General features: G+C 48.1%; 1 protein-coding gene across 2 annotated transcripts; it reads left to right on the forward strand.

Annotated features, from left to right (window-relative positions):
- Positions 1 to 24,569: 24,569 nt before the first annotated feature.
- Positions 24,570 to 208,075, forward strand: LOC135050456 (ecto-ADP-ribosyltransferase 5-like). 2 transcript variants are annotated; one of them, XM_063956948.1, is made up of 5 exons: positions 24,570 to 24,662; positions 25,573 to 25,677; positions 128,552 to 129,242; positions 188,963 to 188,995; positions 207,856 to 208,075. In XM_063956948.1, exons 2-5 carry the CDS (start codon positions 25,630 to 25,632, stop codon positions 207,939 to 207,941), a joined length of 858 nt encoding a protein of 285 aa, XP_063813018.1. In that variant the 5' UTR covers positions 24,570 to 24,662; positions 25,573 to 25,629; the 3' UTR covers positions 207,942 to 208,075. The 2 variants fall into 2 exon arrangements, 1 of the variants encoding a protein (XP_063813018.1); XR_010241614.1 differs by lacking the exons at positions 24,570 to 24,662; positions 25,573 to 25,677; positions 128,552 to 129,242 and adding an exon at positions 181,293 to 181,413 and having other exon boundaries at positions 207,856 to 207,911.
- Positions 208,076 to 288,358: the final 80,283 nt, after the last annotated feature.

Below are 288,358 nucleotides of genomic sequence, written 5' to 3' on the forward strand. Positions count from 1 at the left end.
AGAACCCCAGCAAGCTAAACGACTGACTCCAGTCTTACTGCTAGGTCTGGATTGGCAGAGTGTAATACCAAATCCCCAGGTCTATTTGCAGTAAGCAACAAACAAATACAAAGCTACACAGTACTGGCTAACTTTCATGAACTGACTAACCAACAAAGATTCAGCAGCATCTGCTTACCCTGAAAAGAGGCCTTATAAAGCAGGTGCTGTCCACGCCCCACTCAGACCTCACAGACTGTGAGCACAAAAACCAGCACCGGATCCCCTGCCGTGCACAGAGCCTATAACCACTGCACAGCAAAATACCCGAACCGGAGTATCAGCTGCGCTCAGGTTACTCCACTAGCACTTGTCTCCCGGTTGCCATGACGACGTGGCAGCACAGGGCAGGAGACCCTAACAGTACCCCCCCTCTGACGAGGGGTCAAAGAACCCCTACCACCGGGTTTATCGGGGAACTGCGAGAAGAAAGAGCGTATCAGTGTGGGGGCATGAAGATCACAACTGCGCACCCACGAGCGCTCCTCCGGGCCATACCCCTTCCAGTGCACCAAAAATGACAGCCGACCCCGAACTACCTTGGAGTCAAGAATCCTTTCAACAACAAACTCCCTCTGGCCACGTATCAGAAGAGGGGAAGGTCTTCCACTGGAAGAAGGATTACTAATCGCCCGTTTTAAAAGGGAACAATGAAATGTTTTATTGATACCCAAAGAACGGGGCAGATCTAACTGAAATGCCACCGGATTGATAACCCTGGTGATCTTATAAGGGCCGATGAACCGGGGGCCTAACTTATGAGATGGCTGTCTCAACTTCAAATTCTTGGTAGACAACCAGACGAAGTCTCCTAATTTGAAGCTGCAGGGTCTTTTCCGCTTATCAAAAACCCTTTTGGTCACTAATGACAAAGACACAAGGGCTTTCTTCACTTTCCGCCAAATACCTCTAAGGACCGAAACCACAGAGGAACCACCAGGCGTGGAGTCCAGGGGGTCAAAAGAATTGGCCTTAGGATGATGCCCATACACACAAAGGAAGGGAGAGATCCCTGTAGCAGAGTGAGCCGCGTTGTTATAGGCAAACTCCGCCATGGACAGATGAGCAACCCAGTCAGTCTGACACTTGGAGACATAACACCTGAGGAACTGCTCCAAGGACTGGTTCACCCTTTCAGTCTGCCCATTAGACTGCGGATGGTAGCCTGACGACAAGCTGACAGAAATCTGGAGATCGGAACAAAATGCCCTCCAGAATTTGGCCACAAACTGGGATCCGCGGTCAGAGACCACATCAAGTGGCAACCCGTGGAGACGCACAACATGCAGCATAAATAATTCAGACAGGCGTCTGGCTGATGGCAGCCCAACCAGTGGAACGAAGTGCGCCATCTTCGAAAACCTGTCAACGACAACCCAGATGGCTGTCATCCCCCAGGATTTGGGCAAGTCCACCACAAAATCCATTGAAATGTGGGTCCATGGCTTAGATGGGATAGAGAGTGGATGTAATGGGCCAACAGGAACCCCTCTAGGAGTCTTATTTCGGGCACAGATGTCACATGCCCGAACCCACTGATCCACATCCTTAGCCACCGAGGGCCACCACACCGCCCTAGATAGCAACTCCCGAGTTCTGGCAATACCCGGGTGACCTGCCGACTTCTTGGCATGGAATTCCAGGAACACTCGCTGTCTTAACCTAGGAGGCACAAACAAAAGACCTACCGGAAGGTCTGGAGGAGCCTGCTCCTGTGCTCTAAGGACTAATGATAAGAGGTCCTGGGTAATGCCCACTTTAATACATGATGGGGAAACAATGGGCAACGGCTCCTCGGTGGTCTCCTGGATTGGAGCAAAACTCCGCGAGAGCGCATCAGCCTTGATGTTTTTTGACCCAGGGCGATATGTTATCAAAAAATTAAAGCGAGCAAAAAACAAAGCCCATCGTGCCTGCCTGGCATTGAGACGCTTCGCTGACTCTAAATATGCCAGATTCTTATGGTCAGTGAGAATTGAGACCACAAACTTAGCCCCCTCAAGCCAGTGTCTCCACTCCTCGAGTGCATCCTTAATAGCCAACAATTCCCGGTTACCCACGTCATAATTCATCTCGGCAGGCGAAAATTTACGGGAAAAGTAAGCACAGGGATGAAGGCGATTATCAGACACTCCCATCTGAGAAAGCACTGCCCCAATACCCATCTCAGAGGCATCCACCTCCACCACAAAAGGACGCTCTGGATCTGGGTGTCGCAGCACCTTGGCCGAAACAAATGCCCTTTTGAGACGGGCAAAAGCCGCTTTAGCCTCACAAGACCAGTGAGCAACATCCGCCCCTTTCTTAGTGAGTGCCACCAAGGGCGCCACTATAGACGAAAATCCAGCGATAAATCGTCTATAAAAATTCGCAAAGCCCAGGAAACGCTGAAGCGCCTTCAAACTAGTGGGCTGCACCCAATCCAGGACTGCCTGTACCTTGGAACCCTCCATTTGGAAACCTTCTGGGGAGATAATATATCCTAGAAATGCGATTTGCTGAACTTCAAATTCGCACTTCTCCAGCTTCGCCCCAAGCCGGTGGTCTCTGAGTTTCTGGAGGACTAAGCGTACATGCTTCCGATGTTCCTCCAGGGAATGGGAGAAGATTAGGATGTCATCTAAGTATACAACTAAGAATCTATCCAAATATTCCCTGAGCACATCATTCATGAAATCCTGGAAGACTGCCGGGGCATTACAGAGCCCAAAAGGCATCACCAAATATTCATAATGCCCTGAGTGGGTATTAAAGGCAGTCTTCCATTCATCCCCCTCTCTTATTCGGATTAGATTGTACGCACCGCGTAGGTCAATCTTAGAAAAAATGGTGGCAGTACGAAGCTGGTCAAACAAGACCGAAATGAGAGGCAGTGGGTATGAGTTTTTAATCGTGATACGGTTCAATTCCCTGAAGTCGATGCAGGGTCGCAACGAACCGTCCTTTTTACCCACGAAGAAGAACCCCGACCCAACTGGAGACTGTGAAGGTCTGATAAATCCCTTAGCCAAGTTCTCCTGAATGTACTCTGCCATAGCCTGAGTCTCAGGACGTGACAGGGAGTACAACCTGCTCTTGGGAAGCATAGCATTTGGCAACAAATCAATGGCACAGTCATAGGGGCGATGGGGAGGTAGTACCTCTGCAACTTTTTTGGAGAACACGTCCGCAAAATCTGCATAACACCCTGGCAATCCTGGCAAACTTAGCTGCGAGAGCCTGACTGGAAGGCTCAAGCAACTCCTGAAACAATCAGTACCCCAACTAAGAATCTCCCCAGAGACCCAGTCAAATTGAGGATTGTGGGCCCTTAACCAGGGTAACCCCAACACCAATGGGGCAAAAGTACAGACAGTCACATAAAAGGACAATTTTTCAGAGTGTGTGGCTCCAATAAACAAAGAAATCTGGCTAGTGCAAGAGGTAATTTTACCTTGGGATAATGGTTCCCCGTTTAACCCACAAATCTCAATTTCCGATGCCAAGGGTACTAAGGGAACAGAGTGTTTCAGGGCGAATTGGCGGTCCATAAAAACCCCGTCGGCCCCACTGTCCACAAAGGCCTCAGTCTTGACAGTTTGACCGAGGATCTTCAAGGTCACCGGAATGATAAAAGTCTTCTTGGGAAATTCTGACTTCTGGCCTGACAGGATATTTCCCATCACCCTCAGGCCCTGAAGTTTTCCGGCTTTTCTGGGCATGATACTACCACATGACCTTTATTCCCACAGTACAAACACAACCCCTGCTGTCTCCTCCGCGTCTTCTCACGCGAGGAGAGGCGGGTAGCCCCAATCTGCATAGGCTCCTCGGAAAATTCCTTAGAGTCTGAGGTTCCCTTGGGAAAGAAGGAAACCTCGGTCTCCCTTTCAAGCCTACGCTCTCTCAGCCGTCTATCCACCCGGATGGATAACTGCATGAGCTGATCCAAGCTATCAGGCAAGGGATATTGTACCAGTTGGTCCTTTATCTGGTTAGAAAGACCTCTTCGGTACTGGTGTCTCAGGGCTGGGTCATTCCACTGGGTATCATGGGCCAACCTCCGAAACTCCGTACAGTAAACCTCAACTGGCCTTCGCCCTTGCTTAAGGATCGAAATCTGAGCCTCGGCTGAGGCCGTCTTGTCAGGGTCATCATACAACATGCCCAGTGCCGTAAAAAAAGCATCAACACTTTTAAGCGACGGACAGTCAGGCTGCAACCCATATGCCCAGACCTGTGGGTCTCCTTGTAGCAAGGAAATCACTATGCCCACCCGCTGAATCTCCAACCCAGAAGACTGAGGCCTAAGCCGGAAGTATAGCTTGCAGCTCTCCTTGAAACAAAAGAACTGCGAGCGTTCTCCAGAAAAACGATCCGGGAGATTTACTTTCGGCTCCTTAACCCCTGCAGGTGCTGCTGCTGCGGGAGCTCCGCCAGCAGCCTGGGAGGTGTGCATTTTAATGGACAAATCATTAAATTGTCGAGTCAGGACCTGCACCTGATCGACCACCTGTTGCAACGTATTTTGAGGGGTATGCTCCATATTCCCACAAAATTTCAACAGGAGTATTTGTCTGCTGAATATGTTATGCACACCAGTGCCTGCAGGAAAGTACTGGTGTCAGAACTGTTATGCACTCCAGTGTCTGCAGGAATGTACTGGTGTTTGAACTGTTATGCAAAACAAATAGACTCAGAGACAAACTGGGGAATATGACATAACGTACACAGAAGGTGATAGGGTAACAAAATACACACAAAGTGAACAGAGAAGCCCAGAGGCTAAGGAACTGGGTATCTCCCTTGTATTAGAATTGCTCAGATGGAAAAAGCAAGATGTTGTGTTTTAATACGTAGAGAACCCGAAATGCTGTTGCTAAGGGCAACAGCAAAACCCTAAAGGGTTACCAACGGGTGTGGCAGTAAACTCCTTGGTCAGAGATGGAATGATAGACACAAGGAGAGTCTCCACAATCCTGATTCTCACTTGCAGTGCACAGGTTTTAGCTTACTGCCACTAAACTGACCCCTGACACCTAGCACAGTGAGACAGGATTAGACAGGCAAGTCTTAGAATACAGCCGCAAACTTGCTAAGTTCACAGAGTAGTAACAGAACCCCAGCAAGCTAAACGACTGACTCCAGTCTTACTGCTAGGTCTGGATTGGCAGAGTGTAATACCAAATCCCCAGGCCTATTTGCAGTAAGCAACAAACAAATACAAAGCTACACAGTACTGGCTAACTTTCATGAACTGACTAACCAACAAAGATTCAGCAGCATCTGCTTACCCTGAAAAGAGGCCTTATAAAGCAGGTGCTGTCCACGCCCCACTCAGACCTCACAGACTGTGAGCACAAAAACCAGCACCGGATCCCCTGCCGTGCACAGAGCCTATAACCACTGCACAGCAAAATACCCGAACCGGAGTATCAGCTGCGCTCAGGTTACTCCACTAGCACTTGTCTCCCGGTTGCCATGACGACGTGGCAGCACAGGGCAGGAGACCCTAACAGGTACAAACGGTGGATTGATATGCATTACACCCTTCACAAAGGTCTGAACCTCTGGAAGAGCAGCTAACTCTTTTTGAAATAAAATAGACAAAGCTGAAATTTGCACTTTGATGGAACCCAATTTCAGGCCTGCATCTACATCCGCCTGTAAAAAGTGGAGAAAATGACCCAAGTGAAATTCCTCAGCAGGAGCCTTTTTAACCTCACACCGCGGTAAGTCCGGAAACACGCATGGACCCTGTAACAACAGATCCTCCCTTAGAGGAAGCGGCCAAGGATCTTCCACCAGCAAGTCTTGAAGGTCCGGGTACCAGGCCCTTCTTGGCCAGTCTGGAACAACGAGAATCGCCTGAACCCTTGCTCAACGAATGATCCCCAGCACCTTTGGAATGAGAGGAAGAGGAGGGAACACATACACCGACTGGAATACCCATGGAGACACCAGGGCGTCCACCGCTGTGGCTTGTGGGTCCCTTGTCCTGGAACAATACCTCAGGAGTTTCTTGTTGAGCCGAGACGCCATCATGTCTATCAACGGAATTCCCCAGTGTCCTGTCACCTGTGCAAAAACCTCTTGGTGCAGAGCCCACTCTCCCGGATGAAGTTCGTGTCTGCTGAGGAAATCCGCTTCCCAATTGTCCACCCCCGGTAGGAAAACTGCTGACAGTGCGCTGATGTGTTGTTCCGCCCAGCGAAGTATCTTTGTGGCCTCCGCCATTGCCGCTCTGCTCCTTGTTCCGCCTTGCCGGTTTATATGGGCCACCGCTGTGATGTTGTCTGACTGTACCAGGACCGGTCAACCCTGAAGAAGACTTCTTGCTTGGAGTAGGCCGTTGTAAATGGCTCTTAACTCTAGAACATTTATGTGGAGACAGGCTTCCTGGGGCGACCATTTTCCCTGGAAATGTCTTCCTTGGGTGACTGCGCCCCAGCCCCGGAGACTTGCATCTGTTGTCAGAAGTACCCACTCCTGGATACCGAATCGGCGTCCCCCCAGGAGGTGATTCAGTTGTAGCCACCACAGGAGAGAAATTCTCGCTCTGGGAGATAAAGTTATCTTCTGGTGAATGTGTAGATGAGACCCAGACCATTTGCTCAGCAAGTCCCACTGAAACACGCGGGCGTGAAATCTGCCGTATAGAATGGCTTCGTACACCGCAACCATCTTCCCCAGAACCCGAGTACAATGATGTATTGACACAGAGCCTTTTCTTCTGGAAGGAAAACCTTCTGTAACTCCGTGTCCAGAATCATGCTCAGAAACGTAAGCCGAGTGGTCAGAATCAACTGGGATTTCGGCTAATTGAGGACCCATCCGTGTTGTCGCAGAACCGATAGAGACAACTCCACACTTTTCAGTAATCGTTCCTTGGACCTCGCCTTTATCAGATCATCCAAGTACGGGATAATTGAAACCCCTTGTTTGCGAAGAAGAACCATAATTTCCGCCATGACCTTGGTGAAGAACGTCTGAAACTGGTAATGAGAATCCTGTATCACAAACCTGAGGAAAGCCTGATGCGGAGGATATATCGGGACATGTAAGTAGGCATCCTTTATGTCGACTGACGCCATAAAATCTAGGCTGGAGATCACAGCTCGAAGGGATTCCATCTTGAACTTGAAAACTTTAAAGTATGGATTGAGGGATTTTAAATTTAGAATTGGTCTGACCGAACCGTCCAGTTTCGGCACAACAAACAGGCTCGAGTAGAACCCCTCCCCCCGCTGAGACGAGGGAACGGGAATAATGACCCTCTGTAGACACAGTTTTTGAATCGCTGCTAGCACCACCTCCCTGTCCGGAAGAACTACTGGTAATGCCGAAATGAAGAACCGGTGAGGGGGCATCTCCTGAAACTCCAGTTTGTATCCCTGAGACACGATCTCTAGTACCCAGGGATCCAGGCCTGATTGAATCCAGACCTGACTGAAACTTCTTAGACGGCCCCCCACCGGTTCGGACTCCCCCAGGGAAGCCCCAGCGTCATGCGGTGGACTTGGCAGCAGCAAGGGAGGACTTTTGGTCCTGGGCGCCTGAACCTGCAGAAGGTTTCCTTCCCCTTCCTCTACCTTTTGAAGCGAGGAAGGACGAGCCTTTTCCACGCCTGTATTTATTGTGACGAAAGGACTGCATCTGCTGATGTGGTGCCTTTTTCTGTTGTGTGGGAACATAAGGAAGAAAAGAGGACTTACCCGCAGTCGCGGTCAAGACCAGGTCAGCCAAGCCGTCCCCAAACAAGACAGTACCTTTGAAGGGTATCGCTTCCAAAGCCCTCTTGGAGTCGGCATCAGCGTTCCATTGATGGATCCACAGGGCCCTCCTGGCTGATATCGACATGGCATTGGTTCTTGAACCCAAGAGACAGACAGACGTCCCTCGCCACATCTTTTATGTAATCTGCAGCGTCCTTAATATAACCAAGAGTTAGAAGGACATTATCTTTATCCAGAGTATCCATATCATTAGCTAAATTCTCAGCCCATTTAGCAATGGCACTACTCACCCATACCGACGACACAGATGGTCTGAGCAATGCACCCGAATTAGCGAAAATGGACTTCAGAGACGTCTCCAGCTTGCGATCCGCCGGATCTTTGAGAGCTGCCGTGTCAGGAGACGGAAGCGCCACTTTCTTAGACAAACGAGATAAAGCTTTGTCAACAGACGGGGATGTCTCCCATTTTTCCCTGTCAGAGGGGAAAGGATACGCCATGTAAATTCTCTTGGGAATCTGCCATTTCTTATCCAGCGACTCCCAAGCCTTTTCACAAAGAGCATTCATTTCATGAGAGGGGAAAATTTTACCTCAGGTTTTTTCCCTTGAACAAGCAAATCCTAGTTTCCTGTACCGCAGGTTCATCAGAAATGTGCAACACGTCTTTTATAGCCACAATCATGTACTGAATACTCTTAACTAAACGTGGATGTAACGCTGCCTCAGTGAAATCGACGTCGGAATCAGAGTCGGTGTCGGTATCAGTATCTACCACCTGAGTAAATGGCCGCTTTTGCGACCCAGATGGGGTCTGAACCTGAGACAAAGCCTCTTCCATGGACTTTTTCCACACCTGGGTCTGTGCCTCAGACTTATCTAATCTCTTTCATAAGGAAATTACATTCGAGTTTATCGTATTAAGCAATGCTAGCAAATCAGGTGTCGGCTGCGTCGACAGTCCCAACTCTAGCCCCGCATCCGCACCCCCAATAACCTCCGGAGAATAAGCTTCAGCCTCAGACATGCCGACACGTAGTACCGACACACCACAACACACAGAACGTCCCTGCCAGGTGACAGGCCTACAATAAAGCCCAGATAGAGGACACAGAGGGAGTATGCCAGCTCACACCTCAGCGCCCATATATCGCAAAAAACGATATATGTACCCAGCGCTGCCTTATCTCACTGTGAAGCACCACACTGCGGCCCCCCTCTGAAAAAGCCCCCCCCCCCCCGTTACTTGGAGAAGCGTGGAGGTCCCCGCAGCGTCTCTATCCCTCAGCCGCGTGTTGCAGGAAAAATGGCACCAGTGAGCTGCGGGTCGAAGCTCCGCCCCCTTCCCGGCGCGCTTCGGCCCGCCAAATTCAAAATTGTTTAAAAATGCAGGCGGGGGTCTGTACACGGTGCACCACAATCTTTGTGCCACCCTAAGAAAACTCCAGTAACATGCTGCCCAGGGCGCACCCCCAACCCCCCCCCCCCAGCGCCCTGCACCCACTGAAATACCATTGGTGATGTGTGTAGGAGCATGGAGCACAGCGTTACCGATGTGCTTTACCTTCCTTCACCGAAGTCTTCTGCCGTCATGAGGTCTTCTGATCTTCTCATACTCACCCGACTACTGCCTTCTGGCTTCTGTGAGGGGATTGACGGCGTGGCTCCGGGAACAAGCAGCTAGGCGCACCAAGTGATCGAACCCTCTGGAGCTAATGGTGTCCAGTAGCCGAGAAGCAGAGCCTTGAAATTCACAGAAGTAGGTCCTGCTTCTCCCCCCTCACTCCCACGCTGCAGGGAGTCTGTAGCAAGCAGGTCTCCCTGAAAATAAAAAACCTAACATAAAGTCTTTCAGAGAAACTCAGTAGAGCTCCCCTAGTGTGCATCCAGTCACTCCTGGGCACAAAGTCTAACTGAGGTCTGGAGGAGGGGCATAGAGGGAGGAGCCAGTTCACACCCAGTCTTAAGTCTTTTTAGTGTGCCCAAGCTCCTGCGGATCCCGTCTATACCCCATGGTCCTTTTGGAGTCCCCAGCATACTCTAGGACGTAAGAGAAATATTACTGAGTTGTCTCCGTTAATTGGTTCAGGCACCGCTCCTATTTTTGCAGGGAGTTCTTTCTCGGCAATAATTGTTCTAAACTTTCAAATATATCAACGGTTTTAACAAAGTCCAGGAGGGAATCATTCTCCGAAAGATGAGAAGCAATAGGATACGAGGACATGCACTGAGACTGGAGGGGGGGAGGTTCAGGGGAAAGGTGAGGAAAAATTACTTCACAGAAGGGTAGTGGACAAGTGGAATAGCCTCCCATCAGAGGTGGTAGAGAATAAGACAGTGCAGCAATATAAACATGCTTGGGATAGGCATATGAATATCCTTACACAGAAATAAGGATCAAATAAGGTTTGAGATAAAAAATGGTAAAAAAAAAAGGGTCAGACTACATGGGCCGAGTGGTTCTTATCTGCCGTCACAATTCTATGTTTCTGTTTCCTGCAGCATAATCCTATCCACCCCTTACTGCAGCCTAACCCTCCCTTCCTGCAGCATAATCCTATCCTCCCCTTTACTGCAGCCTAACCCTCTCTTCCTGCAGCATAATCCTATCCTCTCCTTTCTGCAGTCTAACCCTCCCTTCCTGCAGCATAATCCTATCCTCCCCTTACTGCAGCCTAACCCTCCCTTCCTGCAGCATAATCCTATCCACCCCTTACTGCAGCCTAACCCTCCCTTCCTGCAGCATAATCCTATCCACCCCTTACTGCAGCCTAACCCTATCTTCCTGCAGCATAATCCTATCCTCCCCTTTCTGCAGCCTAACCCTCCCTTCCTGCAGCATAATCCTATCCTCGCTTTACTGCAGCCTAACCCTCCCCTCCTGCAGCATAATCCTATCCACCCCTTACTGCAGCCTAAGCCTTACTTCCTGCAGCATAACCCTATCCTCCCCTTCCCGCAACTTTACCATCACCACCCCTTCCCGCAGCATAACCGTATCCTCCCCTTCCCACAGCAGATCCCTAACCCTCCCTTCCTGCAGCATAATCCTATCCTCCTCTTTCTGCAGCCTAACCCTCCCTTCCTGCAGCATAATCCTATCCTCCCCTTACTGCAGCCTAACCCTCCCTTCCTGCAGCATAATCCTATCCTCCCATTACTGCAGCCTAACCCTCCCTTCCTGCAGCATAATCCTATCCACCCCTTAATGCAGCCTAACCCTCCCTTCCTGCAGCATAATCCTATCCACCCCTTACTGCAGCCAAACCCTCTCTTCCTGCAGCATAATCCTATCCTCCCATTACTGCAGCCTAACCCTCCCTTTCTGCAGCATAATCCTATCCTCACCTTCCTGCACCATAACCATCCCATCCTGCAGCATAATCCTATCCTCCCCTTACTGCAGCATAATCCTATCCTCCCCTTTCTGCAGCATAATCCTATCCTCCCCTTCCTGCAGCATAACCCTCCCTTCCTGCAGCATAATCCTATCCTCCCCTTTCTGCAGCCTAACCCTCCCTTCCTGCAGCATAATCCTATCCTCCCCTTACTGCAGCCTAACCCTCCCTTTCTGCAGCATAATCCTATCCTCCCCTTTCTGCAGCCTAACACTCCCTTCCTGCAGCATAAACCTATCCTCCCCTTACTGCAGCCTAACCCTATCTTCCTGCAGCATAATCCTATCCTCCCCTTCTGCAGCCTAACTCTCCCTTCCTGCAACTTAATCCTATCCTCCCCTTCTGCAGCCTAACCCTCCCTTTCTGCAGCATAATCCTATCCTCCCCTTTCTGCAGCCTAACCCTATCTTCCTGCAGCATAATCCTATCCTCCCCTTCTGCAGCCTAACTCTCCCTTCCTGCAACTTAATCCTATCCTCCCCTTTCTGCAGCATAATCCTATCCTCCCCTCACTGCAGGTTAACCCTCCCTTTCTGCAGCATAATCCTATCCTCCCCTTTCTGCAGCCTAACCCTCCCTTCCCACAGCATAATCCTATCCTCCCCTTACTGCAGCCTAACCATCTCTTCCTGCAGCATAATCCTATCCTCCCCTTTCTGCAGCCTAACCCTCCCTTCCTGCAGCATAATCCTATCCTCCCCTTACTGCAGCCTAACCCTCCCTTCCTGCAGCATAATCCTATCCTCCCCTTTCTGCAGCCTAACCCTCCCTTCCTGCAGCATAATCCTATCCTCCCCTTACTGCAGCCTAACCCTCACTTCCTGCAGCATAATCCTATCCTCTCCTTACTGCAGCCTAACCCTCACTTCCTGCAGCATAATCCTATCCTCTCCTTACTGCAGCCTAACCCTCACTTCCTGCAGCATAATCCTATCCTCTCCTTACTGCAGCCTAACCCTCACTTCCTGCAGCATAATCCTATCCTCTCCTTACTGCAGCCTAACCCTCACTTCCTGCAGCATAATCCTATCCTCTCCTTACTGCAGCCTAACCCTCCCTTCCTGCAGCATAATCCTATCCTCCCCTTTCTGCAGCATAATCCTATCCTCTCCTTACTGCAGCCTAACCCTCACTTCCTGCAGCATAATCCTATCCTCTCCTTACTGCAGCCTAACCCTCCCTTTCTGCAGCATAACTCTATCATCCCCTTCCCACAGCATAAAACCTCCCTTCCTGCAGCATAACCGTAAGGCAGAGATGTGTATAAAGTGCACTACTATTGTGGGCATTATGTGTAAGAGCCATTACTCCGGTGGGCATTCTGTATATAAGTGGCACTTAAGTGGCCATTATGTGTATAAGTGGCACTACTGTGGTCATTATGTGTAAGGGGCATTACTGTGGGAATTGTGTATAAGGAACACTACTGTGGGTACTGTAACATAAGGGGCACTACTGTGTGGCATAACATATATAGAGGGTACCGCTGTGAAGTGCAATGTGCATAAAGGGCACTACTGAGTGATGTAACTGGAATAAGGGGCGTTACTATGCGGTGTAATGTGAATAAATTTGTGCTACTGTATTGTGCAATTTGAATTGAAAGTACTATTATGTGACCACTTTGCCTCTTTGTGAGATTAATGTCCCTTTAAAAACTATGGGAAGTAGGGCACTAATTTATATTTTGTAGGGGGGGTGCCGAAAACACTACCACTTGCCCTGGCTCCACTTAATGTGGGGGAGGGGGGGGGCGGGTAGCTGGGTAAATGAGTTCCACCACCTCTCCAGGACCACTTTAAGCCCTGTATACACACACACACACACACACACACACACACACACACACACATATATAAAAAAGTCCAGAAATGAATCACACCCACTTGTATAAGCTCCAAGGGTGCCGTGTCAATTCATTAAGATACAATCCATTCCCTGCGTATTCCAAAAACGGTCAAACACAAGGAGCCAGCACACCACCATATAGCAAAAATTAAAAAGGAGTTTAATTTGATAGCAGCATTATAAGCAGAGCCGGCCCTAACCAATATGATGCCCTAGGCAAGATTTTGGCTGGTGCCCCCTAGCAGTGCCACTAGTTTTCTACTCTCACCCTGCACCCCTTTCCCTAAACCATCACCCCTCACCCATAGCAGTCATAATTTTGGTGTTCCTACCCCCTATATTTTAAATAAGAACATTGCAAATTTGGTGCACAGTCCAAAAAGGGGTGTGTTCTTGCTGGGAAGGGGCATGGCCACACAATAGTAACCCCAATTCAAATTATGCCACATAGTAGTGCAACGTTATTCACACACATAATGCTCCTTACACATATGCCGAACACTACTGCACAACCAACGCACCCGCACACAGCACTTATATGGCCGCTAATACTGTGACCTCTGCCTCTGCTTGGATACAGATGTGTCCTCATACATCTTGCCTCAATACGCCATGCAGCAGGAGATGCCCGGTGCGAGTCAGCTGGCAGCTCTGCTAACGCTGGGTGCCTTTTTTGTTATGAAAATGCCTCTTATTTGCATTACTATGTGGCTAGAATGCACAAGCATCTTCTGCTGATTAAAATGATATGCAGCATAGCTATATTCTGTGTGCAACTGTGACTGTAGCTGCATCCGAAATGCTACGTTACAGTGATATCCAGGAATACACTGTAACGTAGCATTTCATATGCAGATACAGACGCAATCACTCACAGAATATAGGCATGCTGCATATCATTTTCATCAGCAGAAGCTGCTGGTGCCCCTAGGCCAGGCATTCCCAACCGCAGTCCTCAAGGCACACTAACAGTGCAGCTTTTAGTGATATCCAGGCTGCAGCACAGGTGACTTAATTAGCACCTCAGTTAGTTTGAATTAATCATCTGTGCTGCAGCCTGGATATCACTTAAACCTGCACTGTTGGTGTGCCTTGAGGACCGTGGTTGGGAAAGCCTGCCATAGGCATTTGCCTAGTTTGCATATGCCTAAGACCGGCTCTAATTATAAGGCCTTTAGTAAACACATGTTATACTCATCAGTGTTATGTGGAAAAAGTCCATAAAGAGACAAACAGCCATCCCAACGGCCCGTTTCGATTGTCACACCTTCATCATGGGGTCAGCTACAACACAACGTTCAAAAGCACGACCTTATGTAGCAGCAAAATTAATGTAAACCACATCCACCTGCTCAACCCAGCCCACAAGTGAAGGAGAGGGCCTCACTGCTCACGTGGCAAGCCGAAGTGGAACCCCAGTGTCAGGACACTGTTCCCAACGACACTAACGTTGGTTCCGCCGTACCGGAAGTGATGTCGCGCAATCGCGGCTGTCAACATCCGCCCGGTCAGGAAACGTCCTCAGGTCGTGGGCAGTGGCTGGGCACCTAGGCTCAATACACAGGGTCTGTCACAGGACCAGGGAGGGGCTGACCAATACATAAACAAAACTAATCGAATCAAAAACAAACAAAAACATATAATAGTTCCACCTATAAGAGAATGCATATCCTTAACATCTACATCTTTGTAAAATATATTCCTCTAATATTTTACATACATAGATGTAGATGTTAAAGATCCTGCCCCCCTAGCTTATATAAATAGATATAGATAAAGGAGAAAAAAGGCACTGTACTCATATACACAGTCACAGAATGATAAGTATACACATATCTATGTAATGAGAGACAGATCTGAGCCACGCACTGCCTCACATCAGCCAGGTACCTGCCCCCATCTTTCTCTGGCAGTGCTCTCTCTTGTCACTCGCCGCTGGACAGCTAATGTGGGAAAGGAGAGACTGAGCTCAGTGGCGGGCAGTGGACAGGAGACTCGAGTCTGCGCACCGAGAGAAGGAAGCTACTGTCAGGACCGGGAGCATAGCTCATCAGCACTTACCTGCGCGCTGGTGTGCAACTCTCCAGAGATCCTGGAGCTAATTCCAGGGTCATTCCTGCAGAGGGCGCTGCTGCCTGCAGTGCACCCTATCTTCCCTGGTGTGTGCCTCATGATCCTTCCCACCAACTCCCGACACTGAGCGTCACCATGTTACCTGCAATCAGCTGATCATGATTCAACCAACCACAAGCTCTGCTCCAGTCAACTGACACACTCCTCCAATCACTGCTCAGCAAGGGGGATAAAAGGACTGGACTGACACTCAGCAATTGCCGTGAATGTCGCTGTTCCGAGGCTCCAGGTTACTGTGCCCCCTGTAGCTGTGCCCCTTGTAGCTATGCCCCTAGTAGCTATGTCCCCATTAGTTGTGCCCTGTCGCTTGCTGCTTTGCCCCCAGTATTTGTGCCCTCTGTTGCTGTGCCCCCTGTTGCTTTGCCCCCAGTAGTTGTGCCACCTGTTGCTGTGCCCCATTTTGCTTTGACCCCAGTAGATTTGCCCCAGTAGTTGTGCCCCCTGTTGCTTTGCCCCCAGTAGTTGTGCCCTCTGTTGCTGTTACCCCTGTATATTTGCCCCAGTAGTTGTGCCCCCTGTTGATTTGCCCCCAGTAGTTGTGCCCTCTGTTGCTGTTACCCCTGTATATTTGCCCCAGTAGTTGTGCCCCCTGTTGCTTTGCCCCAATAGTTGTGCCCTCTGTTGCTTTGCCCCCAGTAGTTGTACCCTCTGTTGCGGAGACCCCTGTTGCTTTGCCCCCAGTAGATTTGCCCCAGTAGTTGTGCCCCCTGTTGCTTTGCCCCCAGTAGATTTGCCCCAGTAGTTGTGCCCCCTGTTGCTTTGCTCCCAGTAGTTGTGCCCCCTGTTGCTTTGCCCCCAGTAGTTGTGCCCTCTGTTGCTTTGCCCCCAGTAGTTGTGCCCCCTCTTGCTTTGCCCCCAGTAGTTGTGCCCCCTGTTGCTTTGCCCCCAGTAGTTGTGCCCTCTGTTGCTTTGCCCCCAGTAGTTGTACCCTCTGTTGCTGAGACCCCTGTTGCTTTGCCCCCAGTAGATTTGCCCCAGTAGTTGTGCCCCCTGTTGCTTTGCCCCCAGTAGATTTGCCCCCAGTAGTTGTGCCCCCTGTTGCTGTGACCCCGGTAGTTGTGCCCTCGGCTGCTGTGCCCCCAGTAGATTTGCCCCAGTAGTTGTGTCCCCTGTTGCTGTGACCCCTGTAGTTGTGCCCTCTGCTGCTGTGCCCCCAGTAGTTGTGCCCCCTGTTGCTGTGACCCCGGTAGTTGTGCCCTCGGCTGCTGTGCCCCCAGTAGATTTGCCCCAGTAGTTGTGTCCCCTGTTGCTGTGACCCCTGTAGTTGTGCCCTCTGCTGCTGTGCCCCCAGTAGTTGTGCCCCCTATCGCTGTCAAACACACACAAAAACAATACTTACCACTGCCCCGCTCCTGCTTCCCGACCACTGCTGCTGCTGCTCCGCCTGGCCGCCGCAGCTCCTCTCTATGGGAGATAATGACCTCTAGTGCCTGTCACTGGAGCCGGCTGCAGCGGACGCCCACACAGCCCATGGCGTCTGCTGCAGCCGGGGAGCAGGGTGCAGGTAGGCGGCGGTGACTGCGCCCGTGCCCCCAGGCCGCAGCGCCCCGGGCGCAGGCACTGCTTGCCCGCACCAAGAACCGCTCCTGCTCAGGACCTAATTCAGATCTGATAGCTGTAGTGCAGTTTCGCAAGGCGACTGATTATCGATCGGCTGCACATGCCTAGGGATCATAATGCGCGTGCGCGAGGCCAAACTGTGCACAATTGCAGCGTCTTTTTTGATCGCTAGGCGTTCGCAAGTTGATTAACAGGAAGCGGACATTTGGGGATGGTAACTGCCCATTTTCTGGGAGTGTCTGGAAAAACGCAGGTGTTTCTAAGCATTTTCAGGGAGGGTGTGTGACGTCAGCAGAGCCGGGCCCTAACCAATATGATGCCCTAGGCAAGATTTTGGCTGGTGCCCCCTAGCACCACCGCTAGTTCTGCCTCTGAACCTGCATACCTTTACCAGCACCATCACCCCTCACCCATAGCAGTCCTTATTTTGGTTTTCCTACCCTCTATGTTTTAAATAGGAACAAAAAGGGATGTGCTTTTGCTGCAAGGGGCATGGGCACACAATAATACCCCCAATTCAAATTACGCCACACAGTCCTGCAACTTTATTCACATTTTATCATGCAATGATGTTTCTTATTCATGGTATATCACACAGTAGTACCACTTATAAACGTTACTCCTCACATTAGTGCCCCTTATTCACATTACATCACACTGAATTGATCCTTATTCACATTACACACCATATTTCTCTTTATTCACATTAGACCACGCAGCAGTGCCCTTTCTATATGTTACGCCACACAGTAGAGCACCTACCCATCCCCCCTCCACATTAAGCGGAGTCAGGGCCAGTGCTCGTGTTTTTGGCACCCCCCCAACTAAAAATTACTGCCCTACTTTCCATACTTTATAAAGTGACATTTATCTCAAAATGAAGCATCGTGGTCACATAATAGTACCTTCTGATTCATATTACACCACATAGTAATGCCACTTATTCAGGTAACATCACTCAGTAGTGCCCTTTATTCACATTGCACGTGTAGTGCAATGTGAATAAAGGGCACCACTGAGTGATGTAACCCTCTATACATGTTATACCACACAGTAGTACCCCTTAGATACAATTCCCACAGTAGTGCCCCTTATAAACAATTCCCACAGAAGTAGTGCCCCTTACACATAATGCCAACAGTTGTAGTGCCCCTTACACATAATGACCACAGTAGTGATACTTATACACATAATGCCCACAGCTGTAGTGCCCCTTACACATAATGACCACAGTAGTGATACTTATACACATAATGCCCACAGCTGTAGTGCCCCTTACACATAATGACCACAGTAGTGATACTTATACACATAATGCCCACAGCTGTAGTGCCCCTTACACATAATGACCACAGTAGTGATACTTATACACATAATGCCCACAGCTGTAGTGCCCCTTACACATAATGACCACAGTAGTGATACTTATACACATAATGCCCACAGCTGTAGTGCCCCTTACACATAATGACCACAGTAGTGATACTTATACACATAATGCCCACAGCTGTAGTGCCCCTTACACATAATGACCATAGTAGTGATACTTACACACATAATGCCCACAGCTGTAGTGCCCCTTACACATAATGACCATAGTAGTGATACTTATACACATAATGCCCACAGTTGTAGTGGCCCTTACACATAATGACCACAGTAGTGATACTTACACACATAATGCCCACAGCTGTAGTGCCCCTTTCATATAATGACCACAGTAGTGATACTTACACACATAATGCCCACATTAGTAGTGCTACTTATATACAGAATGCTCACTGTAGTAGTGCCCCTTACACACAATGTCCACAATAGTAATGTCTTCAAGATGCACAGAGCCTGCTCCTCTTCATGGCACATCTTCACTTTAGCAGCGGTGACAGCATGACATCACATACGCCGTGCCAGAAAATAATCCACTGGGACCTGAGGAGGGGATGAATGCTGTCCAACAGACACATGAATCAAATTCCAGCCGTGAGTAGTTTATTGTCACCACTTACCACAACTTATGGGGTAAATTTACTAAGGTGGGAGATTTTTAGAACTGGTGATGTTGCCCATAGCAACCAATCAGATTATATCTATTATCTGCTAGAAGCAGCTAGATAAATGGTAAGTAGAATCTGATTGGTTGCCATGGGCAACATCACCAGTTCTAAAAATCTCCCACCTTAGTAAATTTACCCCACAGTGTGTGTGTGAGTACCAGGAGGTGTGGGCTGTAAATGGAGGAGGACCATGGAGCCACCAGGACCTGAGGAAGAGGATATAGGCATGCCGCATATTATTTTAATCAGCAGAAGCTGCTTGTGCCCCTAGGCATACCAAATGCCCTAGGCATTTTCCTAGTTTGCCTATGCCTAGGACCGGCTCTGGACGTCAGCTCCAGCCCGATCATCCCGTCTCGATCGAACTGTAGGAGTAGGTCATGGGCTTTGCACAGACTGGAAAAAACATTTGATGGCGAGTGAGTTGCGAACGGATTTGCAGCTGACTCCCCCTGCAGCATTAACATATTTTTGCATTATCGACGCAAATAGCGTTTACGTTTGAGTCATGCCCATAGTAGTGATGAGCGGGTTCGGTTCCTCGGAATCCGAACCCGCCCGAACTTCAGCTTTTTTTACACAGGGCCGAGCGACTCGGATCTTCCCGCCTTGCTCGGTTAACCCGAGCGCGCCCGAACGTCATCATCCCGCTGTCGGATTCTCGCGAGGCTCGGATTCTATCGCGAGACTCGGATTCTATATAAGGAGCCGCGCGTCGCCGCCATTTTCACACGTGCATTGAGATTGATAGGGAGAGGACGTGGCTGGCATCCTCTCCGTTTATAGAGAAGAGAGTAGAGAGTTAGAGACACTATTTACTAATTTTGGGGAGCATATTAGGACTGGAGTACTACTACTTGCTGATAGTGTGACCAGTGACCATTGACCACCAGTTTAATTAATCCGTTCTCTGCCTGAAAAAAAACGATACACAGTGTGACACAGTCACATACCATATATGTGCTCAGCCTCAGTGTGCTGCATCATCATATGTAATACTGTATATCTGACTGTGCTGAGTGCTCACTGCTCACACAGCTTAATTGTGGGGGAGACTGGGGAGCAGTTAGAGCAGGAGTACATATGTACAGTGCACACTTTTGCTGCCAGAGTGCCACACTGCCAGTGTGACTGACCAGTGACCACACTGACCACCAGTATATTGTGATTGTCTGCTTAGGACTCGGAGTACTACTTGCTGATAGTGTGACCAGTGACTGACCACCAGTTTAATTAATCCGTTCTCTGCCTGAAAAAAAACGATACACAGTGTGACACAGTCACATACCATATCTGTGCTCAGCCCAGTGTGCTGCATCATATGTAATACTGTATATCATTATCTGACTGTGCTGAGTGCTCACTGCTCACACAGCTTAATTGTGGGGGAGACTGGGGAGCAGTTATAGCAGGAGTACATATTTTATGTACAGTGCACACTTTTGCTGCCAGAGTGCCACTGCCAGTGTGACTGACCAGTGACCACTGACCACCAGTATATTGTGATTGTCTGCTGACCACCAGTATATTGTGATTGTCTGCCTGAAAAAGTTAAACACTCGTCGTGTGGTGTTTTTATAAACGCATTCTGCTGACAGTGTCCAGCAGGTCCGTTATTACATAATATATACCTGTCCGGCTGCAGTACTAGTGATATATATATATATTTTAATTTTATCTCATTATCATCCAGTCTATATTAGCAGCAGACACAGTACGGTAGTCCACGGCTGTAGCTACCTCTGTGTCGGCAGTCGCTCGTCCATCCATAATTGTATGCCACCTACCCGTGGTTTTTTCTTTTTTTTTCTTTCTTCTTGATACTAGTAGCTTACTTTAGGAGTCTGCAGTGCTGACCCGCTGGCGTGCTGACCCGCTGGTCACCCGCTGGCGGTGATGCAGGGCAGTCTGGAGCGACTGCTGATGCTGACATCTGGTCCGGACTGAAGGACCTGACAACGATTACGGACATGTCGTCTACTGTCACTGCATATGATTCTCTCCCCATTGAAAGAATGGTGGAGGATTATATGAGTGACCGCATCCAAGTAGGCACGTCAGACAGTCCGTACTTATACTGGCAGGAAAAAGAGGCAATTTGGAGGCCCTTGCACAAACTGGCTTTATTCTACCTAAGTTGCCCTCCCACAAGTGTGTACTCCGAAAGAGTGTTTAGTGCCGCCGCTCACCTTGTCAGCAATCGGCGTACGAGGTTACATCCAGAAAATGTGGAGAAGATGATGTTCATTAAAATGAATTATAATCAATTCCTCCGTGGAGACATTGACCAGCAGCAATTGCCTCCACAAAGTACACAGGGAGCTGAGATGGTGGATTCCAGTGGGGACGAATTGATAATCTGTGAGGAGGGGGATGTACACGGTGATATATCGGAGGATGATGATGAGGTGGACATCTTGCCTCTGTAGAGCCAGTTTGTGCAAGGAGAGATTAATTGCTTCTTTTTTGGTGGGGGTCCAAACCAACCCGTCATTTCAGTCACAGTCGTGTGGCAGACCCTGTCACTGAAATGATGGGTTGGTTAAAGTGTGCATGTCCTGTTTATACAACATAAGGGTGGGTGGGAGGGCTCAAGGACAATTCCATCTTGCACCTCTTTTTTCTTTAATTTTTCTTTGCGTCATGTGCTGTTTGGGGAGTGTTTTTTGAAGGGCCATCCTGCGTGACACTGCAGTGCCACTCCTAGATGGGCCAGGTGTTTGTGTCGGCCACTAGGGTCGCTTAGCTTACTCACACAGCTACCTCATTGCGCCTCTTTTTTTCTTTGCGTCATGTGCTGTTTGGGGAGTGTTTTTTGGAAGGGCCATCCTGCGTGACACTGCAGTGCCACTCCTAGATGGGCCAGGTGTTTGTGTCGGCCACTTGGGTCGTTGAGCTTAGTCACACAGCTACCTCATTGCGCCTCTTTTTTTCTTTGCGTCATGTGCTGTTTGGGGAGTGTTTTTTGGAAGGGCCATCCTGCGTGACACTGCAGTGCCACTCCTAGATGGGCCAGGTGTTTGTGTCGGCCACTTGGGTCGCTTAGCTTAGTCATCCAGCGACCTCGGTGCAAATTTTAGGACTAAAAATAATATTGTGAGGTGTGAGGTGTTCAGAATAGACTGAAAATGAGTGAAAATTATGGTTTTTGAGGTTAATAATACTTTGAGATCAAAATGACCCCCAAATTCTATGATTTAAGCTGTTTTTTAGGGTTTTTTGAAAATAACACCCGAATCCAAAACACACCCGAATCCGACAAAAAAAATTCGGAGAGGTTTTGCCAAAACGCGTTCGAACCCAAAACACGGCCGCAGAACCGAACCCAAAACCCGAAAAATTTTCGGTGCTCATCACTAGCCCATAGGTGGCGGTAGTTTACTGCCCTGGCACAAGGATTTTATTACAATTAAAGTAAGAATAATAACAAGGAATGGGGATTTGAAATCATATGTTCTTGCAATTCAGCAAGGCAGAACCACCATACTCTTGAATATCTATTAAACAAATTGTACCTTATTAATGTAAGGGGTACAGCTTCATGAACCCTGGTTTAAAATGAACTAAAAACATAAAATAAGTGCACCACCAAAAGTGTGGCCAAACAGAGACTTGCAACCTGTTTAGTCTTTAATGTGTTCTAGAATTTAGTATATTATAAGAATAGTAATTTTGGTGCTGTAGATGTGTGGGGGCCTGAGCGACAGGTAACCCTCCTACTTCAGAATCTTTGCCTTGGGGAGTAAAGTGTAAGAACCACTATTAGTATGAAGTCATTTTATTATTAATATTATTCTTCCATACACTCACTGGCCCTCATTCCAAGTTGATCGGTCGCAAGGCGATTTTAGCAGAGTTACACACGCTAAGCCGCCGCCTACTGGGAGTGAATCTTAGCTTCTTAAAATTGCGAACGATGTATTCGCAATATTGCGATAACAAACTACTTTGCAGTTTCTGAGTAGCTCCAGACTTACTCGGCATCTGCGATCAGTTCAGTGCTTGTCGTTCCTGGTTTGACGTCACAAACACACCCAGCGTTCGCCCAGACACTCCCCCGTTTCTCTAGCCACTCCTGCGTTTTTTCCGGAAACGGTAGCGGTTTCATCCACACGCCCCTAAAATGCCGTGTTTCCGCCCAGTAACACCCATTTCCTGTCAATCACACTACGATCGCCGGAGCGATGAAAAAGCCGTGAGTAAAAATACTATCTTCATTGTAAAATTACTTGGCGCAGTCGCAGTGCGAATATTGCGCATGCGCACTAAGCGGATTTTCACTGCGATGCGATGAAAAATAACGAGCGAACGACTCGGAATGAGGGCCCCTGTACATTCTATGAATATTTACTCTTCCTTTTAGGGGTGATAATTATTATTATTATTATTATTATTATTATTATTATATCTAACATATTGAAGTGTTAAACAGTTATATAGAAGCACGTGCATTGCAATGTGATATATAAATACATATTGTGATAACACTGATACTTGTAGAAGTCAGTGTCATTGGATTTAGGGTGCAGCGTTCTTGTGTATTCATACTCTTGTGGCAGTTACTACCAGGGCCGTAACTACGTGTGTGCCAAGTGGGCTTGGCACACAGCGCAGTTGACCTGAGGGCGCACGGTCAGCGGCATGTAATGAGTCAAATTGACTCATTACATGCCGCCTCTGAAGTCTGCGTCGTGCGCCGCCGCCGCGCTGTGAAGGAGAGAGCAGCGCCGGGCAGGTGAGAAGGAGGAGGAGGGAGGGGGACTGGAGCCGCAGCAGCGCTATTTCATTGGTAGTAAGCGCCGCTGCAGCATCCCCCTCTCCTTCCGTATAGGCAGCCGGGGCGCTGCTGTGGATGCTGGGATGCGGTTCCTCCTTCCCCCTTCCTCCTCCTCCTTCTCACCTGCCTGCACCGAGGGAGCTGCACGAGGAGCCTGACTGCCAGCGGGGAGATGGTAAGTATGTCTCTCTCTCTCTCTCTCTCTCTGGGGGACACCATCTGCCATAATGTGTAAAAAGGGGGCCTGGCTGCCGCAATGTGTAAAAAGGGGGCCTGGCTGCCGCAATGTGTAAAAAGGGGGCCTGGTTGCCGCAGTGTGTAAAAAGGGGGCCTGGCTGCCGCAATGTGTAAAAAGGGAGGCCTGGCTGCTGTAATGTGTAAAAAGGGGGCCTGGCTGCCGCAATGTGTAATAAAGGGGACTCGCTGCCGCAATGTGTAAAAAGGGGGACGGTCTGCCGTAATGTGTAAAAAGGGGGACTGGCTGCCGCAATGTGTAAAAAGGGGGACGCTGTCTGCTGTAATGTATAAAAGGGGCTCTACCTGGTGTAGTGGCGCTACTGTGCAGCGTAATTTGAATAATGGAGACTACTGTGCACTGTTTTATGAATTGCTATTATTATGTGGCCACACCCCTTCCCCATGAAGCCACGCCCCTATATTTTCGCGCACCTATGGCGCGCACTGCCCCTATCTTACATGGGTGGGGGGACGCGTCCATGTCGTTTCTTGCACACAGCGCTAAAATGCCTAGTTACGGCACTGGTTACTACGTGTACTACTATGCATAGAGGACGAGTGAGAGAGAATAGAGGGGATTGCTGAGGTAATATTCTGTGTACTCAGAAGGGGAGAGAGGTAACTTACCTGTTGGAGTGTCCCCAGGTATACTTCAGTAATAGTGAAAGAGAAGAAAATAACAATTAGATCCTTGGTAATAAACACCATATTATTATCCCTGTAACAGAAAGCAGGTTACAGTACATATTGTGCAATGGCTGCAGCAGCTGTTACACTGAGCTCTAAATATAACGTCTCAGGCACAGGGAGGAGAGATCACTCATTGTTACCATCTACCTGTAATACCGGGACCTGAGAGACGGATCCGAGGACGCTGCAGCTTCAGGGTCACTGCCCACCGGGTAACTAATGCCTTTCTTCTCTGCTCTCTCCCATACTCACCCACTGGGGGGAGATTCAATTGTTTGAAAAGTCAGTTGGGTGTCCGTTATTTCCTATCTAATAGACAGACACCCAACCCACTTTTCAAACATTTGAATTCCCCCCAATATCTGTCTCTCTCTCTGTTTGGCTGTCTTTTTCTCTTGCTCTGTGTGTCTCTGTCTGTCCCGCTCTGTGTGACTGGCTGTCCTCCTCTGTGTGACTGGCAGTCTCTGTCTCTCTGTGTGGCTGTCTCTCCCTCTGTGTGTCTGGGTCTCTCTCTCTCTCTGTGTGGCTGTCTCTCCCTCTGCGTGTGTGTGTGGGTGGTCTTCATGTGACCGCCGGTCAGCTGACCGACAGTCACATGACCACCTCGGGGAGCCCGACGGCTCACTATCCCGATGGTCGGCATGCCGACCAACAGGGACTATTTCCACTCGTGGGTGTCCACGACACCCATAGAGTGGGAATAGAACCTGTGGCGACCGCAGGTCGCCACCAAGCCCGCAGCGTGGCGAGCGCAGCGAGCCCGCAAGGGGCTTGCTGCACTCGCCCCTCTCCGCCGTGATCCCGGCGTCGGTATGCTGCCGGGATCCCGGCGTCGGTAAGGTGATCGGTGGTCAGGAGACCGCCGGTCACCCGTACTACACCCGTGTGGGTCTCTCTCTCTCTCTGGCTGTCTCTCCCTCTGTGTGTGTGGGTCTCTCTCTCTCTGTGTGGCTGTCTCTCCCTCTGCGTGTGTGTGTGGGTCTCTCTCTCTCTCTGGCTGTCTCTCCCTCTGTGTGTGTGGGTCTCTCTCTCTCTGGCTGTCTCTCTCCCTCTCTGTATGTCTCTCCCCCCCCCCTTTCCCTGCCCGTGTCTCATGCCCCCACCCCTCTTGTGTTTGTACAGCTCCTGTCACATTGCAGGATATTTGGGGTGAGCACGTAGCAGGGACCCCCCTTACTGATGACGTGGTTCCGGCTCGCGGCATGGTGCCTCTGGGTCTTCTACATGGTAAATTACCGGGTATAATCTTATTTATATCTGTGATCAGGGGCGGATTGGGCTGGAAAACTAGCCCGGGAAATGGCCGGAAGCAGCCCTACTGTGGGTGGGGCTGTTGAGGGTGTGGTATCTGGTGATGGGTGGGGTCTGTTGAGGGGGGTGGGGCATGCTTACCTCAGATGATAGAGCTTTTACAAAACTGAAACTGCCAATGTGTTTTTGCTGACAGGGCTCTTTTATAGGACTAAGGGGACATTTACTAAGCGGTGATAAGAGCGGAGAAGTGAGCCAGTGGAGAAATTTCCCCATCAACCAATCAGCAGCTCTGTATCATTTTATAGTATGCAAATTATAGATGTTACTTCAGTGCTGATTGGTTGCCATGGGCAACTTCTCCACTGGCTCACTTCTCCGCTCTTATCACTGCTTAGTAAATGTACCCCTCAGGGGTCTATTTACTAAGTCTTGTATGGAGATAAAGGGGACGGAGATAAAGTACCAGCCAATCAGCTCCCACCTGTCATTATTCAAACATAGCCTGTGACAGTGTGACATGGTATTTAGGAGCTGATTGGCTGGTCCTTTATCTCTGTCCAAAGCTTAGTAAATAGACCCCTAAGAGTAATTCCATAAAATAGGGGATTACATTTAATGGTCAGGTAGCAAATAAATCAAATTTACAATTAGAGATGAAGATTTTGATATCACAAAGGCTTAAAACTACGCAACTGACAAAATACTACGTTACATGCATACTGCAATCACACCAGGGCCGGCTCCAGGCCTACTAGTACCCTGAGCGAGAACATGTAAAAGTGCCCCCCCCCCAACCCCTATGCGCGCCCCGAAGGCGCGCGTGCTCCAGGAAAAGTGGGCGTGGCCTCATAACTTCATATTATTAGACTATAAATAAATGTATTTTCACACCACCTCTATGCACACAATTAGCAGCCTTACACATAACAGCCACAGTAGTGTTCCTTACACACAATGTCTCCAGTATAGTGCCAGATACACATAATGTCTCCAGTATAGTGCCAGATACACATAATGTCTCCAGTATAGTGTCAGATACACATAATGTCTCCAGTATAGTGCCAGATACACACAATGTCTCCAGTATAGTGCCAGATACACATGTCTCCAGTATAGTGCCAGATACATATAATCTCTCCAGTATAGTGCCAGATACACATAATGTCTCCAGTATAGTGCCAGATACACACAATGTCTCCAGTATAGTGCCAGATACACATGTCTCCAGTATAGTGCCAGATACACATAATGACTCCAGTATAGTGCAAGATACACATAATGTCTCCAGTATAGTGCCAGATACACACAATGTCTCCAGTATAGTGCCAGATACACATAATGTCTCCAGTATAGTGCCAGATACACACAATGTCTCCAGTATAGTGCCAGATACACATAATGTCTCCAGTATAGTGCCAGATACACATAATGTCTCCAGTATAGTGCCAGATACACACAATGTCTCCAGTATAGTGCCAGATACACATGTCTCCAGTATAGTGCCAGATACATATAATCTCTCCAGTATAGTGCCAGATACACATGTCTCCAGTATAGTGCCAGATACATATAATCTCTCCAGTATAGTGCCAGATACACATAATGTCTCCAGTATAGTGCCAGATACACATAATGTCTCCAGTATAGTGCCAGATACACATAATGACTCCAGTATAGTGCCAGATACACATAATGTCTCCAGTATAGTGCCAGATACACATAATGTCTCCAGTATAGTGCCAGATACACATAATGTCTCCAGTATAGTGCCAGATACACATAATGTCTCCAGTATAGTGCCAGATACACATAATGTCTCCAGTATAGTGCCAGATACACATAATGTCTCCAGTATAGTTCCAGATACACATAATGTCTCCAGTATAGTGCCATATACACATAATGTCTCCAGTATAGTGCCATATACACATAATGTCTCCAGTATAGTGCCAGATACACATAATGTCTCCAGTATAGAGCCAGATACACACAATGTCTCCAGTATAGTGCCAGATACACATAATGTCTCCAGTATAGTGCCAGATACACACAATGTCTCCAGTATAGTGCCAGATACACATAATGTCTCCAGTATAGTGCCAGATACACATAATGTCTCCAGTATAGAGCCCGATACACATAATGTTTCCAGTATAGTGCCAGATACACACAATGTCTCCAGTATAGTGCCAGATACACATAATGTCTCCAGTATAGTGCCAGATACACATAATGTCTCCAGTATAGTGCCAGATACACATAATGTCTCCAGTATAGTGCCAGATACACATAATGTCTCCAGTATAGTTCCAGATACACATAATGTGCAGTGCCAGATACACATAATGTCTCCAGTATAGTGCCAGATACACATAATGTCTCCAGTATAGCGCCAGATACACACAATGTCTCCAGTATAGTGCCAGATACACATAATGTCTCCAGTATAGTGCCAGATACACATAATGTCTCCAGTATAGTGCCAGATACATACACAATGTCTCCAGTATAGTGCCAGATACACATAATGTCTCCAGTATAGTGCCAGATACACATAATGTCTCCAGTATAGTGCCAGATACACACAATGTGCAGTGCCAGATAGACCTGATATGCCCCCCAGCAGTGCCAGCTACACACAACATGCCCCCCAGCAGTGCCAGCTACACATGACATGCCCCGCAGCTGTGCCAGCTACACACAACATGCCCCCCAGCAGTGCCAGCTACACATGACATGCCCCCCAGCAGTGCCAGCTACACATGACATGCCCCCCAGCAGTGCCAGCTACACATGACATGCCCCCCAGCAGTGCCAGCTACACATGATAGTGTTCACTTTTTAGGGCAGGGTGCTGATCACAGGGAGGGCACATTTTTAAGTTAGGAGGGCAAAATGATGTATATACTATAATGCTTGGTGCTCATCTACCTACATGGTAAAACATGGACAGTGCGCGCCTTCGGCGCGCAGCAAAATTTAGGGGCGTTGTTTCGTGGGGAAGGTGCGTGGCCACATAATAGTGGCAAATCGCATTACACCACACAGTAGTGCAGTTAATACCCATTGCACCAGGTAGAACCTCCTAGACACTTTGCACCAGGCAGAGCACGTTAGACACTTTGCGCCAGGCAGAGCACGTTAGACACTTTGCGCCAGGCAGAGCACGTTAGACACTTTGCGCCAGGCAGAGCACATTAGACACTTTGCGCCAGGCAGAGCACGTTAGACACTTTGCGCCAGGCAGAGCACGTTAGACACATTGCCTAGCCACAGACGCCTTGCGGGAACACTACATGATATGCTCCACAGCAATGCCAGATACAGAAATGCCCCTTCAGTGCCAGATACAGAAATGCCCCCACAGTGCCAGATATGCCCCCACAGTGCCAGATAAATGCCCCCACAGTGCCAGATACATAAATGCCCCCACAGTGCAGATATGACCCCACACAGTGCCATGCCCCCACAGTGCAATCCATAAATGCCCACCCCCCAAAAAAAAAAATACCTGCAGCGCTAGGAGGAGTGCTGCTGTCTGCAGGGCTGGGTGCGAGGCCAGGTGCGGGCGGGCGGGCGGGGATCCGGGTGCTGGGCCCGGCGGGCGGCCTCCAAAGCGCTTGTGTGCGCTATGCGTGCTGCCCGGCGCCAGCGTCTGACGTTAAACACCGGGCCCGCTCAGCGCGCATAGCGCGCACAAGAGTTCAAGGCCCTGTGCAGCATTACCCGGCCGTCTCCAGGTTTGAATATGGCGGCGCCAGCGCGCGGCGCCCATTAAGGGTGGCGCCTTGCGCGGCCGCTCTATTCGAACATACCTGGAGCCAGCCCTGATTCACGCCACCTCAGATGTCACACGGGAACAGCCATTCAAAAAGAGTGTAAAATTATTTTTAAAAAGTATTTCTTTTATTTTTTTAAAGGATACGAGACATTCATTTCCTGAGGAGAATTTCTTAATGCACAAAAAAAATATTTTATATAATAAAAAAGAAACAATAAAATATAGCAAATATAAAGATATATATAGCAGGTGAACAATATTTAAGAGACGATATGGCTATATATTGAAATGATTCATGCATGCAAACAGGTGTGTTTCAATCAACAATACTGTGTTGTATCCAGTAGCGGATCTTGCCACGGGCAAGCAGGACTTTTGCCCGGGGCGCCTCCTTCCGGAGTGTGCCGGCGAAATCCGGAGGGCGCCGCACCGTGGCAAGATCCGCTACTGTGCCCCCCACCGCTGTGCCCCCCGCTGTGTCCCCCGCTCTGAAGGGAACCAGACGCTACGCATCTAGTTTCCCTTCGTGGAGGGGACCTTTGCTGTGCGGTGCGCGATGACATCATCGCGCACCGCACAGCATTGTGGCACAGACGCTAGGGGTCATAATTGACCTCTATTGTCTATGCTGATCTGAGGAGAGGAGCGGCGCCGGCGGCTGTCTGCAGCGGTCTGGAATCAGGAACGGGGATAGTAAGTATACTTTTTTTTTCTTCTTCTCTTCCAGCGGCGCTACAGGGGGCACAAATGGAGGCGTAACTGACCACGCCCCCCGTGTGAAGCCATGCCCCTATAGTTTTGCCCGGAATACAACAATAGCAAGAACCGACCCTGATTGTATCCGTGGTCACAGATATGCTGGTGCATGCGAACAGGTGTATCTGAAATGTCAGGTTACCTTGTATTTCTTTAAAATAGTCCAGACTTTTAGGGGACTAATTTCCCCGTCTTCTGACTTAAAGAATCTTTGTTTACAAGGCACAAATTAACGGAAAATAGAATGCATGTATTCAGTACTTAACAGACCTAGCGGCGTCCCGTTTCTCTATCCCCCGTACCGGTAAGGTTTTATTCCAGTGTTGCGAGATGCTGTGCTGTATAGTGCTGCTTGCCCTCTCCCATCCGGATGTGCTGATTACCAGCTCCGTGTTGGCGCGGTGGGTGTATACGAGGCTTCTTTTCAGTCTAGCCCCTGCTCCCAAATGTGGACACACCGCCGGTTCCTCTCCTTCCTGGCTGCTGAGTTTGCCAGCGCAACATTGGTCCTGTAGGGTGCGTAGTGCAGATTTTTCGGCGCGTGCTGGCAGCTTGGCAGTGCTTGTGACGGTGGGATTGGAGATTACTCCTGATTGCTCCCAAATGCTTTCTTCTTTAAGTTAGAAGACGGGGAAATGAATCCCATAGAAGATAGATACACCTGTTTGCATGCACCAGCATTTCTGTGGCTATGGATACAATATAGTATTGTTGATTGAAACACACCTGTTTGCATGCATGAATTATTTGGATATACTGTGAATCCATATTGTCTCTTACTAGAGATGAACCTTTTTCGTGTTTTGTGTTTTGGTTTTGGATTCGGGCCTGCGGTCGTGTTTTGGATTCGGATGCGTTTTGGCAAAACCTCCCTTTTGGGTTTTGGATTCGGATGTATTTTGGATTCATGTGATTTTTGAAAAAACAAACAAACACAAAAACAGCTAAAATCGTAGAATTTGGGGGTAATTTTGATCCTATAGTATTATTAGCCTCAATGACAATAATTTCCACTCATTTCCAGTCTATTCTGAACACCTCACACCTCACAATATTATATTTAGTCCTAAAATTTGCATCAAGGTCGCTGGATGGCTAAGCTAAGCGACACAAGTGGCCGACACAAACACGTGGCCCATCTAGGAGTGGCACTGCAGTGTCAGACAGGATGGCAGATTTAAAAAATAGTCCACAAACAGCACATGATGCAAAGAAAAAAAAGAGGTGCAATGAGGTAGCTGTGTGACTAAGCTAAGCGACCCAAGTGGCCGACACAAACACCTGGCCCATCTAGGAGTGGCACTGCAGTGTCACGCAGGATGGCCCTTCCAAAAAATACTCCCCAAACAGCACATGACGCAAAGAAAAAAAAAAGAGGCGCAATGAGGTAGCTGTGTGACTAAGCTCAGCGACCCAAGTGGCCGACACTAACACCTGGCCCATCTAGAATTAGACTCCAGTATCATGTGATTTATAAGACAATATCACTGGAATTATTTGATATAATCAATGGAATTATTGGTCCAAATCACGGGAAGAAAATGACAAAATCACTGGCATTAAATGGCAGTAATGTTGGGAATTATATAAAATGGCAGTACCACTGGACATATATACGGAAGTGTCAGACAGGATACACTTTAAAAAAAAAGTCCCCAAACAGCACATGATGCAAAGAAAAGAGAAAAAGAGATGCACTGACACTGAGCACTGACCAGTGATACTGAGCACTGATGATACTACTGAGCAGTGATACTGAGAACCAGAGGCAGAACTCTGGGAGGCAATGGAGTCATCTGCCGCCGGGCTCCTGCTCTGAAGGGGGGCACCTCTCTCCTTCCATTCTGTGACACCATTGAATTAAGTTAATTGATAGCTGCCACTGTCTTTTCAGTGGTCGACTTCCTCACTGGTCCCTGCACCTTACAAATCACACCCCTTTCATTATACTGAAAATACACATTTTACAAGTGTCATACTCAGGATTACAAACCACAACCTATTACACTGGAAGCAGACACCTTACTGATGAAGCTGTTGCTCCTGTATAGGAAATATGAGAATTTTAATTATATGAAGATACTTCTCTGACAATTACACGTAACTTCATATAGTTAGAATTCTCATGCTTCCTCTACAGGAGCAAATAGCTCCATCAGTAAAGTGTCTGCTGTTAGTGTAACAGGTCATGGGTTCTAATCCTGGGTATGACTGCTAAGAAATGTGTGATTTAAAATAAAAGACAATTGAATGTATAAATACAGTATAGAATTTTTTTTCAGAACACTCCACACACACACACACGCACGCACGCACGCACGCACGCACGCACGCACGTATATATATACACACACACACACACACACACACATCTACATACATATATTTATCTTAATATAGTAAATAGGGGGCCACCAATATTTATCTTGCCTCCGGGCAACTGGGATGAACTTATGCCACTGCTGAGAACTGACATTGAGCAACACAAGACACTGAGCACTGACCAGTGATACTGAGCACTGATGATACTACTGAGCAGTTTTTACAACTAAAAAACACACACAAATACAGACAGCGCTCACAGACTCCTTTAAGAAGAACATTTTTCTTTATTTTTATAAAAATTATATACTTTCTTAATATTCTAAAAAACCTTCCCTATTTCTCCTAGAGTAGACCAAACCTGTATGGACATACAACAATATACTACTTAGCTCAACAAAGCAAACATGTATCAGTTTGTCACTAGCAAAATGATAGTTTTAAATGTATCTTTTGCACAAAACCAAGTTTCCTCTTATATCTCAAGCAGCACAATTCCTATTCAGCGTGTTATTATTGATGGCATATACACTTTATAAATAACAAAGCAGCCCCACAAGTTTCCCATGCAGGGAATGCACCTGCATTCAATTATTTCTATGCAGCTGATATTAGTAGCAAATTCTTACCCATCTGCAGTCCTTTAGTAAAGTGACATTTGCGCACACATCAAAGTGGTTATATCCCAGCTGAATATCGTTATGCAAAGAAAACAAAGATGTTTCTTAGGAAGTTCAAAATACTTTTCTGTTTAAATTGCTGATTAGTGTATAGGCATGCAGACATTTTGAGAGTAACTTGCAATTAGCACTTATCAAGCTTAAATCATGCAAAGCAGTGTTCAGAGCAAAGTTATTTGCCTATATAGCATGCATGTTCATGCAGTTCAACATTTGTTTAACATGGCCATGTTATTACTATATATTTTACCACTCTTTCCTCTTGGGTCATGGATCTTTCAAACTCCCGGCTCTGGTGCTGAAATAACCTTTTGTAAGGAGCCTTATCTGGAGGTCCCAGATGAATTCCCCGGCAGACAGTGGAGTGGTAATCACATACAGGAAGGTGAAGGAGCTTTAGGGTCCTCTAAAACGCGTTTCTCCGCCTGTACGTAAAATCGGTGGCTTCCTCAGTCAGATAACTGCACTCTCTGTTTGGCCTCCTTTTATCCCCGGCTTTTTGCCGCAGGCGCCTGCGCACACCATGCGCTCCGTGTCTCGTTTTTACTCACAGCCATAGCAGGCTGTCAGCGGCTCCCCGCCGGTCGTTTATCAGTCATTAGAAGTTTTATTTCTCTCCTCCCAGCTGCATCAGTATTTCTCCCATGCTGCAAATCTACAGACATACTTTGTATATCTCCATAAAACTTATAGATTCTAATAACATATATAGAACAGTCATTGCCAAACACAAAGTGCAGATATATATTTTTACTTATGAAACTCTATTGTAACATAAATATACTGTATATATTCTAAGCCATTATCTAGCCTGTCCTGGAATATTTACATCTTTAATATTTATATAATAAGGACTTATTTTATCATGCTTTCTTGTATTTTTTGGTTCAGACTATTATCATGTCCTAATAAATATAGGACTCAATATCATGTTCTTTGACACATCCAGTTATCTCTATATATAGTTCCCAATAAACAAAGATACCCCCATTTTAACCACCTCTCATCCCCTCTAGACAGAAACAGAGAAGGGGGAGGGGGGGGGATTAAAGGAGGGGGGAAAAAAGGAAAATTGCAACCCAAAAAGGCTGCAATTAATAATATTTGAACCATGGATATTTCTCTTGTTCTACTCCCTACTTTGGAAGCCACTGGTTCTAAATATATCCTCTGTTGTTGATATGAACAATCTTCCTTTCTCACCAAAACAGCCAAAGTTTTTAATATACATACTTTTTACTTGTAACGGTTTTCCAAGACCTAAAATGGCCTTCTCTATACACCTATTTACCTACCCCTACCCCTCTTTACAAAAAAAAAAGGGGGGGGGGGACTTTCACTTGATATGGTTCAATTCCACCATATCGTTCAAACCATCAGGGTACAGTGTACCCAGTCGGTATATCCAAAAAGCCTCTCTCCGGCACAGAGTATTGAACCTATCTCCTCCTCGTATAGTGGGTACAACTTGCTCAATTCCCATCACTTTAATAGTTTCAGGTGTAGAGATATTACAGTGTGTCATGTGGCTTGACAGGGGATGCGTTATGCACACCAGTGCCTGCAGGAATGTACTGGTGTCAGAACTGTTATGCACTCCAGTGCCTGCAGGAATGTACTGGTGTCTGAACGGATAGGTATGCAAAACAAATGAACTCACAGACAGACTGGGGAATATGACATTACATACACAGAAGGTGATAGGGTAACAAAATAAACACAAAGTGAACAGAGAAGCCCAGAGGCTAAGGAACTGGGTGTCTCCCTAGTATTAGTAATGCTCAGATGGGAAAAGCAAGATGTTGTGTTTTAATACGTAGAGAACCCGAAATGCTGTTGCTAAGGGCAACAGCAAAACCCTAAAGGGTTACCAACGGGTGTGGCAGTAAACTCCTTGGTCAGAGATGGAATGATAGACACAAGGAGAGTCTCCACAATCCTAATCCTCACTTGCAGTGCACAGGTTCAGCTTACTGCCACTAAACTGACTCCTGACACCTTGCACAGTGAGACAGGATTTAGGCAGGCAAGTCTTAGAATACAGCCGCAAACTTGCTAAGTTCACAGAGTAGTAAAAGAACCCCAGCAAGCTAAACGACTGACTCCAGTCTTACTGCTAGGTCTGGATTGGCAGAGTGTAGTACCAAATCCCCAGGCCTATTTGCAGTAAGCAACAACAAATACAAAGCTACACAGTACTGGCTAACTTTCAGGAACTGACTAACCAACAAAGATTCAGCAGCATCTGCTTAACCTGAGAAGAGGCCTTATAAAGCAGGTGCTGTCCACGCCCCACTCAGACCTCACAGACTGTGAGCACAAAAACCAGCACCGGATCCCCTGCCGTGCACAGAGCCTGTAACCACTGCACAGCAAAAGACCCAAACCGGAGTATCAGCTGCGCTCAGGTTACTCCGCTAGCACTTGTCTCCCGGTTGCCATGACGACGTGGCAGCACAGGGCAGGAGACCCTAACAGGATGGGACCTTACATTTTTATATATATTTCTCCAGTGCTCCATAAACCTCGTGTGGAGCATTCTTGTAGTCCGCCCCACGTATTGCTTGCCACAGCCACATTCCACAATGTAAATCACAAATGTTGATCTGCAGTTAATAAAAATTTTTACTTTAAATTTTTCTCCTTTTTTATTTGAGACAAATTCAGTTTCTTTTCTATTTGTATGCATACATGTGTTACATTTGTGTTTTCCACATTTTTATGAAAACCTATAGGTCTAATAGATAACCATGTATCGCTTGTCTCAGATCTTTCTGTTTTTTTGGTTTTTAAAATAACTAGTTGTTAGTTTTTGTTTTAAATTCTCAGACTTTCGAAAAATAACCGTTTCCCTCAAGACCGAATCAAGTTTCAACATTTCTGAATTATTTTTGATTATCTTCTTAATATCATGTGAGTAGTTATTATATTTTGTCACATATATGGATGATCTATCTTCCCTGGGCCCATCTCCACATTCTACACCGCCATGTAGATCTTCCCCATTTCTTTTTTCTAATAGTTTTACCCTTTCTATTTTTTCCACCTCCCTCCTAGCTCTTTCTAGAATTTCCCTTGGGTAACCCTACCCTAGGAACGAGTCAAATAACACACCTGCATGTCTTTTAAATGATTCCTCTGTTGAACAATTCCGCCTAATCCTAATAAATTGTCCCTTTGGGATATTTATTTTCCATGTTTTAGCATGGGAGCTCTTAAAATTTAAATACTTACTCTGGTCCACCGGCTTTACATATGTCTCTGTCATAATTTCCCTGCTCTCTGTTGATCGTGCAATATCCAAAAAAACTTATGATTGTCTTACTCTTATTCAATGTAAATTTGAGACCAAACTCATTTCTATTTAAACTGTGAAAAAAAGTGTCTATAGAATGTGTATCCCCATCCTAAACAAAAAATAAATCATCAATAAATCTGCCATAGAGGATGAGATTCACGTCGAATCCGCCCCCCCACACATGTTCCTCCTCAAACCTCCCCACGTATAGGTTAGCAAAGCTCAGCGCTAATCTCATCCCCATCGCGGTCCCCCGTGTCTGTTAATAAACTTTCGTGTCAAACAAAAAATAATTGTGATTTAAAATAAACCTTATTGATTCCAATACAAAGCCACGTAGGGAGTCTGAAATTTCCAAATCTCTATCCAAATAATATTTAACCGCTTTCAGTCCCAAATCATGTTGGATATTTGAATAGAGAGATTCAACATCACATGTTATAAGGGAATACCCCTCTTTCCATTTTACAGTACTTATTAAATTTAGAAAATGTTTGGTATCCTTTATATGGGACTTAAGTTACCCTACGTGGCCCTGCAAATAATAATCTACAAAAAAGGATAAATTATTAGTGAGTGACCCAATACCCGAAATTATAGGACGACCCGAGGGTAAAATAAGTGTCTTGTGAATTTTTGGTAAAAAGTAAAATGTGGGAGTGACAGGATGTGAACTAAAGAGAAATTTTGATGTTTCATTTGTTATTGCACCATCACAGAAGGCCTTATCAAGGAGATCTTTAAACTACTTTTGATATTGGGCGGTGGGATTGTGATCTAATCGCATGTAGAACAGGCCACCATCCAGTTGTTTATAGGCCTCAGTTATATAGTCCTCCAAGTCGAGAATCACAATCCCACCGCCCTTATCTGCCGGTTTGATTATTATATTTTTATCTGAATATAGGGTTTTCAGAGCTTTTCTTTCTCCCTTCTGTAGATTATCTCTGAAGCCCCCCCGTTCAGCTTTCTCACACAAGTTCTTAAAGTGACTAAGAGTACTGTTATAGAAGCTTTCAATATACGGGCTCTTATATTGGAGGGGATAAAATTCTGATTTAGCCTTGAATCTGTTCATCCTCCCTGCATCATATATTTTTAATTCCAGATTTTCTGGTTCCTCTATATTATCCTGTAAATCCTCTAAGATTTCCAAAGCCTCTTGATCTCCCACATCCAAAAGGATGGGTGAACCAGCGGTTCTACTTTTTTACATTGCTTTCAGCGCAAAATATCGTTTCCGAGTTAATGTTCGCACATATTTATTAAGATCCACGAAAAGGGTGAACAGATTGGGCTTACTAGCAGGTGCAAAATGTAGCCCTTTTTAAAGCAGTTTTAACTCTTCCTCACTTATTTTTCTAAAGGGGAGATTAAATACCCCTTTTTTTCTTTCGCTACTCTCATCTATCGAATACACTGATTTTTTTGTGGGATTTCCTCCTACCTCTTCTCGTTCCCCTTCGTCCCTGTCTCTTGTTCTTTTTAGCGGGCCTCTTGTATTCTCCCATTTTTCTAGTGGGCATCTCCCTAAAAAAGACTTATTATAAGGGGATTCAATTTCCTCATCGGTCTCTGATCTTTTATAACCACGTCTATTTCTCCATCTTGGAGTTCCTATCTCTTGTTCTGATTCTAGATTTAAAGGCTCATATCTATTTCCACTTTCATAGCGCCTGTCTTGTTTATTATTTTTGTATTGATACTGGGGTTTAACTTGAAATTTGAAGTTTTCACAACTGAGGGCTGGTGCTGAATGCAGGAAGCCTCAGTTGTAGGGGCTGAGGAATACTTAGACTTAGAAGGCAGGATAGGATTCCTGAACATGTGTGTACACTTGTAGTACCAGTGCCCGAAGGCGTGACCACAACAACCAGAGGATAAGTTTCAAAGGTTTTATTAAGTAGACAGCTCACAGGAATATTAGCAGTTGCAGTATGGAAGTCACAGACAATAAGTCACAGTTCCTTAGAGTGCAGTGGTAGTCTCTAGGTGTGGTTTTAACAGGAGAAAGTCTTAAAGGACCTTGAGGGTATATCCTTACCAACACCGATGCACTGAGTGGTGACTTTGGGAGCAGAAGCTGGTGAGCGTGTAACTGTCGGGTTTTACTAGATAGGACTGGTCCAATGGATGAGCTGTGTGGATGGTGCTAGTGAGCACTAATGTAGCTAGGGAGCGGAGATATATACAGGAGATGCTTGGGAGCATATACAGGAGATGCTTGGGGAGCATATATACAGGAGATGCTTGGGAGCATATACAGGAGATGCTTGGGAGCATATACAGGAGATGCTTGGGAACATATACAGGAGATGCTTGGGGAGCATATACAGGAGATGCTTGGGAGCATATACAGGAGATGCTTGGGAGCATATACAGGAGATGCTTGGGAGCATATACAGGAGATGCTTGGGAGCATATACAGGAGATGCTTGGGAGCATATACAGGAGATGCTTGGGAGCATATACGGGAGATGCTTGGGAGCATATATGGGAGATGCTTGGGAGCATATACAGGAGATGCTTGGGAGCATATATAGGTGATGCTCGGGAGCATATACAGGAGATGCTTGGGAGCATATATGGGAGATGCTTGGGAGCATATATGGGAGAAGCTTGGGAGCATATACAGGAGATGCTTGGGAGCATATATAGGTGATGCTTGGGAGCATATACAGGAGATGCTTGGGAGCATATACAGGAGATGCTTGGGAGCATATAAGGGAGATGCTTGGGAGCATATACAGGAGATGCTTGGGAGCATATACAGGAGATGCTTGGGAGCATATACAGGAGATGCTTGGGAGCATATACAGGAGATGCTTGGGAGCATATACAGGAGATGCTTGGGAGCATATACAGTAAATGCTTGGGAGCATATACAGGAGATGCTTGGGAGCATATACAGGAGATGCTTGGGAGCATATACAGGAGATGCTTGGGAGCATATACGGGAGATGCTTGGGAGCATATACAGGAGATGCTTGGGAGCATATACAGGAGATGCTTGGGAGCATATATAGGAGATGCTTGGGAGCATGTACAGGAGATGCTTGGGAACATATATAGGTGATCCTTGGGAGCATATATGGGAGATGCTTGGGAGCATATACAGGAGAGGCTTGGGAGCATATACAGGAGATGCTTGGGAGCATATACAGGAGATGCTTGGGAGCATATACAGGAGATGCTTGGGAGCATATACAGGAGATGCTTGGGAGCATATACAGGAGATGCTTGGGAGCATATACAGGAGATGCTTGGGAGCATATACGGGAGATGCTTGGGAGCATATATGGGAGATGCTTGGGAGCATATATAGGAGATGCTTGGGAGCATGTACAGGAGATGCTTGGGAGCATATATAGGTGATGCTTGGGAGCATATACAGGAGATGCTTGGGAGCATATACAGGAGATGCTTGGGAGCATATAAGGGAGATGCTTGTGAGCATATACAGGAGATGCTTGGGAGCATATACAGGAGATGCTTGGGAGCATATACAGGAGATGCTTGGGAGCATATAAGGGAGATGCTTGGGAGCATATACAGGAGATGCTTGGGAGCATATACAGGAGATGCTTGGGAGCATATACAGGAGATGCTTGGGAGCATATACAGGAGATGCTTGGGAGCATATACAGGAGATGCTTGGGAGCATATACAGGAGATGCTTGGGAGCATATACAGTAAATGCTTGGGAGCATATACAGGAGATGCTTGGGAGCATATACAGGAGATGCTTGGGAGCATATACAGGAGATGCTTGGGAGCATATACAGGAGATGCTTGGGAGCATATATAGGAGATGCTTGGGAGCATGTACAGGAGATGCTTGGGAACATATATAGGTGATCCTTGGGAGCATATATGGGAGATGCTTGGGAGCATATACAGGAGAGGCTTGGGAGCATATACAGGAGATGCTTGGGAGCATATACAGGAGATGCTTGGGAGCATATACAGGAGATGCTTGGGAGCATATACAGGAGATGCTTGGGAGCATATACAGGAGATGCTTGGGAGCATATACAGGAGATGCTTGGGAGCATATACAGGAGATGCTTGGGAGCATATACGGGAGATGCTTGGGAGCATATACGGGAGATGCTTGGGAGCATATATAGGAGATGCTTGGGAGCATGTACAGGAGATGCTTGGGAGCATATATAGGTGATGCTTGGGAGCATATACAGGAGATGCTTGGGAGCATATATAGTAGATGCTTGGGAGCATATATGGGAGATGCTTGGGAGCATATATAGGTGATGCTTGGGAGCATATATAGGTGATGCTTGGGAGCATATATAGGAGATGCTTGGGAGCATATATGGGAGATGCTTGGGAGCATATATAGGTGATGCTTGGGAGCATATATAGGTGATGCTTGGGAGCATATATGGGAGATGCTTGGGAGCATATACTGAAGATGCTTGGGAGCATATACAGGAGATGCTTGAGAGTGCAGATTACCAGGAAACAGAGACAGGAGACCGCTGGGAGCTGGAGTGCTGGGAGCCAGTGTTAAGCAATCTGGCAAACGCAGGATGCAGTGTTGAGACACTGCAGAGTCAGGCTGCACCAGGAGAAGTAGAACTGGTGCGAGTCTCTAGTGGAGTTTGCAGGCAGGAACGACCACAATCAGGAGAGACTGGTATCACTGGGATGACAACTGAAGCACTGACCATGCTCCAGCACAGGAACAGGATAATTATACCTGCAGGTATGCAGGCATTGGCTAGGCAATTAGGCAGTGTTCTGTAACGCAGTGGATTGGAGAAAACAGTAGCATGTGACCACAAGCAACATGGCTGCACTCATGTTACTACTTGGAGGGAAAGTCAGCTTGGGAAGAAACATATGGTAAACAGAGTAATGGTGTCGGAGGCCGAGGCAGGCAGGAGACACCACACTGATCCATTTGCACAGCCAGACCACAAGCACAGCGGCAGAGACCGCAGTGAGCAGAAAACGTCATACCCAGCTCTCTGCACACTGAAGGCACAGACCGGCGGCAACGGAGATCGCGGCGGGCAGGAGACGCCACACCTGCTCAACCACGCAGCAAGGCCACAGGGACAGTGACAGAGACCGCAGTGAGCATGGGACATCATACCCAGCTCTCTGCACACTGAAGGCACAGGCACGGCTGCAGCGGTCGCGGCGGGATGAGAACGCCATTCAGGGACCTGACAAGCATACTGGGAGAGGACACTGTACCAGTACTACGGGTTAACAGGGAAGTGATGTAGAATACATACATCAGCAACACAGCTGGGACCAGAGCCTGGAAAGCAGAGCCAACCTCAGAAGACACTTGACGGGTAAGAAATGACAACCAGTTACCCGAACCATGACAGCAGTGATACTGAGCACTGATGATACTACTGAGCAGTGATACTGAGCACTGATGATACTACAGAGCAGTGATACTGAGAACTGACACTGAGCAGCACAAAACACTGAGCACTGACCAGTGATACTGAGCACTGATGATACTACTGAGCAGTGATACTGAGCACTGATGATACTACTGAGCAGTGATACTGAGCACTGATGATACTGCTGAGCAGTGATACTGAGCACTGATGATACTACTGACAACTGACACTGAGCAGCATAAGACACTGTACTAGTATTAGCATTAGTGAGCAGCACAAAAGCACTCTAGAATTGTCACCCCCCAGATACCACTGTGACTGGAATGATGATGACCTATGCACAGTCACAGGACACTACCACAGCACCCTACAGCAGCAAGATGCAGCACAAGACACTGTACTAGTATTACTGAGCAGCACGATGCAGCACAAGACACTGTACTAGTATTACTGAGCAGCACGATGCAGCACAAGACACTGTACTAGTATTACTGAGCAGCACGATGCAGCACAAGACACTGTACTAGTATTACTGAGCAGCACGATGCAGCACAAGACACTGTACTAGTATTACTGAGCAGCACGATGCAGCACAAGACACTGTACTAGTATTACTGAGCAGCACGATGCAGCACAAGACACTGTACTAGTATTACTGAGCAGCACGATGCAGCACAAGACACTGTACTAGTATTACTGAGCAGCACGATGCAGCACAAGACACTGTACTAGTATTACTGAGCAGCACGATGCAGCACAAGACACTGTACTAATATTACTGAGCAGCACGATGCAGCACAAGACACTGTACTAGTATTACTGAGCAGCAAGATGCAGCACAAGACACTGTAATAGTATTACTGAGCAGCACGATGCAGCACAAGACAATGAGCACTGATACTGAGAACTGACACTGAGAGAACGTAGCCACGTCCTCTCTGTACTCTCTACAATGACCGAGTGAAAATGGCGGGGACGCGCGGCTCTTTATATGGAATCCGAATCCCACGAGAATCCGACAGCGGGATGATGACGTTTTGCCTCGTTCAGGTTTTCCGAGTCAGGCCTGAATAACCGAGCCGGGCTCGGAACCGTGTTTGACACGTGGAGTTCGGTAGGGTTCAGTTCTCGGCGATCCGAACCCGCTCATCTCTATCTCCTACACAGGGGCGGATCCAGAAAAAAATTACAGGGGGGGCACCATAAGTGGTTGTGCTATCAAGGAGGGGTGGAGTCAGAAGTGGAGTGGGCGTGACCAAGTTTTAGTGGGTGTGACCAATTGTGTGAGGGTGTGTGGTCAAGTGCTCAATGTGCTCAAAGGGTAGATGCTAGAAACAAGTGGGCTAAGGGACCATCTCCATCAGGGGGAGGAGCTATGCCAGCGGGATAGTTCCTCTACTATCCACGCCACCAACTATTACATTTAGTAATCAGGTGGCGAGCGAAGCGAGCCCGCGAGGGTACTTTTCGGGTACCCTGTTTGCCCGTAGCTCCTCCCCCTGGTGACGTATCTCCTCCCCTAAGTACGTCAGAAGCTCCCTTCTCCCACTCGGATATAGAATCAACCGCGCTCAAAGTGCACCATTCTCCCTCCCCAGGTCACCCCCCCCCCCCAGCAAAAGACCGCTCACAGCAGGCAGCAGCACCATTCCCTCCCCCAGTCACCCCCACTCCCCCCCCAGCAAAAGACCGCTCACAGCAGGCAGCAGCACCATTCTCTCCCTCCCCAGATCACCCCCCAGCAAAAGACCACTCACAGCAGGCAGCAGAACTATTCTATCCCGTCCCCGGGTCACCCCCCCCCCCCCCCTCCCCAAACAAAAGACCACTCACCAGTAGAAAGCAGGGCCAGTCAGGCAGGCGTCGTCTTCTTGCTCGGCTGGCGGCTGCTCTCCCGGACCCTTGCGCTGCTGTGCACTGTTCCTTGGTGCTGTCCCTCAGCGGTGGCGGGCGGCGGCGGTGCGCTGTCCCTCAGCGGTGGCGGGCGGCGGCGGTGCGCTGTCCCTCAGCGGCGGGCGGCAGCGGTGCGCTGTCCAGCGGCGGCGGGCGGCAGCGGTGCACTGTCCCTCAGCCGCCGCCGTGGCCTGGATCTGTGTTCCTCCTCCTGCTCGGCTCCTGACCTGCACTGACTGCAGGTCACATTTCTCCAGGGAGCCAATCAGGAGGAGGAACACACACATGCAGAGCAGCAACTAACAGGAGAGGGGGACATGTCGGGTGCCGGGTGCGTGTAGCAGCGCAGACTGTTAAAAATGACAGGGGGGGCACGTGCCTTGGTGCCCCCCCCCCCTAAATCCGCCACTGCTCCTACATATTGTTCACCTGATATATATATTTTTATATTTGCTATATTTTATTGTTTTATTTTTTATTACATAAAACACTTTTTTTGTGTATTAAGATATTCTCCTCAGGAAATAAATGTCTAATATCCTTTGAACCCCCCCCCCTCCCAAAAAACAAAAACAAAAAAAACACTGGCGACATGTTATTACTTATTGGTGGACTGTCACATAAAATATCAATTTTAAAGGAGTCAGTGAGCCACCCCCCTCAGGGGCAGTACACTTACCCAACGCCGCTGACACCCTGCACAAAAGCCGCCTTGCTTGCCAGGCTCCTGGCTCGATGCCCGGCACTCAGCATACAGTGTGCGGGAGCTGGAGGAGGCGGAGCTGCGTCAGGACTGCCGCTGAGTGCTTTGTCCACAGAGACAGCATATCACGGCGGGTCTGACAGCGAGCCTCTGCGCATGCGCAAAAGCTCCACTAGTGGAAGCGGCTGCCGCAGTTGTCTATGTTGTGCTGAGAGGGGGAAGAGAACGGCTGCTGAGTGGCTCAATACCTACTCAGCGCTTGCGATGTCTTCAGTCTGTTCAGTTCCTGTTTTGACGTCACAAACACGCCCTGCGTTCGCCCAGCCACGCCTGCGTTTTTTCCTGGCACGCCTGCGTTTTTTCCTGGCACGCCTGCGTTTTTTCGAACACTCCCTGAAAACAGTCAGTTGACACCCAGAAACGCCCACTTCATGTCAATCACTCTGCGGTCAGCAGTGCGACTGAAAAGCTTTGCTAGACCTTGTGTGAAACTACATCTGTTGTTGTAATAGTATGTCGCCCGTGCGCATTGCGCCGCATACGCATGCGCAGAAGTGCCGTAATTTTGCCTCATCGCTGCACAGCGAATGAATGCAGCTAGCGATCAACTCGGACTGACCACCTTTATCTTCAGTGACTTTGGGGGACATTTACTAAGCAGTGATACGAGCGGAGAAGTGAGCCAGTGGAGAAGTTGCCCCATCAACCAATCAGCACTGAAGTAACATCTATAATTTGCATACTATAAAATGATACAGAGCTGCTGATTGGTTGATGGGGAAATATCTCCACTGGCTCACTTCTCCGCTCTTATCACTGCTTAGTAAATGTACCCCTTTATCTCCATCCGTATCTTAGTAAATAGACCCCTTAATCTTAGTTATACAGAGTACATACCCTCCAGCTGCACTTTTTTGGCAGATACAGGACCTTTTTTTATGGTCTGTACCGATTTTTGGCTCTCCAAACTTCCATTGAGAGTATAGGAAAAGGGGCTTACCCGTGGCCACACCCACTTTTAGAATTTGTACCGATTTTTATGTGTAAAATGTTGGAGGGTATGAAACACTCTACAATTATCCTCACCCTGACGTCACTCACTTGTCACTGTCTTTTAAGCATTTTGAAGTAATAAAACATGTTCTTGGTTTATAAATCATTCTCTACATCTGTTGAGATTAGGGGTCTGACTGAGAGGCGGACGTTTTGCGGATGTACCGAGCAGGCGTCTGAGTCGCACTCTGGTTACTGATGGCGGTCGCAGTGAGAAGTTGGATGCAGAGACTGACATACAGTGGTATATTAGAGATGAGCGCCGGACATTTTTCGGGTTTTGTGTTTTGGGTTCGGTTCCGCGGCCGTGTTTTGGGTTCGAACGCGTTTTGGCAAAACCTCACCGAATATTTTTTGTCGGATTCGGGTGTGTTTTGGATTCGGGTGTTTTTTTCAAAAAACCCTAAAAAACAGCTTAAATCATAGAATTTGGGGGTCATTTTGATCCCAAAGTATTATTAACCTCAAAAACCATAATTTCCACTCATTTTCAGTCTATTCTGAACACCTCACACCTCACAATATTATTTTTAGTCCTAAAATTTGCACCGAGGTCGCTGGATGGCTAAGCTAAGCGACCCAAGTGGCCGACACAAACACCGGGCCCATCTAGGAGTGGCACTGCAGTATCACGCAGGATGGCCCTTCCAAAAAACACCCCCCAAAAAGCACATGACGCAAAGAAAAAAAGAGGCGCAATGAGGTAGCTGTGTGAGTAAGCTAAGCGACCCTAGTGGCCGACACAAACACCTGGCCCATCTAGGAGTGGCACTGCAGTGTCACGCAGGATGGCCCTTCCAAAAAACACCCCCCCAAACAGCACATGACGCAAAGAAAAAAAGAGGCGCAATGAGGTAGCTGTGTGAGTAAGCTAAGCGACCCTAGTGGCCGACACAAACACCTGGCCCATCTAGGAGTGGCACTGCAGTGTCACGCAGGATGGCCCTTCAAAAAACTACTCCCCAAACAGCACATGATGCAAAGAAAAATTAAAGAAAAAAGAGGTGCAAGATGGAATTGTCCTTGGGCCCTCCCACCCACCCTTATGTTGTATAAACAGGACATGCACACTTTAACCAACCCATCATTTCAGTGACAGGGTCTGCCACACGACTGTGACTGAAATGACGGGTTGGTTTGGACCCCCACCAAAAAAGAAGCAATTAATCTCTCCTTGCACAAACTGGCTCTACAGAGGCAAGATGTCCACCTCATCATCATCCTCCGATATATCACCGTGTACATCCCCCTCCTCACAGATTATTAATTCGTCCCCACTGGAATCCACCATCTCAGCTCCCTGTGTACTTTGTGGAGGCAATTGCTGCTGGACAATGTCTCCACGGAGGAATTGATTATAATTCATTTTAATGAACATCATCTTCTCCACATTTTCTGGATGTAACCTCGTACGCCGATTGCTGACAAGGTGAGCGGCGGCACTAAACACTCTTTCGGAGTACACACTTGTGGGAGGGCAACTTAGGTAGAATAAAGCCAGTTTGTGCAAGGGCCTCCAAATTGCCTCTTTTTCCTGCCAGTATAAGTACGGACTTTCTGACGTGCCTACTTGGATGCGGTCACTCATATAATCCTCCACCATTCTTTCAATGGGGAGAGAATCATATGCAGTGACAGTAGACGACATGTCCGTAATCGTTGTCAGGTCCTTCAGTCCGGACCAGATGTCAGCATCAGCAGTCGCTCCAGACTGCCCTGCATCAGCAGGCGCTCCAGTCTGCCCTGCATCACCGCCAGCGGGTGGGCTCGGAATTCTGAGGCTTTTCCTCGCACCCCCAGTTGCGGGAGAATGTGAAGGAGGAGATGTTGACAGGTCGCGTTCCGCTTGACTTGACAATTTTGTCACCAGCAGTTCTTTGAACCCCAGCAGACTTGTGTCTGCCGGAAAGAGAGATCCAAGGTAGGTTTTAAATCTAGGATCGAGCACGGTGGCCAAAATGTAGTGCTCTGATTTCAACAGATTGACCACCCGTGAATCCTTGTTAAGCGAATTAAGGGCTCCATCCACAAGTCCCACATGCCTAGCGGAATCGCTCTGTGTTAGCTCCTCCTTCAATGTCTCCAGCTTCTTCTGCAAAAGCCTGATGAGGGGAATGACCTGACTCAGGCTGGCAGTGTCTGAACTGACTTCACGTGTGGCAAGTTCAAAGGGCAGCAGAACCTTGCACAACGTTGAAATCATTCTCCACTGTGCTTGAGACAGGTGCATTCCACCTCCTATATCGTGCTCAATTGTATAGGCTTGAATGGCCTTTTGCTGATCCTCCAACCTCTGAAGCATATAGAGGGTTGAATTCCACCTCGTTACCACTTCTTGCTTCAGATGATGGCAGGGCAGGTTCAGGCGTTTTTGGTGTTGCTCCAGTCTTCTGTACGTGGTGCCTGTACTCCGAAAGTGTCCCGCAATTCTTCTGGCCACCGACAGCATCTCTTGCATGCCCCTGTCGTTTTTTAAATAATTCTGCACCACCAAATTCAAGGTATGTGCAAAACATGGGACGTGCTGGAATTTGCCCAGATTTAATGCACACACAATATTGCTGGCGTTGTCCGATGCCACAAATCCACAGGAGAGTCCAATTGGGGTAAGCCATTCCGCGATGATCTTCCTCAGTTGCCGTAAGAGGTTTTTAGCTGTGTGCGTATTCTGGAAAGCGGTGATACAAAGCGTAGCCTGCCTAGGAAAGAGTTGGCGTTTGCGAGATGCTGCTACTGGTGCCGCCGCTGCTGTTCTTGCGGCGGGAGTCCATACATCTACCCAGTGGGCTGTCACAGTCATATAGTCCTGAGTCTGCCCTGCTCCACTTGTCCACATGTCCGTGGTTAAGTGGACATTGGGTACAACTGCATTTTTTAGGACACTGGTGAGTCTTTTTCTGAGGTCTGTGTACATTTTCGGTATCGCCTGCCTAGAGAAATGGAACCTAGATGGTATTTGGTACCGGGGACACAGTACCTCCAATAAGTCTCTAGTTGCCTCTGCAGTAGTGATGGATACCGGAACCACGTTTCTCACCGCCCAGGATGCCAAGGCCTCAGTTATCCGCTTTGCAGCAGGATGACTGCTGTGATATTTAATCTTCCTCGCAAAGGACTGTTGGACAGTCAATTGCTTGGTGGAAGTAGTAAAAGTGGTCTTACGATTTCCCCTCTGGGATGACCATTGACTCCCAGCAGCAACAACAGCAGCGCCAGCAGCAGTAGGCGTTACACGCAAGGATGCATCGGAGGAATCCCAGGCAGGAGAGGACTCGTCAGAATTGCCAGTGACATGGCCTGCAGGACTATTGGCATTCCTGGGGAAGGAGGAAATTGACACTGAGGGAGTTGGTGGGGTGGTTTGCGTGAGCTTGGTTACAAGAGGAAGGGATTTACTGGTCAGTGGACTGCTTCCGCTGTCGCCCAAAGTTTTTGAACTTGTCACTGACTTATGATGAATGCGCTGCAGGTGACGTATAAGGGAGGATGTTCCGAGGTGGTTAACGTCCTTACCCTTACTTATTACAGCTTGACAAAGGCAACACACGGCTTGACAAATGTTGTGCGCATTTCTGTTGAAATACTTCCACACCGAAGAGCTGATTTTTTTGGTATTTTCACCAGGCATGTCAATGGCCATATTCCTCCCACGGACAACAGGTGTCTCCCCGGGTGCCTGACTTAAACAAACCACCTCACCATCAGAATCCTCCTTGTCAATTTCCTCCCCAGCGCCAGCAACACCCATATCCTCCTCATCCTGGTGTACTTCAACACTGACATCTTCAATCTGACTATCAGGAACTGGACTGCGGGTGCTCCTTCCAGCACTTGCAGGGGGCGTGCAAATGGTGGAAGGCGCATGCTCTTCACGTCCAGTGTTGGGAAGGTCAGGCATCGCAACCGACACAATTGGACTCTCCTTGTGGATTTGGGATTTCGAAGAACGCACAGTTCTTTGCTGTGCTTTTGCCAGCTTGAGTCTTTTCATTTTTCTAGCGAGAGGCTGAGTGCTTCCATCCTCATGTGAAGCTGAACCACTAGCCATGAACATAGGCCAGGGCCTCAGCCGTTCCTTGCCACTCCGTGTGGTAAATGGCATATTGGCAAGTTTACGCTTCTCCTCCGACAATTTTATTTTAGATTTTTGAGTCCTTTTTTTACTGATGTTTGGTGTTTTGGACTTTACATGCTCTGTACTATGCCATTGGGCATCGGCCTTGGCAGACGACGTTGATGGCATTTTATCGTCTCGGCCATGACTAGTGGCAGCAGCTTCAGCACGAGGTGGAAGTCGATCCTGATCTTTCCCTATTTTTGGAACCTCAACATTTTTGTTCTCCATATTTTAATAGGCACAACTAAAAGGCACCTCAGGTAAACAATGGAGATGGATGGATACTAGTATACTTATGGATGACGAGCGACTGCCGACACAGAGGTAGCTACAGCCGTGGACTACCGTACTGCGTCTGCTGCTAATATAGACTGGATGATAATGATTCAAAATATATATATATATCACTACTGCAGCCGGACAGGTATATATAATGATAATGACGGACCTGCTGGACACTGTCTGTCAGCACTGCAGACTCCTAAAGTAAGCTACTAGTATCAAGAAGATAGAAAAAAAAAAACCACGGGTAGGTGGTATACAATTATGGATGGACGAGCGACTGCCGACACAGAGGTAGCTACAGCCGTGGACTACCATACTGTGTCTGCTGCTAGTATAGACTGGATGATAATGATTCAAAATATATATATATATATATATATATATATATCACTACTGCAGCCGGACAGGTATATATAATGATAATGACGGACCTGCTGGACACTGTCTGTCAGCACTGCAGACTCCTAAAGTAAGCTACTAGTATCAAGAAGATAGAAAAAAAAAAACCACGGGTAGGTGGTATACAATTATGGATGGACGAGCGACTGCCGACACAGAGGTAGCTACAGCCGTGGACTACCGTACTGTGTCTGCTGCTAGTATAGACTGGATGATAATGATTCAAAATATATATATATATATCACTACTGCAGCCGGACAGGTATATATAATGATAATGACGGACCTGCTGGACACTGTCTGTCAGCACTGCAGACTCCTAAAGTAAGCTACTAGTATCAAGAAGATAGAAAAAAAAAACCACGGGTAGGTGGTATACAATTATGGATGGACGAGCGACTGCCGACACAGAGGTAGCTACAGCCGTGGACTACCGTACTGTGTCTGCTGCTAGTATAGACTGGATGATAATGATTCAAAATATATATATATATCACTACTGCAGCCGGACAGGTATATATAATGATAATGACGGACCTGCTGGACACTGTCTGTCAGCACTGCAGACTCCTAAAGTAAGCTACTAGTATCAAGAAGATAGAAAAAAAAAAACCACGAGTAGGTGGTATACAATTATGGATGGACGAGCGACTGCCGACACAGAGGTAGCTACAGCCGTGGACTACCGTACTGTGTCTGCTGCTAGTATAGACTGGATGATAATGAGATAAAATTAAAATATATATATATCACACTAGTACTGCAGCCGGACAGGTATATAATGTAATGACGGACCTGCTGGACACTGTCTGCAGAATGCGTTTATAAAAACACCACACGACGAGTGTTTAACTTTTTCAGGCAGACAATCACAATATACTGGTGGTCAGCAGACAATCACAATATACTGGTGGTCAGTGGTCACTGGTCAGTCACACTGGCAGTGGCACTCTGGCAGCAAAAGTGTGCACTGTACTTAAAAATATGTACTCCTGCTATAACTGCTCCCCAGTCTCCCCCACAATTAAGCTGTGTGAGCAGTGAGCACTCAGCACAGTCAGATAATGATATACAGTATTACATATGATGCAGCACACTGGGCTGAGCACAGATATGGTATGTGTATGTGACTGTGTCACACTGTGTATCGTTTTTTTTTCAGGCAGATAACGGATTAATTAAACTGGTGGTGGTCACTGGTCACTGGTCACACTATCAGCAAGTAGTACTCCGTCCTAAGCAGACAATCACAATATACTGGTGGTCAGTGTGGTCACTGGTCAGTCACACTGGCAGTGTGGCACTCTGGCAGCAAAAGTGTGCACTGTACTTAAAATATATTATTTATGTACTCCTGCTCTAACTGCTCCCCAGTCTCCCCCACAATTAAGCTGTGTGAGCAGTGAGCACTCAGCACAGTCAGATATACAGTATTACATATGATGATGCAGCACACTGAGGCTGAGCACAGATATGGTATGTGACTGTGTCACACTGTGTATCATTTTTTTTCAGGCAGAGAACGGATTAATTAACTGGTGGTCAATGGTCACTGGTCACACTATCATCAAGTAGTAGTACTCCAGTCCTAATATGCTCCCCAAAATTAGTAAAGTGTCTCAGACTCTAACTCTCTACTCTCTTCTCTATCAACGGAGAGGATGCCAGCCACGTCCTCTCCCTATCAATCTCAATGCACGTGTGAAAATGGCGGCGACGCGCGGCTCCTTATATAGAATCCGAGTCTCGCGAGAATCCGACAGCAGGATGATGACGTTCGGGCGCGCTCGGGTTAACCGAGCAAGGCGGGAGGATCCGAGTCGCTCGGACCCGTGTAAAAAAAGCTGAAGTTCGGGCGGGTTCGGATTCCGAGTAACCGAACCCGCTCATCTCTAGTATGTATGCAGGGCTGGCCCTAACCAATATGATGCCCTAGGCAAGATTTTGGCTGGTGCCCCATAGCACCGCCATTAGTTCTGCAGGAGATGCCTGGTATGAGTCAGCTGGCAGCTCTGCTAATGTTGGGCGCCTTTTGTTTATGAAAATGCATCTTATTTGTATTACTATGTGGCTAGGATGCACAAGCAGCTTCTGCTGATTAAAATTATATGCAGCATGCCTATATTCTGTGTGCGACTGCGGCTGTATCTGCATACAAAATGCTACATTACAGTGATTTCCAGGAATACACTGCAACGTAGCATTTCGTATGCAGATACAGCCGCTGTCGCACACAGAATATAGGCATGACACATAAACAGCACATGACGCAAAGAAAAAAGAGGCGCACCAAGGTCGCTGTGTGACTAAGCTAAGCGACACAAGTGGCCGACACAAACACCTGGCCCATCTAGGAGTGGCACTGCAGTGTCACGCAGGATGGCCCTTCAAAAAAATACTCCCCAAACAGCACATGATGCAAAGAAAAAAAGAGGCGCAATGAGGTAGCTGTGTGACTAAGCTAAGTGACACAAGTGGCCGACACAAACACCTGGCCCATCTAGGAGTGGCACTGCAGTGTCACGCAGGATGGCCCTTCAAAAAAATACTCCCCAAACAGCACATGATGCAAAGAAAAAAAGAGGCGCAATGAGGTAGCTGTGTGACTAAGATAAGCAACCCAAGTGGCCGACACAAACACCTGGCCCATCTAGGAGTGGCACTGCAGTGTCACGCAGGATGGCCCTTCAAAAAAATACTCCCCAAACAGCACATGACGCAAAGAAAAAAAGAGGCGCACCAAGGTCGCTGTGTGACTAAGCTAAGTGACACAAGTGGCCGACACAAACACCTGGCCCATCTAGGAGTGTCACTGCAGTGTCACGCAGGATGGCCCTTCAAAAAAATACTCCCCAAACAGCACATGACGCAAAGAAAAAAAGAGGCGCACCAAGGTCGCTGTGTGACTAAGTTAAGCGACACAAGTGGCCGACACAAACACCTGGCCCATCTAGGAGTGGCACTGCAGTGTCACGCAGGATGGCCTTTCAAAAAAATACTCCCCAAACAGCACATGACGCAAAGAAAAAAAGAGGCACAATGAGATAGCTATGTGACTAAGATAAGCAACCCAAGTGGCCGACACAAACACCTGGCCCATCTAGGAGTGGCACTGCAGTGTCACGCAGGATGGCCCTTCAAAAAAATACTCCCCAAACAGCACATGACGCAAAGAAAAAAAGAGGCGCACCAAGGTCGCTGTGTGACCAAGTTAAGCGACACAAGTGGCCGACACAAACACCTGGCCCATCTAGTAGTGGCACTGCAGTGTCATGCAGGATGGCCCTTCAAAAAAATACTCCCCAAACAGCACATGACGCAAAGAAAAATGAAAGAAAAAAGAGGTGCAAGATGGAATTGTCCTTGGGCCCTCCCACCCACCCTTATGTTGTATAAACAGGACATGCACACTTTAACGAACCCATCATTTCAGCGACAGGGTCTGCCACATGACTGTGACTGAAACAGGGTCTGCCACATGACTGTGACTGAAATGACGGGTTGGTTTGGGCCCCCACCAAAAAAGAAGCAATCAATCTCTCCTTGCACAAACTAGCTCTACAGAGGCAAGATGTCCACCTCATCATCATCGTCCGATTCATCACCCCTTTCACTGTGTACATCCCCCTCCCCACATATTATTAATTCGTCCCCACTGGAATCCACCATCTCAGGTCCCCGTGTACTTTCTGGAGGCAATTGCTGCTGGTGAATGTCTCCACGGAGGAATTGATTATAATTCATTTTAATGAACATCATCTTCTCCACATTTTCTGGAAGTAACCTCGTACGCCGATTGCTGACAAGGTGAGCAGCGGCACTAAACACTCTTTCGGAGTACACACTGGAGGGAAGGCAACTTAGGTAGAATAAAGCCAGTTTCTGCAAGGGCCTCCAAATTGCCTCTTTTTCCTGCCAGTAAACGTACGGACTATCTGACGTGCCTACTTGGATGCAGTCACTCATATAATCCTCCACCATTCTTTCAATGGTGAGAAAATCATATGCAGTGACAGTAGACGACATGTCAGTAATCGTTGGCAGGTCCTTCAGTCCGGACCAGATGTCAGCACTCGCTCCAGACTGCCCTGCATCACAGCCAGCGGGTGGGCTCGGAATTCGTAGCCTTTTCCTCGCACCCCCAGTTGCGGGAGAATGTGAAGGAAGAGATGTTGACGGGTCACGTTCCGCTTGACTTGACAATTTTCTCACCAGCAGGTCTTTGAACCTCTGCAGACTTGTGTCTGCCGGAAAGAGAGATACAACGTAGGTTTTAAATCTAGGATCGAGCACGGTGACCAAAATGTAGTGCTCTGATTTCAACAGATTGACCACCCGTGAATCCTGGTTAAGCGAATGAAGGGCTCCATCCACAAGTCCCACATGCCTAGCGGAATCGCTCAGTTTTAGCTCCTCCTTCAATGTCTCCAGCTTCTTCTGCAAAAGCCTGATGAGGGGAATGACCTGACTCAGGTTGGCAGTGTCTGAACTGACTTCACGTGTGGCAAGTTCAAAAGGTTGCAGAACCTTGCACAACGTTGAAATCATTCTCCACTGCGCTTGAGATAGGTGCATTCCACCTCCTTTGCCTATATCGTGGTCAGATGTTTAGGCTTGAATGGCCTTTTGCTGCTCCTCCATCGTCTGAAGCATATAGAGGGTTGAATTCCACCTCGTTACCACCTCTTGCTTCAGATGATGGCAGGGCAGGTTCAGGCGTTTTTGGTTGTGCTCCAGTCTTCTGTACGCGGTGCCTGTACGCCGAAAGTGGCCCGCAATTCTTCTGGCCACCGACAGCATCTCTTGCACGCCCCTGTCGTTTTTTAAATAATTCTGCACCACCAAATTCAAGATATGTGCAAAACATGGGACGTGCTGGAATTTGCCCAGATGTAATGCACGCACAATATTGCTGGCGTTGTCCGATGCCACAAATCCCCAGGAGAGTCCAATTGGGGTAAGCCATTCTGCGATGATCTTCCTCAGTTGCCGTAAGAGGTTTTCAGCTGTGTGCGTATTCTGGAAAGCGGTGATACAAAGCGTAGCCTGCCTAGGAACGAGTTGGCATTTGCGAGATGCTGCTACTGGTGCCGCCGCTGCTGTTCTAGCAGCGGGAGGCAATACATCTACCCAGTGGGCTGTCACAGTCATGTAGTCCTGAGTCTGCCCTGCTCCACTTGTCCACATGTCCGTGGTTAAGTGGACATTGGGTACAACTGCATTTTTTAGGACACTGGTGACTCTTTTTCTGAGGTCTGTGTACATTTTCGGTATCGCCTGCCTAGAGAAATGGAACCTAGATGGTATTTGGTACCGGGGACACAGTACCTCAATCAAGTCTATAGTTGGCTTTGAAGTAACGATGGATACCGGAACCACGTTTCTCACCGCCCAGGCTGCCAAGGCCTGAGTTATCTGCTTTGCAGCAGGATGACTGCTGTGATATTTCATCTTCCTCGCAAAGGACTGTTGGATAGTCAATTGCTTACTGGAAGTAGTACAAGTGGTCTTCCGACTTCCCCTCTGGGATGACGATCGACTCCCAACAGCAACAACAGCAGCGCCAGCAGCAGTAGGCGTTACACTCAAGGATGCATCAGAGGAATCCCAGGCAGGAGAGGACTCGTCAGACTTGACAGTGACATGGCCTGAGAGGACTATTGGCTTTCCTGGGTAAGGAGGAAATTGACACTGAGGGAGTTGGTGGTGTGGTTTGCGGGAGCTTGGTTACAAGAGGAAGGGATTTACTGGTCAGTGGACTGCTTCCGCTGTCGCCCAAAGTTTTTGAACTTGTCACTGACTTATGATGGCATTCAGGTGACGTATAAGGGAGGATGTTCCGAGGTGGTTAACGTCCTTACCCCTACTTATTACAGCTTGACAAAGGCAATACACGGCTTGACACCTGTTGTCCGCATTTGTGTTGAAATAATTCCACACCGAAGAGCTGATTTTTTTTGTATTTTGACCAGGCATGTCAATGGCCATATTCGTCCCACGGACAACAGGTGTCTCCCCGGGTGCCTGACTTAAACAAACCACCTCAGCATCAGAATCCTCCTTGTCAATTTCCTCCCCAGTGCCAGCAACACCCATATCCTCATCCTTGTGTACTTCAACACTGACATCTGCAATTTGACTATCAGGAACTGGACTGCGGGTGCTCCTTCCAGCACTTGCAGGGGGCGTGCAAATGGTGGAAGGCGCAAGCTCTTCCCGTCCAGTGTTGGGAAGGTCAGGCATCGCAACCGACACAATTGGACTCTCCTTGGGGATTTGTAATTTCGAAGAACGCACAGTTCTTTGCTGTGCTTTTGCCACCTTAAGTCTTTTCTTTTTTCTAGCGAGAGGATGAGTGCTTCCATCCTCATGTGAAGCTGAACCACTAGCCATGAACATAGGCCAGGGCCTCAGCCGTTCCTTGCCACTCCGTGTGGTAAATGGCATATTGGCAAGTTTACGCTTCTCCTCAGACGCTTTTAATTTTGATTTTTGGGTCATTTTTTTACTGATCTTTTGTGTTTTGGATTTTACATGCTCTGTACTATGACATTGGGCATCGGCCTTGGCAGACGACGTTGATGGCATTTCATCGTCTCGGCCATGACTAGTGGCAGCAGCTTCAGCACGAGGTGGAAGTGGATCTTGATCTTTCCCTATTTTTTTAACCTCCACATTTTTGTTATCCATATTTTAATGCGCACAACTAAAAGGCACCACAGGTATACAATGTAGATGGATGGATAGTATCCTTATGGACGACGAGTGACGACACAAAGGTAGGTACAGCAGTGGCCTACCGTACTGCTATATACAGTATAATGGACCTGGTGGACACTGTCAGCAGACTGCGTTTATAGTATAAAGAAAAAAAGACACCACAGGTATACAATGTAGATGGATGGATAGTATATTTTATGTATGACGAGTGACGACACAGAGGTAGGTACAGCAGTGGCCTACCGTACTGCTATATACAGTATAATGGACCTGGTGGACACTGTCAGCAGACTGCGTATATAGTATAAAGAAAAAAAGGCACCACAGGTATACAATGTAGATGGATGGATAGTATACTTTATGTATGACGAGTGACGACACAGAGGTAGGTACAGCAGTGGCCTACCGTACTGCTATATACAGTATAATGGACCTGGTGCACACTGTCAGCAGACTGCGTTTATAGTATAAAGAAAAAAAGACACCACAGGTATACAATGAAGATGGATGGATAGTATACTTATGGACGATGAGTGACGACACAGAGGTAGGTACAGCAGTGGCCTACCGTACTGCTATATACAGTATAATGGACCTGGTGGACACTGTCAGCAGACTGCGTTTATAGTATAAAGAAAAAAAGGCACCACAGGTATACAATGTAGATGGATGGATAGTATACTTTATGTATGACGAGTGACGACACAGAGGTAGGTACAGCAGTGGCCAACCGTACTGCTATATACAGTATAATGGACCTGGTGGACACTGTCAGCAGACTGCGTTTATAGTATAAAGAAAAAAAGGCACCACAGGTATACAATGTAGATGGATGGATAGTATACTTTATGTATGACGAGTGATGAAACAGAGGTAGGTACAGCAGTGGCCTACCGTACTGCTATATACAGTATAATGGACCTGGTGGACACTGTCAGCAGACTGCGTTTATAGTATAAAGAAAAAAAGGCACCACAGGTATACAATGTAGATGGATGGATAGTATAATTTATGTATGACGAGTGACGACACAGAGGTAGGTACAGCAGTGGCCTACCGTACTGCTATATACAGTATAATAGACCTGGTGGACACTGTCAGCAGACTGCGTTCATAGTATAAAGAAAAAAAGGCACCACAGGTATAAAAAAATGTAGTTGGATGGATAGTATCCTTATGGACGACGAGTGACGACACAAAGGTAGGTACAGCAGTGGCCTACCGTACTGCTATATACAGTATAATGGACCTGGTGGACACTGTCAGCAGACTGCGTTTATAGTATAAAGAAAAAAAGACACCACAGGTATACAATGTAGATGGATGGATAGTATACTTTATGTATGACGAGTGACGACACAGAGGTAGGTACAGCAGTGGCCTACCGTACTGCTATATACAGTATAATGGACCTGGTGGACACTGTCAGCAAACTGCGTATATAGTATAAAGAAAAAAAGGCACCACAGGTATACAATGTAGATGGATGGATAGTATACTTTATGTATGACGAGTGACGACACAGAGGTAGGTACAGCAGTGGCCTACCGTACTGCTATATACAGTATAATGGACCTGGTGCACACTGTCAGCAGACTGCGTTTATAGTATAAAGAAAAAAAGACACCACAGGTATACAATGAAGATGGATGGATAGTATACTTATGGACGATGAGTGACGACACAGAGGTAGGTACAGCAGTGGCCTACCGTACTGCTATATACAGTATAATGGAACTGGTGGACACTGTCAGCAGACTGCGTTTATAGTATAAAGAAAAAAAGGCACCACAGGTATACAATGTAGATGGATGGATAGTATACTTTATGTATGACGAGTGACGACACAGAGGTAGGTACAGCAGTGGCCTACCGTACTGCTATATACAGTATAATGGACCTGGTGGACACTGTCAGCAGACTGCGTTTATAGTATAAAGAAAAAAGGCACCACAGGTATACAATGTAGATGGATGGATAGTACATTTATGTATGACGAGTGACGACACAGAGGTAGGTACAGCAGTGGCCTACCGTATGGCTATATACAGTATAATGGACCTGGTGGACACTGTCAGCAGACTGCGTTTATAGTATAAAGAAAAAAAGGCACCACAGGTATACAATGTAGATGGATGGATAGTATACTTTATGTATGACGAGTGACGACACAGAGGTAGGTACAGCAGTGGCCTACCGTACTGCTATATACAGTATAATGGACCTGGTGGACACTGTCAGCAGACTGCGTTTATAGTATAAAGAAAAAAAGGCACCACAGGTATACAATGTAGATGGATGGATAGTATAATTTATGTATGACGAGTGACGACACAGAGGTAGGTACAGCAGTGGCCTACCGTACTGCTATATACAGTATAATGGACCTGGTGGACACTGTCAGCAGACTGCGTTTATAGTATAAAGAAAAAAAGGCACCACAGGTATACAATGTAGATGGATGGATAGTATACTTATGGACGACGAGTGACGACACAGAGGTAGGTACAGCAGTGGCCTACCGTACTGCTATATACAGTATAATGGACCTGGTGCACACTGTCAGCAGAATGCGTTTATAGTATAAAGAAAAAAAGACACTACAGGTATACAATGTAGATGGATGGATAGTATACATTATGTATGACGAGTGACGACACAGAGGTAGGTACAGCAGTGGCCTACCGTACTGCTATATACAGTATAATGGACCTGGTGGACACTGTCAGCAGACTGTGTTTATAGTATAAAGAAAAAAAGGCACCACAGGTATACAATGTAGATGGATGGATAGTATACTTATGGACGACGAGTGACGACACAGAGGTAGGTACAGCAGTGGCCTACCGTACTGCTATATACAGTATAATGGACCTGGTGGACACTGTCAGCAGACTGCGTTTATAGTATAAAGAAAAAAAGACACCACAGGTATACAATGTAGATGGATGGATAGTATACTTTATGTATGACGAGTGACGACACAGAGGTAGGTACAGCAGTGGCCTACCGTACTGCTATTTACAGTATAATGGAACTGGTGGACACTGTCAGCAGACTGTGTTTATAGTATAAAGAAAAAAAGGCACCACAGGTATACAATGTAGATGGATGGATAGTATACTTATGGACGACGAGTGACGACACAGAGGAAGGTACAGCAGTGGCCTACCGTACTGCTATATACAGTATAATGGAACTGGTGCACACTGTCAGCAGACTGCGTATATAGTATAAAGAAAAAAAGGCACCACAGGTATACAATGTAGATGGATGGATAGTATACTTTATGTATGACGAGTGACGAAACAGAGGTAGGTACAGCAGTGGCCTACCGTACTGCTATATACAGTATAATGGACCTGGTGGACACTGTCAGCAGACTGCGTTTATAGTATAAAGAAAAAAAGACACCACAGGTATACAATGTAGATGGTGGATAGTATTCTTATGGACGACGAGTGACGACACAGAAGTAGGTACAGCAGCGGCCTACCGTACTGCTATATACAGTATAATGGACCTTGTGGACACTGTCAGCAGACTGCGTTTATAGTATATAGAAAAAAAGACACCACAGGTATACAATGTAGATGGATGGATAGTATACTTATGGACGACGAGTGACAACACAGAGGTAGGTACAGCGGTGGCCTACTATACTGCTTTATACAGTATAATGGACATGGTGGACACTGTCAGCAGACTGCGTTTATAGTATAAAGAAAAAAAGGCACCACAGGTATACAATGTAGATGGATGGATAGTATACTTTATGTATGACGAGTGACGACACAGAGGTAGGTACAGCAGTGGCCTACCGTACTGCTATATACAGTATAATGGACCTGGTGGATACTGTCAGCAGACTGCGTTTATAGTATAAAGAAAAAAGGCACCACAGGTATACAATGTAGATGGATGGATAGTACACTTTATGTATGACGAGTGACGACACAGAGGTAGGTACAGCAGTGGTCTACCGTACTGCTATATACAGTATAATGGACATGGTGGACACTGTCAGCAGACTGCGTTTATAGTATAAAGAAAAAAAGGCACCACAGGTATACAATGTAGATGGATGGATAGTATACTTATGGACGACGAGTGACGACACAGAGGTAGGTACAGCAGTGGCCTACCGTACTGCTATATACAGTATAATGGACCTGGTGCACACTGTCAGCAGACTGCGTTTATAGTATAAAGAAAAAAAGGCACCACATGTATACAATGTAGATGGATGGATAGTATACTTTATGTATGACGAGTGACGACACAGAGGTAGGTACAGCAGTGGCCTACCGTACTGCTATATACAGTATAATGGACCTGGTGGACACTGTCAGCAGACTGCGTTTATAGTATAAAGAAAAAAAGACACCACAGGTATACAATGTAGATGGATGGATAGTATACTTATGGACGACGAGTGACGACACAAAGGTAGGTACAGCAGTGGCCTACCGTACTGCTATATACAGTATAATGGACCTGGTGGACACTGTCAGCAGACTGCGTTTATAGTATAAAAAAAAAAAACACAGCAGGTATACAATGTATATGGATGGATAGTATACTTTATGTATGACGACACAGAGGTAGGTACAGCAGTGGCCTGCCGTACTGCTATATACAGTATAATGGACCTGGTGGACACTGTCAGCAGACTGCGTTTATAGTATAAAGAAAAAAAAGACACCACAGGTATACAATGTAGATGGATGGATAGTATACTTATGGACGACGAGTGACGACACAGAGGTAGGTACAGCAGTGGCCTACCATACTGCTATATACAGTATAATGGACCTGGTGGACACTGTCAGCAGACTGCGTTTATAGTATAAAGAAAAAAAAGACACCACAGGTATACAATGTAGATGGATGGATAGTATACTTATGGACGACGAGTGACGACACAGAGGTAGGTACAGCAGTGGCCTACCGTACTGCTATATACAGTATAATGGACCTGGTGCACACTGTCAGCAGACTGCGTTTATAGTCTAAAGAAAAAAAGGCACCACAGGTATACAATGTAGATGGATGGATAGTATACTTTATGTATGACGAGTGACGACACAGAGGTAGGTACAGCAGTGGCCTACCGTACTGCTATATACAGTATAATGGACCTGGTGGACACTGTCAGCAGACTGCGTTTATAGTATAAAGAAAAAAGACACCACAGGTATACAATGTAGATGGATGGATAGTATACTTATGGACGACGAGTGACGACACAGAGGTAGGTACAGCAGTGGCCTACCGTACTGCTATATACAGTATAATGGACCTGGTGGACACTGTCAGCAGACTGCGTTTATAGTATAAAGAAAAAAAGACACCGCAGGTATACAATGTAGATGGATGGATAGTATACTTTATGTATGACGACACAGAGGTAGGTACAGCAGTGGCCTACCGTACTGCTATATACAGTATAATGGACCTGGTGGACACTGTCAGCAGACTGCGTTTATAGTATAAGGAAAAAAAAGACACCACAGGTATACAATGTAGATGGATGGATAGTATACTTATGGACGACGAGTGACGACACAGAGGTAGGTACAGCAGTGGCCTACCGTACTGCTATATACAGTATAATGGACCTGGTGGACACTGTCAGCAGACTGCATTTATAGTATTAAAAAAAAAGACACCACAGGAGTGTTTTTCAGGCAGACAAACGTATACTGGTGGTCACTGTCAGCAAAACTGTGCACTGTACTCCTGCTATTGCTGCTCCCCAGTCTCCCCCACAATTAAGCACTGTAAGCACTCTGCACAGTCAGATATATCATGCAGCACACTGAGGCTGAGGACAGATATGGTATGGAGCATTTTTTTTAGGCAGAGAATGGATAAAAAAAAACTAGCAAAACTCGGCACTGTACTCCTCCTAACAGCTGCTCCCCAATCCTCCCCACAATAAGCTAAGCAGTAGCAATCAGATCAACTAACTAACTATATAAACGGAGAGGACGCCAGCCACGTCCTCTCCCTATCAATCTCAATGCACGTGTGAAAATGGCGGCGACGCGCGGCTGCTTATATAGAATCCGAATCTCACGAGAATCCGACAGCGGGATGATGACGTTCGGGTGCGCTCGGTTTACCCAAGCCACACAGGAGAATCCGAGTACGGCTCGGACCCGTGTAAAAAGGCTGAAGTTCGGGGGGGTTCGGTTTCCTAGAAACCGAACCCGCTCATCACTATAGTATAATATATAATATCACAGTATCGCTGTGATATCACATTAGTATTAGTATAATATCGCAGTATCGCTGGGTAAGAGGATGCAGTAGGGAATGCGACATCATCCCTAGATCTCTCAGCTTTGAGGAAATATCATTCAACATACATATCACATACATGACACATACATATCACATGTAGATGTGCAGTGAGTCAGGAAAGGCTCATGGACCCTGGAGTGCAGAATAACACCTTTACTTGGTTTCACATCAGGAACTGAACTAACTCATAAACAGGAAACTCCCTCCCAGCATGCATAGCCCCAGAGAGAGTCCCAACCTGCAGGATCCTAGCAGAATATACATCCCTCCCGTCAAGAACATAGTACAACAGATTGGAAGAAGAAGAACGAAGATGGAGACAACGGGTGGGTGGAGTTTATGTAACATAGTCCTGAAATCGGGAATTAGGTTTGCATAAATGTCCTGACTTGGTGGAATACAGGTGCATCATGAGTGGCTGGTCATTGAGAGTAATGGCTGGAGGTGCCATTGAGCCAGATGGTGATCACTATCGACTAAGGAAGACATAGGTTCTGACAACCCAGAGTGTGGTGTGATGTGAGGAGGGTCTATGCCATCCACTGTCACACTGGGTGCAGTAATAGTCTCCTCAGGTAGACCCAACAGGTGTTGACGATTACACTCATACACAGTTCTATCCACCTGAACAACATGTCTTGGCTTTCTTTAAAATGGTGGCAGGCTTGTCATTTCCTCTAGTCGTCTGTATTCGAACAGCTTGTTCTAGAACCAACAAGGAGCGTGCGCATAATTCCTTTTATTAGAAATGTGCTTAGAGGCAAGCACTGTCTGCACTTGTGTCCGTAATTGAGGTTGTAATTGATGTTTAGTAATTAGGATTTGGGTTCTGGTGCGACATGACAATAACCGTTGGGCAGGAGATGTTATTCCATCCCATGGTGTGTTGCGTAGGTTTAAGAGCGCTAAAAATATGTCAGTCTGATCTCATGTGCATTTCTGTAATAGATGCCTAGCTGAGTGAACAGCTCTTTCTGCAAGCCCATTGGAATGTGGATACAGTGGACTGTGGTGATGTGTGTGAACATCTTAAACTCATTGCTCATGAACTGTGTAGCATTGTCTGATGAGTTTCTGAGGTATTCCATGTGTAGCAAGGTGTCCTTTGAGTTTGGTAATGATGGTGGTGCTGGGTAAATGATCGATCTCTAACCACCCTGTGGTATGAGTCTATGAGAACCAGGTTCTCCTTACCCCTCCATACAAAAACATCAGCGGCAGTGATGGACCATTGAAGAGCCGGGATGTCATGTGGAAGCAGAAGCTCTATAGGTTGGTGTACGTGAAGGGCTGCACACGGATCACAAAAAGAGATCTTCCTCTCCAGGTCATTAAACATGGTGGACCAATAGTGCAGTTCACTGATGTTACTCTTGGTTTCCTACAGGCTGGGGTATTCTTGGTGCAATTGCTTGGCATAGTACTTTTGTAAGGTGTAAGGTATAACAAATCTTTGACCTCTCAAGATCATCCCGTCCAACGGAGATAACTCATCTCGCATGGCAATGAATGTGCGTAAGTCTTGGAGAAGTTCCTAGGAGTACTGGCTCCAGCCTTGCAGGACAACCTGAGATAGACATTGACATAAATCATCCACCAGAGATTCTCTTCACAGCTCCTCCATGCGGTCAGAGGACAGGATTTGCACGGACATCACATCATAGTCATCATCGATCTATAGAGGTGCAGAATGAGAGAGGAATGCTCTGGAGAGGGCATATGCCATGAACATTTCTTTGCCACGGATGTAGATGACGTCTACGTGGTACCTCTGTAATTTGAGCATCTCCCTTTGAATGCATGCAGATGCATTGTGCAGGGGCTTTCTCAGGATGGTGATGAGCGGTCGGTGGTCAGTATCGATGGTGACTGGCCATCTGTAGATGAGATCATGGAATTTGTGGCAAGCAAAAACTAACACCAACAGCTCTTTTTTGATCTACGCTATTTAATGGCATTCTGTTTCCATCAGTGCCCTGAAATGAAAAGCAATTGGTCTATTTGTATGGAGTCAGACTGCACCCAACCCATGCTGTGAGGCATCAGTTGAGATCACCAGCGGTAAATGTACATTGAAGTATTGCCATACAGGATGGCTGGTGAGCATCCATTTCAAGCTCAACACTGTGGCGTGATGTGGTTCCAACCAACACCACTCTGTATCTTGGTTCAGACGTTGTCGCAGGGGTGCTGTGATCTCACTATAATTGATGATGAAATTTGACAGGTAATTAGTCATCTCTAAGAAGCATTGGAGACTAAGTTTGTCCACTGGCAGGGGCATGTGCTGGATGGCCACCGTTTTGTCAGGGTTGGGTTTAACACCTTGGTCCATGAGGAGGTGACCCACGTATGGAACTTTATCCACTCGGAATCTGCACTTATCTGGGTTGAGCTTTCAGTTGATTCCTCATATTCTTTCCAATACCTGGCGGAGACGCTCATCATGCTCTTGCATATTACGGCCCCAGGTGAGGATGTAGTCGATTATAATATCACAGGGGTATCCTGCAAACAATTGTTCCATACACCATTGAGACACCTCACTGCCAGTAGTCAGGCCACGTGGCATGTGCAAGAAGGCATATCTCCCAGCTGGTGTCATAAAAGCAGTGAGGAGAGACGATTCTTTGTCCAACAGGATTTGCCAAAACCCACTTTTGGCGTCTAATATGCTGAAGACCTTGGCTTCTGGCATGTCAGCAATGACTTGTTCTCCAATTCTCAATGGGTGACGGGGTCTTAGTAGTGCTTTATTGAGGTGCATGAGGTCTATGCAGATCCTGACACTCCCATCTTTTTTTTACAGCAGCTACCCACTTCAATAGGGGTTATAGGGGGTCATTCCGTGTTGATCGCTCATTGCAATTGTTCGCAGCGTAGCGATCAGGCTAATAATCTGCATTTCTGCACATGAGTACGGGCCGCAGTACGCACGCGCAAAGTACTTTCACACAAAACTATGAAGTTTTACACAAGGTCGAGCGACGCTTTTCAGTCGCTCTGCTGATCGTGAGTGATTGACAGGCAGTGGGTGTTTCTGGGTGGTAACTGAGCGTTTTCCGGGAGTGTGCTAAAAAACGCAGGCGTGTCAGGTAAAAACCCAGGAGTGCCTGGGGAAACGGGGGAGTGGCTGGCCGAACACAAGACGTGTTTGTGACGTCAAAGCAGGAACAAAACAGACTGAAGTGATTGCAAGGAAGGAGTAGGTCTCATGCTACTCAGAAACTGCATGAACATTTTTTCGAGCAGTTCTGCTAACCTTTCGTTCGCACTTCTGCTAAGCTAAGATACACTCCCAGAGGACGGCAGCCTAGCGTGTGCACTGCTGCTAAAAGCAGCTAGCGAGCGATCAACTCGGAATGAGGACCATAACACGAAGAGGTGTCATGTGCTCCAACTTAGCTAGGACTTTGCCCTTCATAGTGATTGGAACCTACCGGGTGGCACACTCTGTAGGGGTAATGGATCCATACAAGTGCATGTGGTAGATGACATGAAGTTTGCAGATGGCATCACAATTGATTCTATCTTTAAAGTCACAGAACACTGGGGTGTCTTGCGGTATCATGTGCACTTCAGGCCCCAGATGTATTAATCCAAGGTACGCACTGTCAGGCAGTGCGAGCAATTGTCTAATGTCACTATCCAGATGGAGCCGCGCACCCCCGACGGGACTAGTCCACCTAATCATTCTAGTGAATGGGGCATGTGCGCGTCACAGACAGACGCATGCCCAGGACCCGGTGATAGGCGCGCCCGCCCAGGCACAGGCAGAGCCACGATTAGTGTGGCTCCATGTGTATGTGTAAAAGCAATGGTACACATGTGTAGTTGATGGTGTTGGTGCCACTAAGGTTACAATGTCTGGGAGGTGTATTGTTGCCTGCAGCTGGGTCTGGACATTATGTGTTTGGCACCGGTGTCAGTTTTAATCTTCAATGTATTGGCACTATTTTTATCACATAGTTTAGTGAAAATCTCTCCTTGTTTTGCAATTAGATCTATGCTTTCACAATACTCTATATGGTCTCAGCGGTGTGTGGTGTGGACTGTGTACTAGAGATGAGCGGGTTCGGTTCCTCGGAAACCGAACCCGCCCGAACTTCAGGTTTTTTTACACGGGTCCGAGCGACTCGGATCTTCCCGCCTTGCTCGGTTAACCCGAGCGCGCCCGAACGTCATCATCCCGCTGTCGGATCCTCGCGAGGCTCGGATTCTATATAAGGAGCCGCGCGTCGCCGCCATTTTCACACGTGCATTGAGATTGATAGGGAGAGGACGTGGCTGGCGTCCTCTCCGTTTATAGAGAAGAGAGTGAGACTAGAGTAGAGAGAGACACAGTATTTACTACTTGCTGAAGTGATAGTGTGACTGTATATCTGACTTGTGGGGGAGACTGGGGAGCAGTTAGAGAGCAGGAGTACATATTTTAACGTACAGTGCACACTTTTGCTGCCAGAGTGCCACACTGCCATTGTGACCACACTGACCACCAGTATATATTGTGATTGTCTGCTTAGGAGTACTACTTGCAAGTTGCTGATAGTGTGACCAGTGACCTGACCACCAGTTTAATTAATCACCACCAGTTTAATATATATATATATATATATATATATATATATATATATATATATATATATATATATATAATTGTATACCACCTACCCGTGGTTTTTTTTTTTTCTTTCTTCTTGATACATACTACTATAGTAGCTTACTGTAGCAGTCTGCGGTGCTGCTGAGCTGACAGTGTCCAGCAGGTCCGTCATCAGTCATTACATAATAAATATATATACCTGTCCGGCTGCAGTACTAGTGATATTATATATATATATATATTAATTTCATCTCATTATCATCCAGTCTATATTAGCAGCAGACACAGTACGGTAGTCCACGGCTGTAGCTACCTCTGTGTCGGCAGTCGCTGGTCCATCCATAATTGTATACCACCTACCCGTGGTTTTTTTTTTCTTTCTTCTTGATACATACTACTATAGTAGCTTACTGTAGCAGTCTACGGTGCTGCTGAGCTGACAGTGTCCAGCAGGTCCGTCATCAGTCATTACATAATAAATATATATACCTGTCCGGCTGCAGTACTAGTGATATTATATATATATATATATATATATATATATATTAATTTCATCTCATTATCATCCAGTCTATATTAGCAGCAGACACAGTACGGTAGTCCACGGCTGTAGCTACCTCTGTGTCGGCAGTCGCTCATCCATCCATAAGTATACTAGTATCCATCCATCTCCATTGTTTACCTAAGGTGCCTTTTAGTTGTGCCTATTAAAATATGGAGAACAAAAATGTTGAGGTTCCAAAATTAGGGAAAGATCAAGATCCACTTCCACCTCGTGCTAAAGCTGCTGCCACTAGTCATGGCCGAGACGATGAAATGCCAGCAACGTCGTCTGCCAAGGCCGATGCCCAATGTCATAGTACAGAGCATGTAAAATCCAAAACACCAAATATCAGTAAAAAAAGGACTCAAAAATCTAAAATAAAATTGTCGTCGGAGAAGCGTAAACTTGCCAATATGCCATTTACCACACGGAGTGGCAAGGAACGGCTGAGCCCTGGCCTATGTTCATGGCTAGTGGTTCAGCTTCACATGAGGATGGAAGCACTCAGCCTCTCGCTAGAAAAATGAAAAGACTCAAGCTGGCAAAAGCACCGCAAAGAACTGTGCGTTCTTCGAAATCCCAAATCCACAAGGAGAGTCCAATTGTGTCGGTTGCGATGCCTGACCTTCCCAACACTGGACGTGAAGAGCATGCGCCTTCCACCATTTGCACGCCCCCTGCAAGTGCTGGAAGGAGCACCCGCAGTACAGTTCCTGATAGTCAGATTGAAGATGTCAGTGTTGAAGTACACCAGGATGAGGAGGATATGGGTGTTGCTGGCGCTGGGGAGGAAATTGACATGGAGGATTCTGATGGTGAGGTGGTTTGTTTAAGTCAGGCACCCGGGGAGACACCTGTTGTCCGTGGGAGGAATATGGCCATTGACATGCCTGGTGAAAATACCAAAAAAATCAGCTCTTCGGTGTGGAAGTATTTCACCAGAAATGCGGACAATATTTGTCAAGCCGTGTGTTGCCTTTGTCAAGCTATAATAAGTAGGGGTAAGGACGTTAACCACCTCGGAACATCCTCCCTTATATGTCACCTGCAGCGCATTCATAATAAGTCAGTGACAAGTTCAAAAACTTTGGGCGACAGCGAAAGCAGTCCACTGACCAGTAAATCCCTTCCTCTTGTAACCAAGCTCACGCAAACCACCCCACCAACTCCCTCAGTGTCAATTTCCTCCTTCCCCAGGAATGCCAATAGTCCTGCAGGCCATGTCACTGGCAATTCTGATGAGTCCTCTCCTGCCTGGGATTCCTCCGATGCATCCTTGCGTGTAATGCCTACTGCTGCTGGCGCTGCTGTTGTTGCTGCTGGGAGTCGATGGTCATCCCAGAGGGGAAGTCGTAAGCCCACTTTTACTACTTCCACCAAGCAATTGACTGTCCAACAGTCCTTTGCGAGGAAGATGAAATATCACAGCAGTCATCCTGTTGCAAAGCGGATAACTCAGGCCTTGACAACTATGTTGATGTTAGACGTGCGTCCGGTATCCGCCGTTAGTTCACAGGGAACTAGACAATTTCTTGAGGTAGTGTGCCCCCGTTACCAAATACCATCTAGGTTCCACTTCTCTAGGCAGGCGATACCGAGAATGTACACGGACGTCAGAAAAAGACTCACCAGTGTCCTAAAAAATGCAGTTGTACCCAATGTCCACTTAACCACGGACATGTGGACAAGTGGAGCAGGGCAGGGTCAGGACTATATGACTGTGACAGCCCACTGGGTAGATGTATGGACTCCCGCCGCAAGAACAGCAGCGGCAGCCCCAGTAGCAGCATCTCGCAAACGCCAACTCTTTCCTAGGCAGGCTACGCTTTGTATCACCGGTTTCCAGAATACGCACACAGCTGAAAACCTCTTACGGCAACTGAGGAAGATCATCGCGGAATGGCTTACCCCAATTGGACTCTCCTGGGGATTTGTGGCATCGGACAACGCCAGCAATATTGTGTGTGCATTAAATATGGGCAAATTCCAGCACGTCCCATGTTTTGCACATACCTTGAATTTGGTGGTGCAGAATTATTTAAAAACGAGAGGGGCGTGCAAGAGATGCTGTCGGTGGCCAGAAGAATTGCGGGACACTTTCGGCATACAGGCACCACGTACAGAAGACTGGAGCACCACCAAAAACGCCTGAACCTGCCCTGCCATCATCTGAAGCAAGAAGTGGTAACGAGGTGGAATTCAACCCTATATATGCTTCAGAGGTTGGAGGAGCAGCAAAAGGCCATTCAAGCCTATACAGTTGAGCACGATATAGGAGGTGGAATGTACCTGTCTCAAGCGCAGTGGAGAATGATTTCAACGTTGTGCAAGGTTCTGCAACCTTTTGAAATTGCCACACGTGAAGTCAGTTCAGACACTGCCAGCCTGAGTCAGGTCATTCCCCTCATCAGGCTTTTGCAGAAGAAGCTGGAGGCATTGAAGGAGGAGCTAAAAGGGAGCGATTCCGCTAGGCATGTGGGACTTGTGGATGGAGCCCTTAATTCGCTTAACAAGGATTCACGGGTGGTCAATCTGTTGAAATCAGAGCACTACATTTTGGCCACCGTGCTCGATCCTAGATTTAAAACCTACCTTGGATCTCTCTTTCCGGCACACACAAGTCTGCTGGGGTTCAAAGACCTGCTGGTGACAAAATTGTCAAGTCAAGCGGAACGCGACCTGTCAACATCTCCTCCTTCACATTCTCCCGCAACTGGGGGTGCGAGGAAAAGGCTCAGAATTCCGAGCCCACCCGCTGGCGGTGATGCAGGGCAGTCTGGAGCGACTGCTGATGCTGACATCTGGTCCGTACTGAAGGACCTGACAACGATTACGGACATGTCGTCTACTGTCACTGCATATGATTCTCTCACCATTGAAAGAATGGTGGAGGATTATATGAGTGACTGCATCCAAGTAGGCACGTCAGACAGTCCGTGCTTATACTGGCAGGAAAAAGAGGCAATTTGGAGGCCCTTGCACAAACTGGCTTTATTCTACCTAAGTTGCCCTCCCACAAGTGTGTACTCCGAAAGAGTGTTTAGTGCCGCCGCTCACCTTGTCAGCAATCGGCGTACGAGGTTACTTTCAGAAAATGTGGAGAAGATGATGTTCATTAAAATGAATTATAATCAATTCCTCCGTGGAGACATTGACCAGCAGCAATTGCCTCCACAAAGTACACAGGGAGCTGAGATGGTGGATTCCAGTGGGGACGAATTGATAATCTGTGAGGAGCGGGATGTACACGGTGATATATCGGAGGATGATGATGAGGTGGACATCTTGCCTCTGTAGAGCCAGTTTGTGCAAGGATAGATTAATTGCTTCTTTTTCGGTGGGGGTCCAAACCAACCCGTCATTTCAGTCACAGTCGTGTGGCAGACCCTGTCACTGAAATGATGGGTTGGTTAAAGTGTGCATGTCCTGTTTATACAACATAAGGGTGGGTGGGAGGGCCCAAGGACAATTCCATCTTGCACCTCTTTTTTCTTTCATTTTTATTTGCGTCATGTGCTGTTTGGGGAGTGTTTTTTGGAAGGGCCATCCTGCGTGACACTGCAGTGCCACTCCTAGATGGGCCAGGTGTTTGTGTCGGCCACTAGGGTCGCTTATCTTACTCACACAGCTACCTCATTGCGCCACTTTTTTTCTTTGCGTCATGTGCTGTTTGGGGAGTGTTTTTTGGAAGGGCCATCCTGCGTGACACTGCAGTGCCACTCCTAGATGGGCCAGGTGTTTGTGTCGGCCACTAGGGTCGCTTATCTTACTCACACAGCTACCTCATTGCGCCTCTTTTTTTCTTTGCGTCATGTGCTGTTTGGGGAGTGTTTTTTGGAAGGGCCATCCTGCGTGACACTGCAGTGCCACTCCTAGATGGGCCAGGTGTTTGTGTCGGCCACTAGGGTCGCTTATCTTACTCACACAGCTACCTCATTGCGCCTCTTTTTTTCTTTGCGTCATGTGCTGTTTGGGGAGTGTTTTTTGGAAGGGCCATCCTGCGTGACACTGCAGTGCCACTCCTAGATGGACCAGGTGTTTGTGTCGGCCACTAGGGTCGCTTAGCTTAGTCATCCAGCGACCTCGGTGCAAATTTTAGGACTAAAAATAATATTGTGAGGTGTGAGGTATTCAGAATAGACTGAAAATGAGTGGAAATTATGGTTTTTGAGGTTAATAATACTTTGGGATCAAAATGACCCCCAAATTCTATGATTTAAGCTGTTTTTTAGTGTTTTTTGAAAAAAACACCCGAATCCAAAACACACCCGAATCCGACAAAAAAAATTCGGTGAGGTTTTGCCAAAACGCGGTCGAACCCAAAACACGGCCGCGGAACCGAACCCAAAACCAAAACACAAAACCCGAAAAATTTCAAGTGCACATCTCTACTCCGTACCCACGTGATTAACTATGCATTTGTCTTTCTCCCTGTGTCACATACTGTATGGCTGGACACTTTGCAAAGTGGTTGAGCCTATTGCAGTCGTTGCAGCGTTTGTAAAAACAGGGCACATCTCCCGATCAAATGCATGGCATTCTTCACAATTGTAGCATATCCTGCATTGTGTTTGTGTGCTCTGTACACTTCAGATTTCAGCCCTCTCTTCATAACTCCTTTGTGCCCTCTTCTGATTGTTCCTACAGCATGAAAATGCCAATGGTGGAGTCTAAGGTCGGATCCTTTTCTCATAGTAAGTGTGTACGTACTGCGTCAGTACAGGTGTCACATACAATGCGGCCTTTGATCTGCCCGTCAGTTATACAGATGTAGGCATGGAACCAAATGAAAGATAAGACAGCGCTTCTCACTTTGCAAAAAGCCTTTTTACTTTTATATATAGCATAAAATAATACACACATATCACAATTAGATACCGACCAGTATCAATTTAGCTAAAAATAGTAACATTAAAAACATATATAAAGCACATTTATGGCAATTAATATGGATTAATCAAATATCCACATTTGATAAGCACATGCATGCAGCAAAACTTAATCACAGTCTCAATGAGGCTCTTAATTAGATGCTTCTTAACCATTCAATGACATATATTAGCATGCATAAGCAGATGGTAAGTATTTGGTAAGTCCGCATGCAAAAGTATTCAGAATGTTAGTCAAGCAAGCAATGTTGAAGCAAGCCAGTGTTCTATTTAGTACAAATACCGTCCATAGATTATAGCAAACTGGTTGTTAGTACAATTGCATGTGATTAATATTGCAGCTGTTAACCTGATACTCAGCCACTCATCCAAGAAGCACATATGAATGGCAACACCAGACACCAGGATCCAAAGTCCACCTAGAATACAATTAGGCTCTGTACCCAATATTATACCTCTCCTTGAATTGCTGTGAGCATAACATCCTCTTTAATGGATGGTTGTTGGTGGCTTGGTTCCTGTACAGCGCTCCTTAACCTTAGGGTGCTTCTCCTCAGTGTACCAACAAGCTGTTCTCCAGCACTTCAATAGGCAGCAGAATGCTGTGATCTCCAACAGGTGAGTCTCCAAACGCGTTTCTCCACCTGCCCTCCGGTTTCAGCAGCTTCCTCAGTGTGTATATGCACATATGCACACTGAGGAAGCCGCTGGAACCGGAGAAACGCGTTTGGAGGATGACATCTCATTTTGGTATCTGAGTCAGGCGGTAAAACCCAAGCTGGACTCGGATCCCGCCACAGATCGGCAAGTTCTGGTGTGTCTGGTTCTAGGACAACTGGACCTGTTAGTCTCTGGTTGTCACCAAGGATATCTAAAGACATGTGTTTTTCCCACCCAGTGCTATGTATCCACAGTATTTTAGTACTTTCAATATAGAAATTATTTTAACCTTGGACACAAATTCAGAGTGTCCTCTTTTATCACTAATATAAATTGTGTGGTTGTGTTTGATATAATCTGAGACCGGACAAATCCAAGTCTGTGTTGTAACTCACCTCATATCATACTTGAAACTTACTGCTCCGCTAAATGTTGAAGCTTCCCAGTTATTTCTTACTTGCTGTAAACCCCTTTGACCTGCCAAATCCTCTATAATTAAAGAATGAATATGTAGTTTCAGCTACAGTATAAAAAGCCATGGCATTCACCATTCCTAATTTAAGGGACACTTCTTCTAGTATGCTGCCCCCTCTAGTGCAGCAATGAAAGGTATGTTCCTAGTTCCTACTCTCCATAATGCCCACCACTCATTGGTTCTCTGAGTATTTTGTTTGGCAAGCATTATTGGAGACCAACCAATCTTCCAAGCAACCACCAGGTATGTGGCAGTCTACACACCAGCTGAAGCCAGGTGGAAATCCTCCACATGAAGAATCAGTAGTTTGCAGGAATCTATGAGCTTCAAACGTTCTTCATTCTAGGTAATAGGATTGCCCCCTAACAGCCACAGGCATGAGAAGTCACAGGCATGAGAACCCACAGGTATGAGAAGCCACAGGCATGAGAAGTCACAGGCATGAGAAGCCACAGGCAAGAGAAGTCACAGGCATGAGAAGCCACAGGCATGAGAAGCCACAGGCAAGAGAAGTCACAGGCATGAGAATCCACAGGCATGAGAAGTCACAGGCATGAGAAGCCACAGGCATGAGAAGTCACAGGCATGAGAAGCCACAGGCATGAGAAGTCACAGGCATGAGAAGTCACAGACATGAGGCCACAGGCATGAGAAGTCAAAGGCATGAGAAGTAACAGGCATGAGAAGCCACAGGCATGAGAAGCCACAGGCATGAGAAGTCACAGGCATGAGGCCACAGGCATGAGAAGTCACAGGCATGAGGCCACATGCATGAGAAGTAACAGGCATGAGAAGCCACAGGCATGAGAAGTCACAGGCATGAGAAGTCACAGGCATGAGAAGCCACAGGCATGAGACCACATGCATGAGAAGTCACAGGCATGAGAAGCCACAGGCATGAGAAGTCAAAGGCATGAGAAGCCAAAGCCATGAGAAGCCACAGGCATGAGAAGTCACAGGCATGAGGCCACAGGCATGAGAAGTCACAGGCATGAGAAGCCACAGGCATGAGAAGTCACAGGCATGAGAAGTCACAGGCATGAGAAGCCACAGGCATGAGGCCACAGGCATGAGAAGTAGCAGGCATGAGAAGTAGCAGGCATGAGAAGCCACAGGCATGAAAAGTCACAGGCATGAGGTCACAGGCATGAGAGGTCACAGGCATGAGAAGTCACAGGCATGAGAAGCCCCAGGCATGAGAAGTCAAAGGCATGAGAAGCCACAGCCATGAGAAGCCACAGGCATGAGAAGCCACAGGCATGAGAAGTCACAGGCATGAGGCCACAGGCATGAGAAGTCACAGGCATGAGAAGCCACAGGCATGAGAAGTCACAAGCATGAGAAGTCACAGGCATGAGAAGCCACAGGCATGAGGCCACAGGCATGAGAAGTAGCAGGCATGAGAAGTAGCAGGCATGAGAAGCCACAGACATGAAAAGTCACAGGCATGAGGCCACAGGCATGAGAAGTCACAGGCATGAGAAGTAACAGGCATGAGAAGCCACAGCCATGAGAAGTCACAGGCATGAGAAGCCACAGGCATGAGAAGCCACAGGCATGAGAATTCAAAGGCATGAGAAGCCACAGGCATGAGAATTCAAAGGCATGAGAAGCCACAGGCAAGAGAAGCCACAAGCATGAGAAGTCACAGGCATGAGAAGTCACAGGCATGAGAAGTCACAAGCATGATAAGTCACAGGCATGAGAAGCCACAGTCATGAGAAGCCACAGGCATGAGGCCACAGGCATGAGGAGTCAAAGGCATGAGAAGTAACATGCATGAGAAGCCACAGGCATGAGAAGTCACAGGCATGAGAAGTAACAGGTATGAGAAGTAACAGGCATGAGAGGTCACAGGCATGAGAAGCCACAGGCATGAGAAGTCACAGGCAGGAGAAGTCACGGGCATGAGAAGACACAGGCATGAGAAGTCGCAGACATGAGAAGCCACAGGCATGAGGCCACAGGCATGAGAAGTAACAGGCATGAGAAGTAACAGGCATGAGAAGCCACAGGCATGAGAAGTCACAGGCATGAGAAGCCACAGGCATGAGAAGTCAAAGGCATGAGCAGTAACAGGCATGAGAAGCCACAGGCATGAGAAGCCACAGGCATGAGAAGACACAGGCATGAGAAGTCACAGGCATGAGAAGCCACAGGCATGAGGCCACAGGCATGAGAAGTAACAGGCATGAGAAATAACAGGCATGAGAAGCCACAGGCATGAGAAGTCACAGGCATGAGAAGCCACAGGCATGAGGCCACAGGCATGAGAAGTCAAAGGCATGAGCAGTAACAGGCATGAGAAGCCACAGGCATGAGAAGCCACAGGCATGAGAAGCCACAGGCATGAGAAGTCACAGGCATGAGGCCACAGGCATGGGAAGTCACAGGCATGAGAAGTCACAGTCATGAGAAGCCACAGGCATGAGGCCACAGGCATGAGAAGTCACAGGCAAGAGAAGCCACAAGCATGAGAAGTCACAGGCATGAGAAGTCACAGGCATGAGAAGTCACAAGCATGATAAGTCACAGGCATGAGAAGCCACAGTCATGAGAAGCCACAGGCATGAGGCCACAGGCATGAGGAGTCAAAGGCATGAGAAGTAACATGCATGAGAAGCCACAGGCATGAGAAGTCACAGGCATGAGAAGTAACAGGTATGAGAAGTAACAGGCATGAGAGGTCACAGGCATGAGAAGCCACAGGCATGAGAAGTCACAGGCAGGAGAAGTCACAGGCATGAGAAGACACAGGCATGAGAAGTCGCAGACATGAGAAGCCACAGGCATGAGGCCACAGGCATGAGAAGTAACAGGCATGAGAAGTAACAGGCATGAGAAGCCACAGGCATGAGAAGTCACAGGCATGAGAAGCCACAGGCATGAGAAGTCAAAGGCATGAGCAGTAACAGGCATGAGAAGCCACAGGCATGAGAAGCCACAGGCATGAGAAGACACAGGCATGAGAAGTCACAGGCATGAGAAGCCACAGGCATGAGGCCACAGGCATGAGAAGTAACAGGCATGAGAAGTAACAGGCATGAGAAGCCACAGGCATGAGAAGTCACAGGCATGAGAAGTCACAGGCATGAGAAGCCACAGGCATGAGGCCACAGGCATGAGAAGTCAAAGGCATGAGCAGTAACAGGCATGAGAAGCCACAGGCATGAGAAGCCACAGGCATGAGAAGTCACAGGCATGAGGCCACAGGCATGGGAAGTCACAGGCATGAGAAGTCACAGTCATGAGAAGCCACAGGCATGAGGCCACAGGCATGAGAAGTCACAGGCATGAGAAGTAACAGGCATGAGAAGCCACAGTCATGAGAAGCCACAGGCATGAGAGGTCACAGGCATGAGGCCACAGGCATGAGAAGTCACAGGCATGAGGTCACAGGTGTTAATAGCTAGAGACATAAACTGATTCTCTCTGTCTTACCATTTGGTTGTCTAAACTATGATAAAGGCAACTTCTGTTCTTTCTCTTTCATTCCATTTAGGCATTCCTCCCAACTGTCCTTATTTTCGCAGGACAGTCACGTTTTTTGAAACTGTCCCACCCACGGGCCGCAATGTCCCGCAGTGGGAGGGGCATTTGGGGGGCTCCTTGTCACGCACCAGCAGTGGTGAATAGCTGCTGTGTGCATGCTCACAGTGGGGCTGATTCAGGTTGGGTCGCAGAACGTGATCCTACCGCAAAAATGCGCCCGGGTTTTCTGCGGGCCCGCAGAAAATGGGATTGCCTCTGCCTGTAAATCAGACAGAGGTGTTTGCGGGGTGGGGTGGCAAAGCTCTGTTTCCTAGGCGGAGACGGAGCATTACAGGGGTCTGAAAAAAGGGAGCATGGGGACATGAACGGGAATGTGAAAGGAGCGTGATCGCGGTGGTTGCGTGACATCACATGCAGCCGCGACGATCCGAAAGATGGTGGCAGGCCTCCTGCGGACGCAGCTGAGCTACACCGCAGGAGGTAACCTTAATTTCTGCTATCAAACAGCAATTGCGATGCAATTGCAATTTCTGCTTGATAAAGGGGGGGAGGCGGTGGTCAGTATGCGATCTCATGCTAATACTTAGCAGAATTTGCAATCCATCCTGAATCAGACCCAGTATCTATTCGCGGGAGACAGAGGGACTGGGGGCATGTACAGCAGCTAACAAAGAGCAGGGCATGACCCATATACCCCTTTCATACCGTCTGAGGCGGGTCGCCTTAATAACCCCTATGCTGGGTTGGTGACGTCGGCGGTGACGTCGGCGGTGACGCTGCGTGGGCGTTTCTGGGAGATCACATGATCTCCAAGCGCCGCCCATCCACACACTGTGAACGGGAAACGGGTCGCACTGACCCGGCTCCCGTTCACACCGCACAGAGAGCCGGGTTGAACACGCGTTCAACCCTGCTCGTTAGCAGGGTTGAAATACCGGGTCTCTTAACCCAGTATATTGCCATTTGCCCCTGGTACCTTTCACACCGCACAGGAACACGGGTTATGGTGGTCATTCCGAGTTGTTCGCTCTGTAATTTTCTTCGCATCGCAGCGATTTTCCGCTTATTGCGCATGCGCAATGTTCGCACTGCGACTGCGCCAAGTAAATTTGCTATGCAGTTAGGAATTTTACTCACGGCATTACAAGGTTTTTTTCTTCGTTCTGGTGATCGGAGTGTGATTGACAGGAAGTGGGTGTTTCTGGGCGGAAACTGTCCGTTTTATGGGCGTGTGTGAAAAAACGCTACCATTTCTGGGAAAAACGCGGGAGTGGCTGGAGAAACGGAGGAGTGTCTGGGCGAACGCTGGGTGTGTTTGTGACGTCAAACCAGGAACGACAAGCACTGAACTGATCGCACTGGAAGAGTAAGGTGGTCATTCCGAGTTGTTCGCTCGCAAGCTACTTTTAGCAGCATTGCACACGCTAAGCCGCCGCCTACTGGGAATGAATATTAGCTTCTCAAAATTGCGAATGAAAGATTCGCAATATTGCGAAAAGACTTCTCTGTGCAGTTTCTGAGTAGCTCGAGACTTACTCTGCCAGTGCGATCAGTTCAGTGCTTGTCGTTCCTGGTTTGACGTCACAAACACTCCCAGCGTTCGCACAGACACGTTAGCGTTTTTTCACACACACCCATAAAACGTCCAGTTTCCGCCCAGAAACACCCACTTCCTGTCAATCACATTACGATCACCAGAACGAAGAAAAAACCTCGTAATGCCGTGAGTAAAATACCTAACTGCATAGCAAATTTACTTGGCGCAGTTGCAGTGCGAACATTGCGCATGCGCAATAAGCGGAAAATCGCTGCGATGCGAAGAAAATTACCGAGCGAACAACTCGGAATGACCACCTAAGTCTCGAGCTACTCAGAAACTGCACAGAGATGTCTTTTCGCAATATTGCGAATCTTTCATTCACAATTTTGCTAAGCTAAGATTCACTCCCAGTAGGCGGCGGCTTAGCGTGTGCAATGCTGCTAAAAGCAGCTTGCGAGCGAACAACTCGGAATGAGGGCCAATGTGCGCTCACATGCCAATAACCCGAGTTCAAAGCTGCTGGTGTGAAAGGGGTAATAGTGACAAAAATGGGAGGCCATGCCCCTTTTTGGGTGCGTGCACATAATAGTCCCGGTTTTGCACTTTATATTTTTTGAGAGGTATATTTAAGGCCTATACAGTGCCTTGCTAAAGTATTCATATCCTTTTGCATTTTTCATGTTTTGTTGCCTCACAACCTGGAATTAAAATGGATTGTTTGAAGGTTTGCATCATCTCAGTCACAGAACAGGCCGACAACTTTGAAGATGTTTTTTTTATTGTGAAGCAAACAACAAATATGAGAAAATAACAGAAAACTTCAGCGTGCATAACTATTCCCCCCCCTAAAGTCAGTACTTTTATAGCCACCTTTTGCGGCAATTACAGCTGCAAGTTGCTTTGGATAAGTCTCTATGAGATTGCCACATCTTATATCCCTGTATTTAGTAGAGATGAGCGGGTTCGGTTTCTCTGAATCCGAACCCGCCAGAACTTCATGTTTTTTTTCACGAGTCCGAGCGACTCGGATCTTCCCGCCTTGCTCGGTTAACCCGAGCGCGCCCGAACGTCATCATGACGCTGTCGGATTCTCGCGAGGCTCGGATTCTATCGCGAGACTCGGATTCTATATAAGGAGCCGCGCGTCGCCGCCATTTTCACACGTGCATTGAGATTGATAGGGAGAGGACGTGGCTGGCGTCCTCTCCGTTTAGAATTAGAATAGATTAGAGAGACACTTGATTTACTAATTTTGGGGAGCATTAGGAGTACTCAGTAGTGTACAGTGCAGAGTTTTGCTGATAGTGACCAGTGACCACCACTTTTATTTATAATCCGTTCTCTGCCTGAAAAAAGCGATACACAGCACACAGTGACTCAGTCACATACCATATCTGTGTGCACTGCTCAGGCTCAGGCCAGTGTGCTGCATCATCTATTATCTATATATAATATTATATATATCTGTCTGACTGCTCAGCTCACACAGCTTATAATTGTGGGGGAGACTGGGGAGCACTACTGCAGTGCCAGTTATAGGTTATAGCAGGAGCCAGGAGTACATAATATATTATATAGTGAGTGACCACCAGACACACAGTGCAGTTTATTTAATATATCCGTTCTCTGCCTGAAAAAAGCGATACACAGCACACAGTGACTCAGTCACATACCATATCTGTGTGCACTGCTCAGGCTCAGGCCAGTGTGCTGCATCATCTATTATCTATATATAATATTATATATCTGTCTGACTGCTCAGCTCACACAGCTTATAATTGTGGGGGAGACTGGGGAGCACTACTGCAGTGCCAGTTATAGGTTATAGCAGGAGCCAGGAGTACATAATATTATATTAAAATTAAACAGTGCACACTTTTGCTGCAGGAGTGCCACTGCCAGTGTGACTAGTGACCAGTGACCTGACCACCAGTATATAATATTAGTAGTATACTATCTCTTTATCAACCAGTCTATATTAGCAGCAGACACAGTACAGTGCGGTAGTTCACGGCTGTGGCTACCTCTGTGTCGGCACTCGGCAGCCCGTCCATAATTGTATATACCAGTGACCTAACCGTGGTTTTTTTTTCTTTCTTTATACATACATACTAGTTACGAGTATACTATCTCTTTATCAACCAGTCTATATATTAGCAGCAGACACAGTACAGTGCGGTAGTTCACGGCTGTGGCTACCTCTGTGTCGGCACTCGGCAGCCCGTCCATAATTGTATATACCACCTAACCGTGGTTTTTTTTTCTTTCTTTATACATACATACTAGTTACGAGTATACTATCTCTTTATCAACCAGTCTATATATTAGCAGCAGACACAGTACAGTGCGGTAGTTCACGGCTGTGGCTACCTCTGTGTCGGCACTCGGCAGCCCGTCCATAATTGTATATACCAGTGACCTAACCGTGGTTTTTTTTTCTTTCTTTATACATACATACTAGTTACGAGTATACTATCTCTTTATCAACCAGTCTATATATTAGCAGCAGACACAGTACAGTGCGGTAGTTCACGGCTGTGGCTACCTCTGTGTCGGCACTCGGCAGCCCGTCCATAATTGTATATACCAGTGACCTAACCGTGGTTTTTTTTTTCTTTCTTTATACATACATACTAGTTACGAGTATACTATCTCTTTATCAACCAGTCTATATATTAGCAGCAGACACAGTACAGTGCGGTAGTTCACGGCTGTGGCTACCTCTGTGTCGGCACTCGGCAGCCCGTCCATAATTGTATATACCAGTGACCTAACCGTGGTTTTTTTTCTTTCTTTATACATACATACTAGTTACGAGTATACTATCTCTTTATCAACCAGTCTATATATTAGCAGCAGACACAGTACAGTGCGGTAGTTCACGGCTGTGGCTACCTCTGTGTCGGCACTCGGCAGCCCGTCCATAATTGTATATACCAGTGACCTAACCGTGGTTTTTTTTTCTTTCTTTATACATACATACTAGTTACGAGTATACTATCTCTTTATCAACCAGTCTATATATTAGCAGCAGACACAGTACAGTGCGGTAGTTCACGGCTGTGGCTACCTCTGTGTCGGCACTCGGCAGCCCGTCCATAATTGTATATACCAGTGACCTAACCGTGGTTTTTTTTTCTTTCTTTATACATACATACTAGTTACGAGTATACTATCTCTTTATCAACCAGTCTATATATTAGCAGCAGACACAGTACAGTGCGGTAGTTCACGGCTGTGGCTACCTCTGTATCGGCACTCGGCAGCCCGTCCATAATTGTATATACCACCTAACCGTGGTTTTTTTTTCTTTCTTTATACATACATACTAGTTACGAGTATACTATCTCTTTATCAACCAGTCTATATATTAGCAGCAGACACAGTACAGTGCGGTAGTTCACGGCTGTGGCTACCTCTGTGTCGGCACTCCGCAGCCCGTCCATAATTGTATATACCAGTGACCTAACCGTGGTTTTTTTTTCTTTCTTTATACATACATACTAGTTACGAGTATACTATCTCTTTATCAACCAGTCTATATATTAGCAGCAGACACAGTACAGTGCGGTAGTTCACGGCTGTGGCTACCTCTGTGTCGGCACTCGGCAGCCCGTCCATAATTGTATACTAGTATCCAATCCATCCATCTCCATTGTTTACCTGAGGTGCCTTTTAGTTGTGCCTATTAAAATATGGAGAACAAAAATGTTGAGGTTCCAAAATTAGGGAAAGATCAAGATCCACTTCCACCTCGTGCTGAAGCTGCTGCCAGTAGTCATGGCCGAGACGATGAAATGCCAGCAACGTCGTCTGCCAAGGCCGATGCCCAATGGCATAGTACAGAGCATGTCAAAACCAAAACACCAAATATCAGTAAAAAAAGGACTCCAAAACCTAAAATAAAATTGTCGGAGGAGAAGCGTAAACTTGCCAATATGCCATTTACCACACGGAGTGGCAAGGAACGGCTGAGGCCCTGGCCTATGTTCATGGCTAGTGGTTCAGCTTCACATGAGGATGGAAGCACTCAGCCTCTCGCTAGAAAACTGAAAAGACTCAAGCTGGCAAAAGCACCGCAAAGAACTGTGCGTTCTTTGAAATCCCAAATCCACAAGGAGAGTCCAATTGTGTCGGTTGCGATGCCTGACCTTCCCAACACTGGACGTGAAGAGCATGCGCCTTCCACCATTTGCACGCCCCCTGCAAGTGCTGGAAGGAGCACCCGCAGTCCAGTTCCTGATAGTCAGATTGAAGATGTCAGTGTTGAAGTACACCAGGATGAGGAGGATATGGGTGTTGCTGGCGCTGGGGAGGAAATTGACCAGGAGGATTCTGATGGTGAGGTGGTTTGTTTAAGTCAGGCACCCGGGGAGACACCTGTTGTCCGTGGGAGGAATATGGCCGTTGACATGCCAGGTGAAAATACCAAAAAAATCAGCTCTTCGGTGTGGAGGTATTTCACCAGAAATGCGGACAACAGGTGTCAAGCCGTGTGTTCCCTTTGTCAAGCTGTAATAAGTAGGGGTAAGGACGTTAACCACCTCGGAACATCCTCCCTTATACGTCACCTGCAGCGCATTCATAATAAGTCAGTGACAAGTTCAAAAACTTTGGGTGACAGCGGAAGCAGTCCACTGACCAGTAAATCCCTTCCTCTTGTAACCAAGCTCACGCAAACCACCCCACCAACTCCCTCAGTGTCAATTTCCTCCTTCCCCAGGAATGCCAATAGTCCTGCAGGCCATGTCACTGGCAAGTCTGACGAGTCCTCTCCTGCCTGGGATTCCTCCGATGCATCCTTGCGTGTAACGCCTACTGCTGCTGGCGCTGCTGTTGTTGCCGCTGGGAGTCGATGGTCATCCCAGAGGGGAAGTCGTAAGCCCACTTGTACTACTTCCAGTAAGCAATTGACTGTTCAACAGTCCTTTGCGAGGAAGATGAAATATCACAGCAGTCATCCTACTGCAAAGCGGATAACTGAGTCCTTGACAACTATGTTGGTGTTAGACGTGCGTCCGGTATCCGCCGTTAGTTCACAGGGAACTAGACAATTTATTGAGGCAGTGTGCCCCCGTTACCAAATACCATCTAGGTTCCACTTCTCTAGGCAGGCGATACCGAGAATGTACACGGACGTCAGAAAAAGACTCACCAGTCTCCTAAAAAATGCAGTTGTACCCAATGTCCACTTAACCACGGACATGTGGACAAGTGGAGCAGGGCAGGGTCTGGACTATATGACTGTGACAGCCCACTGGGTAGATGTATGGACTCCCGCCGCAAGAACAGCAGCGGCGGCACCAGTAGCAGCATCTCGCAAACACCAACTCTTTCCTAGGCAGGCTACGCTTTGTATCACCGCTTTCCAGAATACGCACACAGCTGAAAACCTCTTACGGCAACTGAGGAAGATCATCGCGGAATGGCTTACCCCAATTGGACTCTCCTGTGGATTTGTGGCATCGGACAACGCCAGCAATATTGTGTGTGCATTAAATATGGGCAAATTCCAGCACGTCCCATGTTTTGCACATACCTTGAATTTGGTGGTGCAGAATTTTTTTAAAAACGACAGGGGCGTGCAAGAGATGCTGTCGGTGGCCAGAAAAATTGCGGGACACTTTCGGCGTACAGGCACCACGTACAGAAGACTGGAGCACCACCAAAAACTACTGAACCTGCCCTGCCATCATCTGAAGCAAGAAGTGGTAACGAGGTGGAATTCAACCCTCTATATGCTTCAGAGGTTGGAGGAGCAGCAAAAGGCCATTCAAGCCTATACAATTGAGCACGATATAGGAGATGGAATGCACCTGTCTCAAGTGCAGTGGAGAATGATTTCAACGTTGTGCAAGGTTCTGATGCCCTTTGAACTTGCCACACGTGAAGTCAGTTCAGACACTGCCAGCCTGAGTCAGGTCATTCCCCTCATCAGGCTTTTGCAGAAGAAGCTGGAGGCATTGAAGAAGGAGCTAAAAGGGAGCGATTCCGCTAGGCATGTGGGACTTGTGGATGCAGCCCTTAATTCGCTTAACAAGGATTCACGGGTGGTCAATCTGTTGAAATCAGAGCACTACATTTTGGCCACCGTGCTCGATCCTAGATTTAAAGCCTACCTTGGATCTCTCTTTCCGGCAGACACAGGTCTGCTGGGGTTGAAAGACCGGCTGGTGACAAAATTGTCAAGTCAAGCGGAACGCGACCTGTCAACATCTCCTCCTTCACATTCTCCCGCAACTGGGGGTGCGAGGAAAAGGCTCAGAATTCCGAGCCCACCCGCTGGCGGTGATGCAGGGCAGTCTGGAGCGACTGCTGATGCTGACATCTGGTCCGGACTGAAGGACCTGACAACGATTACGGACATGTCGTCTACTGTCACTGCATATGATTCTCTCAACATTGATAGAATGGTGGAGGATTATATGAGTGACCGCATCCAAGTAGGCACGTCACACAGTCCGTACTTATACTGGCAGGAAAAAGAGGCAATTTGGAGGCCCTTGCACAAACTGGCTTTATTCTACCTAAGTTGCCCTCCCACAAGTGTGTACTCCGAAAGAGTGTTTAGTGCCGCCGCTCACCTTGTCAGCAATCGGCGTACGAGGTTACATCCAGAAAATGTGGAGAAGATGATGTTCATTAAAATGAATTATAATCAATTCCTCCGCGGAGACATTGACCAGCAGCAATTGCCTCCACAAAGTACACAGGGAGCTGAGATGGTGGATTCCAGTGGGGACGAATTGATAATCTGTGAGGAGGGGGATGTACACGGTGATATATCGGAGGGTGAAGATGAGGTGGACATCTTGCCTCTGTAGAGCCAGTTTGTGCAAGGAGAGATTAATTGCTTCTTTTTTGGGGGGGGTCCAAACCAACCCGTCATATCAGTCACAGTCGTGTGGCAGACCCTGTCACTGAAATGATGGGTTGGTTAAAGTGTGCATGTCCTGTTTTGTTTATACAACATAAGGGTGGGTGGGAGGGCCCAAGGATAATTCCATCTTGCACCTCTTTTTTCTTTTCTTTTTCTTTGCATCATGTGCTGATTGGGGAGGGTTTTTTGGAAGGGACATCCTGCGTGACACTGCAGTGCCACTCCTAGATGGGCCCGGTGTTTGTGTCGGCCACTAGGGTCGCTAATCTTACTCACACAGCTACCTCATTGCGCCTCTTTTTTTCTTTGCGTCATGTGCTGTTTGGGGAGGGTTTTTTGGAAGGGACATCCTGCGTGACACTGCAGTGCCACTCCTAGATGTGCCCGGTGTTTGTGTCGGCCACTAGGGTCGCTAATCTTACTCACACAGCTACCTCATTGCGCCTCTTTTTTTCTTTGCGTCATGTGCTGTTTGGGGAGGGTTTTTTGGAAGGGACATCCTGCGTGACACTGCAGTGCCACTCCTAGATGGGCCCGGTGTTTGTGTCGGCCACTAGGGTCGCTAATCTTACTCACACAGTCAGCTACCTCATTGCGCCTCTTTTTTTCTTTGCGTCATGTGCTGTTTGGGGAGGGTTTTTTGGAAGGGCCATCCTGCGTGACACTGCAGTGCCACTCCTAGATGGGCCCGGTGTTTGTGTCGGCCACTAGGGTCGCTAATCTTACTCACACAGTCAGCTACCTCATTGCGCCTCTTTTTTTCTTTGCGTCATGTGCTGTTTGGGGAGGGTTTTTTGGAAGGGCCATCCTGCGTGACACTGCAGTGCCACTCCTAGATGGGCCCGGTGTTTGTGTCGGCCACTAGGGTCGCTAATCTTACTCACACAGCTACCTCATTGCGCCTCTTTTTTTCTTTGCGTCATGTGCTGTTTGGGGAGGGTTTTTTGGAAGGGACATCCTGCGTGACACTGCAGTGCCACTCCTAGATGGGCCCGGTGTTTGTGTCGGCCACTAGGGTCGCTAATCTTACTCACACAGTCAGCTACCTCATTGCGCCTCTTTTTTTCTTTGCGTCATGTGCTGTTTGGGGAGGGTTTTTTGGAAGGGACATCCTGCGTGACACTGCAGTGCCACTCCTAGATGGGCCCGGTGTTTGTGTCGGCCACTAGGGTCGCTAATCTTACTCACACAGTCAGCTACCTCATTGCGCCTCTTTTTTTCTTTGCGTCATGTGCTGTTTGGGGAGGGTTTTTTGGAAGGGCCATCCTGCGTGACACTGCAGTGCCACTCCTAGATGGGCCCGGTGTTTGTGTCGGCCACTAGGGTCGCTAATCTTACTCACACAGCTACCTCATTGCGCCTCTTTTTTTCTTTGCGTCATGTGCTGTTTGGGGAGGGTTTTTTGGAAGGGACATCCTGCGTGACACTGCAGTGCCACTCCTAGATGGGCCCGGTGTTTGTGTCGGCCACTAGGGTCGCTTATCTTACTCACACAGCGACCTCGGTGCAAATTTTAGGACTAAAAATAATATTGTGAGGTGTGAGGTATTCAGAATAGACTGAAAATGAGTGTAAATTATGGTTTTTGAGGTTAATAATACTTTGGGATCAAAATGACCCCCAAATTCTATGATTTAAGCTGTTTTTTTAGTGTTTTTGGAAAAAAACACCCGAATCCAAAACACACCCGAATCCGACAAAAATAATTCGGTGAGGTTTTGCCAAAACGCGTTCGAACCCAAAACACGGCCGCGGAACCGAACCCAAAACCAAAACACAAAACCCGAAAAATTTCAGGCGCTCATCTCTAGTATTTAGCACCATCCATCTTTCCCTCGACACAAAACCATTTCCCAGTCCCTGCTGCTGGAAAACATCCCCACAGCATGATGCTGCCACCACCATGTTTCACTGTGGGGATGGTGTACTTGGGGTGATGGGATGTGTTGGGTTTGCACTTTGCACCAGACATAGCGGAAAAGTGAAATTTTAGTCTCATCTGACCAGAGCACCTTCATCCATACATTTGGGGAGTCGTCCGCATGCCTTTGGCAGACTCAAAACGTGCCTCTTATTTTTAACACTAAATAATGGCTTTTTCTGCCCACTCTTCCATAAAGCCCAGCTCTATGGAGTGTACAGCTTATTGTGGTCACATGCGCAGATACACCAGTCTCTTCTGCGGAACTCTGCAGCTCCTTCAGGGTTACCTTTGGTCTTTGTGCTGCCTCTCTGATTAATGCCCTCCTTGCCCGGTCTGTAAGTTTTGGTTATGGCCGGATTAAGGCAGGGGCAAAGGGGGCGGTCATCCCGGGGCCCCCACACATTAGGGGCCCCCGCACCCAGCTACTGAAGCTGTCAGAGGAGCCCGTCTGTAGCCTTAATTGGAATGTCCGGATCTCCTTCAACATAAGAGGTAGATAATTCCAGAGAAAGGGAGCAGAACATAAACAATATTGGAGATAGGAGTGGGAGGAAGTAATCAGAAGACAGGAGAGCCAGCGTGTATTAGGAGAGCGAAGAGGGTGGGTGGGAGAGTAAAGGGAGATAAGGTCAGAAATGTAAATGGGAGAGGAGTGGGTGAGGGCTTTGTAAGCAAGTGTGAGAAGCTTTAATTTGATTCTTAAGGGGAAGGGGAGCCAGTGAAGGGCTTGTGGGAGAGGGGAGGTGGACGTAGTGCGTTTGGTGAGGAAGATGAGCCGGGCTGCAGCACTGAGGATAAACTGGAGTTAAAATGACAGGTTTGTGAGAGGTGCTGAATGTGTGGTTTGAAGGAGAAGCAGTAAGCAACGATTATGCCAAGACAGCGCACTTGGGGCCTAGAGGAGATAGTCGTGCCATCAATGGATAATGAGATTGTGGGAAGTGAGGTTGTGCGAGAGGGTGGAAAGATTATCAGCTCAGTCTTGGACATGTTGAGTTTAAGAAAGTGCTGGGACATCCAGGAAGAGATAGCAGAGAGACCGTTGGAGGTAGGAGTGAGGAGAGCCGGGGAGAGGTCAGGGGAGGAGAGGTAGACTTGAGTGTCATCAGCATAGAGGTGATATTGGAGGTTAAAAGAACCAATTAGTCCACCTAGAGAGGGTATATAGAGAGAGAAAAGGAGAGGACCAAGAACAGAACCTTGGGGGACACCAATAGTTAGTGTCAGTGGAGAGGTGGTGTCATGGGAGGAAACAGAGAAGGAACAATGAGAGAGGTAGGAGGACTGCCAGGAGAGGACAGAATCATGCAGACCAAGAGAGTGAAGGATTTGCAGAAGAAGAGGGTGGTCCACAATGTCAAAAGCAGCAGAGAGGTCAAGAAGAATAAGCAGATAGTAGTGGCTCTTAGATTTGGTTGCATGGAGGTCATTGCAGACTTTTGTGAGGTCATTTTCAGTGGAGTGGAGAGAACGGAAACCAGACTGGAATGGCAGTTAGACAATATGCTCAAGGAGTTTGAGGCAAAAGGGAGGAGAGAGATGGGTCGATAGTTGGAGAGAGTGTTTGAATCAAGGGTATGTTTTTAAGAATAGGGGAGACAAGAGCATGATTGAAGACAGAGGGGACAGTGCCTGATGAGAGGGAGAGATTGAGAAGGTGGGCAAGATGGCAGCAGCCAGAAGGAGAGAGGTAGCGGAGGAGGTGGGAGGGGATAGGGTCAAGTGGAGAGGTGGTGGGAGGGGAGGAATGGATGAGAGACATGACTTTCTCACCAGATACATGGGAGAAAGATTTCAGAGTTGGTGAAGGGGTTGGGTGGCAAGGGATGAGTGGTGGCTGGTTGCTGGTCTGGTGGGATGTGATGTCCTGATGTATGGAGTCAATCTTGGATGTAAAATAAGTGGCAAAGTCAAGAGAAGACAATGAGGATGGGAGAGGAGGTGGCGGAGGGCAGAGGAGGGAGTTGACAGTGGAAAAGCGGCGCCGGGGGTTGGAAGACTGGGTGCAGATAAGAATTTTGAAGTATGGTTGTTTAGCGAGGGAAAGGGCAGCACTGAAGGATGAGAGCAGAAGTGTGAAATGGAGGATGTCTGCCTTAAAGCGTGATTTCCTCCACTGTCGCTTGGCAGTACGTGATGAGCATTTTTGAAGATATCTGGTGTATTTAGTGTGCCAGGGTTGAGGTGTTGATCTGCGAGGGTGAATAGTGGTTGGTGGAGCGACAGAGTTAAGAGGAGAAGTAAGGGATGCATTGAAAATCGGAACTGGCTTGTTCAGGGCATGAGAGAGAGAATAGGAGAGATGAGTGAGTCGAACAGGGAGGATAGGGATGAGGTGGCAATACGTAGCTTTAATGTTACATTTAGTGATGGTAACCTTAGGAGGTAGAGATGGGGAAGCAGAGAGAGATAGGTCAAAAGAGAGCAGGTGGTGGTCAGAGAGGGGAAATGGGGAGTTGGAGAAACCAGAAATATCAAAACGGTGATTGAAAACCAGATCCAGTGAGCTCCCATTCACATGGGAGGGTGAGGAGGTCCACTGGGAGACACCAAGTGAAGAGGTGAGGTTAAGGAGTTTAGAGCTAGGTGATTTTGTGAGGTTATCGATAGGGATTTTGACAAAGCCGGCCCTAGGCATATGTAAACTAGGCAAATGCCTAGGGCACTTGGAATGCTTAGGGGCGCAAGCAGATTCTGCTGATTACAATGATATGTGGCATGCCTATATTCTGTGTGTGACTGTATCTGCATACGAAATGCTACATTACAGTGTATTCCTCGAAATCACTGTAACATAGCATTTCGTAGGCAGATACAGCCACAGTTGCAGACAGAATGGGCATGCCGCATATCATTTTAATCAGCAGAATCTGCTTGTGCATCATAGCCATATAGCAATGCAAATAATATGCATTTTTGGAAAAAGAGGCACCCGACTTTTCAGCAAAAAAGGCATCTCCTGCTGCATGGCGTATTAAGGCAAGATGTATGAGGACACATCTGTATCCAAGCAGAGGCAGAGGTCACAGTATTAGCGGCTGTGTGAGTGCTGTGTGCGGGTGGGTTGGTTGTGCAGTAGTGTTTGGCATACGTGTAAGGGGCATTAAGTGTGTCATGTGTATAAATGCATTAATAATGTGCGGCATATGTGTAAGGGACATTATGTGTGTCATGTGTATAAGGGCATTAATTACATGCAGCATATTTGTAAGGGTTATTATGTGTATAAGAGCATTAATAAAGGTTGGCATAATGTGTAAGGTGCATTATGTTTATAAGGACATTAATAATGTGTGGCTATGTGTAAGGGGCATTACTGTGTGGTATTATGTGTATAAATACATTACTAACGTGTGGCATTATGTGTATAACGTGATCTATTGTGTGGCGTAATGTATAGAAAGGGCACTACTGTGTGATCTAATGTGAATAAAGAGCAATATGGTATGGTTTAATGTGACTAAGGAGCAATTCAGTGTGATGTAAAGAGTATATAAGGGGCATTACTGTGAATAGTAACATATAGAAGGTAAAGTGGTACTATTGTGTGATATAACGTGAATAAGGGACACTATCGCATGATATACTGTGAATAAAGTTGCACTACTGTGTGGCGTAATTTGAATTGGGGGTACTATTGTGTGGCCATGCCCCTTCCCAGCAAGAACACACCCCTTTTTAGGCTGTGTGCCGAATGTGCGCAAGGTTCCTATTCAATATATAGGCGGTAGGGGCAAAAAAATGAGGACTGCTATGGGTGAGGGGTGATGGTGCTGGGAAAGGGGTGCAGCGTCAGAGGTGGAACTAGCAGCAGTGCTAGGGGGCACCAGCCAAAAACTTGCCTAGGGCATCATATTGATTAGGGCCGGCTCTGGATGTTGAAATCACCTAGGATAATGGAGGGAATGTCAGAAGAGAGGAAGTGAGGTAGCCAGGAAGCAAAGATGTCGAGGAATTTGGAGGAAATGCCAGAGGGACAATAAATGACAGCAACTCGAAGATTAGTAGGTTGGTAGAGACGTATCACATGGACCTCGAATGTAGAGAATGTAAAGGACTGTTCTGGAGGTATAAGTTGGTATGTGTAGCTAGATGGTAAAAGGACCCCAACACCACCACCATGGCGACCGCCGGGTCGGATGTGTGTGAGAATGTGAGGCCCCCAGTAGAGAGAGCAGCAGGAGAAGTGGTGTCATAGGGAGTAATCCAGGTTTCAGTAATGGTTTGGAGATGCAGGGAGTTGGAAATGAAAAGATCATGAGTGGGGTCCAGTTTGTTGCAAACAGATCTGGCATGCCAAAGGGCACAGGATAGGGGGTAGGAGTTTGTGGGAGAGATGCGAATGAGATTATAAGGGTTGCTGTTAGAGATGTGCACCGGACATTTTTCGGGTTTTGTTTTGGTTTTGGATTCGGTTCCGCGGTCGTGTTTTGGATTTGGACGCGTGTTGGCAAAACCTCCCTTAAGAATTTTTGTGGGATTCAGGTGCGTTTTGGATTCGGGTGTTTAAAAAAAAAAAAAAAACAGCTTAAATCATAGAATTTGGGGGTAATTTTGATCCTCTAGTATTATTAACCTCAATAACCATCATTTACACTCACTTCCAGTCTTTTCTGAACACCTCACAATATTATTTTTAGTCCTAAAATTTGCACAGAGGTTGCTGGATGACTAAGCTAAGCAACCCAAGTAGGCGGCACAAACACCTGGCCCATCTAGGAGTGGCACTGCAGTGTCAGACATGATGGCACTTAGAAAAAAACTTTTTTTATATGACAGGGACAAACCCACTGTCCTAACAATTGGCAGGGCTGATTAAACAAACAGCCAGGGGGAGACTCCTGAATCCAGTTTCTAACCCTGGGTAATAATTTTTATTACCCGGGATATAATAATAATCACTAAGGCTCCCCTGTAGTGATGTAGATGAGATCCCTCCCCCCCAGTGGACCCCCACATGGGAGTACTTCCGCATCACGCTGAGGACGCTAAAGGAGTAGAATCCAACCTCTGAACCCATGCACCTGTAGAGGCTGCAGACTTGCTGCTCTTTCTATGGCCTAGCCTCGTGCAGAAGAAGGCCCTCCCAAATTTTCTCGATCTGGCAGCCCAAGGGGACTGCATCAGAGAAGCAGAGTTACGTCTTCTCACAGGTGGTGCTTCGGGAGGATTTGTATTCAGAGTGTCCCCAAGCGGTATCTCACCTGCGAAGGGAAGGTACCTCTTGGATTCGGTCTCTGCGTTCCATTGGCGGATCCAGAGACCTCTGCGAGCCGCTACTGCCATGGAGGATGCTCTAGAATTCATCAGCCCAATGTCCCTCATGGCTTTCACCATGAATTTAGCCGAATCCTTTATGTGACCTAGAATCAAGACAACATCATCCCTATGGATTGCATCAAGGTCTTCTATTAAATTGTCTGACCATTTTAACATAGCCCTAGCTACCCAAGTGCATGCAATAGTGGGCCTAAGGGCGGTTCCAGTAGCCGTGTAAATGGATTTTAGAGTTGTCTCTATCTTGCGGTCAGTCGGCTCCTTTAACGAGGCCGAGCCTGGTACAGGTAATGTAATTACACCTGATGGCCTGGACACCGAAATGTCCATTATGGGAGGAATCTCCCATCTCCTTCTATCCTCCTCAGGAAAGGGATATGTCTTAAGTACTTTATTGGGGATGTGAAAAACCTCTTCTGGGTTTAACCAGGATCTTTCAAATAGGGGATTCAACTCTTCCGAAACCAGGAATGTCACTAATGATTTTCAGTTAGCATACAAGAATTTGTATAGGTATTTCTAACACATCCCTAATGGCATTGATAAATTGCTGAATTTTATATTCCAATCTATCATAGTGCCCCCCTCTAACTTCTGTGTTGATCCCTGTGTTAGCATCGATGTCCGCGTTGGCCTGCAAGACCTGTGTATCAGGAGCTGAGGGGGTCCTAGATGAAATGGACTGATCCATATCTAGAGCATTCTTCGTAGCTTTTTTTCCAGCAACTTAAATAGTATGCCCTAATGAACTCTGAGGAATCTTATTTCCTAGGCTATCCAGCGATTCTGTCTCCATCCTAATGGGATGAAACCACTCAAGGCAATACTGAGTACCTGGTACAGACTCCTCTGAGGAAGACACCTCCACAACCTACAAAACATTTTGTTCTGACATGACACTGACCAGTGATACTGAGCACTGGTGATACTACTGAGCAGTGATACTGAGAACTGACACTGAGCAGCACGATGCAGCGCAAGACAACGAGCAGTTATACTGAGCAGTGAGCACTGATGAGGATACTAGAACTGACACTGAGCTGCGAGAACAGCACTGGACTATTGTACAGTAGTATACTGGTCACCACAATGCAGCAGCAAGACAATGAGCACTGGTGATGAGGATACCAGAACTGACACAGGGCAGTGAGTACAGTACTGGACTATAGTACTGTAATATACTGGTCACCACAATGCAGCAGCAAGACAATGAGCACTGATGAGGATACTAGAACTGACACTGGGCAGTGAGAACAGCACTGACCTATTGTACTGTAATATACTGGTCACCACAATGTAGCAGCAAGACAATGATCACTGGTGATGAGGATACTAGAACTAATACTGGGCAGCGAGAACAGCACTGGACTATTGTACTGTAATATACTGGTCACCACAATGCAGCAGCAAGACAATGAGCACTGGTGATGAGGATACTAGAACTGATACTGGGCAGCGAGAACAGCACTGGACTATTGTACTGTAATATACTGGTCACCACAATGCAGTAAAAAGACAATGAGCACTGATGAGGATACTAGAACTGACACTGAGCTGCGAGAACAGCACTGGACTATTGTACAGTAGTATACTGGTCACCACAATGCAGCAGCAAGACAATGAGCACTGATGAGGATACTAGAACTGACACTGGGCAGCGAGAACAGCACTGGACTATTGTACTGTAATATACTGGTCACCACAATGCAGCAGCAAGACAGTGAGCACTGATGAGGATACTAGAACTGACACTGGACAGCGAGAACAGCACTGGATTATTGTACTGTAATATACTGGTCACCACAATGCAGCAGCAAGACAATGAGCACTGATGAGGATACTAGAACTGACACTGGGCAGCGAGTACAGCACTGGACTATTGTATTGTAATATACTAGTCACCACAATGCAGCAGCAAGACAATGAGCACTGATGAGGATACTAGAACTGACACTGGGCAGCGAATACAGCACTGGACTATTGTACTGTAATATACTGGTCACCACAATGCAGCAGAAAGACAATGAGCACTGGTGATGAGGATACTAGAACTGACACTGGGCAGCGAGAACAGCACTGGACTATTGTACTGTAATATACTAGTTACCACAATGCAGCAGCAAAACAATGAGCACTGGTGATGAGGATAATAGAACTGACACTGGGCAGCGAGAACAGCACTGGACTATTGCACTTTTATATACTGGTCACCACAATGCAGCAGCAAGACAATGAGCACTGATGAGGACACTAAAACTGATACTAGGCAGCGAGAACAGCACTGGGCTATTGTACTGTAATATACTGGTCACCACAATGCAGCAGCAAGACAATGAGCACTGGTGATGAGGATACTAGAACTGACACTGGGCAGCGAGAACAGCACTGGACTATAGTACTGTAATATACTGGTCACCACAATGCAGCAGCAAGACAATGAGCACTGATGAGGATACCAGAACTGACACTGGGCAGCGAGAACAGCACTGGACTATTGTGCTGTAATATACTGGTCACAACAATGCAGCAGCAAGACAATGAGCACTGATGAGGATACTAGAACTGACACTGGGCAGCGAGAACAGCACTGGACTATTGTACTGTAATATACTGGTCACCACAATGCAGCAGCAAGACAATGAGCACTGATGAGGATACTAGAACTGACACTGGGCAGCGAGAACAGCACTGCACTATTGTACTGTAATATACTGGTCACCACAATGCAGCAGCAAGACAATGAGCACTGGTGATGTGGATACTAGAACTGACACTAGGCATCGAGAACAGCACTGGACTATTGTACTGTAATATACTGGTCACCACAATGCAGCAGCAAGACAATGAGCACTGGTGATGTGGATACTAGAACTGACACTGGGCAGCGAGAACAGCACTGGACTATTGTACTGTAATATACTGGTCACCACAATGCAGCAGCAAGACAATGAGCACTGATGAGAATACCAGAACTGACACTGGGCAGCGAGAACAGCACTGGACTATTGTACTGTAATATACTGGTCACCACAGTGCAGCAGCAAGACAATGAGCACTGATGAGGATACTAGAACTGACACTGAGCAGCGAGAACAGCACTGGACTATTGTACTGTAATATACTGGTCACCACAATGCAGCAGCAAGACAATGAGCACTGATGAGGATACTAGAACTGACACTGGGCAGCGAGAACAGCACTGGACTATTGTACTGTAATATACTGGTCACCACAATGCAGCAGCAAGACAATGAGCACTGATGAGGATACCAGAACTGACACTGGGCTTCGAGAACAGCACTGGACTATTGTACTGTAATATACTGGTCACCACAATGCAGCACAGATAATGAGCACTGATATTGAGCTGATATTGAGCTTTCCACTCAGAGAACATAACCACGTCCTCTCGCTATCTCGACAATGCACGAGTGAAAATGGCGGCGACGTGCGGCTCTTTATATGGAATCCGAATCTCGCGAGAATCCGACTGCGGGATGATGACATTTTGCCTCGTTCGGGTTTACCGAGTCAAGCGGGAGGGACCGAGGCGGACTCGGACCCGTGTAAACCACTTGAAGTTCGGGTGGGTTCGGATCTCAGAGAACCGAACCCGCTCATCTCTAGTTGCTGTAGCGTTGAGGTAAGATTAATTTGGAAGTAAGGTATATAGAGGGTGTAGTGATGGTGCTGGGTCCTTGGCTAGGAAGGGAGACTGCAGGAGAGAGGCATGGAGAGAGTATAGAATGATAGTGGCGGAGGAGAGGTGAGGTGACAGGCAGAGGAGGCAGAGAGCAGGGTTGAGTGGTGGGCAGAGCAGGATTAAGGGGTAGGGGGGCAGGGGTAAGTACCCCGGGCCCCCTGTCAGAAAAGGGCCCCCCACCACCTTCCCAAGATCGGATCTCTAATTCGATCCGCGGCACTGCAATGCGCTGCATTGCCCTCCCCTCCCCAATGATAGCCCACCATCATCTCACTGCAGCCACTGACGCTGCTACAAAGCTTGCCGAGTGTGAGTGATGGCTCAGCCTCCCAATAGGAGGAAATCAATCTGCAGCCTGAGGCTCAGTGACTGGCTGAGCACGCAGGCTGGAAGGAGGAACTTTCCCTGGCAGCGTGTGGGGCTTGTGGCGTGCTGGTGGGGTGCAGACTGCGGAGATGGAGAGAAACATAGAAGCTCTCACTCTCCTATCCTGTTTGTAAGTCAGGACATATTGATTTTTTTTTATTTCAAGAAATGCATTAAGGCCCTCATTCCGAGTTGTTCGCTCGGTAAATTTCATCGCATCGCAGCGGTTTTCTGCTTAGTACGCATGCGCAATGTTCGCACTGCGACTGCGCCAAGTAATTTTGCTATGGAGATAGTATTTTTACTCACGGCTTTTCCTTCGCTCCGGCGATCGTAGTGTGATTGACAGGAAATGGGTGTTACTGGGCGGAAACACAGCGTTTTATGGGCGTGTGGATGAAAACGCTACCGTTTCCGGAAAAAACGCAGGAGTGGCTGGAGAAACGGGGGAGTGTCTGAGCGAACGCTGGGTGTGTTTGTGACGTCAAACCAGGAACGACAAGCACTGAACTGATCGCAGATGCCGAGTAAGTCTGAAGCTACTCTGAAACTGCTAAGAAGTTTGTAATCGCAATATTGCGAATACATCGTTCGCAATTTTAAGATGCTAACATACACTACCAGTAGGCGGCGGCTTAGCGTGAGCAACTCTGCTAAAATCGCCTTGCGAACGAACAACTCGGAATGAGGGCCTAAATTTGAAGATAGGCTCTGAGTTGTGTGTGTATGTATGTAATGTGTGTGCGCGCATATATATGTATATATATATATATATGTAAAAAACAAGAAAAAAAATAGCGCCACTTGTGGTAGGTTAGCCCTCACTGCAAATGTAAAATATATGTCCGAATTTACACTCCCTTGGTACAAAGGGTGTCAGCTGGCCCCAAAAATAAAAACAGCAGTGGTAAATTGCTGTAAGAAATGTTATAGGAAACCAAGGAATTGGGTGCTAGCGACCAATGGTGTCTATATTAAAGGAACGTAAAAAGATAGTATATATATATAAAAAAAGGGGGACTTATATATATAAAAAAACGTATTTATTTTTGCACAATATAAAAGGGAGGGTAATACACTGTGGTTTATAAAAATTCACAAAACACAATAGTTAAAAAAAAAATGGAGTAAGAAGTAAAAAGTAAAAAGGTACAAGGTGCAAATCAATTGGTAGTACATATATAAAAAAATGCTTATCTTAGGTAGGTCTGAGAAAGATCATGGAGTGCCCAACGCGTTTCGTCCTTCAGGACTTCATCAAGGGTCCTGATGAAGTCCTGAAGGACGAAACGCGTTGGGCACTCCATGATCTTTCTCAGACCTACCTCCTGTACCTAAGATAAGCATTTTTTTATATATGTACTACCAATTGATTTGCACCTTGTACCTTTTTACTTTTTACTTCTTACTCCATTTTTTTTTTAACTATTGTGTTTTGTGAATTTTTATAAACCACAGTGTATTACCCTCCCTTTTATATTGTGCAAAAATAAATACGTTTTTTTATATATATAAGTCCCCCTTTTTTTATATATATATACTATCTTTTTACGTTCCTTTAATATAGACACCATTGGTCGCTAGCACCCAATTCCTTGGTTTCCTATATATATATATATATATATATATATATATATACATTATATATATATACACAGTGGGGCAAAAAAGTATTTGGACAGCCACTGATTGTGCAAGTCAAGTTGACCCACTTAAAAAGATGAGAGAGGTGTGTAATTTCGATTATAGGTACACCAGGGCCGAAACTAGGATTTTTGTATATATATATATACATATATATATATATATATATATTTCAGAACTTTTTGACATGAAAAATTGCCTTAGCAATTTTAGCAGGAACCTGCATGTGTGTGTGGTAGGTGCACACATACCTCCCATTCTGCAGGATCTCTCTCCTCCCGTCCGGCTCCCCGGCTTTCCTGTTGATGGCAGGTGCATCGTTGGCTCTGCAAAAACTTCGCCACACAGCGGACATCTGCAAATCCGTTCGCAACTCACTCACCATCTAATAATTTTTCCAGTCTGTGCATCCCAGGACTTACTCCTACAGTGCGATACAAACAGGCTGATCATGCCGGAGCTGACGTCATACACCCTCCCTGAAAACGCTTGGGAACGCCTGCGTTATTCCTGACACTCTCAGAAAAAGTCCAGTTACTACCACCAAATGTCCGCTTTCTGTCAATCAGCATGCGTTCGCCTAGTGATTAAAAAGGAAGCAGGATTTTTTTTTAGCTGTTTGGCGTCGCGTCTCCACATTACGATCCATACGCATGTGCAGTCATTTAGTAATCGGCCGCTGCACAACAGCGATCAGGTCTGTATTAGGCAAACAGTACATTACACCATTTTCTCCATTGTTGTTAAGGGCAACTCTACTTAAACCTGTGAGCCAGTTTTGATAAATATGATAAATATCCCCAAATGTTGTAATGCACAGGGTGGATTTAATAGTGGACAGTACTATATAGTGGGTGTGGGTTCACAAGCTGGATCCATATTAAATTTAGCAGCATATGCACAGTCACACATGTAAATTCTCACATACACACAGCCATATGCACACACAGCCACATATGTAAAGACACACAAGTGCGCGCGCGCACACACACACACACACACACACACACACACACACACACACACACAGCCACATATACAAATCCACACATGCACACATACAGCCACATATACAAATCCACACATGCACACACACAGCCACATATATACACAGCCATATATACAGAGCCACACATGCGCGCGCATACACACACAGCCACATACGTACACAGCCATATGCACACACACATACTAAGAAACTTATGTTCTCTTCTTGCCCACCTGTCCTGATCCAGACTGCACACCCCATCAATATCCTCTGCCAGAAAGCTCACCTATAGTATGCTTCTCGCACCCTGCTCATCACGGGCAGGAGACAGGCGGGAGGAGAAGCCTTCAGGCAGGAGACGGGCAGCGGAGCTGGGGAGAGATCAGAGGTTTCCGGGCGGGAGAAGAAGGGCAGCCAGCGGGTGGTTGAAAAGAAATATGTTCAGGCGGGAGTCGGGCAGCGTGGGTGAGGAGAAATGAGAGGCGTTCGGGTGGGTGACGGGCAGCGGGACTGTGAGAGGCGGAAGCACAGATTGTCCGCCACTGACTGCAGAGAGGAAATTGAAAGTAAACTACAGCTCCCGAGGGCTGCTGGGAGCTGTAGTTTATTTTCAGTTTACTCACAGACGAGACGGCTCTGAACTGATACCATTGCCGCATGTTTGGGGGTCTCGGCGCCCCCTCCAATCCAGCGCCCAGGTCGCCTGCCCCCCTAGCCCCCCCCTAGTTGCGGCTCTGGGTACACTTCAACTGTGTGAGACAGAATCTGAAGAAAAAAACTAGGAAATCACATTGTTTGATTTTGAAACAATTTATTTGGACAATCAAAAAGTTTAACTCAATACTTTGTAATATAACCTCGGTTGATAATTACAGAGGTCAAACGTTTCCTGTAGTTCTTGACCAGGTTTGCACACACTGTAGCAGGTATTTTGGCCCACTCTTCCATGCAGATCTTCTCTAGATCTGTCATGTTTTGGGGCTGTTGCGGGGCAACTCCAGGACCTTGAAATGATTCTTACGGAGCCACTCCTTAGTTGCCCGGGCGGTGTGTTTGGGGTCATTGTCATGCTGGAAGACCCAGCCACATTCCATCTTCAATGCTCTTACTGAGGGAAGGAGGTTTTTGCTCAAAATCTTACGATACATGGCCCCATTCATCCTCTCCTTAATATGGATCAGTCGTCCTGTCCCCTTTGCAGAAAAGCAACCCCAAAGCATGAAATTTCCACCCCCATGCTTCACAGTGGGTATGGTGTTCTTGGGATACCATTCATCATTCTTCTCCCTCCAAACACGGCGAGTGGAGTTTATACCAAAAAGTTTGATTTTGCTCTCATCTGACCACTTTACATTCTCCCAATCCTCTTCTGGATCATCCAGATGGTCACTGGCAAACTTTAGATGGGCCTGGACATGTGCTGGCTTAAGCAGAGGGACCTTTCGGGCGCTGCAGGATTTCAATCCATGACGATGTAGTGTGTTACTAATGGTAACCTTTGTGACTGTGGTCCCAGCTCTCTTGAGGTCATTGACCAGGTCCCCCCGTGTAGTTCTGGGCTGATTCCCCTCCGTTCTCAAGATCATTGATACCCCATGAGATGAGATCTTGCATGGGGCCCCAGGTCGAGGGAGATTGTCAGTGATCTTGTATTTCTTCCATTTTTTTATAATTGCGCCAACAGTTGATCTCTTCTCACCAAGCTGCTTGCCTATTGTCGAGTAGCTCATCCCAGCCTTGTGCAGCTCTACAATTTTGTCCCTGGTGTCCTTAGACAGCTCTCTGGTCTTGGCCATGGTGGAGAGGTAGCAGTCTGACTGTTTGAGGGTGTAGACAGGTGTCTTTTATACAGATAACCAGTTCAAACAGGTGCCATTAATACAGGTAACGAGTGGACGATAGAAGAGCTTCTTAAAGAAGAAGTAATAGGTTTGTGAGAGACAGAAATCTTGCTGCTTGGTAGGTTTTCAAATATTTATTTTCCACAAGAATATGCAAGTAAATTGTGTAACAGACATACTGTACAATGTAATTTCCTAGGTTTTTTTTCAGATTCTGTCTCTCACAGGTGAAGTGTCCCTTTGATGGAAATTACACACCTCTCTCATCTTTTTAAGTCAGTCAACTTGCACAATCAGTGGCTGTCCAAATACTTTTTTGCCCCACTGTGTATGTATGTATATATATATATATATATATATATATATATAAAATGTGTTTACATATGTATATTTATGTGTGTGTATGTTTGTATATATACACTGTGTTATATATACACGGTTAGTTTGGTTTTTGTGTTATAGCAGCATAGCACCTTGAAGAAAATGCCACATTGCCGTTGAAACGTCGGTGATTCTCACTATGCCCACAGTTTGATTGTTTTTGTTCACCATACCTGTTGAATATATCGTTGAAAAATCTCAGGAATGCCGCCAGGTTCTTTTACTGTAAGGATAGGAGCAGCCATCCATTCAAGAGAACCCCTTCATCTCTCTCTCTCTCTCTCTCTCTCTCTCTCTCTCTCTCTCGATATATATTATAAGGGCACGGTCGTGCCCTTATATTAAGGCTGAATCGAACAAACGGAATTCTCCCATAGGGAACTTCTGAGATGGGGGCATGGTGTTTGAGGGGCTACACCTCAAAACTGATTGGACGTACTGAGTTGAAATGTGGCATGGACGCGTAGAATCGTCACCCGCTGCTGCATGCCAAATTTCAGGGCAAAATAATAAAAAATGAGGAATTGGGAGTAACCTAAAGTTTCAACTGTCAGTTTTTTTCTGCCACTCCCTCTGTGGCTTTTTGACAACGTTTTTCCATAGAGTGAATGAGGATTTTTTTGGGAAGGCATAACTCAGGATAGAGGACGAATTAAGACTTGGGGTTTGTTTTACTAGATAGAGTATGTCCCTGTGTAGTGCCTTTTGGGGTTGTGGTTTTTCAGAAAAATATAGGGTTTTTTTAATTAAGAGAAATATGCCCCATTATAGAGATAGGGCATTTCAATTTGTTGCGCCTGCGCAGTGACCGCCAGCAGGGGGTGTACAGAGAGTAGCTCTGGCAGTTGGGCACGAGGAGACAGAGAGGGAAGGAGTCACGTGGAGCTGCAGGAGGACAGCCAGCGGTTCCCGGCGTGTGACGTCATTGAGGTCCATGAAGCGGGATGAGATCGCCGGAGCTGCGTAGCACTGGGTGAGTTCTGTCAGGCAGCCCACCGCTGTGTACCCAGCTTCCACTTCTCCCCCGCGTGTCCGGCCACCCTCCCTCCCGCTGTGTACCCAGCTTCCACTTCTCCCCCGCGTGTCCGGCCACCCTCCCCTCCCTCCCGCTGTGTACCCAGCTTCCACTTCTCCCCCGCGTGTCCGGCCACCCTCCCCTCCCTCCCTCCCGCAGTGTACCCAGCTTCCACTTCTCCCCCGCGTGTCCGGCCACCCTCCCCTCCCGCTGTGTACCCAGCTTCCACTTCTCCCCCGCGTGTCCGGCCACCCTCCCCTCCCTCCCGCTGTGTACCCAGCTTCCACTTCTCCCCCGCGTGTCCGGCCACCCTCCCCTCCCTCCCACTGTGTGCCCGGCCGCCCGCCGGACCATCTCTGGTGGCTGCCTGCGTCTCCTCCCCGCGTCTGTGGTGCGGCTGGCAGTAGGAGGCGTCCCGGGCAGCTGTGTCCGGCCACTCCTCCCTCCTCCTCCTCCCGCTGTGTCCGGCCCTCCCTCCCTGCAGTATGCGGTATTTATCAAGGTCTCTATGGTCACCAGTCCCCCGCCCTCCCTCCCTGCTGTGTGTCCGTCTCCCCCCTCGACCTCCCTGCTGTGTGTCCGTCTTCTCCCCCCCCCTCGCCCTCCCTGCTGTGTGTCCCCCCCCGCCCTCCCTGCTGTGTGTCCGTCCCCCGCCCTCCTTGCAGTGTGTCCGTTTGTCCCCCCTCCCTGCTGTGTGTCCGTCCGCCCCCCCTTCCCTCCCTGCTATGTGTCTGTCCGTCCCCCCGCCCTGCTGTGTGTCCTTCCATACCCCCCCCGCCCTCCCTGCTGTGTGTCCCCCCCGCCGCCCTCCCTGCTGTGTAAACCCCCTCGCCCTCCCTGCTGTGTGTCCGGCCACCCTCCCCTCCTCCCGCTGTGTCCGGCCACCCCCCCCTCCTCCCGCTGTGTCAGTCCGTCCCCCCGCCCTCCCTGCTGTGTGTCCAGCCACCCTCCCCTCCCGTGCTGTGTGTTTGGCCACCCCCCCCTCCTCCCGCTGTGTCCGGCCACCCTCTCCCCTCCCTGCTGTGTGTCCGTCTCCCCCCCCCTCACCCCCCCTGCTGTGTGTCCGTCTGTTCCCCTCTCGCCCTCCCTGCAGTGTGTCCCCCCCCCGCCCTCCCTGCAGTGTGTGTGTCCCCCCCGCCCTCCCTGCAGTGTGTCCATTCGTCCCCCCCTCCCTGCTGTGTGTCCAGCCCCCCCTGCCCTCCCTGCTATGTGTCTGTCTATCCCCCCGCCCTGCTGTGTGTCCTTCCATACCCCCTTGCCCTCCCTGCTGTGTGTGTCCCCCGCCGCCCTCCCTGCTGTGTAAACCCCCTCGCCCTCCCTGCTGTGTGCCCCCCCCCTGTTGTGTGTCCGGCCACCCTCCCCTCCTCCCGCTGTGTCCGGCCACCCCCCCCCCCTCCCGCTGTGTCCGGCCACCCCCCCCCCTCCTCCCGCTGTGTTCGGCCACCCCACCTCCTCCCGCTGTGTCCGGCCACCCCCCCTCCTCCTCCCTGCTGTGTGTCCGTCCTCCCCCCGCCCTCCCTGCTGTGTGTCCGTCTGTCCCCCCGCCCTCCCTGCTGTGTGTCCCCCCCCCGCTGTGTGTCCGTTCACCCCGCCCTCCCTGCAGCGCCTGACACACGAACACGCATATGCAGCGCCTGACACACACGCACATGCGCAGCACCTGACACACACAGACACAGCACCTGACACTCACACGGACCTGACACACACTCACACACTCACACGCAGCGCCTGACACACACAGACACGCAGCGCCTGACACACACAGACACGCAGCGCCTGACACACACAGACACGCAGCGCCTGACACACACAGACACGCAGCACCTGACACACACACACACGCAGCACCTGACACACACACAGCACCTGACACACACACACACGCAACACCTGACACACACGCAGACACGCAGCACCTGACACACATACACACGCTGCTCCTGACACACACGCAGACACGCAGCACCTGACACACACACACGCAGCACCTGACACACACACACACACAGCACCTGACACACACACACGCAGCACCTGACACACAGACATGCAGCGCCTGACACACACACACACACGCAGCACCTGACACACACACGCAGACACGCAGCACCGGATACACACACACACGCAGTACCTGACACACACACGCAGACACGTAGCACCTGACACACACGCAGACACGCAGCACCTGACACACACACGCAGACACGCAGCACCTGACACAGACACGCAGCACCTGACACACACACACACACACACACACACACACACACAGCACCTGACACACACACACACACACACACAAACGCAGCACCTGACACACAGACATGCAGCGCCTGACACACACACGCAGACATGCAGCACCTGACACACACATGCAGCACCTGACAGACAGACACACACACACACACACACACACACACATGCAGCACCTGACACACCCACACACACAGACATGCAGCACCTGACACACCCACACACACATGCAGCACCTGACACACATACATACATACATGTGGCATTTAACGCACACACGCACAGCACCTGACACACAATCATATACACTCAGAGCACCTAACACACACATACACTCGCAGCACCTCACACACACTCGTATACACACGCAGCACCTGTCACTCACACATATATACACATGCAGCACCTGCCACTCCCACATACATGAACAGCACCTAACACACACATATATACATGCAGCACCTGACACACACATACACGCGCAGCACCTGACAGTGACACACATACAGATGCGACACAAACACATACACGCTCAACACCTGACACCCACGTGGCAGCTGACGCATACAAATGCAGCACCTGAGATACACACATATACACGTGCAGCTCCTGAGACACACACATACACGTACAGCACCTGACACACACACACACACACACATGTATGTACACGCGCGGCTCCAGGCACACACATACGTTCGTACACACGTGGAATTTAACACACACACACATACACGTGCGGCACCTGACACACGTACGTACGTACGTACGTACGTACGTACGTACACGTGTGGCACCTGACACACACACATGTATGCACACGCATGGCTCCTGACACACACACAAACACACATGCGTGGCTCCTGACACACACACATGTACAAACACGCGCGGCTCCTGACACACACGTATGTACGTATACGCACGGCACCTGACACCTACACGTATGTACGTATACGCACGGCACCTGACACCCACACGCATGTACACGCGCGGCTCCTGGCACACACACACGTACGTACACGCGCGGCACCTGACACACGCCTGTACGTACACACATGCACAGCACCTGACATACACACATGTAGGTATGCGCCACCTGACACACACACACGTACACGCACGACACCTGACACACACACACGTACGTACACGCACGGCACTGACACGTATGTACGCGCACGGCACCTGACACTCACGTACATACTAGTGATGAGTGGGTTCGGTTCGTCGGAATCCGAACCCCCCGAACTTCACCCATTTTACACGGGTCCGAGGCAGGTTCGAACCTTCCCGCCTTACTTGGCTAGCCCGAGTGCGCACGAACGTCATCATCCCGCTGTCGGATTCTCGCGAGATTCGGATGTCTGCATTCGTGGAAAGGGGTCCCATGTGTAAACATGGGACCCCTTTCAGTCCGTCTGGTCCGGGTGTTCGGTTTGTTGTTTTGCCAAGTACGTGGATTTAATCTGGAACCTGGATCAGGTGAGTATAATTATCTTTTATTTTCAGGTACCCGTGGATTCTACTTGGAGAAGAGGACCGACTGCTTCGTGTCAACATAGGTAAGTATTAGTGATGAGCACCGGAAATTTTTCGGGTTTTGTGTTTTGGTTTTGGGTTCGGTTCCGCGGCCGTGTTTTGGGTTCGAACGCGTTTTGGCAAAACCTCACCGAATTTTTTTTGTCGGATTCGGGTGTGTTTTGGATTCGGGTGTTTTTTTCAAAAAACCCTAAAAAACAGCTTAAATCATAGAATTTGGGGGTCATTTTGATCCCAAAGTATTATTAACCTCAAAAACCATAATTTCCACTCATTTTCAGTCTATTCTGAACACCTCACACCTCACAATATTATTTTTAGTCCTAAAATTTGCACCGAGGTCGCTGGATGACTAAGCTAAGCGACCCAAGTGGCCGACACAAACACCTGGCCCATCTAGGAGTGGCACTGCAGTGTCACGCAGGATGTCCCTTCCAAAAAACCCTCCCCAAACAGCACATGACGCAAAGAAAAAAAGAGGCGCAATGAGGTAGCTGTGTGAGTAAGCTAAGCGACCCTAGTGGCCGACACAAACACCTGGCCCATCTAGGAGTGGCACTGCAGTGTCACGCAGGATGGCCCTTCCAAAAAACCCTTCCCAAACAGCACATGACGCAAAGAAAAAAAGAGGCGCAATGAGGTAGCTGTGTGAGTAAGATTAGCGACCCTAGTGGCCGACACAAACATCTGGCCCATCTAGGAGTAGCACTGCAGTGTCACGCAGGATGTCCCTTCCAAAAAACCCTCCCCAAACAGCACATGACGCAAAGAAAAAAAGAGGCGCAATGAGGTAGCTGTGTGAGTAAGCTAAGCGACCCTAGTGGCCGACACAAACACCTGGCCCATCTAGGAGTGGCACTGCAGTGTCACGCAGGATGGCCCTTCCAAAAAACACTCCCCAAACAGCACATGACGCAAAGAAAAAAAGAGGCGCAATGAGGTAGCTGTGTGACTAAACTCAACGACCCAAGTGGCCGACACAAACACCTGGCCCATCTAGGAGTGTCACTGCAGTGTCACGCAGGATGGCCCTTCCAAAAAACACTCCCCAAACAGCACATGACGCAAAGAAAAAAAGAGGCGCAATGAGGTAGCTGTGTGACTAAGCTCAGCGACCCAAGTGGCCGACACAAACACCTGGCCCATCTAGGAGTGGCACTGCAGTGTCACGCAGGATGGCCCTTCCAAAAAACACTCCCCAAACAGCACATGACGCAAAGAAAAAAAGAGGCGCAATGAGGTAGCTGTGTGAGTAAGCTAAGCGACCCTAGTGGCCGACACAAACACCTGGCCCATCTAGGAGTGGCACTGCAGTGTCACGCAGGCTGGCCCTTCAAAAAAAACTCCCCAAACAGCACATGACGCAAAGAAAAAAAGAGGTGCAATGAGGTAGCTGTGTGACTAAGCTCAACGACCCAAGTGGCCGACACAAACACCTGGCCCATGTAGGAGTGGCACTGCAGTGTCACGCAGGCTGGCCCTTCAAAAAACACTACCCAAACAGCACATGACGCAAAGAAAAAAAGAGGCGCAATGAGGTAGCTGTGTGAGTAAGCTAAGCGACCCTAGTGGCCGACACAAACACCTGGCCCATCTAGGAGTGGCACTGCAGTGTCACGCAGGATGGCCCTTCAAAAAACACTCCCCAAACAGCACATGACGCAAAGAAAAAAAGAGGCGCAATGAGGTAGCTGTGTGAGTAAGCTAAGCGACCCTAGTGGCCGACACAAACACCTGGCCCATCTAGGAGTGGCACTGCAGTGTCACGCAGGCTGGCCCTTCAAAAAACACTCCCCAAACAGCACATGACGCAAAGAAAAAAATAGGCGCAATGAGGTAGCTGTGTGAGTAAGCTAAGCGACCCTAGTGGCCGACACAAACACCTGGCCCATCTAGGAGTGGCACTGCAGTGTCACGCAGGATGGCCCTTCCAAAAAACACTCCCCAAACAGCACATGACGCAAAGAAAAAAAGAGGCGCAATGAGGTAGCTGTGTGAGTAAGCTAAGCGACCCTAGTGGCCGACACAAACACCTGGCCCATCTAGGAGTGGCACTGCAGTGTCACGCAGGATGGCCCTTCCAAAAAACACTCCCCAAACAGCACATGACGCAAATAAAAAAAGAGGCGCAATGAGGTAGCTGTGTGAGTAAGCTAAGCGACCCTAGTGGCCGACACAAACACCTGGCCCATCTAGGAGTGGCACTGCAGTGTCACGCAGGCTGGCCCTTCAAAAAACACTCCCCAAACAGCACATGACGCAAAGAAAAAAAGAGGCGCAATGAGGTAGCTGTGTGAGTAAGCTAAGCGACCCTAGTAGCCGACACAAACAGCTGGCCCATCTAGGAGTGGCAATGCAGTGTCACACAGGCTGGCCCTTCAAAAAACACTCCCCAAACAGCACATGATGCAAAGAAAAAAAGAGGCGCAATGAGGTAGCTGTGTGAGTAAGCTAAGCGACCCTAGTAGCCGACACAAACACCTGGCCCATCTAGGAGTGGCACTGCAGTGTCACGCAGGATGGCCCTTCAAAAAACACTCCCCAAACAGCACATGATGCAAAGAAAAATTAAAGAAAAAAGAGGTGCAAGATGGAATTGTCCTTGGGCCCTCCCACCCACCCTTATGTTGTATAAACAGGACATGCACACTTTAACCAACCCATCATTTCAGTGACAGGGTCTGCCACACGACTGTGACTGAAATGACGGGTTGGTTTGGACCCCCACCAAAAAAGAAGCAATTAATCTCTCCTTGCACAAACTGGCTCTACGGAGGCAAGATGTCCACCTCATCATCATCCTCCGATATATCACCGTGTACATCCCCCTCCTCACAGATTATCAATTCGTGCCCACTGGAATCCACCATCTCAGCTCCCTGTGTACTTTGTGGAGGCAATTGCTGCTGGTCAATGTCTCCACGGAGGAATTGATTATAATTCATTTTAATGAACATCATCTTCTCCACATTTTCTGGATGTAACCTTGTACGCCGATTGCTGACAAGGTGAGCGGCGGCACTAAACACTCTTTCGGAGTACACACTTGTGGGAGGGCAACTTAGGTAGAATAAAGCCAGTTTGTGCAAGGGCCTCCAAATTGCCTCTTTTTCCTGCCAGTATACGTACGGACTGTCTGACGTGCCTACTTGGATGCGGTCACTCATATAATCCTCCACCATTCTTTCAATGGGGAGAGAATCATATGCAGTGACAGTAGACGACATGTCCGTAATCGTTGTCAGGTCCTTCAGTCCGGACCAGATGTCAGCATCAGCAGTCGCTCCAGACTGCCCTGCATCACCGCCAGCGGGTGGGCTCGGAATTCTGAGCCTTTTCCTCGCACCCCCAGTTGCGGGAGAATGTGAAGGAGGAGATGTTGACAGGTCGCGTTCCGCTTGACTTGACAATTTTCTCACCAGCAGGTCTTTGAACCCCAGCAGACTTGTGTCTGCCGGAAAGAGAGATCCAAGGTAGGTTTTAAATCTAGGATCGAGCACGGTGGCCAAAATGTAGTGCTCTGATTTCAACAGATTGACCAGCCGTGAATCCTTGTTAAGCGAATTAAGGGCTCCATCCACAAGTCCCACATGCCTAGCGGAATCGCTCTGTCTTAGCTCCTCCTTCAATGTCTCCAGCTTCTTCTGCAAAAGCCTGATGAGGGGAATGACCTGACTCAGGCTGGCAGTGTCTGAACTGACTTCACGTGTGGCAAGTTCAAAAGGTTGCAGAACCTTGCACAACGTTGAAATCATTCTCCACTGCGCTTGAGACAGGTGCATTCCACCTCCTATATCGTGCTCAGTTGTATAGGCTTGAATGGCCTTTTGCTGCTCCTCCAACCTCTGAAGCATATAGAGGGTTGAATTCCACCTCGTTACCACCTCCTGCTTCAGATGATGGCAGGGCAGGTTCTGGCGTTTTTGGTGGTGCTCCAGTCTTCTGTACGTGGTGCCTGTACGCCGAAAGTGTCCCGCAATTCTTCTGGCCACCGACAGCATCTCTTGCATGCCCCTGTCGTTTTTTAAATAATTCTGCACCACCAAATTCAAGGTATGTGCAAAACATGGGACGTGCTGGAATTTGCCCAGATTTAATGCACACACAATATTGCTGGCGTTGTCCGATGCCACAAATCCACAGGAGAGTCCAATTGGGGTAAGCCATTCCGCGATGATCTTCCTCAGTTGCCGTAAGAGGTTTTCAGCTGTGTGCGTATTCTGGAAAGCGGTGATACAAAGCGTAGCCTGCCTAGGAAAGAGTTGGCGTTTGCGAGATGCTGCTACTGGTGCCGCCGCTGCTGTTCTTGCGGCGGGAGTCCATACATCTACCCAGTGGGCTGTCACAGTCATATAGTCCTGAGCCTGCCCTGCTCCACTTGTCCACATGTCCGTGGTTAAGTGGACATTGGGTACAGCTGCATTTTTTAGGACACTGGTGACTCTTTTTCTGAGGTCTGTGTACATTTTCGGTATCGCCTGCCTAGAGAAATGGAACCTAGATGGTATTTGGTACCGGGGACACAGTACCTCCAACAAGTCTCTAGTTGGCTCTGCAGTAATGATGGATACCGGAACCACGTTTCTCACCACCCAGGATGCCAAGGCCTCAGTTATCCGCTTTGCAGCAGGATGACTGCTGTGATATTTCATCTTCCTCGCAAAGGACTGTTGGACAGTCAATTGCTTGGTGGAAGTAGTAAAAGTGGTCTTACGACTTCCCCTCTGGGATGACCATCGACTCCCAGCAGCAACAACAGCAGCGCCAGCAGCAGTAGGCGTTACACGCAAGGATGCATCGGAGGAATCCCAGGCAGGAGAGGAATCGTCAGAATTGCCAGTGACATGGCCTGCAGGACTATTGGCATTCCTGGGGAAGGAGGAAATTGACACTGAGGGGGTTGGTGGGGTGGTTTGCGTGAGCTTGGTTACAAGAGGAAGGTATTTACTGGTCAGTGGACTGCTTCCGCTGTCACCCAAAGTTTTTGAACTTGTCACTGACTTATTATGAATGCGCTGCAGGTGACGTATAAGGGAGGATGTTCCGAGGTGGTTAACGTCCTTACCCCTACTTATTACAGCTTGACAAAGGCAACACACGGCTTGACACCTGTTGTCCGCATTTCTGTTGAAATACTTCCACACCGAAGAGCTGATTTTTTTGGTATTTTCACCAGGCATGTCAGTGGCCATATTCCTCCCACGGACAACAGGTGTCTCCCCGGGTGCCTGACTTAAACAAACCACCTCACCATCAGAATCCTCCTGGTCAATTTCCTACCCAGCGCCAGCAACACCCATATCCTCCTCATCCTGGTGTACTTCAACACTGACATCTTCAATCTGACTATCAGGAACTGGACTGCGGGTGCTCCTTCCAGCACTTGCAGGGGGCGTGCAAATGGTGGAAGGCGCATGCTCTTCACGCCCAGTGTTGGGAAGGTCAGGCATCGCAATCGACACAATTGGACTCTCCTTGTGGATTTGGGATTTCGAAGAACGCACAGTTCTTTGCTGTGCTTTTGCCAGCTTGAGTCGTTTCATTTTTCTAGCGAGAGGCTGAGTGCTTCCATCCTCATGTGAAGCTGAACCACTAGCCATGAACATAGGCCAGGGCCTCAGCCGTTCCTTGCCACTCCGTGTGGTAAATGGCATATTGGCAAGTTTACGCTTCTCCTCCGACAATTTTCTTTTAGATTTTTGAGTCCTTTTTTTACTGATATTTGGTGTTTTGGATTTTACATGCTCTGTACTAAGACATTGGGCATCGGCCTTGGCAGACGACGTTGATGGCATTTCATCGTCTCGGCCATGACTAGTGGCAGCAGCTTCAGCATGAGGTGGAAGTGGATCTTGATCTTTCCCTATTTTTGGAACCTCAACATTTTTGTTCTCCATATTTTAATAGGCACAACTAAAAGGCACCTCAGGTAAACAATGGAGATGGATGGATACTAGTATACTTATGGATGACGAGCGACTGCCGACACAGAGGTAGCTACAGCCGTGGACTACCGTACTGTGTCTGCTGCTAATATAGACTGAATGGTAATGAGATAAAATTAAAATATATATATATCACTAGTACTGCAGCCGGACAGGTATATATTATGTAATGACGGACCTGCTGGACACTGTCAGCTCAGCACTGCAGACTCCTAAAGTAAGCTACTAGTATCAAGAAGAAAGAAAAAAAAAAACCACGGGTAGGTGGTATACAATTATGGATGGACGAGCGACTGCCGACACAGAGGTAGCTACAGCCGTGGACTACCGTACTGTGTCTGCTGCTAATATAGACTGGATGATAATGAGATAAAATTAAAATATATATATATCACTAGTACTGCAGCCGGACATGTATATATTATGTAATGACGGACCTGCTGGACACTGTCAGCAGAATGCGTTTATAAAAACACCACACGACGAGTGTTTAACTTTTTCAGGCAGACAATCACAATATACTGGTGGTCAGCAAACAATCACAATATACTGGTGGTCAGTGGTCACTGGTCAGTCACACTGGCAGTGGCACTCTGGCAGCAAAAGTGTGCACTGTACTTAAAATATGTACTCCTGCTATAACTGCTCCCCAGTCTCCCCCACAATTAAGCTGTGTGAGCAGTGAGCACTCAGCACAGTCAGATAATGATATACAGTATTACATATGATGCAGCACACTGGGCTGAGCACAGATATGGTATGTGACTGTGTCACACTGTGTATCGTTTTTTTTCAGGCAGAGAACGGATTAATTAAACTGGTGGTCAGTCACTGGTCACTGCCACTGGTCACACTATCAGCAAGTAGTACTCCGAGTCCTAAGCAGACAATCACAATATACTGGTGGTCAGTGTGGTCACTGGTCAGTCACACTGGCAGTGTGGCACTCTTGCAGCAAAAGTGTGCACTGTACTTAAAATATATTATTTATGTACTCCTGCTATAACTGCTCCCCAGTCTCCCCCACAATTAAGCTGTGTGAGCAGTGAGCACTCAGCACAGTCAGATATACAGTATTACATATGATGATGCAGCACACTGAGGCTGAGCACAGATATGGTATGTGACTGTGTCACACTGTGTATCGTTTTTTTTCAGGCAGAGAACGGATTAATTAAACTGGTGGTCAATGGTCACTGGTCACACTATCAGCAAGTAGTAGTACTCCAGTCCTAATATGGTCCCCAAAATTAGTAAATAGTGTCTCTAACTCTCTACTCTCTTCTCTATAAACGTAGAGGACGCCAGCCACGTCCTCTCCCTATCAATCTCAATGCACGTGTGAAAATGGCTGCGACGCGCGGCTCCTTATATAGAATCCGAGCCTCGCGAGAATCCGACAGCGGGATGATGACGTTCGGGCGCGCTCGGCTTAACCGAGCAAGGCGGGAAGATCCGAGTCGCTCGGCCCCGTGTAAAAAAAGCTGAAGTTCGGGCGGGTTCGGATTCCGAGGAACCGAACCCGCTCATCACTAGTAAGTATGTGTGTGTCGGCAGGTGTGAAATAAAGTTATACTTTCACGGTGTCTGTGTCCTGTTTTTATTTGGGTATTTTTTTCCCAGTAGAACTACAGGTACCAGCGGGCCCGTTTTTCTCCTGCATGCTGGTACTTGTGGTTCTCCAAGTACCAGCTTGCGGGGGAGGCTTGCTGGGACTTGTAGTACTACTAGAAAAAACCAATATTCTTTACATTTTCTCAAGGCTATCAGCCTCCCATCCGCAGCCCTTGGATGGGGGGGACAGCCTTGGGCTTCACCCCTGGTCCTTGGGTGGCTGGGGGGGGACCCCTTGATTGAAGGGGTCCCCACTCCCCCAGGGTACCCCGGCCAGGGGTGACTAGTTGGATATTTAATGCCACGGCCGCAGGGCACTGTATAAAAGTGACCCCCGGCTGTGGCATTATCTGTCCAGCTAGTGGATCCCGATGCTGGTGTAAAAAATACGGGGGACCCCTACTCTTTTTGTCCCCCGTATTTTTTGCACCAGCACCAGGCGCAGAGCCCGGTGCTGGTTTTAAAAATTTGGGGGATCCCCTGTCCGTTTTTCCCCCGGATTTTTAGAACCAGGACCGGCTCGAAGAGCCCGAGGCTGGTTATGCTTTGGAGGGGGGACCCACGCAATTTTTTTTTCGGGTTTTTCACATTCCATTTAAAAAAAAAATAATATTTTAAAAAATATATAAATAATACTTGTGCCTCCAAAAAAGACAAACCAAGTACCTAATCCCTTCTAATATAAATAGATATGCTATTACCAAAAAAAAAAAAACAGCTAAAAAAAAACATGTTTTTAAAAAAAAAATTAATTAGATTCCGCCAGCAAAGTGTGGCGGATTGAAAATGACGAATTTACTGTTTAAAAGCACTGTTGTCGAATTTACAAACTTCAATTGAATATAGGCCCTCATTCCGAGTTGATCGGTCGCAAGGCGAATTTAGCAGAGTTACACACGCTAAGCCTACGCCTACTGGGAGTGTATCTTAGCTTCTTAAAATTGCGACCGATGTAATCGCAATATTGCGATTACAAACTACTGAGCAGTTTCTGAGTAACTTCAACCTTACTCTGCCTGTGCGATCAGTTCAGTGCTTGTCGTTCCTGGTTTGACGTCACAAACACACCCAGCGTTCGCCCAGACACTCCTCCGTTTCTCCAGCCACTCCTGCGTTTTTTCCGGAAACGGTAGCGTTTTCAACCACACGCCCATAAAACGCCGTGTTTCCGCCCAGTAACACCCATTTCCAGTCAATCACATTACGATCGCCGGAGCGACGAAAAAGCCGTGAGTAAAAATACTATCTTCATTGTTAAATTACTTGGCGCAGTCGCAGTGCGAATATTGCGCATGCGTACTAAGCGGATTTTCATTGCGATGCGATGAAAAATACCGAGCAAACAACTCGGAATGAGGGCCATACTTTTGTCGAATTGCCGCAATTGTACCATTGCAGAAAAGTCGAATTTGTCAAATGTCGAATTTTAAAGTCGAATTTTGAAAGCCTGTAAGAATAGGCTCCGCCCCCTTCTTCACATCAGCCGTCCCCTTCTACCCCTGTACCTTGCTCTCTCCTGTCTGTGCTCTCTCCTGTCTGTGCTCTCTCCTGTCTGTGCTCTCTTCCGTCTGTAGGACTAGGCCCCGCCCCCTTCTTACCCTCCTGTGACTGCTCTCTCCTGACCAGTGGACCAGGCCTGCCCCCTACACGCTGCTGGTGTCTTCATTGTTACTTGGTCTGGAGCTCCGTTGGGGAGAGAACTCACGTGAGCTCATTAAGAATGAGGAACTGGGATGTTTTCATTTTATTGTGAGTAGTGTAGTGTGGTGATGTAGTATGTTGTATGGGGGGTATAGTGTAATTATGAAGTGCAGCATATGGGAGGGCTGTAGCATAGTGATGTAGTGTGGCATATGGGGGGTGGTAGCGCATAGGCGTGCGTACGTACAGGGGGTGCCTGGTGCGCACAGGCACTCCCTAATGTCCAGCACCGCTGCACGCCACGCTTGCTGTAGCACAGTGATCGCTGAGTGTGTGATCGGTGGAGCCTAGCCTGCAGCTCATTTCCGTACCTCCCACCACCGCTGCACCCGCCCCCCCCCTCTGCCTGCTGCGAATACTATGCTGAGTGCATTCGTCGGCGGCCTCACTGGGGGGACTGGCGTTACCTTGCAATGTGACGTGGTGATGTCCGCCCATGCTCTCCTCCCGCCCACCTGTGCTTTCCTCCTGCTGCGGTCTCTCAGTCCTAGTGTGCCGCGGCCGCCACACCACTGGCAGTGTTCCTCTAGGGGGGACTGGGAGCCGCCGGCAGACACATTCTGCTGAGACTTACTTGTCAGTGCGGGTTCCGGACGGCAGGCGGCGGGTGGGAGGGCAGACGGGGAGCAGGTGTCACAAGGAGTGTGTGGGTAACTAATTCACAATACTTCCGCTCAACGTGGCACTGCTGGTCCTTCATCTCCCATGTCTCTTCACCAGGTGGCGGGCGGCCCGGAAATTAAGTGATATGTTGTGCAGCAGTCAGTGTGAAGTGACTGTGAGTAACACTGGTGGTGCTGATGATGCTGCTGCAGAATCGGGAAGCAATTAATTCATAAATATAATGTACGCTATCAGTGTATTATACATACATAAACATGTACATAGGTGTATTTGTGTATACATTATATGCATGTATATACATGAGTGTGTGTGCATATATTAGAGATGAGCGGGTTCGGTTTCTTTGAATCCGAACCCGCACGAACTTCACTTTTTTTTTCACGGGTCCGAGCGACTCGGATCTTCCCGCCTTGCTCGGTTAACCCGAGCGCGCCCGAACGTCATCATGACGCTGTCGGATTCTCGCGAGACTCGGATTCTATATAAGGAGCCGCGCGTCGCCGCCATTTTCACACGTGCATTGAGATTGATAGGGAGAGGACGTGGCTGGCGTCCTCTCCATTAGAATAGATTAGAAGAGAGAGAGAGAGAGAGAGATTGTGCAGACAGAGTTTACCACAGTGACCAGTGCAGTTGTTGTTAAGTTAACTTTTATTTAATATATCCGTTCTCTGCTATATCCGTTCTCTGCCTGAAAAAAACGATACACAGCAGTCACACAGTGTGACTCAGTCTGTGTGCACTCAGCTCAGCCCAGTGTGCTGCACATCAATGTATAAAAGCTTATAATAATTGTGGGGGAGACTGGGGAGCACTGCAGGTTGTTATAGCAGGAGCCAGGAGTACATAATATTATAATAATTTAAAATTAAACAGTGCACACTTTTGCTGCAGGAGTGCCACTGCCAGTGTGACTAGTGGTGACCAGTGCCTGACCACCAGTATAGTAGTATATTGTTGTATACTATCTCTTTATCAACCAGTCTATATTAGCAGCAGACACAGTACAGTGCGGTAGTTCACGGCTGTGGCTACCTCTGTGTCGGCAGTCGGCACTCGGCAGGCAGTCCGTCCATCCATAATTGTATAATTATATACCACCTAACCGTGGTATTTTTTTTTCTTTCTTTATACCGTCGTCATAGTCATACTAGTTGTTACGAGTATACTACTATCTCTTTATCAACCAGTGTACAGTGCGGTAGTTCACGGCTGTGGCTACCTCTGTGTCGGCAGTCGGCAGGCAGTCCGTCCATCCATAATTGTATTATAATATATACCACCTAACCGTGGTTTTTTTTTCATTCTTTATACCGTCATAGTGTCATACTAGTTGTTACGAGTATACTACTATCTCTTTATCAACCAGTGTACAGTGCGGTAGTTCACGGCTGTGGCTACCTCTGTGTCGGCAGTCGGCAGGCAGTCCGTCCATCCATAATTGTATTATAATATATACCACCTAACCGTGGTTTTTTTTTCATTCTTTATACCGTCATAGTCAGTCATACTAGTTGTTACGAGTATACTACTATCTCTTTATCAACCAGTGTACAGTGCGGTAGTTCACGGCTGTGGCTACCTCTGTGTCGGAACTCGGCAGCCCGTCCATAATTGTATATACCACCTAACCGTGGTTTTTTTTTCTTTCTTTATACATACATACTAGTTACGAGTATACTATCTCTTTATCAACCAGTCTATATATTAGCAGCAGACACAGTACAGTGCGGTAGTTCACGGCTGTGGCTACCTCTGTGTCGGCACTCGGCAGCCCGTCCATAATTGTATATACCACCTAACCGTGGTTTTTTTTTCTTTCTTTATACATACATACTAGTTACGAGTATACTATCTCTTTATCAACCAGTCTATATATTAGCTTGGGTCGCTTAGCTTAGTCATCCAACGACCTCTGTGCAAATTTTAGGACTAAAAATAATATTGTGAGGTGTGAGGTATTCAGAATAGACTGAAAATGAGTGTAAATTATGGTTTTTGAGGTTAATAATACTTTGGGATCAAAATGACCCCCAAATTCTATGATTTAAGCTGTTTTTTAGTGTTTTTGGAAAAAAACACCCAAATCCAAAACACACCCGAATCCGACAAAAAAAATTCGGTGAGGTTTTGCCAAAACGCGTTCGAACCCAAAACACGGCCGCGGAACCGAACCCAAAACCAAAACACAAAACCCGAAAAATTTCAGGCGCTCATCTCTAGCATATATATATATATATATATATATATATATATATGTATAAAAATAAGACTTGGGGTTTGTTTTATTAGATAAAGCATGTCCCAGTGACGTGCCTTTTGGGGTTGTGGTTTTTCAGAAATTTACAGGTTTTTTTTAATTAAGAGAAATATTCCCCATTATAGAGATAGGGCATTTCAATTTGTTGCGCCTGCGCAGTGGCCGCCAGCAGGGGGTGTACTAGAGGGCCTTCACTTGAGAGCCGCAATATGGCCGCCTTCTCCCCGGTTATTCTGTAAATAGGAAAATAACCTCACAGGTTCACATAGGGCAGAGTTGCCACTACTAGTGCAGGGCTGTAACGTACAGTACTAAGGAAAAGCCATATACTAAAGCGGCACGGTGACCTCACCCCTCTCAGAGACACCAGGGCGCAGCACACTGTACGGGGTACACTTGGTACACACACCTGTTAGCTCAGGGCAGCACTATAGGACCCTCCTGTAATGCTGTGCTGGCGGCGTGTAGTGATCAGGGCACTGGGAGACTGGCTGGCTGGTCTCCGTCTCTGCTGCCTATAGAACTTCCACCTCTGTTATATATCAGGGCTGCTCTCCTGTGTGTTCTCTTCCTCTCCTACCTCACACTGGAACTGGCCGCCCAGAGAACGAGAGGGCAGCGGCTGACATCAGAGAGGGTGCAGCAATCTGTGTGGGCAGAGCCCCTCACAGCAAGGTGTCCTTATGCTGTGCCCCGTGTAATCACTGTGATCCATACAGACTCTCACCCTGGTATGCTCTCTATTTATTATTTTTTTTTTGCACTGCGGCATGCTCGAGGGAAGGGAGCAGGCACCCCCCACCCCACTGCCACTACTCCTCCGCCAGCATCACTGCCGAGCCGGTCAGTGTTCCGGCGGCAATGAGCAGTAGGCAGCCACCAGCAACAACAGTCAGTAAGCTGTTACTCCCGGCAGCAGTAGCGTCAAGCAGCAATTCAGCCAGCGGCACGATGATCCGGGAGACAGTGGCAGCACAGGGAAGCAGTACCCCCTCCAATCGCAGCACCAACCAGGAGACTGAGGCAGCAACCCGCCCCCAGCAGCAGCACCACCCTGATGATAGGTAAGATGCATTTTGGTGTCACAAGAAGGTGGCCGGAGTAGTGGCTGGCTGTGGTCACACCCCGGGGAAAAGTGATAGTGATTTCAGTGTTCCCTTGCGCGGGGATTGGATGTGTAGATGTATGTATAGATGTGAGTGGAAGTGGTTGGATGTATGAGAGCGATAGTGTGCGGATGTATGAGAGCGGCAGTGTGCGGATGTATGAGAGCGTCAGTGTGCGGATGTATGAGAGCGGCAGTGTGCGGATGTATGAGAGCGGCAGTGTGCGGATGTATGAGAGCGGCAGTGTGCGGATGTAGAGAGCGACAGTGTGCGGATGTAGAGAGCGGCAGTGTGCGGATGTATGAGAGCGCCAATGTACGGCTGTATAACTGCATCGGTGTACGGCTGTATGAGTGCGATGGTGTGCGTCTGTATGCGTGTGGTGGTGTGCGGCGGTGTGTGGATATATGAGAGCGGCAGTGTGCGGCTGTAAGAGTGCGGCAGTGTGCGGCTGTAAGAGTGCGGCAGTGTGCGGATGTATGAGAGCGGCAGTGTGCGGATGTATGAGAGCGGCAGTGTGCGGCTGTATGAGAGCGGCAGTGTGCGGATGTATGAGAGCGGCAGTGTGCGGATGTATGAGAGCGGCAGTGTGCGGATGTATGAGAGCGGCAGTGTACGGCTGTATAACTGCGTCGGTGTGCGGCTGTATGAGAGCAGCAGTGTGCGGATGTATGAGAGCGGGGTTGTACGGCTGTATGAGAGCGGCAGTGTGCGGCTGTATGAGAGCGGCAGTGTGCGGCTGTATGAGAGCGGCAGTGTGCGGATGTATGAGAGCGGCAGTGTACGGCTGTATGAGAGCGGCAGTGTGCGGCTGTATGAGAGCGGCAGTGTGCGGCTGTATGAGAGCGGCAGTGTGCGGATGTATGAGAGCGGCAGTGTACGGCTGTATGAGAGCGGCAGTGTACGGCTGTATAACTGCGTCGGTGTGTGGATGTATGAGTGCGGTGGTGTGTGGATGTATGAGTGCGGTGGTGTGTGGATGTATGAGTGCGGTGGTGTGTGGACGTATGAGAGCGGCAGTGTACGGCTGTATAACTGCGTCGGTGTGTGGATGTATGAGTGCGGTGGTGTGTGGATGTATGAGTGCGGTGGTGTGTGGATGTATGAGTGCAGTGGTGTGTGGCTGTATGAGAGCGGCGGTGTGCGGCTGTATGAGAGCGGCGGTGTGCGGCTGTATGAGAGCGGCGGTGTGCGGCTGTATGAGAGCGGCGGTGTGCGGCTGTATGAGAGCGGCAGTGTGCGGCTGTATGAGAGCAGCAGTGTGCGGCTGTATGAGAGCGGCAGTGTGCGGCTGTATGAGAGCGGCAATGTGCGGCTGTATGAGAGCGGCAGTGTGCGGCTGTATGAGAGCGGCAGTGTGCGGCTGTATGAGAGCGGCAGTGTGCGGCTGTATGAGAGCGGCAGTGTGCGGCTGTATGAGAGCGGCAGTGTGCGGCTGTATGAGAGCGGCAGTGTGCGGCTGTATGAGAGCGGGGTTGTACGGATGTATGAGAGCGGGGTTGTACGGATGTATGAGAGCGGAGTTGTACGGATGTATGAGACAGGGGGTTGTACGGATGTATGAGAGCGGGGTTGTACGGATGTATGAGAGCGGCAGTGTATGGATGTATGAGAGCAGCAGTGTACAGATGTATGAGAGCGGCAGTGTATGGATGGCAGCGTCATAGGGAGGGATGTCGGAATGCTGTTATAGGATTCCTAATACAAAATGGAATCCGTATAGTGGGCGGGGCTGGCACCATGGCACCACGTTGGGCTTGATGGGCAGGTAGTGCGGCAAGCACACCCAAATTGGCGTCTGACGTCGCCCGCAGTCCACACTGTTGTGAGGAGTCAGTTAATTTTGCTGTGTAGTGCACTCACAGAGGACCTACCGCCCGTCCCCTCCTCACATCTGAGCCGCAGGTCAGGCTCTTATTTTCTTTTTAATCAGGAGAGGCCAAGTGAACTGTGAGCAGGGGGGCAGAGCTACATGGGACCCAGAGGGGCTGCTGTGCTGTCAGAGAGGGAGAGGAAGAAAGAGATGAAGCTACTGCAGATCCCCAGCTGATTGTGAGGTGCCGGGTTGAAGGGTGATGTGATCACCCTTCTCCCTTGCTGCAGCTGGGGACCGCATCTAGGCTTCCTCCATCGGGGGCATGCGGCGCAGCAGTGGGCAGCGTGTAATGAGTTTGTCTGACTCATTATACTGCTGCCTGTTGTGGACACCTCCGTCCGTACGGACTGGTGTACATGCCCAGCACAAAGGTGACAGTGTTGGTGGAAGTGCTGCCCAGCTCTGACCCTGCAGGCCTCCCTGATCTGGCTGCGGCCGCTGCTGCTGCAGCCTGAAACCCCTGCCGGTCCCCTCCATAGACTTCTGCCTGGCCAGCGCTGAGGTACTAGGGGTAGCCCAGCTGCAGGAAGGGTATGTCTCTGGCTTTCTCTCCGGCAGGGGAAGGTGACAGCGGCGGAGGAAGTGCTGCCCACCTCAGACACTACAGGCCTCCCCGATCCAGCTGCGGCCACAGCTGATGCTGCCAGGACCCCCTGCTGGTCTCCTTTGTTGACTGCCGCATGGCCAGTGCTGAAGTACTGGGGGTAAGCCAGCTACGGGAAGAGTGTCTCTGCCTCAGGCTCTCTCTCTCTGGCAGGGGAAGGAAGGGCTGATTCTCTGGCACAACAGGGAGGGCTGGGCTGCAGGAACACAGCACTGGAAGAAACAGGAGGCCGAACTCATGACCAAAAAGTGAGCAGTGCAGTGATCAGCCCCCTGGTCTTTCCCTCTCTCTGGGTGCAGAGCTGTATTCTACAGAGAGAGCTGGGATGGGAAGAAGGGGAACGGCACCTGACATACACATACACGCGCAACACCTGACACACACACACACACATACACGTGCGGCACCTGACACACACATATACACGCAGCACCTGACACACACACACATACACATGCGGCACCTGACACACACACACATACACGCGCAACACCTGACACACACACATATACACGTGCGGCACCTGACACACACACGTAGCATCAGACACAATAAAATAAACATGCAGCACCTGACACACACATACACACGCAACACCTGACACACACACATATACACATGCGGCACCTGACACACACACGTAGCATCAGACACAATAAAATAAACATGCAGCACCTGACACATACATATACACGCAGCACCTGACACATACATATACACGCAGCACCTGACACATACATATACACGCACACCATCAGACACAATAATATACACATGCAGCACCTGACACACACATACACACGCAGCACCTTACTCACACACACATAGACACGTTTAGCACCTGACGCACACACATGTACACGCGCAGCACCTGACGCACACACATGTACACACGCAGCACCTGACGCACACTCATGTACACGCACAGCACCTAATGCACACACATGTACACGCGCAGCACCTGACGCACACTCATGTACACGCGCAGCACCTGACACAGACATACGTATTCATGCGCAGCACCAGACATACACTTGTACACACGCGGAGCACCTGATACTCACACACATATACACCCGCAACACCTGACACACACACACGTGCGGCAGCTGACGCATACACACGCACCATCAGACACACTCATATATACACGCAGCACCTGACACACACACACACACACACACACACACACACACAGGACCTGACACACACATACACAGGCAGCACCTGACACACACACATATACACGCGCAGCACCTGACACCACGCACTCACACGTACAAGCAATGCATTTCACGCCTACCTCCAGCCTCAGTCACAGGCTGCTGCCGCCTACCCCCCTCCCTGCATCAGCTGCAAAGGCAGCAATATATTTTGACCAAAGTCTAAAGGCCCATACACATTAAACGATGTCGCTCTGTGAGCGACATCGTCTAATGTTTCCCCCTCCCGGGCCGGCCGGCCGGCGGCCGACTGTACACACTGAGCGATATGACCGCTCATATCACTCAGTGACGTCACGCCCCCGCCAGCCCTGCATGAAGGTCATGGACGACAGTCCACATCCTTCATGCATGCCCTACCGACAGCGACGATTGTTGCCGACCCGCGGGGCAGCTCATCGTTCGTCGCTGGTGGCATATACACTTAACGATAAAACGAGCGACGTCGCTCAAGGAGGGGGAAAATGAGCGACGTCGCTCATTAAATCGTTAAGTGTGTACGGACCTTAAACAATTCGGTTTGGTAAATAAAATTATTTTGCACAGAACAGTGATGTTATACGAACATTTTCATTAAACATTTAAAAAATCAAATGTTTATTCTTACAGTGAAATTTTACATTTCTGAATAAAAAAAATAAATTTAAAAAAAGCGATGAAATTCCATAGACAAAAAACCTTACGGTTTCACATGTCCCATTAAGGCTTCTTAGACATGATCGAAATTTCAGAAACCTGTTGTAACTCTTCCACTCAAACTCCAAAAAGCAATGAAATTCCGATCATTAAGGCTGACGCCTTAATGGACGTGTTCCTTGCACAATACAGATATGGTATGCCATCACAGCCTGTGGGTAAGTGCAGATTCAGCACTCTCACAGAGTGACATTGCTGTCACTCACACAATGGTGGAGCTGCTAATTCACAGATTTGTGTGCTCATTGGAATACACACATGCAGTCTATGCAACTGAAGGTCTGAGCAGAAGACAAAGCTGCTCAGATGAGGTATGAGTGTTGTTAATTGGAGGGAGGAGAGCGGTGTGGATGGGGGAACAGAAGTGTGTGGATAGAGGGAACACTAAGCAGCACTGATGGGGGGGGGCAAAGAAACACGGGGTAATTCAGACCGCAGCAGCAGCGATCGCAGTCTGAATTAGTTTGTGAGGTGCGCACGTGCAATGGCTGCACTGCGCGTACGTACCCCAGGAGCCCAGTGAGATGCTATCAGCATCTCACTGGCTGCGATCACCCTGCCTGATTGATAGGCAGAGGGGGTTGCGGGGAAGGAGGGGGTGTGCAAACAGCATTAGAATGCCATTGGCAGGGCATGGTCTGCACAACGGAGGCGTTTCCGGACCACTGGGGGGTGGGCTGTGGCGGTTATTTCCCTGCCAAGAGCGCAGGACCCACGAAATTTACCTTCAGGATGTCGGCTACATGAATGGGGTAAGAGTGGTGTGGATAGGGGGTAGATTAAGCAGCAAGTATGGGAAGGGAGACAGAGCGGTGTAGATGGGGGAAATGGTGCAGATGGGTTGAAAACACTGGCTTGGATGGGTAGAAAACTGGTGCAGATGGGAGAGAAGACAGTGTGCTATGTATTGGAGGAGGCAGAGTGACGTTGAAGAGGGAAACACTGAGCAGCACAGAGAGAAGGAAACGGTGGTACAGACAAGGCACAGGTGGGGAAAGACAGAGGGTGCAGATAAATTAGTACAGACTAGCACAGATCGGAGAACACAGCAGTAGGGATAGGGGAAGACATAGCAGCATGGAAGTGTATAGGGGAAGTAAGTGTAGATGCATAGACCTTAGATGGGGTATTATAGTTTTAGCAATTGTATTCTAAATGAGATGGATGTATGGAGTGAGAAGGATGTTGGAACAAGGTGGGGTTGCTGTGGTGACTGAATGGGATGGTTGTGGGGACTGAGTGGGATGGGAGCACCACAAAACTGCTCAGACCTTCAGTTGCATAGACTGCATGTGTGTATTCCAATGAGCACACAAATCTGTGAATTAGCAGCTCCACCATTGTGTGAGTGACAGCAATCTCACTCTGTGAGAGTGCTGAATCTGCACTTACCCACAGGCTGTGATGGCATACCATATCTGTATTGTGCAAGGAACACGTCCATTAAGGCGTCAGCCTTAATGATCGGAATTTCATTGCTTTTTGGAGTTTGAGTGGAAGAGTTACAACAGGTTTCTGAAATTTCGATCATGTCTAAGAAGCCTTAATGGGACATGTGAAACCGTAAGGTTTTTTGTCTATGGAATATATATATATATGTGTGTGTGTGTGCGTATATATGTAAGTATGGGATCAGGTCAGGATCCCGGCAGATGAAATACCGACACTGGAATCCCAAACAAATGTTTGCCAGGCCACCAGAGAAGTAAACCTGGGGGGGGGGAGGTAGTTAGGGTTAGGCTGCGGGAAGGTGGTAAGGTGTTTTGGCTGCCGAGGTGGGGGAGGGTTAGCTTTAGTCTGCAGGAAGGAAGGGTTAGGGTGGCATTGGGGAAAGGTAATTATACCTACTTGCCCCTGTCGGGATTTTCATCATCAGGATGCCGCCGGAATATCAGACCCACCCCATATGTGTATATGTGTATATATGTGTGTGTGTGTGTATATATATATATATATACACACACACACACACACACACACACACAAGTCCTGCACTCTCACCCAGGAGACAACTGCTGGGGTGCTATACTAATGAATATAAAAATATCCACATAATATATAGATCTGCTATCCCCAAAGGGGAATGAGATGGCACTCACCAGACTTCAAACCAAATAATTTCAATAATTTATTCAAAGATCATGCCAGCCAACGTTGCGGTTCATACATGGACCTTTAGCAAGGCTCCAGCAGGTGCAAAAGTCAAACCAAGACAGGGGAAAACAGGAACATCCATACAGAGACCGCCACAATTTTTTGTAAATGTAATAAATAGACTCCAAAACCCCATGAGCCATAAGGATACTGCCCCACAATGCGCCTATTTGTCTGCGTCTCAGAAGACACGCCCACTTCCCAATCCTCGGCGCCGTACCTGGAAATCACTCTGCACCTAGTCTTGCTGAATCCACATGAAAGAAGGGCAAATGTTTCCTGGTAGGACCTGTTGTCCCTTTAAAATCGTCCCATCCTTACTGAGCTGCAATAATGACTGGGCTGAGGGCCTGATTCAGCAACAGTGGTAAAAGTGCTGAAATCACTATGTGCAAACGCCACTGCACGCATGAATGAGTTCTTAAATTGCGATCGCAGTTCTAGTCCCTTTGGGGGGCGGGAACAGGGCATTGATGCGTTTTTGTAGGCATCGATGTGCCGTTCAGGGGGGCGGCATGGTCTGCACAACAGAGGTGTGTCTGGACCATTTGTGGGGTGGGCCACAGTGGCTGTGTGATGTCACACGCAGCCACTGCGACCCAAAACAGGGCTGCCCGGCAACTGCCTTCTAAGATAGGCTACATAGGTAGGGGGCAACCCTTAAGATGTGAGCGCATCGCTGTATAGCGATGTCCTCGCATTTTAGCATAGGGGTGGACCTGGCATGCGGGGCGGCCTTTTCCCTGTTCTCGCCGGACCCCCACATGCTAGAGACATAAGTTGAAGTTTTGCGATTTCTCCCAAAACTACAACTCACGCTGAATCTGACCTTTAGCCTCATACATTCCTTTCTTTCTTTACTTACTTCCTTTCTTTCTTCCCACTCACTGCTTGACCCATTCCAGTCTGGCTTCCATCCTCTCCACTCCACTGAAACTGCCCTCACAAAAGTCTGCAATGACCTCCATGCTCCCAAATCTAAGGGCCACTACTCTCTATTTATTCTTCTTGACACTCTCTGCTGCTCTCTCTGTTGCTTTTGACACTGTGGACCATCCTCGCCTACTGCAAATCCTTCACTCCATTGGTCTGTGTGATGCTGCCCTCTCGTGGCTGTCTTCCTACATCTCTGACGGTTCATTCTCCCCAACCCACCCAGACACAAGACGGTGTACTCCCACAGACGCTGCTACCTTGGCCTACAAATCTGTGCTCCTGTCTGTAACCTCAGAGTTGGGCACCTGATGATGATGTCAGTGTTTGCACGTTGATAAATAAGCCTTAAAGAGCCTGAAAACAATAATGACACTTGTCTTCACAGGTGGACGCTCAGTGGAGGCAGCTGGGAATGTGTGAAGATTACTTTGACGACCAATATGTTGGATGCCTCAACCAAATGCAGGCCCTAGCGCCAGATTTACTGAGGAAGGAAAGGCAGAATGACAAGGAATTGGACATTGCTTGGAAAAATGCTTCTGAAACTTGGCTGATAAAAAAGTCCTCAATGAAAACTCTTCCTGAGGGATTTAAAGATGAACATGGGATAGCGCTATTAGTGCACGTCAATAGTGAAACTAAGTTAAAACACGCTGTAGTGCAATATGAAATGGATCCCCAATCATTCATGTACCACTCATTCCATTTTTACCTCACCAGAGCCATGACTTTGCTCCGAGCCGGGTGTGATGGGAAACCACTGACCACCTATATAGGGACAAACATTATCAGTTATCCACCTCTTGGGTCCCTGCACCATGTCAGACTCCAAGATTTTCTTTCTACAACTGTTGACTTCAGTCTGGCGCAGACGTTTGGTAACGTGTCTTTCTTCAATATCACCACATGCTTCGGGGTAGAAGTACACAACTTCTCCTTTAGACCTTTCGAGAAAGAGGTGATGATTCCAGTGAATGAGGTGTTTCATGTCTCTGAAAACATCAAGGAGGGGAACATATTCATCCTGCAGAGCACTGAGAAGAGGTGCAGCTACTACAACTGTGCCTACCTGGGAGGTAAATTACTGAGTAATGAGAGTACAAAAACAAAAATAGGAATAATTCGTGCGCAATGTCTATTAGCAGCTGGTAATGTCTCAAAGGCTCCTAGAGGTTTCCTTCACCCCTCACCCACAAAGTGCACAACAAAATAGAAAATGGAGACTGAGACTTAACTAGCGCTTCTTGTTCCTGATGATGTTTGTTTTCCACAGGCTTCCGTCACTCACGGATATATGTCATAAAGATATAAATATAAAGTGCATATAGTGAAGTAACGTTTTAATCATATACACATATATCACACATTAAAAAAACAAAGGTCAGATATTGCACAATTCCCTTCAAGCAGCACAAGAAAGACAGGCTAATTACCGGATCATTTAGAACTGTGGTTAAGCAGTTCTAAAAGCGCATGGGAGATGGTATGGGGATTTCCGGATAATCCCACCACACACACGTTAGTTCTTACTGGATACCGGTCCTTATGTCCGTCCTTCAGCTTGTTAGGAGGTAACCTACGCGTTTCCACCCCGGGCTGGGGTCTTTTTCAAGGTTCAAAGAGTCTGAGTGCTGACCTCCCCATTCAGACTACTATTTAAATATACACAGCACCAATAGAAATCCTGATCGCCCAGCTGGACCCTATACATAATCAGAACTACTAGTCCCATGGTCCTCTGCTGCAGGCGTTCCTATCGTTATGGAGACTCCAATCCTCGTCCAGAACTCTCTCAGTGGGCGTGCTTGTTTCCATGGGAACCCGTTTATTTATCCCTTCTATTTGGGCTCCGGCGTTACATAGCGTAACGTCACTTCCGGCTTCCGTTGTCATGGAGACTGATGTCTCCGTCCAGAATCGGCGGCTCCGTTATCCTACAGTGAAAACATTTGTCAAATGCAGGTGATCATATCTCCCTCCTGAGGTATTGCACTAAGGTGGTCCAAATATAATGTCCATTATAAAAATGTCCAAAAGGTCCTCCTTATTTCAAGCACAACGTCACTTCCGGTGACGTCAAAATCATAGTCCATTGAAAATATCCGTCTAAAAAGAACAGTTTGATATCAAAATAAAATTAGTTTAAAACACAATTTGTCAATATAAATTATCTAAAAATACTCTAAAAATTCATCCCACCTGCCCACTCTAAATAAGAATTGGGTAAAACTCCTTAATGGGGATTGCTGAATTATCCCTTATACAGGGTAGGGAAAAAAAGGAAAAAGGGATTATAAAAACCATTTGACCTCAAAATCAGAATTGATACCTCCTGGTTTCAAGGTACCAAATTCATAGATCAGTTGCATCTCTTTTTTTGTGTATGAGCACAGTGAGGGCGCAGTGTGGGTGTATGAGCACAGTGAGGGCACAGTGTGGGTGTATGAGCACAGTGAGGGCGCAGTGTGGGTGTATGAGCACAGTGAGGGCGCAGTGTGGGTGTATGAGCACAGTGAGGGCGCAGTGTGGGTGTATGAGCACAGTGAGGGCGCAGTGTGGGTGTATGAGCACAGTGAGGACGCATTTTGTTTGTATGAACACAGTGAGGGCGCAGTTTGGGTGTATGAGCACAGTGAGGGCGCAGTGTGGGTGTATGAGCACAGTGAGGGCACAGTGTGGGTGTATGAGCACAGTGAGGGCGCAGTGTGTGTGTATGAGCACAGTGAGGGCGCAGTTTGGGTGTATGAGCACAGTGAGGGCGCAGTGTGTGTGTATGAGCACAGTGAGGCCGCATTTTGTTTGTATGAGCACAGTGAGGGCGCAGTTTGGGTGTATGAGCACAGTGAGGGCGCAGTTTGGGTGTATGAGCACAGTGAGGGCGCAGTTTGGGTGTATGAGCACAGTGAAGGCACAGTGTGGGTGTATGAGCACAGTGAGGGCGCAGTTTGGGTGTATGAGCACAGTGAGGGCGCAGTTTGGGTGTATGAGCACAGTGAGGGCGCAGTGTGGGTGTATGAGCACAGTGAGGGCACAGTGTGGGTGTATGAGCACAGTGAGGGCGCAGTGTGGGTGTATGAGCACAGTGAGGGCGCAGTGTGGGTGTATGAGCACAGTGAGGGCGCAGTTTGGGTGTATGAACACAGTGAGGGCGCAGTGTGGGTGTATGAGTACAGTGAGGGCACAGTGTGGGTGTATGAGTACAGTGAGGGTGCAGTGTGGGTGTATGAGCACAGTGAGGGCGCAGTTTGGGTGTATGAGCACAGTGAGGGCGCAGTGTGGGTGTATGAGCACAGTGAGGACGCAGTGTGGGTGTATGAGCACAGTGAGGACGCAGTGTGGGTGTATGAGCACAGTGCGGGCGCAGTTTGGGTGTATGAGCACAGTGAGGGCGCAGTGTGGGTGTATGAGCACAGTGAGGGCGCAGTGTGGGTGTATGAGCACAGTGAGGACGCAGTGTGGGTGTATGAGCACAGTGCGGGCGCAGTTTGGGTGTATGAGCACAGTGAGGGCGCAGTGTGGGTGTATGAGCACAGTGAGGGCGCAGTGTGGGTGTATGAGCACAGTGAGGGCGCAGTGTGGGTGTATGAGCACAGTGAGGGTGCAGTGTGGGTGTATGAGCACAGTGAGGGCGCAGTTTGGGTGTATGAGCACAGTGAGGGCGCAGTTTGGGTTTATGAGCACAGTGAGGGCGCAGTTTGGGTGTATGAGCACAGTGAGGGCGCAGTGTGGGTTTATGAGCACAGTGAGGGCGCAGTTTGGGTGTATGAGCACAGTGAGGGCATAGTGTGGGTGTATGAGCACAGTGAGGCTGCATTTTGTTTGTATGAGCACAGTGAGGGCGCAGTGTGGGTGTATGAGCAAAGTGAGGACGCAGTGTGGGTGTATGAGCACAGTGAGGGAGCAGTGTGGGTGTATGAGCACAGTGAGGGCGCAGTGTGGGTGTATGAGCACAGTGAGGGTGCAGTGTGGGTGTATGAGCACAGTGAGGACGCAGTGTGGGTGTATGAGCACAGTGAGGGCACAGTTTGGGTGTATGAGCACAGTGAGGGTGCAGTGTGAGTGTATGAGCACAGTGAGGGCACAGTGTGGGTGTATGAGCAAAGTGAGGGCGCAGTGTGGGTGTATGAGCACAGTGAGGGCGCAGTGTGGGTGTATGAGCACAGTGAGGGCGCAGTGTGGGTGTATGAGCACAGTGAGAGCGCAGTTTGGGTGTATGAACACAGTGAGGGCGCAGTGTGGGTGTATGAGCACAGTGAGGGCGCAGTGTGGGTGTATGAGCACAGTGCGGGCGCAGTTTGGGTGTATGAGCACAGTGAGGGCGCAGTGTGGGTGTATGAGCACAGTGAGGGCGCAGTGTGGGTGTATGAGCACAGTGAGGGCGCAGTGTGGGTGTATGAGCACAGTGAGGGCGCAGTTTGGGTGTATGAGCACAGTGAGGGCACAGTTTGGGTTTATGAGCACAGTGAGGGCGCAGTTTGGGTGTATGAGCACAGTGAGGGCGCAGTGTGGGTTTATGAGCACAGTGAGGGCGCAGTTTGGGTGTATGAGCACAGTGAGGGCATAGTGTGGGTGTATGAGCACAGTGAGGCTGCATTTTGTTTGTATGAGCACAGTGAGGGTGCAGTTTGGGTGTATGAGCACAGTGAGGGCGCAGTGTGGGTGTATGAGCAAAGTGAGGACGCAGTGTGGGTGTATGAGCACAGTGAGGGAGCAGTGTGGGTGTATGAGCACAGTGAGGGCGCAGTGTGGGTGTATGAGCACAGTGAGGGTGCAGTGTGGGTGTATGAGCACAGTGAGGACGCAGTGTGGGTGTATGAGCACAGTGAGGGCGCAGTTTGGGTGTATGAGCACAGTGAGGGTGCAGTGTGGGTGTATGAGCACAGTGAGGGCACAGTGTGGGTGTATGAGCAAAGTGAGGGCGCAGTGTGGGTGTATGAGCACAGTGAGGGCGCAGTGTGGGTGTATGAGCACAGTGAGGGCGCAGTGTGGGTGTATGAGCACAGTGAGGGCGCAGTTTGGGTGTATGAACACAGTGAGGGCGCAGTGTGGGTGTATGAGCACAGTGAGGGCGCAGTGTGGGTGTATGAGCACAGTGAGGGCGCAGTGTGGGTGTATGAGCACAGTGAGGGCGCAGTTTGGGTGTATGAGCACAGTGAGGGCGCAGTGTGGGTTTATGAGCACAGTGAGGGCGCAGTTTGGGTGTATGAGCACAGTGAGGGTGCAGTTTGGGTGTATGAGCACAGTGAGGGCACAGTATGGGTTTATGAGCACAGTGAGGGCGCAGTTTGGGTGTATGTGCACAGTGAGGGCGCAGTGTGGGTTTATGAGCACAGTGAGGGCGCAGTTTGGGTGTATGAGCACAGTGAGGGCGTATGAGCACAGTGAGGGTGCAGTTTGGGTGTGTGAGCACAGTGAGGGCGCAGTTTGGGGGTATGAGCACAGTGAGGGCGCAGTGTGGGTGTATGAGCACAGTGAGGGCACAGTGTGGGTGTATGAGCACAGTGAGGGCGCAGTTTGGGTGTATGAACACAGTGAGGGCGCAGTTTGGGTTTATGAGCACAGTGAGGGCGCAGTTTGGGTATATGAGCACAGTGAGGGCGCAGTGTGGGTTTATGAGCACAGTGAGGGCGCAGTTTGGGTGTATGAGCACAGTGAGGGCGCAGTGTGGGTGTATGAGCACAGTGAGGGCATAGTGTGGGTGTATGAGCACAGTGAGGACGCATTTTGTTTGTATGAGCACAGTGAGGGCGCAGTTTGGGTGTATGAGCACAGTGAGGGCGCAGTTTGGGTGTATGAGCACAGTGAGGGCGCAGTGTGGGTGTATGAGCACAGTGAGGACGCAGTGTGGGTGTATGAGCACAGTGAGGGTGCAGTGTGGGTGTATGAGCACAGTGAGGGCGCAGTGTGGGTGTATGAGCACAGTGAGGGTGCAGTGTGGGTGTATGAGCACAGTGAGGACGCAGTGTGGGTGTATGAGCACAGTGAGGGCGCAGTTTGGGTGTATGAGCACAGTGAGGGCGCAGTGTGGGTGTATGAGCACAGTGAGGGCACAGTGTGGGTGTATGAGCACAGTGAGGGCGCAGTGTGGGTGTATGAGCACAGTGAGGGCGCAGTGTGGGTGTATGAGCACAGTGAGGGCGCAGTTTGGGTGTATGAACACAGTGAGGGCGCAGTTTGGGTTTATGAGCACAGTGAGGGCGCAGTTTGGGTGTATGAGCACAGTGAGGGCGCATTGTGGGTTTATGAGCACAGTGAGGGCGCAGTTTGGGTGTATGAGCACAGTGAGGGCGCAGTGTGGGTGTATGAGCACAGTGAGGGCATAGTGTGGGTGTATGAGCACAGTGAGGGCGCAGTTTGGGTGTATGAGCACAGTGAGGGCGCAGTTTGGGTGTATGAGCACAGTGAGGGCGCAGTGTGGGTGTATGAGCACAGTGAGGGCGCAGTGTGGGTGTATGAGCACAGTGAGGACGCAGTGTGGGTTTATGAGCACAGTGAGGGCGCAGTTTTGGTGTATGAGCACAGTGAGGGCGCAGTGTGGGTGTATGAGCACAGTGAGGGCACAGTGTGGGTGTATGAGCACAGTGAGGGCGCAGTGTGGGTGTATGAGCACAGTGAGGGCGCAGTGTGGGTGTATGAGCACAGTGAGGACGCAGTTTGGGTGTATGAACACAGTGAGGGCGCAGTTTGGGTTTATGAGCACAGTGAGGGCGCAGTTTGGGTGTATGAGCACAGTGAGGGCGCAGTGTGGGTTTATGAGCACAGTGAGGGCGCAGTTTGGGTGTATGAGCACAGTGAGGGCGCAGTGTGGGTGTATGAGCACAGTGAGGGCATAGTGTGGGTGTATGAGCACAGTGAGGACGCATTTTGTTTGTATGAGCACAGTGAGGGCGCAGTTTGGGTGTATGAGCACAGTGAGGGCGCAGTTTGGGTGTATGAGCACAGTGAGGGCGCAGTGTGGGTGTATGAGCACAGTGAGGACGCAGTGTGGGTGTATGAGCACAGTGAGGGTGCAGTGTGGGTGTATGAGCACAGTGAGGGCGCAGTGTGGGTGTATGAGCACAGTGAGGGTGCAGTGTGGGTGTATGAGCACAGTGAGGACGCAGTGTGGGTGTATGAGCACAGTGAGGGCGCAGTTTGGGTGTATGAGCACAGTGAGGGCGCAGTGTGGGTGTATGAGCACAGTGATGGCACAGTGTGGGTGTATGAGCAAAGTGAGGGCGCAGTGTGGGTGTATGAGCACAGTGAGGGAGCAGTGTGGGTGTATGAGCACAGTGAGGGCGCAGTGTGGGTGTATGAGCACAGTGAGGGCGCAGTTTGGGTGTATGAACACAGTGAGGGCGCAGTGTGGGTGTATGAGCACAGTGAGGGCGCAGTGTGGGTGTATGAGCACAGTGAGGGCGCAGTTTGGGTGTATGAGCACAGTGAGGGTGCAGTGTGGGTGTATGAGCACAGTGAGGGCGCAGTGTGGGTGTATGAGCACAGTGAGGGTGCAGTGTGGGTGTATGAGCACAGTGAGGGCGCAGTTTGGGTGCATGAGCACAGTGAGGGCACAGTGTGGGTTTATGAGCACAGTGAGGGCGCAGTGTGGGTGTATGAGCACAGTGAGGGCACAGTGTGGGTTTATGAGCACAGTGAGGGTGCAGTTTGGGTGTATGAGCACAGTGAGGGTGCAGTGTGGGTTTATGAGCACAGTGAGGGCGCAGTTTGGGTGTATGAGCACAGTGAGGGTGCAGTGTGGGTGTATGAGCACAGTGAGGGCGCAGTTTGGGTGTATGAGCACAGTGAGGGCACAGTTTGGGGGTATGAGCACAGTGAGGGCGCAGTGTGGGTGTATGAGCACAGTGAGGGCGCAGTTTGGGTGTATGAGTACAGTGAGGGCGCAGTTTGGGTGTATGAGCACAGTGAGGGCGCAGTTTGGGTGTATGAGCACAGTGAGGGCGCAGTGTGGGTGTATGAGCACAGTGAGGGCGCAGTTTGGGTGTATGAGCACAGTGAGGGCGCAGTGTGGGTGTATGAGCACAGTGAGGGCGCAGTGTGGGTGTATGAGCACAGTGAGGACGCAGTGTGGGTGTATGAGCACAGTGAGGGCGCAGTTTGGGTGTATGAGCACAGTGAGGGCGCAGTGTGGGTGTATGAGCACAGTGAGGGCACAGTGTGGGTGTATGAGCACAGTGAGGGCACAGTGTGGGTGTATGAGCACAGTGAGGGCGCAGTGTGGGTGTATGAGCACAGTGAGGGCGCAGTGTGGGTGTATGAGCACAGTGAGGGCGCAGTTTGGGTGTATGAGCACAGTGAGGGCGCAGTTTGGGTGTATGAGCACAGTGAGGGCGCAGTTTGGGTGTATGAGCACAGTGAGGGCGCAGTGTGGGTGTATGAGCACAGTGAGGGCGCAGTGTGGGTGTATGAGCACAGTGCGGGCGCAGTTTGGGTGTATGAGCACAGTGAGGGCGCAGTGTGGGTGTATGAGCACAGTGAGGGCGCAGTGTGGGTGTATGAGCACAGTGAGGGCGCAGTGTGGGTGTATGAGCACAGTGAGGGCGCAGTTTGGGTGTATGAGCACAGTGAGGGCGCAGTTTGAGTTTATGAGCACAGTGAGGGCGCAGTTTGGGTGTATGAGCACAGTGAGGGCGCAGTGTGGGTTTATGAGCACAGTGAGGGCGCAGTTTGGGTGTATGAGCACAGTGAGGGTGCAGTTTGGGTGTATGAGCACAGTGAGGGCACAGTGTGGGTGTATGAGCACAGTGAGGGCGCAGTTTCGGTGTATGAGCACAGTGAGGGCGCAGTGTGGGTGTGTGAGCACAGTGAGGGCGCAGTTTGGGTGTATGAGCACTGTGAGGGCACAGTTTGGGGGTATGAGCACAGTGAGGGCGCACTGTGGGTGTATGAGCACAGTGAGGGCGCAGTGTGGGTGTATGAGCACAGTGAGGACGCATTTTGTTTGTATGAGCACAGTGAGGGCGCAGTTTGGGTGTATGAGCACAGTGAGGGCGCAGTGTGGGTGTATGAGCACAGTGAGGGCGCAGTGTGGGTGTATGAGCACAGTGAGGGCGCAGTGTGGGTGTATGAGCACAGTGAGGGCGCAGTTTGGGTGTATGAGCACAGTGAGGGTGCAGTGTGGGTGTATGAGCACAGTGAGGGCGCAGTGTGGGTGTATGAGCACAGTGAGGGCGTATGAGCACAGTGAGGGTGCAGTTTGGGTGTGTGAGCACAGTGAGGGCGCAGTTTGGGTGTATGAGCACAGTGAGGGCGCAGTTTGGGTGTATGAACACAGTGAGGGCGCAGTGTGGGTGTATGAGCACAGTGAGGGCGCAGTGTGGGTGTATGAGCACAGTGAGGGCGCAGTTTGGGTGTATGAGCACAGTGAGGGTGCAGTGTGGGTGTATGAGCACAGTGAGGGCGCAGTGTGGGTGTATGAGCACAGTGAGGGCACAGTGTGGGTGTATGAGCACAGTGAGGGCGCAGTGTGGGTGTATGAGCACAGTGAGGGCGCAGTGTGGGTGTATGAGCACAGTGAGGGCGCAGTTTGGGTGTATGAACACAGTGAGGGCGCAGTTTGGGTTTATGAGCACAGTGAGGGCGCAGTTTGGGTGTATGAGCACAGTGAGGGCGCATTGTGGGTTTATGAGCACAGTGAGGGCGCAGTTTGGGTGTATGAGCACAGTGAGGGCGCAGTGTGGGTGTATGAGCACAGTGAGGGCATAGTGTGGGTGTATGAGCACAGTGAGGGCGCAGTTTGGGTGTATGAGCACAGTAAGGGCGCAGTTTGGGTGTATGAGCACAGTGAGGGCGCAGTGTGGGTGTATGAGCACAGTGAGGGCGCAGTGTGGGTGTATGAGCACAGTGAGGACGCAGTGTGGGTTTATGAGCACAGTGAGGGCGCAGTTTTGGTGTATGAGCACAGTGAGGGCGCAGTGTGGGTGTATGAGCACAGTGAGGGCACAGTGTGGGTGTATGAGCACAGTGAGGGCGCAGTGTGGGTGTATGAGCACAGTGAGGGCGCAGTGTGGGTGTATGAGCACAGTGAGGACGCAGTTTGGGTGTATGAACACAGTGAGGGCGCAGTTTGGGTTTATGAGCACAGTGAGGGCGCAGTTTGGGTGTATGAGCACAGTGAGGGCGCAGTGTGGGTTTATGAGCACAGTGAGGGCGCAGTTTGGGTGTATGAGCACAGTGAGGGCGCAGTGTGGGTGTATGAGCACAGTGAGGGCATAGTGTGGGTGTATGAGCACAGTGAGGACGCATTTTGTTTGTATGAGCACAGTGAGGGCGCAGTTTGGGTGTATGAGCACAGTGAGGGCGCAGTTTGGGTGTATGAGCACAGTGAGGGCGCAGTGTGGGTGTATGAGCACAGTGAGGACGCAGTGTGGGTGTATGAGCACAGTGAGGGTGCAGTGTGGGTGTATGAGCACAGTGAGGGCGCAGTGTGGGTGTATGAGCACAGTGAGGGTGCAGTGTGGGTGTATGAGCACAGTGAGGACGCAGTGTGGGTGTATGAGCACAGTGAGGGCGCAGTTTGGGTGTATGAGCACAGTGAGGGCGCAGTGTGGGTGTATGAGCACAGTGATGGCACAGTGTGGGTGTATGAGCAAAGTGAGGGCGCAGTGTGGGTGTATGAGCACAGTGAGGGAGCAGTGTGGGTGTATGAGCACAGTGAGGGCGCAGTGTGGGTGTATGAGCACAGTGAGGGCGCAGTTTGGGTGTATGAACACAGTGAGGGCGCAGTGTGGGTGTATGAGCACAGTGAGGGCGCAGTGTGGGTGTATGAGCACAGTGAGGGCGCAGTTTGGGTGTATGAGCACAGTGAGGGTGCAGTGTGGGTGTATGAGCACAGTGAGGGCGCAGTGTGGGTGTATGAGCACAGTGAGGGTGCAGTGTGGGTGTATGAGCACAGTGAGGGCGCAGTTTGGGTGCATGAGCACAGTGAGGGCACAGTGTGGGTTTATGAGCACAGTGAGGGCGCAGTGTGGGTGTATGAGCACAGTGAGGGCACAGTGTGGGTTTATGAGCACAGTGAGGGTGCAGTTTGGGTGTATGAGCACAGTGAGGGTGCAGTGTGGGTTTATGAGCACAGTGAGGGCGCAGTTTGGGTGTATGAGCACAGTGAGGGTGCAGTGTGGGTGTATGAGCACAGTGAGGGCGCAGTTTGGGTGTATGAGCACAGTGAGGGCACAGTTTGGGGGTATGAGCACAGTGAGGGCGCAGTGTGGGTGTATGAGCACAGTGAGGGCGCAGTTTGGGTGTATGAGTACAGTGAGGGCGCAGTTTGGGTGTATGAGCACAGTGAGGGCGCAGTTTGGGTGTATGAGCACAGTGAGGGCGCAGTGTGGGTGTATGAGCACAGTGAGGGCGCAGTTTGGGTGTATGAGCACAGTGAGGGCGCAGTGTGGGTGTATGAGCACAGTGAGGGCGCAGTGTGGGTGTATGAGCACAGTGAGGACGCAGTGTGGGTGTATGAGCACAGTGAGGGCGCAGTTTGGGTGTATGAGCACAGTGAGGGCGCAGTGTGGGTGTATGAGCACAGTGAGGGCACAGTGTGGGTGTATGAGCACAGTGAGGGCACAGTGTGGGTGTATGAGCACAGTGAGGGCGCAGTGTGGGTGTATGAGCACAGTGAGGGCGCAGTGTGGGTGTATGAGCACAGTGAGGGCGCAGTTTGGGTGTATGAGCACAGTGAGGGCGCAGTTTGGGTGTATGAGCACAGTGAGGGCGCAGTTTGGGTGTATGAGCACAGTGAGGGCGCAGTGTGGGTGTATGAGCACAGTGAGGGCGCAGTGTGGGTGTATGAGCACAGTGCGGGCGCAGTTTGGGTGTATGAGCACAGTGAGGGCGCAGTGTGGGTGTATGAGCACAGTGAGGGCGCAGTGTGGGTGTATGAGCACAGTGAGGGCGCAGTGTGGGTGTATGAGCACAGTGAGGGCGCAGTTTGGGTGTATGAGCACAGTGAGGGCGCAGTTTGAGTTTATGAGCACAGTGAGGGCGCAGTTTGGGTGTATGAGCACAGTGAGGGCGCAGTGTGGGTTTATGAGCACAGTGAGGGCGCAGTTTGGGTGTATGAGCACAGTGAGGGTGCAGTTTGGGTGTATGAGCACAGTGAGGGCACAGTGTGGGTGTATGAGCACAGTGAGGGCGCAGTTTCGGTGTATGAGCACAGTGAGGGCGCAGTGTGGGTGTGTGAGCACAGTGAGGGCGCAGTTTGGGTGTATGAGCACTGTGAGGGCACAGTTTGGGGGTATGAGCACAGTGAGGGCGCACTGTGGGTGTATGAGCACAGTGAGGGCGCAGTGTGGGTGTATGAGCACAGTGAGGACGCATTTTGTTTGTATGAGCACAGTGAGGGCGCAGTTTGGGTGTATGAGCACAGTGAGGGCGCAGTGTGGGTGTATGAGCACAGTGAGGGCGCAGTGTGGGTGTATGAGCACAGTGAGGGCGCAGTTTGGGGGTATGAGCACAGTGAGGGCGCAGTGTGGGTGTATGAGCACAGTGAGGGCGCAGTTTGGGTGTATGAGCACAGTGAGGGCGCAGTTTGGGTGTATGAGCACAGTGAGGGCGCAGTTTGGGTGTATGAGCACAGTGAGGGTGCAGTTTGGGTGTATGAGCACAGTGAGGGTGCAGTGTGGGTGTATGAGCACAGTGAGGACGCAGTGTGGGTGTATGAGCACAGTGAGGGCGCAGTTTGGGTGTATGAGCACAGTGAGGGCGCAGTGTGGGTGTATGAGCACAGTGAGGGCGCAGTTTGGGTGTATGAGCACAGTGAGGGCGCTATTTGGGTGTATGAGCACAGTGAGGGCGCAGTTTGGGTGTATGAGCACAGTGAGGGCACAGTGTGGGTGTATGAGCACAGTGAGGGCGCAGTTTCGGTGTATGAGCACAGTGAGGGCGCAGTGTGGGTGTGTGAGCACAGTGAGGGCGCAGTTTGGGTGTATGAGCACTGTGAGGGCACAGTTTGGGGGTATGAGCACAGTGAGGGCGCACTGTGGGTGTATGAGCACAGTGAGGGCGCAGTGTGGGTGTATGAGCACAGTGAGGACGCATTTTGTTTGTATGAGCACAGTGAGGGCGCAGTTTGGGTGTATGAGCACAGTGAGGGCGCAGTGTGGGTGTATGAGCACAGTGAGGGCGCAGTGTGGGTGTATGAGCACAGTGAGGGCGCAGTTTGGGGGTATGAGCACAGTGAGGGCGCAGTGTGGGTGTATGAGCACAGTGAGGGCGCAGTTTGGGTGTATGAGCACAGTGAGGGCGCAGTTTGGGTGTATGAGCACAGTGAGGGCGCAGTTTGGGTGTATGAGCACAGTGAGGGCGCAGTTTGGGTGTATGAGCACAGTGAGGGCGCAGTGTGGGTGTATGAGCACAGTGAGGACGCAGTGTGGGTGTATGAGCACAGTGAGGGCGCAGTTTGGGTGTATGAGCACAGTGAGGGCGCAGTGTGGGTGTATGAGCACAGTGAGGGCACAGTGTGGGTGTATGAGCACAGTGAGGGCGCAGTGTGGGTGTATGAGCACAGTGAGGGCGCAGTGTGGGTGTATGAGCACAGTGAGGGCGCAGTTTGGGTGTATGACCACAGTGACGGTGCAGTTTGGGTGTATGAGCACAGTGAGGGCGCAGTGTGGGTGTATGAGCACAGTGAGGGCGCAGTGTGGATGTATGAGCACAGTGAGGGTGCAGTGTGGGTGTATGAGCACAGTGAGGGCGCAGTGTGGGTGTATGAGCACAGTGAGGGCGCAGTGTGGGTGTATGAGCACAGTGAGGGCGCAGTGTGGGTGTATGAGCACAGTGAGGGCGCAGTTTGGGTGTATGAGCACAGTGAGGGCGCAGTTTGGGTTTATGAGCACAGTGAGGGCGCAGTTTGGGTGTATGAGCACAGTGAGGGCGCAGTGTGGGTTTATGAGCACAGTGAGGGCGCAGTTTGGGTGTATGAGCACAGTGAGGGCGCAGTGTGGGTGTATGAGCACAGTGAGGGCGCAGTTTGGGTGTATGAACACAGTGAGGGCGCAGTGTGGGTGTATGAGCACAGTGAGGGCGCAGTGTGGGTGTATGAGCACAGTGAGGGCGCAGTGAGGGTGTATGAGCACAGTGAGGGCGCAGTTTGGGTGTATGAGCACAGTGAGGGCGCAGTTTGGGTGTATGAACACAGTGAGGGCGCAGTTTGTGTGTATGAGCACAGTGAGGGCGCAGTGTGGGTGTATGAGCACAGTGAGGGCGCAGTGTGGGTGTATGAGCACAGTGCGGGCGCAGTTTGGGTGTATGAGCACAGTGAGGGCGCAGTGTGGGTGTATGAGCACAGTGAGGGCGCAGTGTGGGTGTATGAGCACAGTGAGGGCGTAGTGTGGGTGTATGAGCACAGTGAGGGCGCAGTTTGGGTGTATGAGCACAGTGAGGGCGCAGTTTGGGTTTATGAGCACAGTGAGGGCGCAGTTTGGGTGTATGAGCACAGTGAGGGCGCAGTGTGGGTTTATGAGCACAGTGAGGGCGCAGTTTGGGTGTATGAGCACAGTGAGGGCGCAGTTTGGGTGTATGAGCACAGTGAGGGCACAGTGTGGGTGTATGAGCACAGTGAGGACGCATTTTGCTTGTATGAGCACAGTGAGGCCGCATTTTGTTTGTATGAGCACAGTGAGGGCGTAGTTTGGGTGTATGAGCACAGTGAGGGCGCAGTGTGGGTGTATGAGCACAGTGAGGACGCAGTGTGGGTGTATGAGCACAGTGAGGTTGCAGTGTGGGTGTATGAGCACAGTGAGGGCGCAGTGTGGGTGTATGAGTACAGTGAGGGCGCAGTGTGGGTGTATGAGCACAGTGAGGGTGCAGTGTGGGTGTATGAGCACAGTGAGGACGCAGTTTGGGTGTATGAGCACAGTGAGGGCACAGTTTGGGTGTATGAGCACAGTGAGGGCGCAGTTTGGGTGTATGAGCACAGTGAGGGCGCAGTGTGGGTGTATGAGCACAGTGAGGGCGCAGTGTGGGTGTAAGAGCACAGTGAAGGCGCAGTGTGGGTGTATGAGCACAGTGAGGGCGCAGTGTGGGTGTATGAGCACAGTGAGGGCGCAGTTTGGGTTTATGAGCACAGTGAGGGCGCAGTTTGGGTGTATGAGCACAGTGAGGGCGCAGTGTGGGGTTATGAGCACAGTGAGGGCGCAGTTTGGGTGTATGAGCACAGTGAGGGCGCAGTTTGGGTGTATGAGCACAGTGAGGGCGCAGTTTGGGTGTATGACCACAGTGAGGGCGCAGTGTGGGTGTATGAGCACAGTGAGGACGCAGTGTGGGTGTATGAGCACAGTGAGGGCGCAGTTTGGGTGTATGAGCACAGTGAGGGCGCAGTGTGGGTGTATGAGCACAGTAAGGGCGCAGTGTGGGAGAATGAGCACAGTGAGGGCGCAGTGTGGGTGTATGAGTACAGTGAGGGTGCAGTGTGGGTGTAAGAGCACAGTGAGGGCGCAGTTTGGGTGTATGAGCACAGTGAGGATGCAGTGTGGGTGTATGAGCACAGTGAGGGCGCAGTGTGGGTGTATGAGCACAGTGAGGGCGCAGTGTGGGTGTATGAGCACAGTGAGGGCGCAGTGTGGGTGTATGAGTACAGTGAGGGCGCAGTGTGGGTATATGAGCACAGTGAGGGCGCAGTGTGGGTGTATGAGCACAGTGAGGATGCAGTTTGGGTGTATGAGCACAGTGAGGGCACAGTTTGGGTGTATGAGCACAGTGAGGGTGCAGTTTGGGTGTATGAGCACAGTGAGGGCGCAGTGTGGGTGTATGAGCACAGTTAGGGCGCAGTTTGGGTGTATGAGCACAGTGAGGGCGCAGTGTGGGTGTATGAGCACAGTGAGGGCGCAGTGTGGGTGTATAAGCACAGTGAGGGCGCAGTTTGGGTGTATGAGCACAGTGAGGGCGCAGTTTGGGTTTATGAGCACAGTGAGGGCGCAGTTTGGGTGTATGAGCACAGTGAGGGCGCAGTGTGGGTTTATGAGCACAGTGAGGGCGCAGTTTGGGTGTATGAGCACAGTGAGGGCGCAGTTTGGGTGTATGAGCACAGTGAGGGCACAGTGTGGGTGTATGAGCACAGTGAGGGCGCAGTGTGGGTGTATGAGCACAGTGAGGACGCATTTTGTTTGTATGAGCACAGTGAGGGCGCAGTTTGGGTGTATGAGCACAGTGAGGGCGCAGTTTGGGTGTATGACCACAGTGAGGGCGCAGTGTGGGTGTATGAGCACAGTGAGGACGCAGTGTGGGTGTATGAGCACAGTGAGGGCGCAGTTTGGGTGTATGAGCACAGTGAGGGCAAAGTGTGGGTGTATGAGCACAGTGAGGGCGCAGTGTGGGTGTATGAGCACAGTGAGGGCGCAGTGTGGGTGTATGAGCACAGTGAGGATGCAGTGTGGGTGTATGAGCACAGTGAGGGCGCAGTTTGGGTGTATGAGCACAGTGAGGGCGCAGTGTGGGTGTATGAGCACAGTGAGGGCGCAGTGTGGGTGTATGAGCACAGTGAGGGCGCAGTGTGGGTGTATGAGCACAGTGAGGGCGCAGTGTGGGTGTATGAGCACAGTGAGGGCGCAGTTTGGGTGTATGAGCACAGTGAGGGCGCAGTGTGGGTGTATGAGCACAGTGAGGGCTCAGTGTGGGTGTATGAGCACAGTGAGGGCGCAGTGTGGGTGTATGAGCATAGTGAGGCCGCAGTTTGGGTGTATGAGCACAGTGAGGGCGCAGTTTGGGTTTATGAGCACAGTGAGGGCGCAGTTTGGGTGTATGAGCACAGTGAGGGCGCAGTGTGGGTTTATGAGCACAGTGAGGGCGCAGTTTGGGTGTATGAGCACAGTGAGGGCACAGTTTGGGTGTATGAGCACAGTGAAGGCACAGTGTGGGTGTATGAGCACAGTGAGGGCGCAGTGTGGGTGTATGAGCACAGTAAGGGCACAGTTTGGGTGTATGAGCACAGTGAGGGCGCAGTTTGGGTGTATGAGCACAGTGAGGGCACAGTGTGGGTGTATGAGCACAGTGAGGGTGCATTTTGTTTGTTTGAGCACAGTGAGGGCGCAGTTTGGGTGTATGAGCACAGTGAAGGCGCAGTTTGGGTGTATGACCACATTGAGGGCGCAGTGTGGGTGTATGAGCACAGTGAGGGCGCAGTGTGGGTGTATGAGCACAGTGAGGGCGCAGTGTGGGTGTATGAGCACAGTTAGGGCGCAGTGTGGGTGTATGAGCACAGTGAGGGCGCAGTGTGGGTGTATGAGCACAGTGAGGGCGCAGTTTGGGTGTATGAGCACAGTGAGGGCGCAGTGTGGGTGTATGAGCAGAATGAGGGCGCAGTGTGGGTGTATGAGCACAGTGAGGGCGCAGTGTGGGTGTATGAGCACAGTGAGGGCGCTGTGTGGGTGTATGAGCACAGTGAGGGCGCAGTTTGGGTGTATGAGCACAGTGAGGGCGCAGTGTGGGTGTATGAGCACAGTGAGGGCTCAGTGTGGGTGTATGAGCACAGTGAGGGCGCAGTGTGGGTGTATGAGCATAGTGAGGCCGCAGTTTGGGTGTATGAGCACAGTGAGGGCGCAGTTTGGGTTTATGAGCACAGTGAGGGCGCAGTTTGGGTGTATGAGCACAGTGAGGGCGCAGTGTGGGTTTATGAGCACAGTGAGGGCGCAGTTTGGGTGTATGAGCACAGTGAGGGCACAGTTTGGGTGTATGAGCACAGTGAAGGCACAGTGTGGGTGTATGAGCACAGTGAGAGCACAGTGAGGGCGCAGTGTGGGTGTATGAGCACAGTGAGGACGCATTTTGTTTGTATGAGCACAGTGAGGGCGCAGTGTGGGTGTATGAGCACAGTGAGGGCGCAGTTTGGGTGTATGAGCACAGTGAGGGCGCAGTGTGGGTGTATGAGCACAGTGAGGGCACAGTGTGGGTGTATGAGCACAGTGAGGGCGCAGTGTGGGTGTATGAGCACAGTGAGTGCACAGTGTGGGTGTATGAGCACAGTGAGGGCGCAGTGTGGGTGTATGAGCACAGTAAGGGCACAGTTTGGGTGTATGAGCACAGTGAGGGCGCAGTTTGGGTGTATGAGCACAGTGAGGGCACAGTGTGGGTGTATGAGCACAGTGAGGGTGCATTTTGTTTGTTTGAGCACAGTGAGGGCGCAGTTTGGGTGTATGAGCACAGTGAGGGCGCAGTTTGGGTGTATGAGCACAGTGAGGGCGCAGTGTGGGTGTATGAGCACAGTGAGGGCGCAGTGTGGGTGTACGAGCACAGTGAGGGCGCAGTGTGGGTGTATGAGCACAGTGAGGGCGCAGTTTGGGTTTATGAGCACAGTGAGGGTGCAGTTTGGGTGTATGAGCACAGTGAGGGCGCAGTGTGGGTTTATGAGCACAGTGAGGGCGCAGTTTGGGTGTATGAGAACAGTGAGGGCGCAGTTTGGGTGTATGAGCACAGTGAGGGCGCAGTGTGGGTGTATGAGCACAGTGAGGGCGCAGTTTGGGTGTATGAGCACAGTGAGGGCGCAGTGTGGGTGTATGAGCACAGTGAGGGCACAGTGTGGGTGTATGAGCACAGTGAGGGCGCAGTGTGGGTGTATGAGCACAGTGAGTGCACAGTGTGGGTGTATGAGCACAGTGAGGGCGCAGTGTGGGTGTATGAGCACAGTAAGGGCACAGTTTGGGTGTATGAGCACAGTGAGGGCGCAGTTTGGGTGTATGAGCACAGTGAGGGCACAGTGTGGGTGTATGAGCACAGTGAGGGTGCATTTTGTTTGTTTGAGCACAGTGAGGGCGCAGTTTGGGTGTATGAGCACAGTGAGGGCGCAGTTTGGGTGTATGAGCACAGTGAGGGCGCAGTGTGGGTGTATGAGCACAGTGAGGGCGCAGTGTGGGTGTACGAGCACAGTGAGGGCGCAGTGTGGGTGTATGAGCACAGTGAGGGCGCAGTTTGGGTTTATGAGCACAGTGAGGGTGCAGTTTGGGTGTATGAGCACAGTGAGGGCGCAGTGTGGGTTTATGAGCACAGTGAGGGCGCAGTTTGGGTGTATGAGAACAGTGAGGGCGCAGTTTGGGTGTATGAGCACAGTGAGGGCGCAGTGTGGGTGTATGAGCACAGTGAGGGCGCAGTGTGGGTGTATGAGCACAGTGAGGATGCATTTTGTTTGTATGAGCACAGTGAGGGCGCAGTTTGGGTGTATGAGCACAGTGAGGGCGCAGTTTGGGTGTATGACCACAGTGAGGGCGCAGTGTGGGTGTATGAGCACAGTGAGGGCGCAGTGTGGGTGTATGAGCACAGTGAGGGCGCAGTGTGGGTGTATGAGCACAGTGAGGGCGCAGTGTGGGTGTATGAGCACAGTGAGGGCGCAGTGTGGGTGTATGAGCACAGTGAGGGCACAGTTTGGGTGTATGAGCACAGTGAGGGCGCAGTTTGGGTGTATGAGCACAGTGAGGGCGCAGTGTGGGTGTATGAGCACAGTGAGGGCGCAGTTTGGGTGTATGAGCACAGTGAAGGCGCAGTGTGTGTGTGTTAGCACAGTGAGGGCGCAGTGTGGGTGTATGAGCACAGTGAGGGCGCAGTTTGGGTGTATGAGCACAGTGAGGGCGCAGTTTGGGTTTATGAGCACAGTGAGGGCGCAGTTTGGGTGTATGAGCACAGTGAGGGCGCAGTGTGGGTTTATGTGCACAGTGAGGGCGCAGTTTAGGTTTATGAGAACAGTGAGGGCGCAGTTTGGGTGTATGAGCACAGTGAGGGCGCAGTTTGGGTGTATGAGAACAGTGAGGGCGCAGTTTGGGTGTATGAGCACAGTGAGGGCACAGTGTGGGTGTATGAGCACAGTGAGGGCGCAGTGTGGGTGTATGAGCACAGTGAGGACGCATTTTGTTTGTATGAGCACAGTGAGGGCGCAGTGTGGGTGTATGAGCACAGTGAGGACGCAGTGTGGGTGTATGAGCACAGTGAGGGCGCAGTTTGGGTGTATGAGCACAGTGAGGGCGCAGTGTGGGTGTATGAGCACAGTGAGGGCGCAGTGTGGGTGTATGAGTACAGTGAGGGCGCAGTGTGGGTGTATGAGTACAGTGAGGACGCAGTGTGGGTGTATGAGCACAGTGAGGGCGCAGTTTGGGTGTATGAGCACAGTGAGGGCGCAGTGTGGGTGTATGAGCACAGTGAGGGCGCAGTGTGGGTGTATGAGCACAGTGAGGGCGCAGTTTGGGTGTATGAGCACAGTGAGGGCGCAGTGTGGGTGTATGAGCACAGTGAGGGCGCAGTTTGGGTGTATGAGCACAGTGAGGGCGCAGTTTGGGTGTATGAGAACAGTGAGGGTGCAGTTTGGGTGTATGAGCACAGTGAGGGCACAGTGTGGGTGTATGAGAACAGTGAGGGCGCAGTTTGGGTGTATGAGCACAGTGAGGGCGCAGTTTGGGTGTATGAGAACAGTGAGGGCGCAGTTTGGGTGTATGAGCACAGTGAGGGCGCAGTGTGGGTGTATGAGCACAGTGAGGGCGCAGTTTGGGTGTATGAGCACAGTGAGGGCGCAGTGTGGGTGTATGAGCACAGTGAGGGCGCAGTTTGGGTGTATGAGCACAGTGAGGGCGCAGTTTGGGTGTATGAGAACAGTGAGGGTGCAGTTTGGGTGTATGAGCACAGTGAGGGCGCAGTGTGGGTGTATGAGAACAGTGAGGGCGCAGTTTGGGTGTATGAGCACAGTGAGGGCGCAGTTTGGGTGTATGAGAACAGTGAGGGTGCAGTTTGGGTGTATGAGCACAGTGAGGGCACAGTGTGGGTGTATGAGCACAGTGAGGGCGCAGTGTGGGTGTATGAGCACAGTGAGGACGCATTTTGTTTGTATGAGCACAGTGAGGGCGCAGTGTGGGTGTATGAGCACAGTGAGGACGCAGTGTGGGTGTATGAGCACAGTGAGGGCGCAGTTTGGGTGTATGAGCACAGTGAGGGCGCAGTGTGGGTGTATGAGCACAGTGAGGGCGCAGTGTGGGTGTATGAGTACAGTGAGGGCGCAGTTTGGGTGTATGAGTACAGTGAGGACGCAGTGTGGGTGTATGAGCACAGTGAGGGCGCAGTTTGGGTGTATGAGCACAGTGAGGGCGCAGTGTGGGTGTATGAGCACAGTGAGGGCGCAGTGTGGGTGTATGAGCACAGTGAGGGCGCAGTGTGGGTGTATGAGCACAGTGAGGGCGCAGTGTGGGTGTATGAGCACAGTGAGGGCGCAGTGTGGGTGTATGAGCACAGTGAGGGCGCAGTTTGGGTGTATGAGCACAGTGAGGGCGCAGTGTGGGTGTATGAGCACAGTGAGGGCGCAGTGTGGGTGTATGAGCACAGTGAGGGCGCAGTTTGGGTGTATGAGCACAGTGAGGGCGCAGTGTGGGTGTATGAGCACAGTGAGGGCGCAGTGTGGGTGTATGAGCACAGTGAGGACACATTTTGTTTGTATGAGCACAGTGAGGGCGCAGTTTGTGCTGTATGAGCACAGTGAGGGTGCAGTTTGGGTGTATGAGCACAGTGAGGGCGCAGTGTGGGTGTATGAGCACAGTGAGGACGCAGTGTGGGTGTATGAGCACAGTGAGGGCGCAGTTTGGGTGTAAAAGCACAGTGAGGGCGCAGTGTGGGTGTATGAGCACAGTGAGGCCGCATTTTGTTTGTATGAGCACAGTGAGGGCGCAGTTTGGGTGTATGAGCACAGTGAGGGCACAGTGTGGGTGTATGAGAACAGTGAGGGCGCAGTGTGGGTGTATGAGCACAGTGAGGGCGCAGTGTGGGTGTATGAGCACAGTGAGGGCGCAGTGTGGGTGTATGAGCACAGTGAGTGTGCAGTGTGGGTGTATGAGCACAGTGAGGGCGCAGTGTTGGTGTATGAGCACAGTAAGGGCACAGTTTGGGTGTATGAGCACAGTGAGGGCGCAGTTTGGGTGTATGAGCACAGTGAGGGCACAGTGTGGGTGTATGAGCACAGTGAGGGCGCATTTTGTTTGTTTGAGCACAGTGAGGGCGCAGTGTGGGTGTATGAGCACAGTGAGGGCGCAGTGTGGGTGTATGAGCACAGTGAGGGCGCAGTGTGGGTGTATGAGCACAGTAAGGGCACAGTTTGGGTGTATGAGCACAGTGAGGGCGCAGTTTGGGTGTATGAGCACAGTGAGGGCACAGTGTGGGTGTATGAGCACAGTGAGGGTGCATTTTGTTTGTTTGAGCACAGTGAGGGCGCAGTTTGGGTGTATGAGCACAGTGAGGGCGCAGTTTGGGTGTATGAGCACAGTGAGGGCGCAGTGTGGGTGTATGAGCACAGTGAGGGCGCAGTGTGGGTGTATGAGCACAGTGAGGGCGCAGTGTGGGTGTATGAGCACAGTGAGGGCGCAGTTTGGGTTTATGAGCACAGTGAGGGTGCAGTTTGGGTGTATGAGCACAGTGAGGGCGCAGTGTGGGTTTATGAGCACAGTGAGGGCGCAGTTTGGGTGTATGAGAACAGTGAGGGCGCAGTTTGGGTGTATGAGCACAGTGAGGGCGCAGTGTGGGTGTATGAGCACAGTGAGGGCGCAGTGTGGGTGTATGAGCACAGTGAGGATGCATTTTGTTTGTATGAGCACAGTGAGGGCGCAGTTTGGGTGTATGAGCACAGTGAGGGCGCAGTTTGGGTGTATGACCACAGTGAGGGCGCAGTGTGGGTGTATGAGCACAGTGAGGGCGCAGTGTGGGTGTATGAGCACAGTGAGGGCGCAGTGTGGGTGTATGAGCACAGTGAGGGCGCAGTGTGGGTGTATGAGCACAGTGAGGGCGCAGTGTGGGTGTATGAGCACAGTGAGGGCACAGTTTGGGTGTATGAGCACAGTGAGGGCGCAGTTTGGGTGTATGAGCACAGTGAGGGCGCAGTGTGGGTGTATGAGCACAGTGAGGGCGCAGTTTGGGTGTATGAGCACAGTGAAGGCGCAGTGTGTGTGTGTGAGCACAGTGAGGGCGCAGTGTGGGTGTATGAGCACAGTGAGGGCGCAGTTTGGGTGTATGAGCACAGTGAGGGCGCAGTTTGGGTTTATGAGCACAGTGAGGGCGCAGTTTGGGTGTATGAGCACAGTGAGGGCGCAGTGTGGGTTTATGTGCACAGTGAGGGCGCAGTTTAGGTTTATGAGAACAGTGAGGGCGCAGTTTGGGTGTATGAGCACAGTGAGGGCGCAGTTTGGGTGTATGAGAACAGTGAGGGCGCAGTTTGGGTGTATGAGCACAGTGAGGGCACAGTGTGGGTGTATGAGCACAGTGAGGGCGCAGTGTGGGTGTATGAGCACAGTGAGGACGCATTTTGTTTGTATGAGCACAGTGAGGGCGCAGTGTGGGTGTATGAGCACAGTGAGGACGCAGTGTGGGTGTATGAGCACAGTGAGGGCGCAGTTTGGGTGTATGAGCACAGTGAGGGCGCAGTGTGGGTGTATGAGCACAGTGAGGGCGCAGTGTGGGTGTATGAGTACAGTGAGGGCGCAGTGTGGGTGTATGAGTACAGTGAGGACGCAGTGTGGGTGTATGAGCACAGTGAGGGCGCAGTTTGGGTGTATGAGCACAGTGAGGGCACAGTGTGGGTGTATGAGCACAGTGAGGGCGCAGTGTGGGTGTATGAGCACAGTGAGGGCGCAGTTTGGGTGTATGAGCACAGTGAGGGCGCAGTGTGGGTGTATGAGCACAGTGAGGGCGCAGTGTGGGTGTATGAGCACAGTGAGGACGCATTTTGTTTGTATGAGCACAGTGAGGGCGCAGTTTGTGCTGTATGAGCACAGTGAGGGTGCAGTTTGGGTGTATGAGCACAGTGAGGGCGCAGTGTGGGTGTATGAGCACAGTGAGGACGCAGTGTGGGTGTATGAGCACAGTGAGGGCGCAGTTTGGGTTTATGAGCACAGTGAGGGCGCAGTTTGGGTGTATGAGCACAGTGAGGGCGCAGTGTGGGTTTATGTGCACAGTGAGGGCGCAGTTTAGGTGTATGAGAACAGTGAGGGCGCAGTTTGGGTGTATGAGCACAGTGAGGGCGCAGTTTGGGTGTATGAGAACAGTGAGGGTGCAGTTTGGGTGTATGAGCACAGTGAGGGCACAGTGTGGGTGTATGAGCACAGTGAGGGCGCAGTGTGGGTGTATGAGCACAGTGAGGGCGCAGTGTGGGTGTATGAGCACAGTGAGGGCGCAGTGTGGGTGTATGAGCACAGTGAGGGCGCAGTTTGGGTGTATGAGCACAGTGAGGGCGCAGTGTGGGTGTATGAGCACAGTGAGGGCGCAGTGTGGGTGTATGAGCACAGTGAGGACGCATTTTGTTTGTATGAGCACAGTGAGGGCGCAGTTTGTGCTGTATGAGCACAGTGAGGGTGCAGTTTGGGTGTATGAGCACAGTGAGGGCGCAGTGTGGGTGTATGAGCACAGTGAGGACGCAGTGTGGGTGTATGAGCACAGTGAGGGCGCAGTTTGGGTTTATGAGCACAGTGAGGGCGCAGTTTGGGTGTATGAGCACAGTGAGGGCGCAATGTGGGTTTATGTGCACAGTGAGGGCGCAGTTTAGGTGTATGAGAACAGTGAGGGCGCAGTTTGGGTGTATGAGCACAGTGAGGGCGCAGTTTGGGTGTATGAGAACAGTGAGGGTGCAGTTTGGGTGTATGAGCACAGTGAGGGCACAGTGTGGGTGTATGAGCACAGTGAGGGCGCAGTGTGGGTGTATGAGCACAGTGAGGACGCATTTTGTTTGTATGAGCACAGTGAGGGCGCAGTGTGGGTGTATGAGCACAGTGAGGACGCAGTGTGGGTGTATGAGCACAGTGAGGGCGCAGTTTGGGTGTATGAGCACAGTGAGGGCGCAGTGTGGGTGTATGAGCACAGTGAGGGCGCAGTGTGGGTGTATGAGTACAGTGAGGGCGCAGTTTGGGTGTATGAGTACAGTGAGGACGCAGTGTGGGTGTATGAGCACAGTGAGGGCGCAGTTTGGGTGTATGAGCACAGTGAGGGCGCAGTGTGGGTGTATGAGCACAGTGAGGGCGCAGTGTGGGTGTATGAGCACAGTGAGGGCGCAGTGTGGGTGTATGAGCACAGTGAGGGCGCAGTATGGGTGTATGAGCACAGTGAGGGCGCAGTGTGGGTGTATGAGCACAGTGAGGGCGCAGTTTGGGTGTATGAGCACAGTGAGGGCGCAGTGTGGGTGTATGAGCACAGTGAGGGCGCAGTGTGGGTGTATGAGCACAGTGAGGGCGCAGTTTGGGTGTATGAGCACAGTGAGGGCGCAGTGTGGGTGTATGAGCACAGTGAGGGCGCAGTGTGGGTGTATGAGCACAGTGAGGACACATTTTGTTTGTATGAGCACAGTGAGGGCGCAGTTTGTGCTGTATGAGCACAGTGAGGGCGCAGTGTGGGTGTATGAGCACAGTGAGGGCGCAGTGTGGGTGTATGAGCACAGTGAGGACGCATTTTGTTTGTATGAGCACAGTGAGGGCGCAGTTTGTGCTGTATGAGCACAGTGAGGGTTTAGTTTGGGTGTATGAGCACAGTGAGGGCGCAGTGTGGGTGTATGAGCACAGTGAGGACGCAGTGTGGGTGTATGAGCACAGTGAGGGCGCAGTTTGGGTTTATGAGCACAGTGAGGGCGCAGTTTGGGTGTATGAGCACAGTGAGGGCGCAGTGTGGGTTTATGTGCACAGTGAGGGCGCAGTTTAGGTGTATGAGAACAGTGAGGGCGCAGTTTGGGTGTATGAGCACAGTGAGGGCGCAGTTTGGGTGTATGAGAACAGTGAGGGTGCAGTTTGGGTGTATGAGCACAGTGAGGGCACAGTGTGGGTGTATGAGCACAGTGAGGGCGCAGTGTGGGTGTATGAGCACAGTGAGGACGCATTTTGTTTGTATGAGCACAGTGAGGGCGCAGTGTGGGTGTATGAGCACAGTGAGGACGCAGTGTGGGTGTATGAGCACAGTGAGGGCGCAGTTTGGGTGTATGAGCACAGTGAGGGCGCAGTGTGGGTGTATGAGCACAGTGAGGGCGCAGTGTGGGTGTATGAGTACAGTGAGGGCGCAGTTTGGGTGTATGAGTACAGTGAGGACGCAGTGTGGGTGTATGAGCACAGTGAGGGCGCAGTTTGGGTGTATGAGCACAGTGAGGGCGCAGTGTGGGTGTATGAGCACAGTGAGGGCGCAGTGTGGGTGTATGAGCACAGTGAGGGCGCAGTGTGGGTGTATGAGCACAGTGAGGGCGCAGTGTGGGTGTATGAGCACAGTGAGGGCGCAGTGTGGGTGTATGAGCACAGTGAGGGCGCAGTTTGGGTGTATGAGCACAGTGAGGGCGCAGTGTGGGTGTATGAGCACAGTGAGGGCGCAGTGTGGGTGTATGAGCACAGTGAGGGCGCAGTTTGGGTGTATGAGCACAGTGAGGGCGCAGTGTGGGTGTATGAGCACAGTGAGGGCGCAGTGTGGGTGTATGAGCACAGTGAGGACACATTTTGTTTGTATGAGCACAGTGAGGGCGCAGTTTGTGCTGTATGAGCACAGTGAGGGTGCAGTTTGGGTGTATGAGCACAGTGAGGGCGCAGTGTGGGTGTATGAGCACAGTGAGGACGCAGTGTGGGTGTATGAGCACAGTGAGGGCGCAGTTTGGGTGTAAAAGCACAGTGAGGGCGCAGTGTGGGTGTATGAGCACAGTGAGGGCACAGTGTGGGTGTATGAGCACAGTGAGGGCGCAGTGTGGGTGTATGAGCACAGTGAGGGCGCAGTGTGGGTGTATGAGCACAGTGAGGACGCAGTGTGCGTGTATGAGCACAGTGAGTGCGCAGTTTGGGTGTATGAGCACAGTGAGGGCACAGTGTGGGTGTATGAGAACAGTGAGGGCGCAGTGTGGGTGTATGAGCACAGTGAGGGCGCAGTGTGGGTGTATGAGCACAGTGAGGGCGCAGTGTGGGTGTATGAGCACAGTGAGTGTGCAGTGTGGGTGTATGAGCACAGTAAGGGCACAGTTTGGGTGTATGAGCACAGTGAGGGCGCAGTTTGGGTGTATGAGCACAGTGAGGGCACAGTGTGGGTGTATGAGCACAGTGAGGGCGCATTTTGTTTGTTTGAGCACAGTGAGGGCGCAGTTTGGGTGTATGAGCACAGTGAGGGCGCAGTGTGGGTGTATGAGCACAGTGAGGGCGCAGTGTGGGTGTATGAGCACAGTGAGGACGCAGTGTGCGTGTATGAGCACAGTGAGTGCGCAGTTTGGGTGTATGAGCACAGTGAGGGCACAGTGTGGGTGTATGAGAACAGTGAGGGCGCAGTGTGGGTGTATGAGCACAGTGAGGGCGCAGTGTGGGTGTATGAGCACAGTGAGGGCGCAGTGTGGGTGTATGAGCACAGTGAGTGTGCAGTGTGGGTGTATGAGCACAGTAAGGGCACAGTTTGGGTGAATGAGCACAGTGAGGGCGCAGTTTGGGTGTATGAGCACAGTGAGGGCACAGTGTGGGTGTATGAGCACAGTGAGGGCGCATTTTGTTTGTTTGAGCACAGTGAGGGCGCAGTTTGGGTGTATGAGCACAGTGAGGGCGCAGTGTGGGTGTATGAGCACAGTGAGGGCGCAGTGTGGGTGTATGAGCACAGTGAGGACGCATTTTGTTTGTATGAGCACAGTGAGGGCGCAGTTTGTGCTGTATGAGCACAGTGAGGGCGCAGTGTGGGTGTATGAGCACAGTGAGGGCGCAGTGTGGGTGTATGAGCACAGTGAGGACGCATTTTGTTTGTATGAGCACAGTGAGGGCGCAGTTTGTGCTGTATGAGCACAGTGAGGGTGCAGTTTGGGTGTATGAGCACAGTGAGGGCGCAGTGTGGGTGTATGAGCACAGTGAGGACGCAGTGTGGGTGTATGAGCACAGTGAGGGCGCAGTTTGGGTTTATGAGCACAGTGAGGGCGCAGTTTGGGTGTATGAGCACAGTGAGGGCGCAGTGTGGGTTTATGTGCACAGTGAGGGCGCAGTTTAGGTGTATGAGAACAGTGAGGGCGCAGTTTGGGTGTATGAGCACAGTGAGGGCGCAGTTTGGGTGTATGAGAACAGTGAGGGTGCAGTTTGGGTGTATGAGCACAGTGAGGGCACAGTGTGGGTGTATGAGCACAGTGAGGGCGCAGTGTGGGTGTATGAGCACAGTGAGGACGCATTTTGTTTGTATGAGCACAGTGAGGGCGCAGTGTGGGTGTATGAGCACAGTGAGGACGCAGTGTGGGTGTATGAGCACAGTGAGGGCGCAGTTTGGGTGTATGAGCACAGTGAGGGCGCAGTGTGGGTGTATGAGCACAGTGAGGGCGCAGTGTGGGTGTATGAGTACAGTGAGGGCGCAGTTTGGGTGTATGAGTACAGTGAGGACGCAGTGTGGGTGTATGAGCACAGTGAGGGCGCAGTTTGGGTGTATGAGCACAGTGAGGGCGCAGTGTGGGTGTATGAGCACAGTGAGGGCGCAGTGTGGGTGTATGAGCACAGTGAGGGCGCAGTGTGGGTGTATGAGCACAGTGAGGGCGCAGTGTGGGTGTATGAGCACAGTGAGGGCGCAGTGTGGGTGTATGAGCACAGTGAGGGCGCAGTTTGGGTGTATGAGCACAGTGAGGGCGCAGTGTGGGTGTATGAGCACAGTGAGGGCGCAGTGTGGGTGTATGAGCACAGTGAGGGCGCAGTTTGGGTGTATGAGCACAGTGAGGGCGCAGTGTGGGTGTATGAGCACAGTGAGGGCGCAGTGTGGGTGTATGAGCACAGTGAGGACACATTTTGTTTGTATGAGCACAGTGAGGGCGCAGTTTGTGCTGTATGAGCACAGTGAGGGTGCAGTTTGGGTGTATGAGCACAGTGAGGGCGCAGTGTGGGTGTATGAGCACAGTGAGGACGCAGTGTGGGTGTATGAGCACAGTGAGGGCGCAGTTTGGGTGTAAAAGCACAGTGAGGGCGCAGTGTGGGTGTATGAGCACAGTGAGGGCACAGTGTGGGTGTATGAGCACAGTGAGGGCGCAGTGTGGGTGTATGAGCACAGTGAGGGCGCAGTGTGGGTGTATGAGCACAGTGAGGACGCAGTGTGCGTGTATGAGCACAGTGAGTGCGCAGTTTGGGTGTATGAGCACAGTGAGGGCACAGTGTGGGTGTATGAGAACAGTGAGGGCGCAGTGTGGGTGTATGAGCACAGTGAGGGCGCAGTGTGGGTGTATGAGCACAGTGAGGGCGCAGTGTGGGTGTATGAGCACAGTGAGTGTGCAGTGTGGGTGTATGAGCACAGTAAGGGCACAGTTTGGGTGTATGAGCACAGTGAGGGCGCAGTTTGGGTGTATGAGCACAGTGAGGGCACAGTGTGGGTGTATGAGCACAGTGAGGGCGCATTTTGTTTGTTTGAGCACAGTGAGGGCGCAGTTTGGGTGTATGAGCACAGTGAGGGCGCAGTGTGGGTGTATGAGCACAGTGAGGGCGCAGTGTGGGTGTATGAGCACAGTGAGGGCGCAGTGTGGGTGTATGAGCACAGTGAGGGCGCAGTGTGGGTTTATGTGCACAGTGAGGGCGCAGTTTAGGTGTATGAGAACAGTGAGGGCGCAGTTTGGGTGTATGAGCACAGTGAGGGCGCAGTTTGGGTGTATGAGAACAGTGAGGGTGCAGTTTGGGTGTATGAGCACAGTGAGGGCACAGTGTGGGTGTATGAGCACAGTGAGGGCGCAGTGTGGGTGTATGAGCACAGTGAGGGCGCAGTGTGGGTGTATGAGCACAGTGAGGGCGCAGTGTGGGTGTATGAGCACAGTGAGGGCGCAGTTTGGGTGTATGAGCACAGTGAGGGCGCAGTGTGGGTGTATGAGCACAGTGAGGGCGCAGTGTGGGTGTATGAGCACAGTGAGGACGCATTTTGTTTGTATGAGCACAGTGAGGGCGCAGTTTGTGCTGTATGAGCACAGTGAGGGTGCAGTTTGGGTGTATGAGCACAGTGAGGGCGCAGTGTGGGTGTATGAGCACAGTGAGGACGCAGTGTGGGTGTATGAGCACAGTGAGGGCGCAGTTTGGGTTTATGAGCACAGTGAGGGCGCAGTTTGGGTGTATGAGCACAGTGAGGGCGCAGTGTGGGTTTATGTGCACAGTGAGGGCGCAGTTTAGGTGTATGAGAACAGTGAGGGCGCAGTTTGGGTGTATGAGCACAGTGAGGGCGCAGTTTGGGTGTATGAGAACAGTGAGGGTGCAGTTTGGGTGTATGAGCACAGTGAGGGCACAGTGTGGGTGTATGAGCACAGTGAGGGCGCAGTGTGGGTGTATGAGCACAGTGAGGACGCATTTTGTTTGTATGAGCACAGTGAGGGCGCAGTGTGGGTGTATGAGCACAGTGAGGACGCAGTGTGGGTGTATGAGCACAGTGAGGGCGCAGTTTGGGTGTATGAGCACAGTGAGGGCGCAGTGTGGGTGTATGAGCACAGTGAGGGCGCAGTGTGGGTGTATGAGTACAGTGAGGGCGCAGTTTGGGTGTATGAGTACAGTGAGGACGCAGTGTGGGTGTATGAGCACAGTGAGGGCGCAGTTTGGGTGTATGAGCACAGTGAGGGCGCAGTGTGGGTGTATGAGCACAGTGAGGGCGCAGTGTGGGTGTATGAGCACAGTGAGGGCGCAGTGTGGGTGTATGAGCACAGTGAGGGCGCAGTGTGGGTGTATGAGCACAGTGAGGGCGCAGTGTGGGTGTATGAGCACAGTGAGGGCGCAGTTTGGGTGTATGAGCACAGTGAGGGCGCAGTGTGGGTGTATGAGCACAGTGAGGGCGCAGTGTGGGTGTATGAGCACAGTGAGGGCGCAGTTTGGGTGTATGAGCACAGTGAGGGCGCAGTGTGGGTGTATGAGCACAGTGAGGGCGCAGTGTGGGTGTATGAGCACAGTGAGGACACATTTTGTTTGTATGAGCACAGTGAGGGCGCAGTTTGTGCTGTATGAGCACAGTGAGGGCGCAGTGTGGGTGTATGAGCACAGTGAGGGCGCAGTGTGGGTGTATGAGCACAGTGAGGACGCATTTTGTTTGTATGAGCACAGTGAGGGCGCAGTTTGTGCTGTATGAGCACAGTGAGGGTTTAGTTTGGGTGTATGAGCACAGTGAGGGCGCAGTGTGGGTGTATGAGCACAGTGAGGACGCAGTGTGGGTGTATGAGCACAGTGAGGGCGCAGTTTGGGTTTATGAGCACAGTGAGGGCGCAGTTTGGGTGTATGAGCACAGTGAGGGCGCAGTGTGGGTGTATGAGCACAGTGAGGGCGCAGTGTGGGTGTATGAGCACAGTGAGGACGCATTTTGTTTGTATGAGCACAGTGAGGGCGCAGTTTGTGCTGTATGAGCACAGTGAGGGTGCAGTTTGGGTGTATGAGCACAGTGAGGGCGCAGTGTGGGTGTATGAGCACAGTGAGGACGCAGTGTGGGTGTATGAGCACAGTGAGGGCGCAGTTTGGGTTTATGAGCACAGTGAGGGCGCAGTTTGGGTGTATGAGCACAGTGAGGGCGCAGTGTGGGTTTATGTGCACAGTGAGGGCGCAGTTTAGGTGTATGAGAACAGTGAGGGCGCAGTTTGGGTGTATGAGCACAGTGAGGGCGCAGTTTGGGTGTATGAGAACAGTGAGGGTGCAGTTTGGGTGTATGAGCACAGTGAGGGCACAGTGTGGGTGTATGAGCACAGTGAGGGCGCAGTGTGGGTGTATGAGCACAGTGAGGACGCATTTTGTTTGTATGAGCACAGTGAGGGCGCAGTGTGGGTGTATGAGCACAGTGAGGACGCAGTGTGGGTGTATGAGCACAGTGAGGGCGCAGTTTGGGTGTATGAGCACAGTGAGGGCGCAGTGTGGGTGTATGAGCACAGTGAGGGCGCAGTGTGGGTGTATGAGTACAGTGAGGGCGCAGTTTGGGTGTATGAGTACAGTGAGGACGCAGTGTGGGTGTATGAGCACAGTGAGGGCGCAGTTTGGGTGTATGAGCACAGTGAGGGCGCAGTGTGGGTGTATGAGCACAGTGAGGGCGCAGTGTGGGTGTATGAGCACAGTGAGGGCGCAGTGTGGGTGTATGAGCACAGTGAGGGCGCAGTGTGGGTGTATGAGCACAGTGAGGGCGCAGTGTGGGTGTATGAGCACAGTGAGGGCGCAGTTTGGGTGTATGAGCACAGTGAGGGCGCAGTGTGGGTGTATGAGCACAGTGAGGGCGCAGTGTGGGTGTATGAGCACAGTGAGGGCGCAGTTTGGGTGTATGAGCACAGTGAGGGCGCAGTGTGGGTGTATGAGCACAGTGAGGGCGCAGTGTGGGTGTATGAGCACAGTGAGGACACATTTTGTTTGTATGAGCACAGTGAGGGCGCAGTTTGTGCTGTATGAGCACAGTGAGGGCGCAGTGTGGGTGTATGAGCACAGTGAGGGCGCAGTGTGGGTGTATGAGCACAGTGAGGACGCATTTTGTTTGTATGAGCACAGTGAGGGCGCAGTTTGTGCTGTATGAGCACAGTGAGGGTTTAGTTTGGGTGTATGAGCACAGTGAGGGCGCAGTGTGGGTGTATGAGCACAGTGAGGACGCAGTGTGGGTGTATGAGCACAGTGAGGGCGCAGTTTGGGTTTATGAGCACAGTGAGGGCGCAGTTTGGGTGTATGAGCACAGTGAGGGCGCAGTGTGGGTTTATGTGCACAGTGAGGGCGCAGTTTAGGTGTATGAGAACAGTGAGGGCGCAGTTTGGGTGTATGAGCACAGTGAGGGCGCAGTTTGGGTGTATGAGAACAGTGAGGGTGCAGTTTGGGTGTATGAGCACAGTGAGGGCACAGTGTGGGTGTATGAGCACAGTGAGGGCGCAGTGTGGGTGTATGAGCACAGTGAGGACGCATTTTGTTTGTATGAGCACAGTGAGGGCGCAGTGTGGGTGTATGAGCACAGTGAGGACGCAGTGTGGGTGTATGAGCACAGTGAGGGCGCAGTTTGGGTGTATGAGCACAGTGAGGGCGCAGTGTGGGTGTATGAGCACAGTGAGGGCGCAGTGTGGGTGTATGAGTACAGTGAGGGCGCAGTTTGGGTGTATGAGTACAGTGAGGACGCAGTGTGGGTGTATGAGCACAGTGAGGGCGCAGTTTGGGTGTATGAGCACAGTGAGGGCGCAGTGTGGGTGTATGAGCACAGTGAGGGCGCAGTGTGGGTGTATGAGCACAGTGAGGGCGCAGTGTGGGTGTATGAGCACAGTGAGGGCGCAGTGTGGGTGTATGAGCACAGTGAGGGCGCAGTGTGGGTGTATGAGCACAGTGAGGGCGCAGTTTGGGTGTATGAGCACAGTGAGGGCGCAGTGTGGGTGTATGAGCACAGTGAGGGCACAGTGTGGGTGTATGAGCACAGTGAGGGCGCAGTTTGGGTGTATGAGCACAGTGAGGGCGCAGTGTGGGTGTATGAGCACAGTGAGGGCGCAGTGTGGGTGTATGAGCACAGTGAGGACACATTTTGTTTGTATGAGCACAGTGAGGGCGCAGTTTGTGCTGTATGAGCACAGTGAGGGTGCAGTTTGGGTGTATGAGCACAGTGAGGGCGCAGTGTGGGTGTATGAGCACAGTGAGGACGCAGTGTGGGTGTATGAGCACAGTGAGGGCGCAGTTTGGGTGTAAAAGCACAGTGAGGGCGCAGTGTGGGTGTATGAGCACAGTGAGGGCACAGTGTGGGTGTATGAGCACAGTGAGGGCGCAGTGTGGGTGTATGAGCACAGTGAGGGCGCAGTGTGGGTGTATGAGCACAGTGAGGACGCAGTGTGCGTGTATGAGCACAGTGAGTGCGCAGTTTGGGTGTATGAGCACAGTGAGGGCACAGTGTGGGTGTATGAGAACAGTGAGGGCGCAGTGTGGGTGTATGAGCACAGTGAGGGCGCAGTGTGGGTGTATGAGCACAGTGAGGGCGCAGTGTGGGTGTATGAGCACAGTGAGTGTGCAGTGTGGGTGTATGAGCACAGTAAGGGCACAGTTTGGGTGTATGAGCACAGTGAGGGCGCAGTTTGGGTGTATGAGCACAGTGAGGGCACAGTGTGGGTGTATGAGCACAGTGAGGGCGCATTTTGTTTGTTTGAGCACAGTGAGGGCGCAGTTTGGGTGTATGAGCACAGTGAGGGCGCAGTGTGGGTGTATGAGCACAGTGAGGGCGCAGTGTGGGTGTATGAGCACAGTGAGGACGCAGTGTGCGTGTATGAGCACAGTGAGTGCGCAGTTTGGGTGTATGAGCACAGTGAGGGCACAGTGTGGGTGTATGAGAACAGTGAGGGCGCAGTGTGGGTGTATGAGCACAGTGAGGGCGCAGTGTGGGTGTATGAGCACAGTGAGGGCGCAGTGTGGGTGTATGAGCACAGTGAGTGTGCAGTGTGGGTGTATGAGCACAGTAAGGGCACAGTTTGGGTGAATGAGCACAGTGAGGGCGCAGTTTGGGTGTATGAGCACAGTGAGGGCACAGTGTGGGTGTATGAGCACAGTGAGGGCGCATTTTGTTTGTTTGAGCACAGTGAGGGCGCAGTTTGGGTGTATGAGCACAGTGAGGGCGCAGTGTGGGTGTATGAGCACAGTGAGGGCGCAGTGTGGGTGTATGAGCACAGTGAGGACGCATTTTGTTTGTATGAGCACAGTGAGGGCGCAGTTTGTGCTGTATGAGCACAGTGAGGGCGCAGTGTGGGTGTATGAGCACAGTGAGGGCGCAGTGTGGGTGTATGAGCACAGTGAGGACGCATTTTGTTTGTATGAGCACAGTGAGGGCGCAGTTTGTGCTGTATGAGCACAGTGAGGGTGCAGTTTGGGTGTATGAGCACAGTGAGGGCGCAGTGTGGGTGTATGAGCACAGTGAGGACGCAGTGTGGGTGTATGAGCACAGTGAGGGCGCAGTTTGGGTTTATGAGCACAGTGAGGGCGCAGTTTGGGTGTATGAGCACAGTGAGGGCGCAGTGTGGGTTTATGTGCACAGTGAGGGCGCAGTTTAGGTGTATGAGAACAGTGAGGGCGCAGTTTGGGTGTATGAGCACAGTGAGGGCGCAGTTTGGGTGTATGAGAACAGTGAGGGTGCAGTTTGGGTGTATGAGCACAGTGAGGGCACAGTGTGGGTGTATGAGCACAGTGAGGGCGCAGTGTGGGTGTATGAGCACAGTGAGGACGCATTTTGTTTGTATGAGCACAGTGAGGGCGCAGTGTGGGTGTATGAGCACAGTGAGGACGCAGTGTGGGTGTATGAGCACAGTGAGGGCGCAGTTTGGGTGTATGAGCACAGTGAGGGCGCAGTGTGGGTGTATGAGCACAGTGAGGGCGCAGTGTGGGTGTATGAGTACAGTGAGGGCGCAGTTTGGGTGTATGAGTACAGTGAGGACGCAGTGTGGGTGTATGAGCACAGTGAGGGCGCAGTTTGGGTGTATGAGCACAGTGAGGGCGCAGTGTGGGTGTATGAGCACAGTGAGGGCGCAGTGTGGGTGTATGAGCACAGTGAGGGCGCAGTGTGGGTGTATGAGCACAGTGAGGGCGCAGTGTGGGTGTATGAGCACAGTGAGGGCGCAGTGTGGGTGTATGAGCACAGTGAGGGCGCAGTTTGGGTGTATGAGCACAGTGAGGGCGCAGTGTGGGTGTATGAGCACAGTGAGGGCGCAGTGTGGGTGTATGAGCACAGTGAGGGCGCAGTTTGGGTGTATGAGCACAGTGAGGGCGCAGTGTGGGTGTATGAGCACAGTGAGGGCGCAGTGTGGGTGTATGAGCACAGTGAGGACACATTTTGTTTGTATGAGCACAGTGAGGGCGCAGTTTGTGCTGTATGAGCACAGTGAGGGTGCAGTTTGGGTGTATGAGCACAGTGAGGGCGCAGTGTGGGTGTATGAGCACAGTGAGGACGCAGTGTGGGTGTATGAGCACAGTGAGGGCGCAGTTTGGGTGTAAAAGCACAGTGAGGGCGCAGTGTGGGTGTATGAGCACAGTGAGGGCACAGTGTGGGTGTATGAGCACAGTGAGGGCGCAGTGTGGGTGTATGAGCACAGTGAGGGCGCAGTGTGGGTGTATGAGCACAGTGAGGACGCAGTGTGCGTGTATGAGCACAGTGAGTGCGCAGTTTGGGTGTATGAGCACAGTGAGGGCACAGTGTGGGTGTATGAGAACAGTGAGGGCGCAGTGTGGGTGTATGAGCACAGTGAGGGCGCAGTGTGGGTGTATGAGCACAGTGAGGGCGCAGTGTGGGTGTATGAGCACAGTGAGTGTGCAGTGTGGGTGTATGAGCACAGTAAGGGCACAGTTTGGGTGTATGAGCACAGTGAGGGCGCAGTTTGGGTGTATGAGCACAGTGAGGGCACAGTGTGGGTGTATGAGCACAGTGAGGGCGCATTTTGTTTGTTTGAGCACAGTGAGGGCGCAGTTTGGGTGTATGAGCACAGTGAGGGCGCAGTGTGGGTGTATGAGCACAGTGAGGGCGCAGTGTGGGTGTATGAGCACAGTGAGGGCGCAGTGTGGGTGTATGAGCACAGTGAGGGCGCAGTGTGAGTGTATGAGCACAGTGAGGGCGCAGTGTGGGTGTATGAGCACAGTGAGGGCGCAGTTTGGGTGTATGAGCACAGTGAGGGCGCAGTGTGGGTGTATGAGCACAGTAAGGGCGCAGTGTGGGTGTATGAGCACAGTGAGGGCGCAGTGTGGGTGTATGAGCACAGTGAGGTTGCAGTGTGGGTGTATGAGCACAGTGAGGGCGCAGTGTGGGTGTATGAGCACAGTGAAGGCGCAGTGTGGGTGTATGAGCACAGTGAGGGCGCAGTGTGGGTGTATGAGTACAGTGAGGGTGCAGTGTGGGTGTATGAGCACAGTGAGTGCGCAGTGTGGGTGTATGAGCACAGTGAGGGCGCAGTGTGGGTGTATGAGCACAGTAAGGGCACAGTTTGGGTGTATGAGCACAGTGAGGGCGCAGTTTGGGTGTATGAGCACAGTGAGGGCGCAGTGTGGGTGTATGAGCACAGTGAGGGCACAGTGTGGGTGTATGAGCACAGTGAGGGCGCAGTGTGGGTGTATGAGCACAGTGAGGGCGCAGTGTGGGTGTATGAGCACAGTGAGGGCGCAGTGTGGGTGTATGAGCACAGTGAGGCCGCATTTTGTTTGTATGAGCACAGTGAGGGTGCAGTGTGGGTGTATGAGCACAGTGAGGGCGCAGTTTGGGTGTATGAGCACAGTGAGGGCGCAGTTTGGGTGTATGAGCACAGTAAGGGCGCAGTGTGGGTGTATGAGCACAGTGAGGGCGCAGTGTGGGTGTATGAGCACAGTGATGGCGCAGTGTGGGTGTATGAGCACAGTGAGGGCGCAGTGTGGGTGTATGAGCACAGTGAGGGCGCAGTGTGGGTGTATGAGCACAGTGAGGACGCAGTGTGGGTGTATGAGCACAGTGAGGGCGCAGTGTGGGTGTATGAGCACAGTGAGGGCGCAGTGTGGGTGTATGAGCACAGTGAGGGCGCAGTGTGGGTGTATGAGCACAGTGAGGGCGCACTGTGGGTGTATGAGCACAGTGAGGGCACAGTGTGGGTGTATGAGCACAGTGAGGGCGCAGTGTGGGTGTATGAGCACAGTGAGGGCGCAGTGTGGGTGTATGAGCACAGTGAGGGCGCAGTGTGGGTGTATGAGCACAGTGAGGGCGCTGTGTGTGTATGAGTACAGTGATGGCGCAGTGTGGGTGTATGAGCACAGTGAGGGCGCAGTGTGGGTGTATGAGCACAGTGAGGACGCAGTGTGGGTGTATGAGCACAGTGAGGGCGCAGTGTGGGTGTATGAGCACAGTGATGGCGCAGTGTGGGTGTATGAGCACAGTGAGGGCGCAGTGTGGGTGTATGAGCACAGTGAGGACGCAGTTTGGGTGTATGAGCACAGTGAGGGCACAGTTTGGGTGTATGAGCACAGTGAGGGCGCAGTGTGGGTGTATGAGCACAGTGAGGGCGCAGTGTGGGTGTATGAGCGCAGTGATGGCGCAGTGTGGGTGTATGAGCACAGTGAGGGCGCATTGTGGGTGTATGAGTACAGTGAGGGTGCAGTGTGGGTGTATGAGCACAGTGAGGGCGCAGTGTGGGTGTATGAGTACAGTGAGGGCGCAGTGTGGGTGTATGAGCACAGTGAGGGCGCAGTGTGGGTGTATGAGTACAGTGAGGGCGCAGTGTGGGTGTATGAGCACAGTGAGGGCACAGTGTGGGTGTATGAGCACAGGGTTATGGTGAAATTATATAAGGCTAAAGGACCTTTGACGTCACTACCACGTGATCCACGACAAGAGGGGGAGCAGCAAAGTCGGAACATGGGACCCAAAATTTACCCTCGCAGGGTTCACTTTGCTCGCTACACTTTGGGCTGGGTGGCTCACTTCACTTGCCACCAGGTTACTAACTGGAATAGTTGGTGATGTGGATAGTGAAATTACTATCCCACCAACCCTGCTCCTCTCCCTGATGTCAGAGGCCCTTTAGCCGACTAGGAACAAGCACCTACCATGAGCATAGTGACAGGGCAGTGTTGCTGCATGCGCACAAAGGGGGGGTATCAGTGTGGTGCTATGAGCTGAGCAGTGTCAGTTTCCCAGGATATATCATTTTAGCTTTCTAGATGTGGAGGGGGGGGGGGGGGAGGGGGCATCCACAGTCACCCACACTAAAAGCTCTATAGCAAAGTGACAGGGAGACAGTTGGTTAGCCACAGTTCCTGTGACTGCCCAGCATCTGTACTGTTACCATGGGGGGAGGGGGATTGTGACCACTAGGGCGAGGGGTGTGCGGCCGCTGGTGCTGCAAGCGGATGTATGAGTGCGTCAGCGTGCGGATGCAGTATGAGTGCGGCAGCGTGCGGATGTATGAGTGCGGCAGCGCGCGGATGTGTGAGTGCGTCAGCGTGCAGGATGTATGAGTGCATCAGCGTGCGGATGTATGAGTGCGGCAGCGTGCGGATGTATGAGTACGGCAGTGTATGGATATATGGATGTATGAGAGCGGCAGTGTACGGATATATGGATGTATGAGAGCGGCAGTATATGGATGTATGAGTACGGCAGTGTACGGATATATGGATGTATGAGAGCGGCAGTGTACGGATATATGGATGTATGAGAGCGGCAGTGTACGGATATATGGATGTATGAGAGCGGCAGTGTACGGATATATGGATGTATGAGAGCGGCAGTGTACGGATATATGGATGTATGAGAGCGGCAGTGTACGGATATATGGATGTATGAGAGCGGCAGTGTACGGATATATGGATATATGAGAGCGCCAGTGTATGGATGTATGAGAGCGGCAGTGTATGGATGTATGAGAGCGGCAGTGTATGGATGTATGAGAGCGGCAGTGTATGGATGTATGAGAGCGCCAGTGTATGGATGTATGAGAGCGGCAGTGTATGGATGTATGAGAGCGGCAGTGTATGGATGTATGAGAGCGGCAGTGTACGGATTTATGGATGTATGAGAGCGGCAGTGTATAGATGTATGAGAGCGGCAGTGTACGGATATATGGAGGTATGAGAGCGGCAGTGTACGGATAATGGATGTATGAGAGCGGCAGTGTATGGATGTAAGAGAGCGGCAGTGTACGGATATATGGATGTATGAGAGCGGCAGTGTAAGGATATATGGATGTATGAGAGCGGCAGTGTACGGATATATGGATGTATGAGAGCGGCAGTGTACGGATATATGGATGTATGAGAGCGGCAGTATATGGATGTATGAGCGCGGCAGTGTACGGATATATGGATGTATGAGAGCGGCAGTGTACGGATATATGGATGTATGAGAGCGGCAGTGTACGGATATATGGATGTATGAGAGCGGCAGTGTACGGATATATGGATGTATGAGAGCGCCAGTGTATGGATGTATGAGAGCGGCAGTGTACGGATATATGGATGTATGAGAGCGGCAGTGTATGGATGTATGAGAGCGGCAGTGTATGGATGTATGAGAGCGCAGTGTATGGATGTATGAGAGCGGCAGTGTATGGATGTAAGAGAGCGGCAGTGTATGGATGTATGAGAGCGGCAGTGTATGGATGTATGAGAGCGGCCGTGTATGGATGTATGAGAGCGGCAGTGTATGGATGTATGAGAGCGCCAGTGTATGGATGTATGAGAGCGACAGTGTATGGATGTATGAGAGCGGCAGTGTATGGATGTATGAGAGCGGCAGTGTATGGATGTATGAGAGCGGCAGTGTATGGATGTATGAGAGCGCCACTGTATGGATGTATGAGAGCGACAGTTTATGGATGTATGAGAGCGGCAGTGTATGGATGTATGAGAGCGGCAGTGTACGGATATATGGATGTATGAGAGCGGCAGTATATGGATGTATGAGAGCGGCAGTGTACGGATATATGGATGTATGAGAGCGGCAGTGTATGGATGTATGAGAGCGGCAGTATGTGGATATATGTATGTATGAGAGCGGCAGTGTACGGATATATGGATGTATGAGAGCGGCAGTGTATGGATGTATGAGAGCGGCAGTGTACGGATATATAGATGTATGAGAGCGGCAGTGTATGGATGTATGAGAGCGGCAGTGTACGGATAATGGATGTATGAGAGCGGCAGTGTATGGATGTATGAGAGCGGCAGTGTACGGATATATGGATGTATGAGAGCGGCAGTGTATGGATGTATGAGAGATGCAGTGTACGGATATATGGATGTATGAGAGCGGCAGTGTATGGATGTATGAGAGCGGCAGTGTACGGATATATGTATGTATGAGAGCGGCAGTGTATGGATGTATGAGAGATGCAGTGTACGGATATATGGATGTATGAGAGCGGCAGTGTATGGATGTATGAGAGCGGCAGTGTACGGATATATGGATGTATGAGAGTGGCAGTGTATGGATGTATGAGAGCGGCAGTGTACGGATATATGGATGTATGAGAGCGGCAGTGTATGGATGTATGAGAGATGCAGTGTACGGATATTAGAGATGAGCGGGTTCGGTTTCTTTGAATCCGAACCCGCACGAACTTCACTTTTTTTTTCACGGGTCCGAGCGACTCGGATCTTCCCGCCTTGCTCGGTTAACCCGAGCGCGCCCGAACGTCATCATGACGCTGTCGGATTCTCGCGAGACTCGGATTCTATATAAGGAGCCGCGCGTCGCCGCCATTTTCACACGTGCATTGAGATTGATAGGGAGAGGACGTGGCTGGCGTCCTCTCCATTAGAATAGATTAGAAGAGAGAGAGAGAGAGAGAGATTGTGCAGACAGAGTTTACCACAGTGACCAGTGCAGTTGTTGTTAAGTTAACTTTTATTTAATATATCCGTTCTCTGCTATATCCGTTCTCTGCCTGAAAAAAACGATACACAGCAGTCACACAGTGTGACTCAGTCTGTGTGCACTCAGCTCAGCCCAGTGTGCTGCACATCAATGTATAAAAGCTTATAATAATTGTGGGGGAGACTGGGGAGCACTGCAGGTTGTTATAGCAGGAGCCAGGAGTACATAATATTATATTAATTTAAAATTAAACAGTGCACACTTTTGCTGCAGGAGTGCCACTGCCAGTGTGACTAGTGGTGACCAGTGCCTGACCACCAGTATAGTAGTATATTGTTGTATACTATCTCTTTATCAACCAGTCTATATTAGCAGCAGACACAGTACAGTGCGGTAGTTCACGGCTGTGGCTACCTCTGTGTCGGCAGTCGGCACTCGGCAGGCAGTCCGTCCATCCATAATTGTATAATTATATACCACCTAACCGTGGTATTTTTTTTTCTTTCTTTATACCGTCGTCATAGTCATACTAGTTGTTACGAGTATACTACTATCTCTTTATCAACCAGTGTACAGTGCGGTAGTTCACGGCTGTGGCTACCTCTGTGTCGGCAGTCGGCAGGCAGTCCGTCCATCCATAATTGTATTATTATAATATATACCACCTAACCGTGGTTTTTTTTTCATTCTTTATACCGTCATAGTGTCATACTAGTTGTTACGAGTATACTACTATCTCTTTATCAACCAGTGTACAGTGCGGTAGTTCACGGCTGTGGCTACCTCTGTGTCGGCAGTCGGCAGGCAGTCCGTCCATCCATAATTGTATTATAATATATACCACCTAACCGTGGTTTTTTTTTCATTCTTTATACCGTCATAGTGTCATACTAGTTGTTACGAGTATACTACTATCTCTTTATCAACCAGTGTACAGTGCGGTAGTTCACGGCTGTGGCTACCTCTGTGTCGGCAGTCGGCAGGCAGTCCGTCCATCCATAATTGTATTATAATATATACCACCTAACCGTGTTTTTTTTTTCATTCTTTATACCGTCATAGTCAGTCATACTAGTTGTTACGAGTATACTACTATCTCTTTATCAACCAGTGTACAGTGCGGTAGTTCACGGCTGTGGCTACCTCTGTGTCGGCACTCGGCAGGCAGTCCGTCCATCCATAATTGTATTATAATATATACCACCTAACCGTGGTTTTTTTTTCATTCTTTATACCGTCATAGTGTCATACTAGTTGTTACGAGTATACTACTATCTCTTTATCAACCAGTGTACAGTGCGGTAGTTCACGGCTGTGGCTACCTCTGTGTCGGCAGTCGGCAGGCAGTCCGTCCATCCATAATTGTATTATAATATATACCACCTAACCGTGGTTTTTTTTTCATTCTTTATACCGTCATAGTGTCATACTAGTTGTTACGAGTATACTACTATCTCTTTATCAACCAGTGTACAGTGCGGTAGTTCACGGCTGTGGCTACCTCTGTGTCGGCAGTCGGCAGGCAGTCCGTCCATCCATAATTGTATTATAATATATACCACCTAACCGTGGTTTTTTTTTCATTCTTTATACCGTCATAGTCAGTCATACTAGTTGTTACGAGTATACTACTATCTCTTTATCAACCAGTGTACAGTGCGGTAGTTCACGGCTGTGGCTACCTCTGTGTCGGCAGTCGGCAGGCAGTCCGTCCATCCATAATTGTATTATAATATATACCACCTAACCGTGGTTTTTTTTTCATTCTTTATACCGTCATAGTGTCATACTAGTTGTTACGAGTATACTACTATCTCTTTATCAACCAGTGTACAGTGCGGTAGTTCACGGCTGTGGCTACCTCTGTGTCGGCAGTCGGCAGGCAGTCCGTCCATCCATAATTGTATTATAATATATACCACCTAACCGTGGTTTTTTTTTCATTCTTTATACCGTCATAGTGTCATACTAGTTGTTACGAGTATACTACTATCTCTTTATCAACCAGTGTACAGTGCGGTAGTTCACGGCTGTGGCTACCTCTGTGTCGGCAGTCGGCAGGCAGTCCGTCCATCCATAATTGTATTATAATATATACCACCTAACCGTGGGTTTTTTTTCATTCTTTATACCGTCATAGTCAGTCATACTAGTTGTTACGAGTATACTACTATCTCTTAATCAACCAGTGTACAGTGCGGTAGTTCACGGCTGTGGCTACCTCTGTGTCGGAACTCGGCAGGCAGTCCGTCCATCCATAATTGTATTACAATATATACCACCTAACCGTGGTTTTTTTTTCATTCTTTATACCGTCATAGTCAGTCATACTAGTTGTTACGAGTATACTACTATCTCTTTATCAACCAGTGTACAGTGCGGTAGTTCACGGCTGTGGCTACCTCTGTGTCGGAACTCGGCAGGCAGTCCGTCCATCCATAATTGTATTATTATAAATTAATATATACCACCTAACCGTGGTTTTTTTTTCATTCTTTATACCGTCATAGTGTCATACTAGTTGTTACGAGTATACTACTATCTCTTTATCAACCAGTGTACAGTGCGGTAGTTCACGGCTGTGGCTACCTCTGTGTCGGCAGTCGGCAGGCAGTCCGTCCATCCATAATTGTATTATAATATATACCACCTAACCGTGGTTTTTTTTCCATTCTTTATACCGTCATAGTCAGTCATACTAGTTGTTACGAGTATACTACTATCTCTTTATCAACCAGTGTACAGTGCGGTAGTTCACGGCTGTGGCTACCTCTGTGTCGGCAGTCGGCAGGCAGTCCGTCCATCCATAATTGTATTATAATATATACCACCAAACCGTGGTTTTTTTTTCATTCTTTATACCGTCATAGTCAGTCATACTAGTTGTTACGAGTATACTACTATCTCTTTATCAACCAGTGTACAGTGCGGTAGTTCACGGCTGTGGCTACCTCTGTGTCGGCACTCGGCAGGCAGTCCGTCCATCCATAATTGTATTACAATATATACCACCTAACCGTGGTTTTTTTATACCACCTAACCGTGGCAGTCCGTCCATAATTGTATACTAGTATCCAATCCATCCATCTCCATTGTTTACCTGAGGTGCCTTTTAGTTCTGCCTATAAAATATGGAGAACAAAAAAGTTGAGGTTCCAAAATTAGGGAAAGATCAAGATCCACTTCCACCTCGTGCTGAAGCTGCTGCCACTAGTCATGGCCGAGACGATGAAATGCCAGCAACGTCGTCTGCCAAGGCCGATGCCCAATGTCATAGTACAGAGCATGTCAAATCCAAAACACCAAATATCAGAAAAAAAAGGACTCCAAAACCTAAAATAAAATTGTCGGAGGAGAAGCGTAAACTTGCCAATATGCCATTTACCACACGGAGTGGCAAGGAACGGCTGAGGCCCTGGCCTATGTTCATGGCTAGTGGTTCAGCTTCACATGAGGATGGAAGCACTCAGCCTCTCGCTAGAAAAATGAAACGACTCAAGCTGGCAAAAGCACAGCAAAGAACTGTGCGTTCTTCGAAATCCCAAATCCACAAGGAGAGTCCAATTGTGTCGGTTGCGATGCCTGACCTTCCCAACACTGGATGTGAAGAGCATGCGCCTTCCACCATTTGCACGCCCCCTGCAAGTGCTGGAAGGAGCACCCGCAGTCCAGTTCCTGATAGTGAGATTGAAGATGTCAGTGTTGAAGTCCACCAGGATGCGGAGGATATGGGTGTTGCTGGCGCTGGGGAGGAAATTGACCAGGAGGATTCTGATGGTGAGGTGGTTTGTTTAAGTCAGGCACCCGGGGAGACACCTGTTGTCCGTGGGAGGAATATGGCCGTTGACATGCCAGGTGAAAATACCAAAAAAATCAGCTCTTCGGTGTGGAGGTATTTCACCAGAAATGCGGACAACAGGTGTCAAGCCGTGTTACCTTTGTCAAGCTGTAATAAGTAGGGGTAAGGACGTTAACCACCTCGGAACATCCTCCCTTATACGTCACCTGCAGCGCATTCATAATAAGTCAGTGACAAGTTCAAAAACTTTGGGTGACAGCGGAAGCACTCCACTGACCAGTAAATCCCTTCCTCTTGTAACCAAGCTCACGCAAACCACCCCACCAACTCCCTCAGTGTCAATTTCCTCCTTCCCCAGGAATGCCAATAGTCCTGCAGGCCATGTCACTGGCAATTCTGACGATTCCTCTCCTGCCTGGGATTCCTCCGATGCATCCTTGCGTGTAACGCCTACTGCTGCTGGCGCTGCTGTTGTTGCTGCTGGGAGTCGATGGTCATCCCAGAGGGGAAGTCGTAAGACCACTTTTACTACTTCCACCAAGCAATTGACTGTCCAACAGTCATTTGCGAGGAAGATTAAATATTACAGCAGTCATCCTACTGCAAAGCGGATAACTGAGGCCTTGACATCCTGGGTGGTGAGAAACGTGGTTCCGGTATCCATCATTACTGCAGAGCCAACTAGAGACTTGTTGGAGGTACTGTGTCCCCGGTACCAAATACCATCTAGGTTCCATTTCTCTAGGCAGGCGATACCGAAAATGTACACAGACCTCAGAAAAAGAGTCACCAGTGTCCTAAAAAATGCAGCTGTACCCAATGTCCACTTAACCACGGACATGTGGACAAGTGGAGCAGGGCAGGGTCAGGACTATATGACTGTGACAGCCCACTGGGTAGATGTATGGACTCCCGCCGCAAGAACAGCAGCGGCGGCACCAGTAGCAGCATCTCGCAAACGCCAACTCGTTCCTAGGCAGGCTACGCTTTGTATCACCGGTTTCCAGAATACGCACACAGCTGAAAACCTCTTACGGCAACTGAGGAAGATCATTGCGGAATGGCTTACCCCAATTGGACTCTCCTGTGGATTTGTGGCATCGGACAACGCCAGCAATATTGTGCGTGCATTACATCTGGGCAAATTCCAGCACGTCCCATGTTTTGCACATACCTTGAATTTGGTGGTGCAGAATTTTTTAAAAAACGACAGGGGCGTGCAAGAGATGCTGGCGGTGGCCAGAAAAATTGCGGGACACTTTCGGCGTACAGGCAGCACGTACAGAAGACTGGAGCACCACCAAAAACGCCTGAACCTGCCCTGCCATCATCTGAAGCAGGAGGTGGTAACGAGGTGGAATTCAACCCTCTATATGCTTCAGAGGTTGGAGGAGCAGCAAAAGGCCATTCAAGCCTATACAACTGACCACGATATAGGAGGTGGAATGCACCTGTCTCAAGCGCAGTGGAGAATGATTTCAACGTTGTGCAAGGTTCTGCAACCTTTTGAACTTGCCACACGTGAAGTCAGTTCAGACACTGCCAGCCTGAGTCAGGTCATTCCCCTCATCAGGCTTTTGCAGAAGAAGCTGGAGACATTGAAGGAGGAGCTAAGACAGAGCGATTCCGCTAGGCATGTGGGACTTGTGGATGGAGCCCTTAATTCGCTTAACAAGGATTCACGGGTGGTCAATCTGTTGAAATCAGAGCACTACATTTTGGCCACCGTGCTCGATCCTAGATTTAAAACCTACCTTGGATCTCTCTTTCCGGCGCACACAAGTCTGCTGGGTTTCAAAGACCTGCTGGTGAGAAAATTGTCAAGTCAAGCGGAACGCGACCTGTCAACATCTCCTCCTTCACATTCTCCCGCAACTGGGGGTGCGAGGAAAAGGCTCAGAATTCCGAGCCCACCCGCTGGCGGTGATGCAGGGCAGTCTGGAGCGACTGCTGATGCTGACATCTGGTCCGGACTGAAGGACCTGACAACCATTACGGACATGTCGTCTACTGTCACTGCATATGATTCTATCACCATTGATAGAATGGTGGAGGATTATATGAGTGACCGCATCCAAGTAGGCACGTCACACAGTCCGTACTTATACTGGCAGGAAAAAGAGGCAATTTGGAGGCCCTTGCACAAACTGGCTTTATTCTACCTAAGTTGCCCTCCCACAAGTGTGTACTCCGAAAGAGTGTTTAGTGCCGCCGCTCACCTTGTCAGCAATCGGCGTACAAGGTTACATCCAGAAAATGTGGAGAAGATGATGTTCATTAAAATGAATTATAATCAATTCCTCCGCGGAGACATTGACCAGCAGCAATTGCCTCCACAAAGTACACAGGGAGCTGACATGGTGGATTCCAGTGGGGACGAATTGATAATCTGTGAGGAGGGGGATGTACACGGTGATATATCGGAGGATGATGATGAGGTGGACATCTTGCCTCTGTAGAGCCAGTTTGTGCAAGGAGAGATTAATTGCTTCTTTTTTGGTGGGGGTCCAAACCAACCCGTCATTTCAGTCACAGTCGTGTGGCAGACCCTGTCACTGAAATGATGGGTTGGTTAAAGTGTGCATGTCCTGTTTTGTTTATACAACATAAGGGTGGGTGGGAAGGGCCCAAGGACAATTCCATCTTGCACCTCTTTTTTCTTTTATTTTTCTTTGCGTCATGTGCTGTTTGGGGAGGGTTTTTTGGAAGGGACATCCTGCGTGACACTGCAGTGCCACTCCTAGATGGGCCCGGTGTTTGTGTCGGCCACTAGGGTCGCTTATCTTTCTCACACAGTCAGCTACCTCATTGCGCCTCTTTTTTTCTTTGCGTCATGTGCTGTTTGGGGAGGGTTTTTTGGAAGGGACATCCTGCGTGACACTGCAGTGCCACTCCTAGATGGGCCAGGTGTTTGTGTCGGCCACTAGGGTCGCTAATCTTACTCACACAGCTACCTCATTGCGCCTCTTTTTTTCTTTGCGTCATGTGCTGTTTGGGGAGGGTTTTTTGGAAGGGACATCCTGCGTGACACTGCAGTGCCACTCCTAGATGGGCCCGGTGTTTGTGTCGGCCACTAGGGTCGCTAATCTTGTCATGTGCTGTTTGGGGAGGGTTTTTTGGAAGGGACATCCTGCGTGACACTGCAGTGCCACTCCTAGATGGGCCCGGTGTTTGTGTCGGCCACTAGGGTCGCTTATCTTTCTCACACAGTCAGCTACCTCATTGCGCCTCTTTTTTTCTTTGCGTCATGTGCTGTTTGGGGAGGGTTTTTTGGAAGGGACATCCTGCGTGACACTGCAGTGCCACTCCTAGATGGGCCCGGTGTTTGTGTCGGCCACTAGGGTCGCTTATCTTTCTCACACAGTCAGCTACCTCATTGCGCCTCTTTTTTTCTTTGCGTCATGTGCTGTTTGGGGAGGGTTTTTTGGAAGGGACATCCTGCGTGACACTGCAGTGCCACTCCTAGATGGGCCCGGTGTTTGTGTCGGCCACTAGGGTCGCTTATCTTTCTCACACAGTCAGCTACCTCATTGCGCCTCTTTTTTTCTTTGCGTCATGTGCTGTTTGGGGAGGGTTTTTTGGGAGGGACATCCTGCGTGACACTGCAGTGCCACTCCTAGATGGGCCCGGTGTTTGTGTCGGCCACTAGGGTCGCTAATCTTACTCACACAGCTACCTCATTGCGCCTCTTTTTTTCTTTGCGTCATGTGCTGTTTGGGGAGGGTTTTTTGGAAGGGACATCCTGCGTGACACTGCAGTGCCACTCCTAGATGGGCCAGGTGTTTGTGTCGGCCACTAGGGTCGCTGAGCTTAGTCATCCAGCGACCTCGGTGCAAATTTTAGGACTAAAAATAATATTGTGAGGTGTAAGGTGTTCAGAATAGACTGAAAATGAGTGTTAATTATGGTTATTGAGGTTAATAATACTATGGGATCAAAATGACCCCCAAATTCAATGTTTTAAGCTGTTTTTTAGGGTTTTTTGAAAAAACCACCCGAATCCAAAACACACCCGAATCCGACAAAAAAAATTCGGTGAGGTTTTGCCAAAACGCGGTCGAACCCAAAACACGTCCGCGGAACCGAACCCAAAACCAAAACACAAAACCCGAAAAATTTCAGGCGCTCATCTCTAACGGATATATGGATGTATGAGAGATGCAGTGTACGATATATGGATGTATGAGAGCGGCAGTGTATGGATGTATGAGAGCGGCAGTGTACGGATATATGGATGTATGAGAGCGGCAGTGTATGGATGTATGAGAGCGGCAGTGTACGGATATATGGATGTATGAGAGCGGCAGTGTACGGATATATGGATGTATGAGAGCGGCAGTGTACGGATATATGGATGTATGAGAGCGGCAGTGTACGGATATATGGATGTATGAGAGCGGCAGTGTACGGATATATGGATGTATGAGAGCGCCAGTGTATGGATGTATGAGAGCGGCAGTGTACGGATATATGGATGTATGAGAGCGGCAGTGTATGGATGTATGAGAGCGGCAGTGTATGGATGTATGAGAGCGCAGTGTATGGATGTATGAGAGCGGCAGTGTATGGATGTAAGAGAGCGGCAGTGTATGGATGTATGAGAGCGGCAGTGTATGGATGTATGAGAGCGGCAGTGTATGGATGTATGAGAGCGGCAGTGTATGGATGTATGAGAGCGCCAGTGTATGGATGTATGAGAGCGACAGTGTATGGATGTATGAGAGCGGCAGTGTATGGATGTATGAGAGCGGCAGTGTATGGATGTATGAGAGCGGCAGTGTATGGATGTATGAGAGCGCCACTGTATGGATGTATGAGAGCGACAGTTTATGGATGTATGAGAGCGGCAGTGTATGGATGTATGAGAGCGGCAGTGTACGGATATATGGATGTATGAGAGCGGCAGTATATGGATGTATGAGAGCGGCAGTGTACGGATATATGGATGTATGAGAGCGGCAGTGTATGGATGTATGAGAGCGGCAGTATGTGGATATATGGATGTATGAGAGCGGCAGTGTACGGATATATGGATGTATGAGAGCGGCAGTGTATGGATGTATGAGAGCGGCAGTGTACGGATATATAGATGTATGAGAGCGGCAGTGTATGGATGTATGAGAGCGGCAGTGTACGGATAATGGATGTATGAGAGCGGCAGTGTATGGATGTATGAGAGCGGCAGTGTACGGATATATGGATGTATGAGAGCGGCAGTGTATGGATGTATGAGAGATGCAGTGTACGGATATATGGATGTATGAGAGCGGCAGTGTATGGATGTATGAGAGCGGCAGTGTACGGATATATGTATGTATGAGAGCGGCAGTGTATGGATGTATGAGAGATGCAGTGTACGGATATATGGATGTATGAGAGCGGCAGTGTATGGATGTATGAGAGCGGCAGTGTACGGATATATGGATGTATGAGAGCGGCAGTGTATGGATGTATGAGAGATGCAGTGTACGGATATATGGATGTATGAGAGCGGCAGTGTATGGATGTATGAGAGCGTCAGTGTACGGATATATGGATGTATGAGAGCGGCAGTGTATGGATGTATGAGAGCGGCAGTGTACGGATATATGGATGTATGAGAGCGGCAGTGTATGGATGTATGAGAGATGCAGTGTACGGATATATGGATGTATGAGAGATGCAGTGTACGATATATGGATGTATGAGAGCGGCAGTGTATGGATGTATGAGAGCGGCAGTGTACGGATATATGGATGTATGAGAGCGGCAGTGTATGGATGTATGAGAGCGGCAGTGTACGGATATATGGATGTATGAGAGCGGCAGTGTATGGATGTATGAGAGCGGCAGTGTACGGATAGATATATGGATGTATGAGAGCGGCAGTGTACGGATATATGGATGTATGAGAGCGGCAGTGTACGGATATATGGATGTATGAGAGCGGCAGTGTGCCTCACAGTTACCCACTATCTCCCTGCACCCCTGCTTCAGTCACCCACTGAAGATCGACAATGTTTAGGTCGACCAATATAGGTCAACAGTCACTAGGTCAACAGGGTTTGAAGGTTGACAGGGTTTCTAGGTCGACATGTTCTAGGTCGACAGATCAAAAGGTCGACCTGAGTTTTTCACATTTTTTTTTCTTTTTTGGAACTTTTTCATTCTTAATGATCCACACGGACTACGATTGGGAATAGTAACCTGTGCCGAGCGCACGCGAGCCATGCGAGGGGACACGGTGCACTAATTGGGCTTCCCGGTCGACCTTTTGACCTGTCGACCTAAAACATGTCGACCTAGAAACCCTGTTGACCTTCAAACCCTGTCGACCTAGTGACTGTCGACCTATAGTGGTTGACCTAAACATTGTCGACCTAGACACTGTCGACTTAATGATCCACACCCCTGCTGACACCCACTATCTCCCTGTCACCCTGCTTCAGTCACCCACTATCTCTCTGTCACCCCTGCTTCAGTTACCCACTATCTCCCTGTCACCCCTGCCTCAGTCACCCACTCTGTCACCCTGCCTCAGTCACCAACTCTACCTGTCACCCTGCCTCAGTCATCTACTCTCTACTTGTCACCAATGCCTCAATCACCCACTATGTCCATGTCACCCCTACTCCAGTCACCCACTATCTCCCTGTCACCCCTGCCTCAGTCACCCACTATCTCCCTGTCACCCCTGCTTCAGTCACCCACTATATCCCTGACACGCCTGCTTCAGTCACCCACTATCTCCCTGTCACCCCTGCTTCAGTCACCCACTATTTTCCTGTCACCCCTGCTTCAGTCACCCACTATCTCCCTGTTACCCCTGCCTCATTCACCCACTCTCTGTCACCCTGCCTCAGTCACCAACTACCTGTCACCCAGCCTCAGTCATCTACTCTCTACTTGTCACCCATGCCTCAGTCAGCCACTATGTCCATGTCACCCCTGCCTCAGTCACCCACTATCTCCCTGTCACTCCTGCCTCACCAGTCACCCACTATCTCCCTGTCACCCCTACTTTGGTCACCCACTATCTACCTGTCACCCCTGCCTCAGTCACCCACTTACAGTTTTTTTTTGTGGCGCGTGCTATCTCTATTTTTAATAAAGAAGAGGGGCACAATGCATATTATTGCACCTGGGCCCACCATTCTCTAGTTCCGCCACTGCCCTTGTCTGTCTCTGTCTCTCTTGCTGCCCCTGGTATCTCTGTCTCTCTCCCTGCCCCTGGACGGTCTGTCTGTCTCTCTCTTGCTGCCCCTGGTCTGTCTGTCTCTCTCTTACTGCCTGGGTCTGTCTGTCTCTCTCTCTCTCTCTCGCTGCCCCTGGTCTGTCTCTCTCTCACTGTCCCTGGTCTGTCTCTCTCTTGCTGCCCCTGGTCTGTCATTCTCTCTCTCTCTCTCTCACTGCCCCTGGTCTGTCTCTCTTCCTGCACCTGGTCTGTGTGTGTGTGTGTGTGTGTGTGTGTGTGTGTGTATGTGTGTGTGTGTGTGTGTGTGTGTGTGTGTGTGTGTGTGTTTCTCTGTCCCTGGTCTTTCTGTCTCCTCTCTCTCTTCCCCCATGTCTCCCAGTATCTGTCTGGCCCTGGTCTCTCTGTCTCCTATGTCTCCCAGTCTCTGTCTGGCCCTAGTCTGTCTCCCTCTCTCTCTCTACCTCTAGTCTGTCTCTGTCTCCCCCAACTCTCTCTCTCCCATGTCTTCCATTGGCCTTTTCTCTGGCCCATGTCTCCCTCTCTTTCTGTCCATCATCTCTCGCTGTCTCTGCCCCTGGTATCTACCACATGTCTCCCTCGCGCTGTCTGGCCCAGGGCTCTGTCTCCCTCTCTCATGTCCCCTCTCACTGCCCCTGGTCTCTCTCTCTCTCTCTGCTCCTGATCTCTTTCTCATGTCTCCATCTCTCTCTGTCCCCAGAGCCGGATTAAGGGGGGGGTTCTGGGGTTAAGTACCCCGGGTCCCCTAATCTGAAAGGGCCCCCATCCACAAGCCACAGATCGGATCAATGTACTGATCTGATCCGCAGCACTGCACTCCCCTCTGACACCGCTTCACAGCTGCAGAGCTTTGCTGGGCTGCCTGACGAGTGACAGCTCAGCTGTCCAATGGTGTGTGTAGCTGCAGCCTACACTCCAGCCAGTCACGGAGCTGCAGGCTGCTGCTGCTGCACATACCATTGGACAGCTGAGCTGTCACTCGGCAGCCAGAGGAAGCAGGATTCCTAGCGTGCCGTGCACTGCACAGTGCACACAGTCACAGCTGACAACATGCTATGTGGATGTGCTAATTGGAGGAGAGAACTTCAAGCTCTTTTCCTACTGTTCTGTGAGTCAAGCAAACGTGAGACAGGCTGTATTTTGTCATTAATTACATTTGAAGTTGAGGTTCCTGTATAGTGTGAGTGTGTATGTATGTATATATATATATATATATATATATATATTTATTTGTATTGTGGTTTTCATTTTACACCTGAGGGCCCCCTATGTTTTACGTTCCCCGGGCCCCCTGAAGTCTTAATCCAGCTCTGTCTGCCCCAGGTCTGTCTCTTGCTGCCCCTGGTGTCTCTCTCTCTCTGCCTCTCTCTCTGTAACTACCCCTGGTCTCTCTCTGTTTCCCCCTCTCTCTCCTGTCTATCTCTGGCTCTAGTCTCTCTCTGCCCCTGGTCTCCGTCTGTCTGTCTCTCCTCCCCTGGTCTCTATCTGTCCCCCCCCATGTCCCCCGGTCTCTTTGCCTCTGGTCTCTCTCTGTATCCCTGTCTCTCTCTTCCCCCATGTCTCCCAGTGTCTCTCTGGCCCTGATCTCTCTGTCTCCTCCATCTCTTTCTCTCTGTCTCCTCCATCTCTTCCTCTCTCTCTCTTCCATGACTTCCAGTCTCTCTCTGTCCCTGGTCTCTCTCTGTCTCTGCCCCTGGTCTCTCTCTGTCTCTGCCCCTGGTCTCTCTCTGTCTCTGCCCCTGGTCTCTCTCTGTCTCTGCACCTGGTCTCTCTCTGTCTCTCTCTGTCTCTCTCTCTCTTCCCCATATCTCCCTCTCTCTGTCTGGCCCTGGTCTCTGTTTTCCCTCTCTCCCATGTGTCACTCTCACTGCCCCTGGTCTCTCTCTCTCTCTCTCTGCTCTTGATCCCTCCCTCTCTCTCTGTCTCCATCTCTCTCTCTCTTTTCTCCATCTCTCTCTGCCTCTGGTTTCTCATTCTTCTTCCAGTGTCTCCCTCTATCTCTCTGCCCCATGCGTCTCCCTCTCTCTCTCTACCCCATGTGTCTCCCTCTCTCTCTCTGCCCCATGTGTCTCCCTCTCTCTCTCTGCCCCATGTGTCTCCCTCTCTCTCTCTCTGCCCCATGTGTCCCCCTCTCTCTCTCTCTGCCCCATGTGTCTCCCTCTCTCTCTCTGCCCCATGTGTCTTCCTCTCTCTCTCTCTGCCCCATGTGTCTCCCTCTCTCTCTCTCTGCCCCATGTGTCTCCCTCTCTCTCTCTCTCTGCCCCATGTGTCTCCCTCTCTCTCTGCCCCATGTGTCTCCCTCTCTCTCTGCCCCATGTGTCTCCCTCTCTCTCTCTGCCCCATGTGTCTCTTTCAGTTAATCATCAAAACAGTGATAATGCCCATCCCCAGCTGACCATGTCTGTTTTTCGGAAGTGCGCAATAATTTTTTTTTTTTTTTGGGGGGGGGGCATTCTTCAACTTGCCCTGGGCACCAAAGACCCTAGATACACCCTTGTCTTGGCGTATATATATGATGGATGCACATGTCCGATTTCAGAAAACTACTGAATATCACTTAAACCAGTACACTGTACTGCTGCTGGAAGTCAATCTTCCAGCATCCGCCAATCTTAGAGGAACCTCCTGGTCCCTCTGCACCCATGGCTTCTCTCCCAGTGTGTCCCTGATCTCAGCAATCGGGCAGCCCAGGGGAGCTGGAGACACCCCCCTCCTCCACCCTGCACTCTGCTGCTGTTGAAAAGAGAAGCAGCCACCTGGGAAATGGAAATACACAATGAGCTGCCCCCAGTCTATTCCCATCGGCTGTTCCTCTCAGCAGCCATTGGGGAAATGTAAAAGCTGCAGAATGCTCTGCCCCAGGCAATGGGCGTGGTCTCGTTAAAATGGGCGTAGCCTCACCGGAAAAGACTACCTGACACCCCAGTTTTTGGCCCTGCACCAACAGACCTTGGCCACCACAGGGGAAAAAAAATTCACCATATTAAGCCCCATACAGTAATGTCCCCTGCACAATATGCCCCACACTGCAATGCCCGTGATACATTATGTCCTACAGTAAAGCTTCTACACACTGGGTGTCATGCTCGTTACCAGGGGTTTCATGGGCTGGGTGTCTTGCTCGTTGCCAGGGGTTTAATGCTCTGGGACAGGTGTCCTATTCATTGCCAGGGGTTTGTAATGCTTGTGGCCAGGGGTAATTCTCGTTGCCAGGGGTGTGTTATCGTTAAACATTTTAAAATTTTTATTCTTACAGTGAAATTTTACATTTCTGAATTTAAAAAAATAAATTGAAAAAAAGCCTTACGGTTTCACATGTCCCATTAAGGCTTCTTACACATGATCTGGCATTTCAGAAACCTGTTGTAACTCTTCCACTCAAACTCCAAAAAGCATTGAAATTCCGATCATTAAGGCTGATGCCTTAATGGACGTGTTCCTTGCACAATACAGATATGGTATGCCTTCACAGCCTGTGGGTAAGTGCAGATTCAGCACTCTCACAGAGTGACATTGCTGTCACTCACACAATGGTGGAGCTGCTAAATCACACATGCAGTCTATGCAACTGAAGGTCTTAGCAGAAGACAGCTGCTCAGGTGAGGTAAGAGTGGTGTTGATTGGAGTGAGGAGACAGAGAAGTGTGGATGGGGGAACAGAAATGTGTGGATAGGGGGAAGACTAGGCAGCACTGATGGGGGTACAAACCTACAAAGACAGGTGGAAAACAGTGATGCAGTTGGGGAGAGGTAAGACAGTGATGCAGTTTGGGGGGGAGACAGAGCGCAACAGATGGGAAAAGAGAGTGCCACAGATGGGGAAAGAAAATACTGCAGATGGGGGAAAGACAGTGGCACAGATGGTGGGGAGACAGAGCGGTGTGGATGGGTGGACAGCGCCATATTGATGAGGGCAACAGATCAGCACAGATGGAGAGGGGTGAGAGCAGTTCAGATGGAAAGAAAAAGTGGCACAGACGGTGGGGAGACAGTGCGGTGTGGATGGGTGGACAGAGCAGCACGTATAGATGCGGGCAACAGAGCAGCACAGATGGAGAGGGGTGAGACCAGTACAGATGGAAAGAAACAGTGGCAAAGATGGTGGGGAGACAGAGCGGTGTGGATGGGTGGACAGTGCCGTATGGATGAGGGCAACAGAGCAGCACAGATGGAGAGGGGTGAGAGCAGTTCAGATAGAAAGACACAGTGGCACAGATGAGGGGGGCAGAGCAGAATGGATAAGAGGAATACAGTCCGACATCGGAGGGGTTAAGTATTTTCACCTACCCTTGGTGGGTGGCAGCTATGCCTATTCCTTGTGGGTGGTGGCTAGGGATAACCCCCCCAATCCCACCCTGGGCCATGAACCTAACAGTGACCCCAATACTTACCATCAGGATGTCAGCTACATGAATGGGGTAAGAGTGATGAGAATAGGTGGGAGATTAAGCAGCATGTATGGGAAGGGAGACAGAGTGGTGCAGATGAGGGGCAACGATGCAGATGGGTTGAAAACACTGGCACGGATGGGTAGAAAACTGGTACAGATGGGAGAGAAGACAGTGTGGTGTATATGGGAGGAGGCAGAATGACGCTGAACAGGGAAGCACTGAGCAGCGCAGAGAGAAGGAAACGGTGGTACGGTCAAGGCACAGGTGGGGAAAGACAGATGGTGCAGATAAATTAGTACAGACTAGCACAGATCGGAGAACACAGCAGTAGGGATTGGGGAAGACATAGCAGCATGGAAGTGTATAGGGGAAGTAAGTGTAGATGCATAGACCTTAGATGGGGTATTATAGTTTTAGCAATTAACCAAGATGTTTGAGGGAGCTAAATGTGTATTCTAAATGAGATGGATGTACGGAGTGAGAAGGATGTTGGAACAAGGTGGGATTGCTGTGGTGACTGAATGGGATGGTTATGAGGACTGTGTGTGATGGGTGCACCACATAACTGCTCAGACCTTCAGTTGCATAGACTGCATGTGTGTATTCCAATGAGCACACAAATCTGTGAATTAGCAGCTCCACCATTGTGTGAGTCACAGCAATCTCACTCTGTGAGAGTGCTGAATCTGCACTTACCCACAGGCTGTGACGGCATACCATATCTGTATTGTGCAAGGAACACGTCCATTAAGGCGTCAGCCTTAATGATCGGAATTTCAATGCTTTTTGGAGTTTGATTGGAAGTGTTACAACAGGTTTCTGAAATGCCAGATCATGTGTTAGAAGCCTCAATGGGACATGTGAAACCGTAAGGTTTTTTGTCTATGGAATATATATATATATATATATATATTTTTTTTTATATATATATATATATATACTAAAATAAATCAGGAGAGCGCACTGGTAAATGTATAGGCATTCACTTTTATAGAGAATAAGTAATATCCACATACATTGCAGTTTAAAATTCCAAGCTTAATAGAGTTCAAAGACCCGTCACCGTTGTGCCCAGTCGTGCTGAATCTCTCTCGCGCCGTCTCTCACGCCAGCTCCGGACCCGGCGGGTGACGTCACAACGTCCACAGCAAGTAGCCACGTCCAACCCCCTGACGAAGACTGTGATTGGTCGAAACGCGTTGGTGTGGCTACTTGCTGTGGACGTTGTGACGTCACCCGCCGGGTCCGGAGCCGGCGCAAGAGAGATTCAGCACGACTGTGCACAACGGTGACGGGTCTTTGAACTCTATTAAGCTTGGAATTTTAAACTGCAATGTATGTGGATATTACTTATTCTCTATAAAAGTGACTGCCAATACATTTACCAGTGCGCTCTCCTGATTTGTTTTACCACCAATACCGTTTGCTCCTAGGCTGGGAGCTGGATTGAGCTGCATTGGGACAATTGCTTGAAAAAGACTCTGGAAAACATGGTTATGCAGCGCAGACTTTGAATATCATTGTTTCATATATATATATACACTGCTCAAAAAAATAAAGGGAACACTAAAATAACACATTCAAGATCTGAATGAATCAAATATTCTTATTAAATACTTTGTTCTTTACATAGTTTAATGTGCTGACAACAAAATCACACAAAAATTATCAATGGAAATCAAATTTATTAACCCATGGAGGTCTGGATTTGGAGTCACACTCAAAATTAAAGTGAAAAACACATTACAGGCTGATCCAACTCTGATGTAATGTCCTTAAAACAAGTCAAAATGAGGCTCAGTAGTGTGTGTGGCCTCCACCTGCCTGGATGACCTCCCTGCAACCCGCACAAGTGGCTCAGGTTGTGCAGCTCATCCAGGATGGCACACCAATGCGAGCTGTGGCAAGAAGGTTTGCTGTGTCTGTCAGCGTAGTGTCCAGAGCATGGAGGCGGTGTCAGGAGACAGGCCAGTACATCAGGAGACGTGGAGGAGGCTGTAGGAGGGCAACAACCCAACACAGGACCGCTACCTCCGCCTTTGTGCAAGGAGGAACCGGCGGAGCACTGCCAGAGCCCTGCAAAATTACCTCCAGCAAGCCCCAAATGTGCATGTGTCTACTCAAACGATCAGAAACAGACTCCATGAGGGTGGTACGAGGGCCTGACGTCCACAGGTGGGGGTTGTGGTTACAGCCCAAGACCGTGCAGGACATTTGGCATTTGCCAGAGAACACCAAGATTGGCAAATTTGCCACTGGCGCCCTGTGCTCTTCACAGATGAAAGCAGGTTCTCACTGAGCACATGTGACAGATGTGACAGAGTCTGGAGACGCCAAGGAGAACGTTCTGCTGCCTGCAACATCCTCCAGCATGACCGGTTTGGCAGTGGGTCAGTAATGGTGTGGGGTGGCATTTCTTTGGGGGGCCGCACAGCCCTCCATGTGCTCACCAGAGGTAGCCTGACTGCCATTAGGTACCAAGATGAGATCCTCAGACCCCTTGTGAGACCATATGCTGGTGCGGTTGGCCCTGGGTTCCTCCTAATGCAAGACAATGCTAGACCTCATGTGGCTGGAGTGTGTCAACAGTTCCTGCAAGACGTAGGCATTGATGCTATGGACTGGCCTGCCCGTTCCCCAGACCTGAATCCAATTGAGCACATCTGGGACATCATGTCTCGCTCCATCCACCAACGCCACGTTGCACCACAGACTGTCCAGTAGTTGGCGGATGCTTTAGTCCAGGTCTGGGAGGAGATCCCTCAGGAGACCATCCGCCACCTCACCAGGAGCATGCCCAGGCATTGTAGGGAGGTCATACAGGCACGTGGAGGCCACACACACACTAATGAGCCTCATTTTGACTTGTTTTAAGTACATTACATCAAAGTTGGATCAGCCTGTAGTGTGTTTTTCCACTTTAATTTTGAGTGTGACTCCAAATCCAGACCTCCATGGGTTAATAAATTTGATTTCCATTGATAATTTTTGTGTGATTTTGTTGTCAGCACATTCAACTATGTAAAGAACAAAGTATTTAATATTAATATTTCATTCATTCAGATCTAGGATATGTTATTTTAGTGTTCCCTTTATTTTTTTGAGCAGTGTATATATTGTTTTGGACTGGTTGGTTGGTGACCTTTGCACAAATGTGCTCTGTTCACATGCATCTATAAGCCCTGGGATCTGCACAGTTCAAACCAAGCTTCAAGTTTAACAATAGAAAAATAAAAAATATATATATCTATTGCTTTTGTACTGGTTGGTTGGTGTATTTTACCCACGGGCGCTTTGGTTCACGGTCTTTCTCTGCGCTCCCGGCATGACTACGCGGATGGATCAACTAGTCATGCCGGGAACGCTGGTAAACATAGAAACATAGAGTTTGTCTGCAGATAAGAACCACTTGGCCCATCTAGTCTGCCCTTTTTTTTTTTTTTTACATTATTTTTATCTCTAACCTTATTTGATCCTTATTTCTTTGTAAGGATATCCTTATGTCTATCCGATGGTATGCGATGGAGCTGCATCAGATGAGCGTGGCTCCATCTGTAGATTACTATCAGTTTAGAGAAGAGCAACAAAATACTAGTGCAGCAGATGCTGCCACCAGTCATGATAACAATGCTAGTCCAGCAACGTCATCTACTAAAGCCAATGCCCAAGTGCATAGCGGGTCTAATTCAAGGCATCTAAAATCAAAAGCCCAATATACAGCATTAAAGAAAAAGACACCTCTTATAAAGGGAAGGTTTGGTGCAGAAAAACATAAAATTGCCAACATGCCATTCACCACACACAGTGGCAAGGAAAGGCGCTGACCATGGCATTTATTTCTGAGTCATAGTTCTGCAACTGTCAGTGAGGCATCTTCATCTGCCTCTCATGATGATGGAAGAACTTTTTACTTTTTAAGGCAGTAAAACAAACTGTGCGTTCAGAACTGTCAGACATCCCTGAGGAGAGTCTAGGAGTGTCCATGTTAGCGATGTGTGAGCCTGACATTTCTCACACTGTACTCATAGAGAAGCCACTTTTGCTTCCTTCCTCCCTTTCTACAATATCTGCACATGTGGGGAGTAGAACAAGTATAGTTATTATGAGGACATGATAGAAATTGAGGATTCTTGTGTGGAAGTGGAACATTAAGATGTACGTGGACACATCTGTACTTCATATTGTTACATATTTCTGTCTGCAGGAAAAGCAGCCACAGACTCTGTATAATTATCCCAAACTGACTGTGTCTCCTTTGTACTTTCAGGTAATAAGAGCCGTTACTGCAAAATTAGACCAGGTGAGCAGCTGTTATCTCCTTATAATACCTTATAACCGGTGCAGTGATCACTGCTGTAGTTTTATCATTTCCAACATGTTATGTAGTTGCTGAAGGACATTTCACTGGTAACAGAATCTCCTCTTACAGTGATAACCTCCATTCATCATACAGCTGCCACCACTAATGTCACCAAATCATAACCAGGGGCAGAACCTCATACCAGGAGACCAGGAGCTAAATAGCTGTTGGTGCCCCCATCCTCGCTCACATTCACTACCAACACCAATATCTCAGCAGCACCCAGATACACACTGCCCCAAACCCACATTCTCTACCAACACCCAAACAGATACACCCATACACGCCTTCACTACCAACACCCACCCAAATACACCCTAACCCACTTTCACTACCAACACCCCAGCACCCAGATGTGAGGACAGGGCTGCATGTGACAGGGGCAGTGACATGATGTGAGGAGGGGAATGGAGGCAGCAGGAAGCCACAGACTGAAGTTATATAGTGGGAGGAGCAGGGTCCCCAGCAGCACAGAGTATATCAGGAGATGAGTAATGTGTCAGTGAGGACAGGGCTGCATGTGACAGGGGCAGTGCCATGATGTGAGGAGGGGAATGGAGGCAGCAGGAAGCCACAGACTGAGAGTTATATAGTGGGAGGAGCAGGGTCCCCAGCAGCACAGAGTATATCAGGAGATGAGTGATGTGTCAGTGAGGACAGGGCTGCATGTGACAGGGGCAGTGACATGATGTGAGGAGGGGAATGGAAGCAGCAGGAAGCCACAGACAGAGTTATATCGTGTAAGTAGCACGGTCCCCCAGCAGCACATTTTATTGATGTGTATAACATTTTACATTCTTTTTTATACTATATTAATTATACTGTGGGGTATATTTACTAAGCTCCCGATTTTGACCGAGATGCCGTTTTTTTCTTCAAAGTGTCATCTCGGGAATTTACTAAACTCAAATCACGGCAGTGATGAGGACATTCGTATTTTTTTGGAAGTTCATGTGTAAAATTACGAATGAATACACCATCGGTCAAAACGCGGCTGTTTAGGTATGATTCTCGGTCATTTACTAAAAAGTGCAAAGCAAAAAAAAAACAAACACTGCCGTGAAAAAATACAATTCGTAATAAAGTGCTAAAAAAAACAGACCTGCTTTTTTTTACCGTGATTGGATAGGCATGCACGGATCCCTGAGATCCGTGCATGTATATCAGTGGGAAGGGGTGGGAAAGTGTGATTTTTTCCCAAAAAAATTGTGTGGGGTCCCCCCTCCTAAGCATAAACAGCCTCGGGCTCTTTGAGCCGATCCTGGTTGCAAAAATATGGGAAAAAAATGGACAGGGGTTCCCCCATATTTAAACAACCAGCATCGGGCTCTGCGCCTGGTCCTGGTTCCAAAAATACGGGGGACAAAAAGAGTAGGGGTCCCCCGTATTTTTGCAACCAGCACCGGGCTCCACTAGCTGGACAGATAATGCCACAGCCGGGGGTCACTTTTATACAGTGCCCTGCGGCCGTGGCATTAAATACCCAACTAGTCACCCCTGGCCGGGGTACCCTGGGGGAGTGGGGACCCCTTCAATCAAGCCCCCCCCCCGCAGCCACCCAAGATCCAGGGGTGAAGCCCGAGGCTGTCCCCCCCATCCAAGGGCTGCGGATGGGGGGCTGATAGCCTTTGGTCAAAGTGATTGATATTGTTTTTAGTAGCAGTACTACAAGGCCCAGCAAGCCTCCCCCGCAAGCTGGTACTTGGAGAACCACAAGTACCAGCATGCGGCGGAAAAACGGGTCTGCTGGTACCTGTAGTACTAGTACTAAAAAAATACCACAATAAAGACATCACACACACACCTTGAAAGTATAACTTTAATACATACATGCATACCACCATATACTGCCGTGTGCCGCCTATCAGTCAGTACAGGAGCACACATCGAATCAGGAGGGTGCCAAACGTGGCGCTCCCTGATTGGCTGATGGAACCTTCTTGGACTTAAGTCAGAGGGGGTTCCAGGCATTCGGGGAAAGGGGTCCCATGTGAAAACATGGGGCCCCATTCAGTGCGAGGTCGGGTATCCGTTTTTTTTATTTTTACAAGTACGTGGATTACAAAAGGATTTACAGAGGAGCCTTCTACACTGGATTTGGTGAGTAGAATTTTCTCAACAGGTACACCATGGATTCTACTGGAGAAGAGGACCGACCTGCGTGTGAACATAAGGTAAGTATGTGTATATGGTGGTATGCATGTATGTATTAAAGTTATACTTTCAAGGTTTGTGTGTGATGTCTTTATTGTGGTATTTTTTTAGTACTAGTACTACAGGTTCTCCAAGTACCAGCTTGCGGGGAAGGCTTGCTGGGCCTTGTAGTACTGCTACTAAAAACAATATCAATCACTTTGACCAAAGGCTATCAGCCCCCCATCCGCAGCCCTTGGATGGGAAGGACAGCCTCGGGCTTCACCCCTGGCCCTTGGGTGGCTGGGGGGGGGACCCCTTGATTGAAGGGGTCCCCACTCCCCCAGGGTACCCCGGCCAGGGGTGACTAGTTGGGTATTTAATGCCTTGGCCGCAGGGCACTGTATAAAAGTGACCCCCGGCTGTGGCATTATCTGTCCAGCTAGTGGAGCCCGGTGCTGGTTGCAAAAATACTGGGGACCCCTACTCCTGATGCTGGTTGTTTAAATATGGGGGAACCCCTGTCCATTTTTCCCCCATATTTTTTAAACCAGGATCGGCTCAAAGAGCCCGAGGCTGGTTTGGCTTAGGAGGGGGGACCCCACGCAATTTTTTTTTCAATTTAAAACTATTTTATAAAATAAAAAAAGGTGCACAATGAACCCCAGCACGGATCTTACAGATCCGGCCGTGATTCATTGTGTTAAAGTCGGCAGTGTTTTTTGGTTCACTCCAGTAAAACACTGAAAAAAATTACGAATGACATCGACATCGGAAAACACGAAAATGCAGAATACGACAGCTTAGTAAATTAGTCGTAAAAAAAATCAAAAAGTTGCAGTTTTACACTTTCGATGTCATTCGTGATTAATCTCCCACCAAAACGGGAGAATTATGAATGTTAGTAAATATACCCCTGTGTGTTTAATATTTAAATACATTTTTGTAAACAAACATTCTGAAAATCCCGGGCAACGCCGGGTACTCCAGCTAGTATATATATATATATATATCTCTCCACAACCTCTTCATCTCCCACTCTCTTAAGCTGGTACACACGGCATACTTGCCTACTTTTGAAAACTAGTTTCAGGGAGATTGTAGGTGTAAGCAGAATGCAGCGTGTCATGCTCCTCCCAAAGGGTGTGTCTAACTCCACCTATGGGCGTGTCTATTGCCACAAAGGGGCGTGTCCTTCATTGTTAGGTGCACATTCCGGTGACTATATGGGAATTAATATGTTTTGATTGTTTTTGTCTCACCCAAAATGGGAGACAATGGTGGTCATTCCGAGTTGATCGCAACCAGCAACTTTTAGCTCCCGCTGCGATCAATAGCCCACACCTATGGGGGAGTGTATTTTAGCTTAGCAGGGATGCGATCGATTGTGCAGTCCTGCTAAGCTAAAAAAATTTCAAGCAAAACTAGACTAGGCCTGTACCTATTGCGTGCGAATGGGTCGGAATGACCCCCAATATCCTTAAAACATGGATTTTTGGAGGGCAGCATTTAAATCTAGCTTTTACTACAGACCTGCTAACACATAATAAGCCATGTTTAGGGATATCCATGCTTGAAAATAAACCGTGACATCACATATGCTAAAAAAAAAACTCTATTAGGTCACCTGTGCTCAAGCAGGGTTAGACTTAAAACATGGATTTTCAGTGGCAGCATTTTAATATAGCTTTTACAACAGACCTGCTAACATGGTATGCAGTAAAAATTAGTGATGAGCGGGTTCGGTTCCTCGGAATCCGAACCCGCCCGAACTTCAGCTTTTTTTACACGAGTCCGAGCAGGCTCGGATCCTCCCTCCTTGCTCGGTTAACCCGAGCGCGCCCGAACGTCATCATCCCGCTGTCGGATTCTCGCGAGGCTCGGATTCTATCGCGAGACTCGGATTCTATATAAGGAGCCGCGCGTCGCCGCCATTTTCACACGTGCATTGAGATTCATAGGGAGAGGACGTGGCTGGCGTCCTCTCCATTTTAGAGAAGAGAGAGAGTGAGACACTTGATTTACTGGAGCTTAGGAGTACTCAGAGAGTGCAGAGTTTACTAGTGACTGACCAGTGACCACCAGTGCAGTTTTATTATATTATTATTTAATATAATCCGTTCTCTGCCTGAAAAAAAACGATACACAGTGACACAGTAACAGTATACCATATCTGTGCTCAGCCTCAGTGTGCTGCATCATCTATGTATATCTGACTGTGCTGAGTGCTCAGTGCTCACACAGCTTAATTGTGGGGGAGACTGGGGAGCAGTTATAGCAGGAGTACATATTATTTAACAGTGCACACTTTTGCTGCCAGAGTGCCACTGCCAGTGTGACTGACCAGTGACCACTGACCACCAGTATATTGTGATTGTCTGCCTGAAAAAGTTAAACACTCGTCGTGTAGTGTTTTTATTCTATAAACGCATTCTGCTGACAGTGTCCAGCAGGTCCGTCATTAATTATATAATATATACCTGTCCGGCTGCAGTAGTGATATATATATATATATATTTTTTATATCATTATCATCCAGTCTATATTTGCAGCAGACGCAGTACGGTAGTCCACGGCTGTAGCTACCTCTGTGTCGGCAGTCGCTCGTCCATCCATAATTGTATACCACCTACCTGTGTTTTTTTTTTTTTTTCTATCTTCTTGATACTAGTAAGCTTACTTTAGGAGTCTGCAGTGCTGACAGTGTCCAGCAGGTCCGTCATTATAATATATACCTGTCCGGCTGCAGTAGTGATATATATATATTTTTTATATCGTTATCATCCAGTCTATATTAGCAGCAGACGCAGTACGGTAGTCCACGGCTGTAGCTACCTCTGTGTCGGCAGTCGCTCGTCCATCCATAATTGTATACCACCTACCTGTGGGGGCTTTTTTTTCTATCTTCTTGATACTACTAGTAGCTTACTTTAGGAGTCTGCAGTGCTGCTGACAGTGTCCAGCAGGTCCGTCATTAATTATATAATATATACCTGTCCGGCTGCAGTAGTGATATATATATATATATTTTTTATATCATTATCATCCAGTTTATATTAGCAGCAGACGCAGTACGGTAGTCCACGGCTGTAGCTACCTCTGTGTCGGCAGTCGCTCGTCCATCCATAACTGTATACCACCTACCTGTGGTGTTTTTTTTTTTTCTATCTTCTTGATACTACTAGTAGCTTACTTTAGGAGTCTGCAGTGCTGCTGACAGTGTCCAGCAGGTCCGTCATTATATAATATATACCTGTCCGGCTGCAGTAGTGATATATATATATTTTTGATATCATTATCATCCAGTCTATATTAGCAGCAGACGCAGTACGGTAGTCCACGGCTGTAGCTACCTCTGTGTCGGCAGTCGCTCGTCCATCCATAAGTATACTAGTGTCCATCCATCTCCATTGTTTACCTGAGGTGCCTTTTAGTTGTGCCTATTAAAATATGGAGAACAAAAATGTTGAGGTTCCAAAAATAGGGAAAGATCAAGATCGACTTCCACCTCGTGCTGAAGCTGCTGCCACTAGTCACGGCCGAGACGATGAAATGCCATCAACGTCGTCTGCCAAGGCCGATGCCCAATGTCATAGTACAGAGCATGTAAAATCCAAAACACCAAATATCAGTAAAAAAAGGACTCAAAAATCTAAAATAAAATTGTCGGAGGAGAAGCGTAAACTTGCCAATATGCCATTTACCACACGGAGTGGCAAGGAACGGCTGAGGCCCTGGCCTATGTTCATGGCTAGTGGTTCAGCTTCACATGAGGATGGAAGCACTCAGCCTCTCGCTAGAAAAATGAAAAGACTCAAGCTGGCAAAAGCACAGCAAAGAACTGGAGAGTCCAATTGTGTCGGTTGCGATGCCTGACCTTCCCAACACTGGACGTGAAGAGCATGTGCCTTACATCATTTGCACGCCCCCTGCAAGTGCTGGAAGGAGCACCCGCAGTCCAGTTCCTGATAGTCAGATTGAAGATGTCAGTGTTGAAGTACACCAGGATGAGGAGGATATGGGTGTTGCTGGCGCTGGGGAGGAAATTGACCAGGAGGATTCTGATGGTGAGGTGGTTTGTTTAAGTCAGGCACCCGGGGAGACACCTATTGTCCGTGGGAGGAATATGGCCATTGACATGCCTGGTGAAAATACCAAAAAAATCAGCTCTTCGGTGTGGAAGTATTTCAACATAAATGCGGACAACAGGTGTCAAGCCGTGTGTTGCCTTTGTCAAGCTGTAATAAGTAGGGGTAAGGACGTTAACCACCTCAAAACATCCTCCCTTATACGTCACCTGCAGCGCATTCATCATAAGTCAGTGACAAGTTCAAAAACTTTGGGCGACAGCGGAAGCAGTCCACTGACCAGTAAATCCCTTCCTCTTGTAACCAAGCTCACACAAACCACCCCACCAACTCCCTCAGTGTCAATTTCCTCATTACCCAGGAAAGCCAATAGTCCTGCAGGCCATGTCACTGGCAAGTCTGACGAGTCCTCTCCTGCCTGGGATTCCTCCGATGCATCCTTGAGTGTAATGCCTACTGCTGCTGGCGCTGCTGTTGTTGCTGCTGGGAGTCGATCGTCATCCCAGAGGGGAAGTCGGAAGACCACTTGTACTACTTCCAGTAAGCAATTGACTGTCCAACAGTCCTTTGCGAGGAAGATGAAATATCACAGCAGTCATCCTGCTGCAAAGCGGATAACTGAGGCCTTGACAACTATGTTGGTGTTAGACGTGCGTCCGGTATCCGCCGTTAGTTCACAGGGAACTAGACAATTTCTTGAGGTAGTGTGCCCCCGTTACCAAATACCATCTAGGCTCCACTTCTCTAGGCAGGCGATACCGAGAATGTACACGGACGTCAGAAAAAGACTCACCAGTGTCCTAAAAAATTCTGTTGTACCCAATGTCCACTTAACCACGAACATGTGGACAAGTGGAGCAGGGCAGACTCAAGACTACATGACTGTGACAGCCCACTGGGTAGATGTATTGCCTCCCGCCGCAAGAACAGCAGCGGCGGCACCAGTAGCAGGATCTCTCAAACGCTAGCTCGTTCCTAGGCAGGCTACGCTTTGTATCACCGCTTTCCAGAATACGCACACAGCTGAAAACCTCTTACGGCAACTGAGGAAGATCATCGCAGAATGGCTTACCCCAAATGGACTCTCCTGTGGATTTGTGACATCGGACAACGCCAGCAATATTGTGTGTGCATTAAATCTGGGCAAATTCCAGCACGTCCCATGTTTTGCACATACCTTGAATTTGGTGGTGCAGTATTATTGATAAAACGACAGGGGCGTGCAAGAGATGCTGTCGGTGGCCAGAAGAATTGCGGGCCACTTTCGGCGTGCAGGCACCGCGTACAGAAGACAGGAGCACCACCAAAAAAACCTGAACCTGCCCTGCCATCATCTGAAGCAAGAGGTGGTAACGAGGTGGAATTCAACCCTCTATATGCTTCAGAGGATGGAGGAGCAGCAAAAGGCCATTCAAGCCTATACATCTGGCCACGATATAGGCAAAGGAGGTGGAATGCACCTGTCTCAAGCGCAGTGGAGAATGATTTCAAAGTTGTGCAAGGTTCTGCAACCTTTTTAACTTGCCACACGTGAAGTCAGTTCAGACACTGCCAGCCTGAGTCAGGTCATTCCCCTCATCAGGCTTTTGCAGAAGAAGCTGGAGACATTGAAGGAGGAGCTAACACAGAGCGATTCCGCTAGGCATATGGGACTTGTGGATGGAGCCCTTAATTCGCTTAACAAGGATTCACGGGTGGTCAATCTGTTGAAATCAGAGCACTACATTTTGGCCACCGTGCTCGATCCTAGATTTAAAACCTACGTTGGATCTCTCTTTCCGGCAGACACAAGTCTGCAGGGGTTCAAAGAAATGCTGGTGAGAAAATTGTCAAGTCAAGCGGAACGCGACCTGTCAACATCTCCTCCTTCACATTCTCCCGCAATTGGGGGTGCGAGGAAAAGGCTCAGAATTCCGAGCCCACCCGCTGGCGGTGATGCAGGGCAGTCTGATGCTGACATCTGGTCCGGACTGAAGGACCTGCCAACGATTACTGACATGTCGTCTACTGTCACTGCATATGATTCTGTCACCATTGAAAGAATGGTGGAGGATTATATGAGTGACCGCATCCAAGTAGGCACGTCAGACAGTCCGTATGTATACTGGCAGGGAAAAGAGGCAATTTGGAGGCCCTTGCACAAACTGGCTTTATTCTACCTAAGTTGCCCTCCCTCCAGTGTGTACTCCGAAAGAGTGTTTAGTGCCGCCGCTCACCTTGTCAGCAATCGGCGTACGAGGCTACTTCCAAAAAATGTGGAGAAGATGTTGTTCATTAAAATGAATTATAATCAATTACTCCTTGGAGACATTCACCAGCAGCAATTGCCTCCAGAAAGTACACGGGGATCTGAGATGGTGGATTCCAGTGGGGACGAATTAATAATCTGTGAGGAGGGGGATGTACACAGTGAAAGGGGTGATGAATCGGAGGATGATGATGAGGTGGACATCTTGCCTCTGTAGAGCCAGTTTGTGCAAGGGGAGATTGATTGCTTCTTTTTTGGTGGGGGTCCAAAACCAACCAGTCATTTCAGTCACAGTCGTGTGGCAGACCCTGTCACTGAAATGATGGGTTGGTTAAAGTGTGCATGTCCTGTTTATACAACATAAGGGTGGGTGGGAGGGCCCAAGGACAATTCCATCTTGCACCTCTTTTTTCTTTTTTTCTTCTTTGCGTCATGTGCTGTTTGGGGAGTGTTTTTTTGAAGGGCCAGCCTGCGTGACACTGCAGTGCCACTCCTAGATGGGCCAGGTGTTTGTGTCGGCCACTAGGGTCGCTTATCTTAGTCACACAGCTACCTCATTGCGCCTCTTTTTTTCTTTGCGTCATGTGCTGTTTGGGGAGTAGTTTTTTGAAGGGCCAGCCTGCGTGACACTGCAGTGCCACTCCTAGATGGGCCAGGTGTTTGTGTCGGCCACTAGGGTCGCTTATCTTAGTCACACAGCTACCTCATTGCGCCTCTTTTTTTCTTTGCGTCATGTGCTGTTTGGGGAGTGTTTTTTTGGAAGGGCCATCCTGCGTGACACTGCAGTGCCACTCCTAGATGGGCCAGGTGTTTGTGTCGGCCACTAGGGTCGCTTAGCTTAGTCACACAGCTACCTCAATGCGCCTCTTTTTTTCTTTGCATCATGTGCTGTTTGGGGAGTATTTTTTGGAAGGGCCATCCAGCGTGACACTGCAGTGCCACTCCTAGATGGGCCAGGTGTTTGTGTCGGCCACTTGGGTCGCTGAGCTTAGTCATCCAGCGACCTCGGTGCAAATTTTAGGACTAAAAATAATATTGTGAGGTGTGAGGTGTTCAGAATAGACTGAAAATGAGTGGAAATTATGGTTATTGAGGTTAATAATACTTTGGGATCAAAATGACCCCCAAATTCTATGATTTAAGCTGTTTTTTAGGGTTTTTTTAAAAAAACACCCGAATCCAAAACACACCCGAATCCAACAAAAAAAATTCGGTGAGGTTTTGCCAAAACGCGTTCGAACCCAAAACACGGACGCGGAACCGAACCCAAAACCAAAACACAAAACCCGAAAAATTTCAAGTGCACATCCCTAGTAAAAATACCACCCGTCGGGATCCTGGTGATCACAATACCGACTCCTTTATACCGACAGGGCTACAATCCCGCCGCAAGAATACTGGTGAGGTAGGTGTTTCTTCCTCTGTGGGTGTCCACAACATCCATAGAGGGACAATAGAACCTGTGGTGAGCGAAGCAAGCCACCATGCCTGAAGCGTGGCGAGTGCGAGCCCGCAAGGGGCCTCGATGCACTCGTCCCCCTGCCGGCATTCTGGCGGACGGGATGCTGCTGCTGGTATAGTGACAGCCGGCATCCCATATGCTGGGATACCATACCGATCCCGCTAACACATGACAATCCTAAACAATGACATAGAGCATGACTTTCCAAACGCTCACCCTAGTACCCTAACATAACCATAAACATTTACCCTAACACCCTATCCCTGGTGCTAAAAGCCAAACAACCCTAACCCAACTGTAATTCCAAACCTCTCCCTTACCATGACCCCTAACCTTACTGTCATTCCAAACCTCTCCCTTACCATAACCCCTAACCCAACTGTCATTCCAAACCTCTCCCTTACCAAGACCCCTAACCTTACTGTCATTCCAAACCTCTCCCTTACCATGACCCCTAACCTTACTGTCATTCCAAACCTCTCCCTTACCAAGACCCCTAACCTTACTGTCATTCCAAACCTCTCCCTTACCATGACCCCTAACCTTACTGTCATTCCAAACCTCTCCCTTACCATGACCCCTAACCTTACTGTCATTCCAAACCTCTACCTTACCATAACCCCTAACCCAACTGTCATTCCAAACATCTCCCTTACCATAACCCCTAACCTTACTGTCATTCCAAACCTCTCCCTTACCATAACCCCTAACCCAACTGTCATTCCAAACCTCTCCCTTACCATGACACCTAACCTTACTATCATTCCAAATCTCTCCCTTATCATGATCCCTAACCTTACTGTCATTCCAAACCTCTCGCTTACCATAACCCCTAAACCAACTGTCATTCCAAACCTCTCCCTTACCATAACCCCTAACCCAACTGTCATTCCAAACCTCTCCCTTATCATGACTCCTAACCTTACTGTCATTCCAAACCTCTCCCTTACCATAACCCCTAACTTTACTGTCATTCCAAACCTCTCCCTTACCATGACCCCTAACCCAACTGTCATTCCAAACCTCTCCCTTACCATAACCTCTAACCTTACTGTCATTCCAAACCTCTCCCTTACCATAACCCCTAACTTTACTGTCATTCCAAACCTCTCCCTCACCATGACCCCTAACCCAACTGTCATTCCAAACCTCTCCTTTACCATAACCTCTAACCTTACTGTCAATCCAAACCTCTCCCTTACCATGACCCCTAACCCAACTGTCATTCCAAACCTCTCCCTTATCATGACCCCTAACCTTACTGTCATTCCAAACCTCTCCCTTACCATAACCCCTAACCCAACTATCATTCCAAACCTCTCCCTTACCGTAACCCCTAACCCAACTGTCATTCCAAACCTCTCCCTTACCATAACCCCTAACCTTACTGTCATTCCAAACCTCTCCCTTACCATAACCCCTAACCAAACTGTCATTCCAAACCTCTCCTTTACCATAACCCCTAACCCAACTGTCATTCCAAACCTCTCCCTTACCATAACCCCTAACCTAACTGTCATTCCAAACCTCTCCCTTACCATAACCCCTAACCTTACTGTCATTCCAAACCTCTCCCTTACCATAACCCCTAACTTTACTGTCATTCCAAACCTCTCCCTTACCATAACCCCTAACCTTACTGTCATTCCAAACCTCTCCCTTACCATAACCCCTAACCCAACTGTCATTCCAAACCTCTCCCTTACCATAACCCCTAACCCAACTGTCATTCCAAACCTCTCCCTTATCATGACTCCTAACCTTACTGTCATTCCAAACCTCTCCCTTACCATAACCCCTAACTTTACTGTCATTCCAAACCTCTCCCTTACCATGACCCCTAACCCAACTGTCATTCCAAACCTCTCCCTTACCATAACCTCTAACCTTACTGTCATTCCAAACCTCTCCCTTACCATTACCCCTAACTTTACTGTCATTCCAAACCTCTCCCTCACCATGACCCCTAACCCAACTGTCATTCTAAACTTCTCCTTTACCATAACCTCTAACCTTACTGTCAATCCTAACCTCTCCCTTACCATGACCCCTAACCCAACTGTCATTCCAAACCTCTCCCTTATCATGACCCCTAACCTTACTGTCATTCCAAACCTCTCCCTTACCATAACCCCTAACTTTACTGTCATTCCAAACCTCTCCCTTACCATGACCCCTAACCCAACTGTCATTCCAAACCTCTCCCTTACCATAACCCCTAACCTTACTGTCATTCCAAACCTCTCCCTTACCATAACCCCTAACCCAACTATCATTCCAAACCTCTCCCTTACCGTAACCCCTAACCCAACTGTCATTCCAAACCTCTCCCTTACCGTAACCCCTAACCTTACTGTCATTCCAAACCTCTCCCTTACCATAACCCCTAACCAAACTGTCATTCCAAACCTCTCCTTTACCATAACCCCTAACCCTACTGTCATTCCAAACCTCTCCCTTACCATAACCCCTAACCTAACTGTCATTCCAAACCTCTCCCTTACCATAACCCCTAACCTTACTGTCATTCCAAACCTCTCCCTTACCATAACCCCTAACTTTACTGTCATTCCAAACCTCTCCCTTACCATAACCCCTAACCTTACTGTCATTCCAAACCTCTCCCTTACCATAACCCCTAACCCAACTGTCATTCCAAACCTCTCCCTTACCATAACCCCTAACCCAACTGTCATTCCAAATCTCTCCCTTACCATAACCCCTAACCCAACTGTCATTCCTAACCTCTCCCTTACCGTAACCCCTAACCTTACTGTCAATCCAAACCTCTCCCTTACCCTAACCCCTAACCTTACTGTCATTCCTAACCTCTCCCTTACCATAACCCCTAACCTTACTGTCATTCCAAACCTCTCCCTTACCATAACCCCTAACCCAACTGTCATTCCAAACCTCTCCCTTACCATAACCCCTAACCTTACTGTCATTCCAAACCTCTCCCTTACCATAACCCCTAACCCAACTATCATTCCAAACCTCTCCCTTACCGTAACCCCTAACCCAACTGTCATTCCAATCCTCTCCCTTACCATAACCCCTAACCTTACTGTCATTCCAAACCTCTCCCTTACCATAACCCCTAACCAAACTGTCATTCCAAACCTCTCCTTTACCATAACCCCTAACCCAACTGTCATTCCAAACCTCTCCCTTACCATAACCCCTAACCTAACTGTCATTCCAAACCTCTCCCTTACCATAACCCCTAACCTTACTGTCATTCCAAACCTCTCCCTTACCATAACCCCTAACCCAACTATCATTCCAAACCTCTCCCTTACCGTAACCCCTAACCCAACTGTCATTCCAAACCTCTCCCTTACCATAACCCCTAACCTTACTGTCATTCCAAACCTCTCCCTTACCATAACCCCTAACCAAACTGTCATTCCAAACCTCTCCTTTACCATAACCCCTAACCCAACTGTCATTCCAAACCTCTCCCTTACCATAACCCCTAACCTAACTGTCATTCCAAACCTCTCCCTTACCATAACCCCTAACCTTACTGTCATTCCAAACCTCTCCCTTACCATAACCCCTAACTTTACTGTCATTCCAAACCTCTCCCTTACCATAACCCCTAACCTTACTGTCATTCCAAACCTCTCCCTTACCATAACCCCTAACCCAACTGTCATTCCAAACCTCTCCCTTACCATAACCCCTAACCCAACTGTCATTCCAAACCTCTCCCTTATCATGACTCCTAACCTTACTGTCATTCCAAACCTCTCCCTTACCATAACCCCTAACTTTACTGTCATTCCAAACCTCTCCCTTACCATGACCCCTAACCCAACTGTCATTCCAAACCTCTCCCTTACCATAACCTCTAACCTTACTGTCATTCCAAACCTCTCCCTTACCATAACCCCTAACTTTACTGTCATTCCAAACCTCTCCCTCACCATGACCCCTAACCCAACTGTCATTCCAAACTTCTCCTTTACCATAACCTCTAACCTTACTGTCAATCCTAACCTCTCCCTTACCATGACCCCTAACCCAACTGTCATTCCAAACCTCTCCCTTATCATGACCCCTAACCTTACTGTCATTCCAAACCTCTCCCTTACCATAACCCCTAACTTTACTGTCATTCCAAACCTCTCCCTTACCATGACCCCTAACCCAACTGTCATTCCAAACCTCTCCCTTACCATAACCCCTAACCTTACTGTCATTCCAAACCTCTCCCTTACCATAACCCCTAACCCAACTATCATTCCAAACCTCTCCCTTACCGTAACCCCTAACCCAACTGTCATTCCAAACCTCTCCCTTACCGTAACCCCTAACCTTACTGTCATTCCAAACCTCTCCCTTACCATAACCCCTAACCAAACTGTCATTCCAAACCTCTCCTTTACCATAACCCCTAACCCTACTGTCATTCCAAACCTCTCCCTTACCATAACCCCTAACCTAACTGTCATTCCAAACCTCTCCCTTACCATAACCCCTAACCTTACTGTCATTCCAAACCTCTCCCTTACCATAACCCCTAACTTTACTGTCATTCCAAACCTCTCCCTTACCATAACCCCTAACCTTACTGTCATTCCAAACCTCTCCCTTACCATAACCCCTAACCCAACTGTCATTCCAAACCTCTCCCTTACCATAACCCCTAACCCAACTGTCATTCCAAATCTCTCCCTTACCATAACCCCTAACCCAACTGTCATTCCTAACCTCTCCCTTACCGTAACCCCTAACCTTACTGTCAATCCAAACCTCTCCCTTACCCTAACCCCTAACCTTACTGTCATTCCTAACCTCTCCCTTACCATAACCCCTAACCTTACTGTCATTCCAAACCTCTCCCTTACCATAACCCCTAACCCAACTGTCATTCCAAACCTCTCCCTTACCATAACCCCTAACCTTACTGTCATTCCAAACCTCTCCCTTACCATAACCCCTAACCCAACTATCATTCCAAACCTCTCCCTTACCGTAACCCCTAACCCAACTGTCATTCCAATCCTCTCCCTTACCATAACCCCTAACCTTACTGTCATTCCAAACCTCTCCCTTACCATAACCCCTAACCAAACTGTCATTCCAAACCTCTCCTTTACCATAACCCCTAACCCAACTGTCATTCCAAACCTCTCCCTTACCATAACCCCTAACCTAACTGTCATTCCAAACCTCTCCCTTACCATAACCCCTAACCTTACTGTCATTCCAAACCTCTCCCTTACCATAACCCCTAACTTTACTGTCATTCCAAACCTCTCCCTTACCATAACCCCTAACCTTACTGTCATTCCAAACCTCTCCCTTACCATAACCCCTAACCCAACTGTCATTCCAAACCTCTCCCTTACCATAACCCCTAACCCAACTGTCATTCCAAACCTCTCCCTTATCATGACTCCTAACCTTACTGTCATTCCAAACCTCTCCCTTACCATAACCCCTAACTTTACTGTCATTCCAAACCTCTCCCTTACCATTACCCCTAACCCAACTGTCATTCCAAACCTCTCCCTTACCATAACCTCTAACCTTACTGTCATTCCAAACCTCTCCCTTACCATAACCCCTAACTTTACTGTCATTCCAAACCTCTCCCTCACCATGACCCCTAACCCAACTGTCATTCCAAACCTCTCCTTTGCCATAACCTCTAACCTTACTGTCAATCCAAACCTCTCCCTTACCATGACCCCTAACCCAACTGTCATTCCAAACCTCTCCCTTACCATAACCCCTAACCTTACTGTCATTCCAAACCTCTCCCTTACCATAACCCCTAACCAAACTGTCATTCCAAACCTCTCCTTTACCATAACCCCTAACCCTACTGTCATTCCAAACCTCTCCCTTACCATAACCCCTATCCTAACTGTCATTCCAAACCTCTCCCTTACCATAACCCCTAACCTTACTGTCATTCCAAACCTCTCCCTTACCATAACCCCTAACTTTACTTTCATTCCAAACCTCTCCCTTACCATAACCCCTAACCTTACTGTCATTCCAAACCTCTCCCTTACCATAAACCCTAACCCAACTGTCATTCCAAACCTCTCCCTTACAATAACCCCTAACCCAACTGTCATTCCAAATCTCTCCCTTACCATAACCCCTAACCCAACTGTCATTCCTAACCTCTCCCTTACCGTAACCCCTAACCTTACTGTCAATCCAAACCTCTCCCTTACCCTAACCCCTAACCTTACTGTCATTCCTAACCTCTCCCTTACCATAACCCCTAACCTTACTGTCATTCCAAACCTCTCCCTTACCATAACCCCTAACCCAACTGTCATTCCTAACCTCTCCCTTACCATAACCCCTAACCTTACTATCATTCCTAACCTCTCCCTTACCATTACCCCCAACATTAATATCTAAACCCCAAACGCTAAACCAACCCTAATATCCTATCCCTAATACCCAAACTTCTAAAACCAAACTAAACCTAATACCCTACACCCCATCCCCTAAACTAACCCTTATACCCTAACCCAAACAACTAAACTAACCCCAATACTCTAACCCTAAAGGGCACAGTGGATGGACCATTTGGTTCTTATCTGCCGTCAATTTCTCTGTTTCTCAAAAAACTATAATACAAAGAGCAGCATACCACAGAGTATATGTGTGTGTGTAGCATACTACCAGAGTATACTGTAACACTGACCCTGTCCCTATAACACAACACTGACCCTGTCCCTGTAACACAACACTGACCCTGTCCCTATAACACAACACTGACCCTGTCCCTGTAACACAACACTGACCCTGTCCCTATAACACAACACTGATCTTGTCCCTATAACACAACACTGACCCTGTCCCTATAACACAACACTGACCTTGTCCCTGTAACACAACACTGACCCTGTCCCTATAACACAACACTGACCCTGTCCCTATAACACAACACTGACCCTGTCCCTGTAACACAACACTGACCCTGTCCCTATAACACAACACTGACCCTGTCCCTATAACACAACACTGACCCTGTCCCTATAACACAACACTGACCCTGTCCCTGTAACACAACACTGACCCTGTCCCTGTAACACAACACTGACCCTGTCCCTATAACACAACACTGACCCTGTCCCTATAACACAACACTGACCCTGTCCCTGTAACACAACACTGACCCTGTCCCTATAACACAACACTGACCCTGTCCCTGTAACACAACACTGACCCTGTCCCTGTAACACAACACTGACCCTGTCCCTGTAACACAACACTGACCCTGTCCCTGTAACACAACACTGACCCTGTCCCTGTAACACAACACTGACCCTGTCCCTATAACACAACACTGACCCTGTCCCTATAACACAACACTGACCCTATAACGTTTACTATAATACTGACCCTATTCCTGTAACTCTGACCCTATTCCTGTAACACTGGTCCTGTCCCTATAACCCTATCCCTTTTACACTGCCCCTGCCCCCATAACGCTAACCCTATCATTGTAACACTGACCCTGCCCCTATAACGCTTACTATAACGCTGACCCTATCCCTGTAACACTGCCCCTGTCCCTGTAACACAACACTGACCCTGTCCCTATAACACAACACTGACCCTATAACGCTTACTATAATACTGACCCTATTCCTGTAACTCTGACCCTATTCCTGTAACACTGGTCCTGTCCCTATAACTCTATCCCTTTTACACTGCCCCTGCCCCCATAACGCTGACCCTATCCCTGTAACACTGACCCTGCCCCTATAACGCTTACTATAACGCTGACCCTATTCCCGTAACAGTCACCCTGCCCCTATAAAGTGACCCTATCCCTGTAACACTGACCCTGCCCCTATAACGCTTACTATAACGCTGACCCTATTCCCGTAACACTGCCCCTGCCCCTATAACGCTGACCCTATCCCTGTAACACTGCCCCTGCCCCTATAAAGCTGACCCTATTCCTGTAACACTGCCCCTGCCCCTATAAAGCTGACCCTATTCCTGTAACACTGCCCTTGCCCCTATAACGTGACCCTATATGTTATATGTATATGTTTTTATTAAGTATTTTCATGAATACATTTCTTATGATTCTTACAATCAAGAATTGTTTTTAGTGTAAGCAATTATCTAAACAGTACTACACTCTTAGCGCCCTCAGATTTTTTTTCTATATATATATATATATATTTCTACAATATGAATGAAAAAGGGCGCCTCATAGTGCATGAACCAGTTTTTATAAAAGGGATTTATTTTATCTTCTTTATACACATCCGGTTTAAAAGTGACGTACCAGATGCGGCGGTCTCAACCACCGTAAGTATACACGTTTAATGATAAATGAGTGGATATACCACCAGCAGCAACAATTAACCCTCTGACGAAGTCCATCGTGACGAAACGCGTAGGGGTGTGGCCTGGCGTGAAGGAGCAGACGTCGGTGGTGAGCCTGCTGATTGTTGCTGCTGGTGGTATATCCACTCATTTATCATTAAACGTGTATACTTACGGTGGTTGAGACCGCCGCATCTGGTACGTCACTTTTAAACCGAATGTGTATAAAGAAGTGAAAATAAATCCCTTTTATAAAAACTGGTTCATGCACTATGAGGCGCCCTTTTTCATTCATATTGTAGAAATCTTTGTTTGCTGGTAGTGGATACTGGCTTAGAGGAGACGCCGATCTCAAGGATCTATTGTGCAACGGAGACCTATAGACACCATAGGATACACCTGGTTGGTCTTGGAAATTACATTCTGGAAGCTGGGACTTGTGGTTCCACGGATTGGAGAACATAGTTGCGCACGAACTTTTTGTACAATATATATATATATATATATATATACTGTATATATTAATATAAATTGTATCTTTCAGATCCAAATACAGCAAAGTCCAGTGAAGCAGCGACGGTGCCCCTGCTGGTTGGTTTGGGTATTGGTGTCAGTTTCGTGACACGCTGATTCTATAACGGTGGTTCTGATCCCCGCTGGATAGAGATGTAGGTGGCTGCATCGTAGTGGAGGTCCCGCAGCAGTAATCCACCGAATGGGACGGCTTCTATCTTCTGATACATAATAAAGATTTCTGCATAACGTTCATTTGTCGGAGCTTATTTCCTCCTCTTCCTCATAGCTGTAACACAAGGAAATATTATACTAGAAGATAAATGTGTGGTAGTGATTGTAAGTAACACGTTACTAACATTACAGCACAAATAGCTGAATTCAGTTGTTTTTACCGTGGCCGCCACTGGAGAGCGCCCAGTGGCAGTAATTCAATTGTTCTATTATTCGGGCGCCGGGCAGCCGCGGAGAGCACATTTTTCCTCGCAGCCTCCTGAGGTGTGAGTAAAAATGTGTCCAAACCCAGCGTTTTCGGCATCCAAATGGGCATTTGGATGCCCAAAACAGGAGTTTAGACGGGTTTAGCTGTTTTACGCGACTAAACCCTGTCTGTTTGGGCGCGATGTGTGGGGGCACCCAAACAACAGGATTTTTAGACTACCAAAACAATTGAATTGCCCCCAAAGAGTGAATGAGAAAGGAACATATTTATAAAATTAAAATTTTGTATTCAATTTTAAATTTGAATCGAATCGACATTCTTTTTCACTCATCAATCCCACATTTACTACGATGTGATTATGACTAGTGATTTTCTCTTCGGTTTAGGACAGGGATGGGGAACCTTCGGCCCTCCAGCTGTTGTTGAACTACACATATCAGCATGCCTTGCTACAGTTTTGCTATTTCGCCATGCTAATACTATTGCAGGGCATGCTGGGATGTGTAGTTAAACAACAGCTGGAGGGCCGAAGGTTCCCCATCCCTGGTTTAGGATATAATTTTCAGAAACACCTATAAAATCAAATACAAAATCAAATAACAAATAAAAAAAGTCCTCATTTATTGCTATTGCTCCGAATACTGTATATCACATGCTAGAAGCTGCTGTGGTTCCTATCACTACGGCTTGCGTACACCTCGGATGGTGAGGCACCTGCCTGTGCGCAGGACCTGTTCTCTGCATGTGCTGAATGGGTTCTGCCACGTCGCACACACTTCCCCCTAAGCTGCAGCCTGTCACCGCGGGTAATGCAAAGACGCTGGAGTGCTGTGCACCGCGTGAATGAGGCCCGTAATTCCTGCAGCCGCAGTGACCCACATGGTTGGGTCCCTATTTATTACAGATGTGCGCAGATCCTTAGGTGTTTCTTGATGTCTTTAAAACGTGATAAAAACATCTAAAATCCTGTATGATGAACCGGTCACACGGAGCATTTAGGGCGGGATGTATTAAGATACATCGCCGCCCCTCGCCACTTATCGCAGCGATGTTGATCGCATACATACTATCATATGCGATCAATATCGCAATGCGGTGACGGAGGCCCCCCGCAATACCTGTGAGGTGGTCTGCGGGGGGTCTCCGTCACCTCACAGGGGTCTCCACACTGCCCCCACACCGGGAAGCAGCAGCAGGCTGCCCCCGGCGCCTCCTCCTCCCCCTTGCAGCCGGAAGGACCTCCGGCTGTGTTGTTAGGAGGAGTAGAAGATTACCTCGCGGGTCCAAGGCAGCCTGGAGGAAGGTATGCCGGGGGGGACGGGGAGGGGGGCGTCTGCGGCGGGTTGCGGCGGTCTGCGATAAGAAGCCCATAGGCTTCTATAGGGTATTGCCATCCTAACATGGCGATACCCTGGACGGCGAAAAAACGGCGGTAGGGTCTTAGTAAATTTAAAAATGCAGTAAAGCTCCTGTGGGTTTTACCGCATTTTCCCTTTAGTACATCCCGTCCTTACAGTGTTATTAGTATCTGGCCTGATTCATTGATGGACGCTATGGTGACTGCAGCTGCGATTGTGCGCAATTCTTTAATAAAACCCAGCAGCCCTGAATAGTACAGAGACGCCCAGCGGAGCGGAGCCATCGCAAAGTCCAGCAACTGCGTGCAAATTCCCAGCGCACATGCAGATCCTTCTTTTATTGGCAGCGCGATTAAATCAACGGCAACGCAGCCCGGACAGAGATGGCAGAGACACCCTGCTTGAGTACGGATTTGCTGGCACATCCAGCGTCACGCCCCAAAAATGACACGTCTGCCTTCGTGCCACCAATCCCTCATCAATGCTCACCAATGGTGCCTGACTGTCAATCACTCTGTGTAAAGGTGAGCGCTGCAAGTGGCATCGCAAGTGCGCTAAATTGCAGAAACATGGGCATAACATCCGTCATCGCTGCGTTTATAGTAACGGGGTTAGAGAACAGAATGGGGTCTAGAAGATAAAATCCCCTGTCTCTTATCAGTCTATTATTTTGGGGATTTGTAGTTCAATTTTCAATTCAAATGTTAGTAAATCAGGGCAGTGGCGGAACTAGCGAGCGGTGGGCCCAGGTGCGACAAAATGCTTTGCCCCCCTGCCCCCCCATCCCATCCAAGTCCACCCCATCACCCCTGGAGAGGATCTGGTGAGGGGGACCTGCTCAGGGCCGGAGAAATAGATACCTAGCAACAGTGCCGTAACTAGACATTTTAGCACCGTGTGCAAGAAACGGCATCAGAGTCCCACCCCTGCATGCAAAACGGGTAGTGCGCGCCGTAGGCGCACACAAAAATACATAGGGGCGTGGCTTCGTGGGGAAGGGGTGTGGCCACAAAATAATACCAATTCATAAAACGGTGCACTATTCAAATTACGCCGCACAGTAGTACCACTACACAAGGTATAGACCCTTTTACACCTTACGGTGAACAGATTCCCCTTTTTACACATTACAGCAGACAGCGTCCCTTTTTACACATAGCGGCAGACAGCATGCCCTTTTTACACATTACGGCGGGCAGATTCTCCCTATTTACACATAACGTCAGACAGCGTCCCCTTTTTTACACATTACGGCAGACAGCGTCCCCTTTTTAAAAATAACAGCAGACAGCGTGCCCTTTTTACACATAACAGCAGACAGCATGCCCTTTTTACACATTACGGCAGGCAGATTCTCCCTATTTACACATAAAGGCAGACAGCGTGCCCTTTTTTACACATTACGGCAGACAGCGTCCCCTTTTTACACATAACAGTAGACAGCGTGCCCTTTTTACACATAACGGCAGACAGCGTGCCCTTTTTACACATAACGGCAGACAGCGTGCCCTTTTTACACATAACAGCAGACAGCGTGCCCTTTTTACACATAAAGGCAGACAGCGTGCCCTTTTTACACATAACGGCAAACAGCGTGCCCTTTTTACACATAACAGCAGACAGCATGCCATTTTTACACATAACGGCAGACAGCGTGCCCTTTTTACACATAACAGCAGACAACGTGCCCTTTTTACACATAACGGCAGACAGCATGCCCTTTTTACACATAACAGAAGACAGCGTGCCCTTTTTACACATAACGGCAGACAGCATGCCCTTTTTACACATAACAGAAGACAGCGTGCCCTTTTTACACATAACATCAGACAGCGTGCCCTTTTTACACATAACAGCAGACAGCGTCCCCTTTTTACACATTACGGCAGACAGCGTGCCCTTTTTACACATTACGGCAGGCAGCGCCAGGGACGTGCAGTCAGGGGCAGCGTCTCCTGTGATTAATGAGTAAAATAATACAAAGAAGATTCTTATGACACATAAGTATCTTCTTTATTATTTTACTTATCATTAACGTGTGTATAAGTAGTTTGGGAGGCACCGATCATGGTGCCTCCCGTAGTGCTTGGGAAAAGATATGGGAGCGGGGGGTGGGTGTGGGTGGGGCCTAGCAATGGGCAGGAAAAGCCCATTGAAATAACATGGGAAAGTGGCACCATTAGAGGTGCCGCTTTCCTACAGGGACGTGCTTTCAACCTATGAAAACCTCCGCTGACTTATATAAGTCAGCGCGAGGCAGCGGCTGTCAGTCCGACGGCGGAGGAGGAGCTGAGAAGAGCTCCTGAAGACCGAAGACGCCGTGGAAGTCCTGGATGGGCGGCGGCTATGCAAAAGAGCTTAGCAGCCGCCACCCACCAGGTGAAGACGCCTGAGGAAGACGCCAGAAGCCCTGGGGAGTGGCGCCCCCCAGGTGAAGACGCCAGAAGCCCTGGGAAGGCAGCGGCCGCGCAAAAGAGCTTAAAGGCCGCCGCCCCCAGGTGAAGACCCTGTTTAATAAAGGTTTTTTTAAAGTAGTGTAGTGTGTTTTTTTTTATATTTTCTTTGCAGGTGGACTACAGGTGCCAGCGGGCCCTTTATGTTCGGGCATGCTGGCACTTGTGGTTCTCCAAGTGCCAACATGCTGGGGCAGGCTTGCTGGGACCTGTAGGCCACCTGTAAAGAACAGTATTCGCATACAATGAACCCCGCACCCACCGCCACCAGGGGTGCGGGGCATATTACTGGGCTATCAGCCCAGTGCTGGTTATTGCTCGGGAGGGGGGACCCCATTTTAGTTTTTTGGGGGCCCCACTTTCCGAGGAATTCCAGCCCTGGGCTGACTGGTTTGGGGGGGTGTTTAATGGCATGGCAGGGGGACCCCACACTGAGTGTCTCCCCTGCTATGGCTGGTTCTGCCTGGTGCTGGTTTTAGTGGTGTGGGGGGACTGCACTTTTTTTTCTTTCCGGGGGGGGGTGGGGTGTTTAGCTGCAGTGCCTCCCCAGACCCTGACCTCACCGCACGAGAAAGAAAGAAAGAAAGAAAGAAAGAAAGAAAGAAAGAAAGAAAGAAAGAAAGAAAGAAAGAAAGAAAGAAAGAAACTAACTCTCTCCACTGGCTCAGGCTCCGGCTCCTCGGTGCAGCTTCTGGCAGAGATTCCGGGCAGGAGGGAGGTGGAGGAGGGAGCCGCAGCAGCGCTGTGTTATTGGTGGAGGCGCTGCTGCTGCTGTCCCAGTCCTTCACCATAGTCTGTTCTGGGCTGCTGTGAATACTGGGATGCGCTTCCCAGCGGCGGAAGACATCCTACAGTGAAGCAGAGGGACAGCAGCAGCAGCGCATCAACCAATAACTCAGCGCTGCTGCTGCTCCCTCCTCCACCTCCCTCCTCCTCCTTTCCCCCGTGCCGCTGCGCTCCTCTCCAGGCGGCTACGGGCAGCGGTTGCCCGCGGCACACAGCGTCATGTACTGAGTCAGTTTGACTCATTACATGCTTTGGGCCCCTGGACAGTGGTGGGCCCCAGTGCAACGCATTGGTTGCCCTTGCAGTAGTTCCGCCTCTGAATCGGGGGATGCTATATTCGTCTACAGTACGTAAAATTACCGATGTTTTGCTGATATTCGAATTTGACTGAGATTTGGTTTTATATTCGATTTTACTTTCAGTTTTGCCTTTAGTAAATCTCCAAATGCAAAATCACAATAGCCCAAAACTGAACATTAGTAAATATACTAGAGATGTGCACTTGAAATTTTTCGGGTTTTGTGTCTAGGTTTTGGGTTCGGTTCCGCGGCCGTGTTTTGGGTTCGACCGCGTTTTGGCAAAACCTCACCGAATTTTTTTTGTCGGATTCGGGTGTTTTTTTCAAAAAACACTAAAAAACAGCTTAAATCATAGAATTTGGGGGTCATTTTGATCCCAAAGTATTATTAACCTCAAAAACCATAATTTCCACTCATTTTCAGTCTATTCTGAATACCTCACACCTCACAATATTATTTTTAGTCCTAAAATTTGCACCGAGGTCGCTGGATGACTAAGCTAAGCGACCCTAGTGGCCGACACAAACACCTGGCCCATCTAGGAGTGGCACTGCAGTGTCACGCAGGATGGCCCTTCCAAAAAACACTCCCCAAACAGCACATGACGCAAAGAAAAAAAGAGGCGCAATGAGGTAGCTGTGTGAGTAAGATAAGCGACCCTAGTGGCCGACACAAACACCTGGCCCATCTAGGAGTGGCACTGCAGTGTCACGCAGGATGGCCCTTCCAAAAAACACTCCCCAAACAGCACATGACGCAAAGAAAAAAAGAGGCGCAATGAGGTAGCTGTGTGAGTAAGATAAGCGACCCTAGTGGCCGACACAAACACCTGGCCCATCTAGGAGTGGCACTGCAGTGTCACGCAGGATGGCCCTTCCAAAAAACACTCCCCAAACAGCACATGACGCAAATAAAAATGAAAGAAAAAAGAGGTGCAAGATGGAATTGTCCTTGGGCCCTCCCACCCACCCTTATGTTGTATAAACAGGACATGCACACTTTAACCAACCCATCATTTCAGTGACAGGGTCTGCCACACGACTGTGACTGAAATGACGGGTTGGTTTGGACCCCCACCGAAAAAGAAGCAATTAATCTCTCCTTGCACACACTGGCTCTACAGAGGCAAGATGTCCACCTCATCATCATCCTCCGATATATCACCGTGTACATCCCGCTCCTCACAGATTATCAATTCGTCCCCACTGGAATCCACCATCTCAGCTCCCTGTGTACTTTGTGGAGGCAATTGCTGCTGGTCAATGTCTCCGCGGAGGAATTGATTATAATTCATTTTAATGAACATCATCTTCTCCACATTTTCTGGAAGTAACCTCGTACGCCGATTGCTGACAAGGTGAGCGGCGGCACTAAACACTCTTTCGGAGTACACACTTGTGGGAGGGCAACTTAGGTAGAATAAAGCCAGTTTGTGCAAGGGCCTCCAAATTGCCTCTTTTTCCTGCCAGTATAAGTACGGACTGTCTGACGTGCCTACTTGGATGCGGTCACTCATATAATCCTCCACCATTCTTTCAATGGTGAGAGAATCATATGCAGTGACAGTAGACGACATGTCCGTAATCAATGTCAGGTCCTTCAGTCCGGACCAGATGTCAGCATCAGCAGTCGCTCCAGACTGCCCTGCATCACCGCCAGCGGGTGGGCTCGGAATTCTGAGCCTTTTCCTCGCACCCCCAGTTGCGGAAGAATGTGAAGGAGGAGATGTTGACAGGTCGCGTTCCGCTTGACTTGACAATTTTGTCACCAGCAGGTCTTTGAACCCCAGCAGACTTGTGTCTGCCGGAAAGAGAGATCCAAGGTAGGTTTTAAATCTAGGATCGAGCACGGTGGCCAAAATGTAGTGCTCTGATTTCAACAGATTGACCACCCGTGAATCCTTGTTAAGCGAATTAAGGGCTCCATCCACAAGTCCCACATGCCTAGCGGAATCGCTCCCTTTTAGCTCCTCCTTCAATGCCTCCAGCTTCTTCTGCAAAAGCCTGATGAGGGGAATGACCTGACTCAGGCTGGCAGTGTCTGAACTGACTTCACGTGTGGCAATTTCAAAAGGTTGCAGAACCTTGCACAACGTTGAAATCATTCTCCACTGCGCTTGAGACAGGTACATTCCACCTCCTATATCGTGCTCAATTGTATAGGCTTGAATGGCCTTTTGCTGCTCCTCCAACCTCTGAAGCATATATAGGGTTGAATTCCACCTCGTTACCACTTCTTGCTTCAGATGATGGCAGGGCAGGTTCAGGCGTTTTTGGTGGTGCTCCAGTCTTCTGTACGTGGTGCCTGTATGCCGAAAGTGTCCCGCAATTCTTCTGGCCACCGACAGCATCTCTTGCACGCCCCTGTCGTTTTTTAAAAAATTCTGCACCACCAAATTCAAGGTATGTGCAAAACATGGGACGTGCTGGAATTTGCCCATATTTAATGCACACACAATATTGCTGGCGTTGTCCGATGCCACAAATCCACAGGAGAGTCCAATTGGGGTAAGCCATTCCGCGATGATCTTCCTCAGTTGCCGTAAGAGGTTTTCAGCTGTGTGCGTATTCTGGAAACCGGTGATACAAAGCGTAGCCTGCCTAGGAAAGAGTTGGCGTTTGCGAGATGCTGCTACTGGTGCCGCCGCTGCTGTTCTTGCGGCGGGAGTCCATACATCTACCCAGTGGGCTGTCACAGTCATATAGTCCTGACCCTGCCCTGCTCCACTTGTCCACATGTCCGTGGTTAAGTGGACATTGGGTATTCTCACCACCCAGGATGCCAAGGCCTCAGTTATCCGCTTTGCAGCAGGATGACTGCTGTGATATTTCATCTTCCTCGCAAAGGACTGTTGGACAGTCAATTGCTTGGTGGAAGTAGTAAAAGTGGGCTTACGACTTCCCCTCTGGGATGACCATCGACTCCCAGCAGCAACAACAGCAGCGCCAGCAGCAGTAGGCGTTACACCCAAGGATGCATCGGAGGAATACCAGGCAGGAGAGGACTCGTCAGAATTGCCAGTGACATGGCCTGCAGGACTATTGGCATTCCTGGGGTAGGAGGAAATTGACACTGAGGGAGTTGGTGGGGTGGTTTGCGTGAGCTTGGTTACAAGAGGAAGGGATTTACTGGTCAGTGGACTGCTTCCGCTGTCGCCCAAAGTTTTTGAACTTGCCACTGACTTATTATGAATGCGCTGCAGGTGACGTATAAGGGAGGATGTTCCGAGGTGGTTAACGTCCTTACCCCTACTTATTACAGCTTGACAAAGGCAACACACGGCTTGACAAATGTTGTCCGCATTTCTGGTGAAATACTTCCACACCGAAGAGCTGATTTTTTTGGTATTTTCACCAAGCATGTCAACGGCCCTATTCCTCCCACGGACAACAGGTGTCTCCCCGGGTGCCTGACTTAAACAAACCACCTCACCATCAGAATCCTCCTTGTCAATTTCCTCCCCAGCGCCAGCAACACCCATATCCTCCTCATCCTGGTGTACTTCAACACTGACATCTTCAATCTGACTATCAGGAACTGGACTGCGGGTGCTCCTTCCAGCACTTGCAGGGGGCATGCAAATGGTGGAAGGCGCATGCTCTTCACGTCCAGTGTTGGGAAGGTCAGGCATCGCAACCGACACAATTGGACTCTCCTTGTGGATTTGTGATTTCGAAGAACGCACAGTTCTTTGCGGTGCTTTTGCCAGCTTGAGTCTTTTCATTTTTCTAGCGAGAGGCTGAGTGCTTCCATCCTCATGTGAAGCTGAACCACTAGCCATGAACATAGGCCAGGGCCTCAGCCGTTCCTTGCCACTCCGTGTGGTAAATGGCATATTGGCAAGTTTACGCTTCTCCTCCGACAATTTTATTTTAGATTTTGGAGTATTTTTTTTACTGATATTTGGTGTTTTGGATTTTACATGCTCTGTACTATGACATTGGGCATCGGCCTTGGCAGACGACGTTGCTGGCATTTCATCGTCTCAGCCATGACTAGTGGCAGCAGCTTCAGCACGAGGTGGAAGTGGATCTTGATCTTTCCCTAATTTTGGAACCTCAACTTTTTTGTTCTCCATATTTTAATAGGCACAACTAAAAGGCACCTCGGGTAAACAATGGAGATGGATGGATACTAGTATACTTATGGATGGACGAGCGACTGCCGACACAGAGGTAGCTACAGCCGTGGACTACCGTACTGTGTCTGCTGCTAATATAGACTGGATGATAATGAGATAAAATTAATATATATATATATATAATATCACTAGTACTGCAGCCGGACAGGTATATATATTTATTATGTAATGACTGATGATGGACCTGCTGGACACTGTCAACTCAGCAGCACCGCAGCCTGCTACAGTAAGCTACTATAGTAGTATGTATCAAGAAGAAAGAAAAAAAAAAAACACGGGTAGGTGGTATACAATTATGGATGGACCAGCGACTGCCGACACAGAGGTAGCTACAGCCGTGGACTACCGTACTGTGTCTGCTGCTAATATAGACTGGATGATAATGAGATGAAATTAATATATATATATATAATATCACTAGTACTGCAGCCGGACAGGTAATATATATTTATTATGTAATGACTGATGACGGACCTGCTGGACACTGTCAGCTCAGCAGCACCGCAGACTGCTACAGTAAGCTACTATAGTAGTATGTATCAAGAAGAAAGAAAAAAAAAAACCACGGGTAGGTGGTATACAATTATGGATGGACCAGCGACTGCCGACACAGAGGTAGCTACAGCCGTGGACTACTGTACTGTGTCTGCTGCTAATATAGACTGGATGATAATGAGATGAAATTAATATATATATATATAATATCACTAGTACTGCAGCCGGACAGGTATATATATTTATTATGTAATGACTGATGACGGACCTGCTGGACACTGTCAGCTCAGCAGCACCGCAGACTGCTACAGTAAGCTACTATAGTAGTATGTATCAAGAAGAAAGAAAAAAAAAAACACGGGTAGGTGGTATACAATTATGGATGGACCAGCGACTGCCGACACAGAGGTAGCTACAGCCGTGGACTACCATACTGTGTCTGCTGCTAATATAGACTGGATGATAATGAGATGAAATTAATATATATCTCCTATATAATAGCCCAGATCTGTGATCTTGTGATTCATTTGCTAACGCTGGGCGGAGTCACAACAGTGGGCGGTGTTAGTCAAATGAGTCACAGATCTGGCCAAATCTATAGGACACTAGGGAGCAGCTGCAGAAGCAGATAGTATGGACATGGCACAGACAGGGTGCATACCTCCCAGCTTCTTCATGAGCTTTCTTCAGGCAGAAGGAGGGACACACACACACACACACACACACACACACACACGGCGAAAAGGGGGCATGGCTTCACGGGAGGGCCCGGTTTTCGTCAGTGAGGGGGCATGCCCAGCGCTCTGTGAGCTGCTGGCATGCCCCCAGGGGCTGATTATGAGTCCGGGGGGCACAGGGTACTTGAGACAGGGGAGCCCTATCTCATTGCTGTGCCTGCTGTGGGGTTGGGGGCGTGGCCTAATCGCGCCCGTGAGGCCACGCCCCTTATGCAAATTCCGGTTTTTTTGTGTTTTTTTTTTTATATGGAATTTTGGCTAAATCCAGAGGAGGTAGTCGCTCCCCCTACACACCCGCACAGGCAGAAGAAAGCAGGGAGGCTGCTGCCTCCCTGCAACACCACAGACCTGCCAATATGCAGCAGCGTGTGCTGACTGTAGCACAATGCTGCCGCTGTTGCTGGGGGAGCTTCTGAGCTGGGACAGAGCTACTCGAGCCGGGGGGGAAACCTAAAACTGTGGGGCCAACGGTACGTACCGCCTGCCCCCCCCCCCCCTTAATCCGGCTCTGCTGCTGGAACCCCCCCATTAATCCATACCCCCTGATGCCCCCTCTCCCTCTGTCTCCACTATTCACCGCTGCTCTGCTTAGCAGAACAGCGAGTACAGGAGCTTTCCAACTGCCCCCCCCCCCCCCCACAACGCAGGACACTGTGACCCGCGGGTGGGACAGCGGGACAGACCCCCAAAAATGGGACTGTCCTGCTAAAATTGGGACATTTGGGAGGTACGGGGGTGTGTGAGGGGGTATGCCATACTTGACCCCCACATCAGCATACTCAGCAGGGTCTCTCTGGCGGGGAGGAGCGTCACTTTCTGGCACACTCCACGCTTCTTAGCTGCAGTTTTGTGGGGCACCTGCCTCTGTTATCTCCAGCCCCGGCAACCCCACTGCTAGCTGCAGCGCTGCCATCCGCAGTGAGGTGCGCCCAGCTCCTTCACACACTTTAGCCGGCGGGTAGCGCTGCAGAAGTCCGCGCTGCTTGCAGGCTCTGACCCCCTCCTCCCTCCAGCAGCAGCGTCTCCTGGGAGCTAACCAGTCACTCCCAGTCTCCCCTTACCATAGTGTCCAGCAGCCGTGAGGTCCGCGCCACGTGCATGCTATGACCCCCTCCTCCCTCCAGCCGCAGCATCTCCTGGGGGCTAACCAGTCACTCCCAGTCTCACCTTACCACAGTGCCCGGCAGCTGCGCGAGGTCTGCGGTGTGTGACTGAGGAGGGGCGGAGTGATGCGGACGGGCAGAGGAAGCAGGACTACAGCCTAAGAGAGTCAGCCATGCCAAGTCTCCAGCAGCAGCAGATCCCAACAGGTTGGAGTGGAACAGCAGCAGCCAGCAGCAGTGACTCCGGTAAGACACATCTGTCTGTCACCACTGTTCTGTCCCTAATACCAATCTCTCCCGTGCCCTGTGTTCTGTCATGTCCCTGTCACCCCTGGCCTTGACCCTTATCCTGGCCCTGTCACCCTTATGCTGGCCCTGCTGCCCCTATCCTGGCCCTGTCACCCCTCTGCTTGCCCTATCAACCCTATACTGGCCCTGTCACCCCTGTCCTGGTCCTGCCGCCCCACACTGACCCTGTCACCCCTATCCTGTCCCTGTCATTTCTGTCCTGGCCCCGTCGCCCGTGTCCTGGCCCCGTCACCCCTGTCCTGGCCACGTCACCCCTGTTCTGACCCCGTCACCCCTGTTCTGACCCTGTCACCCCTGTCCTGGCCCAGTCAACCCTGTTCTGACCCTGTCATCCCTGTCCTGGCCCTGTTACTGCATACCCTCCAACTACCTTTTTGGCAGGTACAGTACCCGCAGCACCTCCAGACCTCTCCCCAATGCACCACACCTCCGCACCTTCCCCTCCACCACATGCGGCACTCCACCCCTCCCCCACATGCTGTGCCTCCAGACCCTCTACACCACCTGCGGCTCCCACTTCTCCGCCCATTCACTACCCCCAGCAATCACCAGGCCCGCTCCACCATTCACCCCTCTTATATGTCTCCCCCACACCTGCCCCCCTCCACCCGCAGCATCTGCAGACACCGTCCTCCATCCGCGGTCCCCCCCTCACCCACCCCTCACCCACCCCTCACCCACCAATGGCACCCCCGCACCTGCCCCTCCACCACCTGCATCCCCCACTCCTCTGGCCCTCCCCCACCCGCAGCACCTCCCAACCCTTCCCCATCCGGGCCCCACCCCCACTACTGTCCCCCCTCCATCCGCAGCATCTACAGACACCATCCGCAGTACCCCCCGCACCCGCTGCATTCTGTACATTGTGGCCTGCAGGTGCTGTTCACGCCGTCGCAAGGGGCTGCGCCTCCTTCACCATCGCACGCCCTTTCATTGTGCAATATTTAACCACTAACAAAGGAATGCAGGTGATACTCCATATAACACAAATATTGAACCCCAGAAAGGCATGCAAGGGGTAAGGGGGCGTAGCCCCTTGCGACGGTGTGAAGAGCGCCCGTAGGGCGCGATGAAGCACCTAGTATATATAATATCACTAGTACTGCAGCCGGACAGGTATATATATTTATTATGTAATGACTGATGACGGACCTGCTGGACACTGTCAGCTCAGCAGCACCGCAGACTGCTACAGTAAGCTACTATAGTAGTATGTATCAAGAAGAAAGAAAAAAAAAAAAACACGGGTAGGTGGTATACAATTATATATATATTATATACAATTATATATATATATATATATATATATATATATATATATATATATTAAACTGGTGGTGATTAATTAAACTGGTGGTCAGGTCACTGGTCACACTATCAGCAACTTGCAAGTAGTACTCCTAAGCAGACAATCACAATATATACTGGTGGTCAGTGTGGTCACAATGGCAGTGTGGCACTCTGGCAGCAAAAGTGTGCACTGTACGTTAAAATATGTACTCCTGCTCTCAGACTCTAACTGCTCCCCACTGTCTCCCCCACAAGTCAGATATACAGTCACACTATCACTTCAGCAAGTAGTAGTACTCCTCCTAATGCTCCCCAAAATTACTAAAGTAAATAATACTGTGTCTCTCTCTACTCTAGTCTCACTCTCTATAAACGGAGAGGACGCCAGCCACGTCCTCTCCCTATCAATCTCAATGCACGTGTGAAAATGGCGGCGACGCGCGGCTCCTTATATAGAATCCGAGTCTCGCGATAGAATCCGAGCCTCGCGAGAATCCGACAGCAGGATGATGACGTTCGGGCGCGCTCGGGTTAACCGAGCAAGGCGGGAAGATCCGAGTCGCTCGGACCCGTGTAAAAAAAACTGAAGTTCGGGCGGGTTCGGTTTCCGAGGAACCGAACCCGCTCATCTCTAAAATATACCCCAGAATTTGTCATTTGTCAGAAAAGAGTTATTTATATTAGAATAATAAGGTTGTTGCAGTAATGATTTCCCGGAATCACTGAGGCTTCCAGTAAATCACACTTTCCCTACATAATATTGAAGTTAATAAGCTGGTAACAATATTGAGGGTAATTCCAAGTTGATCGCAGCAGGATTTTTTATAGCAATTGGGCAAAACCATGTGCACTGCAGGGGGGGCAGATATAACATTTGCAGAGAGAGTTAGATTTGGGTGGGTTATTTTGTTTCTGTGCAAGGTAAATACTGGCTGCTTTATTTTTACACTGCAAATTAGATTGCAGATTGAACACACCCCACCCAAATCTAACTCTCTCTGCACATCTTATTTCTGCCTCCCCTGCAGTGCACATGGTTTTGCCCAATTGCTAACAAAAATCCTGCTGCGATCAACTTGGAATTACCCCCATTGTTTCACCCTCCAGACTGATTGCAAAGAGTCTCTTCAACCTTCAATCTTTTATTTTGTCATTGACACAGCACACTGGAGCATGGTTCCTGCTTTCCAGGTCCAGTGGAATTGGTCCCCCCCCCAGGGCTCCATTGCGGGTGCTGCAGTGGGGTGCCCTCCTTGCTGACTGGTGGTTACTTCCCTGTCTACTGCAGGGGCCGCCGGCAACTCTGCCTAGTGTGGGCAGCTCTCCTATTCCTGGCTGCTGCGGGCGGCTGTATCTCCGGGCGGCTGCAGCTCCCAAATGACATACCATTTTGCACCAATTTTTAATCTCCTCTATATAAAACAGAGGCCCTCATTCCGAGTTGTTCGCTCGCTAGCTGCTTTTAGCAGCATTGCACACGCTAAGCCGCCGCCCACTGGGAGTGAATCTTAGCTTTGCAGAATTGCGAACGAAAGAGTCGCATAATTGCGAATAGAAATTTCTTTGCAGTTTCTGAGTAGCTCGGGACTTACTCCTACACTGCGATCAGTTGAGTCAGTTTCATTCCTGGTTTGACGTCACAAACACACCCAGCGTTCACCCAGACACTCCCCCGTTTCTCCAGCCACTCCCGCGTTTTTCCCAGAAACGGCAGCGTTTTTCCGCACACACCCATAAAACTTCCAGTTTCCGCCCAGAAACACCCACTTCCTGTCAATCACACTCCGATCACCAGAATGATGAAAAATCCTCGTTATGCCGTGAGTAAAATACCTAACTGTTTAGCAAATTTACTTGGCGCAGACGCACTGCGAACATTGCGCATGCGCAGTAAGCGACTAATCGCAATATAGCGAAACTCTGCAATGAGCGAACAACTCGGAATGAGGGCCGGAGTCTCTGGGCCAGGGGCCTGATCGCAGAAGCAAAATCTTTCTCTAATGTGCAAAACCATGCGCACTGCAGGTGGGGCAGAGGTAGCATGTGCAGAGGGAAAGTTAGATTTGGGTGGGGTGAGTTCAAACTAAAATCTAAATTGCAGTGTAAAGATAAAGCAGCCAGTATTTACCCTGCACAGAAACAAAATAACCCACCCAAATCTAACTCTCTCTGCACATGTTACACCTGCCACACCTGCAGTGCACGTGGTTTTGCCCATTAGCTAACAAATTTGCTGCTGCGATCAGGTCTGAAATAGGCCCTATGAACACTATATGAAGCTACTTGTACTTTGTAAAAAAAACAAAAAATTAGCATTGCAATTGAGCAGATCTATGTAGTGTGCAGCCGCACATCCAATCCCTAGCAGACACACTACATAGATCTGCTCAGCTGCAACACTGATCACCCCTTCACAAAGCACAAGGTAAGCTCCAAATAGGTAGAATTCTCTATCTTAGAATTATCTACCTTTCTATACAAGAGCAATAGCTCAACGAATAGAATGTCTGACTACATTGCCACAGGCAATGGGTTCAAATCCCAGGTATGCCAGCATCTTGAAATGTAATAAAGGACAGTGTGACTGAGTAACAAAGAGCTATTAAGTCAAGTCCATGAATACTTTATAGGTTTTAGTGCTGGAAGAGGAGAGGACAGGAGACAGGGGCAGTCAGGAGATACTGGGCTTCAAAAAGGGGGGAAGCTGCAAGTGAAAGTAATTAAACAAATAATTGACAAGTGCCGCCAACAGCACCCCCTACCCTGCAGCGCTATGTGCAGTGCCCCCTCCGCACACACCTAGTTATGGCCCTGAGCTGGAGGCGGGGTTAGCTACTTCCTTCTCAGCTGACAGGAAGTGGCCCGCTCCTCTGGCCACAGTCCCTTTGGATGGCGGCAGCAGCACTTTCCAGAGTGAGGGGCTTATTGCCAGTGGTACTTGTGGATCTCTTCAGGCATTGCTCCGCCTCCTCTTCTGGCAGGCAGTCAAGCTGCTGTTCCCACTGGTCTGGTTCCGTCACTGGTCTCGGCACCGCTCTTGCAACAGCCACCTCCTCTTTTTATCCCAGCCTCCTCCCCCACCTCCGTGCTGGTTTTCTTGCTCACTAACTGGTCAGGGTTTCCTAATGACAGGCAACAAAAGTGCTCTTCTGCACCATAACAGAAGCCCCCAATCAGTGTGGAGGCCACATGCCTGCCCTTGTCAGTTGCTGAGGCCCAAGGTGAAGTCTTCTCCACTTTGCCAGCTATCACAACCTGTGCAGTTTCTCTTCCCTGCCTGTGGTCTAGTCTGTGATCTTACAGTCACCTATCAGGAAGATGTGGGCTGCCCCTGGCGACTGTCTATTCATGAGTGCTCTGTGCAGTAACCAGTGCCAGTTCATTCATTCATGCATGTTTCCACTGACTGCACCCTAGATCATGTTCTTCTACCAAGTTTGGTGTGTATGTGGATCTGAGTCCTCGATCAGTGCACAGGAGAAGAGTGCAGCTACCAGGAAGAAGAGACAGGAGCCTTACCATGTGGTGGGAGAATGCGTGCTTAGGAAGTGCAGTACTGGTTCTATTATGTTTGTGTGTATATTATTATGGGATGTTTAACCTTTTCCTGACCATTTATTTATATTCTTTAAATGTATGATAAAGCCTATACTATAGACAATCTATAGTGCTAAATATTAATACTGTATTCCATACAATATCCAGTGTATAAGAAGACCAATGTTTACATTAATGTTCAGGAAGGTTACTAGGTTCTTCTACCACTCCCCCAGATTCCCGCACTTGCTCCAATGTTCCGCAGGGTGGTAGATTGTGGACTGCATTTGGAAACCCCCTATAGAAATCCTGCATTTGTCCCTGCCTCTAGTGTGTATCAGCCATCCAGGACTTGTTCAATCATTGCAAACTACTTTCCTTGTGCCTGCTTAAGTACGTTGGTTCAAATACAAAAACAATCCCGCACCAGTATTTATACTTTAGTTCAATCCCAAGGGCCTCATTCTCATAGTCATGCTCATTTATTTTAGATGGTAAATTATAGGGATGAGCAGGTTCGGTTCTCTGAGTACCGAACCCCCCGAACTTTGAGATCCTAGCCCGGATCAGAGTCAGGCTCGGTTTTGCACGCCTGACTCGGATCTGAAAACGGGGCAAAACCTCAGAATCCTGCTGTCGATCCTGAGGTCTTGGCTCGGACGCCGGTATACATAGTAACCTTTGGAAGACCACTGATTGGCTGAGAGAACCATCTGTCATGGCTCTCAGCCAATCAGTGTGTCCCCATAGGCTACAATGGGCAAGATGGATGCCCCCACAGCACTAATAGTGCTGCCACCCGCACTGCCGACACCACCACCCACACTGCTGACACTCCCACACTTCCCGCACTGTCCACACTGCCGACACCCCTGCACTGGGGACACTGCCGGCACTCCTGCACTGAGGACACCTCCAGCACTCCCGCATTGCCGATACTGCTGGCATCCCTGCACTGAGGACACTGCAGGCACTCCCACATTGCTGACACTGCCGGCACCCTTGCAATGATGACACCTTCGGCGCCCCTGTACTGAGGACACCACTGGGACACCTGCACTGCCGACACTCTTGCAATGAGGACACCGTCGGCAACCCTGCACTGAGGACACCACTGGGGCACATGCACTGCCGACACCATCGGCACCCCTGCACTGAAGACACCACTGGGACACCCGCACTGCCGATAGTGCCGGCACCCCTGCAATGAGGACAACAATGGGACACCCGCCTTGCTGACAACGCCTGAACCCCCCACTGCCAACAGCCAGCATACCCACATTGAGAACACCGTCGACACCCTCCCACTGCTGACACTGCCGGCACCCCCACATTGAGGACACCGCCGGCACCCCGTATTGCCAACACCCTCACACTGAGGACACTGCCGTCACCCCACACTGCCAAACTGCCGGTATACCCACATTGAGGACACCCACATCCCCTGCCACAGTAAGTGCACTATTGTTGTATCCGACCTGCACTGTATCTCACCCTGTATCCGACGTGCACTGGTATCTGACCTTGCACAGTAGCCAACCCACACTGGTCCAACTTGCACTGTATCTGACCCACACTGTAAACTGCACTGTATCCGACCCACACTGTATTCCACACTGTATCCACCCTGCACTGTAACCTACACTGTATCCAAACCACACTATATCCTACCCGCACTCTGACCTGCACTGTATCTCACCCTGTATCCGACGCGCATTGGTATCTGACCTTGCACAGTAGCCAACCGACACTGGTCCAACCTGCACTGTATCCGACCCACACTGTAAACTGCACTGTATCCGACCCACACTGTATTCCACACTGTATCCACCCTGCACTGTAACCTACACTGTATCCAAACCACACTATATCCTACCCGCACTCTGACCTGCACTGTATCCGACCCAAACTGTTTCCCACACTGTATGTGACCAGCACTGTATCTTGCACTGAATCCAGGGCCGTAACTTGGTGTGTGCTGATGGTGCCTTGCCCACAGCGCATATGCACTGAAAGCACACCATTGGCAGCACACACACACACACATACACACCCTCCCGCATGGCCGCAGCCACTGTCAGTACTCACTGTCAGTACTCCAGCGCTGCCACCTGTCTCCCTCCAGGACTCTGAGCGTCACATTTACCCCCTCACTGCCACGATCTTAGGTCTCCTGCTGCCGCCGTCTCTGCAGGGGGCTCAGGAGCGCCATTGACAGCCTGCCGTGGATGCCGGATCGCAGGTCACAGATGAGGGTGAGTATAACACTCTCTCTTCCCCCCTCCCCATAAAAGGGGGACTGCCTGCCATAATGTGTAAAAAAAAAGGGGGGGGACTGCCTGCCATAATGTGTAAAATAAGGAGGACTACCTGCCATAATGTGTAAACTAAGGGGGACTACCTGCCTAAGGTGTCAAAAAGGGGGAATCTGCCTTCCGTAATGTGTAAAAGGGGGACTCTACCTGCCGTGCTGTATAAAAGTGAGTTCTGCCTGCCGTAGTGTGTAAAAGGGGTCTCTGCCTGCCATTACGTGTAAAAGGGAGCACTATGGACACGCTTCTTCCCCACAAAGCCACGCTCATATATTTTGGCATGTGCCTGTGGTGCACACTGGCCCTTATTTGTATACAGGGGGAGGCATTGATGCTGTTTCTTGCACACAGCGCAATAATGTGTAGTTACGGCACTGCTCCAGCTCATACTTACCTACTTTTATGGTTTATGGCTTGTTTTGTATTTGGTGTGTGTGTGTGTGTGTGTGTGTGTGTGTGTGTGTGTGTGTGTTTGTATGTATTCATGTTGGTGTGTGTGTGTATGTGAGATATGTGCATTGACCCCTGTGTTTTGGTTTTGGTTCTAATTTTTATGTTTGGTTTTGGCAAAACCTCCTTCATGTGATTTTGGTTGCCACACAGCAGTGGTAGAAAAAAAAAGTGGTGCAAGATGGCATTTTCCTTGGGTCCTTCCACTACCCTTATGTTGGATATTAAAAAGAACAAGCACAGTTTACCAAACCAAGCACTTCGGCAACAGGGGCTGCCAATTTTGTAGCTAAAGTGCTTGGTTTGTTTGGGTCCTCATAAAACAATTTTTTTAAAGGACTACCTCGGATTACTATTGAGGTTGATGATGAGCGTGCTAATTAATTTAACTTTGTAAAATAAATTTCATGAACTCACTGCAAAGGACATAACATGAAGATTGTGCCTACATGGTTAACATGCTCATCATGGCTGCATCTAGGCGCATTCATACCTCATTTGCCATGACCACACATGGCAAATGACACTGCCCCCTCTACATACCGACAGTCGGCAGGCTGACCAACTGGGACTATTCTCACTCATGGGTGTCCACGACACCCATAGAGTAGGAATAGAACCTATGGCGAGTGCAGCTCGCCACCGGGCACGCAAGGGGCTTATTGCGCTCGACTCCCGTTGGCATTCTGCTGCCGTGATCCCGCTGTTGGTATGCTGACCACCAGGATCCCCAGTGACGGTAACGCATACCCAACTCACTCTGTGTACCGGCCCTTTATTACCAGTCATTACTGCATAGTCCTGGCATATTCAGGCAGAACCTTTTTATTTGATTTGACATATTGTTCATGTGTAGTCAGCAATAAGCAAAAAAAATAAAATCACTTAATTTCTTAGTCACATGGGATTGATATCACGTGTTTGCAATTGTCAGACTAGTAAATATACACATCAGTGTGTGTGGCACTCTAAAGAGTTGTGAAACGTTTCTGGTCTTACCGGTCATAATGTGACTGCTGGCGTTCTGTTTCTTCGCAGAGAGGTAAGTATGATAAACTCGCACCTTTCCTTTTTTATTGATGGGGGACAACAATTTCCAATGTTTCACATTTTTTCAACTCAATAAACAATACGTATAATATTCAATTCAATAATCAATACTAAAGATGAGCGGGTTTGGTTCCCCGAGAACCAAACTCCCCCAAACTTGACGCTCCGAATCCAGATCCGAGTCAGGCTCAGGTTTTCCCGCCAGACTCAGAAACCAGAATGAGGCAAAATGTCATCATCCAGCTGTCGGATTCTCACAGGTTTTGGATTCCATATAAGGAGCTGCGCGTCACCACCATTTTCACTCCAGTCCTGGAGAGTGTAGCGGGAGGACGTGTCTCCTCAGTGTATGTGCGGGAAAGTGGTGTGGCGCGTGGGTTGGCGACCTGCTCTTTTGTGTCATTCCAGTGCTGTGTTGTGCTGCATCAGTCCAGTGGTGGTGTCTTGTGCTGCATCAGATCAGTCACAGTGGTGGTGTCCGGTGCTGCCATAACTCCAGTGCTGCTGTATAAGTCCAGTCCAGTAGTGGTGCTGTCTTGTGTTGCATCAGTCCAATCAGTCCAGTGGTGGTGTACTGCACTGCATCAGTCCAGTGGTGGTGTCCTGTGCTGCCATAAGTCCAGTGTTGCTGCTGTATAACTTCAGCAGTATTGCCGTATAAGTCCAGGGGTGCTGCTGTATAAGTCAAGCGGTACTGCCGTATAAGTCCAGTGGTGCTGTCCTGTGCTGTATATTATTTACTCCAAATAAAGGGGTTATTAATGTTTAATCCAAATAATTTTTACAGGATTTGCCCTGTGTGGTGTAGGAGTACGCTCTCTTGTGCTGCATTTTGTTATATAACTCCAAAAAAATAATGGAGAACAAAAATTTGGAAGATAAAACGGAAAGATGAAGAACCACTTCCTCCTAGTGCTGCTGCTGCTGGCGCTGCTGTTGTTGCTGCTGGGAGTCGATCGTCATCACAGAGGGGAAGTCAGAAGATCACTTGTACTACTTCCAGTAAGTAATTGACTGTTCAACAGTCCTATGTGAGGAAGATTAAATATCACAGCAGTCATCCTGTTGCAAAGCGGATAACTCAGGCCTTGGCAGCTGTGTAGGTGTTAGACGTGCGCCCGGTATCCGCCATTAGTGCAGTGGGATTTAGACAATTGATGGAGGTAGTGTGTCCCTGGTACCAAATCCCATCTAGATTCCACTTCACTAGGAAAGCGATTCCCGGACTGTACAGGGACAAGAGGAAAAGTGTCCTCAGTGTCCTAAAAAATGCAGTTGTACCCAGTGTCCACTTAACCACGGACATGTGGACAAGTGGAGCAGGGCAGACTCAGGACTATATGACTGTGACAGCCCACTGGGTAGAAGTATTGACTCCCGCCGCAAGAACAGCAGCGGCACCAGTAGCAGCATCTCGCAAACGCCAGCTCGTTCCTAGGCAGGCTACAATTTGTATCACCGCTTTCCAGAAGAGGCACACAGCTGACAACCTCTTATGGAAACTGAGTAACATCATCGCACAATGGCTTACCCCACTAAGACTCTCCTGGGGATTTGTGATATCGGACAATGCCACCAATATTGTGCGTGCATTACATCTGGTCAAATTCCAGCACGTCCCATGTTTTGCACATACAATTAATTTTTTTGAAAAATGACAGGGGCATGCAGAAGATGCTGTCGATGACCCAAAAAATTGTGGGCCATTTTCAACATTCAGTCCCTGCGTGCCACTCCTAGATGGGCCAGGTGTTTGTGCCGCACACTTGTGTCGCATAGCTTAGTCATCCAGCGACCTCGGTGCACCTCTTTTTCTTTTTTGCATGAAGTGCTGTTTGGGGCCTATTTTTTAAATCTGCCATCCTGTCTGCCACTGCAGTGCCATGCCTAGATGGGCCAGGTGTTTGTGCCGCACACTTGCAAAGTCAACAATCCTCAAACAAGGGAAATGTCTTAGGGAGGGAGAGCGGGATTCAATATTGGATATTTCTCTTTGTAGTGTAAGGATTCCAATAGCAGTCACTAGGTGGCGTAGTTTCTCCGTTAATCTCTAATTGAGGGACGAAGGACCCCTTTTTATTAGAAATGAGCGGATTCGGTTCTCCTAGAACCGAACCCCCCCGAACTCCACGTGTTTTACACTGGTCCGAGGCAGGCTCGGTTGTTCCCGCCTGACTCGGAAAGCCCAAACGAGGCAAAACGTCATCATCTCGCTGTCGTATTCTCGCGATATTTGGATTCCATATAAAGAGCCGCGCATTGCCGCCATTTTCACTCGTGCATTGTAGAGAGAGCAGAGAGGACGTGGCTACGTTCTATCAGTGGCAAATCTCAATATCAGTGCTCAGTATCAGTGCTTATTGCTGCTCAGTAATACCAGTAGTGTGTCTCTTCTGCTGCATCTTGCTGCTCAGTGTCAGCTCTCAGTAGTATCATCATCAGTGCTCAGTATCACTGCTCATTGTCTTGTGCTGCATTGTGGTGCTCAGTATCACTGCTCATTGTCTTGTGCTGCATTGTGGTGCTCAGTATCACTGCTCATTGTCTTGTGCTGCATTGTGGTGCTCAGTATCACTGCTCATTGTCTTGTGCTGCATTGTGGTGCTCAGTATCACTGCTCATTGTCTTGTGCTGCATTGTGGTGCTCAGTATACTACAGTACCAGTGGCGGAAATAGCGAGCGGCGGGCCCATGTGCGACAAAATGCTTTGCCCCCCCCCCACCCCCCCATCCCATCCAAGTCCAACCCTCACCCCTGGAGAGGATCTGGTGAGGGGGACCTGCTCAGGGCCAGGGAAATGGATACCTAGCAGCAGTGCCGTAATTAGACATTTTAGTGCTGTGTGCATGAAACGGCATCGGAGCCCCCCCCCACCCCATGTAAAACAGTGATGATGCACGTCTTAGGCTCATACAAAAAATAGGGGTGTGGCTTCGTGGGGAAGGGGTGTGGCCAGAAAGTAATACCAATTCATATAACGGTTCACAGTAGTCTCCATTATTCAATTTACGCCGCTCGGTAGCACAACTACACCAGGTAGTACCCCTTTTACACCTTATGGCGGACAGATTCCCCTTTTTATACATTACGGCAGACAGCGTGCCCTTTTTACACATTACGGCAGACAGCGTCCCATTTTTACAAGTGATGTGCACCGGAAATTTTTCGGGTTTTGTGTTTTGCTTTTGGATTCGGTTCCGCGGCCGTGTTTGGATTCGGACGCGTTTTGGCAAAACCTCCCTTTAAAAAATTTCTCGGATTCGGGTGTGTTTTGGATTCGGGTGTTTTTTACAAAAAACCTTCAAAAACAGCTTAAATCATATAAATTGGGGGGGTCATTTTGATCCCAGAGTATTATTAACCTCAATAACCATAATTTCCACTCATTTTCAGTCTATTCTGAACACCTCACACCTCACAATATTATTTTTAGTCCTAAATTTTGCACCGAGGTCGCTGGATGACTAAGCTAAGTGACCCAAGTGGCCGACACAAACACCTAGCCCATCTTGGAGTGGCACTGCAGTGTCACGCAGGATGGCCCTTCCAAAAAAATAGTCCCCAAACAGCACATGTTGCAAAGAAAAAAAGAGGCGCAATGAGGTAGCTGTGTGACTAAGTTAAGCGACCCAAGTGGCCGACACAAACACCTGGCCCATCTAGGAGTGGCACTACAGTGTCAGACAGGATGGCACTTAAAAAAAATAGTCCCCAAACAGCACATGATGCAAAGAAAAAAAAAGAGGCGCAATGAGGTAGCTGTGTGACTAAGCTAGGCGACCCAAGTGGCTGGCACAAAAACCTGGCCCATCTAGGAGTGGCACTGCAGTGTCAGACAGGATGGCACTTAAAAAAAATAGTCCCCAAACAGCACATGATGCAAAGAAAAAAAGAGACGCAATGAGGTAGCTGTGTGACTAAGCTAAGAGACCCAAGTGGCCAACACAAACACCTGGCCCATCTAGGAGTGGCACTGCAGTGTCAGACAGGATGGCACTTCAAAAAAATAGTCCCCAAACAGCACATGATGCAAAGAAAAAAAGAGGTGCAATGAGGTAACTGTGTGACTAAGCTAAGCGACCCAAGTGGCCGACACAAACACATGGCCCATCTAGGCATGGCACTGCAGTTTTCCAGCGAGAGGATGAGTGCTTCCATCCTCATGTGAATCTGAACGACTAGCCATGTACATAGGCCAGGGCCTCAGCCGTTCCTTGCCACTCCGTGTCGTAAATGGCATATTGGCAAGTTTACGCTTCTCCACAGATGCTTTTAATTTCGATTTTTGGGTCATTTTACTGAACTTTAGTGTTTTGGATTTTCCATGCTCTCTACTATGACTTTGGGCGTCGGCCTTGGCAGACGACGTTGATGGCATTTCATCGTCTCGGCCATGACTAGTGGCAGCAGCTTAAGCACGAGGTGGAAGTGGATCTTGATCTTTCCCTATTTTACCCTCCACATTTTTGTTCTCCATTTTTTCATGTGTGGAATTATATGCCAATATCAATAGCAATCGCCTTCTATATACTGTGCAAAACTGAAATGCACCACAGGTATGGATGGATAGAATACTTGACGACACAGAGGTAGGTAGAGCAGTGGCTTTCTGTACCGTACTGCTATATATTATATACTGGTGGTCAGCAAAATTATGCACTGCACTCCTACTATATACTACAATGCAGCACAGATATGGATTGTTTTTCAGGCAGAGAACGTATAATACTGGTGGTCACTGGTCAGCAAAACTCTGCACTGTACTCCTCCTATATAATACATCTGCTCCCCAGTCCCCACAATAAAGCAGTGTGAGCACAGATATATGCAGCACACTGAGCACAGATACAGTATGGAGCGTTTTTTTAGACAGAGAACGTATAATACTGGTGGTCACTGGTCAGCAAAACTCTGCACTGTACTCCTATATAATACTGCTGGTCCCCAGTCCCCACAATAAAGCAGTGTGAACACAGATATATGCAGCACACTGAGCACAGATATGGAGAGTTTTTCAGGCAGAGAACGTATACAGGTTGAGTATCCCTTATCCAAAATGCTTGGGACCAGAAGTATTTTGGATATCGGATTTTTCCGTATTTTGGAATAATTGCATACCATAATGAGATATCATGGCGATGGGACCTAAGTCTAAGCACAGAATGCATTTATGTTTCATATACACCGTATACACACAGCCTGAAGGTCATTTTATCCAAGATTTTTTATAACTTTGTGCATTAAACAAAGTATGCGTACATACACAATTCATTTATGTTTCATATACACCTTACACACACAGCCTGAAGGTAATTTAATACAATATTTTTAATAACTTTGTGTATTAAACAAAGTTTGTGTACATTGAGCCATCAGAAAACAAAGGTTTCACTATCTCACCCTCACTCAAAAAATTCCGTATTTCGGAATATTCCATATTTCGGAATATTTGGATATGGGATACTCAACCTGTAATACTGGTGGTCAATGGTCAGCAAAACTCTGCACTGTACTCCTCCTATATACCCAGTCCCCACAATAAAGCAGTGAGCACAGATATTTGCAGCCCCCTGAACAAAATTGAGAGGACGCAGCCACGTCCTCTCACTACCATTTCCAAAGCAAGAGTGAAAAATGGCGGCGATGTGCGGCCTCTTATATAGAATCCGAATCTCGCGAGAATCCGACAGCGGGATGATGACGTTCGGGCACGTTCGGGTTAACCGAGCAATACTGGAGAATCCGAGTTTGCCTCGGACCCGTGTAAAATGGGTGAAGTTCTCGGGGGGGTTCGGATTCTGAGGAACCGAACCCGCTCATCACTAATTTTTACACATTACGGCAGACAGCGACCCCCTTTTTACACATTACGGCAGACAGCGGCCCATTTTTTAAACATTACGGCAGACAGCGCTCCCCTTTTTTACAGATTACGGCAGACAGCGTCCCCTTCTTTCACACATTACGACAGACAGTCCACCTTTTTACACATTAAGGCAGACAGGATAGATAGATAGATAGATAGATAGATAGATAGATAGATAGATAGATAGATAGATAGATAGATAGATAGATAGATAGATAGATAGATAGATTAGACATACTTTCCAATGGCTCAGGCTCCTTGTGCAGCTTCTGGCAGATCCCGGGCAGCCAGGGAGAAGAAGGAGGAGGGAGGTGGAGGAGGGTGCCGCAGCAGCGCTGTGTAATTGGTGGAGGCACTGTTGCTGGCCCTCTCCACCATAGGATGCCCTCCGCCGCTGTGAATGCTGGGAAGCGCATCCCAGCATTCATGGCGGAGGAGGGCAGCCTATGGTGAAGGCAGAGCCGGCAATAGGCATAGGCAAACTAGGCAATTGCCTAGGGCATTTGATGTCCTAGGGGCATCAGCAGCTTCTGTTGATTAAAATGATATGCGGCATGCCAATATTCTGTGTGTAGCATTTCATATGCAGATACAGCCACAGTCTCACACAGTATATAGGCATGCTGCATATCATTTTAATCGGCAGAAGCGGCTTTTAAATCCTAGCCACATAGCAATGCAAATAAGATGCATTTTCATAAAAAAAGGTGCCCGATATTAGCATTGAGGCAACATTTATGACGACACATCTGTATCCAAGCAGAGGCAGAGGCCACAGTGTTAGTGGAAGTGTGAGTGCTGTGTGCATGTGAGTGGGTTGGTTGTGCAGTAGTGTTCAGTATATGTGTAAGGAGCATTGGGGGTCATTCTGAGTTGATCGCTCGTTACCAATTTTCGCAACGGAGCGATTAAAGCAAAAATGCGCATGCGCATGGTATGTAGTGCGCATGCGCTAAGTATTTTAGCACAAAACTTAGTAGATTTACTCACATCCAAATTAAGAATTTTCATCGTTGAAGTGATCGGAGTGTGATTGACAGGAAGTTGGTGTTTCTGGGTGGAAACTGACCGTTTTCAGGGAGTGTGCGGAAAAACACAGGCGTGTCAGGGAAAAAACGCGGGAGTGTCTGGAGAAATGGGGGAGTGGCTGGCCGAACGCAGGGCATGGGTGTGACGTCCAACCAGGAACGAAACGGGCTGAGCTGATCGCAGTGTAGGAGTAAGTCTCGAGCTACTCAGAAACTGCTAAGAATTATCTATTCGCAATTCTGCTAATCTTTTGTTCGCTATTCTGCTAAGCTAAGATTCACTCCCAGAGGGCGGCGGCCTGCCGTGTGCAATGCTGCTAAAAGCAGCTAGCGAGTAAACAACTCGGAATGAGGGCCATTATGTGTGTCATATAAAAATGCACTAATAATGTGCAGCAAATGTGTAGGAGGCACTGTGTGTGTCATTATGTGTATAAGGGCATTAATAATGTGCGGCATATGTGTAAGGGACATTATGTGTAAAAGGACATTAATAAAGGTTGTCATAATGTGTAAGGCGCATTATGTTTATAAGGACATTAATAATGTGTCTCATATGTGTTAGGGGCATTACTGTGTTGAATTATGTGTATAAATGCATTACTAATGTATGGCATTATGTGTATAAGGTGCTCTACTATGTGGCATTGCGTATAGAAAGTGCACTACTGTGTCGTCTAATGTGAATAAAGAGCAATAGGGTGTGGTGTAATGTAAATAATGAGCAATTCAGTGTGATGTAATGTGAATAAGGGGCTCTAATGTGAGGAGTAACGTTTATAAGGTAAAGTGATACTACTGTGGGATGTAATATGAATTATGGACACTATCGCATGATCAAATGTGAATAAAGTTGCAGTACTGTGTGGCGTAATTGAAATTGGGGTTACTATTGTGTGGCCATATCCCTTGCCAGCAAAATCACCCCCCTTTTTGGGCTGTGCGCCAAATGTGCGAACTGTTCCTTTTTAAAATATAGGGGGTACAAACACCAAAATAAGGACTGCTATGGGTGAGGGGTGATGGTTCTGGGAAAGAGGCGCAAGGTTAGAGGCGAAACCAGCGGTGGTGCTAGGGGGCACCAGCCAAAATCTTGCCTAGGGCATCATATTGGTTAGGGCCGGCTCTGGGTGAAGGAGAGGGCCAGCAGCAGCAGCGGCTCTACCAAACACACAGTGCTGCTGCGGCTCCCTCCTCCACCTCCCTCCTCCTCCTTCACCCCCCCCCCCTCGTAATCGGTGCGCTCCTCGGCGGCGGCACACAGCGGCAGCCAGGCAGCATGTTATGAGTCAGTTTGACTCATTACATGCCGCTCTGACTTTGGGCCCCTGGACAGTGGCGGTCCCCAGTGCAAGGCACTGCCTGCACTGGTGGTAGTTCTGCCACTGTACAGTACATTACTAATACTAGTACATTGTCTTGTGCTGCATTGTGGTGCTCAGTAATACTACAGTAGTAATACTAGTACAGTGTCTTGTGCTACATTGTGGTGCTCAGTAAGACTACAGTAGTAATACTAGTACAGTGTCTTGTGCTGCATTGTGGTGCTCAGTAATACTACAGTAGTAATACTAGTACAGTGTCTTGTGCTGCATTGTGGTGCTCAGTAATACTACAGTACATTACTAATACTAGTACAGTGTCTTGTGCTGCATCTTGCTGCTCAGTGTCAGTTCTCGGTAGTATCATCATCAGTGCTCAGTATCACTGCTCATTGTCTTGTGCTGCATTGTGGTGCTCAGTAATACTACAGTAGTAATACTAGTACAGTGTCTTGTGCTGCATTGTGGTGCTCAGTAATACTACAGTAGTAATACTAGTACAGTGTCTTGTGCTGCATTGTGGTGCTCAGTAATACTGCAGTAGTAATACTAGTACAGTGTCTTGTGCTGCATTGTGGTGCTCAGTGTCAGTTCTAGTGATGTGCACCGGACATTTTTGGTTTTGGATTCGGACGCGTTTTGGCAAAACCTCCCTGAAAAATTTTTGTCGGATTCGGGTGTGTTTTGGATTTGGGTGTTTTTTACAAAAAGACCCTCAAAAACAGCTTAAATCATAGAATTTTGGGGTCATTTTGATCCCATAGTATTATTAACCACAATAACCGCAATTTCCACTCATTTCCAGTCTATTCTGAACACCTCACACCTCACAATATTATTTTGAATCCTAAAATTTGCACCGAGGTTGCTGGAAGACTAAGCTAAGCGACCCAAGTGGCCAACACAAACACCTGGCCTATATAGGAGTGGCACTGCAGTGTCAGGCAGGATGGCACTTCAAAAAAATAGTCCCCAAACAGCACATGATGCAAAGAAAAATGAAAGAAAAAAGAGGTGCAAGATGGAAATGTCCTTGGGCCCACCCACCCACCATTATGTTGTATAAACAGGACATGCACACTTTAACAAACCCATCATTTCAGCCACTGGGTCTGCCACACGACTGTGACTGAAATGACTGGTTGGTTTGGGCCCCCACCAAAAAAGAAGCAATCAATCTCTCCTTGCACAAACTGGCTCTACAGAGGCAAGATGTCCACCTCCTCCTCATCGTCCGATTCCTCACCCCTTTCACTGTGTACATCCCCCTCCTCACAGATTATTAATTTGTCCCCACTGGAATCCACCATCTCAGGTCCCTGTGTACTTTCTGGAGGCAATTGCTGGTGAATGTCTCCACGGAGGAATTGATTATAATTCATTTTGATGAACATCATCTTCTCCACATTTTCTGGAAGTAACCTCGTACGCCGATTGCTGACAAGGTGAGCGGCTGCACTAAACACTCTTTCGGAGTACACACTGGAGGGAGGGCAACTTAGGAAAAATAAAGCCAGTTTCTGCAAGGGCCTCCAAATTGCCTCTTTTTCCTGTCAGTATACGTGCGGACTGTCTGACGTGCCTACTTGGATGCGGTCACTCATATAATCCTCCACCATTCTTTCAATGATGAGAGAATCATATGCAGTGACAGTAGACGACATGTCAGTAATCGTTGGCAGGTCCTTCAGTCCGGACCAGATGTCAGCACTCGCTCCAGACTGCCCTGCATCACCGCCAGCGGGTGGGCTCGGAATTCTTAGCCTTTTCCTCGCACCCCCAGTTGCGGGAGAATGTGAAGGAGGAGCTGTTGACGGGTCACATTCCGCTTGACTTGACAATTTTCTCACCAGCAGGTCTTTGAACCTCTGCAGACTTGTGTCTGCCGGAAAGAGAGATACAACGTAGGTTTTAAATCTAGGATCGAGCACGGTGGCCAAAATGTAGTGCTCTGATTTCAACAGATTGACCACTCGTGAATCCTGGTTAAGCGAATTAAGGGCTCCATCCACAAGTCCCACATGCCTAGCGGAATCGCTCTGTTTTAGCTCCTCCTTCAATGTCTCCAGCTTCTTCTGCAAAAGCCTGATGAGGGGAATGACCTGACTCAGGCTGGCAGTGTCTGAACTGACTTCACCTGTGGCAAATTCAAAGGTTTGCAGAACCTTGCACAACGTTGAAATCATTCTCCACTGCGCTTGAGTCAGGTGCATTCCCCCTCCTTTGCCTATATCGTAGGCAGATGTATAGGCTTGAATGGCCTTTTGCTGCTCCTCCATCCTCTGAAGCATGTAGAGGGTTGAATTCCACCTCGTTACCACCTCTTGCTTCAGATGATGGTTGGGCAGGTTCAGGAGTGTTTGCTGGTGCTCCAGTCTTCGGCACGCGGTGGCTGAATGCCGAAAATGGCCCGCAATTCTTCGGGCCACCAACAGCATCTCTTGCACGCCCCTGTTGTTTTTTAAATAATTCTGCACCACCAAATTCAATGTATGTGCAATACATGGGACGTGCTGGAATTTTCCCAGATGTAATGCACGCACAATATTGCTGGCGTTATCCGATGTCACAAATCCCCAGGAGAGTCCAATTGGGGTAAGCCATTCTGCGATGATGTTCCTCAGTTTCCGTAAGAGGTTGTCAGCTGTGTGCCTCTTCTGGAAAGCGGTGATACAAAGCGTAGCCTGCCTAGGAATGAGTTGGCGTTTGCGAGATGCTGCTACTGGTGCCGCCGCTGCTGTTCTTGCTGCGGGAGGCAATACAACTACCCAGTGGGCTGTCATAGTCATATAGTCCTGAGTCTGCCCTGCTCCACTTGTCCACATGTCCGTGGTTAAGTGGACAATGGGTACAACTGCATTTTTTAGGACACTGGTGACTCTTTTTCTGAGGTCTGTGTACATTTTTGGTATCGCCTGCCTAGAGAAATGGAACCTAGATGGTATTTGGTACCGTGGACACAGTATCTCAATCAAGTCTGTAGTTGCCTGTGAATTAACGGTGGATACCGGAAACACGTTTCTCACCGCCCAGGCTGCCAAGGCCTGAGTTATCCGCTTTGCAGCAGGATGACTGCTGTGATATTTCATCTTCCTCGCAAAGGACTGTTGGACAGTCAATTGCTTACTGGAAGTAGTACAAGTGGTCTTCCGACTTCCTCTCTGGGATGGCGATCGACTCCCAGCAGCAACAACAGCAGCGCCAGCAGCAGTAGGCGTTACACTCAAGGATCAGAGGAATCCCAGGCAGGAGAGGACTCGTCAGACTTGACAGTGACATGGCCTGCAGGACTATTGGCTTTCCTGGGTAAGGAGGAAATTGACACTAAGGGAGTTGGTGGTGTGGTTTGCAGGAGCTTGGTTACAAGAGGAAGGGATTTAGTGGTCAGTGGACTGCTTCCTCTGTCATCCAAAGTTTTTGAACTTGTCACTGACTTATGATGAATGCGCTGCAGGTGACGTATAAGGGAGGATGTTCTGAGGTGGTTAACGTCCTTACCCCTACTTATTACAGCTTGACAAAGGCAACACATGGCTTGACATCTGTTGTCCACATTTGTGTTAATTCCACAACGAAGAGGAGATTTTTTTTTGTAATTTGACCAGGCATGTCAATGGCCATATTCGTTCCACTGACAACAGGTGTCTCCCCGGGTGCCTGACTTAAACAAACCACCTCACCATCAGAATACTCCTGGTCAATTTCCTCCTCAGCGCCAGCAACACCCATATCCTCATCCTGGTGTACTTCAACAGTGACATCTTCAATTTGAGTATCAGGAACTGCACTGCGGGCAGGGCCGTCTTAACAGCAATGTAGGCCCCTAGGCACAGCAGTGCACTGGGCCCCCTACCCTTCCTACAGCGGCACAGCGGTAGGGGTGGGGGTGCTATCAGCGGCAGCTTTGATGTCCTGCTGGCGGTAGGGCGTGTTCTGTCTTCAGCTCAGCATGTAGGACCTGGAGCAGTAATTTCTACTAATTACTCCTTTACTGCACAGATGGGGCTAAACTGTAGAAGGGGGCATTGGGCTGAATGAAATGGCCCTGGTACATGAATTCCAGAGTGATAGGGGGTGTTTAAAACGTAGGGGAGGAGAGGATAGTGGAGTTGGCTTAATATTAATCATTTTCCTGTGGGAGGGCAGCTTGCTTGACTGCAGATATCTCAAGTTCCTGAAAATATATTTCTTAGCTTTGAATGGGATAAAAAAACTAGAGTGTTCCGCCTTTCAGAAGGTTCTGGGGACTTGGGAATCAGAGTTCAGGAGCCAGAGAAATTCACCAACTAAAATCTAAAACTGCATATTAGACGTGTGGAACTGGAGCAGGGACCAGCTGCTTGAAGTCTGAGATCTCTGGTTCTGTGCATAGTAGAGACAACCTGCCAATGTCTTCTAAAAGGGGAGAGTCTCAGGTTTTGGGTTATATCCTAACAAAAACTCTAAGTCAGACAGAACCCGAGATATGTGGCTGGGAAGAGCAATTAACAGGCTTGGATGGGGACCACTGCTTTCCAGTTGGATATCTCCGGTTCCCCAAGGCAAATTTTAAAAAAATCTGGTACCCCTGGAAAGAGGTGACCCTCAGCTATCAGTCTAGGGCCCTTATACTCTTGGGGCCCTTGAGCAAGAGCCCATTGAGCCCATATGAAAAGACGGCCCTGACTGCGGGTGCTCCTTCCAGCACTTGCAGGGGGCATGCAAATGGTGGAAGGTGCGACCTTTTCCCGTCCAGTGTTGGGAAGGTCAGGCATCGCAGCCGACACAATTGGACTCTCCTTGGGGATTTGCGATTTAGAAGAACGCACAGTTCTTTGCTGTGCTTTTGCCAGCTTAAGTCTTTTCATTTTTCTAGCGAGAGGATGAGTGCTTCCATCCTCATGTGAATCTGAACCACTAGCCATGAACGCAGGCCAGGGCCTCAGCCGTTCCTTGCCACTCCGTGTCGTAAATGGCATATTGGCAAGTTTACGCTTCTCCTCAGACGCTTTGAATTTTATTTTTGGGTCATTTTACTGAACTTTTGTGTTTTGGATTTTACATGCTCTCTACTATGACATTGGGCATCGGCCTTGGCAGACGACGTTGATGGCATTTCATCGTCTCGGCCATGACTAGTGGCAGCAGCTTCAGCACGAGGTGGAAGTGGATCTTGATCTTTCCTTATTTTACCCTCCACATTTTTGTTCCCCATTTTTTCATGTGTGGAATTATATGCCAGTATCAATAGCAATGGCCTACTACTATATATACTGCGCACAACTGAAATGCACCACAGGTATGGATGGATAGTATACTTGACGACACAGAGGTAGGTAGAGCAGTGGCCTACTGTACTGTAATACTATATATTATATACTGGTGGTCAGCAAACTGTGCAAAACTGAAATGCACCACAGGTATGGATGGATAGTTTACTTGACGACACAGAGGTAGGTAGAGCAGAGGCCTACTGTACCGTACTGCTATATATTATATACTGGTGGTCAGCAAACTGTGCAAAACTTAAATGCACCACAGGTATGGATGGATAGTATACTTAACGACACAGAGGTAGGTAGAGCAGTGGCCTACTGTACCGTACTGATATATATTATATACTGGTGGTCAGCAAACTGTGCAAAACTTAAATGCACCACAGGTATGGATGGATAGTGTCAAAGTCGAAAAATATTATGATTCACATGCCTTGTACTAATGCACAATCCCGTTACTCGTGCACCCAAACCCCGTGCGTACACATCCCCAGAGGTTGCGTAAGGGACGATCCAACGTCTCGTGTTCATGGAGATGCGCATTTACGGTAGAGTTTGTGAGCGTGTAGCGGGCGACTCTATCGTAGCATATTTAACCCAAATAGCGTATATTATAGTTAATATTCCCCTAGACAACGTCAGCAAGTATGTTAAGTTTAAATGGTTTCTGGACAGAGGGATTCCTCTTTACATGCTAGGAAGGGTCAGATAAAGGTTGAAAGGTGGTGTCTAGTATCCAGCTGTAGGGTATTTTAAGGGTAATATTCATATGATAGGTAGGAAAGTATCGCATATTCCTGCGCATAGTTATGCACAGAAGTAGAAAATAGATATAAAATTGTATTTAAAATACATTACAAATGGGCAGAGGATGAGAATGGAATTCACACATAAATTTCCCACAGACTGAGATACAATGGCCTTATTTACACTAAGCTTTGAGATTCTATGAAGAGGGCTTACATCTTTGTTTATGAATAGGGCCAGGTTTCTCTCCAGAATAATGAGTGCTGAGTTGCCATTGTCTCAACTGAAAGAGACATAAACAACGGTGAACAATATCTAGGAGCAGAGTTTGTTTGGAAGGTCCTAAACAATAGCTAACCACAACAATCCAGCCAGACAGGAATTTAGAATACTGACAAGTCCTAGTCATCACCCACTTCTTGAACGAACCAATGGCCCCTGGTGCAGGACATGTCCCACCCCCTAACCAATGGAAAAAGAGCACACAGTGTCTATTGTATTATGTCTTGAGCTAGTGAATAAATATAGCTTGCAACAGGCTTTGACACACAAGACTCTCTCCAAAAGGCTTTCTCTTTGAATGCTGAGGGCTGGAATCCAGGACGCGCTTGCGAATCATCCCCATGTATGTATAATTCTCTGTAGCCACTTTGTTATCCTTTGTGTTTGCCATTCGTTCTCATTCTGTTTTGCTTGTGTTTGCGATCGCTTCGCTATTGTTTATATTATTCTTTGTTATTCTGTTTAGATTTCTGTGTTAGCCTGTAGTGTATAACCTGTACTGTTTTTCCCCTTTTTACTCTAAAATCATCCACGAAGGTGTTAGAGCCGGAGTGGTTTTTAAATTCAAACAAGGTCTTGTGTATTCACTAGTTACTACAAAGGGTTTTCTGAGCGTCTCAATCGCTCAAACAGCTTTCATATTATCAAGGTTACTAAGCGTTACATCATTGTAGTATTACAGTACTAAGGTTTAGAGTATAAGCATACCCTTACTGTGTGTTGTTACTTAAGGTTTACTGTATATCATTCTGTGAGCGTCTGTGCCGCTCATGTCTCGCGCCCATGGCCTAGCGTCTGCTACTATAAGTGCGTACCCTTACGGTACTCAGTGCGCCAATAGCGTACTTAGTCCGTAATAGTATATAGCTTTATGTTTAAAGGTAATATTTGACATTGTCAATTGGAAGTATCGTCCGGGCCTCCTCATATCCGCAAAGCTAGTAGGACAAGGCAGACTTTTATCTACCAGCAAAGGTCGGGATGGTAGTATCCCCTGTTAGCCATTTGGTGGTCGGGGATACAGTAGTGCTGATTAGATAAAGCATCTGCTCCGCTCGGTTTGTAGGGATGCTGGTGGAATCCGGTTCCAGAAGGTAAGAACGTAAAGCTTTGTTTTTTTTAAATCTGTTTAATTTCTGTTGGGTGCCAAATGCGCACGCAAGACACGTAACACACGCACACACCTGTACTCTGCATATCTGACCATATTGTTGCAAAACAAGGTTCAAATGAGTCATATTGTATTTGATTCAGATTGGATTGCTTATCTGTTTAAGTAGGTTTAAAATTATATTTAAAAGTTGCTGCAAAAGCCTTGATATAGTGTTGTTGTTTTTTTAACTCAGGCCTAAAATAACTTCAGGGGCTTGCATGGTGATTTTTTTTTGTGACAAAGGAAGCCGCATGGTCTGTCCTCCATTTTGTGTAACCTCATGGATGTGGAAAGGGGAGGAGAAGCGGCCATTTTGGGAAGGTCAATTTTTTTTTCTAAAATAGCTGATTTTCAGTGTTATGCACACCAGTGCCTGCAGGAAAGTACTGGTGTCAGAACTGTTATGCACTCCAGTGCCTGCAGGAATGTACTGGTGTCTGAACGGATAGGTATGCAAAACAAATGGACTCACAGACAGACTGGGGAATATGACATAACGTACACAGAAGGTGATAGGGTAACAAAATACACACAAAGTGAACAGAGAAGCCCAGAGGCTAAGGAACTGGGTATCTCCCTTGTATTAGAAATGCTCAGATGGGAAAAGCAAGATGTTGTGTTTTAATACATAGAGAACCCGAAATGCTGTTGCTAAGGGCAACAGCAAAACCCTAAAGGGTTACCAACGGGTGTGGCAGTAAACTCCTTGGTCAGAGATGGAATGATAGACACAAGGAGAGTCTCCACAATCCTAATTCTCACTTGCAGTGCACAGGTTCAGCTTACTGCCACTAAACTGACCCCTGACACCTAGCACAGTGAGACAGGATTAGACAGGCAAGTCTTAGAATACAGCCGCAAACTTGCTAAGTTCACAGAGTAGTAACAGAACCCCAGCAAGCTAAACGACTGACTCCAGTCTTACTGCTAGGTCTGGATTGGCAGAGTGTAATACCAAATCCCCAGGCCTATTTGCAGTAAGCAACAAACAAATACAAAGCTACACAGTACTGGCTAACTTTCAGGAACTGACTAACCAACAAAGATTCAGCAGCATCTGCTTAACCTGGAAAGAGGCCTTATAAAGCAGGTGCTGTCCACGCCCCACTCAGACCTCACAGACTGTGAGCACAAAAACCAACAACGGATCCCCTGCCATGCACAGAGCCTATAACCACTGCACAGCAAAAGACCCGAACCGGAGTATCAGCTGCGCTCAGGCTACTCCGCTAGCACTTGACTCCCGGTTGCCATGACGACGTGGCAGCACAGGGCAGGAGACCCTAACAGTACCCCCCCTCTAACCAGGGGTCAAAGAACCCCTACCACCGGGTTTATCGGGGAACTGCGAGAAGAAAGAGCGTATCAGTCTGGGGGCATGAAGATCACAACTGCGCACCCATGACCGCTCCTCCGGGCCATACCCCTTCCAGTGCACCAAAAATGACAGCCGACCCCGAACCACCTTGGAGTCAAGAATCCTTTCAACAACAAACTCCCTCTGGCCACGTATCAGAAGAGGGGAAGGTCTTCCACTGGAAGAAGGATTCCTAATCGCCCGTTTTAAAAGGGAACAATGAAATGTTTTATTGATACCCAAAGAACGGGGCAGATCTAACTGAAATGCCACCGGATTGATAACCCTGGTGATCTTATAAGGGCCGATGAACCGGGGGCCTAACTTATGAGATGGCTGTCTCAACTTCAAATTCTTGGTAGACAACCAGATGAAGTCTCCTAATTTGAAGCTGCAGGGTCTTTTCCGCTTATCAAAAACCCTTTTGGTCACTAATGACACAGACACAAGGGCTTTCTTCACTTTCCGCCAAATACCTCTAAGGACCGAAACCACAGAGGAACCACCAGGCGTGGAGTCCAGGGGGTCAAAAGAATTGGCCTTAGGATGATGCCCATACACACAAAGGAAGGGAGAGATCCCTGTAGCAGAGTGAACCCAGTCAGTCTGACACTTGGAGACATAACACCTGAGGAACTGCTCCAAGGACTGGTTCACCCTTTCAGTCTGCCCATTAGACTGCGGATGGTAGCCTGACGACAAGCTGACAGAAATCTGGAGATCGGAACAAAATGCCCTCCAGAATTTGGCCACAAACTGGGATCCGCGGTCAGAGACCACATCAAGTGGCAACCCGTGGAGACGCACAACATGCAGCATAAATAATTCAGATAGGCGTCTGGCCGATGGCAGCCCAACCAGTGGAACGAAGTGCGCCATCTTCGAAAACCTGTCAACGACAACCCAGATGGCTGTCATCCCCGAGGATTTGGGCAAGTCCACCACAAAATCCATTGAAATGTGGGTCCATGGCTTAGATGGGATAGAGAGTGGATGTAATGGGCCAACAGGAACCCCTCTAGGAGTCTTATTTCGGGCACAGATGTCACATGCCCGAACCCACTGATCCACATCCTTAGCCACCGAGGGCCACCACACCGCCCTAGATAGCAACTCCCGAGTTCTGGCAATACCCGGGTGACCTGCCGACTTCTTGGCATGGAATTCCAGGAACACTCGCTGTCTTAACCTAGGAGGCACAAACAAAAGACCTACCGGAAGGTCTGGAGGAGCCTGCTCCTGTGCTCTAAGGACTAATGATAAGAGGTCCTGGGTAATGCCCACTTTAATACATGATGGGGAAACAATGGGCAACGGCTCCTCGGTGGTCTCCTGGATTGGAGCAAAACTCAGCGAGAGCGCATCAGCCTTGATGTTTTTTGACCCAGGGCGATATGTTATCAAAAAATTAAAGCAAGCAAAAAACAAAGCCCATCGTGCCTGCCTGGCATTGAGACGCTTCGCTGACTCTAAATATGCCAGATTCTTATGGTCAGTGAGAATTGAGACCACAAACTTAGCCCCCTCAAGCCAGTGTCTCCACTCCTCGAGTGCATCCTTAATAGCCAACAATTCCCGGTTACCCACGTCATAATTCATCTCGGCAGGCGAAAATTTACGGGAAAAGTAAGCACAGGGATGAAGGCGATTATCAGACACTCCCATCTGAGAAAGCACTGCCCCAATACCCATCTCAGAGGCATCCACCTCCACCACAAAAGGACGCTCTGGATCTGGGTGTCGCAGCACCTTGGCCGAAACAAATGCCCTTTTGAGACGGGCAAAAGCCGCTTTAGCCTCACAAGACCAGTGAGCAACATCCGCCCCTTTCTTAGTGAGTGCCACCAAGGGCGCCACTATAGACGAAAATCCAGCGATAAATCGTCTATAAAAATTCTCAAAGCCCAGGAAACGCTGAAGCGCCTTCAAACTAGTGGGCTGCACCCAATCCAGGACTGCCTGTACCTTGGAACCCTCCATTTGGAAACCTTCTGGGGAGATAATATATCCTAGAAATGCGATTTGCTGAACTTCAAATTCGCACTTCTCCAGCTTCGCCCCAAGCCGGTGGTCTCTGAGTTTCTGGAGGACTAAGCGTACATGCTTCCGATGTTCCTCCAGGGAATGGAAGAAGATTAGGATGTCATCTAAGTATACAACTAAGAATCTATCCAAATATTCCCTGAGCACATCATTCATGAAATCCTGGAAGACTGCCGGGGCATTACAGAGCCCAAAAGGCATCACCAAATATTCATAATGCCCTGAGTGGGTATTAAAGGCAGTCTTCCATTCATCCCCCTCTCTTATTCGGATTAGATTGTACGCACCGCGTAGGTCAATCTTAGAAAAAATGGTGGCAGTACGAAGCTGGTCAAACAAGACCGAAATGAGAGGCAGTGGGTATGAGTTTTTAATCGTGATACGGTTCAATTCCCTGAAGTCGATGCAGGGTCGCAACGAACCGTCCTTTTTACCCACGAAGAAGAACCCCGACCCAACTGGAGACTGTGAAGGTCTGATAAATCCCTTAGCCAAGTTCTCCTGAATGTACTCTGCCATAGCCTGAGTCTCAGGACGTGACAGGGAGTACAACCTGCTCTTGGGAAGCTTAGCATTTGGCAACAAATCAATGGCACAGTCATAGGGGCGATGGGGAGGTAGTACCTCTGCAACTTTTTTGGAGAACACGTCCGCAAAATCTGCATAACACCCTGGCAATCCTGGCAAACTTAGCTGCGAGAGCCTGACTGGAAGGCTCAAGCAACTCCTGAAACAATCAGTACCCCAACTAAGAATCTCCCCAGAGACCCAGTCAAATTGAGGATTGTGGGCCCTTAACCAGGGTAACCCCAACACCAATGGGGCAAAAGTACAGACAGTCACATAAAAGGACAATTTTTCAGAGTGTGTGGCTCCAATAAACAAAGAAATCTGGCTAGTGCAAGAGGTAATTTTACCTTGGGATAATGGTTCCCCGTTTAACCCACAAATCTCAATTTCCGATGCCAAGAGTACTAAGGGAACAGAGTGTTTCAGGGCAAATTGGCGGTCCATAAAAACCCCGTCGGCCCCACTGTCCACAAAGGCCTCAGTCTTGACAGTTTGACCGAGGATCTTCAAGGTCACCGGAATGATAAAAGTCTTCTTGGGAAATTCTGACTTCTGGCCTGACAGGATATTTCCCATCACCCTCAGGCCCTGAAGTTTTCCGGCTTTTCGGGGCATGATACTACCACATGACCTTTATTCCCACAGTACAAACACAACCCCTGCTGTCTCCTCCGCGTCTTCTCACGCGAGGAGAGGCGGGTAGCCCCAATCTGCATAGGCTCCTCGGAAAATTCCTCAGAGTCTGAGGTTCCCTTGGGAAGGAAGGAAATCTCAGTCTCCCTTTCAAGCCTACGCTCTCTCAGCCGTCTATCCACCCGGATGGATAACTGCATGAGCTGATCCAAGCTATCAGGCAAGGGATATTGTACCAGTTGGTCCTTTATCTGGTTAGAAAGACCTCTTCGGTACTGGTGTCTCAGGGCTGGGTCATTCCACTTAGTATCATGGGCCAACCTCCGAAACTCCGTACAGTAAACCTCAACTGGCCTTCGCCCTTGCTTAAGGATCGAAATCTGAGCCTCGGCTGAGGCCGTCTTGTCAGGGTCATCATACAACATGCCAGTGCCGTAAAAAAAGCATCAACACTTTTAAGCGACAGACAGTCAGGCTGCAACCCATATGCCCAGACCTGTGGGTCTCCTTGTAGCAAGGAAATCACTATGCCCACCCGCTGAATCTCCGACCCAGAAGACTGAGGCCTAAGCCGGAAGTATAGCTTGCAGCTCTCCTTGAAACAAAAGAACTGCGAGCGATCTCCAGAAAAACGATCCGGGAGATTTACTTTCGGCTCCTTAACCCCTGCAGGTGCTGCTGCTGTGGGAGCTCCGCCAGCAGCCTGGGAGGTGTGCATTTTAATGGACAGATCATTAAATTGTCGAGTCAGGACCTGCACCTGATCGACCACCTGTTGCAACGTATTTTGAGGGGTATGCTCCATATTCCCACAAAATTTCAACAGGAGTATTAGGCTGCTGAATATGTTATGCACACCAGTGCCTGCAGGAAAGTACTGGTGTCAGAACTGTTATGCACTCCAGTGCCTGCAGGAATGTACTGGTGTCTGAACGGATAGGTATGCAAAACAAATGGACTCACAGACAGACTGGGGAATATGACATAACGTACACAGAAGGTGATAGGGTAACAAAATACACACAAAGTGAACAGAGAAGCCCAGAGGCTAAGGAACTGGGTATCTCCCTTGTATTAGAAATGCTCAGATGGGAAAAGCAAGATGTTGTGTTTTAATACATAGAGAACCCGAAATGCTGTTGCTAAGGTCAACAGCAAAACCCTAAAGGGTTACCAACGGGTGTGGCAGTAAACTCCTTGGTCAGAGATGGAATGATAGACACAAGGAGAGTCTCCACAATCCTAATTCTCACTTGCAGTGCACAGGTTCAGCTTACTGCCACTAAACTGACCCGTGACACCTAGCACAGTGAGACAGGATTAGACAGGCAAGTCTTAGAATACAGCCACAAACTTGCTAAGTTCACAGAGTAGTAACAGAACCCCAGCAAGCTAAACGACTGACTCCAGTCTTACTGCTAGGTCTGGATTGGCAGAGTGTAATACCAAATCCCCAGGCCTATTTGCAGTAAGCAACAAACAAATACAAAGCTACACAGTACTGGCTAACTTTCAGGAACTGACTAACCAGCAAAGATTCAGCAGCATCTGCTTAACCTGGAAAGAGTCCTTATAAAGCAGGTGCTGTCCACGCCCCACTCAGACCTCACAGACTGTAAGCACAAAAACCAGCACCGGATCCCCTGCCGTGCACAGAGCCTATAACCACTGCACAGCAAAAGACCCGAACCGGAGTATCAGCTGCGCTCAGGTTACTCCGCTAGCACTTGTCTCCCGGTTGCCATGACGACGTGGCAGCACAGGGCAGGAGACCCTAACATTCAGTCTGCTCAGGAATAATCAGACGTCCTTGGTCAAAAAGAAATCACCATTTATGAGTTACCAATGCATTTATTTAACCCATGACATAGTCAATTACAAATAGATTCAGATGGGGTTTAATAAAAGTTAATAGTAAGATTAATATTTGATGTAAGAACGACACATAGATATAAAATAAAGTTTGTTTTTTTTGTTTGTTTTTTGCTCTTTACCTCTAAGATTCTGTTAAACTCTGCTTGTTGTAAGATAAGCACATTCATATGCAAATTAGAAGAGTGAATGGGTCTCGGGAGACCAGTTAATAGTTCATAGATATAATATTTTAATTATGTGTGTGTGTTTATATCAATGTATGTTCTGCAAGATAGCTATCCAATATGAATCATACTATTGGAATCATTGATTACTAGATTAATTTAGAATTGTATTTTGTGTATTTTAGCATATTTACCCTCTTGTTTGCCATTAGCATTGATCACGTGCTGAGGAAATTTGTTGCTATTTTGTGAAAAGTAAAACTAATACTTAAGGGAGTAATTGTAAAACACGCACGCAGCCTGACCCAGTTTTAAAGGTTTATACAGAAAAAAACTGTGTGGTGCTTGGTAAGCGATTATAGTTTAATATCGTTTACATTTTATAGAAGCGTGTTATTTGTATTGCGGTGGACGTATCCGGCCTTTGTATACGTGTCTCGGGCAACGTGCAAGACAGCGTATGCTACGCAAAGGCCTACACATGTGGCGTATATTACGCAACGTGCGTACAGATACGCCCACTAAATACAAATCACACGATAGCATTGTTTTAGTAAGAGAATACGGAAGCCATGAGATAATAGCACAAATTTGTTCAGTTTGGAAAATTTAGTTTAAAAAGATCCTCCTCTCGTTGCATTACCTCTGGGATTAGCCTGTGTTACCTGAATGAAATAAATTTTCTGTACAGAAAAATCAAAGTATATATGAAGTGAAAGAGTGTGTGTACGCAAGTAAAGTTTTCTTTTGTGTGAACACCAGAATTCGAGATCTCGTAGAAAGGACACCCGTGAAGTGAACACGTGGTGGCGTGGGAGAAGGCCATCTCACGTTAACAGTGTATAAGGTAAAAGGAGCAATTAGTATTACAGCAGACCAAAAGGACCGCGAAAGTCAGAAATCCGTTAAAAGTAACTATACGAAGTTCTGAAGACCCTGACTTAAGAAAGGTCAGATGAAGTGAGCGCAGCCCCGGGGGTTGGTGTAGTACCCATATAGGCCCGTTTTAAGAATACGCTCCGGCTGAGTTTTCGCAGCCTGAACAACCGATTCTGGTGGTCGTTCAGCGGATAAGTAATAGTTACTTATACGCAGTGCGACTGTACCACATGTAATTGTGTGCATTAGTTGGTTACCTTGATACCCATTACGCAATTTGCGTACGCTTTGCGGGATCATAAACGCTATTTGTACACTTTAACGTGATTTGTGTAGGATTTTTTATTTTAAGGGAGTTTCACTGTTCACTCAGGAATTCTCCAGCAACTGATATTTACTGGGAAGGGTAGCATACTCCCACACGCCCCAGTAAATAGAGGTTACATAGGGGCCCTGGGTTGGGTGCGCCAGCACTAAGGCAGTGTGTGGGCGTATTGGTCGACGTGGGCGAGAGTGGGTGAAAGCACTCGTTGGACTTTCACCGTCACCTTACCTCTGAGAACGTGGTTTTTGTAGGAATTCGCTGAGAAGGCAATGCTTGCAAAAAATGGGGGCCAGTTGCTCAAGTGAGGGACGATCAACCAAGGTTCAGGTTGATATAATGGCGCGGCCAGTAGGGTCGGCGAGGTATATAATGTGTGAAAAATATGAATCACACACAGAGATTTTATGCAATGAATGGGAACGTATGACTGTGAATGATGGGGAAAAGTTCCCAAGAGTAGGCAGTTTTAATCCTGAGGTTTTGCTAAATTTAGGAGAAGGATATGTCTGATAAAATCCGGGAAGAAACGGATTAGACATTATGATTATTTACAGTTATGGCAACAGGAAGGAGAGATACAACGGGGATTAGCTTGCACAGCTGGTTCCAACACTAGCAGGAAACTGATGGCAACTGGAGAAGCAATGGCTGCAGAAAATGGCATACTGGGATATGATGATAATAGTGCACTTAATAAATGTATTAATGATGATAATAGTAAGCGTAATAAATGTAATAATGATAGAAGTAAAACTGATAAATGTACAAATTCTAACCCGTGCAAGTTGCACCCCATGTTAAACTTCCCTCAGGATTACAAGCAAGAAAGTGAGCCCAGCACGATGTCGGCACTTTCTCCAGCAGCCACCATACAAGACACCCAGGTGGGCACGGCCCGATCGGTAAAGGCAGTAGTCAAGCCCCCTTACGGAGGGTCAGGTGAGGTCGTGTCCACAGGTAAGTATGGTATTGTATGTTATGCACAGACAATTGCACCTCACAATGTAGAGTATAGAGAGGTAGCGGTTTCTGTATTAATGGATGGTTTTAAGGAAGTGTTGAGAACAAGGGTACAGACCACTCAACCTAACTGGAGAGGTATCTCGGTGGCTGCTTTGAGAGAGACCGCTATTGAGCATGATCGGAACATCAGGAAACACAGGGAGCCACAGGAAGGTAAGCAAAGGACAACAAAGGTCCAGACAACGAAGCCACCTCAGCCTAAGCCCCAGACCCCTGTTGGTATGTCAAAGGTGATATCATGTTACAACTGCCAGAGGGAAGGACATTTTGCACGAGGTTGAATGTTTAAAGACACACAGAAGGTATATCAACCCCCTAGACAACGACATGACACACGTAATTGTAATCAGGGATCATATAGGAAAAATTTTGGCCCGCACCTGTAAATTGCAGCCAGTGAAGTTGATTGTTAGCCTAGGTAGTAAACCTGAGGTCACAGTTGTTGAAATTGGTAGGCCATTCCTTGTAGACACAGGGGCGGCCAGGTAAACTCTGTGATTTATATTTAAATGTTTCCTCTTCATCTCTGACGTTCACCAGCAGAACTACAGCTCAAACGTCACAAGTCTACTTGGTCTTTTCAGAGGTCTACCCAACCCCAGTATATCTTACCAGCATCGTTGTGCCTGGCCACGCACAAAGGGTGGAGAGCTGAAATACTGGTGGGGGAGACTGTGCAGAGATACCAATAGACATGTTGGTGTGACAGCCTGATGGTGAACAGAAAATCTGACAATTTTTCTCTTTTTCTATTATTCTCTCTCTTTTTGGTTTCTCATGTTCTACGGATGGTATGTCACACAACAGTTAAACAAATGGTAATGCAAAATTTATGCTCCTTACAGAAAGGTCGCTGATTCGGAAAGAATACCATATTACTGGAGTGTTCGTTTTGGGAAGACTGAGAGACAGCACTGTTGAGACGACATCTGAGCAAGAAGAACAACAAGACTAGAGGACAAATTATCGTAACAAGTTTCTTTCCCTTCAATTATTTTCTGTACCCCCATTACAACTCTTTCTTTCTCCTCCTGTAAGATGGACTTGCCCCAAGAGACTGCATTCCATGTTTTCCTGTTGACCCTGTTGTTGACCAGAGCAGTCTGTTTCGGTGAGAGTATCAGAGAGGTCGAGAAAGGATCTGGAATGGGTTCTGATGACCAGGATGGATTCGTAGAATCGAATATACTGAAAAGGAAAGAATTGTCTCTTTGTTGGCGCACTTAGAGGAGAAGAGTAAATATATTTAAAATTTAACTTTTAATTTCATCATATTAAAATACCTGAGAAAGTGAAAAATCATAAGACAACAATCATGAATATTTACATGAAATAAGATAAATAAAGAAAATGAAAAAAATCCTCCTGTGTGTCTTTACTGTATTAATATGATTTATATTTTCTTTGTGTGCCGTTATAACTCAGACTTTTATCACAAAAACAGTGACTGCTCGGGCAGACCCCTATGTATTGGGGTACCTCTGTGAATATAAATCCTAACCCCTGTTTATTGGGATATTCCAAAATGTGAGGATATATCACTGTATCCAGCAGTCACCTAGAAATTTGCGATTAAGTTTTATTCTATATTAATAATCAATAGTCGTGCAGGTACAAATGGGACCAAATCGTATCAATTCTATGCACAGCAACTATAGATGACTATTAGCGTATGGACCAATGCTCATAGCTCTTTTATGGCTTTATCATATGTTTATTTTGTTGCTGGCTAGAAAATTCCAGCAGCCTTTGATTGTAATGAAACAATCCCCAGAACAAGTTTGCAACAATTAGTTACTAGAGTTTCACAGTATCTGTGTGCTTCTATGGGTAATTATAAGCACGCTTCTTGTGTCTAACAGTTACACAGAGTGACCTGCAATAAGCATTTATTGGTCGAGTATACAGCTGTGTTTGTTGCACAGGGATTTTAGCAGTGTGTTATAGTTGATTAATTTACCTGAAATCGCTAATTTGTATCTCTCACATATAACTGCTCTATTACAACAGATTGCAACAAATCATGGCTCTCATAATTTCATTCTAAACTTTGCAACAATTGACATTGGGACTGCATGTCTATATTCGTCTTATTGAAATGTGATTGGCACACTCCTATAGCCTTTTATTATATATAGTGTCCTTCAAAGAGTGTTTACAATCACGATTAGAGATAATTCCACCACATGAGCTCTAATTGTTTTAATCAGTGTGAGCTGTTTATTATGTACACTGATTGCTCACAATTTCCCCAGCCAAGTCAGACTATATCTGTGTACTATGCTGATTATGATATAACAACGTGTTAGGCTATATCTGCATACTGTGCTGATTATAATATAACCGCGTGTTGGGCTTATACCTTCGCCCTTAAACAGATATCCACTTTCAGTAATACACCAGTATAATTCTCACAGCTGCCTGCACATTAGACTGTTTAGACAAAGTGTGCTGATACACGTGTGTAAGGAGATTAACTCTATCTCCCTGAAAATAACATAGGTCACGTTGCTGAAATTACATTAGTTTCTAGACCTTGATTCAATGGTCACTGGTCACATACACATTACTGACTGCACTATCATTCCATTTGCTGCGCTGAACCTAATTCAGATGATCGCTAGTCTCTTTCATATTACTGACTGCACTGTCATCCCATTTACTACGCTAGACCTAATTTCGATGATCGCTGGTCACTTTCACATTACTGACTGCACTGTCGTCACATTTGCTGCGCTAGACCTAATTCCAGTAATCACTAGTCTCTTTCTCATTACTGACTGCACTGTCATCACATTTGCTGCGCTAGACCTAATTCCAGTAATCACTAGTCTCTTTCACATTACTGACTGAGTTGTCGTCCCATTTGCTGCACTTTGTAATCTAAATTATTTGAATGAGTTTAACATTACACACATTAAATGAATTCTTAATATAGACACATATTGAGCTGGCGTGCTACCGCCGCTCTTGAAACGCCCACGTGCACGTTTCACTTTCGCTTCATCAGGGAAAAAAAAAAAACGTAGAATCCCAAGAGCAACACAATCACCGAGCAAAGGCTAGTATCAGAAAACGATCTGGTAGCCATGACACTAGTAGACATTGTGAAGGATTGTTAGCTGAAGAGAACTGTATCTGTAGGAATTGTGACAACATAATTGAGGACCGGTGCATCCAGAGATGTCAGTCCAGCATTAATATCGATATGGACCGTCATCCATTGAGTGACTATCAATCATTAGTGGGTAAGGTTTTAAACCAAATGGAATGCTGGGTGTGCTCGCAAGTACCTCAATGTCATAGAAAGTCAGGACTAGTGCCATACTCTTTAACGATAGATGAGGTACTTGAGTTAAGGGATGGGAGACCAGTTCTCCTAGTTTGAAGCTCCATCAATATCATGTGGATAGATCCCTAATATGTTTTAACATTTCCAGTCCCCGAAAGCCGGGAAATTGGGAAGTGACATGGAACAACCAAACCATGACATTCTCACACAGAGCCGATAGAATGCCCATAGATTCAGAGCTTATATGCCAAATAGCCAACGGTGGAAGATATTTTCAATATAGGTACACTTTAGGAAGTAGGACCATGCGAGTTGGAGAAGTATCACCAGGATACTGTGCGCATATCATACAACCTGATACGTGTATTAGACAAATGAGAGAGTTAGGGATAGGATTTTTCACCTGGAAGGTTTGTAATATGGTGATGTCATATTCTGTCCCATATGTCCTCCCCGATGATGCATATTTCATATGTGGGAGGAAGGCGTATAAGTGGCTTGCCCCAAACTCAGAGGGATTGTGTTACATTGGAAGAGTGTTTGGAGTCAAATCCCCATAGAAAGGGGAAAAGATAAAGAAACCAGATAAATTTAAGGTGCACTCATCCAACTACTAAATCATTGATACAATTATTGTTATGAAACATATATATCCACAGCAGCAATATCAAATAGAGGCTTAAATGCTCAATAACCTTAATTGATGTAGAGGTTTATTTTATTATACATTTATATGGGACTAAATTGTCCTTTATTGAAAATAGAGCAAAATATTAAAATTCATAGAATAAGAGACAGTGAGTAGAAGGTGACAGAAATTACAAACTGTTACATCAAATTGTAACCAAGTTTTTGTTTATATAGAAATATGCAACAATAGATCTCTACTCCTGCCCCTAAGGCCGTGATTATAGTTACTTGATTCTAATGTTATAAATTGAGGAGTGACACAATGTTGCTAAATATGTTACTTATGCCTGAAATCCTAGAGTATCATATGGTGCAGGGAATGCTAATATGATATTGTGTTAGAAGGAACTAATGGGGATAAGCCAGGGTGAATGATTTCACTACCCTGTGTTAGAGGCTATCTATTTTATAAATCTTAGTAATCTCCGACACCAACTACTGTTATTACTGATGCGCAGATAAATGTGCAGGACAGATAGATTATAATATATCCCGTGTGATGTTGGTCCACAGTGTACCACACCGTTTATATAAGTTGGTATTACGTATTATTTAATCAGCAGTCGTTACTGGTACTCAGCAATATTAAATTGTGTCCATGCAGGACATATTAGTAACACTTAAATATTGCTAATCACGTTCAGATACATTATAAATTGTAAAGGTACCAAAGGATCATGCCCCTGTTTATCGGCTGACTGCAGTATACGTATAATAGCACTAAATATCCGCTATGCACAGCGACAATCTGGTATCTGGCATTAACCCCGTAGTCTCTCTTATTTGATATTAATGTCAGCTAGCCCACAGCATATAGATAGAGTTTCAGGTATATAAATGCGTTCAAAGACTCCTCTCTAATATAAGCAGGTTTGGCTCCTAATAATACACTATAGGTCGCATAAGTATGTTGTATACCGTTTGCACAATTTTAAACATGAATGCTAAAACAGGAACACATTGCTACAGCCTATGCGCATTTCACTCCTAATGAGCTTCCTCAGGGCACTATAGCAAACGGCGCCCGCCGGATTTCATAGTTTTATATGAGAGGGAGGGCAGTGATAGGACGTGAGAAAAATGGCCAGCCAATGCCCGTCCACTTAAGTCCTTTCAAAAAAGACAGAGACGAAAAAACCGTTAGCAATTCATCTATTCCTGACCCGCTGGATCAGACGCTCGTAAATGCCGTCAGCTGAGTTGCACAGCCGCGGCATTGATTAAACCACTGAAAGTGACGTTCCTAGCATTTGATAATTAATGGGTGTATAGTCAGCACATGTGTCTGTATATTGGATTTAATTACTCTACCGAAATGGAGCAAGATATTATTATTATTATTATTATTATTTATTATTAACAGTTTCTTATATAGCGCAGCAAATTCCGTTGCGCTTTACAATTTTAAATAACAATAACAAACTGGGTGATAATAGTCATAGAGGTAGGAAGGCCCTGCTCGTAAGCTTACACTCTATAGGGAAATAGGCATATGTACACCAGGAAAGGTGCTATCTATTGCATAGAATGAGAAGACGTGAGGATATGTGTGGACTGTACAGACTGGATGTAATTTGATAGGAAGGTTTATGAAACTTATGTGGGCGGTTCAGGAATTTGATACGCTTGCCTAAAGAGGTGAGTTTTGAGGGAACGCTTGAAGGTTTGGAGACTAGAGGAGAGTCTTATTATGCGTGGTAGGGCATTCCACAGAGTGGGTGCAGCCCGATGAAAGTCCTGCAGTCCTGAGTGGGAGCGAGTAATGAGTGTGGATGAGAGACGCAGGTCTTGTGAAGAGCGAAGAGGTCGGGTTGGGAGATATTATGAGATGAGCGAAGTGATGTACGTTGGTGTAGTTTGGTTAATGGCCTTGTGTGTCAGTAAAAGTATTTTATATTGAATGCGGTAGAGTACAGGTAACCAATGGAGGGACTGACAGAGCGGATCTGCAGACGATGAACGTCTAGCGAGGAAGATAAGCCTCACAGCTGCATTCAGAATGGATTGTAGTGGTGAGAGTCTCGTTTTGGGAAGACCAGTTAGGAGACTATTGCAATAATCAATGCGGGAGATAATGAGAGCGTGGATTAGAGTTTTAGCAGTGTCTTGTGTAAGGTATGGTCATATTTTGGATATGTTTTTTAGATGCATGTAACATAATCTTGAGACAGATTGAATGTGGGGAACAAAGGACAGATCAGAGTCAAGATATCTGTTGTTATACTTATCTATTAATCTACAGCTAATCCGATCATCCGTTGTTCCCAAAATCTGACATACAGTGTTAAGTAATTTACGTATATGCATATGTGTTGTAATCAAAAGTGAAATTAAATTATGTACTAAAAATAAAGAATAAGGGGAGATGTTTTTATTATCGTTATATATGTATATATATATATCCATGTCATCAGAAATATATATGTTCAGATAGATAAATAAAAATGAATAAGCGCAACACATAACATCAATAGGATAGAATGTACTGCACTGAACAATAAATATAAATAACTTGACCAATGTGAAATGAAATAAATAGTGTGTAAATTAGAATATTAAATATGAATAATAATAAGGTGCACGTGGGTGCGTGTGCAAACAAATGTGACACACAACGTACTAATGTAAAACACAAAATGGTGAAAAAGGAAAAGAAAAAAACCCCATTGAATAATACAAAAAATATTATTTAAAATAATATTATGGGTGCATATAAATATGTGTGTTGTATTAAAGTGTCCATAATGTTACTTAATATAAAGTGTGAGGAAAAATACATATGCCCAGACTAAAATATGTGATCAGTTTGACCTTTATTAATAAGTCATGTGCAACATAGTGATGGTGACTAGTGATATACACTTCTGATAACAGGTTATCTTGTGCCATAGAGATACCCTTGATTCGTTTTTAATCTGTACATCACATTCATGTTAGATCCATACATATATTATAGATTGGGCGAAATTACTTCTGAAATAGTCCCCCAATATTATATATTCTGTGCCCCTTATTAAGATCAAATAAATAATTATAAGCTTAATATTTAATGTGATGTGGACCGAGATATGATGTGAATTACCTACATAATGAAAAAATTAGGATATCAATAATAGTTTTTGCACCTATCATGCCCCATATACTGTACCTTGCCATTCTATACTTCCCATATGAGCTACATCTCCTTGTTAAATATTCTTCAACCAAGAAACCATATGATCTCTCAAACCACAGGTAAGTATTCATTTTAAATATAGTAAGTGAAGTACCCTTCTCATCTATGGTAAGTATCTTTCTTGCTGTTGTTAGTAAACAAACATTTGATGGATAGAGGGAACCCTTGGACCAGGAATATACCCCTATGATGACTAGCTCAATTTAGTGTCCAATTATAAGAATGTGAGGTTAATGGACATATATATCCTGGTCCAACGTGTATTCTAGAATTTCTATATATATACCCTAAATCTATCCATGAAAGTTGAAATCCACTCCTTATTCAAATGGAGTAAAACAAGGACCAATATCACCCTTCATATGAGGGGAGAGAAAGAAGAGGAAATTAAGTTACATCTTCCTATTTACCTTAGCGTGTGAGGTAGATAACAAAATTATGACTCTATATAGAGAAGGGAAGATGGGTATTACCTCTTCCTATTGGCAGTAAGCCAAATATTAAATCTGTAGAAAGCACATCATTCAGATGAATGCCGAGTAATGAATCTCCTCATTGAGTCCAGAGGGAGTCAGAGAATCTAATAAGAAAATGTATCTGGATTCCTTTTTTAACAATTCCTTAGTGATGTTACCACCTCTGATTCCCAGTTCTACATGCTCCAAACCAAAAATTCTAATTTTTTTATGATCACTGTCATGGAATCGTAAAAAGTGCCTTGCCACACTGGTAATTTTTGTTCATGTTGTCCAAATCTCTTAGTGCATTTCTGATATTATAAGTGTGTTCTAAAATGTGTTTCTTAAACAGTCTTTTTGTCATGCCAACATATTTGTGTCCACAAGGACATATGAGACAGTAAATTACTCCCTGTGTTTGACAGTTAATGAAGCTTTTAATTTTCATCTTGTTCTGGTATCTGTCTTTAAACTCCTGTGTGATGTTAATGTGTTGACATGCTGAGCATTTGCCACATGGGTAACAGCCCACCATCGGTGATTCTCTTTTCTGATGTTTGGTAAAATTACTCTTTACCATACTATCACGCAAGGTCGGTGATTTTCTCCAGCTGATCTTGATGTTGTTCTTAAATTCTTTTTTCAGGTCTTCATCCGTATTTAGTATGTATCTGTACTTCTGTAGTGCCATGTTAATGTGTTTCCACTCTTTGCAATATGTGCCCACAAATCTAACCTGGCTCATATCAGTTGATCTCACCTTCGGAATAAGCAAAGAGCTCCTAGATGCTTGATTTGTGGATTTATAAGCTTTTTGTAGAATCTGTTTCTTGTAACCCCTCTTTTCTAGCCTCTCTTTAACTTCCTTAGCTCTTCTTCTATAGGTTTCATCATCAGAACAGTTTCTTCTGGTTTGAATATATTCTCCTTTCGGAATAGCTCTTAAAGTAGCAGGAAAATGAGAGCTACTGTAGTGCAAGATACTATTTGTAGCCGTCTTTTTACGGAAGATGTCAGTATCGATTTCTCCATTCATCGTTTTAGAGATCTTTAAATCCAAGAAGTTGACCTCATTCAAATTTATGTCTGATGTAAGTATGAGACCCAGCATGTTATCATTAAGTAATTGAATTAATTCTTCAAGTAATTCACGTTCACCTTCCCATAGGATCAGAATATCGTCTATGTACCTATGCCACCCGATGATATGCTCTGTATACTTCTCATTGGGTACATTAAACACGAATTCCTTCTCCAACCACCCCAAGTACAGGTTAGCATACGTGGGTGCACAAGTGCTGCCCATCGCAGTCCCCCGTACTTGGAGGAAGTATTTGTCATCAAAGGTGAAGAAATTTTTTGTTAGAACGAATTCTAAGAGCTGTATAAGGAAGTTATTGAAATCTTGGTGTAAACCCATATCAAGAAAATATTGCACTGCTTTGATTCCAATTATTGTGGCTGATACTAGTGTACAAGGATTCAGCGTCACAAACATATAATGTGTTTGTGACGTTGAATCCTTGTACACTAGTATCAGCCAATAACTTCCTTATACAGCTCTTAGAATTCGTTCTAACAAAAAATGTCTTCACCTTTGATGACAAATACTTCCTCCAAGTACGGGGGACTGCGATGGGCAGCACTTGTGCACCCACGTATGCTAACCTGTACTTGGGGTGGTGGGAGAAGGAATTCGTGTTTAATGTACCCAATGAGAAATATACAGAGCATATCATCGGGTGGCATAGGTACATAGACGATATTCTGATCTTATGGGAAGGTGAAAGTGAATTACTTGAAGAATTCATTCAATTACTGTTATGAACCACGGCTGTGGCTCATTCCTGTTTTGCATGTCAGTTATGTATTTTATGTTTATAAGTTGTCTTGCAGGCAAGGATTTCCCGTTGCTCTGTTTTAGAATACTCTTGGTTGATGCCGCTGGTGAGTCTGTGTAATTGCAGCTTGTTCCCATGTGTTCAGCCTCACCTGGCTGCTAATTGCATCTTGTCAATTTGGAGTCATGCAACAGGGCAGCTGCATGAGATTATTAATTAGGCCTCTCTGTTATATGCTGGCTCAGTGCAGTTCGCAGATGCTGGTGATATTTCTAAGTTTCCAGTCTGCTTGAGTTCTGAGCTTGTTCCTGCCAGTTCCTGAATTCCTGTGTCAGTCCCTGTGTCGATTCCTGTGTCTGATTCCGTGTCCTGCCGTTAAGTGTTCCTGTCCTGAAGTCCAGTGGCTTTGCCTGTGCCTGGTCAAGTTTCTGGCTTCTTGGTGTCCACCGGTCTGTCGTTTGGGATTCTGCCTGTCCTCCAGTTCTGAGAGTCTGTGTCGGCAGCATTGGAGGTTCCTGTCCGTTTGCCAGTATTCGTACCAGTTCCGTGAGTAGCGGCTCTGCCGCGTCCGTCGGCCTAGGCCGCAGTATTCCATTATTATTTCTGTCACTGGTGTTTTGCAGAGGGTTCTGCTTATGCTGTCACCGCCGGTACACAAAAGTATTGTGTCGGTGTGTGGTCAGCATTTCCTTTGTTGTTCTTTTCCTTTGGCGGCAAGCCGCACATACATTTAGTTTTAGGCTAGTTAGTAGCCCCTGGCTTTGGTTGTTTCAGTTAGAGGGCCCCTTGTTATCGCCCTGTCTCGGTACACTCTTTGTCTCTCTTTAAGACCTGAGGGGGCATCGAAGTTGGGCAGACGTAATCCGCCCTTCAAACGCGGCTACCATGGGCTCAAGCAACCATAGTCTCGCAAGAGTGTGCTGACAGCACGGGCGAGACAACGGAGATAGGGCGCCGGGGGCTGTTCCCTTTGCATTCCCCTTTCCCAGCATTACGTCCTGGTGCTCTGGACTCACTTCATAACATCTCCCTTGTTCTGAGCACCAGGAACCTAACATTATAACATTATCACCAGCCATACCACAAAAAAGAAATAAAACTTTTTTTCTTTTTTGGCCCAGTCCGGTGTTTAGAGATCCAGTCCGGTGTTTAGAGATCCAGTCCGGTGTTTAGAGATCCAGTCCGGTCTTTAAAAAAAAATAATGCATCTTGTCTTGCCTTGTCTAGTCTTGCCTTGTCTAGTCTTGCCTTGTCTAGTCTTGCCTTGTCTTGTCTTGTTTAGTTTTAAATCCTCCTATGTCTACTATGCAAGCCCTGCAGGCATCTCTCTCAGCCCTGAACTCTGCTTTCAGTGCTTTGAGACCAGAGCGACTAGAAGTTTTGCAGCAATCCCTAAAGCAACTGCAAAACCTTCTGACTAAAATCTTGCTCATCTTGCCAGAAGTCGTTGAGAGTACATCTATCTCTAAAGAGACTCTTGTTCACAGTATGGTGACAAGAGAATCCTCTGGTTTAATTGAAGAGAAAAGGTTTAAAAGTTTTCTGCGGCCCAGGCTCTCAGAAGAGGAGTGTCTGCATCGCAGAAACTTAAACTTATGCTTATATTGTGGGGGTTTAGGCCACTATCTGCAGACCTGTGAGTTGCGCAAGCCAAAGTGTGGTGACGAGTCTTGCCCTCTGGCCAAGTTGAGTCAGGATACAAGACCTACTCCTGTCTCCACTGTGGCAGAGGTACTTGTCACACAACCCACACTAAAAAGCTCTCTCTCTCCCTATAATTGGGGTCCTTGGACAAGGGAGCCCCATTATAGATTCAGGAATCAAAAAAGAATGTTTCTCTCCTCTCTTGAGGTTCCTGTTGAAGCAGAGTTGCAAGCCCCTGGAGTGGTGCCCGGAGCCCAGGTTCCTGGAGTGGTGCCCGAAGCCCAGGTTCCTGGAGTGGTGCCCGTAGCCCAGGGTCCTGGAGTGGTGCCCATAGCCCAGGGTCCTGGATTGGTGCCCGTAGCCTAGGGTCCTGGAGTGGTGCCCGTAGCCCAGGGTCCTGGAGTGGTGCCCGTAGCCCAGGGTCCTGGATTGGTGCCCGTAGCCCAGGGTCCTGGAGTGGTGCCCGTAGCCCAGGGTCCTGGAGTGGTGCCCATAGCCCAGGATCTTGGTGCGGTACCCGGTGCCCAGACTGCTGGAGCGGTACCCGGTGCCCAGAGTGCTGGAGTGGTACCCGGTGCCCAGAGTGCTGGAGCGGTACCCGGTGCCCAGAGTGCTGGAGCGGTACCCGATGCCCAAGCTTACAGAGGGACATCAAATATTGTAGCTCAGGTGTCTATACCAGAAGGGGTCTCAGAAGCTGTTACCCCAGGTCGGGACTTGAAAAGCGCAACCCCAGAAAGGGTATCTAAAACCATAATTCTAGAAGGGAACTCGAGAAGCAAAACCCCAGAAGGGATATTTGAAGTAATATCCCCAAGTGGGGTCTCGAGAGATGCAGCCTCTAAGAAGGGTCTAGAGGTCGCTTCCCCAGGAAAGAACTTAAGAGGCGTAGCATTAGTGGAGGTGCTGAAGGTTATAGCTTCAGCAAAAGTCCCGGAAGTCATAGTCCCGGGAGAAGTTTCGATAATTATCGACTCAGAGAGGGAGGCTGATGGCTTGGTCCCAGTGGGGGAGGCCGACGGCTCAGTCCCAGTAAAAGAATCCGAGGTGCTGACCCCAGCGGGGTTCCCGGAGGCCACTGCCCCGGGTGGGGTTCAGAAAGTCACTGCCCCGGGTGGGGTTCAGAAAGTCACTGCCCCGGGTGGGGTTCAGAAAGTCACTGCCCCGGCTGGGGTTCAGAAAGTCACTGCCCCGGGTGGGGTTCAGAGAGTCTCAGCCTCGAGTAAGGTCAATAGTGACCAGGTACTAGCAAAGCACTTCAGTCAGTCAGATGGGAAGGAAACAGATCCTGACTCTGATATCTCAACATCCATAATCTTTGATGGGGACTTAGCCCAATTTCTGGCGCTTTACAAACACTATTACATTATTATGTTGTCTAGACCATTTCTGGGCATCACTTCAGAGAACCTTGTGCTCTATCTGATTTATTCTTTTAGAGGAGAGACTATTGAGTGGGCGACCAGCCTAATGAAAGCTGAAGATCCCATTCTTCAGGATCTCCCAGCATTCAGTGATGCAATTATTAAAAGATATGGTCCCAAAGAAATTGGTTCAGGTTCCTCTAAGTCACCCGTCTTGTCTGTTGAGAGTCCACCAAATACTGTAAACTCGGCACAAGAGTCCCAGCCCATTGTTTTGACTGCAGGATGTGCTTTTCTGACTTCTTCTTCTTCTTCTAATAATAGTACTTTGCCAGAAAGTTCAGCTCCCAAGGGTAAGAAACCTGTCTCTGATTTGAACGCAGCCTTGCTGGGTGGTACCATCAGTTCAGACAATGTTTGGGGAATTACCTTGGTCAGACCTAAAGAGCTTTGTAAAAAGAAGAAGAAGAAGAAAAATAAATAATTTTTGACTCTTGCCTTGATAAAACAAAAAAAAATAAAGATTTTTTTTTTCCTTGTCTTGTGTCCAGTGGCCACCGTCAGGGGGAGGGCACTGTTACAAGCTGTGGTTGCAGCTTGTTTCTGTTTTCGTGTCTGTTAGACCAGTGTGTCAGGTTTTTTTTTGTATCCCTTGTTTTGGATAGTCTGCATTTTGGGGTCCTTTGACCCCTCCTCAAGGGGGGGTACTGTTATGAGCCACGGCTGTGGCTCATTCCTGTTTTGCATGTCAGTTATGTATTTTATGTTTATAAGTTGTCTTGCAGGCAAGGATTTCCCGTTGCTCTGTTTTAGAATACTCTTGGTTGCTGCCGCTGGTGAGTCTGTGTAATTGCAGCTTGTTCCCATGTGTTCAGCCTCACCTGGCTGCTAATTGCATCTTGTCAGTTTGGAGTCATGCAACAGGGCAGCTGCATGAGATTATTAATTAGGCCTCTCTGTTATATGCTGGCTCAGTGCAGTTCGCAGATGCTGGTGATATTTCTAAGTTTCCAGTCTGCTTGAGTTCTGAGCTTGTTCCTGCCAGTTCCTGAATTCCTGTGTCAGTCCCTGTGTCGATTCCTGTGTCTGATCCCGTGTCCTGCCGTTAAGTGTTCCTGTCCTGAAGTCCAGTGGCTTTGCCTGTGCCTGGTCAAGTTTCTGGCTTCTTGGTGTCCACCGGTCTGTCGTTTGGGATTCTGCCTGTCCTCCAGTTCTGAGAGTCTGTGTCGGCAGCATTGGAGGTTCCTGTCCGTTTGCCAGTATTCGCACCAGTTCCGTGAGTAGCGGCTCTGCCGCGTCCGTCGGCCTAGGTCGCAGTATTCCATTATTATTTCTGTCACTGGTGTTTTGCAGAGGGTTCTGCTTATGCTGTCACCGCCGGTACACAAAAGTATTGTGTCGGTGTGTGGTCAGCATTTCCTTTGTTGTTCTTTTCCTTTGGCGGCAAGCCGCACATACATTTAGTTTTAGGCTAGTTAGTAGCCCCTGGCTTTGGTTGTTTCAGTTAGAGGGCCCCTTGTTATCACCCTGTCTCGGTACACTCTTTGTCTCTCTTTAAGACCTGAGGGGGCATCGAAGTTGGGCAGACGTAATCCGCCCTTCAAACGCGGCTACCATGGGCTCAAGCAACCATAGTCTCGCAAGAGTGTGCTGACAGCACGGGCGAGACAACGGAGATAGGGCGCCGGGGGCTGTTCCCTTTGCATTCCCCTTTCCCAGCATTACGTCCTGGTGCTCTGGACTCACTTCATAACATCTCCCTTGTTCTGAGCACCAGGAACCTAACATTATAACAATTACTTAATGATAACATGCTGGGTCTCATACTTACATCAGACATAAATTTGAATGAGGTTAACTTCTTGGATTTGAAGATCTCTAAAACGATGAATGGAGAAATCGATACTGACATCTTCCGTAAAAAGACGGCTACAAATAGTATCTTGCACTACAGTAGCTCTCATTTTCCTGCTACTTTAAGAGCTATTCCGAAAGGAGAATATATTCAAACCAGAAGAAACTGTTCTGATGATGAAACCTATAGAAGAAGAGCTAAGGAAGTTAAAGAGAGGCTAGAAAAGAGGGGTTACAAGAAACAGATTCTACAAAAAGCTTATAAATCCACAAATCAAGCATCTAGGAGCTCTTTGCTTATTCCGAAGGTGAGATCAACTGATATGAGCCAGGTTAGATTTGTGGGCACATATTGCAAAGAGTGGAAACACATTAACATGGCACTACAGAAGTACAGATACATACTAAATACGGATGAAGACCTGAAAAAAGAATTTAAGAACAACATCAAGATCAGCTGGAGAAAATCACCGACCTTGCGTGATAGTATGGTAAAGAGTAATTTTACCAAACATCAGAAAAGAGAATCACCGATGGTGGGCTGTTACCCATGTGGCAAATGCTCAGCATGTCAACACATTAACATCACACAGGAGTTTAAAGACAGATACCAGAACAAGATGAAAATTAAAAGCTTCATTAACTGTCAAACACAGGGAGTAATTTACTGTCTCATATGTCCTTGTGGACACAAATATGTTGGCATGACAAAAAGACTCTTTAAGAAACGCATTTTAGAACACACTTATAATATCAGAAATGCACGAAGAGATTTGGACAACATGAACAAAAATTACCAGTGTGGCAAGGCACTTTTTACGATTCCATGACAGTGATCATAAAAAAATGAGAATTTTTGGTTTGGAGCATGTAGAACTGGGAATCAGAGGTGGTAACATCACTAAGGAATTGTTAAAAAAGGAATCCAGATACATTTTCTTATTAGATTCTCTGACTCCCTCTGGACTCAATGAGGAGATTCATTACTCGGCATTCATCTGAATGATGTGCTTTCTACAGATTTAATATTTGGTTTACTGCCAATAGGAAGAGGTAATACCCATCTTCCCTTCTCTATATAGAGTTATAATTTTGTTATCTACCTCACACGCTAAGGTAAATAGGAAGATGTAACTTAATTTCCTCTTCTTTCTCTCCCCTCATATGAAGGGTGATATTGGTCCTTGTTTTACTCCATTTGAATAAGGAGTGGATTTCAACTTTCATGGATAGATTTAGGGTATATATATAGAAATTCTAGAATACACGTTGGACCAGGATATATATGTCCATTAACCTCGCATTCTTATAATTGGACACCAAATTGAGCTAGTCATCATAGGGGTATATCCCTGGTCCAAGGGTTCCCTCTATCCATCGAATGTTTGTTTACTAACAACAGCAAGAAAGATACTTACCATAGATGAGAAGGGTACTTCACTTACTATATTTAAAATGAATACTTACCTGTGGTTTGAGAGATCATATGGTTCCTTTCTTGGTTGAAGAATATTTAACAAGGAGATGTATCTCATATGGGAAGTATAGAATGGCAAGGTACAGTATATGGGGCATGATAGGTGCAAAAACTATTATTGATATCCTAATTTTTTCATTATGTAGGTAATTCACATCATATCTCGGTCCACATCACATTAAATATTAAGCTTATAATTATTTATTTGATCTTAATAAGGGGCACAGAATATATAATATTGGGGGACTATTTCAGAAGTAATTTCGCCCAATCTATAATATATGTATGGATCTAACATGAATGTGATGTACAGATTAAAAACGAATCAAGGGTATCTCTATGGCACAAGATAACCTGTTATCAGAAGTGTATATCACTAGTCACCATCACTATGTTGCACATGACCAGTGCCGTTTCTAGCGGCGGGCGAGCCGTGCAACCGCACGGGGCGCCCGCCGCGGCACTTTGTGATTACTCCTCTCCTCCCTCTCTCTCCCCCCTGATAAAGCTAAATATTTATCGTATATAAAACACTTTAAGAGGTCTAAGAACACTGTACGCTATCTACGTAAGAAGTACCGTAAGGGTACGCAAGTTGTGTAGCAATCGCTCAACCGTAGTCGAGACACTCAAGCGTCACGTTCGCTTACGGCCCAGTGATCACAGGCAGACACGCTATTGGCTGCCGACTAACGTAATGATTCGCTATAGCGTAGCGTACGCTCGGGACCACGAGGAGATCACCAGCGGTGCAGACGCTTACAACGTTAAAACCTTTATATCTATACCTTTAACAACAAAATATACAGTATACCTTAGTGTAGAGACAGAGTGTAAGTGCAACCTGGTGTAACCTGATTAACTACAAAGCTGCTTGAGCGTCACCGACGCTCAGAGAATGCTTAACCCTATAAAGAATACACAGATACCTGGGCTTAGGGTCCAAAACCTATTATATGTATTATAACTATTATACTTGCAAGAGGAATCACAGTACAAATGATACACTACAATATAACATAAACCAACTAACCAGATAACTACACAGGAAATACAATACAATACAATAAAGGGAAAATAAGAGAGAGATAGAGGAGGGAGAGAGAGAGATGGCTCACAGTAAGACAATATGATTACGGAGAAAACTTACGCACAAAGGGAAACGATCGCATGCGCCTCGATATCCAGCTCCCGATTATCAGCAATGAGAACCGTTGAAGAGACTGAACTGGATACGGTCGGCCTGCCTATTTATGCCCCACACACAATACAATTCAATGGTCCCTACAATCTCATTGTCCATTGGACACAGAAATTCGGCTTCGCATTATAACAAAAGGTCATAGGTTGATTCATACAGGTGGGCTGTGACTATTTCCAACTGCTCAGGTGGGAGGGAAACTGGGTTTCCCGCCGCATGGTAATAAAGTGCAAATAAAGTAAATGTTCATAAACTTCTTATGTCCATAACTATTCGCACGAGCGATTGATCTGCTTCAAACCAACACCGGAATATTTCTAATTAAATATTCTTCCGATGGATACTAAACACCACTGTATTACTCCTGTCTGACCCTTCGTATCAAACAAAGAGGGATTTCTCTGTTCATGAACATTCTATATTAACCAAACTTTCAGAATCTATCAAAGGGACCATGATCTACAAAATACATTATTAGTGAAAATATGTAATGATTGAGTCGCACGCTACGATCGCATAAACTCTACCGTAAATACGCATACCATGCGCTTGCGGGTGCCCGCGACTGTGAGTATGCGCACGTACGGGAGAGCGTACGCATGCGCAGCACGGACCTGTGTGAGGTGCAAATATGGTAGTGTGCATAGAGATATTTTTCTGACTTTGACAGTCCACCCTTTGGCAGTCAATAATAACTGCCACCTTCTAAAACATTTCAAAAGGAGAAAAATATATGTCAGGGGTTAATTCATTTCCATGGTTGGGTAAGGGAGGAGAGAGGAGTAGGTGGGAAGAGGGTATGACCTAGTGAGATAGCAGAAGCATGTGTGTATGAGTCCATGTTTGGGGGGGTCATGTATCATCGTGCCGTACGTGTTGTAAATCAAGCTTCGAGGTATTGCGAAGTATACATTTGAATTCCTTCTTATCCCGTGGTACGGGTCTGTGGATGGGCTGTCAAACTTTACCGAGCTCTTTTCGGATTTTGAACAAAATGGGGAGCACATTTTAGTTGATGATACATGAATGGGGGAAAATGTGATTGCTGATATCTGTGCCTGTATTCCCTATACTATGTGTGTCGTTAACTGAGGGTTGTAGAAATGAAGAAAAGACATAATTACGGTAAATGCGGTGGTATTCTATGTCAGGTTAATGTACATCTGTCGGTTGAAGTTTTGTTTGGTATCAGTTGAAAGTCGTCTTCTTTGCGCTGTGTTGCCCATTAGGTGTGAGCAAAAAGCTTTGTCAATGCCATTAGATTTACAAAAAATGTTGGGCTAGCGTAAGTTTAAGAATTCTAGGGAAACTGGGGATCCATGGCAAAGTTCATCAAATGTCCATATCTCAAGTGGTCAAAACTTCTTCTTTGGTCTATCCGTTGTCTGTATAGCATCTCGTCAACTTCCTCGTCCAAGTGGGTCTTTTTATCTTGGAGAAAAACCAGAAAAACAGGTGAAAGAAACGGACCGTAGAAACCGCATTTTCATTACATCATTATTTCTATCATTGGGTCATAAATCAAATCCAGGTTAATTACAGTTTCTTCACTCCTCAAACTCATTACCCTGGTACGATGTTTGCACTTCATTAAAGCCTGACCGCATCTAAATATCAAGCCAATTGATATGACAACACCTAAGATACATAGGAGAAACTTCCCAACATCCATTATGACTCCTTGAGCCCAGTCTCCCAAACCGGAGAACCAATTTCGCGGGTTCAACCATGACACCCAACCAGTCAGCTCATTACCTACAGCAGCAAGAGTGAGATTGTGTCTTCGGCGAAATTCCCACTTCAATTGGAGAATATCGTCCATCTTTTGGTCTATGACCTCGACCGGATCCTCGGTGCTATTCGTGATATACGTGCAACACTTCACGCCGTACTGTGTTGCCAATGTAACACAATATCCCTCTGAGCCACGAGAGCAGTTCACTTGAGAATGAGCTTCCAACATTGATTTGACTTTCTCCTGGTCAGTTTTAGATAATTGGGTTCAATTAGGTCAAATCAAAATGATTAGTTTTGTTTAAATCGAACATATGCATATATGATTGTTGAATGATGTTTGTACCACCATAAGAAACTGTTGACACTTTTTATATATGATTTAAATGCTTTTAAACAATTATATTAAGTAAGTTCCATGTATTTAAAACAGCAGAGTGTAATTTAATCAATCAGTATAATGATTGGCTTATCCCAGCATAAAAAGGGACTGGTTATACTGCTGGGATAACTCTCTGAGGAAACCGCTGGCCCCGTGGGCGGAGAAACGCGTAAGAGGGGCGTTCACTACTTGGATTCCGGTGCCCGGAGCTCTTTCACGAACGGATCCCACTACCGCACGCAGCGCAATGGAAACCTGACCGGGGATAAAGCAACAGCAGGACCAAGTGCAAAACGGTCTGCACCCCGAGGGAAGCAGAGGTGGCTGTGAGTAACCTTTCAAAAGACGTGCTGCGGCTGGGACGTAGGGGTCGTAGCATACCGCTGTGCATCCATTTACTACACAGCGCTCTCCCCCTACTGCTATCTATTAAGGAGCCTTCCAGCGACTGATACATTTTTGCTGGATACAAATAATAAGAAGGTTGCCTTGTCTAAAGCCAATTAATTATCAAGACAGCATGGTTACAATTGGACACAATTAATGCGTACCAGTGGAGATTGTACGGATCTATCCGTGTGAATAGACAATTACTAATTCGAGCTCAGGGCATGGGACTAAATAAAGAGTGCACTATATTGTTTTTAATATCCGGATATTATCCTTGATTTTATTTGCTGTTTATATGTGGATTGTAATAAATGTGTGATTTAAACTGACCCTGTTCTTAGCGCTCCCTTGTTTAAATATATTTTGTGGTTTTTGGTAATTGGTGGAACAGTACCACCGGTGGGAGCAGTAGAGATTAGGTGTGTTTTTTAATCAATTATGGGTAGTAATTAACAGATTTCTTGGTGGTATTATCATAAAGCGCTGTGTATTTTAGAAATATTTAGACTGTTTGTGCAAACTGTGTTGTTCGCAGCTGCTTGTGAGAGTATCCTTATTGGATTAATTATAAAATTATATAATTTATCTGAACTAATCGTATTAATTATGGCTTCATTTAGAAGCAAAGCAGATAGACTGACCAGGAGGAAGCTTTTGATGACTGATACGAATACTGATATCTCGGATGAAACTGAGGAAGTACCAGAAATGGGGAAACTATTTAATGAGTTAGAGTCCCTATTAAAGGCAGAGGCACGTCATTGGTGGGATCAAGAAACTCTTAGTAAATATTTGGAAACTAAAGTAATTCCAAGGGGATTGCGAGTATTCAAGTCTTGTTCATTTAAGGATGATGTATGCTTAACCAAGGAATGGAATGCGATTTTAGATTGCTGTTCCTTTTCATTGATAAAATTGTTAATTAACTATAGAAAAGAAAAGGTACATAAAATCTCAGAGGAGGTAGAGAGAGTACAAGATCTCTTGAAACCACATGAGAATAGTAAAGAATTTAAAGAAAGAGATGGATTGCTCAATGATAAAATTAATGATTTTGAACATTCACTTATCCTCTTTAAAAAGAAAAAACTAGAAAGGGATAATAATGACTATAGAACAGATAAAGTGAGGACATATAATAAAAAAGATGATAGGAGGGATAATTATTATGTGGATAAAAACAACAGAAAGAGTAACTATAATGTATATCCAAAATACCAGACTATGAAGAGGGATAGGACACCTGTGTATAGAGATACGAAAATGGAGAGAAGGACTAAGCAATTTGGACAGGAGGGTAACCATAGACCTCAGGGGGTCCATAGAAACCGATATGAAGAGACCGAGGGTATGTATGGGAAGAAAAGAAGGTTTATGGATAATCATAGTGGAAAAAGCATCAGTTCACCAAACAGGGAGAGGATACGGTATGAAGAGAGAGGGGCGAGGCCAAAAGAGGGGTATAGAGTTGAAAGAGGTATGAGGAATGAAGAAGAAGAAGGCACCCCCCAAACTTTTTTAGGACAAAGGGAGAGGCAGAGATGGGAAACACAGAACAGGTTCGAACAACTTCAAACAAGTACTACCCCAAAAAGGTCAAGGGAAGAGGTAGAGGATGTAGAGGAGGAAAGAAGGTACAAAGTCAAAAACGTAAAACTAGGTTAAGAAATAAAGGGATTTATAACTTGTCTTCTAGAACCCTTAGTGAACATGAGAAAGCAGTTATTTCTAAGGGCTTGAAATTCGCACCATCTGCACAGCCAGACATTTTTGAATTATTTGTAGCACTTAATAAATTTACGAGAGATCTCTGTCGTAAGAGATATTTTATTAATAAATCTCTGAAAAGCAAAGAAATTGAAGGTGTGCCTATAATATTGAATGAGGATGATGATAATTGTTTATCTGCACTAAATTCTCTGTTGTTAGAGAGTAAAGGAGAATCATTATGTACAAACCAGTCCATTAAACTATTTGATCTAGCGGAAAAAGCTGAAGGGAATAGGAAATTTAGAAAGAAGTCTGAATTTTATCCGTTACAACACAGGAGTGCATATATTGAGACTTTCTATACGTCAACTTTAAATGATCTTCGCCTTTTGTGTAAGAAGGACAAAAAGAGAAGAGGGAAAAGGAATGATAATTTAAATAGAAATGAACGTCGAGCACTAACCACTCTAAGAAAGGATAAAAATATTATAATTAAAAGTGCAGATAAAGGGGGGGTGTCGTAATACAGGATACATCCTCTTATTTAGAAGAGGCAGATAGGCAGCTTTCTAATAGAGATTATTATCAAAAACTAAGTGTGAACCCCACTGAGAAGTATACATTTGAGTTGAGGACCCTCCTGGACAAGGCCCTGACCGAGAGAGCGATTACTAAAGATGAATTTATGTTTCTTTTCAACCCTTATCCTATTATCCCCACTTACTATCACCTTCCCAAAATCCACAAATCCTTGGTAGCACCACCTGGTCGTCCCATAATTTCTGGTGTAGGGTCCCTCACTTCTAACCTATCAGCATTCGTTGACTCTTTTTTACAGACTCACGTCTCTGGTCTTCGATCCCACATCAGGGACACTACCCACTTTTTAAATCTAGTGGGAGGGATGGAGTGGAAACAGGATTATGTCTTTTTGACTTGCGATGTAGAATCGCTTTATACCAACATCCCTCATAGTGAGGGTATAGAAGCCTGTCGTCACTTTCTCAATGCTGATGTGGGATTGATGCCAGAACGACGTGAGTTTGTATTAGAGTCAATAGAATACATTTTAGCTCACAACTATTTTTTATTTGATTCACAGTTTTATCTTCAAGTGCACGGTACCGCCATGGGCACCAGGTTCGCACCTAGCTTTGCCAATTTATATATGGGCCTCTTCGAAGAGGAATATCTCTGGGGGGGTCCATATAGGGCGAACCTGGTGCTATATGGTCGGTACATAGATGATCTTTTTATTATTTGGGACGGGGTCTCTAGTGTTTCTGCTTTTATGTCTTATATTAATTCTAACACTTTTGGACTTAAATTTACACATTCTTGTCACCCTACACACATAAATTATCTGGATATCGCCCTCTCGGTCAGGGAAGGTAGGATAGAAACTAATACTTATAGGAAGGATGTTGATTGTAACGGCTATTTGAATTATAATAGCTGTCACAGTCAGAAATGGAAAGATAATATACCAGCTGGACAATATCTAAGGATGAGGAGGAATTGTACTGAACTGAGTGGTTTCCAAGAACATGCTGCTATATTAACTAATGCCTTTTTAGATCAAGATTACCCGGTGGGATTACTGGAGAGGTCACTAGAGAATGCGGCATTTAGAGACAGGGGTTCTCTTTTGTCCAACACTAAGGATGTTAGGACTAAACCCGCTGATGTATTTGTGAATGATGATAAGATACTTCCATTTATAACTAAATATAATACCTGCTCTAAGGAAATTAAGAATGTGTTAACCAAGAACTTTGAAATCCTTAAACTGGATGCCACACTGTGCCCATGCCTAGGGGAGTCAATAAAAGTAGTTTTTCGGAAAGCGAAGAATGTTAAGAATTATATCTCGCCAAGTTTCTACCAAGGACAGAGAAAAGCTACGTCCCTTTCTGATAATTGGTTGACAACACTAAGAGGTTGTTATAAATGTGGTAGAAAGAATTGTTTGACCTGCCCACATGTTGTTAACAGAAGTGCATCTTTTGAGTCTTTTACTTCAGGACAGAAGTTTGAGATAGAAACAATCATTAATTGTCAACAGACATTTGTCATATATTTGATTAGCTGTACCTGTGGTAAGCAATATGTGGGAAGGACCACTAGGAGCTTGAACACAAGGTTCCTTGAACATAGAAGAAATGTAATAAAGAAAAATTACAAGCACAGCCTCTCAAAACATGTAGTATGTTGTCATGCTGGGGACGTTAATGTACTTAAGGTGCAGGGCATTGAATTTATAGCACCTACCCCAAGAGGAGGTGATAGATTTAATCGCCTGTGCACAAGAGAGGCGTTCTGGATTTTCTCGTTGGGGACCCTCACCCCAGATGGCCTCAACGAGAATATCGAATTGAATAACATTGGAGGCTGTTAGACTCCATGCATAATTTTTTGGGGGTATTGTTATTATTATTTTATTCCCCTCTCCTTCCTTTTTCCCCTCTCTTTCATTCTTCCATTCCAATAGATTCCGGCTCCTTTATGGTTAAAATCTCTGCCAATAGGAGAAAACTGTATACTAAAATGTACTTTAGTTTGCAGAAAGTGATAATTATATTTCTGTTTTACCTTGATTCAATAATTCCCTAATTATACTTTAAATATAAAAAAAAAAAAAAGGGTGAATAATCTCTTAACATTATAACAATGGAATGATGAGATACAAATATCATCAGGTATCTATTGAATCATTGAAGAGATATTTGTAGTGGATGATGGAGGTGTGAAAACCTAATAATAAAAATTAATTAAGCTATAAATATCCGAAATATGATTCTGATAGAAAATTAGGTTTATGATGGAATTGATCCTGTGGTTTTGGAGGCTGTGTAATCTATGAGCTGGTGAAGCTCCCTCTGAGCCACGAGAGCAGTTCACTTGAGAATGAGCTTCCAACATTGATTTGACTTTCTCCTGGTCAGTTTTAGATAATTGGGTTCAATTAGGTTAAATCAAAATGATTAGTTTTGTTTAAATCGAACATATGCATATATGATTGTTGAATGATGTTTGTACCACCATAAGAAACTGTTGACACTTTTTATATATGATTTAAATGCTTTTAAACAATTATATTAAGTAAGTTCCATGTATTTAAAACAGCAGAGTGTAATTTAATCAATCAGTATAATGATTGGCTTATCCCAGCATAAAAAGGGACTGGTTATACTGCTGGGATAACTCTCTGAGGAAACCGCTGGCCCCGTGGGCGGAGAAACGCGTAAGAGGGGCGTTCACTACTTGGATTCCGGTGCCCGGAGCTCTTTCACGAACGGATCCCACTACCGCACGCAGCGCAATGGAAACCTGACCGGGGATAAAGCAACAGCAGGACCAAGTGCAAAACGGTCTGCACCCCGAGGGAAGCAGAGGTGGCTGTGAGTAACCTTTCAAAAGACGTGCTGTGGCTGGGACGTAGGGGTCGTAGCATACCGCTGTGCATCCATTTACTACACAGCACTCTCCCCCTACTGCTATCTATTAAGGAGCCTTCCAGTGACTGATACATTTTTGCTGGATACAAATAATAAGAAGGTTGCCTTGTCTAAAGCCAATTAATTATCAAGACAGCATGGTTACAATTGGACACAATTAATGCGTACCAGTGGAGATTGTACGGATCTATCCGTGTGAATAGACAATTACTAATTCGAGCTCAGGGCATGGGACTAAATAAAGAGTGCACTATATTGTTTTTAATATCCGGATATTATCCTTGATTTTATTTGCTGTTTATATGTGGATTGTAATAAATGTGTGATTTAAACTGACCCTGTTCTTAGCGCTCCCTTGTTTAAATATAACACAATATCCGCCTGTCACTGCTGTGAGGTAATTGAGAACCATTCTATGCTGCACCAGTTCTGTTTTATAAGCTTGAAGTTCCCTTCCAGTATATCTAAACGTGTCATCATACATTTCAGTGATATTATCTAACAAATTTGCGAGCGCCGATATGTATTTATAATTTAGCACTCCTCTAGCGGTGCGGGTGAAATCTAACGCGATTAAGAATTGAATCCCGGTGGATTCACTTATCAGATCAGAGGCCGGATGCTCTGTCTTCTCTATCAGGTGCCTTTTAACAACGTGCTCGTAGTGGGTGTGAGTATAAGGAGCTTGGGCACCACGATGTATGTCTTTCATTTTGTCATGTGTTACAGTCATTACTTCAGGCAATACTTTTCCAATATAACACAATCCTTCAGAGTTTGGGGCAAGCCACTTGTACGCCTTTCTCCCGCATATGAAATATGCATCATCGGGGAGAACATATGGGACGGAGAAGGACATAACCATATTACACACCTTCCAGGTGAAATCTCCTAACCCTAATTCTTCCATCTGCTTAATACACGTATCAGGTTGTATGATATGTGCACAGTATCCTGGTGATACTTCTCCAACTCTCGTAATCCTATTTCCTAAGGTGTACCTATACCGGAAAGATTTTCCTCTACTGGCTATGTGGCGTACAAGCTCTGTATCTGTAGGCATTCTATCTGCTCTATGCGAAAAGGTCATGGTGTGGTTACTCCATGACACTTCCCAATTTCCCGGCTTTCTGGGATTGGAGATGTTGAAACATAATAGGGACCTATCCACATGGTATTGGTGGAGCTTCAAACTAGGAGGGCTGGAGATATTAAACCTCCTGTCCACCGGTCTCCCACCATTTAACTCAAGTACCTCCCCTATCGTTAAAGGAAATGGCACTAGCCCTGATTTGCTATGACCTTGAGGTACTTGAGAGCATACCCAACAATCTGTTTTGTTTAACACATTACCCACTAAGGAGTGATAGTCACTCAATGGATGCCGGTCCATATGGATATTAAGACTGGATTGGCATTTCTTAATGCACCCATCTTCAATGACATTGTTACAGAGCCTACAGATACAGTTTTCTTCAGCTAACAATCCGTCACAATTTCTTCTATGGTCAATGCTATCGGATCGTTTTCTGATACTCGCCTTTGCTTGTTGGTTAGGTTGATCTTGGAAAACTACGCCTCCATCTTTATCATCAGAACCCATTCCAGAACCTCTATCGACCTCCATGGTACTCTCGCCGGAACAGACTGCTCTGGTCAACATCATGGTCAACAGGAAAATCCGGATCACAGTCTCTTGGGGCAAGTCCATCTTATAGGAAGAAACGGAGAAGAATGAGAAGGAGGAAAAAGAAATTTGAGGGAGAGGGGATGGGGAGTGGAGGAAAATAATAAAAGGGAGTGGGGAGTCGACAACAGCTCTCGGTCTTCAAGGCTCAGGTGCCGCCTCAGTCCTCCTGGAACAGACACTCCAGTGATACAACCTCTACCGTCTGTTCCTTATCACGGGACTTCTCTGGATCAGCAACCTTCTTGCAGTGGGATGAATGGACCCAAGTCTCTCTCTCAGCAACCTTTAATGCTGTAGTGCTAGTCAATAAGACCTGGTATGGTCCTTCCCATCTGTCAATAAGGCAACCTGAGCGTAGAAAATTCCGTATCATTACATAATCCCCAGGTTCAATGTCATGACAATTACTATCAGGTAAATCAGGAATCACCAACTTCAGATTATCATTTTGATTCCTTAACTGTTTACTCATGTTAATCAAGTATTTTACAGTTACTTCATTGTTACATTTCAAATCATCCTGAGGGTTAATCATGGCATGCGGTTGTCGACCAAACAAGATTTCAAAGGGAGACAGATTAAGAGGGGACCTGGGAGTGGTTCTGATACTGTACAATACAATGGGTAAAGCTTCTGGCCATGTCAATCCTGTCTCTGCCATCACTTTACTCAATTTATTTTTAATAGTGCTGTTCACTCTTTCGACCTTCGCATTCGCCTGTGGACGGTACGGAGTGTGCAGCTTGCTATCAATTCCCATCAACTTACACATTCCTTGAAAGACATCACCTGTAAAATGGGTACCCCTATCACTTTCGATTATTCTCGGGATACCATATCTACATACAAATTCCTGCACAATTTTCTTAGCAGTAAACATAGCGGTATTTGTAGCCGCAGGAAATGCTTCGACCCAATTTGAGAAAACATCTATACAAACAAGTACATATTTCAAATTCCGACAAGGGGGTAATTGTATAAAGTCAATTTGTATTACCTGGAAAGGGCCGCCGGCAGGTGGGATATGGGATGGTTCTGTAGGTATTGCCTTTCCAATATTCTTTCTCAAACAGGTAAGGCATGACATTGCTCTTTTACTCGCATGAGAGGAGAATCCTGGGGCGCACCAATATGCTCTCACCAATTTGCACATCCCTTCCTTGCCTAGATGAGTCAGCCCGTGAGCTGCTTCAGCCAGACATGGAAGATATGCTCTGGGGGCCACTGGTTTACCATGTCCATCCGTCCAGAGTCCTGAGGACTCCTGGCCACATCCCTTTGCCTTCCAGACTGCCTTTTCCTGTGTGGAACACAAATTTTGCATTTCACACAACTTCTGTGTGTTAATGGTATTAAATACCATCAATTGTGTGGTGTCTGTCTGTATGGGGGTAGCAGCTGCTAACTTAGCAGCTTCGTCTGCTCGGCTGTTACCAAGTGATACCGGGTCTTGGCTATAAGTGTGTGCTTTACATTTGATAACAGCCACTCTGTCGGGTTCCTGTATCGCTGTTAGAAGCCTTTTTATGTGAGCTGCATGCGCTACCGGTGTACCAGCGGCCGTCATGAAATTTCTGAGACGCCATAGGGCTCCGAAATCATGGACTACCCCGAATGCGTATCTAGAGTCGGTGTAGATATTGGCTGACTTACCCTTAGCCAATTCACATGCTCTGGTTAGGGCGACCAGTTCAGCAACCTGGGCTGAGTGAGGTGGGCCTAGCGGTTCCGCTTCTATGGTGTCTTGGTCATCTACGACTGCGTATCCAGTACACAAGTCTCCAGAGTCTGACTGTCTATGACAACTACCGTCCGTGTAGAACGTGAGTTCTGCATCTTCCAGTGGGTTGTCACTGATGTCAGGCCTTGCGGTAAAATTTTGGGTCAAATATTCCATACAATCATGTGTATCTTCCTTTATATTAAATCCTCCTTCCCCATCACTCTCACCTTCCACCCTTTGTGCCTGACCAGGCACACCTGGGAGATACGTTGCAGGATTTAATGCACTGCATCTCCTTATGGTGATGTTTATGGGGGCCATTAGTGCCAATTCCCATCTTGTAAACCTCGCTGATGAGACGTGTCTGGTTTGGGCAGAATTCAATAAGGCTGATACTGCATGTGGCGTATGGATTGTGAGGTTGTGGCCTAGCACGACATCTTCGCTTTTTGTCACTAGCAATGCTATCGCAGCAACGCTGCGAAAGCATGTGGGGAGGGATCGCGCTACCGTGTCTAGCTGAGCGCTGTAGTATGCTACTGGCCTACTGGCATCACCGTGTTTTTGGGTTAGTACACCTGCCGCGCAACCAGCACTTTCTGTTCCGTATAGTTCAAAGGGTTTCCCATAGTCTGGCATACCTAATGCTGGTGCCTGCGTTAGGCACTGTTTGAGTCTCTCAAATGCTGTTTCGGACTCGTCTGTATGCGAAATCCTATCAGGTTTGTTTGAGGAGACCATTTCCTGCAAAGGTAACGCCAAAATGGAAAACCCTGGGATCCAATTACGGCAATACCCACACATTCCTAAAAACGTTCTGATCTGTTGCTGGGTTTGTGGCAGAGTCATGTCTCTAATTGCTTGGATTCTATCAGCGGTCAGGTGTCTCAGTCCTTGTGTTAGACAGTGTCCCAAATATTTTACCTTAGTTTGGCATAATTGTAACTTGTCTTTGGACACCTTGTGTCCTGTGTCTGAAAGATGAAACAGGAGCTGTTTCGTATCCTTCAGAGATGCTTCCAGTGAATCTGAACACAGTAGTAAATCGTCCACATACTGTATCAATACTGATCCACTGTCTGGTTGGAAAGACTGTAAACAATCATGCAAAGCCTGAGAAAATATACTTGGACTATCTATGAAACCTTGGGGTAATCGAGTCCACGTGTATTGGACTCCTCTGTATGTAAATGCAAACAAATATTGGCTGTCAGGGTGCAGAGGTACCGAAAAGAAAGCGGAGCAGAGGTCAATAACAGTGAAAAATTTGGCAGTGGGAGGGATTTGCATTAGGATGACAGCTGGATTTGGCACTACGGGGAACTGACTCTCAACTATTTTGTTAATCCCCCTTAGATCCTGCACTAGTCTGTAACCCCTCCCCCCACTCTTTTTAACAGGGAAGATGGGACTATTGGCAGTGCTGGACGTTCTTACCAGAATGCCCTGTTGTAGCAAGCGCTCTATTACTGGGTAAACTCCTAACTCCACCTCTGGCTTCAGAGGGTACTGTGGGATTTTTGGAGCTATCCTACCATCTTTTACTTGTACAACTACTGGAGCTACGTTTGCCATTAATCCAGTGTCTTGTCCGTCTTTTGTCCAAAGTGACTCTGGTATCTGAGATGTCATCTCTTCTATTTGGGATGGATTCCTATTTGTCATAATGGTATGTGACATTAATTTTGATGGGGAGTCTAACATGTCTCGCACTTCCTGAGCGTGTTTCTCAGGTATGTCCAAGAATACACCTTCAGGAGTACAATAAATGACGCACCCCATTTTACACAGTAAGTCTCTTCCCAGGAGATTGGTTGGTGCCGATGCAGCCAGCAAAAAGGAATGCTTGGTATGCAAAGGCCCTATTGTAATCTCGGCTGGTTTGCTAACAGGGTAGTGCTGGACTACTCCTGTTACTCCCATGGCTGGAATTGTCCTACCAGTGGTTCTCATGCCCACTGTCGAATTTATCACTGACTTGGCCGCCCCTGTGTCTACAAGAAAGTTTAAAGTTTTACCAGCTACATTAATTGCGATCTCGGGTTCACTTCCAAGGTTGGCAATTAATTTTACTGGCTGCAGATTACAGGTATGGCCACACCCCTATTGGGTATGGTGACCTTCCTGAATCCCGCTGGCAGCAACTACTTGTGAGGGAGATAGTTGGGAACTACCAGAGGCATGCCAGTCTCTGTTCGGGGGATATCTTTTTGTTTCCCCTGTATGTGGCTCATAACTCCGTTTCTGTGGACCCCGATCCCAATGTCGTGTGTCGTGTCGTTGTCTAGGGGGTTGGTATGAGTTTCGTGGATTCTTTACTCTACAATCTCGTGCCATGTGTCCCTGTTTGTGACAAGAATAACAAATAACCATACTTGACTTACCCACAGGATTTGGTGATACAAACAAAGGCTGCCTTGTGGTCAGAGCCTGTATACTTACTGACATTAATTTATCACCTTGTTGTTCCCTGTGTCTGGAGATGTTTCTATCGTGATCAATAGCAGCCTCTCTCAAAGTAGCCACAGACAGACCTCGCCAACATGGTTGTGTGGTCTGTACCCTAGTCTTCAATGACTCTTTTAAACCATCCATCAGTACCGATACTGCTACTTCCCGATGGTTTGTGTCTGTTTTAATGTCCTCTATGCCTGTGTATTTTGCCATTTCTAATAATGCTCTGGGAAAATACTCTGCAGCTGTCTCTGACTCCTTCTGTTTAATGGAGAATATCTTATTCCATTTAGCTACCGCTGGGAAATACTCTTTTAACTGCAAGTTTATTCTTTTCACATTATCTTGGTTGTACACATCTGTAAGAGGTACATCATGATCTAGTCCGCAATCAGCTAAAAATTGAGTTGCGTCGACATTTGAGGGTAAACATGCTCTCAGCAATATCTGCCAGTCTTTATTGTTGGGCTCTGCAGTGTTACCTAAGTCTCTGATGTATTTTTGACTGGCAACTAAGTCTTTTCTGGGGTCAGGAAATTCAGACACTATGGTCCTTAATTCCATTCGGGAAAATGGGGTGTACATGGCAATGTTCCTAATGGGAGTGGCTCCTGATGTGTCTGTTTTCCCATTTGGCACTGCTATTACTCTAACAGGTGTAATTCTAACAACCTCATTCTGTGTAGATTCTACAGGCTGTGGTGAAATAGTCTCAGCATAATGCATGGTGCCGTACTTACCAGTTGATACGACCTCACCTATCCCTCCGCTAGGGGCCTTTACTAATCTCGTGGGTGGAGCTGTGCCTACTGTGGTCTCTGCTATGGTGGCTGCTAGAGAGAGCGCTGAAATCGTTGCCGATTCGTCCTCTTGATCACACTCCTGAGGAAAGTTCAAAACAGGGTACAACTTGCACGGGTTAATACTTGCATGGGTTAATGGTTTAACATTATCATTAACATTTACACAGTTACTAAGTGATTTTGTGTTACACCTTAGTGCGTCTTTCTCCGCAATCAACTTCTCTCCTGATATATATGGTGGCGGTGGGGCCGTGGCAATCAGTTTTCTGTTAGAGCCAGATCCCGCCGCCTGAGCCAAACCTCTCTGTATCTCACCTTCCTGTTGCCACAACTGTAAATAATCATAATGCTGGATTCGTCTCTTTGTTGATTTTATGAGACATATCCTCCTCCTTAAATTTTGTAACACTTCTGAGCTGAAGCTACCTACTCTTGGGAATTTCTCCCCGTCATGTACAGTCATTCTCTCCCATTCATCACATAAAGTTTCTGTGTGACTTCCATATTTCTCACACATTATATACCTGGCCGACCCAATTGGTCGGACCACTGAATCAACCCGAACCGAGGTTGATCGCCCCCTACCTGAACAAGTGGCCCCCATAGTTCGAAAGTGTTGCTTTATTTAGCCAACCCTTACGCAAAACCAAATGTCCACAATAGGCTGACGGTGGCGGTTTACCGAGTACCCCACTCACTCGCCCACGCCGACCAATACGACCTGATCACACCGATATGGTGCTGGCGTACTCGACCTAGGGCCCCTGCGACCTGAACCTCTATTTACTGGAACCTGCGAGGGTTATCCGAAGAACACTTACTCTTTCCAGTAACTATTGGTTGCTGGATAGTTCCTGAGTGAGCAGCAAACTTCCCTTAAAATAAAAAAATTACACAAATCACGTTAGAGTGTACAAATAGCGTTTGTGACCCCTTTACTCTAATGGTATTAGGTCAGATTACTAACTACTGCACACACTTACGTGCGGTCCAGTCGTTCAGTACACAAACAACTAAGCTTATGTACGGAAAGACCAATGGAATCGAAACTTACGACTGCGAATTCCTTCAGCCAGAGCTTATATGGCCTATATGGGTGTTGCACCAACCCTTTTCGGTGTTGTGCCTGTGAACTGTATAGCGGACTTCCTTGTCGGCTGTACCTGGACCTCCTGGTCTGCTATGACCTCCTGGTCTGCTATACTCTAATGCTCAAAATTGTATATTTAACCAGGGATGCCTCCCTAGCCACCGTGCACGTCACTTACACGCATGTACCTCACGAGTACTCGACTTTTCTTGTGGTTCAACCTTTAAAAATTGTAAAAACACTCACTCATCACATGTACACTTTTGTTTCTATTTCTATTTCTGCGCAGAAATTTTTTCTTTAGATCAGGTGTGTTACCAATTAGGAGCAGGATCTGTTAATTAAAATTTCGGACACCCAAAAATAGACTTGCGTTATTTCTCGCCTCGCGTTATTTATCGCTTTGCGTTAAAAATCAACTTATCGTGACTTGAGCTACGTGGGCGTAACCGGACGCTCCGTTGCGTAATATACGCTGCGTGCGTCGGCCTTTGGATTGCGTACGCAAGTCTTTGTTAGAGACACGTATACGCAAAGCAAAGATCCACCGTAACACAATTTATACTTTTATCAATGTAGATGATCCTTGATCATCTACCACACAACACACTGACTTCGCCTTATCTCCCAGGCAAAACTGTGTGTTTGTCTATCTTTTAACTATATTACCTTTACTCTTAAACTATGAAATAACGGCAAATCTCTTTTAGCACTTCTATCAACTATAAAACTGGCAGACAGGAGAGTGATATACGAAAATGAAAAAGAAAAAGAAATGCAGATATATATATGTGTGCGTGCGTGTGTACGCAAGACAGAAAAATAAACAGTTTTAAAAGGCACTAGCGTTTTGTTCTTACCTCCGGTTCCCGGATTCCTTCAGCACTCTTTACCTAAGCGAAGCAGACGCTTATCCTGTCAGCACTACGAGGGATACAACCTCCCGCCCTTTGCTGAGGGATAATGTCTGCTGATCTACCTAGTGCAGATATGTGAAGGACGGGCGAGCCCCCAATTGATAAAGCTAAATATTTATCGTATATAAAACACTTTAAGAGGTCTAAGAACACTGTACGCTATCTACGTAAGAAGTACCGTAAGGGTACGCAAGTTGTGTAGCAATCGCTCAACCGTAGTCGAGACGCTCAAGCGTCACGTTCGCTTACGGCCCAGTGATCACAGGCAGACACGCTATTGGCTGCCGACTAACGTAATGATTCGCTATAGCGTAGCGTACGCTCAGGACCACGAGGAGATCACCAGCGGTGCAGACGCTTACAACGTTAAAACCTTTATATCTATACCTTTAACAACAAAATATACAGTATACCTTAGTGTAGAGACAGAGTGTAAGTGCAACCTGGTGTAACCTGATTAACTACAAAGCTGCTTGAGCGTCACCGACGCTCAGAGAATGCTTAACCCTATAAAGAATACACAGATACCTGGGCTTAGGGTCCAAAACCTATTATATGTATTATAACTATTATACTTGCAAGAGGAATCACAGTACAAATGATACACTACAATATAACATAAACCAACTAACCAGATAACTACACAGGAAATACAATACAATACAATACAATAAAGGGAAAATAAGAGAGAGATAGAGGAGGGAGAGAGAGAGATGGCTCACAGTAAGACAATATGATTACGGAGAAAACTTACGCACAAAGGGAAACGATCGCATGCGCCTCGATATCCAGCTCCCGATTATCAGCAATGAGAACCGTTGAAGAGAGTGAACTGGATACGGTCGGCCTGCCTATTTATGCCCCACACACAATACAATTCAATGGTCCCTACAATCTCATTGTCCATTGGACACAGGAATTCGGCTTCGCATTATAACAAAAGGTCATAGGTTGATTCATACAGGTGGGCTGTGACTATTTCCAACTGCTCAGGTGGGAGGGAAACTGGGTTTCCCGCCGCATGGGTAATAAAGTGCAAATAAAGTAAATGTTCATAAACTTCTTATGTCCATAACTATTCGCACGAGCGATTGATCTGCTTCAAACCAACACCGGAATATTTCTAATTAAATATTCTTCCGATGGATACTAAACACCACTGTATTACTCCTGTCTGACCCTTTGTATCAAACAAAGAGGGATTTCTCTGTTCATGAACATTCTATATTAACCAAACTTTCAGAATCTATCAAAGGGACCATGATCTACAAAATACATTATTAGTGAAAATATGTAATGATTGAGTCGCACGCTACGATCGCATAAACTCTACCGTAAATACGCATACCATGCGCCTGCGGGTGCCCGCGACTGTGAGTATGCGCACGTACGGGAGAGCGTACGCATGCGCAGCACGGACCTGTGTGAGGTGCAAATATGGTAGTGTGCATAGAGATATTTTTCTGACTTTGACACCCCGAGCGCTCCTGCTCGGGGGGCGGGGCTTCGCGGAATGACGCGTTTGCGTCGTGACGTCACGACGCAAACGCGTCATTCCGCGAAGCCCCGCCCCCCGAGCAGGAGCGCTGGGGGGGGAGAGAGGGAGGAGAGGAGATAACCATCGAAGGAGAAGGCGGCCGGCGCGGGGGACGTGAGTCGGCGGGACCCGAAGAGTGGCAAGATGTAAGTATTCTCTCTCTCTCTCTCTCTCTCTCTCTCTCCCCCCCCACCCCACCTGACACCTGCCGCACTGTGTAAAATGGGGATACCTGCCGCACTGTGTAAATTGGGGATACCTGCCGCACTGTGTAAAATGGGGATAACTGCCGCACTGTGCAAAATGGGGACACCTGCCGCACTGTATAAAATGGGGATACCTGCCGCACTGTATAAAATGGGGAT

The sequence above is a fragment of the Pseudophryne corroboree genome, chromosome 2, assembly GCF_028390025.1.
Source record: "Pseudophryne corroboree isolate aPseCor3 chromosome 2, aPseCor3.hap2, whole genome shotgun sequence".
Lineage (NCBI taxonomy): Eukaryota > Metazoa > Chordata > Amphibia > Anura > Myobatrachidae > Pseudophryne > Pseudophryne corroboree.

Coding starts and splice junctions, on each gene's coding strand:
- LOC135050456 (XM_063956948.1), top strand. CDS start 25,630: ATGACGTGGTTCCGGCTCGCGGCATGGTGCCTCTGGGTCTTCTACATG. Junction 25,678..128,551: donor GCCTCTGGGTCTTCTACATG/GTAAATTACCGG, acceptor TTGTCTTCACAG/GTGGACGCTCAGTGGAGGCA. Junction 188,996..207,855: donor TTACTGCAAAATTAGACCAG/GTGAGCAGCTGT, acceptor TGTATCTTTCAG/ATCCAAATACAGCAAAGTCC.